Genomic DNA, 269,615 nt, shown 5'->3' on the forward strand with positions numbered 1-269,615 from the left:
TCTGATTTTATATCCTAAATGCTCAGAAATAACCAAAGCACTGCAGTAGACCAGTGACTGTATGTCACAGATGTCAGATTCAATCGTGAAGTGTTTACCGAGAATTTCTTTGTTAAAAACTGCAACTAAGTCGTATAAAGTTTTATTCTCTTTTAATCGAGGTAGTTTGGGACGAGATGTAGGGTCTGTACCTGAATATTGAATTAGTGTTGTTTCAAGCTGCGTGTTAAGTTTTTGTGCTAGTTCGTTAGTGATAGCTGTTTCGAGAGATTTATCTTGTTCTGCAGATTGTAAAAGTGTAGTCCACTCTGGGAGCGTATTTGTTTGTGTCGAAACTTCACATGATTGATGTCTTATTGTAGTTGAAAGTTGTTGATTTGTGACCATATCGATTGATGTTGAATAATAGTCGGAGTTTGCGGGATCTTTTTCAAAGATGACTGGCATAGTTGGTTGTTGTGTGGTGGATACATTATGTCTAGATGTATTGAAATGGTCCTGTTCTTCTTGTTTAAGTTGCTCTGCGACTGATTTTTTAATGTTGTCAATAGTTTGTTCTGATAGAAGTCTATTTCTTAGTATAACTCTTCTTTGGTCTGCTATTCTTTGTGACGATACGTCTAAACTAGGGTACCGATGTCGGAATCGTTCATGAAGTCTTTTCCGTTGTGTCTTGTCCGTTTCTAGTTTGGTAATGTAGAAATATGTGCGCATGATAAATAGGTTAATATCTTCACTCCATTTCATGCGCACTCTTGGTTTACCAGCTTTGGTGGTCGCAGGTTGGGTGACGTATGTCTCCTGCGAAACATCCTCAGCTGGCGTTGCTGATTTACTCCCACTTATCGCCTCGGCTGTAGCTCTTGAGGACTTTCCCCTCCCCCCCGCGTCCCCGACTCCCGTACAGCCGGTGGTCCGGGAGCCACTGGTTAGCATGCTGTCACGCCCGTGGCCAGCTACAGACGTGCCCCGACGATCGCCCTCGGGCAGCGGTCCTATACGTAATTTATTATGTCGAGTCTCCATATTGATGGGTTACCTTTGCCTTGTTAGCCGTGTAGGTTTCATTATTACACGTTGCCCGCCCCCCGCGAAAGTCAGATGGTCGACTAGGGCGTAAGGTAGGATTTTAGGGGGCTTATTATTATTATTATTTTCATATGTTTCCCCTTTCTCAGTTCAGTCTGTCGACAGAGCCGGTGGAACTGTATATACGGGCTTTTGGCCAAGTAATATACTTTAGTTATGAGTTAATAATTATGCTAGTTTTTATTGCGTGTAGTAACTTTGGTTTTCTTCAAGCTGCATGAACTTTCTCACTATTCTGCATGTATTTAGGATAGCTGCCTTTATTATTATTATATTTTTCAGAAAGGTAATCTTTTCTTAGCACTTTGGCTAGTCTGAACCACATCCACGGGCCTAAACCAAGTGAATGCAGCGTGTAGTAAGGAAAATTTATGTTGACGGTATGTTATTATGAGGGGCAATTTCGTTTTCGTCTATCTGCAAGAATTTCCTGACTATTCTACATGTATTCAAGATTGCGGCTTTTTGAAGAGTTATGTAGAGAGTTTCTTTGAGGTCTAATAGTTTTAGGCTATGGAGAAGATGGTTTATTATTATTATTATCTATGCCGAGTTCACCCATATTTACTACTATTTGGAAACGCTCATGCTATACCCAGCAAAACTACCTGGACAAATTGAAAGCAAAATCGAATAACAAGAGAAACGGCGCCGTCTGCGTGTTGGAAGTATATTGGCGATGTTTAGTTCGTAGATAGCACTGTTACCCTTAAACCTTAAAAGAATAATAAATATTTTATCTTCACGTTATAAATTTGATGTATTTCTGCCGTATTAACTAAATATGTCCTTTAACTGGGTGGGACACCGCAGGATCCAACCGCGAAGCGCGTAACGATATTTTCTGTTTCTTCCGTACTTTTGTGAAAGAGAGGGACAATATTAATATTCGTATTACAATCGTTTCTTGTCCTTTAAAATTTCCAACGGGGTATTGTATAAAAGACCCATGTTGCAAAGCGTCAAACTTTCCTTCTCCTTGCGTCGTATTCCTCATTGCTGAGGGTCGTGACCACCCTTTTGTACGTCAAACTTTACTAATCTCCAAATATAGCAGGAAATTTACAAAAACACAAACTCACTATACTCGTAGTCCTCGAGAGGGCTTGAACTCGTGACATTCGATACAGTAGGCGCATTCAGAGGCCATTAGACTATTGATCTTAAATCTAACCCGCAAAATTATAATTTGCATAATTACTGGTGGTAGGACCTCTTGTGAGTCCGCGCGGGTAGGTACCACCACTCTGCCTATTTCTGTCGTGAAGCAGTAATGCGTTTCGGTTTGAAGGGTAGGGCAGTCGTTGTAACTATACTAATACCTTAGAACAGTTAGAACTTATATATCTCAAGGTGTGTGAGATCGTCCACCCAGCTAAGCAATAAAAAAAAAATATTGATCTCTCATTTGGACAAATGCAAATTGTGTCTATGTAAGATCATCTTGAAGTTAATCGGTAAGTGATACTTTACGAAACTTAAAGAGGGTAGACTGCAAAACTTCAAACTGTCAGGCTAAGTTTTTATTACAAAGACTTTGCTACTTCTTCACCTGGTTGCTACTTCTCGTTCGATCGATCGACAATAATTAATAAATTATTCCTTAAAATGAATTCTCAGCGAACATTTTTAATGGTTAAAAATGTGTGAAATCTTTAATTTACATCTATACTCTATAGTATATACTAATATATAAATCTACAGTGGCTTTTACGGATGTTCCGTTATAACTACTGAACCATGCATCAGATTGACTTGAAACTTGGTATCCATGTAAAAACTACATGTACTTAAGGAATAGGCTAATATTTATATGAGTGTCGAACTCCCTACACCAGTTGTGTGGGCGTTAATGATGAGAATCTTTGTGGGGATGAGAAATAATAATCTTAATTTTAAATGTGAAGCGGGCGGGTACAGCTAGTTGCTAGTTATATACAAAGAAGGAAAAAATATGTCGCAAATTTATAGAAAAACTGGAGTTCATGTGAGTTTTTCTTTTTTACGTTCATCATAACATAATTTTCATGAAAATATTCTACGTTACATTGTTTTATGATTATTTATATTTTTACAGAGAAAACCAGTAGGTTGGTACGAGGATATCAAGACGAATGATCTTTACTGCATCTTCAAAGATCCGATAGACCACGACTCATATGTAACTTGAGTATGTACTTGAGACCATAGAACTTATATCTCAAGGTAGACTGGTGGTAGGACCTCTTGTGAGTCCGCGCGGGTAGGTACCACCGCCCTGCTTATTTTTGCCGTGAAGCAGTAATGCGTTTCGGTTTGAAGGGCGGGGCAGCCGTTGTCACTATACTGACACCTTAGAACTGATATCTCAAGGTACCCACCTTTATCGCGATCGCATTTACGTCGTAGATGTCTATGGGCTCCAGTAACCACTTAATACCAGGTTGGCTGTGAGCTCGTCCACCCATCTAACCAATAAAAAAAAATTAAAAAGGTGGGTGGCGCATTTACGTCGTAGATGATTATGGGCTCCAGTAACCACTTAACACCAGGTGGGCTGTGAGCTCGTCCACCCATATCAGAAATATAAATGCACTTATGCAGTCACCTTGCGTCACGTTACTCTGTCATTAAAAGACTGCACACAATTTCAATTGCTTTTCCGTATTAATTACAAAATTTCGATTCCGGATACATGAGCCGTGGATCGCACCAGGATACTTGAGGTATGCTCCTGGCGTGTTCAGAGAAAAACAACAATTTAATTATTATTTTTTATTATTAGGTAATATTGCGTTGCTTCACTTAATTGTTTTGATGGCGGCTTAGTTCCAAGCTCCTTCGCAGTTGTAATGTCTGTTGATGCGAAGCCAGTCATCGTCGGTTACATACAAACGCTGACCCATCACACCCTCGTGCTCCTGAAAGTGATAGAACAATACGTAAATATTTGGCAATATGTCTTACTGTTACTTATTGAATTGTAATGTTTCTTTGAGCATTTTTTTCAGGCTCACAACAAATGTATGGAGTGTTTATTAAAGATCTTTTGTTGTAGAAAATCCAAAACAAGGTCGTTTTGTTGGTAATTAGATTCCATAATTTACAAATACGCCTGACTAATAAGGAAGGATACTGAGACCTTAGAACTGATATCTCAAGGTGGGTGTCGCATTTACGTCGTAGATTTCTATGGGCTCCGGTAACCAATAAAATCAAGTGGGCCTTGAGCTCCTCCACTCATCTAAGCAATAAAAAAAAAGTGGTGGAAAAATGAGTTCTTACCTGCAGAGCAACGATAGTTTTCTCCCCGTTTTGTGAGAATGCGTAAGGTCCGTAATGCAGACAACTGACATAGTCGTATTCAACGCCTAAGTTACCAACGAGATCTTGTGTGTAGATGTCGAAGTTGTGCTGAAGACCTGAAGTTTAATAGCAGTAAGGTACAAATAAAGCTGTTATGACAGTGCGTAGGTTTTACAGTACAAATAACATTAGCACGTTAGGAATATTGGTAGTGGCACAGTCAAAATATGTGGATTAAATTTGTAGTTATTTGATTTTATGTATATGCACAAAATACAATTCCGGATTAGCCATGAAAGGCCCCAATGATACGGGCTCGGTGGGCCTCGCCCTTATTCCTTACTAAATTAAGCCTTATAGCCCTTACAAAAAATAGCCCCACACCTCATATTTAAGTGTTCATAATTAGCGCTGGCCATACCGTGATCGTTTAGGTATGATACTAGTGGTATTATATTATGAACATTGTTATTCAGCATATGCCAGCACCGTGATCACGGGTGGATTTTAGGAAGCAGTGCTAGCAATGCAATTTAGGACCCCCAGTTCACATTTTCTACAAGGTCCCCGCTAACTTTATGCGGCACTGGCAGAACAAAACGTTGATGACTTTTGATACTTCGATTTTGTAAAAATGTAAAAAAATTTTAGTCCTAAATTTATCGTTTAACTTTACTAAACAAATTTTACACGGTAATAAATAATAGCTAATTCGTGGCGACGAGTATCGTTACAAAGAAATGCTGTCATAATTAGCGTGCTACATAACTTATTAGATATTTAATTGAAGCGTATAGTAATGTTCGGAGCTCCCCACATAATTGCAAATAGCATTGACTTTCAATGCTATTTTCTTTGAATACTTTTATTGAGAACTAGCTGATCCGGCAGACTTCGTAGTAGTGCCTCAATTGACAAACAAAAGACCTAAACTTTTGTATAAAATAAACTTTAAAAAAAAAGGAATCCGACCGAAGGAGGACTCATCAAAGGTAAAACAAGATTGTTATTTTTATTTAATTCAGAACATTTTCACATTTAATCTACCTTTTAAACCTCTGGACTTCCACAAATGATTTAAGATCAAAATTAGCCAAATCGGTCCAGCCGTTCTCGAGTTTTAGCGAGACTAACGAGCAGCAATTCATCTTTAAATATATAAATGTTATCTTCATTCAGGATATGAACGCGACGTGTATTGTTTACTTACCAGGCGTAATGTTTTCTTTGACGATCTTAACATAGTCGTCTCTGTTGTGGGTGGACTGCATGTGGAGGAAGCCGAGGATGTGCATCCACTCGTGCACGATGGTGGCGTGGCGGAAACAGCCCACTCCTGGCTCGTTGCGGGCAAGGTTCAACACGTGCACGCCTCGTGATTCCCAGTAACCGACGTGGGCATAACATCCACCAGCTCCGCCCTGATCGAATAATACAAATTAAAAAAAAAAATTAAAAAAAGTTAATAAATTAATACACACGCTGTATATAGGACTGCCATTCTTACTTCACTCAACTCAGCTTTATTACAGCTATCATTTTTGTCACTCATATTAAAATTCTAAACTTTTCAAAGTTTTTGTAATATTATTTTTAATTCTATTTAAGGGCAGATGAGTTTACAGCACACCAGTATGCTTAGTGCGAATTTTTAAACGTTCTCGCTAGCGTAAAAGTTAATTCAAATTTGTATGAAGTTCAAACGTTTGCCTACGTTTAGCGCTGGGGCGCTGTTCCAGTCTGATGGAACTACTAATTGATTTTCAGTTATTCAATTAACACCTTGTACAACATCAAAACTGCGTCAATATTTATTGAATTCAATTATTGTTTTAAGCATACAATAAATTTTATATTTTAAACTTCACAACGTGTATTTCTGTTGCAACGTTATCCTTTTTCTAAATTTTTTTAAGCTATTTCATAGCTTTTATCACGGGTTTTGAGCACGGCGACCGAATCAAGAAATTCCGTACCGAAAATAAAACCTAACACTCCCACTCCGCCTACCATGTAGCTCGCGTTCAACACATTCACACGTTGCACTTCTGTAATGTTTGTGAATAAGCGCGCGGCGTGACGTCGCACTGCATGCGCATCATGAAAAGTTTGCCCATCTGTCTCTCGCGCGGTCTAGCTTATGAGTGTGAAGGGGACAGTTAATGTTTTGCTTTTGTTAATGTTTATAAATACAGCGTGGTGTTATTTTATTATTGTTTTAATATTAAATTATTATTGTCTAATTATAATTGCATAAGTTGATTTTTTTTTATTTCTAATTCAATTATCTACAAAATTAAAAAATAAACTTATTAATAGAAAAATAATAGAGCAAAGCCGCCGTCGCCCAAATCATGTCTTGTCGGATTCCCCGGATCCAATCTCGGTGCTTTTAGGTTCCTCAAGCACCGATCACCGTCCTCGTTGAACTCGCCGACTCCGATGATTAGTTCGTAGTGCAAACTAGCCCATAGACACAACCCACTGAGTTTCTCGCCGGATATTCTCAGTGGGTCGCGATTCCAATCCAGTAGTAGATTCAGCGAAGCACTGCTCTTGTTAGGGCTAGTATTAACAATTCTCTCAGGTTGAGCCCGTGAGCTCACCTACCGGTCCGCGCGAAGTTGTAATAGCCTCTTAGGCTACCAACGATTATGTAGGAAATATGTGGGTAGTGTTATGTTTATTGCGTATTTTCAGTTTTTTTTTTTTAAATTTATTTATCTGCCTATTGCAGTGGCAACATTCTATTAGTAAGAGATAGCAGTTTAAGGTTAAAGTGGGTAGGAAGATAAGAAAGAGCTTTAGAAAGACGTGTACGAAGTGATTGTGAAGTAAAATGAAGAATTTCGCTATATTCATCCCGCTTTTACTCATGAACGTTCCCACATATATATATTAATCTTGTGAAAAAGATACGAATACATAATCATTTACGTGTTCATCTAAGCAGCCGACCAACTTAGCTATCGACATATATACTGTCATGAAGATAAAATATCGATCATATCATAATCCAATATAGGCCTTAAGCATCGTAATTGTAGATTCAATGTTGTTATAGTAATTGATTTTATTGATGATTGATTAAAAAGTACTACGCAACTCCAAGTGTATGATGGCTAATACTGTAGAAATATTATTTTGGTAAACATTTTATAAATCTATTATATTAATACGTGAAGGAAAAACTTTGTATCCCTTTTTACGAAAATTGCGCGGACAGAGGAGTATGAAATTTTCCACACTTATAGAGAATATAGAGAAGGAGTGCGAAATGTTAATTTTTTTTTAAATTATGCCTAAGAAATGCATTAAATCAATAAGAAAAACACTACACACACTACCATGTATTTGAAGCAACACACATCCATACTATTTATTTATTGTCAAACTTTTATTCTTGACTTCTGTGGTCAAAATGAGAATAGATTAAATATTGTTTGTCTTTATTAATATTTTTCTATAGCGTAGTCCTGGCGAAATTTGTGATTATAGAAGTATATTAGTCTTTGAAAATAGAATCATAATAGTTTACAAACTTTTAATTTCAATTAATTATAGTCGAATTTCGACTACTAGCTAGCTTTCGACCACTAGTTTACCTAAATCGTTGAAAATCCATAACAGCAACTATCTAAATAGTTATTTTTTTGCGAATACCTTACAATACCGTCACCGTCGTGTTCAGGCGAATATAGACCTTAAGGTATATATGCGCGCAGTCGCCTGCACATGTGTGTTAAAATAATTAAAGATTCTTATAAACTCGACACTGGCAACAATGGCATTGCAACAAACTACTTGCAATACTATAAAAAGAAGGGGAAGAAGAGCATCGCATGGCTTATATGAAAGTCGTTTTCATTAGATTACGAGTAAAAGCCGAGGCTTTTTATTTTGTACCTTATGACAATGATACTCACGGTGAGTCTGACAAAGGCTGTGTCTCCAGCCTCGCGGTAACGGAACTTGAGGCATGTGTGTTTTTCGATGTCTCTGATCCCCTCCTCGATGGCGGCTTGCTGACGAGGACCTGTGAAACATTTCAATTTATTATACTAAAAGAAATTCTATTAGACATGTGCGAGCGATTAATAATTATAATATTTACTAAACTAAATATATAAAATATATAAAAATTATTTATTTAATACTTTTTAGTTTATTACTTTTACTTTATTAGTTATTACTTTTTATTTATTTATTTAAATACTTTTTAGTTTCCATTTTTTATGCAGGGTGTTAACTAACTATAAAGGGTTAAATGGAGCATTAAAACGAGTCCATTCACAATATTTAAGAAAGGTAGTAACACATCCAAAAAAAAAAATTTTTTTCACTGATGTGTAAACCCTATTTCAATAAAATCAAAGAGTAAACTACGCAGAATGTACCTACATTTCTACCTAATTCGCGGAACGACAAAATTTTAACCTAACCTAACGAAACAAGGGAAAACCTACTTTTTCATAATAAACGTCCAATTTACAGAGAAGTATTGTAATATTCCGAGTTAGAAAGCATCGTTATTTTGCAAAAAATGTTGGAAAAAAACTCGAAACAGCTGTAGGATATCGATCGAGTATAAGCCAGTATAAGGACATTCTTGTATTGAGGTAGAAGGCATTTATCATCGATATATTACCACTTATGAATGAACAATAGAAAAACTAATAAAGTAAGCCATTATTAGGTAAAATTGGTATGTAAGTCTGTCTGTTATATAATCTGGTTCCCTGACATAACAGCTTACTAGGGTTGACAAATTTTTTGGCTTTGATAATTAATAAATTTTTTACGGGATATTTTGTAACACGTTATATTTACAATTTTAAACTTTTATTATAATACTGTATAGTGACAGGCGACGGAACAAGTAAACTATATAGTTAGTTTTAATAATGAATGCCATTTTATTTATTGACAGAGACGTCTAGAGACAGAGGCGTCTAGAGGGTCTCGAAAAAAACATCTTACTAATTTGAATTTAATACAAAAACTGTAGCAGAAGGTAAATCTTTAAAAAAGAAAAGAAATGTTATTAATTTATTTATAATAAATAACTGAAAACAAATCATGTACGATTATCAGGCCCGAAATTAGGCATCCCTGTGTTATAGGTACCAGAGTTTGACATACATACTTATATACGTTTATATAAATACATCTTATGATAATAAACATCCAGACAAAGAGAAAACAAACGTGTCCATCAAACGAATATATTGGCCCGATGCGAGAATCGAACCCGGGACCCTCTGCGTAACAATCAGGGCCCCTAACTGCTGCACCACCGAGACAGTCAAATTATAATTATCAACGGTTAATACGCTTAAATAAAAGTACGCTTTTCTTTCATCTCAGAGTTTATACGGATTTACGGTGTAAACACACACAACTAATGCTAGTTTTCAGCAAGACCGCGGGCCACAGCACAGTGTAGGACAAATACATACCAATTTTATAATTGAAAATTGAATTGAATATCAATGTCGTCGTGGCCTAAAGGATAAGACATCCGGTGCATTAGTATCTAACGATGCAGTGGTATTCAGATCCCGCAGGCAGCCAGCCCGCAATAGCTAGGTCAGCTAATTACTACACCACCAAGGCAGTTAAATTAATAGCGTTTTCTTTTTATTGCCCTTGTAGGCAGACGAGCATACGGTCCACCTGATGATGGGTGCTTACCGTCGCCCATGGACTTCAGCAATGCCAGGGGCAGAGCCAAGCCGCTGCCTGCCTAACGGAAAATAGAAGTACGCTTGAGTTTCATCGCAAAGATCATACGGACTTAGCATGGTGCCAGTTTTAGGTAAACAACTAGCGCTGGTTTTCGGCAAGACCACGGGCCACAGCACAGTGTAGCACAGCACAAATACACATCTTATCTTATATATTTAAACGAGCAATTCCCTGTGTATAAATATATATATATTCGTATTCGTACTGGTGGTAGGACTTCTTGTGAGTCCTCGCGGGTAGGTACCACCGCCCCGCCTATTTCTGCCGTGAAGCAGTAATGCGTTTCAGTTTGAAGGGTGGGACAGCCGTTGTAACAATACTGAGACCTTAGAACTTATATCTCGAGGTGTGTGGCGCATTTACGTTGTAGATGTCTATGGGTTCCAGTAACCACTTAACACCAGGTGGGCTGTGAGCTCGTCCACACACCTAGGCAACAAATATATATATATAAATAATCTGAATTTCGGAAACGATTTTCATAAAATTTAGTAGGTATACAGGGGATTTCGGGGGCGATAAATCGATCTACCTACGATTTATTTTCAGTAAATGTTGTTTTATCAATAATCTTTATCGATAATCTACTTAAACATAAACTTTTTTTTATATCAAAATCTTTTTAAAAATAACAATATAATATAAATGTGTAATTCATATTTAAATATAATTTCTAAAAAACACAATTTATCAAAAAAAAACCGGTCATCCTCTAGTTAATTTTGAAATCTAATATTTTTTTTTATAAAAGTTTATAATAATAAAATTCATAGCATAGAACCAGAAGACGGATGAAGTAAAATTAAAACACAAAAAAAAACCTTCCCTAAGGCATGTTGCAATCCCCCCGGTGAAGGTCAAGGGGCGACCTGAGGGGGTGAGGCCGCGAGGCGCGCTACCAGCACTCTAGCGCGCTGCCGTGGAGTAAATAGAGCGACTGGTCGACGGTGTATCTCGTCCCGACCCGGCAGGCTGGTTCTGGTCCAGCGGGGTATTCCGGGACACCAGCGGCACCGTCTGGGCGGCCCGACGGGCTGCCGTACTGAGACGGCCGACGTTTCAGAGCCTTCGATTCGCCTCGAAGGCTCCGTCGGCTGGGCGTCCTTGGGGTGAGCCGCGCCGTCTAGTTGTAGTGTTGACCGCGGTAGCCCCCCTACCTCATCCGGGTTCTGACCTCGGAGGAGATCGGACGTCGGGTGTAAGAGTGCAGGGGAGTCGTTTAGTGGGTGGGCCCTAAAATCCTTGGGCCCGCGGTCTGCTCACAACACCATGCAGACCGTTGAGTCTCACATACCCCGCGGGCCCCTTTTGCGCGGGGACCTCGTAGGAGGTTCGGCCCTCTACCCGAAAAAAAAAAGGCATGTTGCAATGGATATAGTACTGGAGAGGTTTAACCCTTAATAATAATCTTTAATGACATGATAAAAGAATATGCCAGCCTACTCTACACAATGTGTTCTACCACCTGTGGAAGAGTCTATTTGTGAATACAATAAATGAAGTCGTCATGGCCTAAAGGATAAGACGTCCGGTGCATTCGTATCTGCAACGGTGTTCGAATCCCGCAGACGGGTACCAATTTTTCTAATGAAATACGTACTTAACAAATGTTCACAATTGACTTCCACGGTGAAGTAATAACATCGTGTAATAAAAATCAAACCCGCAAAATTATAATTTGCGTCATTACTGGTGGTAGGACCTCTTGTGATTCCGCACGGATACGCACCACCGCCCTGCCTATTTCAGCCGTGAAGCAGTAATGAGTTTCGGTTTGAAGGGTGGGGCAGGCGTTGTAACTACACTGAGACCTTAGAACTTATGTCTCAAGGTGGGTGGCGCATTTACGTTGTGGATGTCTGGGTTTCAGTAATCACTTAACACTCGGCGGGCTGTGAGCTCGTCCACCCATCTAAGCAATAAAAAAAATACAATTAGATACGTAATTATTTAGAAAAAATCAACCATAACATAGCTTAATGGAATAACTGTATGTTTGTACCGTGCAAATTTACAATGGGCATCTTACCAATCACGAAATAAATAATTAGCTAAAATAATGATACTATTATTAATTAGTCAATGCAAATCGCCATATCGTAATTTGCAAATTAGGTGTTTTGATTGTTATTCTCGTGGATAAGACGTATTATGTAGATTACCTTTTTGGTCGTCTTGGGTTGTAATAGAAAGTCTTTGCAAACACAAAAGTACACAAAGAAAGTTTTTATTTAAGACGAACAAAATATACAAAGAAGGAGAAAAATAGATAGTCCAAGCAACACAAGCGGTACACGAAACAAACAGCAAATATTATAAAAGGCGTAGAACAGAAAAGATAATACGGGATGCGCGCTCGCAAGTCAGATTTCGACTGGTGGCGGTGGATCGGTAAAAATGCGACCGATGTACTAGCGAAATATATCGCCGCCGCTATACTTCAGTTATCGCCTGACTTTGCTTGTGAATTTTATTTTGTTTAGTGTAAATAATGTTTTGTATGATTGTGTGATAAATGAATGTGTTGATATAAAATAAAATATGTATGTGTTGTTGTGTAGTGTAATTATAATAAAATATTATAAAATAAATAAATACATGTGAGTCACCCACAACCTTTATCATTATTACTGTTATTTAATTACTCACTTTATCAATCGATCGAAATCATTCGATTAACAGCGATTTCGATTCAAGCGAAAAGCAATTAACTAGCTCAGCGACACAGTTATATGTATGATAGGTATTTGATTTTAACCTTGTGATAACAGCAATCATGTACTTTAGGTTAGTAGTAAAATAAATTACAAAGTTTGCTCATTTTTACTGGTGGTAGGACCTCTTGTGAGTCCGCACGGGTAGGTACCACCACCCTGCCCATTTCTGCCGTGAAGCAGTAATGCGTTTCGGTTTGAAGGGTGGGGCAGTATATCTCAAGGTGGGTGGCGCATTTACATTGTAGATGTCTATGGGCTCCAATAACCACTTAACACCAGGTGGGCTGTGAGCTCGTCCACCCATCTAAGCAACAAAAAAAAAACTGTGTATCTGATTTTGAAACAGTTATACGAAAACATTTTGCATATAATGAAACTGTATGAGAGCAGTATATACAGGGTGTCCCAGAAGAATGGATAATCCTGAAACACCTCTTAGTAGAGCTATTGGGGACTCAAACTAAAAAATAAAAAAAATATTTCCTAGGTAGTACCCAAATTAAAAATAAAGAATAAATACCAAATTTCATTATTAAATTTTAAGTTCAGATTAACTTTTATTAAAGAACTATGAGATGTTTCAGGATTATTCATTATTTCTGGGACACCCTGTATATACATAATTATTAAAAATACAAAGTCATAATAATATTTATGTACCGAGGAAGATTGACCAGAATGTTTATAAAATACGGTACGGTAAAGAGAAGGGTCTCGATAGTTCGAATATGGAATTTGTAAACGAATACGTAGGTATACAAATTCATCCTGAAAATGTCGTTAGCGCGATTCAAACTATTCACCTACATTTTAAGGTTTATGTGACGAACATTCACTATCTAGTGCCCGCGGTTTTTTATTCCATAGTTAAATGCATTAAAAGTCCAATTATTTTAATATAACATTTGCAAATCGGCATATTTATTTAAACCTTCCTTTCGGTATTTACACAAGTATTTTACCAGTTTGACGCGAATTTATATTTCCGTCTATAATTAGAAATTTCAATAGAAGGATTGCGAAGATAAATTTGAGCAATAAGACTGCGTATTGTGTGTATTATTTTGTATTTCGGTTGTTTCTGTTTTCATGTGTAATAAAGTCTACGCTGTTCTACTAAGAAAACTCCCAGTGAGCTTGCTCTGATTTTTTTTTTTGCCTATTTATGGAATCCTCGTGAAAATCACGAGTCACAAGTTCTTATTAATGTATTTTTAAGTTTTGGACATCTTCTAATTTCTTTTAAATCTAGGAACACAGCTTATTTTTGAACCAGCAAAATCTAAAATACCATTTAATTTTTCTATTAAAAGATGGAATCGCTGGCGTTTTTAATGATGAGAGAATTATTCTACATTATGTATTTGTGTGTATTACCATGGTTTTTCCTGGCGTCTCAAACTGGAAACTATAATTTTAGACCCATTATTTAAAAAAATATCTCTAACCTACAAATCTACATTCCTTCAGTCGTGCTTCTCATGTATTAGGGTCCTGAACACTTTCATTCATGACAACGAATGACTATGTTGTGGAATCTCATCCTGTCTTTGGCTACTCGGAAAAATGGAAGGAAAAAAACCGCAGAAGCCTGCGCTTCTGCGCATTGGACTGCTCCAATGCGTGTGTCTGACTAGATTCCCACCATCCTTATTTCCACCGTGCACGATTATCTCCGAGTAGCGAGGATGAGATATACCACCAAAATTGGAAACAATGAAAATTTTAACGGTTAAATTTAGTCAAGAAAATCCAATAATACTAATTACTAATAGTCTTACCAAATTCCCCCTCTCCAAATTCCCAAACAACGGTGTTGTTCGGCCACTTAGTATTGGGCCACGTGTACGCGTTACGCCCCATTGCGTACTGCCTGAGTAGGATTTCAATCATGAAGTCGTCTAGGACAATATCTCCTTGGAATTTGCCGCTGTTCTCCTCAGGGTTGGCCAGAGGATTGGTCATGGTTCTCGCGGCGAACTGACTCCCATCGCCTATGGAAAGAACAGATTGCTTGAACAACTTTAAAATAACAAAACTTCCATAATACTCGTAATGGAATAAAAATAAATAATTAAGCAAAATTTCTTATTTTGAAACCGTTCACACCTTAAGACGGAAATAGTTTTTACCTATAAAACTCAGTATTGTAACCAAGAAAATTTCGATTATATGAAACGTCAGAAATTGAAAAGAATTACGTGAGAAAAACCGGAATTACGCGTAAATTTGACTATATAGCTGCGATTCGTGAATCTTAGCTTAGCTTACTTAGCTAGTAAACGAAGAAGCATTTTTAATACAATTTTTAACGTCCTAACTTCGAAATAAACAAATTGTGTAAAAAATTTAGTGTAAAGGGAAAGAAGTAGCGGTAAGTATAGGTACATTGCATTACGTATAATTTAATGCAATGTTAGCATTCCCGTTTATAAAAAATCGATTTTCTAAAGTGCTTTATTGATTCCATGTACACCATAAGCTGTATAAAATCTCACCGGATTTGATGCTTTCCAGGAAGCTTCTGAAAGCCTGTATTTCCTCTCTAGTCCTCACGACAGCGGGCGTGGCCAACGCGGAGCAGACGATAGTAACTAATACTGCAATACGCAACATCGTCCCTCAATATTGCAAATAAAACTTCGAGCACTACTTTTATATCATAGTCTATCGTGATATCTGTGATCGATAGAAATTGACAAGTCACTGATTGGATTCGGTTTATTACTTGTATTTAATTAACAATATTTAACGTACGTGAATTGCTAAAATTTTTTTGTTGTTCATGTGACGTAGCCGGTCAAAAGAGCTCACGAGCCTCGCGGTAGAAACAAGTGAGATGGTGATATGTAACCAAGTGACGGTATCTATTTTTTATTTTTCAGCCCACAGACGTCCACTGAAGAACATAGGCATCCCCCGAACCTCGCCACAACGATCGGTCTACGTTGCCTTATCCATATTTTTCCATACATTTATTCTTATCCATTTTTTTATGACTGAAAGATAATTGGTAGCCCGGAGGCCTTTCCAGTTTCACCAGGACAGGTGGGCGAGCAAAGGCTCAGCCAGGAGGAATGGGATTTGCTAACAACTGACCGAACGCCTCCGAAGGAAACCTAACAACAACTCAAGAGCAATTGCTTTGCGAATGAATCTACCGGATCGTAATCGCGACCCACTGAGAAGATCCGGCGAGAAACTTAGCGGACTGATGCATGGGTTAGGTTGCACGTCGACCTCTTTGTCGAGTTCGACGAGTACGGTTACCGGGGTTTCTAAGCCTACTCCCAGTGTTAGAGCTGAAGGCGTCTAATGCAAGGTTATTGGATCTGATGGATCCGCAAGGACGTGTAGCGGATTTCTGCGACCTACTCCAAGTCGTTGTTATGAAATTGGCTAATTTAATTTCACCACGTCACGAATACCAAAAAGATTCCCAAAAACAAAAGAATACTAAATGAACGTAATTTAAGATTGTCTTATCCTTTGGGCTACGACGACTTCATTTGTTCAGGAATAACTTTTATAATGACGGAGTAGCGTCGTGAACGGTACCAACAAATCATAATTACTGACAATGGGCCATTATGTAAGCGTGCATGGGTAGGTACTTGTGCCGCAAAGTAGGCATGGTAGTGACTGCCATTTCGAATGTATATGACGGAGTGACTGGGACCAAGTTGTTGTTACATATGATGACGTCAGCGACTGATGACGGAGGAACTGGTTTAAAATGATGACGTCAGCATTTCTTATTGTCATTGTCTTTCATAATGGTAGTAATTAAGACTCACTTTTCCAATGAATTCCATTTAGACTTTTTGGAGGGAACGCGAAGAGTGAGGTTGTGTGATTTGTTTTATTTTGTCTATTTAGTGTTTCTTCAGGTTCAAATGTGTAATAACGGAGGTTTATTAACTATTTAATATCTGTGAAAGTGCACAAATGTAGGGGAATGAAACAAAGCCGCTGAACGTAACTTCTCGGGATCCTCCAAAAAATTCACTCGAAAAGTCTCAGTAAATTACCACCATTTTACTGAGATTATCTTTCTTCCCATCCCATATCATCTCATCTCATTTCGATAGATTCCGCTGGTTCCGTAGTTTTTTTTAAAGATGATAACGTCAGCGTCGCTTACGTTATTCTTTACATCATTATCATTGCCTTTCATAGTGACAATAATTAAGACTCACTTTTTCAATGAATTCCATTTATAACATTTCAAGTGTACAGCGATAACAGATGACTCCGCTCGTTTGGTTGCCCAAGTCTGAATGTGTTGTGCGTTTATCTTTTTTTTCTTTTTTTTCCTACCTATGCTAATAGCCTTAAGAGGCTATTTCAGCTTCTATTTGACATGTAGGTGAGCTCACGGGGCTCACACCGGGAGTGTTGCTAACACTGGCTGTAGCAAGAGCAGTGCTTCGCGGAATCTACCACCGGATCGGAAACGCGACCCATTGAGAAGATCCGGCGAAAAACTCAGTGGGCTGTGTCTATGGGTGGACAATAGTCACTCGTATTTATAGTCGAAAGTAGGGGGTAGCTTAGTCATGAATTATCTTAAATACCGTCTTAAACAGTTGTTGAAATACGTAACGTCAAGGAAACAGTTAACTTTATCTGTTTTTAGTTTAAATAGTGATGTTGCGCCGACATACATATTCGCCATTGCGGTATGTCACTGAGTATGACAAGATTATTAAATAAAAGTGTTTGTTTATAAATCAAAATCAATTTATTTTCTTGCTCTATATATATATATATATATATATATTTAAATATATATAAAATCTTTTCGTAACTCTACAAAATAGAAAATAAGAAAGAAATATCACTATAATACTTATTTTTAAAATAACAATCTATTGCTGAATACGATACTATGGACGTCATACCAAACTTTCGCTCCTTATAATTTTTAATATAAAAATTACTCGGGACCAATCAATCCTCCGTTTGCTTCAAGCACACCAATACACTTTACTGAATATAAAAAAAATGAACTATATTACTTATGCTATCTTAAATTATCAGTTCAGTAAAGTTTATGTCTATATTGCGATTGTGGAAAAAGAATACAATATTAACAAAAGAAAATTTAAAGAAGCCCTTTGCTTCAGAAAATAATCTATATAGTTATGTCTAATGTTGAAATTTTTTTATTCCAAACGTCATTTTGACATTTTTTAAAAGTCTCTGAAAAATATAAGAAAAGACTATTTTGAAGATTTATATAAAACATATATTTAAACTTTCTATTCTATTTCTATCGCACCATCCGCGCACATGTAGATGCCACAACATTTTCACAAAATGATTACTATATTAATAAATTGCATGTACAAAATAAGAAAAAAAAATCACATAAAAATCTCATTGTATTAGAATTTATTATAATAATTGTATAAAATGGATATCAAATATCGTGGCACATGGTTTCTGATACATATGTATATAATAACAACTAAACAAAACATTAGCTTACAGGTTTTACTGATACATAAAACTCTTTAAGCAATTTACTCATTTTTCTTTTTATTAAATTAAGTTGTATGTCTTGGCATAGACAAAAATGGCTGTTCTTTCTTATTAAGATTTTTAAAAAAGGCCATCAGTCAAAAAAAAATACCACTACCGTGCAAATATAATACGGAATTTAATAACAGTTAAAAAAATTGCTGAGATTTGCTATGAAAAACATAAATTGCAGCTGACAAAATTTCACTACATTATGAATGATTAATAAGTATGATAAATAAAATTTAAAAATACATCGAACGGTTAGCATGATAGGAAAACATTATTGGTTAATTCACGTTCCATAGTTTTATATAAAGTTTGGTAGGGTAAATCAGGGTAAAAGTAAACAACACTCGATATATTTTTACCATATTTATCCTGCAAAATTAAGTAACTACCTAAGCTTTCTGTAGGTAATTTAAAAAAGGCTTTTGGATATATTTATGTAATATCTATGAAGTGTCCTGTGTGTGATAAGCTTAGTTGAAATCCGAAAATGAAACCTTCATTGGCAAGAATATCAAACACTATATTTTATTCTGGAAAATTTCCGGAAAGTGCTGTTTACTTTTGAACCAATTAAAATTGAATAATGTGTTGTTTACAGTTCCCTTGCTACAAAAGCCGATTTGGTTTTTTTCTCAATGAGGATTGGCTATTTAATTTTATGTGCAGTTTTAGGGCTGAAAATAATCTTGTAACAGCCTGTGTATCTATGCTATTGAAGTACTTGTGCCCTTTTATAAAAATACCTACTTATTACATACATAAATTGCATTACAAAAATAATATATGACGAATGTCGTCTATCGAATGCTAATATTGCCTATAAAGTTCTTTATCAAAATTTCATATTGCATTGAACAGATAAAATTATTTTCTTCCTTTGCAAATATCATTTATAAGGAATATTATAAATTTTTCACGTTATACAAACTTTTTGATTGAATATATGTCAGCCCAATTCACCTATAAGCATCCAATCCGCACATTTATCAATCAAAACAAATAAAAAATTATTATATAATTCTAAACTTAAAAGGCTTAAATACAAAATATTATTGAACATAAAAATCAAGCTGAACTTTATTCATTCCTTATTAATTCCGTTTCTCCAGAATTTATCGTACTCAAAATGTTTTAAAATAACAATTATTGCAACAAAAATATTGTATTTTTGCTCATAGCAACATCCTTATAATACTTACGGCAGTGAACTACTGGTTTTGGAAATTGACTTCCAGTTTTTTTTTAAATGCTTTTTATAACACGCGACTATATAGCATGAAGCGCAAATTTCCTTAGTGTCAAAAAACATTATAAAAACAAATAGCACAATTTTTAAGCATCCATAAAATAATAAATCTTTATGCTATTGCACAGACGATATGAAAAAAACGAGTGATCGGACGTCTGAACTAAATCAAGTCCACGCCAATAGTAGTTTTTTATAAAAACTGTTCCACAACTAAAACCTTAATTTTAGGGTTTAACCCCAACACTAAGTCCTACTAAGCTGCACAATTATAAACAATTTCTACTAAATTATTAAGTATCTAAATAAAATGGCAATGATTAAAAGTTTTAATGTTTAATAATTACAATAAATACATATGAATTATTCGCGAACGTCATTCAGTAAAACTGTTATTCATAATATACAAAAATACTTCTATTTTAATTACAATTTAAATGCAGAAGGCAAGAGTATAATTAATAATTTTTTTCTTACCATACACACCGCTGGGGTCGTATTAAGCTAGTTCCGATATTTATCACGACACAACGAATCAACATAATTCATTCGTTCAAACGTGTCTCACTTGAAATTCGTAAATATCATGCAAATGTGAAATTTAATCTATCCTGTTCTATGTTCAAGTTTGGCAATATGGCGCCAATTATTTTCAATAGAATCGTAAAAAAAATATATTTTATTAATATTCTTTCTCGAGACTGTGTCTGTTGTATCGGTAATTACCTGTATCATTTTATTCTTTGTGTTTATCTAATTGTTCCCTAGGCTATATTCATTACAAAAAATATACACGTATATTATAATAATATATTTCCATAAACGCTTCAAGGCAGTGTTATTTAAGTTATTATTCCTATAATGGCTATTCGAAAGTTTAATTTCATAATTCGTTTCTCAAAAAGATACCACGAGTTTCATATCTACGTGTGGTTTTTGTATGAAGAATCTTTTATTGAATTTCAATAAACATATTTGCTAATTCGTTTAGTTTTTCGCTTTTTAATATTCCTGTTAAAGTATTTTTTCGTTGTAAAAAACAGGAATTCGTTTGGAAATTATTTACTGAGCATCGTTGAGTCACGGCGCTTTTTCATTGATCAAAATCAGACACAAAATTTTGACTATAACTCTTAAATACATTTACTCAACTTGCAAGATGAATTTAGAGATTTCGATACAGATAGCGCAATAAGTGCAATTAAACGGAAAAAAAATTGGCACAAAATTATTTAATGTATATAGAAAAGTACGATGAGAAGTAAAATGGATTAGTTTTAACGCTAAACAAATATATTCGGAATGAAACACATCTGGTATTGGGATAATAGTTTTTGTTAAACGGAGCGTTGAGACCAGGGACTTAAGCAATTTGCGGTTTAAGCCGTTTAAGCTTATTGTTTATCTTGAAATGGAAAAAGCATTATGATAAGACGCAGATAGCACACAGTGAAATGAAACAGCAGAGAATAGAAATCTAGAATTTGTGTATGTAATTTTTTAGTTAAATTACATATTATTAAAGTCTATCGATTATTGTCTGATTTCGAAATTGATGAATTAGCACCATTACTAACATAAAACGCGCGCGGCGATATGATTTGCAGTCTTTTTGTTTAAGGCAATTATTACATTAATGTATTTTAAACTGAGTAAGTAAGTACTTGTCATGTCTTGAAGGTAAAAGACGAAAGTTATTTAGTATAATTTCTTAGGTATAATATGTCATTGTTATCGTTTATTTAATAAAACGTTGAGCAATCTCGTAGCGTAATTATCTTAAGGAGTATATTTTAGATTATTTCAGATACGAACAATATTGTTACTCTGAAATTAAAAATACACATTTTTAGCTTCAATAATGAGCTTCACCCCATAATATATATGTATATTTACAATATCGTTTTTTTTTTAATGCTAAAGCCAAACTCGAGTCTAAAGAATTACTTAATCTTATTTTACTTTCCCGCTTAAACAGCGTCACAGATAATGCACCACTTTTTTTTTTCAATAAAGGCGTAATCGAACACTTTCTCTGCAAGTAGGTTATCGTTTGCCTTTTAATTCTGTTTTTTTTTAATGGTCACCTCTCAGTAATTCCATAAGGAGGTTGAAGCTCTGTCCGTCGCCATCTTTATTCTTGTTGGCGGGATTTAACATTTCTTTACCGACTTGCATGAAGAACTGTAACAATTAAACGGATATTTAAAAAAAGGCTTTATAGGTACGGCCGAAAAAGTTTGTGCAGAGATTCGGGTACCACTTAAAAAATAAAATACTGTTATGACTGTATGTCCAATGGTACTAATTGGGTCATCAGACCGGCCGTCCCAAGTTCACTCCCATCCGGAAACTCCAAGCTACCTAGTGGGAGGAAACAGTGCAAGACCACAGGGAATGGCGTCTATCGAATCCAGTTTGGGTCACTGCACTAAGGCAGTAAGTAGTATTAGTACTGACTTTATGATCAAGGAATACTTCCACTTCCAAAAAAATCAAAGAACCAGGTTAATTGTTTTTATTATATTGTTACGCCGGTAAGAGTAACGCCATCTATCGCCGAATAGTCGAACGAATATCGAAGGACCTAGTCGCACCTAGAACGCTCGAGAAGTACAACACCATCTATTGTCAGATAGCGGGAACTACTACTAAAAATGTGTGGAATATTCTCGATAATTCCAGGGGTGAGGTATCTGCTATAAAAGCGTTGTAGAGATGGCACGCAGGCAGTCAGTAATCGGAACTACTCGAGGCGAAACAGCGAACGGATTACTTGAAGCGACGCGGAAGAAGCAAATTGAGAGTTTTAAACTGTTTGTTGTGTGTTTTAAGTGTTCTAAGTGTTGAATACAGTTTTAACTTGTAATTCGATAGAATTTTCGATAGAACTGTGAATATGGACATATTATATTATAACATACTGTAATACGAAAAGATCGTCACCTGACATGTTCTCTGCAGTTCCGGAATCCGGAGCAAGAGTTCACCAAACTTAGCGGGTGTTCCGGGCGAATGAGTCGCTATGTAAGCTTGCAGGGCTGCCAAAGCTTTCTCTTGCGAGGCTCGAACTTTTTCGGACTCGCGTAGCTCAGGCGCGTCTGTAAGATGTCGTTTGAACAATATTATAAAATTTAGTAGATAATTCGGGAGCAGTCCTCTATTTTGGCAAAATCCAATAAACACTAATTGTAAATTCAAACATAATGAATAGACTTTTGCTTGTTCGAAGTATAGCAGTAGATAAAGTACATAAAGCATTTCTTTTAAAAAAAAAACAATAATCCACAGCCCTATCGTTGGTTATATCAAGGTTGTCACGTTAAATGCGGTGATTCCGCAACTCACGCGACGCGATAATTCAAATCGACAAACTGGACAAAAATGGGCCTTAATGAATTTTCGGAACTAATTTCATCCTAGCAATATGAAAGTTTTTAATATAAACATTCTTACCTGAAGTCAATAGAACGATGACTTTAAGAGCAACGTATTCGTATCTGTCGACGCGTAGCCTCCTCAAGTGATCAGTAAAGCTCAGCATCCGTTCTATACACGGCGTCAAACCGAGTCTGGGAGAAGACATAGAATTTCTTAGGTATATTCTGGCAACTTTTGTTTCATTGCTAAGGTGAATGGACGAGCTCACGGCCTACCTGATGCTAAGTGGTTACCGGAGCCCGTAGACATCTACAGCGTAATTGCCGCCACCAACCTTGACATATGAGTTCTAAGGTCTCAGTATAGTTACAACGGCTGTCCCACCGTTCAAACCGAAGCGCAGTACTGCTTCACGGCAGAAACAGGCAGGATGGTGGTACCTACCCGTGCGGACTCACAAGTCGTCCCACCACCAGTAAAAAACTTATCTAATATTGGACTGAGTGGACGGGGCCTCCGATATTTCCACTCACAAAGACCTTAAATCAAGCCCTTGAACCCCTGAACCTTACTCAAAGACCTTTCGCGTGAATTTTGCGATTTCGTTGGGAGACACGACAGACTGTGTATACATCTACGAGTTATATAAGGTCTAAAAATTTCGAAGTCGAACAGAAGATATGCTTCTTCGCATACATCATCATCATCATCATCAGCCTTTATCTGCCCACTGCTGGACATAGGCCTTCCCCAATGCCTTCCACATAATGCGGTCCTCCGCCTTCCGCATCCAACGACTTCCCGCCGTGCGTACTAAGTCGTCAGTCCACCTGGTTGGAGGACGCCCCACGCTCCTTGTACCCATCCGTGGCATACGCGAAAACAGAATTCATTTGCTGATCTTAAATCCTGGTTCTATAACTTACAATGTGATATAAAGTGTGTAAAAAGCCATCTCCATATCATGGCTTGCGGTTTCCTTAGGCCCAATATTAAGATGTTCTAAGATAAGGTGGTAATTGGTTTATTTTACGCACTTGGCACTTTGATGTAGAGTGATGCCTCTACCGCCTCCGACTCTCACTTCACCCGGGGTGCTGACACCGCGGTAGCAGCAAGAAAGCACAAGCAGCTCGCACCAACTGTTGATCAGCAGGCAGATTTGGTCGTCGATCTAAAAAATTAACGTACTCATCTTCAGTCACTTATATACTACTAACGAATCAAATAAAACTAAATGTAGAAATTAATATGTTTACATACAATTATATAATATTTTGATTACAATAAATCTATAGCCGAAATCACGACTTAAATTGTAATACATGGGCATGCCGTATGTGGTATATATTCAATATAAGTGTGGATATAGACAAATTCCAAAACTTCACCCTCTCGGTGGAAGAACTTCCCTGTGTCGTATTCCCCCAAACATATGTCTAATGTATAAACAAAATATTTGTGTTATAATTTTATACTTCATTTGCTTTTAATAAGATTCCTCATTATTTTTTTAGGATGGAGGGATTACTGGTGTCTTTAGGGCCTTTTCAGTTTCACCAGGTACAGAGCAAGCGCGGGCTCAGCCCGGAGGAACGAGGATTTAATAACAACTGCTCGAGCGCTTCCAAAGAAAAGTTAATAGCTCGGAGGCAGCAGCTTCGCGAATGCATCTGCTACCGGATCGAAATCGCGACCCGCTGAGAATATCAGGCGAGAAACTCAGCGGGCTGATTATGGTTACTGCTCCTAGTGCTAAAGCTGCAGCCGTCTAATAAGTATTATTGTATCAGTGGATCGGTTGGACTTAGTAAATTGATCCAACAGAAAACCTTGCGGTGCAAGGACACCGAATCGACTCGATTTCTACTATAACGAATTGTGATTAATAAAAGTGGATGGGTACTGTGTTTACACAAATGTTTGACGCCACGTACCATCGGGCGTCTTTACGAGATACTCATTTTATTTCAACTTTCGTCCAAAGATGACGATATCGTCGAAAAAGAAATTAAAATATGTAGCTATATTTGCTATTATAGCGGGTGCAATAGCAGGACCGGTAATTTATTATGTGGTAACATTCGAGAGCTTTCCCCAAGTAAAAACAAAATTAGGAACAATTGTCGGCTTATACGCGAGCGACGGTAACTACAATATGTACATGGGTGTCCCTTACGCTGTGGTTAATAAATCTAATCCGTTTGGGGTGAGTACATTTTTAGTGACTTTTTTCAACTACATTGTGGTCTTTGACAGGCGAAGAAGCCGTCTTTAATATCGTTAAATTACTAATCTTTGTTTGTTTTTAGAGCTTGCGTGTTCCTTTTATCTTTACTTGTTGCAGTCATGTGATTAGCACTGTTTTGTTTTGTTGCCTATAACATTCCATTTTTTTATTATTTCACAGGACTCTCAACCCTACCCGAAATTTATAGATTCGCTGAAAGCAGATAATGACTCTAGAATGTGCCCGCAAGTAGATCAATATAATAATACGCTAATTGGTACTTTAGATTGTTTGAATTTGAACATTTATGTCCCAATTTCGGACAAGATCAGTAAAGAAATCAAACTGCCAGTATTAGTGTTTATACATGACAGTTGGTACGATTTCGGATCTAGCGGAAGATATGTTTATGGTCCGAAATATTTGATGAAGCATGAAATTATTTTGGTGACGATTAATTTCCGCCTAGGGCCTTATGGGTTCTTGTGTGTAGACACACCAGAAGTATCCGGTAACCAAGGGCTTAAAGATCAAATTCTAGCTTTACGTTGGGTTAAAGAAAATATCGATGCTTTTGGTGGAGACCCTGGAAAAGTTACGCTGGCTGGCATCGGCACAGGAGGCGAAAATGTCCTCATGCATGTACTTTATGGCAACAAAGATTTATTCAGTAAGGTCATAATAGACAGTGGATTGACACTTCCAACATTGGTGATGGCTGAAACAGATTCGACAATACCATTCCGATTGGCCCAAGATCTTGGTTTTATTGCGTACCACGTAAAAGAAGCAATTAATTTTTTAGCTACTCAAGATAGTCGTAGAGTTATACGATCATCATATAAATATGACTTTAGATATAAGCCCTGCATTGAAAACAATGCCACTGGAGTGAACACATTCGCTACAAAACATATGTCGCAAATAAACAGAATTCGAGATATAAACAAAATAAAGTTTATGATTGGCCAAACTAATAATGAAAGACTATACAAATACTCAGATACTGTCTTCGATAGTTCTGAATATCGTAATATATTCGAGGATGAGTTATACGATTTGTTTAATTTTGAGGCTGACAAGTTGATGAGAATGGAAAAGTACGTGCGACATTTTTACATCGGTAACGAAGATATTACGGATGAAGTCAAACCAAATCTAATTCATTTCTTTAATGACTTGTATCACAATCATCCAACGAAAAGGACGATTAATAAATTTATTGAAAGCGGAGCGAACATTATTTATTACAGCATATTTTCTTACGTAGGAGGAAGAAATTACATGAGGAACTTTTACAGCATCAACGACACATACCCAAACGCAACGAGAGCTGACCAAATCGGGTATTTATTTGACGTGTCTTACATGAATAGCAACGTGACCGAAAATGATCGACTTGTAATTGATCGTATGACCACTCTGTGGGCAAATTTTGTGAAATATGGGTATGTTGATAGTCATTTTAGTATTTTCTTTGTTATTCATAGACATAGCTACAACTATTTTCAGGGTTTAATCTCGCGTTTTTTTACTGTCATTACATTCTCTGCGACGCTTCGATGACTTTACAGCTTACGTGGTCTCGGATGACTAAGGTGTCATTCAAGGACTACACTATATTTAAGTGCAGAAATTGAATATTCTTCGTGTGCAGAAAAAGTGTAATTATTAATACAATAAAAAACCCGAAGTTAAACCGTTAAAGAAAGTTTTTATAAAGTCTATTTTATATCGCAATTATACTTGTAATAAATACATCGAGTATTCTGTTAGTTTTCCTCATATTGTAAATGAAAAAAAAACTATATTCGCCCATTGGTTAGGTAATAAAAAAAAATATGTTACAAAATTAGACAAATGTGTATTAAAGCGAGATTTAAAAGTTCTAATATTATTATTTTTCAGCAATCCAACTCCTGATATATCAGATATTCTACCAGTGAAATGGGAAACAGTTACTAACAAGTCCCTAGCGTATTACGACATCAACAAAAATGTTACGAGCGAAGTAAGACCGTACCACGACAGAATGGCGTTTTGGGATCTCTTCTACAAATCCAATGGAATATTACAGAGATCTATTAGGGCGAAATAAAAAAAAAAATTATTTCATTCGTATGTTTTAAAAATAGAATTGGGTGTAAATAAGCAAACCTTACATATAAAGTATATGTTAAAACAAAACTGCATAGTCCTCGAAGTACTTTTTCGAAAAGCGTGTTTAAATGTCTCTTTTATTTATATTAAGTTGTTTTACTGTTTGATTAGGATTTAAATATCTTCAAACACTGTACGAAATTTATATGAATTTGTTTTGTTTGCATATTATTGTTGTTGAGTACAGAGAAATGTCATTTTATTATTTTACTACCTGCTACCATTTTTACGGAGTTTAATTAGTAGCTGTTTCGCTCAAAAGAGCCAATTTAGACACGAACAATCATATGGCTTTGGAAAGATATTCGTTACTAGTAAGATTGAGGGGGAAAAGCCACGAGGATAAAATCAGATTCTTATCAATCGTGACACTCTTGACAGAGTGGTCGTGATCGTCAGGTAGTGTTGGAGGGAGCAGACTTGACGCAACTGACAATATTCTCGCCATCACGCCTAAGGCCCCCTACTGCACTCATTCAGGGAATCTCCTATTGTAGTTTGAAGTTGGTCGATTCACCGCATTGGCGACCTCCAACACTACTCGCATGGTCTTGCACCGTCCACTTTTTCCTTTACGACGAGGCTCTCCACAGACCGGCCATCTCATGTCCGAAAAAGTGTACATCCGAGACTGTACTTATTACATACAGCCCCAAAATCATGGAGTCGCGCATGTAGCCGAAAATATACCTGCAAAGCTTAACATTGTCCGTGAGAAAGAGTTCCTTGGAGAGGATAACGTCCTATAATTAAGCTAAATAATTCCTTACATAGCATTGAATACATTGCTCATCCAAAGCTAAGATTGGAACGCAGTAATGTTTTCACAAAGACATATCAATAAAAGGTACCATTTAGTTTGGAAACATAAAACGAGAACATTTCTGGGTATTTTTTTTATGTATGTAAGTATTTTTAGAAGGTTTAGTTACTAAAATACATTGATTGTACTAAACTTTAGTAATTAAACTAACATACAAAAGCACAGCGGGGAAATTCTAGTGCAACAAAAAAGGAGAAGAATTAATTCTAAAGTTTGATAGGGACAATAAATTATTTCTGGAAATAAATTAGTGAACTGAATAATGAATGTTAGTTTTGTCGTCTTAAGTAGTTTTGATGATAGAAAAATGTATAGTACTGATAGGCTAACCAATAGGTTACATCTGCATGTATGTCTAGTAGACTCTCTATATCTTCCTCGTATCTGCCTTGTATCTTATCTCGTATATAAATATAAATAAATGTTGGCACGTATATGTGTATGCTCGTCTTCTACGCGTTCCTAAACCATTAAGTAGTCATTCAACTTCTCTCCTCGGTGTTTCCTGAGCGCCATAATAAGTATTTCTTCAAACAAGTTAGGCATTGGTTTAGCTGTACTTCTGACTTTGCTGACGTCCATGAGCGACGATAACAAATAACCATCAGTTGGGCCGTATGCTTGTCTACCTACAAGGGCAATAATAAGGTGATGCGCGAGTGATTTCAAGAAATCTGTGACTTCATACAACTATCAATATTCGCAACAGAGCTGACCGAATTTCACTAGTTAGTGGGGAAAACAAAACAATGATTCCTTTAATGATGGACCACTATAGATTTAGGTATGCTTTGTTGTAACAGGTGTTTTTTTTTTAATTTCAGCTAAATTATAATTCGCTGTAAAATATGTATCATGTTTCATTTGTTACAATATCAGTAAAGGGAAATGGTGTACGAAAGATTTACAGAATATTTTATTGTTTTATTAATTTTTGCATTATCTTTCACTAGTACTAGTGAAAGCATAATTGTTAAGAGTAAAGTTGGTCTTATAAGAGGACTGAGAGCGCTTGATGGAAACTATTCGATGTATCTTGGGATACCGTACGCCAGAGTCAACGAATCTAATCCGTTCGGGGTAAGCATGTCACTTACTATTATAAGTATTTAAAAATGGCTGGTGGGAGCAAATTAATAAAATTTTACTTTTACACTTCATCAGGAGTCTCTAGCTTACCCTCATTTTGAAACGGAATTTGAAGCATTTAATGATACAGCAATTTGTCCACAACAAGAAGAGTTCAATTTAACTATAGTCGGGAATTTAGATTGTCTGCATTTGAATATTTATGTGCCGGACGCTGTGGCAAAGGCAACGAAACTACCAGTACTCGTGAACATCTTTGGGGGACAGGCTAGAATTGGTTTCGCGGGAAGATATATTTACGGGCCAAAATATTTGGTGGAGCATGACATAATTTTCATAACATTTAACTATAGAGTCGGACCCTATGGTTTTTTTTGTCTTTCCACACCGGAGGTTTCAGGCAATCAAGGCTATAAGGATCAGGTGAAAGCTTTAAGATGGATAAGAGACAATATTGAAGCATTTGGAGGAGATTCAAATAAAATAACTGTAAGTGGTCACAGCTCCGGAGCTACAAGTTTAGATTATATTGTGCATACTTTAAATGACGAAAACCTATTTGACAAAATAATTCTGCAAAGCGGCAATGCATATAGTGCTGCAATAGAAATCCGTGAACCTGATGATGGTTTGCCGATTAAACTAGCAAATAAACTTGGCTATAACGCAAGCAGTCTAGACGATGCTCTACATTACCTCACAATCACCGATCCAAAATTAGTGATCAATGCATCTGTGAGTCTCGATCCACTTTACAGCACTTGTCTGGAAAATACATCAGACGACATTCAAAAGATTCCACCGGATTATCCCATCAATTTAAAATTGCCAATGATTACGAATTTGTCAATTTTGATTGGGAACACAAATGCAGAAACGATCTATTTTTTCGATCCTTTGTCATCTGATGATATAAAGAAACTTGATCTTTTCAAACACCACCTGAATCTCGATCTTAAAGACGAGGTGTACATGAAAGAAATGGAAGATATCGTCTATCAATTTTATTTTGGAGAAACTGAACAATCTCTGTTAAGTAAAAATGAGGCAATGAAATTTTCAGCAGATTTTTACTATATTTATCCGTCCAAAATAACATTGAAAAAGTATTTAGAAGCCGGTGCTAAAAACGTGTATTATTCTATATTTTCGTACGACGGTGGTAGAAATTTTGTTAAATACAGAGCTCACATATCTAGACCGGGCGCTAGTCATGCCGACGAACAAGGATATCTTTATGACATGTCTATATTTAACACTACTCTTTCCGAAAATGATGCACTAATGATTAAACGCATGACGACACTTTGGACAAATTTCGTCAAATACGGGTAAGGAATTACATAAATAAAATAGAAATAATATTAGTAGTATTTTAAATGAAAATTTAATTAGTGTTTGCCCTTTTTTTATTGCGCTTGCAGGCAGAGACGGGCATACGGCCCATCTAAAGGTGAGTGGTTACCTTCGCCCATGGACTTCAGGAATCCAGAGGCAGAGCCAAGCCGCTGTCTACAGAGCCAAGCCACTACCTACCGCTGCCTTTGGGTAAGGCTGCAAACGTGTGCGGTTTCGTACCACCAACCAAAAGATTTCTGTTGTGATTGACGGAAAGGACGTTTTTGTTCGCCTTTCTTCGAGCGAAAGGATTTCGATAAAGATCAACAATGATGATAAACTAAATTCAATTACGATAAAAATGTTATTGTATACATACAATTTGGAGATATCAACATTATAGTAATTTTTAATATGTGGCCCCATAAACACAATCCAGATCTCCTGTGGGTCGGGATATGATGGTAGATTCTGCGAAGTAATGCTGTCGCTGGAGCTAGGATTCCATGTTCCCTCAGGTTAAGTCCGTGAGCTCAACTAACCCCCTGCGCGCTGTTAGAATTGCCCCTTAAAGCTACCAGCGATCGCGATTTTGTCGTAATATTTATCCCATTAATGAGCATACTCTAATCTGCTGCCAACACTTTACCTGAGTCGATAAGCATGACAATGCGAAAGCCGTCTTGATACATAATGTCCTAAGTATCAATTGTATTGTATGACCTCTACCGCGGCAGAAATAAGGATGGTCCATCCTACACGTGAAGACTATATATAATGAAAATTATATATAATTCCTGGGGCTCAAAAAGGGCTTAAATATGAGGAGGGGCCTCAGTGTTTCCCTACTATATACATTTGTACATAACCACAGTTCACTTGATCGATGTTTAAATAGATATTAAACAATAAGCAGTGGGCCGGTTGGACCATCAGTATTTCAAATTTTCAGGAGCGACACAATGAACCGTTAATAGCTTCGAAAGTTCAGTATTAAAAACTAAAACATTGAAGACTGTAACAAAAATCTACGTAGCATAAGTACAATGATTTTTGAACCCACAGGAATCCAACACCCGCAACTACAGAGCTCTTACCCTTGCAATGGTTACCGTATCATCAGAGCACCGAGTTGTATATGAACATTGATCTGGAGATGAGCTTGAGAACGGGACCGTACTTTAGGAGAATGGCGTTTTGGGATTTATTCTTCGATATAAACGAAAAATTCATTAAGGGAGTGAAATGAGTGACTTCCAAAAATGTGATGAACTTAGTATACAACTTGACAGAGAGAGAAGAGAATTTGACAAGACTATATTCTCAACATTCGCGTTTTATTTTAGTATAACAACTATTACGTGTGACTCTTCCACAATGTTATCGGAGATTTCATAACAACATAATCGATTTGTGGATTTCCAAAGTTAAATCCATCCGAATAAATGACTCACAAAATATATTATCTTAAACTGTTTACCCAGGTGATGTGACATTAAAATGTTTAATTAAACATGCGATTACAATTTATTACATAAATAATGGCCGGAATTTTTTGTTAGTTACAGTGAAATACGACCAGTATTATGTGTAAGTTAGAGTATTTTAAATATTTCTTAGTTTTCATCATTTAGATAAAAACGATATTCATTCGACATTTTCAAATAGATTTTTTTCGGTTTTCACGAGTCCCAAACATTATTAAATGTAATTCTATAGTTAAGCTCGAGTTTTTATTGCCATTACTACGAAAACTGTAAAATATTCGACACTACGGAAATAATATGATATTAAGAAAGGCAATAATATAGTTTTAATCTTTAATATTTCTTCTGTGCGTGTGTTTGTCACTGAACTCCTCTTAAACGGCTGGACCGATATGGATGATTTTTTTTTTATATGCATTTGGGTGGCACCCTGGATGGTTTAGATTCACAAATCAGCTTGGCAAATGGCGCTGCAGTCGGTATATAGATTATTTATCTTTCCTAGAAATAATTTATATGGCAAAACAACGTTTGCCGGGTCAGATAGTTACATTATAAATAAATAAATTTGAAAGCGTTTTGTGGAAATAATTCAGCAAATTTGACCCACCGAGCGTCCCGTATTACCAGAATCCACAGACCTCACCCACGAGACATGAGGCCGATCTCTCAATGACTCACAGTATATAGGTACCTACTATCCCATGTAATCAAACTGATAAGCAGGAGTACTTCTCAGCTGAAAGAGTACAGAGTACATTATCGGGTATCACGGACTCAAAACTCACCGAAATGTTCTTGAAAAGCGGTAAACTCTTGCACCATTTCACGATTTTGTATAATCTGTGGTCGGCTATGTTGCATAGATCGGCTAAAAAGTCCGGGTTCGAATTCTGCGCGGTGATGCCGCTCGCCGCGAGTAGGGGGTTCGCGGAGGGGCTCCCCGGCGAACTACCGAGCCGGTTCAGTTCGGATTCGTTGTATTGCCACAAGTGTTCCACATCCATTATTTCCTGTGAACAAACAAGTCTATAATTGAAGACTTTTTGGCGAGAACGCGAGGATTGAAAGTGTGTGATCTGTTTTATTTTGTCTATTTAGCATTTTTGCAGTTTTAAATATGTAATAACGGTGGTTTATTATAACTGTTAATTATCTGTGAAAGTGCACAAATGTGGTAAAATGAAACAAAGCCACTGGACGTGGATTCTCGGGATCCTCTAAAAAATCCACTGAAAAAATTTCAGTAAATGACCACCATTTTACTAAGATTATATTACATTCCATATCATCTCATTTCATTTAATTCCATCCCAGTTTATTAATGTCTCAAATTAATCATCTTCATTTCACTCCATATTATCATTTTTCATAACAATAAGAATATAAATTAAAATAAGACATGACTTAAAGGTCTTAGTTACCAGGTCATACAATCCCTTAAAATATATATATATTTTATATATAAGACTTTTTGGCGGGAACGCGAGGAGTGAAGTTGTGTGATTTGTTTTATTTTGTCTATTTAGTGTTTCTACGGGTTTAAATGTGTAATAATGGTGGTTTATTAACTGTTTAATATCTGTGAAAGTGCACGAATGTGGGAAAATGAAACAAAGCCGTTCGACGTAACTTCTCGGGATCCTCCAAAAAGTCCATTGAAAAAATCTCAATAAACGACCACCATTTTACTGATCCCATATCATCTCATTCCATTTAATTTAATTTCATCCCAGTTGATTAATGTCTCAAATTCTTCATTTCACTCCATTTCATAATTTTTCATAAAAATACCCATATCATAATTATCATCTCATCTCATTTCAATTCATTTCATGCCATGCCATGTTTCATATTAAATTAATCAGCTTCATTTCATTTCATAATATCATATTTCATAAAAAAATCTATAAAAGGCTAGGCTGTATCGTGTGATACCTTTGCCTTTCCATTTGGAAAAATAAAACTACTACTACTTTATATATAATTGAAGACATGAGTGGATGAAGGGGTTAAGTACCATTTTTAAAATTTTTGAGTTTTTACATTGAATGAAGGTGTTATGTGCCTATAGACCATATTATACCTTAAAACTCCGGGTTTAAAGGCTATTTTTAGCAATTGCATGTGATGAAGGAGTTATGTACGAAGAAAAAATACAAGTAAGAAAAGTTTGTTGCCCGTTTTCTCAAAATTAACAGATTGTATCATATCCCCTTCATCCACTCATGTCTTCAATTGTCATTGAGGTTCTGTATGATTATGGAGGGTAGAAGTAAGGAGCATCATCTCAAGGTTTAAAAAGTTTTCGCGGAAAGGGAGCCAATTAAGATGGCGCCATAGTAGCAAATGGAAAGATTTAAAAGTAGCGCAATAAACTACCACTTCACTGCAATCCAGTACACTTCAGGCTGTTAAAAACTGCTATACTCATGTGAATTATATGTGTGAGTTAGGTCCGATGTGTATTTAAATATATATACTATATACACATGAAATAGAGATGGATGTATATATGTGCGTTTTTGTTTTACCTACGTTTAATATATTATATGTTTTTGTATTGTTGGTTTCCCAAATAAATCAATATCGTTTCCACTTCCTACACCAGCGATATTTCAATGAGTCTTCCACCAATAACTTACTGTTTACAATGGACACCTTTTCATTTTGTCCCCTATACAAGATAGTGCCCCTTACCTCTACCCTCCACATAAATGATAAATCTACCGGATTATCGCAGCCCCTTGACAAGAAATCGAGATTGCCGACATCGCATAATGTGCTTTATGACGACACGCGATAGAGTTCATTATAATAAACCAAAGAAAAACATTAAAAATCAGTACATTACACTACGTATAATACTAGTAGTACTACGTTGATAGCTGATAGTTATCTATATATTAATACGTGAAGCAAAAACTTTGTATCCCTTTTTACGAAAATTGCGGGGACGGAGGAGTATGAAATTTTCCACACTTATAGATAATATAGAGAAGAAGTGCACAATGCTAATATTTTTTTAAATAATACATAAAAGATACATGAAATCAATAAAGAAAACATCACACACTACAGACCATGTATTTGACGCACACACGCATGCATACTATTTATTGTCAAACTTTTGTTCTTGACGTCTGTTGTCAAATTGAGAATAGATTAAATATTGTTTGTCTTTGTTAATATTTTTCATAGTGTAGTCTCGACGAAATTTGTGATTATAGAAGTATAAAATACAATCATAATAGTGTACAAACTTACAATTCCAATTAATTATAGTCGAATTTCGACTACTGCTGAACCACTAGTTTTTTATAAATGTATCTCCAATTGATTACATGGTTTATGCAGACATGTTTATAAGGACGATGTTTAAATACAAATATTGACTTCAATCGATTCATCACGCAATTGAATATTGATAATTTCATAAACTTACCTGTAGTAAAGGTGGAATGTCGGGCGTCACTCGGCTGTTGCTGGACTCTCCTCGACTGTATGATCCAGGACCGTTGACCTGGGTGACGGAAATGAAAATTGAAAACCTTGATTTTACTCGGATTAGTACAACCCATCTTTTTTTTTGTTGCCTATGTAAGCAGACGAGCATACGGCCCACCTGATGGTGAGTAGTTAACGTCGCCCATGGACGTCAGCAATGCCAGGGGCAGAGCCAAGCCGCTGCCTACCGTTAGGTACTCTACACAAGTCTCGATTGAAAAAGGACATGTCATAGCGCTCGGGAAACGCCGCTGAGGGAACTGATTCCAAAGCCGGACAGTACGTGGTAGAAAAGATCTCTGGAAACGCACTGTGGATGAATACAGTAGCTTTTTTTTTTTTAATTGCTTAGGTGGGTGGAGAGCTCACGGCCCGCCTGGTGTTAAGTGGTTACCGGAGCCAATAAACATCTACAACGTAAATGCGCCACCCACCTTGAAATATAAGTTCTAAGGTCTCAGTATATTTACAACGGCTGCTCCACCCTTCAAACCGAAACACATTACTGCTTCACGGTAGAAATAGGCAGGGTGGTGGTACCTACCGGTGCGGACTTACAAGAGGTCCTGCCACCAGTAATTACGCAATATTTTTTTTCAGATTTGATTTTTATTACACGATGATTATTCCTTCACGGTGGAAGTCAATCGTGAACATTTATTAAGTACGCATTTCATTAGAAAAATTGGTACCCGCCTGCGGGATTCGAACACCGTTGCATCGCTAGACACAAATGCACCGGACGTCTTATCCTTTAGGCCACGACGACTTCTGAAAATGACTAATTGTTACGGTCCGGTACTGAGCTGCTGATACAACACTTACGCAGTTGAGGCTGGTGGCGTGCCTCAGCGTGGGGGACACGTGCGCGGACAGCAGCGAGCCCGTTGAGGCCGCGCCCGACAGCGGATACGAACACTGATACGTCGATCTTCCACCCCTCGTCCGATCCTCTCGTATTGCTAACAGAAAGAACAGTTTTATAACAACTGACAGACTTCAAAATAGTACTAGACTAAAGAGCTGTATCTATACTAATATATAAATCTACAGTGGTTTTTACGGATGTTCCGTTATAACTACTGAACCGTGCATCCGATTGACTTGAAACTTGGTATCCATGTAGAAAATACATGTACTTAATGGATACGCTAATATTATATGAATGTCGGACTTCCTACACCAGTTGCGGGGGCGTTAATGATGAGAATCTTTGTGGGTGTGAGAAATACTAATGTTAATTTTAAATGCCCAGCGAAGCGGACGGGTACAGCTAGTATAATTATAACTTTAATTAATATAAAATAAAGAAATGGAAATACTATAAATTTATAATTATTTAATTTTTGATTTTTTAAATTATTAAAATGAATGTAAATAAAACAATTGTTTATAACACTATTCATTCCCAAGATCGGGCGGCGTTGGAATCTCACCTTCCAACTTCATTCCGCAGCCGAGGCACTTGTCGAACCGGCACGCGGGACACTTCTTCCTGGTCGCGACGGTGACCGGACAGTTGCCGCCGCGCAGACACATGTAGTTCTTCCGATTCTGTACGGTCCGCTTGAAGAAGCCCTTGCAGGATTCACACGAGAAGATTCCGTAGTGGAAGCCGCTTATTTTGTCGCCGCAGATTGGGCACGGGCTGTATAGGATTAAACAATTGAATACATGAGCGGATGAAGGGGATATTTTGAGAAAATCAGGATAGAGACTATTCGTGACAGGAAATATCGAGGGAAAGAGACCGCGCGGGCTCAGTCCGACAAGGTGGTTCGACCAAATCCGCACCACACTAGGGATCCCATTCCACGAAGCCCTTCATGCGGCCAATGATCGGAGGCGCTGGAGTGACATTGCAAAAAGTAAAATCCTGTCAAAATATGATAGACACGACCCTCAGCAGTGAGGAAACGACACGAGGAGGATTATTGCGATGCACTGCTCTTGCTAGGGTCAGTGTTAGCAATACTCCGGTTTGAGCCACGTGAGCTCACCTATTAGTTAAGGTTACGCTGATATAGCCTCTCAAGGCTATCAGCTTAGGCAGGAAAAAAAGGAGGATTGTTGCACTATCGTTTGTACTAATAATAGAGGTGACATTTGTCACGTACATCCTCGTCAATTAGTTGATGTTTCTGAATTGGTAATCGCTTTAATGGTACAACTAATTTAATACATAATTAAATAAAAGCGGGTAGGTGAAAATTAAAAAAAAATATAAAATACGACGTTTGCCTGCAACTTTATGTGCAGCGCGCATACAACCGTTAGGTATGCCTTTACAGACAATACTTTTCAATTACTGATCTAAGACTGACCTGTTAATCAGCTGTTGTCTGCTGATACCCTGGTGATGATGGAGTCTGTCGTCAGTCGGCTCGGTGTCGTCGTCGTGTGCGGGCGACAGAACACCGGCCGGTTCGCGATACATCACATGCGGATGTCGACCCTGCGCCAATAACATAAGATTCTATTTTAAATGTACAATGTGAAGAACAAGATTCAATTGACTGAAGATCTATTTAGCATCAGTAAGAGCTGTATTTTTTATTAAAAGAATCGTTCGACGAAACTATAGGTTTTTGGTTTTATGCTAGAAAGAGACACGGATATAACAAGATATGACGTCAAGGTTTAAAGTACGCCATGCTAATTCTAAATAAACAGTCGCTTTGCTACAGCGGGCGTATTTGAGTGAAAAGAACAATGCTTTTAATCCCATCTGAGAAGTTCGCTTGTTGCTGGGATATTTAAAAGCAGAATTCATAATTTACTTCGTTGGTAAGGAAGAACTATTTATTATTTATTTGTTTATTATTTATTTACTTATTAATTATTTATTTCATCATTTATTTAGAAATTCCACCCAAGTTATGATCAGGCGAGTGGCCATGTTTTTTAAGCTTCTCGCGATACTATTGTTGCCAGTGTCGAATTTATGAGCGGCCCCGTCATTTATATACTAGCGATGCCATTGTTGTCATTGTCGAATTTATGAGTGGCAACGCCATTTATATACCAGCGATGCCATTGTTGCCAGTGTCGAATTTATGAGTGGCCACGTCATTTATATACCAGTGTGAGGCAATAGTGATGTCATCGAAAGCGTGTTGCTATAATGTTTTTGGGTGATTTAAACCGGTACCTGCACTGGAGACTGTGTGGGCGAGAACTCGGAGCTATAGGAGTAACAAGAAGAGTGCGATGCGTCGCTGTTGTTGCGGGAAAGAGACGGCGTGTAATGTCGAGACGCTCTCGGACTCGCTGAAGGACTGCTGTATACGCTGTTGATAAACATTATATATAAGAGATCAGTCAATTGAATATAATAAAGGTCAATAATATTATTTTCAAATTTTTCGAGATAAATTTATATGAGTGTTTAGCTCCACTAATTTAAATACGGTTTAGTGGCGTACTCCGAATGTGTAGTACCATTTTCGTACCAATAGGTTATATTGTCGTCAACTGTCAAATGAATATTTTGAAAGTTTTCGCGGGAAATACGTAAGTCGAATTACTTTTTTATTATTTCGAACAAGAAAATTTAAACTAAATTACAATCCATCAACTCTCACTCTCTTTCTCTCTCTTTAACAACTATGTAATCAGTTAGTGCCGAACAATTATTAAATATACGAGGGCGGCACTGAAAATTTCGGGAACTAACGAAGTGACACAACATTACTATTTAAAAATGTATTTATTGCGTTTTGAAGTATTCTCCGCGAAATTTGACACATTTTTCCATACGATGGAACCAATCATTGAGGCAACCATTCCATTCGGAAGTTGGGATCTCCAAAATGGCCGTTTTGTAGGCGTCCACAGCTTCTTCAGATGATGAAAATCTCTGTCCACGCAATTTATTCTTTATTTTAGGGAAAGTATAGAAATCATTAGGGCTTAGGTCGGGGCTGTACGGCGGATGATCTAATAATTCTATGTTTTCTTGCTCTAAAAACTCTTTTGTCCTGTGCGCGGTGTGAGAACTCGCATTGTCGTGATGGAGGATGATGCGGCGGTTGCAGTTCTCTTTACGGAGTTCAGAAACGACCTGTGGCAAACAAATGCTAGCATACCATTCTGCATTAACCGTTCTTTGTCCCTCAAGAGGAATAGTCGTAACATGGCCGGTTTTGGAGACAAACGTGGCCACCATTTTTTTCGCAACACTCCGTGAACGAACAATTTTTGTTGGCTTTAACTCATTTTCGAACACCCAAACTCGTGACTGGTTTTTTGTTTCGGGTTCGTACGCGTATATCCAGGATTCGTCACCTGATACAATGTTGTATACAGCATTTGAGGATCCTGCTTGGAATCTTTCGAGAGTTCTGACGCACCAAGTAACGCGAGCCGCTTTTTGCTCTTCACAGAGCGAATGCGGTATCCATCGGGAAAACAACTTTTTTACACCTAATTGTTCATGCAAGATTCTTTGTATTTGACTCATGCCAATGTCTAAAGTTGCCTGAATTTCGCGGTATGTCACATGTCGATCTTCCTCAATCAGCTTACGCACAGCATCAACGTTTTCTTGAGTGACTGCAGTTTTTGGACGACCTTGACGGGGATCATCACTGAGCTTGACACGTCCACGTTGAAACTCAGCAAACCAGCGATAAATTGTGGTTTTGGATGGGGCTTCATCACCAAATGCAGAAATCATCCGGTCAACACACTGTTTTTGTGTTAAACCACTTCGAAAGTCATAATAAATCATCGCTCTTGAATTTTCTCGAGTCAATTCCATTTTCTCAACGACTAAACAAGTTTGACAAAACCTCGTGACAAGCCCGAGAATCTTTTTTTAAATAAATAAATGGTATTCGATTTTTAAAACCAAGGAGTTTTCAATTAAAAAGATTTTAATATGACAGGAACAGTGGAAATATTCCATTCCCGATACTTTTAGTGCAGCCTAGTACTACATTTACAAAATAAGCGTTCTATAAAAATAAAAAATTAAATCGCTTTAATCTGAATGTGTATGACAACCTCTGTACTATTTTTTAAAGCAATCACTTAATAAATCATACAACATAAATGCTAACATATTTATAATTATACTCAAATCAATAAAAAATCATTGATGTTCAACTACGATTTTAATGTTCTATATCGGTATCAATTAAGTTTTTTTTTATTGCTTAGATGGGTGGACGAGCTCACGGCCCAACTGGTGTTGAGTGGTTACCGGAGCCCATAGACATCTACAACGTAAATGCCGCCACCCACCTTGAGACACGAGTTCTAAGGTGTCACTTTTAACAGTACAACGGCTGCCCCACCATTCAAACTAAGGATGGTGGTACCTTCCCGCGCGGACTCACAAGAGGTCCTACCAGCAATAGATAGATGCTCCTTACTTCTACCCTCCATAATCATACAGAACCTCAATGACAATTGAAGACATGAGTGGATGAAGGGGATATGATACAATCTGTTAATTTTAAGAAAACGGGAAACAAACTTTTCTTACTTGTACTTTTTCTTCGTACATAACTCCTTCGTCACATGCAAATAGCCTATAAATCCGGAGTCTTAAGGTCTAATATGGTTTGGCCCGACAAAAACTATTTTGAATTACGTCACTTCGCCCCCAATCTGCTTTGGATGGGGGACAAAATGTTCCAGTTGTTTGCAATTCAGACAACAAAATGACGTCACTATTTATCTTACCTATGCGTATACATGGAATGCACAGCGGAGTCTGTACTTGCGCTCGACTGGACGCGAGGCAGCCGACCCAATAATGGAGACCCGTGAAGCGAGCCCATCAGCTTATCTATACCCACTGAGGGCTCGCATTTCAAATCTGAAAATTAATAACGATTTTATCTTAACATTAAAAAATTGAAGATTGCAGTACACGACCTATGGTATTAAATACAGATAATCCTACTATAACACGATATTTTACAGCACGGTTCCACTCTAACACGAAAAGAAGTTTTTTGTTTAAAATTATTTAGAAAATTACATTAAGCACTACGAGCACACAATATATGGGAATGACCATAGTTGAGACCTGGTGTTAAGTGGTTACTGGAGCCCATAGACATTTAAAACGTAAATGCGTCACCCAACTTGAGATTAGGTTCTAAGGACTCAGGTATAGTTACAACGGCTGCCCCACCCTTCAAACCGAAACGCATTACTGCTTCACGGCAGAAATAGGCAGAGCGGTGGTACCTACCCGCGGGGACTCACTTTTTTTTTTTTTTATTGCTTAGATGGATGGACGAGCTCACAGCCCACCTGGTGTTAAGTGGTTACTAGAGCCCATAGACATCTACAACGTAAATGCGCCACCCACTTCGAGATATAAGTTCTAAGATCTCAGTATAGTTACAACGGCTACCCCACTCTTCGAACCGAAACGCATTACTGCTTCACGGCGGAAATAGGCGGGGTGGTGGAACCTACCCGTGCGGACTCCCAAGAGGTCCTACCACCAGTGATTACGCAAATTAAAATATTGCGGGTTTGATTTTTATTACACGATGTTATTCCTTCTCCTGTCTGTTGTATTTGAGGAACAGAAGTCGTACCTGTTAGAATTTCCTTCTTGATGGTCAAATTCTGGACTTCCCCTATGGAAGTCTGCGCCATTACGGGCATTGTGCCCTGGTCGGACAGCGCTAGAGACTTGGCGCTGTTGGTCGGTGAAGACGGACGTCGTGCAAGCGAAAGAGACGCGTTGTCTGTCAGTACTGATATCTGTGGGGCGTAAAGGACTTTTGTTAATACAGGGTGTTTTTTTTTTGTTTATACGGTGTGTTTTTTATTATACAGGGTGGTTGTTTTTGTTATTTGCCTTTGTAAGTAGTGGTTACCGTCGCTCATGAACATCAGCAGTGGACAGGAGCACAAGCAAGCCGTTGCCTGCCTTTTGAGTTCATATCTTTTTTATTTATTTAATAAAATTAAAAATCAAGTCGCGCAAAAAATGTATAATCTTGAAGGGATCTAGGGGGTTACTGACAGCTCCCTCGCGGATCGCATAGCATCTATGTGTAGATAGGTAAAGACAAAAAAGTTTTTTTTTTGCTGCCGAATTTATTAAACGATTTCAGTGCTATCAATAAATAAACAATGGAAACAGTGATTTCCGACCTTGACATGAAAATTATGGAAATAAAATGAATCCGAATATTCCGCTGCAGTAGATACGGTCGAACTGATAGTCCTTAAACGACAAGTATATTTATGATGCGCGATTCAGTGAGCAAATAATGTTTACTACCGTGTTTAAATGAGGGTAGTTTATTCTCGTTTCGAGTTTGATTCTATTACTTTCATATAACTTAATAATAATTGAATTTTATTTTTTTTAAGCATTAGCCGGATACAGGGATCGGTACGTATGGCGCAGAACCGGACCGAGTGGAGAAGATTGACATACAGTCACGATCCTCAGCATTGAGGGAACGACCAGAAAGAAGACATGAACTTCTTCATCCGTTCATACGTTTATCTTTCATGTGCACGAATCAAACGAAATTTAAATATGTTGATATTGATCGATGGGTATTTGTTCTACATATGTACCGTATATGTACCGGCCAAATAACCAAGTTAAGCGCCTTATAAAACAACAAACACACATTACGTGCACGTGTACAAAACGTTTTCTACACGGAATATTACAGAAGGAGAACTTCTGTGCGAAGCACTTGTGAAAATTTGAAAACAAACTTTCGAACAACTAACTCCCTGTTTGGATTAGCTGTATTATTGAAAAACCTTGACCTAGTTGTAAACGGTGAAATTCGAATGTATTTTAGAAATCCGAGTAGAATTTAACGCTAATTAGTTAGAAGGGTTCCGTAAAGCTTCAAAAGTGGGCGTGGAAAACTTCAACCGCTGGAAACAATAGCAGCATTTATTTATTCTCGAAATTTGATGTTTTTGCATGATTTAAGTACAATTCACACTACCGTTTTGTGTTGGTGTGAATTTTTATACGTACGTAAACATCATCACATGGTTATCACAGAAAATAAAGTATTTTTTCATAATAACAATGCAGTGTGCTTAATGCGAATGCGAGTCTGTAGTGACAAACGCAGGGGCGCTGTTCCAACCCCATACAAACTTGAGTTAACTTTTACGAGTACGCGATAGAGAAGTTTATAGCACTCGCACTAAGCACAGAGAACCCCAAAAGATAATGCATAAAATGTATAAAAAAAAGATATTTAAGGCGGTAGCCATCATAGATATTTTGACAGACGTCTGAATGTCAGATGTTTTCAAGATAAAATTGCATATATACAAGTTCCGGACAACAACATTTGGGCCGTTGGTTTACCGGAGCGATTCCACCCGCTCGATGGAATATCTTTCCCGTGCCTTATGATAATCCTTTCCCTCCTGTATCAATATCTATTACGCATTTTTATACCTGTTTCACCGAATATTTACTGAAATTATTATATGAGTAACTGTTGAATCACATGAATCTATTTTTACGATAAATTTAGTAATTTCGAGCCCATTGAATGTTTTTTTTTGGACTAATAACGTGTTAGAAGTACGAAAAACGTAACCACTCAAGGAAAATCAGTATTGGACTAACACGAACAAACGGGAGACAGACCAAGGTTGAGCTCATACTAAAAACTCCTTTCCTATATTGATTCGATTGATTGTGCTCTCAATTTAATTTAAAATCATTATATTGATTATTTCAACCCCGAAGCAATAGTGATGTATTCTCTCTATCTCTGTCGCACGTCTTTAGTGACGGATTCCGGTGACGTCTTCACGGTATCAAAAAGTCAAACAGAAAAACTTACATAGAGCGATTCTGTTGCTGGATAGAACGACAGTCCAAATGATATTGATACATACATCTAGTTAAACGTAACTTAAAAATAAATAATAGTTTACAAAAAACTAACAAAATACGCTTTCATAGAAAATCCAACTAAAAAATGGAAACTAAATTTTAATTAATTTGAATTAAAAATAGTGTAAAAAAACTGCAACGTGGGGTGCATGGTATCAGTAGTTATAAATATTTATGAACAGATATGAGTAGAAGGGTTATTTTGATAATAAATACCCTGAAACCCCCCACGAAGCACCTGAAGCACCCCACGCTTTTTTACAATAAAATCATTTTTTCTTACATTATTTTTAATTAAATTTTTAAATTTTTTTTTTCTATTCTTAGTTGGATTTTCTATGAAAACATATTTTGTTAGTTTTTTAAACTATTGTTTCTTTTCATTTTTTAGTTGAATTTCAATTTTTTCAATTTTTTTTCCTTTTTTTTTTAAATATTGAATTGTCATCGGTCCTTAATAAGTATACCAAATTTCGAGTTAATCCGACGTTTTGAAGGGGGTCAAAATAATGTTCAAATATTCCGTTACAAACATACGTCTGAAGCTAATAAAAGCGTATTAATATCGTTAGCGCGATTGAAGTTTTTTTTTCTTTTTCAAATAACTTGTTCTTGGTATAAGTAGTGCTTCGGTTTCTAAACACTTACCCTATTCATACTGAGACTCCTCTGGTGGGGCTGCAGAGGTGCCGTATACTTGAGGTCCAACACGCGCTGATCGTCACGACTCTGGAAGCACTCGTTCTTCAGTGGTTCAGCCTTAATGGTCACGTTGCGGAGCGTATCAATGGAATCCCTTGACGATTGAAGGTCCAACGAATTGCTATTCTCGTCTGTAATTTAATACACAAAATAGTAGTAAAAAGTATTGATACTAAATTCGATTGCAGATTTAAAATTTTGACAATACACTAAAAGCTCCTTATTTGCGCTTTCTTAATTCGCGTTTTAAAAAATGCGACCCCCCACTATCTACATTTACGGATTATTTCAGCTTATTTTCTTATTCGCGGATCTAATCGGTACATACACATTGATAAAAATGATTCCAATATGTGATATCCAACCGAATATCCTTTGTAAACGCGTCGTCAAATGAATTAATAAAAAAGTTAAATAGGTCTTATTACGAGTTACTAAAGTACGTTTTTATTTGTCACCTAGGAACATAATATCCACTATAATCTCGTAAATGTATCTAAATTACCATTGCATATAGGCGGTTTCTGTATTCGCGGCATATTCACGGAACGTAATATTATAACCAGCGAATAAACAGTTCTTACTGTATAGATGAATCTATGGTAACTGTTATATGATTTAATTATATCCCTTGCGTTACATTTTCTGTGTGAGATAATTGAACTGGCAAATATTTTTACGATCTAATATGTTATCCGATTTTCGCGAGCCGTAGAAACATTAAAAACAACTTTTACTGTTTAATCTCGTTTTTTTACATTGTATTGTTTCCGAGCTTTAGAATACTTTAAAATTTTCTTGGTGACAGACGAATAGGGTGGTTGATATTCGTGGATATTTTAATATTCTTTTTTTTTTTATTGCTTAGATGTGTGGACGATCTCACAGCCCACCTGGTGTTAAGTGGTTACTGGAGCCCATATACATCTACAACGTAAATGCGCCACACACCTTGAGATATAAGTTCTAAGGTCTCAGTATAGTTACAGTATATTCTGCTAACTACCGTCTTAAAGTATTGTCTATAAAAACATTAAAGGTATTTCGCATTCTATGAAAGAATGAATGTACTTGTTGGCTCACATGGCTTTGTGATTTGTGATTTGGCTTGAATTGGTTTGAACGAACGAAATTTAAAAACGCGTCCGTTGATACCTACCCGTGCTCATAAGACACCCTACCGCCATTTCATTTTATCTTTATACCTACCTAACCACTGGTAGACACGAGAAGCTATTCCAGTTCTCTGACGCGAATCTTGAAAATTTGCAGGTAGATTTTTCTTATACGAGGTTATTCCTTCATTGTGGAAATAATCCATGAAAGCTTGTGTTGAGTACGTACATATTTTCTTAGAAAAAATACTAGGTACCGGCAAGATTTCAACACCAATATAGTTGAATCGCTTGATACGGGTAGACTAAGCGGCTTAATCACGGCCACGGCGGCGGTCACTACGATTTACTAAAGTATTACTATCCAACTGTTATAATTTAAGAAGGTTTGATGTTTTTGATGTTTTTGCCCGAAGTTGACGATAATTCTTCTTCTACAAAAGCCATCCTCGAACGATGGTCGCTGTTATGATGTTTTTTTCCACAGAAGAAAATAGCCGGATCTCCACCCGCACGGCAAGCAGTGTATGTGGGAGTTGAACTTCACTAAAACTCCTGCCGCTCACAACCGGCGCGCCCTACCTTGGACCGGGCCGGAGCCCAGTCGGGGCTATTGAGACGGCGGGACAGGTTTGACGCAGAGCACATTACATCCATCCCGCCGTCCCGCTGTTTGATGTTAGGACTTGTTAAACGTTACATTAAAAGCGTTAAAAAACGTTACATTACATTAAGAACGAGCGCTTTTGTTTTTCGCTCAGCTTTTTAGGGAGCCATGAAAATCCCTGCTCTTATTTCTTTGTATATTGTATTGGACAACTGAACTGACCGTTATTGACGCTTGTATCGATGACCATCTCGGAGTCGGACAGCTCTCCCTCCCAGGACATGGGTCGCTCCCGATCGTGGAGACTGTCACGTTGGGTCCCGCTCGACGAGCGCTGTTTCTTGCTTCGCATGTTCACCTAAAACATGAGTTTGCATGGCTCATTCTTTATCTGATATCAGAGGTTCGCATCATTTTTTTTTATTGCATAGATGGTTAGACGTGGTCACAGCCCACTTGGTGGTTACCGGAGCCTATAGATATCTACAAGGAAATGCGCCACCCACCTTGAGATATAAGTTCTAAGGTCTCAGTATAGTTACAACGGCTGCCCCACCCTTCAAACCGAAACGTATTACGGCTTCACGGCAGAAATAGGCAGAGTGGTGGTACCTACCCGTGCGGACTCACAAGAGGTCCTACCACCAGTAAGACTGGATCATTATCCATCCGTTAAGATCGTTTAGACTGGACTTATTGTGTGTTAGATTACTAGCGTAGATACCGTCATAACGCTTTTTTCTGCTGTTAAGAATTTATCCGTTGCAGTTTTAAGGGTGGACCAGCCCTCATGCCTCAAACTAGGTGCTGCTTTCATATTGAAACGTTTATGGGTACTATCCTTCAGCCATCGTTGATACGACGTGCATCGCGATACGTGACGGCGAAACACCTCTTTAATATTAATAGCTTTTACTGCAAGACCATCTCAGTGAGGATAATCAGAAATGTCAATATTAATAGAGATGCAACGATACTTAGTTTATCGAGAATAGAAAATTTGTGTTTGTTAAAACATACCTCGTATTGATGTTGAGTGAAATCGATTTTGGAGATTTCCGCATCAGTCGAGTCTTCGTCGTGTGGTTCCGAAGAGACGCTGATTCGTACTCCGCTCGAACTGTACGAGAATGGGCCTGAAACAATATACATGTGACGTCATTCATTTTTCAGCGGATATTCATGGTCAAAATTTTATGTGTATCAAGTTTTTAGTATGGGATGTATGAGTTATGTTTCCTTAGCCTATCTAATTTACAAAACAAGTAATACAAATTGTCTGTGACCCACTACTACCGAAGCTATTACTTAACTAAAACGCCTGCAATTATCGTTTTTGTCAAAAAAAATACTGATACAAATTTATAGAATTTTGTGTAAATGAGCAATTTTAAAAGCGAACGCGGAATTTTAACGTCATCTAACAGCTTCGGCCTTTAAAACTACCAAAATTCTCCAATTATTACCAAGAACAAGACTTGGCTGTATGGACTAAAGTCCTTTGCCTTTCCATTAGGGATAAATTAATATCACACCATCACATCGTCATCTAACTTATCGAGGGTGGCAACATTACAGGAGACCCATATAATGTTAAAATTTCGAAAGAATACCATAACAAACAACTTGTGCAGCACGTTCAAATTTGAATGGAGTAAGCTTAATTGAAAATCAATTAAAAATATCGAACTGTTGATACCAATACCAAATAAAACGGACCTTTAATTACAAAGATTAATGCCACGTATTAAGTGAAATGTCGCTTAACACAAATAGCCTTTCACCCCTCGATATATATTTTAGCAATAAAACCGTAGATTCCGTACCAGTTAGTAGGCACCTAAGTTGTGTAGTAATAGTCTCAACCAGTCTATTTAAATCTGGTTTAATAGTGCCGGTATAAGTAACGCCATCTATCGCCGATTAGTCGAACGAATATCGAAGGATATAGTAGCACCTAGAACGCTCGGGAAGTACAACGCCATCTATTGTCAGATTGCGGAAAACAATACTAGAGATGTGTGGAATATTCTCGATAAATCTAGGGATGAGGTATCGGCTATGTAGAGATGATGTTGTACTCGAAGCGAAACAGCGAACGGATCACCTGAAGCGAAGCGGAAGAAGCGAATTGAGCGTTTTAAAGTGTTTAAGTGTTCTAAGTGTTGAATACAGTGTTAACTTGTAATTCGGTAGAATTTTATTTATCCCGAACCCCAGCGCGTAACAATAGTCTAAGATTGAAGGCGCGAACACATCGTAATGGTGGCACATTATACATTTACCATAACATGCACTCTTCACTACATAGTATAAAACAAAGTCACTTTCTCTGTCCCTATATAATATGCTTAAATCTTAAAACTACGCAACGGATTTTGATGCGGTTTTTTTTAATAGATAGAGTGATTGATGAAGAAGGTTTATATGTATAATAACATCCATTAAATAGTGGAGAAATCAATAATAAATTACAGTTTCCGAAGCGAAGCGAGGGCGGGTCGCTAGTTTATGTTTATTAAAGTAACTGTAAATACCTAAATATTTAAGTATATGTGACCCGTGCTCCCGCAGTAATGGAAGTTCGTCGCCCCTTACGCTATCACCGCTTTTTTTTATTATAATTTTATTACGTGATGTGAATCATTATCTCCACAACGCGTTCGTACTTACCGACGGAAATTTCGAAGTTTGTTGACTGCTTTAAAAGCGCACTTTTAACTTTGGTACGAATAATGAGCATGTTTTTTCGCTTTTACTAAATACAGAAGTGACTGCTTTATAGTATGTTAAGTAATATAAGAAAGCTAAGGAAAGGTAGATGGCAAACGTCCCAGAGGACGCAGTCCCACGACATGGTCGGACCAAACACGATCTTCTTTAAGCATTAACTTCCACAATGCCCTTCATGAAGCTAAGGATCGCAGCAGATGGAGGAAATAGTACGGGAGAAACTGATGCAGCGGGGGAGTCACGACCCTCAGTAATGGGGAAAACGACGCGAGGAGGAGGAAGTAATATAAACGCTTCCGTAGGTAAGTTGTGTGTTTGGTTATTGAACATTAGGCGGACTATAAATTACATCTGCTAATATCCAACATAGAAAATGACAATATTTAAAAAAAAAAATCGCGCGATTACCTTGGTTCAACATGTACCTGAGAGATAGTTTTTCAGAACAACAAACAAAGATTTTCTGTGAACTGGTTGATTGTTTGTATTCTAGTATTCAATCATGTCAATGATTGTACAGAATATATTCATTATTAAAAAAAGTTTTTGTTTACAACATCCTAATTGTCAAAATGAGAAAACATTATATAAACTACTAACGACCCGCCCTCGCTTCGCTTCGGAAACTGTAATTTATTATTGATTTCTCCACTATTTAATGGATGTTATCTATCTATCTATATATATAAAAATGAATTGCTGTTCGTTAGTCTCGCTAAAACTCGAGAACGGCTGGACCGATTTGGTTAATTTTGGTCTTGAATTATTTGTGGAAGTCCAGAGAAGGTTTAAAAGGTAGATAAATATGAAAAAGCTCGGAATTAAATAAAAATTACAATTTTTATTTTTCCTTTTTGTGTCTGTCCCCCGTCGGACGGATTCCTTTTGTTTGTTTTATGTTCATTTTATACAATAGTTTACGTCTTTTATTTTTCGATTGAGGCACTACGAAGTCTGCCGGGTCAACTAGTTATACATATAAACCTTCCTCTTCAATCACTCTATCTATTAAAAAAACCGCATCAAAATCCGTTGCGTAGTTTTAAAGATTTAAGCATACATAGGGACAGATATAGGGACAAAGAAAGCGACTTTGTTTTATACTATACAGTGATGACGAGTGGGAACATCGCGTTGTCTCTCTCGCACGTAAATATTAATTTAGTGGTCATGCCTCAGGACAGATTTTCGTATGTATTTACTCTATCGTTTTATGACTTTTTATTTTATTGTTGTAATATTAATTATGTACCTAATTAACCTATTAAACACATTATAAAATAATGACATTTTATCCGAGATTAATATTGTTATAGATTAAGAACTTGGGAAGGAGCTTAAATATTGAAATCAATGCTCTTAAATCGATCGATTTGCGGTGTTCAAGGGAAAAAAACAACGGAATATTTTCATACATTATTTATTACATTTTCACTGAAATCGCAACTTCATAACAATCGTATTGTATAATATGAATTCAGATTTTATTTGGACACGATTTTTTTAATTGGTTTTCTTCAAGCCGCACAAATATAAGAGAGAGGAAAACCGTGGTTTGACCAGCCCTGACTTAGATGAAGGATTGCCTGCCTAATTGCCTGCACGTTTTTTTATTTATCATGCCTATTTTATTTATTTAAAAAGCTTTATGCATTTATGCAAATGTTCACGATTGATTCCACGGTGAAGGTGAATAATACCGTGTAATAAAAATCGAACCCGCAAAATTATAAATTACGTTATTACTGGTGGTAGGACCTCTTGAAAGTCCGCACGGGTAGGTACCACCAACCCGCCTATTTCTGCCGTAAAGCAGTAATGCATTTCGGTTTGAAGGGTGGGGTAGCCGCTGTAACTATACCGAGACCTTAGAACTTATATCTCAAGGTGGGTGGCGCATTTACGTTGTAGATGTCTATGGGCTCCAGTAACCACTTAACACCAGGTAAGCTGTGAGCTCATCCACACATCTAGGCAATAAAAATAAAAATTGATACATTGAATAGACTTGTTGCCTAAGGCATTCTAAATCATCAAACAAAATTTGATGCAGAGTCATGCTAGACGTATGTATTTGGTAAATAAATTGAACATATGTATGTACGTAGCTACACATTATGCAATATATAAATATAAAATTAGAACACATAATTTACACTTAGTAAAAAAAATATAATTTTTTTATTGCTTAGACGACACACGAGCTCACAGCCCACCTGATGTTAAGTGTGTTACCGGAGCCCATAGACATCTACAACGTAAATGCCGCCACCCACCTCGAGACATGAGTTGTAAGGTCTCATTTTTAACAGTACAAGGGCTGCCTCACCATTCAAACTGTAACGCATTGCTTCACGGCAGAAATAGGCAGGGTGGTGGTACCTACCCGTGCGGACTCACAAGACGTCCTACCACCATCGAAATACAAAATGACTCCACTAATTTATGCATGAGCATTCGCCGATCTCCTAATTTGAACACGCACCGGCCAGTAATGCCCTGATCTGGGGAGGGGACATATTCTATAGAACAAAGTGTACGATAAAATAATTATTTCTAATTCAAGTAAATGTGGCCTTGTCTTTGCAAGGCAGAATCATAAATAGCTCCAATGTATTGAGATTTGTCCATACATCTAAGCAATAAAAAAAAAATAAAAAAAAATTCGAAATTCCACTTTTTTTTATTGCCCATTTAAGCAGACAAGCATAGGGCTCGTCTGATGGTTAGTGGTTACCGTAGTTCATGAACATAATGTAATGGCAGGGGTAGAGCCTTTGCTCTACCCCTGCCTGCTATTACATTATGCCGCTGTCTACCGTTAAGTAAATCTCCAAAAGCCTCGTTTGAGAAGGCGTGTATGTTCCAATATGCGGTCTATCAAGCGAGCCTCCTAAGGTCATCTAACCCAATAAAATAAATATTTTGCTTTTGATTTGACGTAGGCATAATTAACATTAATAACCGCGGTATCAAGGTCGTTTGTTTATGGTGGTATTTCAATTAGATACGGCGATAAGCAATACGAAGTTCTAAAAATTCCGCTCGCTTGGAACCGTTTTTCAAACAACACTTGTTGAGAGCATCTTACTTTATTTTTAATTATGATAATCATAAATAGAGACGTAAGGGAGTGTTATAACCAGTACTCAAATGAGGTACCTTTTTTTATTGTTTAGGTGGGTGGACGAGCTCACAACCCACCTGGAGTTAAGTGGTTACTGGAGCCCATAGACGTCTACAACGTAAATGCGCCACCCACCTTGAGATATAAGTTCTAAGGTCGTAGTATAGTTACAATGGTTGCCCTAACCTTCAAACCGAAACGCATTACTGCTTCACGGCAGAAATAGCTAAATTATCCTTAATGTAGACGACAAATGTGATGATTAGTTATAAGATCATTTGCTCTTACAAACGTACGTAACGTTCGCACTTACCATTGCTGGTCTCCGGGCCGGACATGCTGATAGTGGTGACAGAAACGTGCCCACCTTCCACCTTCACGGCGTTACCCTCACTGGACATCTCGGCATTAGCACATCACCACAAATCTATCGATATTTTAGTATCGATGTTCGCACTTCACTACTCTATAAGCACCATGCACGTGTTTTTTTTTTAATCAAAAAAAATGCGTACAAAAATATTGTTCGAGTATGTTTTATTTATTTATTTATTGTCTTTTAGCATTGTATATTGTTATTATCTATATATTTCTTTTTTCATCTTGTGTTTTTAATTTTTAAGGCAGCTAGTTTTTTCAGTCTTTCGTGATCAAAGTCGTTTTCACATATTCCCAATTTTTTGGAGTAAAATTCCTCATAGCAACTCGTGATTAATAGCTTCTGGTTAGAAAATTCTTCATAGCCCAATGACGTCACCATCATCTTGGGGAGACCTGTCGACAATAAATACAGTTTGATTAAAACAAAACAGAAATTAATCTTCACCATTTCATTAGTGTATTACAACAAATACGAATTTTAAATTAAAAAAGTATCTGAAATGCAATTGCACGAGTTGATAATATAATCGTTGTCCGTGAATCAAGAAAACATACATACGACAATGACAAAAGCTAAACAATTTCGATGCAAGGCTGAATTCGAATAAATTCCAAATCGGTCCGAACTCCGTAGCAATGTGTCGGCCTGTCTCATGTGTTTGTGTACACGCACGGTCGTCAGTCGCGTCGCGCGGCCTTGCGGCGTGACCAGTGCTGGGCGCACCGCTGCGATATTGTTATCGATACGCCGGCACGACCTCGGTGTCATTGGCATTCTGTTTACGAGGGCGAAGCTCGGTCACGATGACGACGTAATGCGCCATGAATGAATTGTCGTTTTCGTTAAATTTTAATCAATTCAATTATTTCGATTTTTAATTTTTGGAATTATCGTAATATCGTTATCGATACGTTACAATCACTAAGACGTTCGATTGAAGTGAGCGGGGGGAGACGCGTAGCGCGGCCTTCACTGAGCCGGTTGTGGCTAGCGACCGGTCGGTTGGTCGGCCGCGATCATTTCGCCTTTCGCGCGCCGTACTGGTCCGCCGTTCCCAATACGACCGGGCCACACGGCAACGCACTTTAATGAACATGTGAGCTGATGCACGCCGTTACACTATTGAGCAATCGACTTCTGAATCAGACTTTTGTTTAGTTGTAAATTCATTGAAAAATATTGAAACACGCCAAGCGTTTAATTATTGTATTTTTATACGTTACGTTTACATGGAAAATTATGTTATTTTTATTTTTCTAACCTATACGTCAAAATTAATAAAAAGTAAACTACATACTTAAAATACTGTATTTTGATATTTTTTGCCTCGTAAAACTAAATTATCTATTACTGTCTGTCTGCCAGATCAATTAGCGTTCAATAAGTCTCTCTCTTCCCTTTGGACACGTCTCTGCTGATTTAACTAAATGACAATTGACATTCAAACCTTGAAAAACTAGTTGTATGTTTACTTTTTAAAAAATGAGCAAGTTATGTCGGATAATTACACTATTAGTTAAGGTGTTGCCAGATTAGATTGATTGTTTTTAATTGGATTTTATTATTGGGCTAGCTGGTATGGTCGAACTCAGAGTTCAGCAATTGTTGAGTGGTTACTCAAAGTTAACACACTCAAAACCAGCCACCTACTTTGACACATAAGATTGAAGTCTAAGCTATGTTTAATCGCTACCACCTTTCAAACTGGTACGCGTGGCTGCTTCAAGGAAATAGGCAAGATGGCGGTAGCTGCCCGTGTGGCCCATCACCAATGTTGATAGACTTTAGGCTAAATTAACGCGATTCTGACGTCTGTGTTTCCGTCTACGTTGTCTGGTTCTATAATTAAATTCGGTTGCTACAACTAAATATCTCCTTTTTCTTTTTTCAAATGGCAAGGTCAACGTGCGGAAGCGAGACGGCAATAAATTTCGCGGCCTAATAAAGGAGTTCATCCGCACGCAAGATGGCGTCATCGTGGCCTAGACAAGGCCGAGCGGTCATTTGTACGATACGCCAGACGAAGCGCTTTGTCTAACATCTTATTTATTTAATAACTTCACACAAATTCAAATTCAAATTCAATTCAAACTTTTCTTATTTAACTTGTATTTAGCGAATTACATTTTCGATCCATTGCTAATGCACAGGCACTAACTAGTCACTAAAAATACAGCCGCCCTGCTTTTCTGCCGTGAAGCAGTAATGCGTTGCGGTTTGAAGGGTGGGGCAGCCGTGGTAACTATACTTGAGACCTTAGAACTTATATCTCAAGGTGGGTGGCGCATTTACGCCGTAGATGTCTATGGGCTCCAGTAACTATTTAACACCAGGTGGGCTGTAAGCTCGTCCACCCATATAAGCAATAAAAAAAATACATTGTTCGATATTTTTGTGTTTATAGACTAAAAGAATTAATGATAGGCCTCCGACAATATAACTTGTCTGAATGTATGCACTGAACGAGCTAGACTAACAAGGAAAATAAATTCATGATGCAACGCAAGTCTTAAAAGGAATTCACACTCAACTCCGCAGGCCTGTCGAAGCGATGTCCTTGCCTTGCATTCTTCTAAGTGAGTTATCGATAAGCTTGTGTGAGACGAGGCGTCGACCGATAATTATCTTAAGGTCACAGCACTATCTGCGTGACGTGAACAGTGCTATGCATTGTAACACTGATAAGTACCCATACACGGATACAGGTGCACGTTTATTTCAATAACAACAACGGTATTAATTTATCGTACGTAATTTAATGATAAAAAAATATATATTCGCTCATTATAAACAATCATGAATGTTTTAATACTATTTATCATACGGATTCCGGCATTCGGCCAAGGCGAATGTTAACTATTAAATTATTACACGCAGAAAAAAAAACGAAGCAGATTTTAAATTAGATATAACGTATGTTTTGTATTCGCGTTTTATTCCGGACTGGCGACCCGCCCTCGCTCGTTATTGTCGTACCTCGGGTGAAGACGCGGGGCGAAGCTAGTCTAAAAAAAGTAGCCTTAGTTACTCCTTATATCATCAGCTACATATTAGTGAAAGTTTTATCAAAATCGGCCCAGCCGTTCCAGAGATTAGCCGGAACAAACAGACAGACAGACACAAAAATTGTAAAAAAGTTATTTTGGTGTATGTACCGTATATATGCATATCATATCATCATATGCATGTAGTAAAAACAGGCTATTTCAATATTACAAACAGACACTCCAATTTTATTTATATGTATAGATTGTCAGTTATTATATACGTTACATTTGATAAAACAGCGATGTGTTAATTTCATCCTTGACCCCGACGGCTGACTATGAGGTCGTCCGTCTTTGCAGAGGACGTCGCACCCTCTCACCCACACCGTAACCAAAATAGATGAGGTTAATACACCCTAGTAATCACTACGATTCCATAGAGTTTGAACAAAGAGCTCTGTTTCTGTTTGCGGAACGAATCACACAAATACTGAAAACCGTGTTTTGGTTAATAAAAAAAAAAAAAAACAAAAAAAAAAACAATACAGCTGACAGTAACGACAAAAGTTCAACGAAATCGGACGTGAACCTCGATCGATGCAATTGTTTATAATTTTAAATTAATTTACGTAAATTATATTTTATTTTGTTTTCGTATGATGCATTTGTATTTGACAACATTCATTTGAATTGAGTGTGCTTGTAAATTGGTACGCCCTTTAAAATAGACACATGTGTCTTATACATGCATACATGTCTATACGTACCACAATCTTCCTTCATTTTCACAATGGTTTTTTTTTCCTACCTAAGCTGATAGCGTAACCTTAGCTAGTAGGTGAGCTCACGGGGCTCAAACCGGAGTGATGCTAACACTGGCCCTAGCAAGAGCAGTGCTCCGCAAAATCTACCACCAGATCGGAAACGCGACCTACTGAGAAGATCCGGCGAGAAACTAATGCTCGCAATAGTCAAAACCTCCGATCAACTTAAAAATTTGCACACGTAACTAGCACCGATAAACAAACATTCTTATTATCACTTCATTCTAATATTGACAGGGTAACCATTGATTACTAGTGGTAGGACGTTTTGTGAGTCCGCACGGGTGGGTACCACCGCCCTGCCTATTTCTGCCGTGAAGCAGTAATGCGTTTCAGTTTGAAGGGTGGAGCAGTCATTGCACTGTAATAACTGAGACCTTAGAACTTATATTTCTAAGTGGATTGTAGATGTATATGGGCTCTGGTGACCACTTAACACCAGGTGGGCGAGCTCGTCCACCAATCTAAGCAATCTATATATTAATACGTGAAGCAAAAACTTTGTATCCCTTTTTACGAAAATTGCGCGGACGGAGGAGTATGAAATTTTCCACACTTATAGAGAATATAGAGAAGAAGTGCACAATGCTAATATTTTTTTAAAATAATGCAGAAAAGATACATTAAATCAATAAAGAAAACATTACACACACTACATACCATGTATTTAACGCACACACGCATGCATACTATTTATTGTCAAACTTTTGTTCTTGACGTCTGTTGTCAAATTGAGATTAAATATTGTTTGTCTTTGTTAATATTTTTTATAGTGTAGTCTTGGCGAAATTTGTGATTATAGAAGTATAAAATACAATCATAATAGTGTACAAACTTACAATTCCAATTAATTATAGTCGAATTTCGACTACTGCGGGACCTCTAGTAAAAATTAAAGGTTGACAGATAGGTATATTTAAATTTTCATTTCATATCTCGGTCAACGCGTGCGCTTTTGATTTTCAAACTATGTTTGTTATGTCTATGTTGGTTCAAGTTTATGTAACTATAATACATAATGAGTAAATAAAAATTACATTCGAATTGATTCTAACATTGTCGAGATTAGCGTGCACAATTGCACAAACATAGAACAATAGGTCTGTGTATTTCAAAGGATATAAAGCCTTCTATAGTTTTAGCTTATTCAATCAAATTGGTTTCGGAAAGAAACATAATATAATAGTTGTGTAAACCGAATATTTTTTTATTGAAACAACAATTTAATTAAACCTTATTATTACTTTTAAATTTATTTATTAAATATTAGCTGACCCGGCAGACTTCGTAGTGCCTCAATCGAAAAATAAAAGACCTAAACTTTTGTATAAAATAAACTTAAAACAAACAAAAGGAATCCGTCCGACGGGGGACACATCAAAGGAAAAACAAAATTGTTGTTTTTCTTTAATTCCGAGCATTTTCGTATTCATCTACCTTTTAAACCTTCTCTGGACTTGCACAAGTAATTCAAGACCAAATTTAGCCAAATCGGTCCAGCCGTTCTCGAATTTTAGCGAGACTAACGAACAGCAATTCATTTTTATATATAGAGAGATCATAACGTATTACATATTATTTTTGATGGTATTTATAAAAAGAAACAAACAAATTTTAGACCGAGTACATTATTCATGTTTGTTCTTATAACGAATTCTTTGGTTGTGTATATTTAAAGCACACATGCACACACATTAATAGCACACAGCCGAAGAGAAAAACAAACGATATATACAAACGTATCATTTAGAAAATTTCTCATCTGTGAAATAAGATTATTTTTACGTGACGGACGCGCGGCCCGCACCTGTCCAAATTAAAGCAGCAAATTAAAATCCTCGTAAAACAACGGCAGTGTTCCAGATCATTATTTTGAAGTAGATTTTAAATGTCGAATTGCCAAGTCAGTTTTACTGGTAGTAGGACTTTTTGTGAGTCCGCGCGGGTAGGTACCACCACCCTTTTTTTTTTTTTTTTTTTCACGCAAAAGGGGCGCGCGGGGTATGAGGTAACACCACCCTGCCTGTTTCTGCCGTGAAGCAGTAATGCGTTTCGGTTTGAAGGGTGGGGCAGCCGTTGTAACCATACTTGAGGCCTTAGAACTTATATAAAAATAATTGTACTTTAAGTTTTATATATCAAAAAGCAGTGTACGGCACTAATCATCTAAATCAAATGACGTTGACGTGTTTATTGGTCAATAAAAAACAATTTTAGTTCAAAATTCATTATTTATTTATTTCATGTTTGCTCACTGCGTTAAGGTTTTTTTTTTATTGCTTAGATGGTTGGACGAGCTCACAGCCCACCTGGTGTTAAGTGGTTACTGGAGCCCATAGACATCCACAACGTAAATGCGCCATCCACCTTGAGATATAAGTTCTAAGGTCTCAGTATAGTTACAACGGCTGCCCCACCCTTCAAACCGAAACGCATTACTGCTTCACGGCAGAAATAGGCAGGGCGGTGGTACCCACCCGCGCGGACTCACAAGAGGTCCTACCACCAGTAATTACGCAAATTATAATTTTGCGGGTTTCCTTTTTATTACACGATGTTATTCCTTCACCGTGGAAGTCAATCGTGAACATTTGTTGAGTACGTATTTCATTAGAAAAATGTGGGCAAATTCCAGTCTCCCGAATGACTTGTCTTTAAAATACGTAATTTTAAAATAAGTCTTTCTACATAGTTTCCTATAACAATATTAAATACATTCAAATTTACTATATACATAGAAGTTTATATGAACACCAAATAGGTACAGAACTGAATAATTATACTCAATGCGCACGATAAGTCTGAGTCGAGTCACTAGTGAAATAATAAACAGAAGTGAAAATTAGCCAACATTATGACACAAACAAGTTACCGTATAACGAACCTAGATCTTTGAACAGGGAACATAAATTACGAACAAACTGACAGCGTATCTTTTGTCTATGGTTAACGAGAGACTGTTCACCATCGTTTTAAAATACTATATCACTTGGTTACATGAAATGTTTCAGTAAAATTTTGTTACTTAATTTTTTTGCTACAATTGCTGGCGTTTACGGGACATTTGTTTTTTATTGGCTGAAGACATCGCTTAGTTTTGTGCGGATATCGCCCAAACCGTGAATAAAGTAGCGAAAAGAGGTAGAGAGAGGTAGTGTTTCAATTGCATCAACTCTACTAGAAATAAACTCTATTTTCGAAATTTACCTAACATTATGTAGGTAGAGTCATGGGCTCTCAATTAATCTCCTTGAATTCAACATCGACGCTTAAGAAAGCACGGGTCAGACTTGTAATACGAGTATATTCAGCAATATCAATTCCTAGAGCTTAATTCTTCTTGCATTGATCGTATTCCAGAGAATTCTAATTTGTGATATTTTTATGACAGATGTGACGAAGGAAGAGACGGATATGATGCGTGATGATGCCCAGTAAAACGCTATGAATATTTCAGTGAAAGAATCATTGAAATAATTTTGTAGCAATATCGAGAAACCTGGGTGCTTAAGCTTGTACACCTTGAAACGATGTTGTTCGGTATTCGAGAGGCTATACACACCTTTATTTTCGTATGATTTACGATCTTACAACGCTGTGGAAACAGGACGGAAATTCCAGGTCTAACGTTAATAATTGAGAAATCACTGTGAATATACTGTGGGTAAAACTGGCGTTGAGAAGTTTGACGCCACTTAATGGGTGTAGCAAACAATGATGCAAAGTTACGATCTAGCATCCACGTAATATATTTAAAAGCTTATCTTTCGTCTTTAATTCAATAATTTATTGGATGTTTTAGGATTATACGTTAGAAAAGGAAATTTCTGACTGGAATTTTCAATAGGTAACTTTTGATATCCTACCGGTGGTGAAAGAGAGGTTAAGACAATCACTATTTTATGTTTCAAACTAGTCAATGACTTTGTTAAGAATTTGAACTCCTTGTCACACACATAGAGCTAATAACGTTTTATTTGATATAGAATTTCTCATTAAAAACAATCAAATGTCAATTGTTCAACAAAAGTAAAAGTCGGAAAAATTAAATATGATTCTGCCTGTCGACCCCAAATCATTTTTCGGTGACTACAGGGTGATTGACGAGAATGTTAGAATAATAACTAATTTAACCCTTTGACTTCCACGTAGGTCACCGGTGCCCAACGCGGCGCATCGAAGTAAATATGTCAATTTCTGTTACTAAGCGCCTGGATTGTTTAACTTTGCCTTCTTTAGTTTGCTAATGTATGTTTTAGTTTTTTAGATCTCTTAGAAATACATTCATTCTCAGTATCTTCGGATTCGTCTTTCCCAGAGTCTACTAAATATTTCGGCACTTAATCTTACTGGTGGTAGGACCTCTTGTGAGTCCGCGCGGGTAGGTACCACCACCCTGCCTATTTCTGCCGTGAAGCAGTAATGCGTTTCGGTTTGAAGGGTGGGGCAGCCGTTGTAAATATACTTGAGACGTTAGAACTTATATCTCAAGGTGGGTGGCGCATTTACGTTGTAGATGTCTATGGGCTCCAGTAACCGCTTAACACCAGGTGGGCTATGACCTCGTCCACCCACTAAGCAAAAAAAAAAGATCGAGGAGAAAAAATCGACATAATAGCTTCAGTGCGCCAAGCAGCGCACCGAGAACCTACCTACATGGCAATCAAAGTGTTAAAGTTTCCATTCCCATTACGATAAAATCCTATTTCAATTAAGTCTGTACGCACGAAAATATTTATTAAAAATTCAACATGAGTCGACCCGCAAGGCAACCTAGTAAAAAACATATTTTATGGTATATGTATATGGTATTGTCACGAAGTCGATTCTATATAATATGCTTAATAAAAAATAATGTTTTGTTAATACTTAACATCGCATCATTGAATTGCTAATCATCGCGATTCACTGCATCGCAATTCAAGCCATGTGTTTGTTTTCAACGTATATTTTACACTGAGACCAAAATATATTTTTTATTAATTATTGTTAATATTTGATATACTTTTGTGCAAAAAATATTGGAAGAAGGTGCAGTGTGTAGAGTTTCTTATAAAACCAACACAAAAGCAAATCGAAGTCAATAGAGGATCTAATTGGGGTTATTTAAATTCTCGAATGTTGTCTGCTTTATCCTTTCACAGAGTCTATAATATTATGTACGTGATTCCTAATGATAAGTAGGTATTATGGGTTCACCTAGTTTTGCCATAAATACTGAGACAAAGGAAAAAAAAACTACTGCAAGTAACATTTATTACTTTTGGCATTTGGCTCCATACCTACTTTGTGTAATGCAATCATAGCGATTCGGTTCTCTCTATCACCCCACTCCATTTTAATATCGCAAAATATTATACAATGTATTGGCGCCAAAATGAGAAAACTCAATGAGCAATCATATAAAAATTACAGATTCCAAATTCAAATGTAATATTTTCTTTATTTTTAATCGTAACAGTATTTATGGCCAGACTAAGTATACACAACCATATCGGTAAATTTGCCGCGAAGGATTCATGCGTAGGTATACTGGGTGTTATAAATATTATAATTCAAGAAGACGACCTATTTAGACGAGTATTTCCGTGACCCAAATAACTCACAGCGAGAAAGTCGCCTCTCACTTTGAGACATGAGGTCGATAGCGGTTGAACAACATTTTAAATCGGCAGTTCGTACCATTGCTTCATAACGTAAATTTACAGAAAATACATTTGATACAATCAATAATTATAAACCAATTTTAGGCATTACAAATTGCGGTTATCAAAAGCCTTCTTAAGGCAGCATAAAATTAATTTCCTTGCGAACCACAATAATGTCTTTTGGAATGCAACTAGTAACCGCTAAATAGCTTCGAAAGCTTAATAGCGACCAGTACTAGGTCGTAATATGGTATTAATTAATCAGCTGTATGAATCACGGGGCGTTCACAGACAATCAAAGCGTTTCAATTGAAAACGTGTAGGTAATTCCTTTACTTCTTCGATTATTTCACAGATCGTGCGACAGATTAGTCATGCGATGTTTAAAAAAAAAAAAACTTAATTTGTAGTTTATTTTTATTTCGGGGTCAAAAATTTTGATATTTCATAAAATTTGAATACGTTGTTATTAATTTGGTCTATTATATGTAGATATCTACGTCTGTTTGTATGTAACTATATCTTTGAACGTCATTTTAACAGACTTCAACATCTTATTAACTTGAAAATTTACACGTTCGTCGATGAACGATAACAATGCAAATAATTTTATAATTTCCCTTTTAATATTTTAACTAGTATCAAGAAGATAAAAAATCATTTGATTATTAGTTCAGTTTGTTATTTAAGCGTGTTTTTTTTTTAAGTTTTCAAATTATATGCCTTATATGTTACTGTTTAATTAAGACAATTATAAGAACAAACTATTACATTTGACCACTGATAAGATTACGATAATCGTGTGACGAAAGCGGTTGGTCCTATTTACTTTCTCGTTATTTCGACTAGTCGAAACCAGTAGTGCGTCATTACGTTTAACCAAGCCCAATTAGGAGTATAACTTGCGTACAAATAACGAGATAGTCCAACCTATCGTGATTTTACGAAACCCAATCAGTCCCTTCGTCGAGTTCGGTTCGCGCGTTTTCGCAACGCGGAATCACCGCATCGGGGGCACGCAGGACCGGTACCTGCCCGCTGTGGCAGGGATGGCGAACTTTTTTTTTTCCTACCTAAGCTGATAGCCTTGAGAGGCTTTTTTTTATTGCTTAGATGGGTGGACGAGCTCACAGCCCACCTGGTGTTAAGTGGTTACTGGAGCCCATAGACATCTACAACGTAGACGCGCCACCCACCTTGAGATACAAGTTCTAAAGTCTCAGTATAGTTACAACGGCTACCTCACCCTTCAAACCGAAACGCATTACTGCTTCACGGCAGAAATAGGCAGGGCGGTGGTACCTATCCGCGCAGACTCACAAGTGGTCCTACCACCAGTAATTACGCAAATTATAATTTTGCGGGTTTGATTGTTATTACACGACGTTATTCTATTTCAGCGAAACCTTGACTAGTACGTGAGCTCACGGGGCTCAAACCGGAGTGATGCTAACACTGACCCTAGCAAGAGCAGTGCTTCGCAGAATCTACCACCGGATCGGAAACGCGACCCACTGAGGAGATCCGGCGAGAAACTCAGTGGGCTGTGTCTATGGGTTAATTCGCTCGTCGAGCCCTTCGTCGCAAGCGACGGATAAGACGAGGACGGTGACCGGTGCTTGTGGTACCTAAAACCACCGTTAATGGTTCGGGAGGATCGGTAATGACGTGGGCTGACCAACGTCATCTGGTGTTCTGACAGGTTACTGCGCGTCTCCTAGTACCAACCGTTGGCATCGATGCCGGAATCGTAACAATAAATTTCAAGTTTACACGCTTAGCGAATTGTGCGCTACGTGAGTATAAGTGTATTATTAAGAAGATTATAAAGACGTTTTCTTTTGGAGGTAATTAATGGGTTAGCCAAAATTTCAAATTAATGAACATTATACAAGCGATGAGAAGATATCTCTCAGCTCAGAGCGCGTTTTAGAGGTAGAGATTAAAATGATGGGAATGGACTGAATTTTAATTTAATTGGAAAATTAAAGACAAAAATATGTTCATTGCAAAAATATCGTATATACAGATCGCGATAGCTCAAAGAATATTGCTTCAATCAGCCAACAACACTGAAATTTCTGGGAATCAGCTGAGATCGCCACAAAAAGCTTGCAGAGCGCTATCTAACATGAACAATTCCTGGTCCTAAGTAGACGTTACAGGCATTGTGGTACGCAGTATTAAATGTAATGCTGACATTTCTAATAGTTGATAATTCGCATCGACTTGTGTACTTGTAACAGGATGCTAAATATTATTGTTGATTGGCAGCCCTATATCGGGCCCACCATCACTATGACGGTGGAGGGGGCAGAGGAAATAGGTCGCCGCAGCCGCATTCCGTGCCGGTTGACATTCTGAGGGTAACCGATACTGTGAGCTTTGTCATGGTTTTATGAAGCTTTTGAATTTGAACGTGTTGACGTGACCTTACAAAGCTTATTTTCTTAGCTCTGTTCTACCGAGACATTCTAAAAAATAAATATGTTTAACGTTTGCATTAAGGTAATAATATTTTTTTTAACAAACTACTTATGACATTGGACAGAAATATTATTTTCAGTTTGATTGTTAAAAATGTTTTGTGCTCTAAAAATACATATTATGGTATAATTTGATATCGTAAGTATTAAATTCCGTGAATTAAAATTGGTAATTAAGTCAGCTAAGTCGACGATGATAAAACATTGAAACAAATTTTAATTTTAATTTATTATCATATTGTTGTTTTGCATTTCGTATCTACTGCTACAGTATTATATATATAGTAAGTTCATACCGATAGCTACTACGATCCTGCTGTGAGTTTTTGGTAGTTCCTAACATATCGAGGGGCGAAGCGACATTTTTGCAACTTAACAGTGACGCAATTTAAAAAACTAGTGGTCGCCTGGTAGTCGAAATTCGACTATAATTAATTGGAATTGTAAGTTTGTACACTATTATGATTGTATTTTATACTTCTATAATCACAAATTTCGCCAAGGCTACACTATAAAAAAATATTAATAAAGACAAACAATATTTAAACTATTCTCAATTTGTCCACAGACGTCAAGAACAAAAGTTTGACAATAAACAGTATGTATGCGTGTGTGCGTCAAATACATGGTATGTAGTGTGTGTAATGTTTTCTTTTGATTTAATGTATCTTTTATGCATTATTTAAAAAATATATTAGCTATGTGCACTTGTTCTCTACATTATCTATAAGTGTGCAAAATTTCATACTCCTACGTCCGTGCAATTTTCGCAAAAAGGGATACAAAGTTTTTGCTTCACGTATTAATATATAGATAAAATAAAAAAAATATATAACAAAAAAATTCTTCAGCTATTTGAATGGGATAAACATAATTGAAGTTCAATTAAAAACTACGGATCGCTGATGCTAATAACAAACAAAACGGAGCTTTAATTACAAAGATAAATGTCGCGTATTAAGAGAAATATCGCTTAAACCAATAATTAACCTTTCACCCCTCGATATGGAATCAATCATCACCACAACACCTCTTACATATGGGCCTCAATCGATATTTAATCACCAAAATAAACTCATGTATTTACGCTACATTTTAGTCAATCAATACAACGTGTAAACACCACAGTGTAAACACACTGAACAGAAATACAACACCCGCGTTACTGGTGACTGTTACCACCGTTCTCCAAGAAGGCCGCATAATATATCTGGGCGTAAAAAAAAAAAACAATCGTACGGAATTAGTGCCATTTAATATTAAAACTATGATCAAGCGCGATAAAAATTATGTACATCCCATACGTCCTTGAAAACAGATTGGGAACAATGTCTCAGCGTCGGTTTTGATAGTTCTGCTATTTATATTTACAGTCTATAACAAAAATAAACATTGCTAGATGCAATCTGTTAAGTGTTTTGTTTTGTTAGATGATAAGACATATCTTTAAAAATAGCTGCTCCTATAAATATTTGATGCTCAAAAAGCAAGAAAAAAGCTCAAGGTTGCTTGATAATTCCGATAAAATTTGTTATTTTTGCAGATATACACATGAAATCATTTGAATTTTACTTATTACTAGCTGAGTCCCGCGTTGTTACCCGCGGTTATTGTCGAGCCGCGGGTGAAGCAGCGGGGCAAAAGTAGTCTAAAAAAATTACCCTAAATTACTCCTTATATCATCAGCTACCTATCAGTGAAAGTCTCGTAAAAATCCAGCCGTTCCAGAGATTAGCCGGAACAAACAGACAGACAAAAATTGTATTTTTTTTTATTTTGGAGTATGTACCGTATTATATTCATATGCATGTAGTAAAAAGCGTTTTTTCAATATTACAAACAGACACTCCAATTTTATTTATATGTATAGATTAAATATCACCGTTTGCTATGACTGAATATTCTGATGTCTAAATTAAGACTCTAATTGGCAAGAAAACGACAAAAAAGACCGGAAATTGCTATATGGTTGGATCACGTTATTAAACCTGATTTCTTCGTGGCTTTTGCGAGAAAACGCTTTAAGAATCGTGTACAGATTTAAGAGTAGACTAATAATGCTAGATGCTTTTTCATTAGCATAGATCGACAAATCAAATAATTTTTTTTTTATTCAACACTAGCTGACCCGGCAGACTTCGTACTGCCTCAATCTATGAATAAAAGACCTTAACTTTTGTATAAAATTAATTTAAAACAAACAAAAGGAATCCGTCCGACGGGGGGGGGGACATCAAAAGAAAAACAAAATTGTTATTTTTATTTAATTCAGAGCATTTTCATATTTATCAACCTTTTAACCCTTCTCTGGACTTCCACAAATAATTCATGACCAAAATTAGCCAAATCGGTCCAGCCGTTCTCGAGTTTTAGCGAGACTAACGAACAGCAATTCATTTTTATATATATATATAGATAGATAGATAGATAGATAGATAGATAGATAGATAAATGAAAGTACACACTTGTTGAACGTCAAAAAGAACTAACATCAATTCACAAAAACTAGCCTCCGTCCTGAGAAGAACTGGCTAGAAACACAGCGAACATGTTTTTTTTTTTAAATATTAGTTTTGTTTTTTAAACATCAGATTTTTTTAACAACGATCAAGCAACCAACAAATAAGCTTACAGCTAATTTACGCTGCAGCAATTACTGAATGCTGGGGCTCATTGCTGCTCACAGGTGGAACGCGGTTTGAGCCGATATCTTATACGATAGAATTGAACTACCAACAAACTTAGTTATTACGATTTGCTGTTGTCTTTTTTTTTTATTGCTTAGATGTGTGGACGAGCTCACAGCCCACCTGGTGTTAAGTGGTTACTGGAGCCCATAGACATCTACAACGTAAATGCGCCACATACCTTGAGATATAGTTCTAAGGTCTCAGTATAGTCACAACGGCTGCCCCACCCTTCAAACCGAAACGCATTACTGCTTCACGGCAGAAATAGGCGGGGCGGTGGTACCTACCCGTGCGGACTCACAAGAGGACCTACCACCAGTAATTACGCAAATTATAATTTTGCGGGTTTGATTTTTATTGCACGATGTTATTCCTTCACCGTGGAAGTCAATCGTGAACATTTGTTGAGTACGTATTTCATTAGAAAAATTGGTACCCGCCAGCGAGATTCGAACACCAGTGCATCGCTATATACGAATGCACCGGACGTCTTATCCTTTAGGCCACGACGACATAACAATTCAATAAATATTGAATTGTCTTATTCGCAATGAATTCTCAGAGTGACTTATCGCATACTCTATAAGCCAGTTATAAATGAATGACAGTCAAAAAGTGTTATTTAAATGACCTTGTTCATTTTTATTGTAACATACACTTTGAAAGTCTTCTATATAACGGACTCATAAAGCTCCGATAGCTCTGAAGGAATAGGACCTTGTGATTTGTAATAATGTATTTTCTATCATTATCTGTGTAGTAGGTAACAACTTACAATCGGGTCCGGTACAAATTTATTGCTACAACCCTCTGAGATATACTGAGCTATATTACTGAGCTGCTTTAAATGACTTTATATATGTACTAGCGACCCGCCCTCACTTCGCTTCGAAAAAATTACATTTTATTATTGATAGGCGAGTCCCGCCATGTTGCGCGCGGTACGACAATAACTGCGGGTGACGCCGCGTGGCGAAGCTAGTCTAAAAAAAGTAGCCTAAGTTACTCCTTATATCATCAGCTACCTATTAGTGAAAGTCTCATCAAAATCGGTCCAGCCGTTCTAGAGATTGGCCGGAACAAACAGACAGACAGACAGACAAAAATTGTAAAAAATTATATTTTGGTGTATGTACCGTATATATTCATATGCATGTAGTAAAAAGAGCTTATTTCAATATTACAAACAGACACTCCAATTTTATTTATATGTATAGATGTATAGATATATCAAGGGGTGGAAAGCTTAAGGTTTAAGCGACATTTTTGCAACTCTACAGGAGAGCCATTCAAAGTTTAAAATATGAAAAAAATATCAGAATAAAATAATCTTCAGCTATTTAAATGGAGTAAACTTAATTGAAGTTCAATTAAAAACATCGAACTGTTGATGCTAATACCAAATAATACGGAGATTTAGTTACAAAGATAAATGTCGCCCATTAAGCGAAATATTATTTAAACCCTTCGATATATTTTTTCGTCTTTCTTTATTCTTGGGGTTAAATCAAAGTTTGGTCAAATACAAAATCAATTCGCATTGCTTTTTTTATCCTACCTAAGCTGAGAGCCTTGAGAGGCTATATCAGCGTAGCCTTAACTAGTAGGTGAGCTCACGGGGCTCAAACCTGATGACGTTGCTAACACGAACCCTAGCAAGAGCCGTGCTTCGCAGAATCTACCACCGGATCGGAAACGCGACCCACTGAGAAGATCCGGCGAGAAACTCAGTGGGCTTCGCATTGCAATAATGAACATCAAACAGGACATTTCAGCTTAAATTTGATTATTGCTTTTTCTTCGTGAAAGTCGTACGTGAACGCATAATCGGTACCTACCTATATAATTTTTTTGAGTAAACTTAATATGATCTCATACAAAAAAAAAACATTCACACAGGAAATGGCATGCTATCTTAAAACATTTTTAAACTCAATGATGTATTAACTACGTTAAATATCCTTAATGTTTTAAATAAAAGAGTAACTGGACAAAGCAAGTCTAAAAGCCTCAATTTTGAATTACGTCTTACATTCGCGAAAACCTTAATACAAATATGTATATGGGATAGTACAAAGAACTACTCTTGTTTAAAATTGTATATTTAATTAATTTTATTGGCACTATGAGCACTACTATTTAACCAGTTTTCATCATGTGTTTTGGTTTTAATGTGTTGTTAATTTTGCATTGCATGTTGTCGAACACAAATGATTTATCAGTCAGCGCGCACATTTGCTTTAGAACGCAGATTCATGAAACACGAATTAAAAATACTAATTATAATGCTTAGCTTAGTAAATGACTACTAATTTATCGACAAATTCAACATTATTCCCCTTTTAACACTTAGGAGCGTATTCCTTGAACGCGGTGTGCCTACTTACACTAGACTACACTAATTATAATCTATTGACATTATTAATGAAACGATTGACAGACGCCTTTAGAACAGCTGCTAGTTTTCGCCTTAAGATAATATATTAAAGCTCATAGCAATTCTTACATCGAGTAGAATTTAATAATATAATATATATGTAACCTCTATACGATTTATCTTAAAAGTGGTTATAAAGATGACATAAGTAAATGGAATTTTGACAATTGAAATAATAGAAGAAGGAACATTACAAATATTAAAACATTTATGATGATTGAAATATAAAAAACATAAAAAGTGGTGAAGCAATAGCTTTAAATGTTGTTTCTCTTTATAGAGCAACCCAATTTGCTAAAGTTTTATTGGGTTATTCAAGAAAAGAGCATATTCTTATCTGAAGGGTAGGCAACGCACTGGCGTAAACGCTGGTGACCGTGGGCGGCGGTGAATCACTTACCATCAGGTGACCCGTCTTGCTCGTTTGCCTCTCAGTTGTTATAAAAAAAAAAAAAAAACTAAACTGTATTTTGATGTAAATAAAATAATACATTATATGTATTGAGAATAATAGGTATATATTATAAATTAATATTGCATTAGTAGTAATACATACGCTTTTAAGATAATCCGTTTTGAACACAATTTCTCGCTCTACAAATTTGAAATTGTCGGTTTCAATAATTCACTAATAATAAGTTAAAATACATTTAAAAATCCAATCTCCGGCATTGCAGCTTTTAATATTAAATACGTGTATCAATCAATCAGATATCGCAAAAACAATTCGGTCGCTTGGTGACTCAAAACAAAAGTGCCTCGAATGGCAAGCTCCAGTTCACAAAACTTACAGTTGAGTCATTTGGAACCAGATTTATAGTTGACATGTTTTCTGATTTCATTCTTTAATTTTTAATTATTTTGTTGACAGGTACGGATAATAATAACTGGAAACAAATGAAGCAGACGCATCAGACCCTAATTTAGGATTCCCTGTATTATGGGAACCAGAGATTAATAAACATACTTATATACGTTGAAATATACACATATATAACCAATAAACACCCAGACAAAAAGCAAACAAACGTATTCATCACACAATATTTGCCCAATGTGGGAATCGAACCCGCGACCCTCGGCGCAACAGACAGAACCGCTAACTACTGTACCACCGAGTCAATCAGATTTGACAATGAACGCCTTACTAGGCTACATTAAAATCTATTTAATACCTAGCTACGATTTTTTTAAATGATATATTTAATACACACTTTAAATATTAAAACGTGGGAAAGCATTAATTCCACGCCGATATAAGAAGCGACATTAAAACACAAAATAAAAATGTTGTTACCTTTTCAAAAACGATTTGCACTACAACACTGGAGCCAAGACCTGTTCCAGCCGCAGCCCGTGACTCACCCGTCAATGGCTTCGTAGAAATACCAACTTACGAAATTAAAGAGGGATGTATCATGATTGCGGACCGGCAATATCATCAAGATTCGTTCTGAATAAAGCGATTGCAGCAAATTTAAAAAAAAAAACCATTGATATTATTAGCTTATATTAAATATACTGGTTTTGCTTATTTGTTTTTTTGATACATTTTTTTAATGACAAATATTTGGTTACATAAAAAGATAGGGCTTGTAAAAACATTAAATACAAATTATTTAGTTAATAGCTGTTTAGGGTAATCCTTTTATATCATTGTTTTTAAATAGTGGAACACACTAATAAGTATGGAAACAGTTAGTTGCAGTTACAGTGTTGTACATTAAAAAATTAAAAGCCTTTGTTCTGAATCTAGTTTTTATTGAAACTAGCACCAAAATACAATCCACGCTCTACACATTGGTCCTTCGAGCCGGATATGAACTTATTGTGTGTTCCCAAGCTTAAAAACAATCATGTAAAATTTTATGTTTAGGATTGCTCTAAGCAATAGCAACTAAAATATTAATTACTAAACGTGACATCCCTGATTCCGCGTGTCTGTCGTCGTATAATCGGTGAAAGTGTGCACCGAGTGAAAAAAACTGCGGATCGCATAAAGGTTAAAAGTTTAAGAAACGGCTGAAGCCTACGCAATGAGGCGCCAATAATAAAAACGTGATCATATGTGGCGAATTATTGTATTTTATGGTTCAGTTGTATTATACTCAGCAACTACCGATCAGCAAAAACAAGCCGGCAGTGGCGAAATCGACAGAATCATCAGCGTTCTACAGTTAGCTCGTTGCTTATTTTGGCCTCAAATGACGTCACGCCTATATGAAGCCTCGTTTAGTCGCTGTTTATAAAGCTTGCGAGGCAATTTTGAAGAGTAACAACTCCTGCTATTGCGTACATTGCACATTCGTGTTTTTTTCGTTACGGAAATCGCTTATTTTGTATTGGTGTTAACAAAAGCGGTGGCGGTTAGCGGAATACATATTTAAGCAGTTGGATTTTATTAAAAAGAGTATTTAGCAATCGATATACCTACTCGAAAAAAGGCGTTCAGGTCGCGCAAACGAATTTCGGTCATGAGCAGTTGTTCACATAATGTGAGAATTGAACGCGAAACTGGAACGGTAAAATCGCAATGTAAAAATAAATATTCAGCAACGGTATTAACTAAAATGCACTTTATCGTTTAAAGCATAAGGTGATTTCTTCCGTGAGATATAAATTTAATTATTTTTTTTCTTACATTTCTAGAATAGTGATTCACTATGTTCTAGCCGTGTGTGCTTTGTCCTTGGCATGACGAATGTTGCTAAGATTGCAACGTACCTAGTTTATATAAAAATGTTTTGAAATTTGATATATGTTCTACGAGTATATAGTTGACGAAAATTATTACATTTAAATAGATGTTATCTTTAAGTTGCTTTATTTTGTTGCAATTTCCCAAAAATACTGTTTTTTTTTGTTTTGCTTGATAAAAAACCTTAAAATATAGAAATATAAACTAATATATGTAATGCTATGAATGAAAGAATTGAACAAATTCTGATAAGACTTTGATTAGCCACTAAATATTTTATCTGAGATATTTTTGTTGTTCCGAAAACATTTAGGGTTGCCGTGTAAATATGAATAAATCTTGCTTTTGGTAGAACGTTACGTGAGCCAGCACGGGTAGGTACCACCATTCTGCCTATTTCCGCTGTGTTGTAGCATACGCGTATAATTTAAAACTGGGACTTAGAATTCATGTCTTAAGGTCATCCACCCATCTAAACAGTTATGAAAAAAGTGTATAATATTTTAAGTCAAAACACAAGTGGAAACGCGGCTTAACCTAGTATATTAAAAAAAAGTTACACGTCTTAGACTCTTATAGTTTCAGTATTTGCAACTTACATTATCTACAGCAGTCTTTCTCAAAGTGGGCGATAACGCCCCCTGGGGGGCGTTTGAAACCTAGAGGGGGGCGTTAAGGAGCCCAGGAAAAAATGGGGGGCGTTGATGTGGGTTAGGGGGGCGCTGTAAAATTTGTAATTTCATTTACTTAATTTACCCATTACCGTCCAATGTCAAATAGTATAGTAAGCCTAAACAGTTCACTTATTGTAAACATTGTTTACTATTTTATTTCTATATAATAATAGGTTGGGGAAAAAGTTTCTTCGCATTTTTTAAGAACATTCACAACATTTTTTAATATAGTTTATTCGCATTTAAGTAAAGTATGTCGGTACCATTTTGTTCGATAACTTTTTGCCATCTTGTAGGTAGGGACATGATCCTATTGCTATAGAAAATTTGGGGCTTCTGATCAAAATACCGCGACAATTGGTTTTAGCAGTCCTCTCGTGATGTTAACCTGACACTGCCTAAAGAATTCTGAAGAGACCGAAACAGGTAGAAATCTAAAGGTGCAAGGTAACACCTTCCAGCCAAGCTCTCTTAATTTTTGCTGAGTGGCTAAAGATGTGTGAGGTCTAGCGTTATCGTGATGAAAAATCACACCCCTTCTGTTGATTAATTCCGGCCGCTTTCTCTCAACTTCTTGCTTCAATCTCATCAGTTGTTCGCAGTAGAGTTCAGAATCGATGGTCCTGCTTGGTGGTAACAGCTCATAATGTATAATGCCCTTCCAATCCCACCACACACACAGCATCACCTTGTTGCGAGTTAACCCGGGTTTTGCCAGAGTCTGTGAAGCCTAACCGGCCTTTGACCACAACCTTTCTCGTACGTTCTTGTCGTACGTGATCCACTTTTCATCACTAGTTATCAGCTTCTTCAAAAATGGTTCGGTTTCATTACGTCGTAATAAAGAATCACAAATGAGTACATGGTTCATTAGGTTTCTTTCAGTGAGCTTTTTTGTGTACCCAGTTTTTTTCAAATGCGCCATAACTATTTTGTGGTCAATTCCCAGTTCTTCAGTTACGTCGCAACTACTGATATGCCGATCTTGCCCCACTTTTTCAAAAATGGCATCGATTTTATCCGTAATAGGGCGACCAGAGCGACGTGCACCTTTGACATCAAAATTTTCGGATTGAAAACGCTTAAACCAAATTTGTGCTACTCTCACAGACACTGCACTAGGTCCATAAACATCGCAATATTTTTTCACGGCTGGCGTTGCTTTTTTACCTTTTTTGTAGTAAAATTTTAAAATGTATCGAATATCTTCATTAGGTTGACAGTACGAAAAATAAGTAAAATCACACATCTTCCTAATTTTAATTTGGAATTATCTTCTTTCGAAATTAAACTTTTAATTATACCAAAACCAGCCAGATACAAATAGTATAGCCAAGGAGATTTTATTACAAGTTCATACATTTTTAAGCTATTGCATAGCTTTTATCGCGGGCCTTGAGCGCGGCGACCGAATCATGAAATTCCGTAACGAAAAAAACCTAACATCCCTCACTCCGCCTACCATGTAGCTCGCGTTCAACACATTCACACGTTGCGCTTGTGTAGTATTTGTGAATAAGCGCGTGGCGTGACGTCACACTGCCTGCGCATCATGAAAAGTCTGCCCATCTCTCTCTCGCTCTTTAGCTTATGAGTATGAAGGGGACAGTTAAGGTTTTGCCTTTATTAAGGTTTAATATAGCATTATATATCATTGTCTAATTATAATGTCATAAGTTGATAAAAAATGCTGTGCAATAGCTATACCGCCGCAGTTCCCGAGTGCCACACGTTTTTTTTTTTTTTTTTGTCAAGAGGAAATCGCCGGACTTCGGCCCTTCACTGGGGTGGAGGGCGGGGCATGTCGGAGTCGAACCGACTAAAACCTCTTGTCGCTCAACAACCAGCATCTAAACCTCACATGAGACAGAGCTCATGAAAAGGCAAAGGAGGGAAAGTGAAGCGTTTAGTGCGGAGCACATCTCTCCCATCACCCTCCCCCTCGGGACGCCGGACTGGTGGTCGTCGGCGCCACGACCACCAGCCCTCTCGGTCGGCATGCTGTCCGAAGCCCGCCTAGATGGCGCCGGTTAGAATGGTCTATCCTACGGAATACCCCGCTAGGTCAGAACCAGCGTGGGTTAAGGATAGCCGGCCTTCCATCACCCGGATGCTCATGCGTAAAACGTGTGCAGATCAGCTTGCACATCGTCTTCTTAGGCCCCCTTCGCCGGTCCCCAGGCCGACATGTGAGGGAGATCCGAAACACTTAGAGGTCCAGATTGGCTTGGGCAAGATTCGCCTCCCTGGACCCCGCTCGATGGCGGCGGGCTTGTGCATCTCTCACGCGCCCCGCCGCCTCCTTTAGCGAGATGGTGCACTCGCAGAAGTCGAGCATCGCCTTTCACGACTCGTCGTCACCGAGCATCGATGCCAGAACAGTCGTTTCCCATTTTTGCGACGAGGACACGCCGCCGCCCCTCCCATGCGGGGCAGGCGACGAGCGTATGCTCTGCCGTGTCCAAGTCGCAACCACAATGGTGGCACTCTGCTGTCGGCTCGGCTCTGATCCGGTGCAGGAACTCACCGCAGCAACCATGCCCACTGAGTACCTGCGTAAGCCGGAAAGTGAGGCGTCCTCTGTCACGATTTACCCAATTCACAAGAACCGGGCGAATCGCCTCGACGGTCCTACGACCAGCCGAAGGATCGACCAGCCGCCTGGACCATGACTCCAGCACGGACCGCCGAGATTGGGCCCTCCGCGCTCTGACCACACCGGCTGAGACGCGCCACGCCCCGGGCATAAAGGTTAGCCCGCAACTGATAGTCAGCGGCGGGCGCCTCCGCCTCCAGGACCCAAGGCGGCGTCCCAGCCAGTACACACGCCGCCTCGAAAGAGATGGTGCGATAACCACGGATGATCCTGACCGCGATGGTGCGTTGCGGCCGTTGCAGCAACTTCGTTACCCCCAAGGCCAGTGACTGGCCCCACGCGGGCGCCTCGTATAAGGCGCGTCACCTGGTCAGGCCTCCCGATGTTGGGAAGAAGCCGGCTTAACACGCTGGCCACCCCCAACAAACGAGGGACCAGGTTCTGAAAGTGAACACGGAAGGTCCAACGACTGTCCAGAATGAGGTCGAGGTACTTCAACTGCACCCCGACCCGATACGGACGCCTCCAACCACGATATGGGCATCGACAGGTGGCACTCTCCGCGGCCTGTGGAACCACATGGCCTCGGTTTTACTGAGTGTCACGTCGAGGCCTAATTTCCTGATTTTGCCGATGACATGCGCCACCCCAGCGGTGGCAAGACGAGCAAACTCAGCAAAACTCCCCCCGGGACATGACCAGCATGTCGTCTACGTAACAGATTAGGCTTAGGCCCGGGAGGAGGGCACCTCTCAGTACCCAGGCATACCCGATATTCCACAAAAGGGGGCCGAGCACCGACCCCTGTGGAACACCGCGCACGACCGGGAACCTGTGCACGATCCCACTGTGCTCAGTACACGTGACCGATCTGTCCTCCAAGTAGGAAGCCACCAGTCGGCGAAGGTAGGGGGCACTCCGTGTCTTACCAGGGGAATTTTTTTAAATAAAAGAACACTTATTGCGGCATAAATATTATTATGCTGTCGCGACACTTTTTGTAAATAATAATGTTTTTTACAAAGTCGTAGTACATTATTTTATTCTATCATCAATAGTTTTCGTAGGGCACGCGACGTAAATAATATTTTAGGTAAATTTTTTTTACACCTTGGGTTATTGGAGTTTTAGTAAGGATACCTAATTTTTTTCAAAAAAGAATATAGCCTATGTCACTCGGGAATAGTGAAGCTTCCAAATAGTGAAACAATTTTTCAAATCGGCTTAGTAGTTTCGGAGCCTATTGAATACAAACAAACAAATCTTTCCTCTTTATAATATTAGTATAGATATTAATTATTACAAACGCTGACTTAGGCGGCGGTTTTTATTTGAACCAGTTCTAAATTATAAACTAAAATTCTATGAAAAATTACCCTTATTTATCTATAATACGAAATGATATTAATTTATTTTTCGTAGTTTCCTTCCTTCTTGCGTCAATAATCCTCAGTGCTGAGGGTCGTGGCCTCCTTTAATAACTTTCTCCTGCATCATCTTGCGCCATTCCTGCCTGTCCTCGGCTGTGTTGATAGCAACGTGGACTAAGGTATTGAGAGTGGAGCGTATTTGGTCCGACCAGCGCATTGGATTTCTGCCTCTGTGCCTTCTCCCGTATACCTTGCCTGCTACCAGCAGCTTTTTCATATTGTCACCTCTCTTTCTGGCGATATGTCCAAAGATCTCGAAACTCCTCCGCGCGCATGTAGTGCGGAGGTGCATTGGAATCTTGAGCTCGGTAAGAATGGATTCGTTGGTTCTGTGTTCTGTCCAACGAATACCGAGCATTTTCCTCCAGCACCACATCTCAAACGCGTCGATACGTTGGCAGTCGGCTTTCTTGAGGATCCAAGTCTCTGCGCCGTAGAGAAAAATGGCACCCAAACTAGGTCCATTTGGGACATAGCTCTCTTTGCCATACTGATTCGCCTTCTGAGGTCCTTTTCGGAGGATCCATTACTAGCTATGACGGAGCCCAGATAAATGAAATCCTCTACAACTTCCAGGTTTAGCTTATTCGTAGTTTAATAAGTTATTATTGTTAGTAGTATTATTTACTAGTCGAAATATAAATTTTTAATTATCTTATGATGAGAATCTTATATTAATGAGAAAGATATTCAACAAAAATAGTTTCGTTCTAATAACTTAGCATAGTAATAGTACAGTGAACTAGCAATTTATTTTGGTAATTCTGAATTTAAACAAACATATTGATGAGAAGAATTCATTTTTACTTTGCAAATTTGTAAATACAGGCTCTGTAGCAATGTACGGACATATAATATATTGAAGAAACAATAATAGCATCTACAAATATATATGTACTACGTGGTACTACATTTACTAAAATTAATACAACATTTATTAATTAAATTAATGAAATTGTGGTTTTAAAGTTTTAGGGGTGTATAAAAAATGGGGGGCGCTGAAAAATTATTGATTTTCAAAGGGGGCGGTAAAAGAAATAAGTTTGATAATCACTGATCTACAGCATGAGTCACAGATACGATAAAGCAAATATCGATTAATTTTGTTAATTCACATTTACGAATACTACATGAACTTATTTCCATAACAATAAAAATATCATAAAAGTATCCAAAACGTATTCTTCTTAAAAATAAGTTGATAAGCTGTTTTCTCAAAAACTAATTTCAAAAACAACTAAAGGTGAAAATTTAAGTAGGTAAGTACTTCTTTTACATCGGTTTAACCAAAAATACAGTTGGAAATTTTGTTGCCATATTTCTTCTACTTTTTTTTTTCAATTATAATGCCATTGTTGCCAACGTCGAGCTCAAAATATTTATGTAATACTCTGTGGACAATGTTGCCATATTTAAACGTCAAATTTGGCCATGCGAACATGAAAATTAGCGAATCGATCTTGAAATGATTTCTGAATAGGTATTTTAACATTTTGGAATAGATTTAACGGTTTAATCTGGCGCTTATTAATAAACTTTCCCCATATCATGAAAATGTAAAAATATCGATTTCTCTTCATCATTCTCTACGATTACAATGTATTCAATTCGCAAAACAATAAAAAATTGAATAACACTCGGAAATCACTATCTTCCTTTTAATATTATCTATAGTAGATTAAATAAGAGTTGATAAATACAAACGTCAAATTTAAATATGACAACATTGTCCACTGAGTATATACGTTTTCTTGGATGTACTTAAGTATAATTCTAATTAACAAATTGTAGAGCTATTCATAATCGCGTAATGTTAACGGGCTATGGCAATGGTGATCATAAATCTCGAACTCAATCATCACCAGTCAAGGTTAAACGAGTTTTCAAACGACATGAGTCACAAAACACCCGTCCTTTGTATTTATCAACTCTTATTTAATCTACTATAGATAATATTAAAAGGAAGATAGTGATTTCCGAGTGTTATTCAATTTTTTATTGTTTTGCGAATTGAATACATTGTAATCGTAGAGAATGATGAAGAGAAATCGATATTTTTACATTTTCATGATATGAGGAAAGTTTATTAATAAGCGCCAGATTAAACCGTTAAATCTATTCCAAAATGTTAAAATACCTATTCAGAAATCATTTCAAGATCGATTCGCTAATTTTCATGTTCGCATGGCCAATAGAATCGAATTGGAAAGTTTGGAAGATAGCGGTAATTTTAATTATTTAAAATTAAGCAAGTCCCAGAGGTCGATTACGTTTGCCGGCCGTGCATACGAGCCTTTTTGCCTTTTACTTTGATGTCGCAACGAGATTGCACGTCGGGGTCACACTGCACTGCGAACGTACGAATGAAATTCGTGAATCGATATTTACGCGATTTTTTTTTATCTCAACAAACGCATACTTTGTGAAATTAGAGAAATTTATAAATAACTAGCGACCCGCCCTCCCTTCGCTTAGGAAACATTAAATTTTATTATTAATAGCTGAGTCCCGCGATGTTACGCCGCGGGGCGAAGTTAGTCTAAAAAAAGTAGCCTAAGTTACTCCTTATATCATCAGCTACCCATCAGTGAAAGTCCCGTCGGAATCCTTTCAGCCGTTCCAGAGACTAGCCGGAACAAAGAGACAGACAGACTACAGACAAAAATTGTGAAAATGTTATTTTGGTGTATATTCAAATGCATGTAGTAAAAAGCGGTTATTTCAATATTACAAACAGACACTCCAATTTTATTTTGATTTATATGTATAAATTAATTAAGTGTAAAGTATAAACGCTAAAGTATTCGAAAAGTCATAAAATATTACAATGACAACAAAATATGCGAGATTAAGGCCGTAACAGTAGTTTAATTATATCCACCACGACCCGCGAAAACCGAAGAAAATTTAATATGACTCTAAATTCTAGGAACAGACTTTACTCGAGACCTCAGATAGAATAACTAAGTAGAACATCGATAGGACTTCCTGAAACCGTTTTGTTTTATCGCGGATAATCCTATTAAAACACAAGACATTAACTGCATAGAGTTTTGTATTATTTGGCGCGCCACCACATTACCAAAACAAGTAGGCAGGCTAAGCAAGGCAATAAAATTTTAATCATAAATCTTCAACTGTTATAAATAAAATAAGTGATGAAAACGTGGCATAAATCGTGTTCCGTGAATTTATAAAAATTATATTGCTTAACGTTTTGCAATCAAAAGACCGGTTGCGATTTCAAGAGCCGTCACGTCGCATCTCCGGCGTGCATTTGTTTTAGAAGTTTCGAGAATGGCATTTTTCTTATTTGTAATAATATCATCGAATCAAATTAAATGCGCGCCAAAGCTAGATTAAGCGAATGCTCTTTTGAATAACCTGAATATTAGAATCCAAATGTCAGTGTGATTTCAGACGTAAGGCACTTTTTTTTACACACTTACGCAGTTTATTCTCTATCGAATCTAAGCGCTGGGGTTTATTTACGAGTTCGTTTTCCCCGGACTTAATCTCAGAGAGGGCTGAATCGATTTCGATGACTTTCAACAGCGAAGGCATTCTTTAATCCAATGAATACTTTTTATCCCGGAAACATTTAAAGTCTACTACTACGCAACACAAAAACTGGAAAAGCAATAAATGAGTAAAATTTCAAATCGTATATAAATATTTGTAGGTATTCATTCGTATTTAAATACGCAAACACCAAACAGTAAGTAGTTTTCCTTCACCTTTTCAACCGATTTTATTTTCTTGTTTACGAACTATTGACGTGTTTTTATGTTATCTAGAAAAAAATGGAAACAATTTGATTTTTTTCTTCGATCTTGACTAGAAAAAGAATTAGTACATAAAATAAATTTTAATCTTGATGTATCCATGAACGTTAGTTTAATAATAGGGGTTAAAATATGAAATTCCCATTTTATTGTGATAGGTACTTCGAATTGACATAGAACCTTCATGGTTTGAGATTTTTGACTGAAACTTTTTTCAAATGATAACTATGAGGTTCTTCTTTTAAAAAATGTGATGTAGTGATACTTCGAATATTCGAGTGATTTTTAAATTTTTGAATTTCAATTTTTCAGTACAAACCGGCAATTTCATACTTTAATCCCTAATATAAATCATATACTAATATTATAAAGAGGAAAGATTTGTTTGTTTGTTTGTTTCGAATAGGCTCCGAAACTACTGGACCGATTTGAAAAAATATTTTTCCATTAGAAGCCGACATTGTCCCTGATGAACATAGGCTACTTTTTTTTTAAATTTTTTTATTTATTTTTTTGATTTCATGTGTGTTTTAATGTTTCCGAAGCGAAGCGAGGGCGGGTCGCTAGTAAATCATAAATAGAATATCTAAATCTATGCATTCAATTTTAAGCAAGTTGTGACGCAACTACCAATTAAACTTCAAACGTCAGAACTCGCTTGAACCGCGAATTAAACACTATATCGTGTGACCTAGCTGTGAGAAAGATGATATTTGTTCGTTCTCGGTTCTATGTTACATAGACTGATGCGCTCTGTTACGCATCAAGATGCCGGTTTAATAGATCCTATCGATTTACTATCGTATATAGATAGTACTGCCTACCACTCCAATTATTCCTTACCGTTAATCCAGATAAAATTAATTATGTGTACATGCACTGCCGCGCCCTTCGAAGAGGTAAGGAAAAAACACTTTTTCTTTTATATAGGCAGTAGCTTTTTTTCCTACCTATGTTGATAGCTTTGAGAGGCTATTTCAGCTTCTCCTTGACGTGTAGGTGAGCTCACGGGGCTCTAACCGGGAGTGTTGCTAACACTGGCTCTAGCAAGAGCAGTGCTTCCCAGAGTCTACCATTGGATCGGAAACGCGACCCACTGAGAAGATCCGGCGAGAAACTCAGTGGGCTAAGCAGTAGCAGTATCACAGCCCACCTAGTGTAATGTACCTTAAAACATGAAATAAAAGTCTCATTTATGTATACATAATGACTCTCCAACCCCAACCACGGCCATTGCTTTGAAGCCAAAATGGGCAGGATGGATGTAGTCCGTAGAGCCCTCCGAATACCCGCTGCCACTAGTACTGCTACCAGTAAATGAGTTTTTCTTCGTTTAATTTGTACTATTAGAATACTTATACTATTAGAATAAATCGAATTATTGGAATAGAGATGCAGTCGTGGTTTCGTGGTATCGCGATAAGTGCGTTTATGTTACTTTTTTTTTTTTAAATTGCATTTAAACAAAAAAAATGTTCATTATTTTGATTGGTGACCAATAAATTAATGATTAAAATTAGATAACTCAATTTACGAACGGTTAAAAATTATTTTTTAAAACAAAAACACTTTATTTTATACACTCTCCTTATATCCTTAGACCTTAAAAACGATTGTTTACATTCCGTAAAAATAGTTCATACATAAAGTCAAAGTCGCGTTCGATTATTTAAATTTGGAATATAAAACGAAGTTCCGTCGTAATGGAGTACATTCGAGGTTACATCTTTATTTCCATACACCGAGTCGCATAAGCCTGTATTCAAGGTCATAAGCTGCACACGAAAACTAATATCACATCACAAGTTGAGTATAACTTTTTTTCTGTTTTCATTCGACATTGTGGACTACGATCCTTTCCTTTATATGTATTTCGTAGGTTGACAACGAAAAGAAAGAAAAAAAAACAACTACCTATTTCACAGACATTTTAAAAAATACAGAAAGTCTCGACCTTTTTGAATTTGTTCGAATTAGATTCACAGAGAAAATTTAACAGTTCCAAATAATTATTGACCGCAAACAAAAAAGAACAAAGAATTCTAAATTCGAACAAAAGAATTTTTAATTTCGAAACTGGATTTTGTGTTAAGTATTTGAATGTCGAATATGAAATTTGTATCAGCGGCTGCCGCGCAAATGTATCTGTGTTCTAATGACATGTCTGTATGTGACTTCCATAGATTTTTATGGGGTATGATGGGTAAGCGATACAGACAGTGCTAAGCTACGCAAAAGGTCCATGCTCCCTCGGCAGACGCGCTGACTCACGCGGCCGCGCGCTTCCGCTTGATAGCAAGGTCACCGGCCGCAACGCACACTGCTACGACGCCACACACACACTCGCAAACGTGAAAGTAGTGAGAGTACAGACCGCGGTACAGTCGCACTCAATAATCTTTTCAGTTGCATGTCTGGTTTTTACTTTACACTTAGTAAAACGACCTATGACCCGGTGAGTACGTATTTTATATTTTGTTGCACAATGCCTAGTGTTCAATTTAAGCAGTATGTGTAATACCTACTAGAATTATATAACAGTAATTCCGTTTTTATGTAAAAATTAAATTTAACCTACCTATTGAATATTTAGTAATTATGTAAAATATATGGAAATGATTCTAAGCAATTAGGACGCTGGTTTGTGTTGTTGCTCATGATATTCTGAGGACAACTTTTCGATTCGTTTTGTATTCATTGTATTCACAGCTTTATTGACTGCCACATGAAAAACAGGAAAAGTACCGTTATCAACAAATTACGTAAAACAAAAACATGTCATTATTGTGGATTTTGTAGGACATAGGTCGAACCCGCGCGGAACAGTCAATAGTAAAATAGGCAACCTGCCTATTTCTGCCGATTAGAACTGACTCGTTCCGGTGCCAATGAAGGATCGAAGAACCGTTATATCTATAATACAATCAACCTTGTTTTATGTCTATGGAGGTCTGGAAATTACTACATATTTTGAATTTGGATTTAAAAACAAACGCCGTTTCACTTTTTAGAAATGTATTTTTTTTATATTCCTGGCAACACACAAAACGAAGAGAAAGCGTAAGAAGGTTCAACGTGTTAAGTATTTAGTAAAATATGCTATTCCAAAGTTAAATTTTATACCACAATTAATTCTACAGCGCAATTAAAATTTAGCAAGCGGTTTACTATCTTGCCTCTATCTGATTAACAGTAATAGCACTGGTTCGTATGCAATAATATATTTCCAAATAGGATACCGCCGGCCGGCGGTGTTTGTTCTAAACCGGATGGAATTGATTAATCTTTGAAATACTCCAACAATTAGCTATTAACATTACAGTTAGACCGCGGTGCTGTTGACTTTTCGCCAAACCAATCATTTATGGCGCGCTTCCGAGAAATGGTATCGATTTTCGAATAGACATTTAAAATTGGTGCTAAAAATTTCAATCATCTATATACGTGAAGCAAAAACTTTGTATCCCTTTTTACGAAAATTACGCGGACGGAGGAGTATGAAATTTTCTACACTTATAGAGAATATAGAAAAGTGCACAATGCTAATTGTTTTTTAAAATAATGCGTAAAAGATACATTAAATCAATAAAGAAAACATTACACACACTACATACCATATATTTGACGCACACACGCATGCATACTATTTATTGTCAAACTTTTGTTCTTGACGTCTGTGGTCAAATTGAGAACAGATTAAATATTGTTTGTCTTTATTAAGATTTTTTTATAGTGTAACCTTGGCGAAATTTGTGATTATATAAGTATAAAATACAATCATAATAGTGTACAAACTTACAATTCCAATTAATTAGTTTTTAAAATTTCGACTACTGCGGGACCTCTAGTTAAGATTAACAGTTTCATTATTTTAAAAAACAAAATCATTATCCACGGAAGTGTAATTTAAATTAAATTTACAAGTTTATTTTAGTTTTATTCAAATTCTGATTCAATTAATTCATTGTTTATACGACATTATAAATAAAGGTTTTTTTTTTTAATAATGCAATTCAACAAAGACTGCTTCATTATTTTCTTTAGTTTAAGTTAGTTTATGCAATTGATTAATGCAAATATTGTGCCATCGACAGCGCATTACGAATTCCCATGCTAGATTTTACTAAGAACGGATACACACGTACGATCCAGATTTTGTTCCCTACCTATTCACTGGTAGCCTAAGGGGCTATTCCGGAGGGAATTTGCTAACAGAACAACCCTAGCAAGAGCTGCGCAGAATCTACCACCGGATCTAAATCGCTATAGGTTCGCTTTGCTCGTCGAACTCTTCATCTACGATCCATTAAACGTTAATCGTTGTAAAAATTTACTTTTTAAAGCTTGTGGGCTGGATATACTCAAAGATCGTACAACGCTCTCCGTGTTCAATATAATAACGCGTTTAGGGTGCTGGTGGTGCTGCCCCGCTTTTGTAGCGCATCAGGGATGTTTGCAGACGCGCACATAGATTGTTTTTACGCTACCATGCGTAAGAGGTGTGCATTACTGGTAAGCAGAGTGAGGGCCAGCTCCAACAGTATCCTGAGCATGATCGCAAGCAGGCTGGGCTATGTATACATGGGTCGCTGTGGTGCCATCTTCCATGGGATGTTACGACAGTAATTCATTGTGATGTAAATATAACTACTAACATAGGTCTAAGTCTTATTAACAATTTATATGAGTCATGGTTACTTGCAATAAAAACATTATTAGTATTATTATTATTGGAAAATACATATGTTTATAAAATACATGTATTTATTTGTGTCATAATGGTTCTGTATTTTTTTTTTTAAACCTTAGTTTAACAGTCAGGCTTTAATATCTTTTATATTGTACACTATTCCCCTCTTATACATCGTATTTCTCTCTGCTAATGATTTGCTGGAAGAAAACTCATTAATGAGTTAAGATCGCCTTTGTACATAGTATTTAGACATTCCTTTAAATATGTTTTTCTTGTATTTTCTTCTTTGCGTACAATAAGTATAAATAAAATAAAAGTTTTAGTTTAAGATATTCAAGTTCATCTCGGTATCTGATAAATGTCAAAGCAATGTTGAATTGAGTCGTGGGCTCAGAATCCTAACCTCCGAACGACGTGGTTGCTTCGAACAGAAAGAACCCCACTACTAGTCGGGTGAGCCGCGAACTGATCAAATTCCTTAGGGACTTTAGAGATCAAACGACGCTAGATTCTCTAGTCTTTTTTTTATTGCTTAGATGGGTGGACGAGCTCACAGCCCACCTGGTGTTAAGTGGTTACTGGAGCCCATAGACATCTACAGCGTAAATACGCCACACACCTTGAGATATAAGTTCTAAGGTCTCAAGTATAGTTAAAACGGCCCCACCCTTCAAACCGAAACGCATTACTGCTTCACGGCAGAAATAGGCAGAGTGGTGATACCCACTCGCGCGGACTCACAAGAGGTCCTACCACTAGTATATTATATTTACTTTAAAACATAAAAATTCCAAACCGTTTCGGATGCTAAAGAAAAATCTAGTTTTTTTTGCTTTGTTTTTCGTTGGACTATTAAATAACATAATTTTAGCAACACAGAAAACCGACTTCTGTTTAATAAAATTCGAATATCTTAAATGCCGTCAAAGTCCAAAATAATAAATATGTATTATATTAAAAATAACTCAAAAACTTGTAGTCAGATCTTGTTAACATTTACAATGAAACGACATGGATTTTAAATAAATAAAAAATCGGTTCAACTAAATAAAAAAAAGGCAAATTAAGATAACTGCCTCCTTTTTGGAGATCGGTTAATATGCATTTACACATACGCACTTAAAATGTAACACATACACACAATTTATGTTTAAAATCAGAGACAGACTAAAAACAATAATTTGTTTGGGTGTGTAATGGATGAAATATGCAAGTTTTTGTTGGATCGCGAGAACAGAGTCGACGAATACAAAAAAACTACACGATAATTCTGAGGGTTCTGTACATGCTTCAGAGTTATCAAATCAAATCAAAACAAATCAAAAAAAATTTATTCAACATAAATGAAAGTACATCCTTGTTGAACGTCAAAAGAACTACCGCCAATTCACAAGAACTAGCCTCCGTCCTGAGAAGAATTGGCAAGAAACTCAGCGGGCATGTATTTTTTTTTTTAATATTAGATTATTTTTTTAATATTAGATTTTTTTTAAATATTCATTTTTACCAGAGTATAATAACATAACAATTATTACAATATTGAACTGCCCGGAGCGAGCAACTCATTCCCACTTTGTGCAATCTTCTATTGTGCATGTATTTAGATCTAAAGAACTGTATTTTAAATACTTATTTATTACTAAAGCTTTCCACTCACAGCTTTGGCCGCGTGGTCTACACTTTCTCATATGATTCGCTCAGTGTTAGCCTAGTGTGCCATCGGATACGCGGCCGATGGAAGACCTGTGGGACGGGGTTAAGCCTGACTCCTCCTTAAGTCTGACTTCATCAAGTCTAAGCAATCATAGCCTCTTTCTACTCGTATAAAAATCATTTGAAACTAAAAAATAGAGGCACACAAATACTTCATTATATACTGAAAACTATTAAGCTTTATTCTAACGTGTGAGAAAAACTCCTAACAAGGAAGGTTCCATTCTTGTGTACTTTCTATCGTGTATGTGTGTGTTACAAAAATTCTAATCCGATTTCCTATATAATGACTTTGATAGTCGATTATTTTTGTACTTTTATTTATTAGATATAACATAATATATGTTGTATGTACAATTATTAATTTTCAGTTACGACTGTGTTACCTTACAATTATTAATCATAAGTTCTTGCTATCTTCAAAACGTTGATATAATTACTTAATCTGTGTCCCGTGTCATTAATTGAAATGTCCATTTATTGATAAAAGTTTCATTTATGATTGCATTAGCAAGGCTTTGTCAACCGATAACGGTTTGATGTTAAGTCATCATTATAATTTCTAAATGTATAAATAATGGTATTTTTTATTTTATTTTTATTTACTAACAATCACGCCACGTTAACTGGTCCCGTGATAAGTTCGTAAAGAACTTGTGTTACAGGTACCAGATAACGGATATAAATGTAAGATTTTTATTATACACATACATATATTTAATAGACATCCATAACCCTGGAAAAGACATTTATATTTATCATACAAATATCTTTCCTTGGCGGGATTCGAACCCGCGACCGCCCTGTGTAGTGACCATGTCACTTACCACTACACCAGACGGCCGTTAATGAATTTCAAGGCCACCTGTGGTCGCTATTAAAAACCAAGCGGCTTGCTCTTTCGCTCTTAAACTCTCACACGAAATGTAAAAAATGAAATACACATTGAGTGGTGACACAAAGCTAATATTTCACTTAATACGCGACATTTATTTTTGTAATTAAAGATGCGTTCTTTTTTATTATTATTGCATAGATGGGTGGACGAGCTCACAGCCCATCTGATGTTAAGTGGTTACTGGAGCCCATAGACATCTACAACGGCTGCCCCACCCTTCGAACCGAAACGCATTACTGCTTCACGGCAGAAATAGGCAGGGTGGTGGTACCACCTACCCGCACGGACTCACAAGAGATCCTACCACCAGTAGTGTTGATACCTACTGGTCAGAACAATTCAGGTTAGGAGCGAAGTCAATAAATTATAGTTCTTGATGAATGTACAAATTTTCAAGTATATCGGACGGACGTCTTGGAGTTAGTTAATGACGTTCAAAAATTCCTTTACATACAAACATACTTATCAAACTAATAAAGCGTGTTAAAAAGTATCATGTTATATTTATTCGCTTACCTACATCGATTTTTTTTTAAATTACCAATAACGGCCTGCAGATGGCTTCCAAGTTATTTTTATTTCTTTTTCTTTTTAATTGCCTTTGTAGGCAGACGAGCATACGGCCCACCTGATGTTGAGTGGTTACCGTCGCCCATGGACGTCAGCAATACCAGGGGCAGAGCCAAGCCGCTACCTAACGCAAATCCTTTCTAGTGTCATCCATTACACTTGTACAGACACAGACTGCATTATTACAATACCATTTAAATGTGAAAATAATTGTTTTTTTATGATTGAAGGTTTACTGATGGCCCGGAGGCCTTTCCAGTTTCACCAGGACATGTGGGCGAGCAACGGCTCAGCCAGGAGGGGTGGGATTTCCTAACAGCTACCATAACGCCTTCGAAGGAGACCTAACAACTCAAGAGCAGCTGCTACGCGAATGAATCTACTACCGGATCGGAATGGCGAGAACCTCAGCGGGCTGATGCATGGTCAGGTTGCACGTCGAACTCTTTGTAGAGTTCTACGAGTATGGTTGCCGGGTCCCCAAGCCTGCTCCTAGTGTTAGAGCTGAAGGCGTCTAATGCAAGGGTTATATGGACCTGATGGATCCGTAAGGACGTGTCTAGGGCGTCGACGGTGACTGGCTCCTCCGTGATCAGGATTCGGGGTGTAGTCAGCGGCGGTAACGATAAGGCGATTATCATGACGGTGATTGTTTACTGCTAGTGCTGCGTAGTAAGTCCATACCGGTAGGTATCACTACCCTGGCCGTTTCTACCGTTTCCAAGGATAAGATAGTTATTAAATGCAATTTAGATTTCGCCCTAATTCCTCAAGCAAGACGGCATTCACATTGTGATGTCTTTGTTGTCTGTTAATCACTTAAGATCAGGTTGGCCGTGAGCTCGTTCAGTCGTCAAAGCAATAAAAACATAAATAGATTAAGTCGTTGAGTAACCGCTTCCTGAATATTCGTGTGACATTTTTCTCTGTCTGGCGCTATTGGAGCAGTTTGAATTATTTTAAGGCGTTATTCTTCGTGAGATTCGAGCGTGCATTTCTACGCGTGCTCGTACGTTTTATCGCTGTTTCGTCTACACGGGCTTTTTATGATTCCGTAGTGTCCTTGACTACGTAATGTTCGAGGTAAAGGATAATTTCATACACTGCCCACTTGTTACAATATCGTCGTATTGTTTTGTTATTTATATTCGATTCCGTTGGACGATCTTGAAATTATTGGAACACACCTGTTTGTTATTATGACTGTAGCCCATAAACACATCCCATTGAGTTTCTCGCCGGATCTTCTCAGTGGATCGCGTTTTTGGTCCGGTGGTAGATTCTACGAAGCACTGCTCTTGCTCGGACCAGGTTTAGCAACACTACTGGTTTGAGCCTCGAAAGCTCACCTACAAGCCAGGGTGAAGCTGAAATAGCCTTGAGAGGCTCCTCAAGACTATCAGCATAGGTAGAAAAAATAATAAGAGTTTGTGCACTCAGAAACACAATAATACGTATACTTATGACAACTTACACAGAGTCCGTTATTTCGCGACACAAGTGCAAGACAAAGAGCTTCCTAGATACTTAAGTGCATACTTAATGAGCAACTCGCAAATATACGTCGTAATCTATCATCCAAACTATTGAAAAATATTGTTTGAACATTTAAATTATAGCATTTTTAACACGTTTTTATCAACTTGACATTTGATAGTGACATTGAAAAATTGCACACGGATCAAATACATACCGGTCAAAATAAAATAAATGCATTATATTAGTCTGATATTATACACATAACGCTAAATTTTTAATTAGGCTTGTTATAAAAGTGTGTTTTTTAAGCTTTTCAACTATATTTTGTTAGACAGTCTATTTGGAAATCATTGTTTGCCACATTAATGCCATTCTCACCCTGCCACCTAGGACTGAAATCTCAATAACATTCGCACAGGTACAACAGTTGTTACCTGTGACCTTTAAACCAGAGCGGATGATTGCTTCGTGGCAGAAATCAACTGCAAGGCAATTCCACTCATACAAGCACGCAAGATTCTTATAATAATGAACTATTTTATTTCTCTTATGACTGAACGTAACATAAACTATTCAATAATATTAAATAAATGAACGTTATAAACAAGCGATTGTAAATAAGTCATATCCCATTGAACCTTGATTTTAATTCAGACCTTGTTCTCAATAACCGAAATCCTTTTACCGGTGAATGTAATTTTTTTTTAAACATAATTCCGAGGTTTTAACTGAATCAAAAGATATTTCACTGCTACTCGAACTAAACGTGTCAAGTTTTCATATTTCCAAAAAATTAATTACTAATAAAAGAAGATTTTAAAGAGACAACTTTTGTGTACGACTGTCTTAAATGAAAACAAGCGTCGCGACGGCGGCAACGATAGTCCCGACTCGCGAGGGTCGGGGTGTGCACCCTTCGTGTCACGTGACAAACGACCTTCAGGCGGCGCACCGACCTTGAGTGTCGCTCGCCCCGCGCGCGGGTCAGAGGTGAATGCACGCTCGCCAGAGTCCCGCACACCATAGCGCGGCCCCGAAAAGTACTCTAACCGACGCACCTCACCTTGACTACGACACCATGGCCTGAACGCTCCTGGCGCTGCTGTATCAGACTCGAACACCCGGCCGTCGCAAACAGGTAACAGCACGACGCGGCACACCTTTCCCATAAAATACAACCGACAAGTTTATTGACATCGAGTCTCACTAACGATTGCGCAAATGTACGAATGTAACAATCTTTCTAAAGTTCAAAAAGCACGCATTGTCTTGGTTCGCTTAAAAAAACACTGTCCGTTTAAGTTTTAATTGTGTGTTCACTCAAAAAATACTTTTTAACATAAAAACATTGGACACAATACACAAACGCAGGCGCTATGACACTACGTCCTCTAAGCTCCGCAAAACAAAGCGGAATAAGCTGAATAAAGTTGAACTGTTGAACGTTGCGATTGAATGAACATGACATCTAGCTGGTCGTAAAACCTCGAAACAAAGGACATCTAGTGACTATCATACTGACTGCTTCGCATTAAATATTGAAATCGATCCACTGATCAACTAGAGATGGCGCTGTATTGGTTTATAATCCTCCAGATGTTTTTTTTTTGGTGATTTTATGACCTGGTAACTAAGACTTTTAAGTCATGTCTTATTTTAATTTATATTCTTATTTTTACGAAAAATGATAATATGGAGTGAAATGAAATGAAAATGATTAATTTGAGACATTAATCAACTGGGATGAAATTAAATGAAATGAGATGATATGGGATGAAATATAATCTTAGCAAAATGGTGGTCATTTACTAAGATTTTTCAGTGGACTTTTTGGAGGATCCCGAGAAGTTGCGTCCAGCGGCTTTGTTTCATTTTCCCACATTTGTGCACTTTCACAGATATTAAACAGTTAATAAACCACCGTTATTACACATTTAAACCTGAAGAAACACTAAATATACAAAATAAAACAAATCACACAACTTCACTCCTCGCGTTCCCGCCAAAAAGTCCTCCTCCAGATATGACAGACATAGACACAACACTAATTTACGACAACGTAGGTAAAGTCGTGTTCTCTACATACCGCTTTAGACTTTCTTCTTTCTTCTTTTCTATGGAGGGTAGAGGTATTCTTTTCAAATTGAGCTTTTTTTTTTTTTAATCTTTCTAGTAACCTATGTTGCGTCCTTAAGCCTAATGCTACTAATTGTTCCAGATATTTGTTCTATGGAAAACTGAAAACGCTATGGAAACAAGAGATTTAAATGAAGTAGATTTATTTAATATTAATAACAAAAGGAGATTGAATAACATGGAATAGAATAAAATGAATTGAAATTAGATACGATGAAAATAAAATACTAAAAGATACGAATTTCCTGAGACTTCCGAACTCGAGAACTCACGTCCTCTGTCGTAGTTACTCATTTTTTTACTGCTACTTTAAGTGGATAAATGCGATCCACGCTCATTTCTTGCTTTTCGCTGAGCTTAAGCTTAACTAATGTTTGTTGTTTTATTAGATTTTCTTCTTGTTAATGTAAATACAATAATGAATCCGAAAGTAAATTCGTTAAAAACCAATATGTCTGTACTGTTGAAAAAAAGGTAACAATTTTTTTCAACGTTAAGAAATAGCTAATGATATGCAATATGGATTTCAGCATAAAATATCAGAGAGGAAATATAATTTTTACAAAGACTTAGAATATTGAATAATAATATAGCTCACTGAACTAAATCTTTACTATTCTATTTTTATTTAACAAAAAGAGGCAGCACTCGTATTTTTTAATTAATCAGTGATTAAAAAAACAATTACTTAGGTTATAAGAGGTGCTAATTAAGGGAAAGGTCGAATAAAAACTTAAACTACTTTTACGGTTTAATCTTGTTTTTATTGTTATTTATTACACTATCCGCTATCTACGACATTTCGAATATTTTGCAGTTCTCGTTCTCAGTACACTAGTGAAGACTCCACTGAAGTAGGTAGGTCTATGAAAGACTCCGAATAGTCTGTGACAGGACTTTTTGGCGGGAACGCGAGGAGTGAAGTTGTGTGATTTGTTTTATTTTGTCTATTTAGTGTGTCTTCGGGTTTAAATGTGTAATAATGGTGGCTTACTAACTGTTTAATATCTGTGAAAGTGCACAAATGTGGGAAAATAAAACAAAGCTGCTGGACGTAACTTCTCGGGATCCTCCAAAAAATCCACTGAAAAAATCTTAGTAAATGACCACCATTTTACTGAGATTATATTTCATTCCATTTTATTTCATCCCAGTTGATTAATGTCTCAAATTAATCATCTTCATTTCATTTCACTCCATAATATCATTTTTCATAAAAATATGAATAAAAACTAAAATAAGACATGACTTAAAAGTCTCAGTTACCAGGTCATAAAATCCCTTAAAAAAAGTCTGTGACAGTGACATATTGAATCAATGACAGTGACATTGCAGTGTGCAGTCAATTTTTAGGCTGATGTTTTGTGTTTTACTTTGGTTGTGGTTCATTGTTGACTAGTTCACCTTCAAAAACGACTGGTCGTTTTTAAATTAAAAAAATCAATTGAAAATACAATAATTAAACGAACGCTTTAAGTTTGAAAATATAACTACATCAAACTATTCAGACTAAACTAATCGCTTTGATTAACCGCTTTGAAACTAATTAAAAAGTGAGTCATTAATTAAACAACCGCGTTTTGTAGTCAGATTCAAGGCTGTTGCAATAAAAAATTCGTTTCAGTGTTAGATAATGTCTGACTTAGTTTAAATAATGGAGGAAAATGATCGAAGAAATCAGAACAAGAACACTTTATTGAAAATTGTGATACTCGGCGACGGTGGAGTCGGTAAATCATGTTTGATGAGCAGATTCATTTCGAACCATTTCGATGATCATAGTTTCCACACTATAGGTGTTGAATTCATGAATAAAACCATAGAAGTAAACGGAAAACAGTATACACTCCAGGTAAATATATTTAAATTAGATTTAATCAATTGGCATATTAGATTAAATTAACATTCATTGCTTATTCTCATCAAGTTTTCTTTGTTATTTTACTGACTTTTAATATTGTGCCCTCGGATATCTGATAATTACAGACAATTGTAGTCCTGAAATACTGTTAACTCGGTGGGGAACCCATCTCTAGCAAAAAATAATTAAAAGTATTTATATGAGGATCAGTAAGAAATTATAATTAATTGATAAATAATATTAAAATGAAAGACAAAAAGCTTTCAAGTCAATGAAAGTTCTCTAAATATAAATAAATCAAACTTCACAAAAGAGAGTACAAATTTAAATCAAAAATTGCATAAATGGCACACTTACCCTCTTGAATCTCAACTGGCATTAGCAATAGCCACTGCTTCAATTGGTTATTCTTAGTTTACAAAAAGTTATAACAGACCACAAATAGCCAACCCTCATCTTAAAACCAATATTTTCCTAAACTTTGGAAAATTTAATAAAACTAAATAGTTCACAAAATTTTAAAACAGCCTGCCAATTTAGACTAGTTCTTAAAGGACTGTTGTCACACTGAATTATATATGATACTTAAAAAAAATCATCACTAATCACGAGTTTGGTTTTGGCACCATTGAGCCATTTGATAGAAATGGTTAAAATAACATAGTCATTAGAAGAGCAAGGGTACTCTGCTCTTTAGCCTTTCTTCATGCTTAATGTATATACTTCACACTATATCTACAACTAAAAGATACAAGCTCTACTGTCCTGGGAACTGGGTGGAAACAACAAGACTTGGTTGAAAACAGCTTCTCAATTTCAAGAGTACCTTGAAACATGTCTAGATCTTTTGGTATATAATTCTAGGGAAACATTTAAGCCTTCAATATTTAAATAGTACAATGCAAATGCAGCAAATGTAAAATTATGCCACGAAATTTAGGTAATGTCCCATGTTTTCCAATATAGATATTCACCATTAGCCAAATATTACAAGTATAAATCGGGAAATCCATAAAACTGAATGTCTCAAGGTAATCTGAAAAAATACTAAATGATAATGGCATGGTAACTACTAAATTAAAACAGAGCAGTAATAAATGACTAAAGCAAAAGGACATTATATTATAAGACTAGACTACTGATTAGCAGATGCCCTCAATAGAGGACACACAAACAGCATATCTGTTTATTACTAACCAAACTGTTTACAGGACACATATAATTATTTAAATAAAAAAACTCAAGACTTTTAATAATCTAAGTCATTGTGGCCTAAGGGATAAGACGTCTGGTGCATTCATATGATCCACAAATGCACCAGTGTTCGAATCCTGCAAGCAAGTACCAATATTTGTACTGAAATACGTTCTTAACAAATGTTCACGATGGATTTCCACGGTGAAGAAATAACATTGTGTAATAAAAATCAAACCCGCAAAATTATAATTTGCGTAATTACTGGTGGTAGGACCTCTTGTGAGTCCGAACGGGTAGCTACCACCACCCTGCCTATTTCTACCGTGAAGCAGTAAAGCGTTTCGGTTTGAAAGCCATTGTAACTATACTTGAAACCTTAGAACTTATATCTCAAGGTGGGTGGCGTCATTTACGTTGTAGATGTCAATGGGCTCCGGTAACCACTTAACATCAGGTGGGCCGTGAGCTCATCTACAAACCTAAGCAAAAAATAAATAAATGTTCTTTATATTAATCAAAGTAAATGATGTCATATGTGGTAAACGATTGTGTATGAGTGTATGAGCTAATGTTAGCTCATTGTTTGTTTTGACCACAAATTACATCACATAGAACATAATAAAGTAGAATACCTCAAAGCTTTATAATATGTACTTGATCACAATTTTGAAATTCAGTTCCTTGTTCATTTTTTAAATATTACTGCATCACATAAAATGATCTACCTACTATGTGTCGAAAATTGGGTTAATTCATGATTCTTCTACTAGACATAACAGTTTCAACTGCATTAAAGTCTTATTATTAAAATTCAGAACGCATTCTGACTATAATGAGTTGCTTGCTAATTGGTTAAATGGTTGTTCTGTATTAGATATAGTCTGGCTGGTAGTACCCACAAATACCTGGGGGGGGGGGAGGATGCTAAAAAACTTGTATGGATTATGTGAGATAGGATATGAGAGAACAGTGTGTGAGGATGCAATGGATTGCTGTACTGACAAACGTAGGATAGTAGGAGGAAGAAAAAGACATGGTATTGTGTTTAAATGTGCAAAAGTCATGCTCCCAATGAGAGTAGCATCAAGACCCAATATTAGAATGTATCATAGAATGAGTGAACGACTCTCAAAGATCATCTCGTGTTAAGTAACTACTGGAACTTGTATACATCACCATATGAATGCCACCAACCTTTCAATTGGAAGACATGACTTCACTTCCCCACAAGAGCACACGCGATTCTTAACCACTTAAAAATGTAAAATTGTATTAAAACTTATTATAATTTTTTTATTTGTTGCCTTTATGGGTGGACGAGCTCACAGACCACCAGGTGTTAAGTGGTTACTGGAGCCCATAGACATCTACAACGTTAATGCGCCACCCACCTTAAGGTATAAGTTAGAGGTAAGGTAAGAAGAGGTAAGGTATCAAGTATAGTTACTAGTTTTTCTATACACATGTCGTTATTAATAGTAATAGAAATCTTGACTGAATACTTTATAAAGTGAGAAGCAGACAGAGAGAGAGAGAAACAGAGAGAGGAAGATCTAGATATTCATACTTATACCAAACCTTGCCAAGTAAACTGCCATGTCAGTGTAGAGTCTACACTGTAGACGTAATTTTTTGTTTTTTATAGAAAATTTTCATGTTCATTAGGAATTTGTTGTTGCAAATATTTTAACATCCATAATGTGCTTTTATATTATGTGAAAATCTATAATACCCAAATTAATAATGTTTTTTTTGCACAAACTATAAAGAATAAATTAGTTTACCTCTAGTTTGTTCCATTTAAACATTTTTGATGTCAAATTAACATATAAATGATATAAAAAAAAATTCAACGCATAGAAACAGTTTGTGTTTTTTTTTTTTGTAAACACTTTGGATAGAATGAAGAATGACATTTCAATTTTAAAGTTTAATACGCAATAAATGGAATTCGTTGAAATTTTATTGAAAAATAAACTAATTCTTCATTAAAATCTATATTATAATGCATGTTTTTGAGTGGCAATAAGGCGCTTACAATATTTCGAAATAATTCAAAGATTAATGATCAGCTTTATGAGCATTTAGGAGTCTTCCCGGTGCCGTGGCTGACGAGACGCGATATTATGAGTCATAATTTAAGACATGTCCTTAAAACTAAATTTGAGTAGAGGTGTCAGCGATACATAGCAGCTTTTGACATAGCGTCAATGAACGCTGGTGAACATTAGGTGGGTTGTATTCTCGTATGCCTTCGAAGCCAAACAAATGCCGCGTCTAGAAACGTTTGCCTTGCTAGTGATATGACTCACGTCAGATGCTTGTGTTACGAGGACCAAAGGACTGCTAGTCCGACCTGAGATAACAATCTATCTATACCCATCCACCCTGGAGATCAGTGAGCGTTGGTTTACAATCGGTGGTGGACAAAGAGTCAGCGGTAAATTAGCCTGAACCATGCCTAACATTGAAGAGGTGTCGGTCGATCTCAATTAACCCACGCTTGTGTCGCTACGGCGCTAAGACAGCCGGCCAATTCATTTACTGTCGAGTTCACTTGCCGGGGTCACATATTTAGACGCTGATGATTAAATGCTCTTCATATTTAATATAGGAACTTTTGCAATTCATGCATGTAACACAATAAGCTCACAATTTTTAAATTAACACCAATAATCTGACAATTAAACAAACAGTATATTATTCGTATACATATAGGTAGGCAGCGGCTTGGCTCTGCCCCTGGCATTGCTGAAGTCCATGGGCGACGGTAACCACTCACCATCAGGTGGGCCGTATGCTCGTCTGCCTACAAGGGCAATAAAAAAAATTCACGCCCGTTCGCAGGGTTTTCTAAAATCAAAAAGAGCTTATCACATGTGTGCTTAGTTCGAGTTTTTTTTAACTTGTCTATCGCGTAAAAGTTAACACGTATCGAGTTGCAACAGCGCCTCTACGTTTAACGAAGTTAAAAAACTCACACTAAGCACACTGACTAAGTCCAGTAAACAAGTAACCCTGGTAAACATGCTGCATCACCGTAACCAAACGTCATTTCGTAAAAAAACATTGCGAACAAGCCAATGAATTATGATGATCCACCCGTCAATGTTAACCTACAAGAAACCTGCAAACATCTTGCATCGTGGTCCCAACTTTGAGCCTACCTACTACCTACTTACTTACTACTAGTACCTACTACCTATTAACGAAAATCTTAAGAGTGTGGGGAGTGAATAACTCTCTCCACAATGGTCTATCATTTGATTTCGGTACATATCATATCTATATAGCTACACTATATATTTTCTTGGGTTTTCTATAATTATTTTCGTAACTAATATGTTGATGACAATAAACGCTAGAATTAAACTGTAAAAGTAGTCACCTATGGTATTCATTTATGGTTGAATTAAGTAATCTATTTCATTCGTGCATAATATGATCATTAAACAAACGGCAATCTTGAAAATTACGTATAGCTTTGTTGCTAAGCAAACGAAATTTAACGAAGTTTATTGGTTCTTCAAATTATCTTTTTAGATTAAGCGGTGTAACAATACTACATATTGGCAAGAAATCGCCAAATTACAATTTGAATTTTAAAGGAGCATTCTTGTCAAATATAAAATTCATTAGTTTCCAATTTTACATTAACATTCTAATACTTTAGTATTTTACCTTCTGGTCGAAGTTTTCTTAGCGGTTTAATCAGAAGATCCTCTGCCTTATAATATTCAACAAAAATATCCACTTTCCGATTTATTATTTGTCAATATGACTCCTCCTTGCGTCGTATTCCTCATTGCTGAGGGTCGTGACCACCCTTTTGTATCACCTTCGCACGCACGATTTTTCTCCATCCATTCTTGTCTCTGGCGGTGTGGAGGGCGTTGTGAAATGTGGAATCAAGAGCGGTGCGGATCTGGTCGGACCAACGTATTGGGCTGCGCCCCCGAGGTCTTTTCCCATCTACCTTACCAGTCACGATGAGCCTCTCGAGATTGCTACCATCCTTCCGTGCGATGTGACCAAAGTATTCAAGGACTCTACGAAGACACTCGGATGACAGCCGCGAGGAGATTTTGAGTTCTTGCAAGATTGATATGTTGGTCCGAAATGCTGTCCACGGAATACGCAGCATCTTTCTCCAGCACCACATCTCAAAGGCGTCAATGCGTCTGCGGTCTGCAGATTTCAGTGACCAGGTCTCAGCGCCATACGAAAAAATCGAGAAAACTAGAGTCCGTACCAGTTTGGTTTTGGTCTTTACGGATATGTTGCGATCTCTCCAGATTTTTCCGAGCTGAGTCATGGCACTCTTAGTCATACCAATTCTTCGGCGCACTTCCTTCTCGCACGAGCCATTGTTACTAATGTTGGAACCCAGGTAGTTAAAATTGTCCACTATTTCTAGGTCTAATGCGCCAGTGAGTTCCAATTTTCCAGACCTATCCACCACCATGACTTTGGTTTTGGACCTGTTTATGGAAAGTCCCATCTCCTTGCTTATCCGCTCCATTCGGTCCAGAAGCGCAACCATTTCCGACTCATTCGCTGCAAGAAGAGTAGTATCATCGGCGTATCGAAGGTTGGTGATTTTCACGCCACCAACTGTAATGCCACCGTCCCAATTCTCGCAGGTCCGTCTCATTATGTGCTCCCCATAGGCGTTGAAAAGAATGGGCGATAAAATACAACCTTGGCGTACTCCTTTGTGAAATTTAAAAGGTTTCGAGGTTGTTCTATCGACTCTTACGACTGCCTGACTTGAGCCATACAAGTTGCGAAGTAAGGCGATGAGATGATTTGGTACCCCAAGTTCTTGTAGAACCTTCCATAAACAACTCCAGTTGACACAGTCGAACGCCTTGCTATAGTCGACGAAACACATTATCACTGGCGTGTCAAACTCATATGCTTTCTCAACAATCTGCCTGATGTTGAGAATCTGTGCACGAGTACCCTTGCCCTTCACGAAACCCGCTTGCTCTGGCGGAATTTGCCAATCAAGGTAGTAACGGATGCGGTTGTTGAGGATGTGAAGCAAGATTTTACTTGCATGTGAGATGAGAGACAAGGTTCGATAATTGTCGCAATTCTTGGTTGATCCTTTCTTGTGTAGCGGAAGAATAATGGATTCCAACCAATCCCGCGGCCAATCACCGTGTTGCCATATATGTGAGCAGATCTTATATAGAGTCATAACACCCAAGTCACCCATAGCATAAAGCACCTCCGCTGTAATCCGATCGCTTCCAGGAGCCTTATTCTTCTTAAGAGATTCCAGTGCGGTGGATATTTCGGAAGGTAAAATCATGGGTTCCAGTTCTAGATCCTTCCATTCAGGATTAATCCCGGATGTCGAGTGGGAATCTGTATACAATTGCTCACAGTACGCCCGCCATCTCTCGGCAATGCGGTCGAACTCGTGTAGTACAGTTCCGTCGGCATCTCTTATGACCCACGATTTAGCCTTGAACTGCCTGGAAAGGACTCTAACTTTCTTAAAAAGGTCTGCAGTCTGCAACTTGTTCGAGAAGCGCTCAATGTCACGGCAAATACCCTCAACAAAGTGGTTCTTGTCAAGGCGACAACTGACCCGAATAGCTCTGCTAAGTTCGGAGTATTTAACTTTTGCACCATCTTGCAAACCGCTAGTTTTTAAGTCTTTTCTGCGTTGAATAAGCTCCCACGAATGATCGGAGATCCAGCATTTTTTCTTCGGTTCTGGCTTTTTCTTTTTAGCGATCTGGTCCAGCGCATCGTTGATATGACCTTTCAAGTGTTTCCACTGTGTATCAGCGTTAGCGTGAATGTGCGCTGGAGAATCCTTCAAGATCGCCTCTAATGCCTCTCGGAAGATTGGTTGTTCGGAAGGATCCAAACTATTGGGTTTTGGTGGTTGACGTCTGGGCGCCTTTAAACGCAGCGAGAAGTTAGCTACGAGCAGGTTATGGTCGGAGCCGCACTCTGCGCCGGGAAAGGTCTTCACGTTAGATACTGAGGATCTCCAGCGGCCATCTAGAATGATGTAGTCGATTTGATTTCTGTACCTGTCGCCTGGAGATCTCCACGTGTACAAGCGTCTTGGATGATGTTGGAAGTACGTGTTCATAATACTGAGATTTCTTTCAATGCAGAACTCGATCAGTTTTTCACCCCGTTCATTCCTAATGCCAAGTCCAAATTTTCCAACTGTGCTCCTGATATGATTATCATCCAGTGTACTGCCAACTTTGGCATTCCAATCACCAAGAATTATCTTAATTTCCCGACTAGGTATAGAATTCAGTATTTCCTCCAGTTTTCCATAGAAGTCCACAATTAACTCATCCTGTGCTTGTGCCGTCGGTGCGTATATCTGTATTACATTCAGCACACATGGATTGGTATTCAGTTTCATTGTCAAGATTCCATCAGACACCGGATTATAACCGAGGACATATTTGTTTAAGTGTGGCGGCAATATGATTCCGACTCCACTCAAACTTGAATCTTCACAGCCTGAGAAGTACATGGTGTTCCCTGTCACAGTGGTGAAGTGGCCATTACCACGCATGTGAGTTTCACTGATGCCTAGTATGGAGATGTCATGAGATTCCATTTCCTTTTCCACGATTGTCAGCTTACCCGCCTCCAGCAGACCTCGGACGTTCCAAGCGCCAATACGATGACTCAATCGTATAGAGGTTTTCTCGCTTTTAGAAGCTGCAGTACCGACAGTCAATATGACATTTGACAAATAATAAATCATGACATGACATTTGACATTTGAAAAAAATCGCTATACGTTGTATTTCGATTATATTAGTTTTTTTTTTAATTGTTTTATTGCATAGGTAGGTGGACGAGCTCAGATCCCACATGGTGTTAAGTGGTTACCGGAGCCCATAGACATCTATAACCTAAATGCCGATAGTTACAACGGCTGCCCAAACCTTCAAACCGAAACGCATTACTGCTTCACGACTAAAATTGGCAGGGTGGTGGTATCTACCCGTGCGGACTCACAAGAGTTCCTACCACCAGTATCGATGTGTACAAAATACACATACATATTCGTAATATAAATGTTACCTTCGGAACTCTTGCAAAATTTACCGCTATTTATCGGCTTGATTAATATGTATTAAGGTCTTATCTGTCAGGTGCTGCGTGCATTAAATTTAGAATTTTTATTTTAAATTTTGCTTACATGGGTGCTTGTTCACAGCCCATCTAGTGTTAAGTGGTTACTGGAGCCCATAGACATCTACAACGTAAGTGCGACACCCACCTTGAGATAGAAGTTGTAAGGTCTCGGTATAGTTACAACGGCTGCCCCACCCTTCAAAACGAAACGCATCACTGCTTCACGGCAGATATAGGCGGCTTGGTGGTACCTACCTACCCATGCGGACTCACAAGGTCTTCTACCACCAGTATGAATCTTGTGAAATGTATAAATCTTACATTTCATTTCGGAAGTATCAACATTCACGTTTCACGTGTCTCTGTTATTATAGATGTTGTTTTTTTAAAGTATTGGCATTAAAAGGAAAAGACTATTTGATATACGCCTAACCTAAATCTGAGAGCAGAAGTAAATATTCATTTCCCAAATAAAATAATCTGTTTCGCTGCCGTTCCATTATTTTTTAATGATTAAAGGCCAGTCTTCGCTTTTTCATATAATAATACTAGCTGACCCGGCAGACTTCGTAGTGCCTCAATAGATAAATAAAAGACCTAAACTTTTGTATACAATTAAAACTAACAAAAGGAATCCGTCCGACGGGGGACGCATCAAAGGAAAAACCAAAATTGTTATTTTTATTTAATTCAGAGCATTTTCATATTTATTAACCTTTTAAACCTTCTCTGGACTTCCACAAATAATTCAAGACCAAAATTAGCCAAATCGGTCCAGCCGTTCTCGAGTTTTAGCGAGACTAACGAACAGCAATTCATTTTTATATACATATTTTATATGCAAATCTAAAAACTTACTTACTTCATACTTATTGTAAATATTCTTATGAAATTAATCATTAACTTTCATTAACGTTAAGTCGTCGTGGCCTAAAGGATAAAACGTCCGGTGCATTCGTATGTAGCGATGCACCGGGGTTCGAATCCCGCAGGCAGGTACCAATTTTTCTAATGAAATACGTACTCAACAAATGTTCACGATTGACTTCCACGGTGAAGGAATAACATCGTGTATAATAATAAAAATCAAACCCGCAAAATTATAAATTGCGTAATTATTAGTTTTAGGACCTCTTGGGAGTCCGCACGGGTAGGTACCACCACTCCGCCTATTTCCGCCGTGAAGCAGTAATATTTCGGTTCGAAGGGTGGGGTAGCCGTTGTAACTATACTGAGACCTCAGAACTTATATCTCAAGGTGGGTGGCGCGTTTACGTTGTAGATGTCTATGGGCTCCAGTAACCACTTAACATCAGGTGGGCTGTGAGCTCGTCCATCCATCTAAGCAATAAAAATTAAAAAAACTTTGATGCAGTTTATACAAAAGGCAACCATTACGAAGTCTATATCATATCATCATATCATCATATCATCATCATCATCATCATCATCATCATCAAATATTATAAAGAGGAAAGATTTGTTTGTTTGTTTGTTTCTAATAGGCTCCGAAACTACTGGACCGATTTGAAAGTCTTTTTCCATTAGAAGCCGACATTGTCCCTGATGAACATAGGCTACTTTTTTTAATTTTTAATTTATTATTATTTTTTGGTTTCATGTGTGTTTTAATGTTTCCGAAGCGAAGCGAGGGCGGGTCGCTAGTATCATAATATGACTGTGATATGACGAAATTTCTTAGAAGTTTACGAATGCACCTCAAATTGCATGTGACCTTATAAATCTACAAAAAGAAAGGAAAGGTTCTATTGTTTCGATTACGGTTTTTCCAACTTAAATTCTGCACAGAAATAAAAATACATAAAATAGTTTATGTATGTAACAAGAATAGTTGAAAAGGTTAACGTGTTCGTAATAACGTGATGAGCGTCCTCTTGCATATGAGTCGACTATTATCAAAGGCGGCAATGTGACTTTTGGACAGTTATTGGTAAATCAGAAAAACGAATTATTGACTTTGTATTCCATTGGCAGTCACAAAACTCTTCTGAACGACATCTTAGATAAATAACAGGTTAAGTATTAACCTTTATTTAATGCAGGTTTTGAACCGTATTCTTTGAAGGAGACGATTATATTCAAATCAATCTGTATTGACATATCAATAACATTTTTTTGTCCAAATGCACAGATTACCACTTTTGATAATAGACGACTCATATTTACTGAGAACATTTCTAGGTTTATTTGTGTTTATCAGTGTTCTATGCATTCGCGAGTCATTTGTTCGATTGAGTTTAGATTTTAAACAAATTGTAAGAATAACTTAGAAAGTGTGGTAATATATTCTAACATTTATTTACGCTTTGTTCACAGCTAAGGTTTTTTTAGAGTAAATGAACATAATAATAGAAATTTAAAAAACATTTCAAAACTTTTTAAGTTGTGAACTACAAATTTTTATTGCGATATCAGTTCATTAGTTTTCATTATCGCAAGCAGGCTGGACTGTGTATACATGGGTCGCTGTGGTGCCATCTCCCATGGGATGTTACGACAGTAATTCATTGTGATGTAAATATAACTACTAACATAGGTGTAAGTCTTACTAACAATCTGTATGAGTCATGGTTACTTGCAATAAAAACATTATTATTATTATTATTAATTCGCTCTGTTAATTTTTTCGTTCGTTGTCTTACTTGACAACTATTGACAGTTTGTTTGTTTGTTTCGTCTTAAGTATTAAACTCATATCCGAGAGAAAGATCTTCAGTACACTAACACGAGTGAAACCACCCGTGAAAACGAGTAAGTATCAAAATCAAAGAAAAACAAATGCTAAGAATTTCATGACGCCAGTGGCGTGACTTCCCCTCCGTTACGTGTCATTATTTTTTAATGTCAAATCCTGAAAATGTTGATCGTAAAGAATGTAACTATTTTCACGGAAACCTTTTTTTTTCAATTGTTATTCGTTCAACAAAAAATACGCGAGCCCGCGGTATAGTGGAGCATCTGGTGAAATTGGAAAGGCCTCCGGACCATTAGTAAACCTTCAATCATAAAAAAGAAAAAAAATTATGATTTCAATTATGATCTTGTCACAGGTATGGGACACGGCCGGCCAAGAAAGGTTCAAATCGCTCCGGACTCCATTCTACAGAGGATCAGATGTATGCATACTGGCCTACGCTATAGATGACAGAAGTTCATTCAATAACATCAAGATGTGGTTAAACGAATTCCTGCATTACGCCGGCGTCAAGAACGGCATTGAAAGATATCCTTTCATGGTCGTTGGTAATAAGGTACTTGGATGTATTATGTTTTGATTTAAGCTTTATAATATTATAGTAATTTTACTTTTTATTATTTTTCGTAACTAATTGTTGATACGGCTTTGTAAGTGAGCTCACGGGGATTAATATGAGAGAGAGCTAACTAATAGTAGCCCTAGCAAGCGCAGTGCTTCGCTGAAAATTTATCATCATCGCGCCGCGAAACTTGTAACAACCTTTTTAACTAATGTTGATACCTATGATTTTTGTGATAGTTCACTTTCTTGAATGTACCTATACGTGGAAATTTCATAAATTATTTCAATACATTCCCCACATACCCCACGGTTAAATTTGTATTACAGAAAGATAGAAACACGTTTGCTTTATCCCAAAATAAAAAGTTGCTATTTAATTTTTTTATGATTTTATGGCCTGGTAACGAGGACCTTTAAGCCAAGTCCTATATTTTCTTATTATGTTCTGTTAGAATAAGAAAAATTATATGAAGCGAAATGAGATGAATCTGATTAATTTTAATTAATCAATAGGGATGAAATTAAATGAAACGAGATGAGATGGGATGGAGTAAAGTTTCAGTAAAATGATGCTCCCGCTACTTAGTCTACTAATTTTGTAACTACATATTACAATTGGCCTTGATGCGTGCGCACATTTTTAAGTTAATCTCACGTCTTGAAAGCGGCGAAAATGACATGCAAAGATTCCGTTGCATACAAACAAACATGCATAGATAGATATAGTGCCGAGTGTAATAAAATAAAGGCTGCAAAATGTATAGATTTTGATAATTGCCGGTGGTGAGTCCGCACAGATTTGAACAACAACCATTATCTTAAATAATTTGAGACATTGATCTGTTGGCTCTAGTAGTGTGACGCGATTGACGACGATTCAATATCTTAAATAGTTAATCCAATAGTGCAGAAACAACCAGTGGTTTGAAAGTCATCTAAAAAATTTTATAAAATAGACAATATTTAAGGCGATTTCCCTACTTCGCGAACTCCGCTTAATTCTGCATATATCTTATCGCTACCAGTAGGTATGGAGAATATGAACAAGAAAAACGAATACAGGTTAATGTCGAGTTAAAAAAAACTGGTCGTAAAATTTTAGAATAATGTAACAGGTAGATAAAATTGTTTTGAATAACTTGTCTGAGACTATCTATGATATTAACGGTTAATGTGATTTGTTTATCTATTTATTTATTTATTTTTGCAGTTTATTTCCGCGGTCATTTAAATATATTTTCTTGAATAATTTATATAAAAATATTTCTTATGTCTCAGTTGTAATATTTGAAAGTTGATATTTTGTTGTTTCGAAATTGTTTTGATGCAGGTTGATGATACTTAATCAACAAGACGGAACCAGCAGAACCAGTGCGCTTATCGCAATATATCGAATTAAAAACATCCATTTGTTACCCCGGTCACTCACATTCGCACGAATACGCAAACCCACAAGTTTAGGACGACTTTGCAAATGATTATGCAAACTTTTCGCTGCATTCGTGGTTTTCCAAGCTGTGTCGGTTTTTTAACGGACATCAAAGCGCGCGAACCGCGACCCTTCGCGTAGTCTACCACACACTCGTGTGACCAGTTGCGCCCAGGATTGCGAAGGCAACGGACGTTTCGCTATTTTCATAGATCGTGACGTCTAGTGTGTACGCTACACATCTTCATCAAAAGAAATCCCATAAAAACAGCATGACTGTTAATGATGTCTGGGAAAGAATTCAAAACTCTTTTTCTCTTCAATGTTCTATTGACGAATTAAAAAGGAGGAGAAATTCGTGAGACATTCGTAAACAAGTGTAGGAGGAAGCGCAAACGGGTTCGCAAATTGAGTACCGAACCCATTTGCACAGCTGCTAAGTTTGCGAATGAATGTTTGAGGGTCCTTCACATACGCGCAAACATTCGTACAATGTACGAATATTTGCGCGCATGTGAGTGGCCGGCATTAGAACAACCACCATATCTTCTGTTGTAAGTCGATATCACTAATATTAGGAACGACCAAGGAAGTTTGATCGGTCTCTAACTGAGATATCCTTGTGTAATGACCATCAGAAACAAACAGAAACACAAATACAGCCAAACTCCGAATGCTAAAGTTAAATATAGTAAAGATTAAAGTGATACTGGATCCGAGTGGAAAATGAATCTTCAAAATATCCTTTTATACATAGAACATTTTTAGCAACATTTTCACGTTTCTTTATTTTACTTTTGTGAAATTAACGAATTGCGCATGAAACCATTTCACAAGAAAGTAGATCGAAAATATATAAGGAGCCACAACAAAAAGCCTCTCGTTATTTCAAACATCTTAATTGAAAGTTCAATAGTAGTTAAGTATTTTGGACCAAAAATTCGAATATAGTTTTTTTTTATAGAGCATTCTCGAACTATTCCGAGTTAACTTGACAAGGAAATATTTGACTACACAGGTGTATATGTAAATGAATCATTAAAAACTAACTTGCTTAACCTTTTGAAACTTGTGAGCGATTAAATATTTGTAGTTATCTAATGTATCTAATCGACTCACGGTTTTTGTGGTTTACATGTATTAACGGCTAGGTAAACGGTTCGGCTTTGCCCCTGGCATTACTGATGTCGACGGGCAACATTGATCACTCATAATCAGACGAGCTGTATGATCGTTTACATTCGCAGACCAACATTTTATCGTGGCTGTAATGTCATCAGAATTTGAAATTATATCATATTTTATTCTATTGTAACTAACTATACTTGAAATCTTGGAACTTATATCTCAAACTGGGTGGGTCATTTACGTTGCAGAATGTTCACGATTGACTTCCACGGTGAAGGAATAACATCGTGTAATAAAAATCAAACCGGCAAAATTATAATTTGTGTAATTACTGGTGATAGGACCTTTTGGGAGTCCGCACGGGTAGGTACCACCACCCCGCCTGTTTCCGCCGTGAAGCAGTATTGCGTTTCGGTTCGAAGGGTGGGGTAGCCGTTGTAACTATACTGAGACCTTAGAACTTATATCTCGAGGTGGGTGGCGCGTTTACGTTGTAGATATCTATGGGCTCCAGTAACCACTTAACACCAGGTGGGCTGTGAGCTCATCCACCCATATAAGCAAACAAAATATATATTGGTGATTGTTTATTTTGGTCCCAAATGACGTCGTCACACATATGAAATCGCTCATCGATAATTTCGAAAAATGACTGCCAGTTCCCTATTGTCGATACGATCGGCCAAAATTAACACGTTGACTGCCGCGTATGTAATTATATCGATTTCTGTTACTACGCGCCTGGATTGCCCAACTTTGCTTTCTTTTGTTTGTTAATGTATGTCTTAGGTATATTAAAAATAGATTCATTCTCAGACTACTAGATATACCGGCGCCTTAGTACGAAGATCGAAAAGAGAAATCGATATAAATACATCAGTGCGCCGCCTAGGTCACCGGTGACCTACATGGCAACGTGATAAATGTTTTTAGTATTTATATTTTTATTGCTTGGATTGTTGGACGAACTCACAGCCCACCTGGTGTTAAGTGGTTACTGGAACCCATAGACATCTACAACGTAAATGCGCCACCCGCCTTGAGATATAAGTTCTAAGGTCTCAGTATAGTTACAGCGGCTGCCCCACCCTTCAAACCGAAACGCATTACTGCTTCACGGCAGAAATAGGCGGGGTGTTGGTACATACCCGCGCGGACTCACATGAGGTCCTACCACCAGTAATTACGCAATTTTTAATAAACGACTTCCCGCCGGTTTCTTCCATAAAAGCATCGTGCTCAAAGTGTGAATCGCAGAATAGTCGTAAGCACAGTAAACTGTAGACTTACTCGAATTGAAACAGGTCGTTAGTGACGACACTTCGCAATGCTAATCGCTAACCGCCCAACACTATTTGTGTATCTAACCGATCTATGAAACTGAAATTAAATTTACATCTTCAACAATAAATCGAACCGATGCTTAACTTTAAAAACTATAATATGTATGATAGTATCATTAGCTAAGTTCTTTTCATGTTTGGTGGAGTGTGCACGTCCAAACAATGCGGTCATGGGAGCTATACAAAAACACCATACCCTTCGAAGCGATTCACTATGTTGTCTATAAATATAAATAAAATTGGAGTGTCTGTTTGTAATATTGAAATAACCGCTTTTTACTACTTGCATATGAATATATATGCGATACATACACCAAAATAACATTTTTTACAATTTTTGTCTGTCTGTCTGTCTGTCTGTTCCGGCTGATCTCGGGAACGGCTGCACCGATTTTGACGAGACTTTCACTGATAGGTTGCTGATGATATAAGGAGTAACTTTTTTAGACTAACTTCGCCCCACGGCGTCACCCGCGGTACAACAATCGCAAGTAACATCGCGGGACTCAGCTATTAATAATAAAATTTAATGTTTCCGAAGCGAAGCGAGGGCGGGTCGCTAGTCTATGAATACGTTTGGTAAAATTGCTAAATCCGCATTATAAGCTAGTGTGCGATAATCTGCACAATGGCTGAACCCTTATAGAATTAAACCATTGTAATGTTTCAGTGATGTTTTGTGAAAAGTATAGTGTATTCTAAGGAAGGACGTGTATCAGCAATGTATTTCTAAAATTTGAAGGCAAGCTAGATTCGTTCTAGTGAAAAATTTTAAAGTCATCGTGGCCTAAAATATAATACCCCCGGTGTACTCGTATCGAGCGATGCGGCTGTGCCGATGTTCGAATCCCGCAGGCAGGTATCATTTTTTGTATTGGGAAACGTACTAAATTCACGTTCACGAATGACATCCACGATGAAACAATAAAAATGTATAATGAAAATCAAAACCAACAAACCCTCGCCATAAAAATAAATACATATCGACGCTTGAAGGGCAAACGTGACTAAGCGACAATAACTGCTTTGTACATAAATGATAGGCAATAACCATATTCGATGCGCAAAAAATACATATTTCTAAGTCTATTAAAATCATTTCAATCCTACAGCTAGATTCGTTAAAATAGAATTTTTTTCAGGTATATCAACATTAAATTAGTCTACTTACTGTAAAGTTCACGCATTGTCGCTTAGTCACGTTTGCCTTTCAAGCGTCGATATGTAATCTAGTTTCGTTTTTAATTTGTAAGATGTGTAATTCGTCATTTCCAGTCGGACGTGCCGAGCAAGGACAGAGAGGTGACTCACGATCAGCTGAAACAGTGGTGTGACGATAACAAAATATCGACGTATATAGAGACTTCAGCTAAAAACGATAATAATGTCGTCGAAGCATTCTCAATGGCGGTCCAGAGGTATGCGACATTTTATTAGAAAAAAAAGGATAGTACGATACATAAAAAAAACAGCTCTCAATAGCCGCCAACGCTAGTGGATTATTGTCTTTCTTAAGTCCGATTACTCCCCAGCATTGTAACTATGTTTTTGTTTCATTAATATTGCATTATAAATCAGAATTCTATTTTTATATCTATTACTAAATGAATATTGCTGGACTTAATCGGCGTGTCAGACCGTAGGTGGCGTAAGATTACCATTTCCGAAAACGGTAGTCGGGTAGTGCTAAGTCCTGAGACAACAACTAATCGCGACTGACATTGTATTTTAAAATTTATCTTAAAAATTCACGCAATGTAACATATCGGTAGGTAGCAACTTTGCTGTGTCCTTACCAATAGTGATATTGAAGATTGTCACAAACCAAGATAAACTAAGCTGTAGCCTTCCCTATCCTGCCTTAGGAGAACCGAGAAATTCATCCCAAACGACGCGCGAGGTCAACGACCTAGACAAACCGTCTCTATACATTGCTGGTTCATGAAATGTAAATCTTTTAAAACTAAAAGCAATTATGCTTAGAAAATAGTTTCCTTTGATTTTCAAGTACTTTGTTGACGTTTCCGTTGCGGGAAGGGTTTTCTTACATCTCGTCCGAAAATATCTTATCATTTTAATCTGATAACGGCGGAACTTTAAGGATTAGTCTATTAATAGATTAATCATTTGCAGGTGGGTAGATCTGGACCAAAGAGCCGAGAAAGAGCTGGGAATGTTCCAGCATCCTGATGCGGTGACGCTGCACGGCAACGGAACCGCGTCCGGTTTCCGGGCGACGTGTTGTTCCCGGATCACTGACGTATGATCGTGTTGACAGCTGTCACCTGTCAGAAGTGACGTTCGGGCACATAGGCTTAGATGACGTCAGTAAGCGATTTGACATTGACATTGAAACTTACAACAGAGTAGAGTATTTTTAGAATGCCTTTAGTTAGTAAAACACAGTTTTCTTGTATAACGTTATTGCGCTTACTGTGGAAAAAGAAAAAAAAGCACAAAAGCTCCGGTGTTTTACCGTAAAGCTTGAAATGTCGTGACATCTCATACTTCATTCACCGATTTGTATTAGTCGAAAGAAATGCGATCTATCATTCCTAAATTTACCATAGAAACCAATGATTTCCAACTTTAATGGCTAAAGTAGTAAATTAATTTAAAAAATACATTAATAATTGTTGTTATAATACAATATGTAAAAATGATTCAGACATTATCGTTTTGGAGTTTTATAAAACCGGAATTCCCCTCCGGTATTTCCCCGGCCCAGTGAGACAGAATACAGAGTGATTCTGTTATGTCCTGCCTTCGTGGCCGATAAAGAACCTCAAAATGAACGAATCGATGGCAAACTAATTTTTAAACATTCCATGAAACGTAAACTTGTCAGACTGCATAATAATAACAAAAAACAAAAATATATGCACTAGTATTGTTTTGTTTTGCAAATAAACAAAATCGAATGAACAAATTATTATCGAGTATTTCAGCATTTTAAAGACGCCGCGTTCTAAATAAATTTTAATTTCGTAATAACATTGTTAAATAGATAAAAAAAACAAAAACGAATCTCACACGTTCAACAATGATACTTCGTATTTATATTATGCATTTATTTGCTCGGAGTTTTAAAATTGTACTGTGTTTATTTTTGTTGAATAAAAATTGTTCCAATTAATAATATTACGAACAAATTTAAGATTGGAAATTAAAAAAAAAAACGAAATCAAAGAATGATTGGTTGTGAAAGTGTTTTTTGTTAGTGATTTGTTTTTAAATAGTATATTCTTCGATTTACGTGTCTCTTATATAATATGATTTTCTTTTTATATACATATATTTTTTTAAAAGCTATATTATTTAATATATTGTAATGGACGAGTGATTTTTTTTCTTCAAACAATTTGACAGCTATGTTTTTTCTGTCTCCCAACGTGTTACCATTTCAATCGCGATATTAAAAATATCGTGTTGAGTTATTTTCGAAGATAAGATTATAATTAAGTGACGTATGAATGTGGAGTTCTTAATTTTTCAATATTAAAATCGATTGTATGGTTTAATCCGTAAACGGTATCTAGTACCATAAATCCTTTTTTTTAAAGTCCATTTTAATGTCGTCGTGGCCTAAGCGATAAGACGTCCGGTACATTCGTGTTGAGCGATGCACCGGTGTTCGAATCTCAGGCGGGTACCAATTTTTCTAATGAAATACGTACTCAACAAATGTTCACGATTGACTTCCACGGTGAAGGAAGAATAACATCGTGTAATAAAAATCAAAGCCGCAAAATTATAATTTGCGTAATTACTGATGGTAGGACCTCTTGTGAGTCCGCGCGGATAGGTACCACCACCCCGCCTATTTCTGCCGTGAAGCAGTAATGCGTTTCGGTTTGAAGGGTGGCCGAAGAAAGCCGTTGTAACTGTACTTGAGACCTTAAACTTATATCTCAATGTGGGGGGCGCATTTACGTCGTAGATGTCTATGGACTCCAGTAACCACTTAACACCAAGTGGGCTGTGAGCTTGTTTACCCATCTAAGCAATAAAAAAAAACTCATATAAAGGAATTAAACAGATTCCTGTGAAAATGTCACTAACCCAGTAAATTCCTGATTGATAGTGCTTAATCAGTAACACATCAGTATGATTGCTTTTTTTATTTATTTGCTTTACTGGATGAACGATCTCACCGCCCACTTGGTATTAAATGGTTACTAGAGCCAATAGACAACAATAAAGTAAATGCGAAAAAATGAGAAATGATTTCTAAGTCTCAGTATTACAGTACAACGGCTGTCCCGCCCTTCGAACCGAAACGCATTACGACTCCACAGAAATAGGCAGCGTGATGGTACCTACTCGTGCGAGCTCACAAGACACCCTATTCGTCGATTACGACGAAGAGTTTGACCAGCGAACTAACCCATAGACACAGCCCACTGAGTTTCTCGCCGGATCTTCTCAGTGGGTCGCGATTCCGATCCGGTGGTAGACTCTGCAAAGCACTGCTCTTGCTAGGGCTAGTGTTAGAAAATTATCTCAGGTTGAGTCCATGAGTTCACCTACCGATCCGCGTGAAGTTGAATTCAAATCAGCCTGTTTTTTTTCGGGCTGGGTGCCGAACCTCCTACGAGGTTCCCGCGCCTAGGGGGCGGGCGGGGTATGTGGGACTTGACGATCTGCAAGTGTTGGGAGCAGACCGCGGGCCCGAGGAATTTTAGGATCCTACCGCACTTAGAGATTTCCCTGCACTCTTACACCCGACGGCCGCCCGGGCGATGCTGGCGATGCTGGTGTTACGGGATACCCCGCCGGGTAAGAACCAGCCTTCACCCGCGACTTCACGTGAACAAATGTAAATCGTCATAGCGCGATTCAGGAAACTAATCACGCCATCTATCGTGTAATACTGTAAACGCGCATAGTTTCTTAACAATCTAATATCGGTATACCAAGTGGATATAATATATATCGTGTTATTTATATGTAAATACAAAGTGTCTTAAAAAGGTAAACTAAAAAAAGAAAAAAATATCAAGTCGTTTTTGTGTGACGCGCGCACTATGTCGGACCTATATGGCCCCTGAACATAAGTTAAACTAAATTGTAAATCTTGCAAAAAATATTTCTCGCAATGGAAAAACAATAAAAAAATTTAGAGAAAAAACCAAAGAGATTATATTTTATTTATTGCGTTTTTGTTTTGGAAACAGTACAGAGGTTGCGTGATATATAGTCGTGTAATGCGACCATAATTTGTATTATTACATTAGGTAATATATAAATATTATATTAGCATAACTCTTAAATTAATAGTATTGAACCGTCCTTTGATTGTGTATAATAGTTAGCGGTATTATTCGTTGAGTCCACTAAAAGTTGATCAGTGTACTTAGTGTGAGTTTTTTAACGTTCTCCATAGCGTAAAAGTTATTATATGGAATGGGATCGTTTACCTACGTTTGCCGCTAGGGGCGCTGTTCCAACTGCATACAAATTTGAATTAACTTTAACGCTATCGTGAACGTTAAAAAACTGTCACTAAGCACACTGTACAGAAACTTACTTTATGACACACAAAATGTAGATTGATTTCAGATAAGGCATCGTTACACAAAATCTATGTCAAAAAAAAAGTTTATTTTCATAAATTGGCACGCATTTTAAGGGACTCTATTGCTTTTTTTTTTAATAAGTTTTTAATGTAGATATAATCATGTTTTTTTTTTAAAAGAAGGTATAAATATGGTATTTCAGTGATTTAAGCTTATCACTTTAATTAATTCAGCTTAAAAGCTTAGCTTAATTATGATTATGCAATTTTTTTAGTTAATAATCAAGCTGTTGTATGTATATTCGAGTCTGTTACGAGATTGCTAATATTTTTATTGTTGCTCTAGCGTTTATGAATGTTAAAGTAATTGCTGAAATGCAAGTGTGAACAAAGGTCGACCGTGTCTGTGTTATTTGTAAACATGTTCTTTCTTTTAAGCCTTCGTCAAACAGAACGCGTACTTAGCGCCGCGTACTTAACGTCGCGCTCTTCAAATTGACTAGATGAGTCCAACGCTCCTTGACGCAACGCATTCGCCAAATCATATAGTGCCTTTCGATAGCAGTGTGAAAATTTAAAAGTATTAAGAAACTTTAAGTAACTATACTGAGACCTTAGAACTTATATCTCGAGGTGGGTGGCGCATTTACCTTGTAGATGTCTATGGGCTCCAGTAACCACTTAACATCAGGTGGGCTGTGAGCTCGTCCATCCATCTAAGCAATAACAAAAAAATCGAGTGATTCAGATGTGGCATTGTATAAGCATGGGTATTTTCTAACTATTTATATAATTTTTTCGGGCATTATCTAGTATTGTAATACACATTCACTCGGACGCTAAAATAAAATTTGTAAAAAATTACAACGCCTGACGTCAAAGCCTCCTAACGCCGCGACAGAGCGTTACGTACTTATAGCGCGAGGGCTCTGTTTGACGTTATTTTACCATAGTAGTACAACACATCTCGGCGTCATAGCGCGCCGTCAGCTTAGCGCCATGACGCGCGCTAATTACGCGTTCTGTTTGACGAAGGCTTTATTCCCGAAATACGGGTGCATTTTTTGTGGCTTTGACTATGTTTAATGTGACCATGTAGTATTTTCACGACTTCTCGTAATTGACATTTCTAATGCATTGGTATTATTACAGTACTGTAAACAATATTTATAATTTTTTATTATTTACCTACTCGATAGTATTAAGATATATTTTTACGTACCTACATCAAGCTTAAAGCCGACTGTAGATCAAGAGATAAGCTAATCGAGATAAGCTATAAACAAACTAGATTTGTTGCGTTCAGCTTAATACTAAAATGTTGCAAAGGGGTGTGTGACGGATCTTGAGGGAAAATATTGCTAATGATTAATACGACATTTTCTTCCGTATCACCGTGTATTTAGCACATTTACAATATTAAGTAAAAATAGAAAGCTACAGCCTTTGACATATTTTTGACAAGTCCGACATTTCTAAGACCGTGTTGCCAGACTAAGATCATAAAAGCTACGTTCCGTGACAGGATGCGTGCCGGGTGAGATGAGCGAGCAGCTTTTTAATTGCTTAGATGGGTTCACCTGTGTGCTTAGTGCGAGTTCTTTAACGTTCTCGATAACGTAAAAGTTAACTCAAATTTGTATTCAGTTGGAACAGCGCCCCTAGCGGCAAACGTAGGCAAACGTTCCAACTCCAACTTTTACGCTGTCGAGAACGTTAGAAAACTCACACTAAGCACACTTGTGTTAAGTGCTTAAACGGAGCCTATAGACAACAACATAAATGCCGGCGTTCACCTTGAGACATGAGTTCTAAGATCATTTTGTAAAGAACAACATTTGCTTCAACCTTAAAATCGAAACACACTACTTGTATTTACCCGTGCAGGCTCATAAGATGTCAGTGAAAATTGTCGTATTGCTCACGTAGCAACAGACATACATTTTTTTTTTAACTTAGTGATTCACACAGATTACTCTGCACGATTCTACAAGTAGGAAAAATTAAACTAAACTAAGTTAGCTCTTGGTCTATAAATTGCTTTATCATTTTATACCTGTAATGGTAATTGTTGTTGGTAATTGAAAAATGAAATCCTTTTTATCGACTATCTCAATTATTTTGCTTTGACCAGTGAGTTTAATGGGATTTTAACTTAAATGCGCTCCGTAAAAAATAACCTAATGATGACAGACATTGTAACGTCTACACTACTTGTGACTGAAAAGTCTATGAAGCAGGATAATGTAGTCGATCCTTGAGGATCACAGAAGCGTTCTCTTTGAAGAATATGTTCGATAACAAAGTTCAGAAACAAGTTATCTTTAATGACTTTGTCGAGCGCACGATTATTATTAACATAAAAAAAAACTGCTTAAAACGTACGGTCATAAATAAAAATGCTTTTAATTTAATTAAATTTGCTCCATCGTGTTCATTTTATGTGACGCATTTAAGTTTGTGACGTAAGTATATTGAATAAACAAGTAGAAAAAAGGATTAAAAAAAAAAAACATTAGTATTAACATATAGAGGTAAGTATGCAATAAGGAGTGCACATGAAGCAATAAAATGGGAACATTCTACCTCTCTTACTAATTAATAATTAGGCCTTATTAAAATTAGAAAATTTATTGAATTACCGGCTGTTAGTCTATTCTAAAAAATACCTTTTGATGTATTTTTGTTCACGGCGTAGATGCAGTAATGCTATTAAAATGTAATGTTATTATTTTTATGACTTACACTAATTAAAATATTAAATATCGATAATTTTAAAAGAATTATCCCAATATGACATTAAAAAGAAAAAAATATTAAAAAAAAATATTTAGAAAACTTACTTACTTATATATATTTGACGTTGTTACAATATTACGTCATTGGCTAACTGTTGTGTAGCGATAATGTCGAATTCGTGCATATCAGAATGATCAAAAAAATATATTATGTATATGTTTATATGATGATACTTACAATATTATAATGTTATGTAAATTTTGTATTTGGTTTTATAATATGTGTGTAATAAATTATCGGAAAACTATGTAATAAAACTTAAGCAGTATTGAATTACCCACACAAAAATTAAGAAACATACGTAAATGATAATGATTTCTAAATATAATATAATATCTTACATCTATGTAATATAATTTAATATAATGTATCTAGAGTTGTTTTTTTTTTAGTTCACATGCCTAGACAAATTAACCTGACTAATGTCAAAGGGTATTTATTATATTAGACCATAGAAAACTTTTAGGGGTGTGTTTTTGCCGATAACTTTATGTTTATCGATAGTATTATATCGAGTGCATTAACTAGTTAACAAATTTGAGATATTATCATTGTATATGATTGGGCTGTATGAAACTACATCTAGCATTCCATTTTTAAATCACATACATTTCTTTTTTTTTTTTCTAACAATCAATTGTGTACATTAAATGTTTAAGTTTAATTTTTAAAGCGGCTTTTGCATTTGCGATTCTGATCGCGCGTTGCATTTACGTCCAGTATCATAAATATTAAGTATGTATATATTGTATAATCTATGGTCCAGTACACATTCAACAGTACCCGCGAGTGGACGTGTTCAGAAATATATAGAAAAAGCGTAACTAAATTAATTCGGCACTGAAATGCTCATTGACAAAATGAGAAAGAGAGTGATTGACTTGGTGGAATGGATATAAAACATTTATTATAATTTTAAAATGTGAGAAGGATTTATTGAATTTGTCGCACCACATGCCTGCTAGAAAACTCACGTGCAAATACGCCATACGTGAAATGGTAAGCGCTCGACACACAGACGCGCGAAATCGTGCCTAAATCAGCGTAATAAGCGACTGAATAACGTCTTAAGCAAATCAGTGTTCGATATATTGAAATTACGCCATTTCACATTCTCGTAGAAATGCAAAGATTTTTTTTAGTATTATACGTTTTCAATGCTTAATATTGGACTTTATTGTTATTGACGTAATGACATTAGAATACTTGTAAATGTACTTAAAACATAAAGTCCCTTTTAGGTTTCGTTCTCTCGATATGGTGTAGCAATGAGTTCGAATACTTAGATGTGAATTTCATCAAAACAATTGTATGTTAATTAAGTAATATACATTGGATTTTTTTTGAAAATTACACCCTTATTTATAATACTGGAATGTACCTATGTATATGAATCGTATCGGATTGTTGAAGGATAGTGTGAAGTAAATCAACATTGACTATATCGTTATATTTATTGATTGCGATCTAAGGAATTCTTGTTGTTATATTTTATGCTTGTTAGTAAAATAAATACTCTCAATTCGATTTTTGTCATTTATTTTAAATCCTTATGAATATTATTCGTGTTCATTCGTTATTCTTCAAATAGTTAGCCCACTGAGGTTCTGACCGGATCATCTCAGTGGGTCGCGATTCCGATTCGCTAATATATTCAACTAAGCACTGCCCTCGCTAGGGGTAGTGTTGGCAAATTCGCTAGCTAGTGTTAGCAAATTCGCTAAGCTCGCCTACACGTTCGGTGAATCTAGTATAATAATCCCTCGAGGTAACTAGCATAGGTAGATAAACAAAAAAAATCAAACACGTATTCTTTAGATTGTTTTTTTATTAATAAAACATCGAAAACACCTTTCATTTTGTTATTTACATAGAAATAATATATTTATTTTAACATTATACAACTAAAAGCCATACATCGACCTATATTCGCCTAAAACTACAAAATAAAAATCGCGTATTCAGGAGGGGACACCATTGATAAAACTGGAATTGTAAGAAATGTCATATTAAAACCATTAAACGACCAGTTGTAAAAAATTCAAATGTTGCCATATTAAAGAACAGAGCTGCCAGAAATGAGCCGAATAATAGTGAATTAATTATCTGAGAACAAAATAAAACCTCTCAAATATAACGTACATAATAGAACGCGAATTTTATAAATTGATAATAAATGTATCTTTCAACATTTTAGAACTTATGTAATGCATTATTTTTGTATATTATCGCTCTGTTTTTGTAGTTTGCTAAAACTCTTTAAAGATAGATGATAGATAACCTTGATACTTAGAACGCATAAAAATGTAAAAAATAATAATACATAATTATACTGTATGTTTTATGTACAGTAAATCTAATTTAATATTATATATAGCACTTTTAGAATTGAAGTGACATAACTAAAAATTTGAAGAAAATGAGTTTTATACTTAGAACGGCTTATGTACAATAAAGTTAAAAATTAAATTTAAATTTTTATCTAGAAAAGGACAAAGTACATTTTCCATCTCTTTTAAATCAAGCGCGTACTTTAAACTTTAAGGTATGCATTTTAAGGCTTAAATTATTAAAATCGCACTGAGAAATTGTCTTCAATTCTTTAATTACATTTTTGGCATTTACCCAAAAACAAGAATTTTGAATTAAGCCAACTTCAATTCGAAAGGTGCAATATGTGATAGTATGTATGTTTGTTTGTCCTTCTTTCACACGCCGAACCGAAGCAACGGAAAGTAATAGATAAGTGACATAGGCTACCATTTATCCCGAAAAAAACATCCAATTCCCACATGAAACTGTTTTATTAATATAGAAAAATTAATTGACACTGTTCCTTGACCACGCGAGCGAAGCCGCGATTAACAAGTAGTATAGTAATAAATATAGATTTGATAACGTTATTTATCCAAATTCAATACCTGAGAAAACATTGTCATGATGCTGTCTTTAAATATTGGCACTTTCATAGCAACGTCATCTTAATATGAATATAATATATCTTTATTGGACACCATTACCTTACCATCCATATTTAAAATGAATTCCATAAGTTAGCAATAGAATTTGCTTAGAATTCATTATAAGTGTAATCGTGCCACAAACGTGGTTTCCCTAAAACAAATCACTACACCACGATTTGGCCACTACACCGTGTATATAAACTATATTTTCGTACGCCAAACAAAACACCTTTACAATCGCTAATAATGTTATTTATTTTAAAGTGTCATACAAGTTTAGTTGCTATTCTTATAATATTAAGGTCTATCTAAATCTTACGAAAATGCCCGAAATTTTGAAGCGCTTTTTCGGTTTCTTTTTGTGAATTAATTGATTTAATCACTACATAGTATAAAACAAAGTCGCTTTCTTTGTCCCTATATCCCTATGTATGGTTAAATCTTTAAAACTACCCAACGGATTTTGATGCGGCTTTTTTTTAATAGATAGAGTGATTGAAGAGGAAGGTTTATATGTATAATAACATCCACTAAATAGTGGAGAAATACTGTTATTTTTGAGGTTGCTAATGTGATGTCGTAAATAATCAATAATAAAATTTCATGTTTCCGAACCGAAGCGAGGGCGGGTCGCTAGTTAATTTATAATTTTGGTATAAAAATGCGAAACAGATCGACCGATTCGAGATGACGTGTCATTGGATGTATTTTCGGATTCACAGCGGCTTCCTGGCTTTGATGAGGTCCTCGCTGACCTCCCACAGTTTGTTCTCGACGGCCCTGTCAAATGGATACTTGGTGTCGTATTCGACACAGTCGCGGTAAAACCGACCCGATTTCCCTTCAAGACTGTGATCTGTGGCACAGAACAATACTGTTTCGGAACCCTGAAAGAATACTTTTTATATAGTACCTTTAAAATACCTATTATTATAATACCTATATATATATTTTTAACTGGTGGTAGGACCTCTTGTGAGTCCTCACGGGTAGGTACCACCACCCCGCCTATTTCTGCCGTGAAGCAGTAATGCGTTTCGGTTTGACGGGTGGGGCAGCCGTTGTAACTATACTGAGACCTTAGAACTTATATCTCAAGATGGGTGGCGCATTTACGTTGTAGATGTCTTTGGGCTCCAGTACCAGTAACTTAACACCAGGTGGTCTGTGAGCTCGTCCACCCATCTGAGCAATAAAAAAAAAAAAAAAAATAATGTGGATCTCTCGAACAATTCCTGCCATCATGAGATACTCCTCTGTACCTATTTCGAAAATATTCAATTCAAAGTCAAATAATCTTCATACCAACCTGTTTAGCCGATCTCATGAAAAGAAGAAAGATTGGCGCCATCATAATGTAGTGGTACCATTTTACCGAATATCTGGAACATTATTTAATTAATTTGTAATTTAATGTTAATAATAATATCCGTAGATATTGTTCATGTATAAAAAAAAGGACCCGTGATAAATGCAACCAAGAACTGATGTGTTAGTTTGTCTAAGATTGTTTAAGCTACAAAACTAAGGGTGGATTCGACCAAACTTAAATTTATACACGAGTAACTATACGAGAAAATAACCTATTCTATGATTTTAATCTCGAGTAAATCCATAGGCGTTTTTCGTAACAGCGTCATTTTATGTTTTTTTGGTATACATATATTTATTGCTATAGAAATCGTCTGTTTTTTAGAATAAGCGCCGCATGTGTATTTCTTGCACCGCCAACACGTGAAAACTCTAGTTTAGGCTCGTTATAAACGTTAATTTAATTAGGGAACGTTAATTTAGTCAAGTTCGCGCATTGCTGGAATAGTTCCATAGGCTACCAACGAATGGGTAGAGAAAAAAAGAAGCTAATTTAGTCTGGGTAATTGTCCACAAACTAAGTACGTTCGTGGGCTTATTTTGCGTTATTGGATCCCATACAGTCCTACGCTCTACAAACTAAACATAAACGAAACAGCACGTGCGATTATTAAACAAAAAAAAGTTCGTATAACAAACGCGAACTATTGAGATAGCTACATAAAAATGCGTTCCGAACATGCATGGGACGAGAATAGTATATATTTTTTTCAAGCGGATTGTTAGGGGAACTTCAGAAATCGATACCAAAATAGCGTTGGATACGAAAATAGATTTAAAAAATGGGTCATCTCTATTTTGTATATAATTTTTTTTTGACGTTGACAGGAATACACATTCATGGTCCGCCAATTGTTTATTGGATAGATTTTGAAACATAAAAATGGAATTCTCAATTTCATTGTAATCATTATTTTATCCGCGGCAAAACAGATAGCGGTGCATACACAATATATGCATATATCCTACAACTAGTAATTACGTAAATGTATGTAAATTTTATGGCCGAAAACTTCTTGTGTAGACCAGGGGTGGCCAACTTGATTAGAACCAAGATCTACTGTTTACTGACGTAACACTCTAATAATCTACTAATGACATTTCTTGATATTTAGTGAAACAATGTAGTTCAGTATACAAATAAGTAGTATATTCTCTTTTATTGAAAAGATTAACATAAAGCTGAAATTATATATTAAAAAAGAACTATTGTCATTAACAAATGATACAGGATGAAGATGATCCGTGCAGCAATTGGTGATTACGTTGCGCAGTCTGTTCTATGTATTTATATTTTTTTGTTTAGCCACGATCGACTGAACTATTAGCCATGATTGACGGGTCGATCGCGATCTACCGGTTGGCCACCCCTGCTATAGACATTGGTCAGTGCAGAACTCGCCGCAGCATATGATAATGCAACGTTCAGTAACAAATATTATTAATATTCTACACACATGTCCACCGACACGTAACCTTCGAACAATCTAGTACGAGCATAATAAAATTGATTATGTAATATATTTACATACGTATAACAATACAATAAAATAGTAACGTTAATGGCAACCAAAAGTAGGTTTGATTTTCATCCAAATGTCTGATAATTTTGACGAAAAATTTGCAAAATATATTTGCTATTCCAAATGATTTAAATGAGTTTCTCGTCGGATCTTCTCAGTGGGTCGTGATTTCGATTCGGTGGTAGATTCTGCAAAGCACTGCTCTTGCTAGGGTTTGTGTTAGCAAATTCTCTCAGGTTGAGCCCGTGAGCTCACCTACCCGTTCGGCCGTAGCTGGGATAACCTCTTAAGCTATCAAAAAAAAGTACTCTTATTCGTTTTTTGAATGTTGGTCATTAACTTACACTTACCTGAATAAGTTCGTGTAACAGAATCCTGGGCAGCATGCGTTGACATCGACCCCAGAATTTCTCAATTTTGCAGCTAATGATCTCATAAAGTATGCATTCATTAGTTTGGAGTTGCAATAACCGGGGTTGTGACGACCGCTTTTGCCCTTTTTCGCTAATTCTATTTCCGACCTTAAGTTTAGGTCGTCAAAATCGATTTTTCCTTTTTCGTGTAACGTTGAAGACACGATTACAATTCTGAAATGGAAATTTAACAATGCAGTTTTGTAAAAAATCAAGAAAATAAAACCAATTACCTTATAGAGACCTAAAAATCTACCCTAGGGAAAATCTGGGTCATTTCATCCAGATCAATACAAGTTCTATATAGGTCATAATCTAATCTACGTAGGTCCCATAAAAAGATTAGTGGATAAAGGTCCTGACATATTATGATAATGCTCCCTAAAACACCGCCTGAGTTGAATTTCCATGGATGGCTCTAAATTAATCTATGAATGAAATGATTGAACGTGAATCTGTGGAGGATCAAATACTCTTCCAATTAAATGTTTTAATAAATTAGCGTGTATTTCTTTATGTTTTCATTTACAATTATTTGCATTCAAAATGTTTTTATTGATTTTGAATTGATCTTCACTTTTTGTGTAGTATTTCACAAAACAATATACAACAATATTACAGGTAGAGAAGCACAAAGAAGTTCATTAGCACATTTAGTCTGGTACTTTTGTATGTTTCATATGTGTTAACTGCCCTAATTTCAATCCCTGTGTGAATCTGTTAAGTTATTGCGACATAGTACCACTTGTCTATAACTACCATAAGGAATAATGCTGTCTAAAACATATATTATATGTATTACAAAAAGTGGATTTTTTACATTCTTTAAAATAATAAAAAAACTGGACCAAGGTGGTCACAACCCTCAGTAATGAGAAAACGACAAAGAAGAAGAAAATAAAAATAGGCAATGGTTTATTCTTTACAAAATGTGTGTAAAATCAAACATAATTAAACTTATAAAACTGTAATATTTTTTACCCATAGTGAATTTTTTGTTTGGTAATTGTTAAATTTTTTTTTTTCTATTGCTTAGATGGGTGGACAAGCTCACAGCCCACCTGGTGTTAAGTGGTTACTGAATCCCATAGACATCTACAACGTAAATACCGCCACTCGCCTTGAGACATGAGGTCTAAGGTCTCAGTATAGTTACAACGGCTGCCACATCATTCAAACTGAAACACATTACTGCTTCACAGCAGAAATAGGCAGGGTAGTGGTACCTACCCGCCTGGACTCACAAGAGGTCCTACCACCAGTAATTACGCAAATTATAATTTTGCGGGTTTGAATTTTATTACACAATGTTATTCCTTCGCTGTGGAAATCAATCGTGAACAATTGTTAAGTACATATTTCAATGGAAAAATTGGTACCCGCCTGCGGGATTAGAACACCGGAGCATCGCTACATACGAATACACCGGACATCTTATCCTTTAGGCCATGATGACTTGACTTTCTATTAATGAGCATTATACTGCTAAAAGAAGCAAGGAACATAGTTAATATGTTAGTTAATATATAAAAACCTCAGTAAATAAGATATTAAATACCTACCTACTTGGAGTAGCCCTCTTCAAATGGTCTAACAAAAGATTAGTAAGATAAAAGTGGCCTAGGTGGTTCACACCAAAATGTATTTCAAATCCTTCTTTTGTCTTCTCATCTTGATTCAAAGGAACAACAACACCAGCATTGTTTATAAGGACATCTATTTTATGGAAACCAGCCTTTATAATATCCACAAAATTTTCTATAGATTCAAATGATGAAAGGTCAAGCTGCATCGGAATCTAAAAGTAAGAGAGTAACAATAACTTCATTAAAATGGCTTTAATTAATTAATGGATTATGCAGAATATGTAGGAAATAATACTGCATTTTATTCTTAATTAATTTTACCAAATTTACGTTTGTTTAAAAGTTATCAATACAAAAATGTTGTCTTACCATTTCACCACCATTTGGCTGTTCCTCTCGTATTGCGGCAATAACTTCTTTCGCCTTTGCAATGTCTCTGCATGCAAAGATAACGCGGGCTTTTCTTTTAACCAAGGCTTTAGCTGTTTCAAGTCCGATACCACTGTTTGCACCGGTTATCAGAAAGGTTTTGCCTCTCAGACATGTATTACTAGTACATTTGCCCCAATTTCTGGATCTCAGTTTACGTATTAATCCAATCGCCACTACTACTGAGATGGGCACTGCTGCATAAATCACCGGAGCCGACACCATGTTTTTAATATAAAATGAATCAGTATTGGTAGTTGTAAAATGTAAACTAAACAATATTCAGTCTTATCACCTCTACTGTGTTTTCGACGAATACGAGTTTTGTAATTTGTCAGCTGATGTAATACAAATGTCATTCGGGCAAAGGTCAAAGATTTCGTTCTGAAATAGAATAAAAAACTCACATGAATCACATGAAAAAGAGTACATACATAAGTTAATATTTTTTTAAGAATGATAATTAAAATAATTATATAATTTTGAACTGAGCAATAACTCAGTTCAAAATCATTTTCAATAGAATTTTCATTGAAAACTATTTATGGAAACTTGCTAAAGTGGCGGGAACAGTGTAGTTAGCTAGTGAAGGAATTTTAAATATATCAAATGAAATAATTGAAAAGAATTCTATTACGAGGTATGCACGTGATTTGGTGTAGAATTGAAAACAAACATACGTCAGTCCTCGTTAGTTCGCCATATTACATTACATTACTTTAAACAACTACATATATAGTTTAGCTTATGCAGCTCAGCTTACCTGCTCGCGTCTTATCTCTTACAAGCCGACGATTGCACTGTCTATACTGGTTAGTTTAATGACTTACAACCATTGTGACCTAGCAATTAAGACGCTTATTATAGGTGATGTGTGTGGTCTCGGCTCTTTGCTCTTGATGGACATGTAAGTCATCTGTCCTTCTAAGCAAACATAAAAAATAACATCATGTGCCGGAACAGTAATATTACCAGTATCACGTCGGAGCATTGAGAGCCCGTATAGGTTTAACATGGCAAAAAGGCAATGCTTCTGGTTAAAGGTTACAATGTAATTGAGACTTTGATTTTACGTTTCAAAGACAGCGACGTCGTTCATGTTATAATATAGGTAATTATGGCTAACTATGAAGTCGTCGTGGCCTAAAGGATAAGACGTCCGGTGCATTCGTGTTGAAGCGATGCACCGGTGTTCGAATCCCGCAGGCGGGTACCAATTTTTCTAATGAAATATGTACTCAACAAATGTTCACGATTGACTTCCACGGTGAAGGAATAACATCGTGTAATAAAAATCAAACCCGCAAAATTATAATTTGCGTAATTACTGGTGGTAGGACCACTTGTGAGTCCGCGCGGATAGGTACCACCGCCCTGCTTATTTCTGCCGTGAAGCAGTAATGCGTTTCGGTTTGAAGGGTGGGGTAGCCGTTGTAACTATACTGAGACTTTAGAACTTGTATCTCAAGGTGGGTGGCGCGTCTACATTGTAGATGTCTATGGGCTCCAGTGACCACTTAACATCAGGTGGGCTGTGAGCTCGTCCACCAATCTAAGCAATAAAAAAAAAAAAAAAATAAAATAACGTATAGGGTCGGGGGCCGAACTTCCTACGAGGTCCCCGCGCCTAGGGGGCGTGCGTGGTATGTGGGACTTGACGATCTGCAAGGTGTTAGGAGCAGGTGCGGGCCCAAGGAATTTTAGGGCCCTACCGCACTAAACGACTCTCCTGCACTCTTACACCCGATGTCCGATCTCTGTCCGGGGTCAAAACCCGGTCAGAGAAGGGGGGTTCCCGCGGTCAACACTTCAACCAGACACGCGGCGCCACCCCGAGGACGCCCGACCGACGGGTCGTCAAGGCGATAGTCGACGACCAGCGACGCCGGTCTCCGCGGTACGGCGGCCCTGCTAGGCCGCCCAGCCTCAACCCCCTTAGGTCGCCCCGTGACCATCACCGGGAGGAGACTGCCTCCTCATAGGGGCCGGAGCTACATACAACGGATACTCTAACCTCATACCGCAAGATGGCTCGCGGCATTAAACTAAGTGTAATAAGGCACATTTGCGATTTCCGTGCTCGTTCACTCATTTACGGAATAAATATTGCGTAATTACTGGTGGTAGGACGTCTTGTGAGTTCGCGCGGGTAGGTACCACCACCCTGCCTATTTTTGCCATGAAGTAGTATTTGGTTTGGAGGGTGAGGACGCCGTTGTACTGTTAAAATTGAGACCTTACAACATTTACGTTGTATATGTCTATGGTAACCACTTAACACCAGGTGGCCCGTGAACAATTAAATGTCTCCAGTGACCACTTAACAGTTTTTTATGCTTTTGTGAAATATGTTTTAACCCTATACTAAGAAAGTAATGAAAACAAATAATAGCCGGGTCGTTTATTTGATATTCAGGAACAACTAGATAAAACATAGGTTTCAGACTATGAAAAACAATGATATGGTTACATTAAAATACAAATTACAAAATGTGAACTATATAACTATATTACAAATGTTTATGCAATTGTTTTTGTCGAATTTTTATATGTAATACAATTTTTGTTTACACAGTGGCGAAGCTCCATATTTGGTCTTTTGAGTTTAGCAGTTACATTTAGGTACACATAATATTTATCAAAGTATTTTTTATTAGTAAAAATTTTAAGATGAAAATAGCGCGCAACTTGCGTTAATGTACATTTAGTTACATTATTTAAGTAAGATAGCAAATGTTTTTTTTTTTAAATAGAAGATAGGATTTTTTTAATTTATATGACTAGTATGTAATATTATTGGCACAGATAGTGGGGAAATGTGACATTTTTATTTTTTTATTATCATTAATTAGCATGAGAATTAGGTATTTAGTATGATTTCAAACAATTTAAAGTTGATGCAGATACATTTAAATCTTGAAAAATTGATAGTGTAATAATATTCTGAAAAAGAATATAATTTTGATCATAAGATTCTAAACAATGTTAGTATTGTTAAATAAAAGTATATAAATTTATTAAAAAAGCGAATTTAAATATGTGAATAAAAAAATTTATTACAGTACAAGCCATTGATCAAAAATGGAACTACACTTGTTGATCAAAGACAAACTCCCTTTAATTTGGTTTTTCAGAAGTTTATATTATTTATTTAATATCTATCTAAAGGGACAATATAAATACGTTATAATTTATACATAATATATAATACCTAGAAATACTTTATAATTTTTTCTAATTTTTTTACTTGTTTACAATTTTCATAGGCAGTTAGAAAAAAATTTCAAGCATTTTATGACTATAATCTATGAAATTTTTAATTCAGTAATCTCCATCGCGGCCTTATGATCTCTTGAAACAATATTGTCTTATTTAATATTTATTACGAAAAACCTTTAGTTAATATTCTATGTTAAAAAGATAAAACATTTCATAAAATATATAACAATTCATAAACATAAAAAATGCTTTCGGAATGTCATGTTAACCCAACAATCAACAATTATAGGTACAATAATAAATATCTAAAAAAATTTGCATAACTTATTATATAATTATTTTTTTTGCCCTTGTAGGCAGACGAGCATACGGCTCACCGGATGGTGAGTGGTTACCGTCGCCCATGGACCTCAGCAATGCCAGGGGCAGAGCCAGGCCGCTGCCTAGCGCAAAAAAAATAAACTATAAGCTTAGTAATAATTGAACTAGATTGGATCCATCATACACAAATTGTCTAGTAAGTACATTTAATCAGTGGCTAGTCGCACATGACTACAGTGCAAACGAAAATATCTGATTTACTACACATAATTTTCTAGAACCAACACAGAGATTCTCCTTTAGAGATTTAGAAGACAACCGTGAATACTTATTTGATGACAAATACATCCAATTGTTATTGTAAAAATTTTTTATTACCGATCGATACCTCAAATTTCGTAAGTAGAAAATGTTTATGCCATTAATTCACATGGGAGTGGACAGCTGATGCCGCGAGCGGTCGATGCCGACGTCCACCGTGGTCACTTTACCATCCGTCGGGGTCCCACTCTCTATGTCGTTGTCGGGTATAATGATGCACATGAACGACTTTCCGCTAGATACGTCCTTAGGATAGATAGTCATGGGGATAAATCTATCGCTTGTGCCGTCCACGTAAGCCGTTAATCGTGAATAAACTTCGGGGAAGTGTTTTTTGAGCACGACCCCCCTGTTCTCAAGCTCTTTCAGTATGTTGTAGAAACATATTTCTCTGAATTTGTGAGCTGTAGCCGCATTTTTCTCGCCTGCCACGTCCATTTTGGATGTCAAAATTAACGTCTCCCATTCGTCTGGTGTGTTTTTACTGTTTCTCCTTTGCCGTCGACGATATTGCTCTTGTATGATGACCGTTACGGTTTTGCTCAAACGTAACTTGGCACACCGCGACACCATCTGCCTCTCCCACTTTACGGCCCCCTTTGTGGGTACTTCGCTAATAATACATACGGCCACGTACAAAATAACCCTCGTCTCGGGATTGTAGGTCTTACATAGCTTGACCACTTCCGTGTATAGTTCCACGCCCATTTCGTTGGGTTGTAGCGATGTCCACTTCATGTATTCAGGTTCAGTTAGATACTGAAATCCGTGGTTAGTGAATTTCTCCGCTGATTCGGGACTAGTAAAAAATACTTTGACGACCCCCCTTCCTTGACTTAAGTAGCCTTTGTGAGCTATAGTGCTAATTTGATGTAAAGAATCCGCATCCTCTTTAGCCGCCGATATGATTTGTCTGCACAGAGCGCTCGCCCGCGAGTGTAGACATACCTTTCTGTGTTTCTCCCAGTGAGCTCGTCTACATTCCCTAGAGCAATACATTGTGGTGCAATTGTGACACGCTTTGTAATGTCTTTTAGCTTCAGACAAAAGGGCTCGAGAAGAGCACTTTGGGTATTTACATCTGACGTAGGCGTCGTCAGTGCTATTTTCAGTTTGGAGAGAAGCTAGGGACGTCTTGGAATCGTGATGGGTAAGTTGTTGCTCATTAGGGCGGAGTGCCGCAGCATCGAGACTGGTGCGACGGTCTACGGATGCACTATGTTGAGCGAAAGGTTCACTCTTCCGACGCGAGTGTTCGCCATGAGCCGAACGGGATCGTCGCGGCTCTGGCATCGCTGCTGGAGTATCAACTGTATCCTTGCCTGGAAGAACGGGTCTTTTAAAGAACGGGTCTTTCAACCACTAATGTATTATTCACAGCACAGAGCCATACTCGCATTCAAAGAAAGACTCAGAACCATTTAAAAGACAAAACATAAATACGAAATACTCTACTACTAATCCACAGATCACAACATGCCTATCGAATTTCTGGGGTGATGTAGTTGTTGTATTTGTGCGCTCAAATTATGAGTGTGTGTCGGGTAGGAGAATATTAAAATTGGAACGGTTCAAACTTACATATCGTTCCTACCTGGTCGATCATGGTCGGGACTGGGGTCCGTGAAGGAGCTTGGGTCCTCACTCGGTGTGCCCATGAACCTTGACGCCGGGGACGTACTACTGTGCCCACTGCTCACCAATTGTTCGTATCGAGGGCTCTGGGAAAGGACAAGGGCGTCCAGGAAATAAGTAACACTTCATTCAAATTAAGATCAATTTTAGACCCAAGCCAATTGTTATTTGTGCGGATGAACTCACTTTAGCTTATTAGGGGTTGTTCACAGTCAACGCATTAATGCCTTTACAATAAGTTTTTTTTTCTAATATGTTGGGTGAATGTAGTGACATGAAACTGGATTTCGTCATCCACCTGAAAACATGAGGTTGAAGACTCAATTCTAATCTTTGATGACTGTTCCAATCTTCGAACAGGACTACTTCGTGACAGGAATATTCATGATGGTCTTTATTTATCGTGCGATGTTACCTAATTTTGCCGGTTTTTTTTTTTTTAATTATATTGCATGATTTTATTCCTTCACCGTGGAAATAGTTCGTAAACATCTGTTAAGTACGCATTCCTTTAGAACAAATCGCTATACCCGTCTGCGGGATTAGAACTCCGGCGAAATCGCAAGGCTTCATACGAATACACCGGGCGTCTTATCTTTTAGGCCACGACTTCTTAAGAGCTCGACTTCAACATATAATCAACATCAATACCAAGAGTTTTTCTTCGAAGAAAATGATGACTACTTCTACTAAGTCAGCGGATGAGCAGGGCTGATACCCTTTTATTTCCTGTTATGTAACAACATACCATGAAGAAATTTACAAATTAAACGGGTCGTTGCAAGATCTTCAGTCTTCTTGTAGAAGTCATTCAAGAATACGTCTTAGGTACATATCTAATGCCATTGCTATCCCGCAATCTAGCACTGGTACAATCACATGACGACAAATAACATCGGGTGTGTAGATTATAAGTTCGTGGAGACTTAAGTAATTTCCAACTCCAAGTACCTTAAAATTTGTCTATCATTACGTTATGTGATCAAGCCCCATTCAAATCGATACCAAATTTACTATTAACGTAAAGAATAAATTATGCATTTTTGTGTTTATTAAGATAAACCTCATAGACTTTTATGTGTACCTTGCCACCGGTAAGATAATACGGGCTTGAAGTCTTTCTAGGACTCGGCTGAGGAGTGGGTATCCTAGTTGGCTGCGACGGCAGACCGAGTAGCGAATCCAGGACATCTTCTAACGTGGTAGACCCTGGAGATGGGCGGGCGATACCGAGATTCAGGGAGCGTTGGGAATCCTGCCAGTCTGTAAAACCGCGTTTTTTATGTGGTCAGATTGGCGGATATCGAAAATTCTTATACTGTTGAATTAATTCAATGTTGGTATAACTTTTTATTTTTTTATTGCTTAGATGGGTGGACGAGCTCACAGCCCACCTGGTTGTTAAGTGGTTACTGGAGCTCATAGACATCTACAACGAAAATGCGCCACCCACCTTGAGATATAAGTTCTAAGGTCTCAAGTAGTTTAACTGTTCCCTTTTTTATTCAACGCTGATTTTAGAAATTTCTTAAACTTCGATTTACGATTGTTGATTCTTGCAGCTAATCCTTCGCATGCAATACCCCCTCATTAATTAATATAGTAAATACTAGTACTGACAAGTCTCGATCTATTCATATCGATCCACGAGACCAATGCGCCAAGTATGCACGGCGGAACATTTAATTCGCAATAGTATTAGAAATTTATTTTAAGAGTTCCAGAAGCGATTTTTTTGTTTATATATATATTTTTTTTATTGCTTATGCGCTGTAAGCTTAAAGCGTGTTTATGACAGCGTGGGTTTCGTATGGTCTGCGTACATATACTTACTGGTTAGTCAACAGTAACACTGGAATAGGCTGTGGTGTGTGAATGAACTATATATGTGATATAAAATATCAAATTACCACAGTAATTCGATTGTAATGCGTTTTCGTAAACAATGATTCAGATTTTCGTGCGCCAGTGCAAAACCTTACAAAACTTATTAAAGCATAATTATGGACGTCACAAAAACAAAAAATAAAACAAATTACGTAAAATAAAAATGAATATATTCAAATATCGTTATAATTAAAAACGTAACTAAAAGTATAACTTATCATCGAATATAATAGAGAAGACAACATTTAATATTTTTAAGTCTTCGAAAACACTTAAACTAATGAAAGGTACCGAGATTCTATGACTTATAAATAAGCATATAGATTCCTATGCTAAAAGAAATGTTTTTTTTTTAAAACAACAAGAAGAGAGCTGAACAAATGTTTTTTTTATGTCCAATTAATATTTTAGCGCTTATATAATAAGTAATACTCTCGTTTTATGGTAAATTTTATCTAATATACGTAAATGGTTAAAACAAGAGGTCAATTAATATCCACAGACAAAAATAACTGTATTTTGTACACGTCATGGTTCATTAGTCGAAGGGTTCGTGGCTGAATCGGAGGTACCTATTCGAGGCGGTGCGAAATTCAAACGCAAATAAAATTATTTCTAACCTAATCAGAACCTGTATAATTTACTTAGGGAGTGTTTCGCAGTCCCAACATAAATTACGAGGTGATTTAAGTAGAAGGAACTTGAAATTTATAGACTTGAACGTCACTTCTCACCACCGTTTGTTTATGGTTCTGATAACTGTTGCCATGTGAAAAAAAAAAACAGATTTTTAAATAGAAAATTGTATGCGGTAGGTATTGTTTTATGAATTCATATTTAATTTGTGACCCGATTTAAAGCTATATTTGTATGTTTTATATAATGATTAGCACCTAAAATAAAATATAGCAACACTTTCTATTTACATGAAACTATTACTAGCAATAAAACTAACTTCAAAGATATTGCGTCAAAACAAACATTAAAAACAAAATAATTTAATTCTGTACATTGAATGACATCCTTAATACAAAATAACTGGTTTAAATATCAATTCATTCCTGAAATTATAATGTATATGGCAATAATATAATTAAAAAGAAACTTAGTTGTGTCCCTGATGTTTGAAATATATACCATATGCACAGCAAGTTACCTTTAAATAATAGATAAGATAAATAGACAACAAAAAATTCATCGCAATTACAACAATTCGATTACAAATATGAATAAAACTTAACATATAATTCTTCAGGGTTTTCACTGAAAATCCGTCCAAATTATAAAGCAGTGAAGTGACATAGACAATAAAAACGAATGATGCAAGCAACTACAAGCCAGTGCTTTGATTTCACAATAGATAATAAAAGTTTTTATTTCATAATAATTTTTTTGGGCGTCTTTAAGGTGCATCGGTGATAATTTATACAAATAATAAACCAATATAAGAAAAAAAAACACATTATGGTCCTGAGTCTTATACATAGTATATATTATAAAGCTCTATTATATACGTACACATACATTTTTCATAAAATTAAATCATTCAGTGTACTAACTGAGATTTAAAAGAAAAACATCTAAATACATTAAAAAAAAAAACAGCACAAACAAAACGCACAGAGTATTGAAACATATTTAGAATTAAATTCAAAAAACACTGCAGGTTCCGAATTTAAATGCAAGTTCCATAAGTGACGTTTAATAAAAACAACTAACTGGCCGCCTGTGTTGATTCGCCAGGTTTGAATATTAAAAGAAAAATGCCCCCGGGCGGAAAATGTTAGCAGGAATGTGATAGTTTTATCAGAATCTGCAGTGTGTGGCGTGGCGTGGTCACGCTCGCTCACCGGGCGTGGCGCGGTGGTCGAGCCGGAGCGACGAGGGGGGGCGCGGGTGGGGGGGCGGTAAGGCTTCCGAAACAACCAGCGGTGTCTGCGGGGAGTCCAATGGCTTTGTACCTGAAGATTTAATAACAATCTTAAACCTACGATAAATTAGTTTCTCATCGTTTTTTAGAGTAGCATGTGTTCGTAAGCCAATTAGGGTTGGCACCGTCATTGTTTTTTATTTTGGTTCTAACTTGTAACTATAGTTGAGACCTTAGAACATATATCTCAAGGCGGGTGGCGCATTTACGTTGTAGATGTCTATGGGCTCCAGTAACCGCTTAACACCAGGTGGGCTGTGAGCTCGTCCACCCATCTAAGCTATAAAAAAAATTGGTTCAAGGTTAAAATACGTACTGGTTTTGAGGATAAGGGGCGGTTATTGCAATGTAATGCTTTGGACCTTGTATTTCAAGTTTGTTAGTGGCATCCGTGTCATAGTACGGCAGGGTTCCAACTGGTTTATGAGGCCGTCAGCGCAAAAGTGGTCTAAGCTTACAATAGTTATTATGGAGCAATGGGATTTAAGTTTTCATGAATTTGAATTTGAGTAGGCAAAAAAACAATACGCGCAAAAATAATGCTAACAAAGCCATCTGTTATCTATGGGTGAAACTATGGATAGGCCGGTTTTGCATCAAAATTTATTACATTTTAAATAAATTGCAATAAAAATATAAGCATGATTATGAAAAATTGTGGGTTAGACCACTTTTGCGCTGACGCCCTCATATAATACAATTCTTCGGCTTCATATTTCATTCTGATGTCTTGATGCCTATGAACTCTGTAACTACTTAGCAACAGGTAAGCAGTGAGTTCGTTCACCCTTCAATGGATTTTAAAATTTGCATCCTTGTCGTTGTTGATATCCAGCACTTATCGGCAGTTCCATGACTTAATGCAAATTAAGCAACATACCAACAAAAGAGCTTTCAAGCCAGCAGAGCTTCTGGCTGGATCGAGGCGACGGTTCCCGGTCTATGTCCCCGTTGGCCGGTTCCAACCCGGACACGTAGTGGACGATCGCCGACGTCACTTCCTTTATCGACGATTGGATCTCCTCTGATGCTCTCGACGAAGCAGCGCTCTGCTGGAGAAGGGACGAGGCCAGCCTGAAAACATGAAACGTTCGTTTTTTAATTTTCTTTCGACCTAAAGAGCATAAGGTTTTTTTAAGGTAGAGTATGCGTTATTGTACACCAATAATAAAACAAAACAAATGCAAAAAAACATTAAGTACAAAAAGTACAACGAGCAGTCTTATCGCCAAAATCGATATCTTCCCGACAACCATCACACGGGCGTGAATCATCAAAAGAAAGGGCAGCAGAGTATTTACTGATTGAATAAAAGAATATTCTTTTTTTAGCCTAAGAGGTTATTCCAGCTACACCCTGACGACAAAAGAATATTCATGCAAATATAAACGATATAAACTATTAATAGGTGTTTTATACATAAAAATAAATAAACGTTATATCACATTTTATCTAAATTTATTAAAATACTTATGACAAATGCAATATTTTTTATCCTTATTATATTTATGGTACCAGAAGGTCTAGTACCATAAATATTCCAGTCATAGCTACCTAAATAGCGTGTTCACAAGTTTGATTTTTTTTTTAATATAGGGGTCAGACGAAGTCAACTGACATTGGTAAAATTTGCATTTCTTTCACAACTTTATATTCCGTTGAATTTAAATCACTTGTAAAATGTTCAACCTATTCGTTTCGATATTTCCAACATATCGTGATTATGAGCAATATTATTATGGGGATTTTTCGGTAGATTACGGCTTGGCTCTTAACATGGCATCGTATCGCATGATCGACGGTAACCGCTCATATTTTTTTTCTTTTTTTTAATTGCTCAGATGGATGGACGTGCTCACAGCCCACCTGGTGTTAAGTGGTTACTGGAGCTTCTAGATATCTACAACGTAAATGCGCCACCCACCTTGACACAGAAGTTCTAAGGTCTCAGTATAGTTACAACGGCTGCCCCGCCCTTCAAACGAAACGCATTACAGCTTCACGGCAGAAATAGGCAGGGCGGTGGTACCTACCCGTGCGGACTCACAAGAGGTCCTACCACCAGTAAAATCAGATGACAGATGTCATCTTCAGATGACAGATAAATAAAACGTGCTACGTACCGACTCTAATTTGCAAATTAACTGGCCAAATTAAACAGAGAAGCCGTACACTGTCTGACATTTAAATGCCTGGCGTGTCGTGTCGAGCGATAGAACTATATCCCAAGTACATGCTTCATGCGAATCACTTTTAAAACAAAGGAACACCGGAGTGATAAAATAAAACCCGGAAATTTCATCAATAACTTGCACGACGTCTTGCAGGTCGTAAGGCTTTGGGTAAAAAAACCAGAGACACTGTTCTGTTTAGTCTTTTTCTGACAATATTCTTGACAATTTTTGATACATTTTGTGAGTCCGTATGCGTAGGTAGGTACGACTATACTGCCATGCACACTGATCTCTAAGGACAATAGTTTTTTTAATGCCGTTGATTTGCTCTTGTTAGAGCTAGTGTTAACAAATTCTCACATGTTGAGCTCGTGAGCTCACGAGGAGCTGGAAATAGCCTCTTAGGCTACTAAACTAAAAAAAACAGTCGATTTTATCTCTCGAGATTGTTGGCGGTATTAACGTGGTATATTATGAGCTCTGGCGCCCAGTTAATGGTAGGTAAGTTATGAGTTGATCTACCAATCTACAGCAATAGAGAAACATGGTTTGATTGTGAGTGATGACATTTTCTTTTAAGAAAGTGGCCTCTATTCTTTCCTTTTACTTTTTTTAAAATATACTAGCGACCCGCCCTCGCTTCGCTTCGGAAACTGTAATTTATTATTGATTTCTCCACTATTTAATGGATATTATTATACATCTGAACCTTCCTCTTCAATCACTCTATCTATTAAAAAAAACCGCATCAAAATCCGTTGCGTAGTTTTAAAGATTTAAGCATACATAGGGACAGGCAGATTTAGGGACAGAGAAAGCGACTTTGTTTTATACTATGTAGTGATTGTACACACAGATGTTAGAAGAAACACGACAGTAAGGATACAGAGTACAAGGCCACTACTTATTTCATATATCATCATATTATTTAATGCCTACCTCTCATGCGGTGTTCTCGGAGTGCTATTCAGTCGTTCTTGGCTCCTCCAGCCGAGATAGGGCTGCCGCGCGCTGAACGAGGATCGGGTCGATGGTGAGCAAAGCGGACTGGTACCACGGATGCTGCTCCGTGTCGATGAGCACGGAGACGTCTGAAATGATTGAGAATGAAAGAAAGCCTTTAGGAATGTTTAGAAGTTTTTTTTTATTGCTTAATTGGGTGGACGAGCTCACAGCCCACCTGGTGTTTACAGCCCACCGGATTACCGGAGCCCATACACATCTACAACGTAAATGCGCCACCCACCTTGAGATATAAGTTCTAAGGTCTCAAGTATACTTAAAACGGCTGCCCGGCCCTTCAAACCGAAACGCATTACTGCTTCACGGCAGAAATAGGTAGGGTGGTGGTACCTACCCACGAGGACTCACAAGAGATACAAGATACAAGTTGTGTCGGGATATTTTCTAGCCACATACAGACCGAGATATAAGTTTTTTATGTGAATATAGAATACGCCTTAAGGTATCGTCTAATTAATATACCGCGGACTTATTATTTTTGCGAAGATGACTTAACGTGCTCACGGCCTGTCTGGCATTAAGTGGTTACAGAAGGCCATAGATGTCACAACGTGAATTTAACGACTCACACAGAGACATGTGGACTAATCTGAATCTTCGATTACAGTGACTTTAATTCAACCCTTTTCGGTTCTTCTATAACTGTCAACCCTTTTTTTTTTTTTTTCCGGGCCGGGGGCCGAACCTCCTACGAGGTCCCCGCGCCTAGGGGGCGCGCGGGGTATGTGAGACTCAACGATCTGCAGGTGTTGAGAGCAGATCGCGGGCCCAAGGATTTTAGGGCCCACCCACTAAACGACTCCCCTGCACTCTTACACCCGACGTCCGATCTCCGTCCGGGGTCAGAACCCGTTCAGAGTAGGGGGGTTCCCGCGGTCAACACTACAACCAGACACGCGGCGCCACCCCGAGGACGCCCGACCGACGGGTCGTCGAGGCGATAGTCGACGACCAACGACGTCGGTCTCCGCGGTACGGCGGCCCTACCAAGCCGCCCGGGCGGTGCCGCTGGTGTTCCGGGATACCCCGCTGGGCCAGAACCAGCCTGCCGGATGACTGTCAACCCTAACCAGACTTGATGTTTCCAGGTTTTAATTCGATTAAAACAAATGTATCACGAAACAAAATTCACTTTTAGCTCCTTCAGCCATTTAGATAATAAAAAAACTAACCTGTATCTAGATTTCGTTAGAAATACTTTTACAGTTTGATATCACGTTTTTTTATTGTCAATAAATTATTTCAAACGTATAGAAGAATACTTTAACAGTTTTCGTGGTCATGATTATTCGTCTGATTAAACGGCAAAAACGAATTCTAATTATGTCTAGGCCACGCGAAAACCGTAGAAAACACTAGAACGTGTGGATTATTTGCTCGGTACACTTACTTGATTGGAATTCAGTCGGCTTGTCGACCATCTCCCGAAGCTGGTCGTGTGTGGTGACAGTTGCGGCGGAGGGGGCTGAGCGTTGGCGGCGCCGAGGCTGCCCAGCGACGTGGTCTTCGAGTTGAGACCGGACCAGCGCGCGGCCGAAGCTGATGCGTCAGATAGTCGCTTTCGAAGTAGGAAGCCCTCGCGTGGGGCTGGTGCGTTCTTATACCTAAAAACGGGTTTTTGATCATATATATATTTTTCTTTTTTTTCTACCTATGTTGATAGCCTTGAGAGGCTATTTCAACTTCACCCTAACGTGTAGGTTAGCTCACGGGGCTCTAACCGCAGTGATGCTAACACACTCTAGCAAGAGCAGTGCTTCGCAGAATCTACCATCGGATCGGAAACGCGACCCACTGAGAATATCCGGCGAGATTCTCAGTGGGATGTGTCTATGGGTGATCATATAAAGGTTAAACAAAATAGCATTTCTCCCTTCGATTTAATACTATGTAATAGTCAAAATTAATTAGACTGTATATACCATACAATTATTTTAAGGGATTCAGCCAGGATCATTTGATACGGCCCATAAGTAGGTAATATTACTGTTTATTGCATATGCTCTCCTTATATAAAAAAGAGAGAAACTATATAGTCCCACATATATAGTATATTAAAAGTAAACTAATACTACGCGTGTACCGTCGTCAAAGTCAAACTTTATTACCCACTGAATACATACACTATGTATTATTTGAAAAGTGTGTATCTAACTTCTACAGCCGGTTGATATATGAAACACAATGCGAGTCTACAATTTGCAACTTCGACTAACAGTGCAGTTAAGCAGTGCTTCCCAATCTTTTTTCATACCCCTGAATAAAGCTTTTCATTGATGACTACCCCTCCCTGATAACTCTATACCCTCCTAAAAATGTGTCTTGTTTATTTTAAGAACTATTTGTCGGTCGGTTTCTATTAAGCTTTTTATTTATTGTATTGTAGACATAATACATTATAATAATGTTTATATAAGTATTTGCGCAATATATTTTTTCCCTACCCCCAACGAGACCCCGGTAGTACCACAGGTTGGAAATCGCTGAACTAAAGCAACGTAGACCGAGTCATTGTTCAAGTTATTTTCAGTTCCTGGACGTTACTATTAAACCATTATTATCATTTAATATTTTCTTCGGTATTCGCGAGTGGTAGATGTAATTAAAATTATTTTCACGGTAATTTTAATTGTATCTACAATTCGCGAACTCGCGACTTTTCACGGTTCAATCTCGTTTTTATTATTAACAATATATTATTTCGTCACGGACTACTAAAGTGTTATTCGTCATAATAATATGTCAGTGTTGTATAATTGAATATGCGATTTCGAAAAAGGCATCTCTGAAAATGTAAAATGCTTAGGAAATTAAAAAAACTGATTATTTTCTAAAGCAGTGTAAAATTTAAAATATTAACTTTTGAGATATACATATTTTAGTGTTAATTAGCAATTGAAAATAACTGGAATTATTATAAAATGGGTGTAGGTAAGCCTCAAAACTACATGTATATGAAAAAACGTATTTGACAAAATATGCGACATGTGCCCTTTTCGAAATTGCATATTCAATTCAATATTGCATTACTACATCTATATTCCAAAAAAAAAACTTGGTAAAGAATTTTTTTTTTTTTCAAGAATTGAATGTTAAGGAATAACGTCTTTAATAATTTCATTATCAATTGACCTAATGTTGTTGGTACAGTCGATAAAGGGGTTATGCCCTATAAAAAATCAACTGATAGGCAATTCTTTTGGCCCACTATCTTTGGTTCTGATCAGTTTAATATATTCATACCTAGAGCACTGTTGTCTGTACACACAATATCTTCTAAGCAGGACTAATTAGTCGTCTGTTAATTGCAATAGAGGTCGGTCATGCGTTCATTATGGTGAGCGTATGAGACCGTTGAGAAGCTATAGTACCAAGTTAATTTTAGCATAAGCTTCATATTTTTTATTCATTAATGGATTGATGAGTCGCCAAAGACGGCGAATTATACTAAACTAGTGGTCCCCCAGTAATCGAAATTAATGTAATTTATTGAAATTATAAGTTTGAACATTATTGGTTTTATTGTCAAAAATACTTCTTTAATCACATAGACAAATAATATTAAAGATAAACAATATTAATCTATTCTCAATTTGACCACAGACTTTAAACAATAACAAAAGTTTGACATTAAACCAAAAGTATATATAATATACATGTATATTGTGTCAAATACATGGTAGTGTGTGTAATGGTTTTTTTAATCATTTAATGTATTTTTTTATGCATAATTAAAAACAAAATTAACATTCTGCACTCCTCTATGTTCTCTAATAAATGTGGGAAATTTCATACTCCTCCGTTCGGGCAATTTTCGTAAAAAGGGGTACAAAGTTTGTGCTTCACGTATTAATATACAGATGAGTAAATTTTAAAACCAGGTTTCTTTTAAATTTTCATTCGTATTTCACGTAATATTTGCATTAACTTTAAATAACTTTAATTGATAAATGTAATTCCACGCTAATCATTTACATTGTCCCATTAACTTTTATAAAAAAAAACCTTGGAGAGATATAAAGTGAGCGAACCATACCAACAATAATTCGTGGTTGAATTATTACTTACCATTCAGGTACATTTAGTTTCTGCAGTGATCGCTGTACCCTCAATTCGTGCTCCGAAAGCACGCGATCCGAATTCTTCTGCAATTCGTTTTCAGGAGGCTGAAAGAAAAAAAATCCATTTTAAAAAAAATTCATTTCAGAAATTTCGTTTCATTTAGATTTTTAATGTTTATTTAAAACTAGCTGACCCGGCAGACTTCGTAGTGCCTCAATCGATAAATAAAAAGCCTAAACTTTTGTATAAAATAAACTTAAAACAAACAAAAGGAATCCGTCCGACGGGGGACACATCAAAGGAAAAACCAAAATTGTTATTTTTATTTAATTCGGAGCAATTTCATATTTATCTACCTTTTAAATCTTCTCTGGACTTCCACAAATAATTCAAGACCAAAATTAGCCAAATCGGTCTAACCGTTCTCGAGTTTTAGCTAGACTAACGAACAGCAATTCATTTTTATATATATAGATAAAAGATAAATAAAACACGTTAAATAAAACAAAGTACATTTATTTTTCATTTAAAATATAACATTTATGTTGTTTAATCAGTATTTAAAGATTCTTTGCTTGCATCATTTAGTTTTGGTAACAAGCGGTACACTCTGTTATAAATTTCTCGATTGGCATTTTTAATGGTCATATTTTCAATGCTATCACATTTTAAATCATACAACGAAGATGACTCTTTCATTTTCAAATTACATTTAACATTTTTGTAAATTTTATAAATTGCAAAACGAGTGTAACAATCATCTTCATTGGAGACATCATTGAGTGATTCAACACTTTTTAGGTTATTGCCGTGAGATTGTGCTATAATACAATCTTCAAGTGACTTCAAAGATTCTTTACTTTTAAAAATACTATCGCTAGTCCCACACTCGTTTACTATTTCTGACCAAGACGGAAATACTTCTATATCTTTCAGGACGTCTTCGTCGGTGCGTGAAATTTCTCCGAGCTTTGAAGTGTCCATACTTTCATCATATTCCATAGATAATAAATCCGACACACCGTAAATAGACTCGTACCAAGACTCGTTACAGTCCAATGGACATTTAGAATTGCCGAGATTGAAATTAACGTTGCGATTTGATCTTTTTAATGTCGATGTTGTCGGAATGTAATTACTACTTTCTAAATCTTGCATTTTGTTCTTGACGAAATGTTCGTAATCGGGAAGATCGATATCTTCGAAATCGTTATTACGTTTCGGTGCTTCACAGATTGAGGTTATGTTTGCATTTGTGGTGGTGGATAGCAAGTCTTCAACGGGTGGAGGTGGGACGCTTTCCAACAAACGTTCGAAGAAGGCTCTCACTTTGTCATCACCAGGATTAGTTCCTTTGACCTCCGCCAACGAAGAAACTCTTTTCAATTCATTACACGTAGAATCACCGTCGGTAAATTTAGCAGTAACTTGAGTGATATTCATTTTCGAAAAACTATAGCGTTTAACGTCCACTTTTGACTTCCATTGGCGATGCTTCACCCTGAACCCCTTCAGACTGAGGGAGTTCTCATCTTCGGATTCGCTTCTGGGTATATCAGGAAATTTAGCGTAGTAAATGTCTCTAGACCACGGCTTGACGAAAACGTGATCCGGTTTCACATCTTCGAATGGTTCCATTTCCTCCGTGACCCAGGTTGTGTCCAACCGATACCAGAATCCATTTCTCCGGAGCACCTCTTCTGTCGTTAAAAGCACCAGAGAAACCATTGTTAAAACCCTCTCAGTTTAGCGTTGTTTACGAGACTGTTAGAATTTGCCATTACGATATCCTTATAATGACAAGTCATTAATATCGTCAATATTTGTAATACGAACTATTTGCGAAGCGTTTTAATAATATCTTAAATAAACAAATTAGTTAATTAGATAACCAATGGTACTATTTTGTAATGCCAACCCTAAAAATGTATAATATTTAACCAGAAGCTGTTCTCGATAGGAACCGGTACAAAGACTTTTACAAACGGCACTTAAGTGTGACCAATGGCTTGGAAAATTACTCAAATAAAGGAAAGGTCAAATGGTTTCTTTGATCTGATTTTGAAGGGTAAATATGTGGGATGTTTAGCTATGGATGGTCATAACTGGTTTAGGTGGTTCAAAACTCACCCTGTTATCGGAAGAGGCAAGAAGCGCGCAAGGACCCAGAAGTCCTATGGTTTCCCAGCAAGTCATTTCCACTGTTTTCAAAATCACATTCAGTATTCTTTGATCTATCCGATATATTTTTTTAACGTAATAAATTGTTCTTTAAATTAAATTATTGAAACGTTACATAAGCCTGACAAATATAAAAAAAATATAATTTAGAAAAAAAAAGGCGCTAATACATATAAAGCGACAGAAACTCCCGATATCTAGAGGAGGAAGCAGGCTGCAGCAGCACTGAAGCGAAAAGCGATCACCAATCAAATCAGAACAACGTTGCTTATTGAACGAACAAAATCCAATTACGAGACTGAATCGGAGGGAGCGCGGGGCTTCCGAGCCTAGGGTCGCTCTGCTCTGGGCTGGGTCTGAAGCTCGGGTCGGAGTCACGCGGCTGCCACTGCGGCAATGCGGATCGTGGTGCATGGAGACGGTGGCCGCGTCGCTGCCTCCCGCCAGACTGAGGCAAGGCGCGTGTCCTTGGACTCAGCGCGCATGCGACATTCACACACCCTCACGATCAGACCACAACCTTTCACTGTATTGTATTGGACTGACACGTTTCTTCTTCAACGCCTTTTATCAATTGTTGTTAACAGCCAATATACTGAGAAGACGGCGGGATCTGTTCAATTGTACGAGTAGCTTGAGTGTTTTTTTCTTTTTTTTTTTTTTTTCGGGACGGCAACCGAATCATGTTTGTTTTTTTTCTCCTTAGCTAACTTTTTTTTTTTTGGAGATTAGTTTACATGTTATTCGTACTTTTCTCGAGTGTTTTGTTTTATTGAGATCGATCTGAATCTAAAACATAATTGTCAAGATAATTTTATTATACTAGACCAACATAGCAGGGGGTGTGGCGTTGCGTGACATTCTGACCTCTGCAAACCCCAAGATCGTGAATTTAAATTTTAATAATACAAAACTTTATATCTCGAGCGTTGCTACGTACTTCCAAAACTAAATATTGTTTAAAATTACTGTGAATGTTATTTTTTTGTACTTCAATATTTCACATTTAGGTCACCATTTCGCGTCACGATATACCCCTTCAGGGAAATACAATTTAGTAACCATTCGTGTCCTAGTTTTCCTTCGTGCGTTATACTAATGGGAAATCAAATGGAACCAGTAAACACGACATTATTACTCAAGAGAAAAATAGGGTTGGGAAAAGTAGGCCAGAGATACGGTAATGCATAGATTGGTTATCTCGAGCCGCTGCTTCCCCTATTATTCGTGAATAGTAAACATAAGCCTCATTTTCCTAATTAGCTTTCCTCTTAATCATGAGTACTTATAATAGAACGGTTTTTCACTACTTGTACGAACTGCCTATTTCAGCCCGTAAAGTTTCACGTATTTAACTTAAAAGTCCTAATTCCAATGCTAAAGTAACACACTTTGACCGCACGTGTTAAGATCAGATCAGCATCCATTCTCACTAGCTAAAACATAAAGGGTAACATGTGAACTCACCTGCCCGTCAATACTAAAACGCATCAAAATTAATCATCAAATGTATATAATATAGATACAGTTTTCATTTTTGCACCTGTTGTCTTTACCGGAGTTTATAGACATCGTAAAATGAGCACCTTCGCCAATCTTGAGACGTGAGGTCGAAATTTCAGTTGGTAAATGACGGTTCTACCCTTCAAGTCGGAACACATTATTGTTTCGATATACAAATGCATAGCATCACGATTCCGACGTGTGCGTGCTCACAAAATACATTACGTCCCTTATTTATGTAAAAAAACTTGATTTTTGATTGATTCGAAACGATTCGAAGCAGCTGATTGATAGTTGAATATAAATTTATTGATAAGAATTAATGGTAGATGATGAATGCGATCGTGCGTTTGAATGATTTGACACGAGCTAAGCGTGTTGGTCAAATCCTGAATGTATGTTATGGCCGCGGGGGGCCCCGTCAATTGCGTACTCGTGACATAATAATTTGGGGCTGAAATTGACGACAAATAGTATTCTCTTCGGTTTTCGCCAGTTGTAGATATAAATAAATCTCCCTTTACGATTTAGTCTTGGGTTTTTTATTTACCTTATTTCCGAATTTTTGAATACTGTGCAGTATCCTTTGTTACTTTAAAATTACGAAAATTGTAAAAGTAATTGTAAAAATAATTGTAAAAGTAGTTTTAATGGAACAAGAGGTTGTACCAAAGTGTAGGAAATAACAGACTCTGCCAATATTTTAACAACGAGCAGTTACAAATTTTTTAGAAGCTGTTAGATTAAGGCTCACAGTGTCAAGCCTTTTTGGTATTTTAATATGAAATAAATTGAATTGGCTCACTAGTCTCTCTCGTTGGCTGGTCCTAGCCTTCAATGGCTCGGATTATAAGGAATCCGGTCGAGTTGTGGGACGTAATCAGAATTTCAATAGGGTTGAGTGTATCACAACATTAATTGTGCAAAGTCCTACTTTTTAAATTCTTGGAATGACTTTTTCTCATTTTTTATAGATCAGATTTAGTAATTTTGGTTGGTGTTCGCGAGTTTTTTTTTTTTTTTTTATTGATTGGATGTGTGGACGAGCTCACAGCCCACCTGATGTTAAGTGGTTACTGGAACCCATAGACATCTATAACGTAAATGCGCCACACACCTTGAGATATAGTTCTAAGGTCTCAGTATAGTTAAAACGGCTGCCCACACCCTTCAAACCGAAACGCATTATTGCTTCACGGCAGAAATAGGCGGGGCGGTGGTACCTACCCGTGCGGACTCACAAGAGGTCCTACCACCAGTAAAAAACAGTGGTAACACAATTAAAAGTCACCCATTGAATATGTTCATTTTATTATTTTCAACATTTTACAAGTATATTTAGAATATTTTAGAGATAGAACACGTATTCACGGACGACTTTTGAAACATTTTAACCGTCTTATTTGCTATTTCCAAGCCTTAACTTATAATTTAGTTATTTCCTTCGCTGTTCACGAGTCGTACAGATAATTTAAACTACTTTTGCGACGAAAACCGTATTACAGTATTCTAAGCGTCATAAGTAATAAAATAAAAACCAAAAACGCGAGTTTAACCGTAAAATCAATATTATCAATATGAAGCAATAAAAAAAAAACATGGCGTTATTATTTTAATTTTTAACTAGTCTAAATGATCAGTCATATTTTTCGCCATTTACCAGAGTACATATTAGTACGTAAACATCAGAACTGAATGCGGAATTGTGAATGAAATACCTCGGTTAGGCCAATGAAATTTCTATTCCTATGAAGTTACAAATATCGTGCAGTGTTCCAACTGGAACGCACCACTTAATCTCTGTACAAATATGCAGATTGGTGGTGCCCAAGCGTTGCGGGTTCATACCAAATATAACCAAGTAGAAAAAAAGGCGAAAAAATATTGTTCATTGTATCAGAGAACGAAGTGTAGTTCGGCTCTGTTTAAGCTGTTATATAAAAATTGCTGTGGGATTCAGGTTGGATCCCTTAACAATGTCGCACTAATCACAGATGAAGTTGAGTTGTTGGATAGAACAATTTTTACCCATATTAGAGTGTAGTTTTAATTTGTTCATTCCGTAGAATTCCTTTTATTTGAACTCAATATAGGAGGAGTTTCTCAATTAGACTGTATTTTTTGTTAAAATGAAAGCAACAAAAGATTAACCTCATCTGAAACGCTTCGATATACCTACTATTGAAAAATTAAAAATAAAAACAAGTCAAACAGTAAATAAACGAAATAAATTTATTTTTATCTCTGTATGTACGATTCCGTTTTCCTCTGCCGAATGCATTGGCTACCGTCCAAACCGTTCGTTTGGGTGCACTTTAGTCAAATTTATTTGTGTTTTCTGAACATTCCGAGGTGGAAAATGTGTAATTTTCTCTATATTCTAAGCTTTCGAGTAGTACGAAGTGGCTGTAAGGCCAACAACTCCTTTGACTGTTTAGTTTTTTTTTATTCACGAATTTCATTATCGAATGTGGTCATTTTGTCCGATTTATCTGTGTAATATGGAACTCAATGTAATAAACCTGCCGAAATAAAAACGATTTGACCTGTGAACGTTTTAAGACTTACTAATGGTATGCTCTATAGCTGGGCGCTTTCGTTTAGCTTTAGTTCATCAAGATATGAACACGTAAACGTGTATCTGACACTATTATCTATGCCTTCCACGCAAATTGGCCACAACCAGTTTTATCAGACTTACACGAACAGCCAAGTTAATTAAGCCGTATCTTTTTGCGATCAGTTTTCGTTCTTTACAATGCCCTGCCTAAAATGTAGAAACTTTTAAATTATCTGAATGTAAATGCGAGTGTACTGCGTTTTCTATGAGACCATAATATGACAAACAGATTTCTCCACATTGTTTTAATATTCGGTATTGAATAATTTTAAGTTGCAAGTAATAGGTATGTAAGAGTTGAAATGATTCTGTGAATTTCGTGAAAATCTTCTTCTAATAATTAAATTTTCCGTGAAATGACATATTGATTTGCAAAAAATTCAAAACACCTTTGTCGTAAATGTCAATTATTTATTTTAAAACTAAGCGAAAGTTTTCATAGTGATTAATAGTTTAGTAGTTAATTTCCCACTAAAAAAAAACAATTTAGATTTATTTAATATATTATAAGCGTCCCTATTTTTAAGCGTTGGTTAAGTTAATCTTTCTTTAAATGGGTAATATGTCTTGTTGTGTTTATTTGATCATGTTATTTTTTTTATTGCCCTTGTTGGCAGACGAGCATACGGCCCACCTGATGGTGAGTGGTTACCGTCGCCCATGGACTTCAGCAATGCCAGGGGCAGAACCAAGCCGCTGCCTACCGCTTAATACTCTCCACAAGCCTCGTTTGAAGAAGGACATGTCGTAGCGCTCGGGAAACACCGTGGAGGGGAGCTCATTCCATAGCCGGATGGTACGTAGCAAAAAAGACCTCTGGAAACGCACTGCGGATGACCGCAGTGGCTCCAGGTAGTATGAATGAATAGTCTCCAGATAGTCTTTCTTTTAGTGCGACTGTTTTTTATTAAAGAAGGATTACTGGTGGCCCGAAGGCCTTTCCAGTTTCACTAGGACAGATGGGCGAGCAAAGGCTCAATCAGGAAGGGATTGCGGCTGAGCGCGGGTGTGTGGCGACCGGCAAGCGACGGGTTTGGCGAGGACGCTGACCGGTGCTTGAGGTACCTAAAAGCACTGTTAATGGATCGGGAGGATTCGTAATGACGTGCTTAGAGCGACGTTGACTGTTTACCATAACGCTAATCAATCCAAGCGCTGAGTAAGAGAAATCGATATAATTACATCAGTGCGCCGCGTAGGGCACCGGTGACCTACGTGGCAGTCAACGTGTTCATCTCGCGTCTCGTTCTCTAAAAACGAGATTAATCCTTAAAAGTAGCTTTAATAAATGTTTTTTTTTCGGTTTATTTAAGATGGTACTAATATAGCTACGGATTCCGGAGTCCACTTATCACTATAGGTATTCCTCGTTCAGATACACCAAATATATTTAAAATAATTTATTTAATATCTGAATAAAACGGAACAACAAAGTATAGAAAAAAAAACATTCTAAATTACAATAACAAGTAAATTTCCTATAATTCCGTATTTCCGATGAAAGGTTTGACCCAATTACATTTTACGACATCAAAAACTTTCTTATCACACGCCACTCAACCAGAAAATGTAGGGCTGCAATCAACTTAATTCTATGGCATTACGACGATCAGAACTCAGAGCTACAAATTAAATTGATAACGGTTCTCAACTTTTATTGCTTCCAATCAGCTTCTTCATATCTCGATTGCTTAGTTTTAAAAGGGGTTCAATGGACTTTGTCGATTTCGGGGTAATCTTGATAGGTTAGAAGTCGTCGTGGTCTGAGAGGATAAGACCAGCGGAGTGTTCGCGGCAATGCGACTGTACCAATGTTATCATAAGTAAGAAAGGAAAATGTATCTAAGAATATGCCGGTCTAAGAAATTTTACTAGTGGTAGGACCTCTTGTGAATCCGCACGGGTAGGTATGCCTATTTCTGCCGTTAAGCAGTAACGCGTTTCGGTTTGAAGGGTGGGGCAGCCGTTGTAACTATACTTGAGATCTTAGAACTTCTGTCTCAAGGTGGGTGGCGCATTTACGTTGTAGATATCTATGGGCTCCAGTAACCACTTAACACTAGATGGGCCGTGAGCTTGTCCACCCATCTAAGCAATAAAATTAATAATGTCTTTGTAGGCCTTCCATAAATTAAATAAGTAATCTAAGCATTAAATAATTATATTGTTTGTTACTAGTAATGAAAAGTGTTTTAAGCTCCCAAGGATAGGTACAACAATCCCGCCTATTTCTGCCCCGAAGTAATGAAACGTTTCAAATTGAAGAGTGATTTAGCTATAATAAAACACAATTGAGACTTCTATGTCATATCGAAGGGTGACAGCATTCACTCTACGATATTTAAGAGCTTTGATGATACTTAGTCTATTCAACTAGTAATACAGTGATTGCACACTAAATTTCCTGTCATCAGATTATCTCAACGGTACAAACAAGCGATTTACGCTTCTCTCCACGTCATTTCGGATCCTCCCGATCCACTAACAGTACTTTTAGGTACCTCAAGCACCGGTCATGTCGAACCCGTCGCTTGCGACGAAGGGCTCGACGAGTAAATTAACCCACAGACGCAGCCCACTGAGTTTCTCGCCGGATCTTCTCAGTGGGTCGCGTTTCCGATCCGGTGGTAGATTCTGCGAAGCGCGGCTCTTGCTAGGGTTCGTGTTAGCAACGTCGTCAGGTTTGAGCCCCGTGAGCTCACCTGCTAGTTAACGTTACGCTGAAATAGCCTCTCAAGGCTATAAGATAAGGTAGGAAAAAAAATGTGATATCTAATAACATAGTCCGGTAACCCTATACCTACGCTGCGAAGTCAAAATAAGTAAAGATTTAAGTCTATTCATTATTGAGCGGCGGATCAAATCAGTTAATTGACTGCCCCGGGGTGCCGTCGACACCTATTCCAGCTGACATCCTGCCGTCGGACTGTCCGTTCCAATCTAAATAAGTGGTGCGGGTACCAGTAAATTGGATTAAATTGCCCGCTAACTAAACGGTCTATTTGTGTTGTAAATCCCCTATTGACTAACGATGAATAATAGTTATTGCTGAGGGAATGGATCATTTTTATTAGTCGTAAGAGAAAAAATCGAGGGTTGGCGCTAATGAAACCGTGTTTGCGAATACAGTAAGCCAGTACGACAGTACTGTACTAATACCTAACAGCCTATGAACTAATGTACATAAATATTTAAATCAAATCAAAAATTGAAGATTAACAAATCATCCATTTCTTATGAGGCCTCTGATAATTTGTGAAGGTTCCGGTGTATCTCTTAGAAGGAAGCTCAGAGCTGGCCTCAAACCTCACTCATGAAATGCTGTTCAAGTAACTACTGTAAAAGTATTTTTAATTATGTATATGTCTCTTAAAAACCAAAGAAAATATTATAATGTTAATGCGTTGCTGCTGATTTTCCACGAAATCAATTACAGATTATGCCATCATAATATTCATACCTTAGTGATACATTGTAGACTCTGACATTGGTTCTAGTCTATAGACTGTTTACTAGTTTATGGTAATATTTAAATGTAACGTTAATCGTCAGCAAGCCAATGAATATTTGATTTGAATCTCGAATCTCAAAATAAGACAGACGTCCAATTAACACGAAACGAAAATACTAAAAAACATTCCAAATTGTTAATGGCTGACAGTAAAATCACCAAAATTTATAAACTTATAAATACGAAAATTATTCACAGACATTCTATATCTTATTGATCGTTTCTGATGCGTGTGAAGTTGACGAAAGCGTTCTATTTGTCTAAGTCGATCGATATTAAGTCACCTGTCTTCGTTAAGACACATGCTGAGAGTCTGGAGTTAATGACGACTAAATTAAACTTAATTAAACTTTCGTGGACCGTGATGGGTGAAGATGGAAATAATTTTGACCACTGGGTTTCTTTGTCTAATATAAGTAAGGCATTGGTAATATATACCTCAACCAAGACAGCTAGTTACGACTAAGGGAATTCATGTCCCTTTAGTATTATCAAGTTAATCTGACGTATTGGGGTTTGTAAAAATTACATTGCGAGATTACGTTACATAGATAGATGGAGGTGAACCATATAAAAGCTTTTTTTCAAAGTATTCTAATTGCGTCTTCATTACCCTATATTATAGGTATTGGCTTGACTCAATTAGTAAGTATATACAGTCGGCATCAATGCGCCATTTTCAGAAGACGGCACGTCACGAAAACCCTCTTATCGTGGCCTCCGGAAATAAATACCCGATCCTGTGGACCAAATGGTAATCAATCGACGTTGCCCTAAACACGTGATTACGGATTCTCCCGATCCATTTCGGTGCTTTTAGGTACCTCAAGCACCGGTCACCGTCCTCGCCGAACCCGTCGCTTGCGACGAAGGACTCGGCGAGTAAATGAACCCATAGACACAGCTCACTGAGTTTCTCACCGGATCTCCTCAGTGGGTCGCGTTTCCGATCCGGTGGTAGATTCTGTGAAGCACTGCTCTTACTAGGGCCAGTGCTAGCTACACCTCCAGTTTGAGCCCTGAGAGCTCATCTACACGCTATGGTAACGCTGATATAGCTTCTCAAGGCTATCATTATAGGTAGGAAAAAGAAGGTTATAGTTGTTATGTACGAATAAAATATGAAATGATTTATATACATATCGACGCTTGAAAAGCAAACGTGACTAAACGACAATAACTGCTTTGTACATAAATGCTAGGCAATAACCATATTCGATGCGCAAAAAATATATATTTCTAGGTCTATTAAAATCATTTCAATCCTACAGCTACTAGCTAGATTCGTTAAAATAAATTTTGTTTTCAGGTATTGCAACTTTGAATTAGTCTATTGTAAAGTTCACGCATTGTCGCTTAGTCACGTTTGCCTTTCAAGCGTCGTTATGTATATACACTGATATCGATGAGGAAGTACAAAAAGGGGATAACTCTATAAAATACGTGAAGAAACATTTGACAAACATATTTACGGAGCTATTTCCTTGAGTCGTTCATTGTACAAGCTATAAAGAGCGTTCGGCTTATGTTTTTGGGTGGTTAGAGTTAACAGGCATCTGGTTGTAGTGATTCTAATGTTTTAACACGGAAATGATCCAGTTTCGGGATCTATAACGTTTTGAGGTTATGTTTGATAGACATTACGAAACGGTTATTGCAATTCCGCGTTAAAACTAAATTTCACGTTTTTTTATGTTTTTTTTTTTTATTGCTTAGATGGTTGGACGAGCTCACAGCCCACCAGGTGTTAAGTGGTTACTGGAGCCCATAGACATCCACAACGTAAATGCGCCACCCACCTTGAGATACAAGTTCTAAGGTCTCAAGTATAGTTACAACGGCTGCCCCACCCTTCAAACCGAAACGCATTACTGCTTCACGGCATTTGGATACGAGATCGCTAATGTTCGATTTTGAACATTTTTTTTGTTTTAATATAGACGTTTATTTATTTTGGCTAGAGCTGTTTATAGCAGGCAGTTATTAATACTGTTTTCACAAAATGTTTCCTATCTGGCACATTTCCTTTTGATTTACAAAACAAATGTGTGTTGCAATAGTAAATAATTGTGTTAATTTGAGAAGCTTCGTGTTTGAATAATACGCGGAAATGGAAAGTAGGACGTCGGGATTAGCTATTTATTGGAACTGTTAGTTAGCGTGTGTTTTTGAGAAATGCGTGATCCGAGATTTTGTGTTTGCGGTGAGCGGTTATGTGTGCGGTCGTAGCGCCATCTATAGTCTAGAATATTTTTACGACAGACAACGCGTAGCATTTGTCAGGAATACCTCAAGTCGTCGTGGCCTAAAGGATAAGACGTTCGGTGCATTCGTATAAAGCGATGCACCGGTGTTCGAATCCCGCAGGCGGGTACCAATTTTTCTAATGAAATACGTACTCAACAAATGTTTACGATTTACTTCCACGGTGAAGGAATAACATCGTGTAATAAAAATCAAACCCGCAAAATTATAATTTGCGTAATCACTGGCGGTAGGACCTCTTGGGGGTCCGCACGGGTAGGTACCACCACCCCGCCTATTTCCGCCGTGAAGCAGTAATGCGTTTCGGTTCGAAGGGTGGGGTAGCCGTTGTAACTATACTGAGACCTTAGAACTTATATCTCGAGGTGGGGGGCGCATTTACGTTGTAGATGTCTATGGGCTCCAGTAACCACTTAACATCAGGTGGGCTGTGAGCTCGTCCATACATCCAAGCAATAAAAAAAAAAGCAATTCCAAAGACTAGGTATGAAAGTTTTCGTGAGTCGTAAACTAAATTAAAAATTCTTTCCAACTAAATATTTCAGATGTTTCGATTACTTTACAGTTCTCGTGGTCACGGAGGACAGAGGTGTTTTTCGTTGGCAGTTTAATGTTTTGTTAATTGGAATTTTGGAAAATTGCTCATTGGTGGAAACGTCAGAAATAATAAAATTATAATATTAACCGCGAAATTAAACCGTAAAAGAAGTTTTAATAAAAACACTCTAAATCACTGAATTTCTTGTTAAATATGAAATTATTACTCGCAATTTGTTAAGGAAAAGTCGGTAATGGTATAACTTTATTACAATTATAAATATATACATACTTTTAAAATTACGGCGAGTTATTTATATTCCTAATAGTATCATTGGAAAAGCATTGTGACTTGTTACTCTTTGGAAATGACTTTCTCCCGAAAATATTATATCTTTTTTTTAGAAGCTTTTGTTCACGTCATTCCCCGTATGCAGGCTGCAAGCAAAGATCTTACTGAAAAGCTCCTTTGAAATTGCGTCTGCGGTGAACGAACTCTGAATAGTGAACGTCAATGGGACGGACCAGGACGCTGGAAATTGGTTCCGTGAAAAGGATCTGGTGACCCGTTTTTAAGGACTTGGATGTAAAGGAATTTGAATGCTACGCTTTCGCTTCTTCAATTGAATTTCTTTAATGCAATTATAGTACCAATGCATCAATGTTTTAGAATTTGAACATAGTTGTGATTCCATCAAAGAAATTGACAAAGACTATACATATGTATGTAGTAATTCAGGGAAGTGCGAATCAATCTAATATGAAGTGTTTTTCTTTTTTTTTTCTTTTTTTACAAGTCTTCGTCCGTTGTCCGTCGTCAAGCTCAACGTTATTTCATTCTTTTTTTAAATTAAATACGCTGCCATACCACTCATTGTTTAAGTCATTCTGGTACATCCGTTTGCCAATCACAAATCACTTCAATCACTCATTAATTGCGTTTGGATACATCTTGCATATCTCATCTACGATTCGGATACACTTTCGGGATTTTTTAATTATTACACTTCACAAAAATTGTATGTACATGGACGGCCTATACAAATATACATATATGAACTAATGTAATAACACAAAAAAGAAACTTGTGTTAATTAACGTTAAACGGACAGGTAATTAAATTAAAAAGCACTCAACATCGCTCTAATGCAATTAGGGAGCTCGCTGCGAACTTAATGAAATAGTAATGTTCCGTTTGTAACTCACGAGCTTACTGTAGACTTGAAAAAAAAAAATTCGGCTTGGCTTTTACCTGTAACAAATGAAAAATATTATTATTAAAAATTATCAATATTTTCGAACCAATTCGGAGTCATATATTATTGAATAGCGACCTTTACCGTCCTTTAAATCAGAACATGTGATAGATTCGCAGCAGAAATAGATAAGTACCTATTCCGACAGGCCTACGATTCGCCCTAACACCGACCAGTCAAGTTGCCGCCTATTTTCCAGTTAATAATAACCTCAATCACTTTTGACAACATCCGACACTACAGCCTCTAGCGATGAGTAAGTGGTATTTCACTTTAATCAATAAATAGAATATAAATTGAAAGTAGAATTACAACAATATTATATTTTGCTTAATTAACATATAATGTAATATTCTTAGTAAAATATTGTATTATTTTATGTTTTTATACACAGACTAATTTATTTATTTATTTATTACTAGCTGACCCGGCAAACTTCGTAGGACCTCAATCGATAAATAAAAAACCTAAACTTCTGTATAAAATAAACTTAAAACAAACAAAAGAAATCGGTCCGACGGGGGACACATCAAAGGGAAAACAAAATTGTTATTTTTATTTAATTTCGAGCATTTTCATATTTATTAGCTTTTAAGCCTTCTCTGGACTTAAACAAATAATTCAAGACCAAAATTAGCCAAATCGGTCCAGCCGTTCTCGAGTTTTAGCGAGACTAACGAACAGCAATTATGTACATAATATATAGATGTGTCATACTACGTTTTTTTAATTCAAATCTTCTGTAAGCACTGCAACTGTAATCTTTCTGTCAGATTTTAAGATAAAAACAAAACGAATCGTAAAATTAAATCGGATGCTATGAAAATGCACTTCAATGGTATCTAGATTCATTATGTACTATGTACAAAATACTTTATCTTACGCGGAACATTCAAATTGGCTTGATGAATCCACATGAAAGCAAATTGAACACATCCTTTCATCTCGGCATCGTTTGAATGAAGCTCTTTCTTCCGTAATAGCAAAGAGTACGTACCTCAGTAATTTACAACACAAATGCTATAATCGAATTACAATCTCGAAGAATAGACGAGGAAAATATATCGCAGAACATTGAGAAGTTTTTGGAAAAGAGATCGTTAACAAAGAAAAATTTACAAAATGTTGTTAAAATGAATAATATTACCACGGAATAGATAAATAAGGTTGGAATGGTAATGTAGGCGGGGCAAGCGTGCCACAGTTATGATTGTACAAACATAACTCGACGGATTCTTTCATTCACCGCGTTTAGTGCGCTTCGGACTACTTTGGCGAACAGATCTCCGCTTTATAGTGCCGTGTTGTGCAATTATAACTTGTAAAACAAAAAATCAGACCTCAAGTATAGAGCGAGGAGGTATATCTTTCGATCGGTAAGTCGAAATTACCATTTAATTACAATATTATTTGTCTAAAACATAAAAATATACTGAGCATTATTAAATTCCAAACATTAACAATATTATTGCAGCAAGTTATAAATAGCATACATTGCGCGATGTGTACTCGCGCAATGACCAAGTCAGCTTCCAATGTACTACATGCATTGCGTTCTCTACACTTCAATCTTTGAAATTTCGGCCTTTGCCCTGATTGGCCGTGGTGCAGTTTGTCGATAGTGAGGTGACCATGTGGTGAAATAAAGTCATCGACAGAATTCTCGACTATATTTACATTTGACATGGATAATTTTTGCATTATTTTATATTTAATTAATGATACCTAGTATATTCTCAGTGAGACGTATTTTGAGTAAAATAAATATGTATTATTATTATTGAATTATTATCATTGAATTAATGTGAAGGTATAATATAAAGGGACATGTAGACCTCTCATTTACGGGTATTTACTATATTGTCTAAGACGTATTAAAATCTAAGTAAAATGCTATTTGACTTATGCAGTAAATTAAAAAATTTAGGCTTCCTAAAGAACCTAACGCCAGGGAACAATGAATTGACGTGACAGGTAGAGGAAACTGGAGACAAAGACGAGTACTATTTGCTCTAAACATTTTAATGAAAATGATTTTACCATAAAAAATCAGAATACACTTAGTTTTGAAAAATTCATTCGCAATTAATAGCAAGCGCCAACTGCTTAACAAATACGTTTTATTCCAGGGACAGTGACTATTTGTAATTAATAAAAGTAAAATAGTTTTCTTTTTCAATATTTATTTCATGTTTCATTTTTTCCATTCACTCATCAGATAATATATCGATAAAGAATATCGATTTTATCAAGCACTAGCGTGTATGAACATTTTTATTGCCTTTTTGCGTGTGTGAGTGTGTATGCCTACAGGTGTTTTGTGCTAGTTGCGAACGAATATCTGTCCTGAGATTTATGTGTGGGTGTTTTTTTTGTGTGCGAAATACTTGTAATCACAGTATGTGTATGTGTAGATATTAAAATAGTGGGGATGAAGCGGCGACACTGGTTCTAATACAAAATTAGAGCAAAGGCCTTTCCAACCTTATTTATCTATTCCGTGAATATTACCATCAACTCCCATTTCATGTTATTACTCTTTAATGACCTACTAGACTAGTGATTGATTAATTAACGATTAAATAACGATTAATTCGTTAACAATAGGTTGTTTGTTTGTTTACTTTTGTGTTAATTAATTTTAACTATATTATTATTGTGTACTTCGATAACAATTGTCTTCGTAAACCTTGTGTTTGTTCTCACCGAGTATATTTAATTAGTCAGCGAACGAAGCTCCCATTGGATTTCTAAATTGAATCGTTAATTAAATTCGAAGAACATCAAAGCTTTAATAAAGGTAAAGTGAAGGTCTATGGTAGTATTGTTATATTTTAACTTCGATCAACTCAATGTAAGGGTATCGAATATTTTTACAGTCCTAAACAATTATTCACTGTTAAGTAAGTCTTGTAAAATTTATTATATTATTTAGTGTATAATCTATGGTTGATATAAATGACTTCTCGTTGGGACTTTTTGGCGGGAACGCGAGGAGTGAAGTCGTGTGATTTGTTTTATTTTGTCTATTTAGTGTTTCTTCGGGTTTAAATGTGTAATAATGGTGGTTTATTAACTGTTTAATATCTGTGAAAGTGCACAAATGTGGAAAAATGAAACAAAGCCACTGGACGTAACTTCTCAAGATCCTCTAAAAAGTCCACTGAAAAAACCTCAGTAAATGACCACCATTTTACTGAGATTATATTTCATCCCATATCATCTCATTTCATTTCATTTCATCCCAGTTGATTAATGTCTCAAATTAATCATCTTCATTTCATTTCATATTATCATTTTTCATAAAAATAAGAATATAAATTAAAATAAGACATGACTTAAAGGTCTTAGTTACCAGGTCATAAAATCCCATAAAAAAAACTACTCGTTGGTAATATCCACAATTCTGACGATAGCAGTTTTATCGTTTTACATTACGCGTAGGTACTGCAAACGCGCATCATTAATAATAATATATACTATTTGTCGTAAAGGAATATTACGTTCTGGTTTGAGATGTAGCATGTTATACTAGTTTAATTGAACTTCTCTCTGAGATCCTCGCTGTAGTATATGTAAGCTTCGGAAGCTGATGAACCGAGCCAAACCTTAAGCTTTGAGCCCACTTTAGACAAAAAAACGATTTGAGATGTTTTGAATAATAATATAATAATCTCCTATTAGAACATTGAAAATAATTATAAGTTAGCGCAATTACAATTTATACAATAAATATAATCCATTTTTTTTCCTTCTGTAATATTGTTTGTGATAATTTGACAATTCGTCATTTATTAGTTTCGTGTTTATCACAGCGATAGTTATTTCTTCGAAGATTTGTTCTAAATATGTAAAGATAACGTCCATAGCCCTCTCGGACTACACTCAATCATATGCCGAGATGGTTGGCTTTAAAAATCGCGTTCTTACAATAAATAGCCAAAAATCTAGTGCATTCTCGAATCCTAAAACTTACGGCAAATACCCATCCGCGGTTAACTGTGACGCGCCATTTACTTAAATATTTCGAAGCACAACACAAGCTCGTGATATTTTTTCCAATCTAAAAACTTATTAACTTTATATTAAACGCTGCTATTGTATAACTGGAGTGTTGTGGTCCCACACGTGCATTTATTTATAGTTCGACAGTCAGTTAGTTGATCTGTGGTTTCCGTTTCCATCCGTCGAACGTTTAGCGTTGTGACGTGCGACGAAAAATCGTCATTTACAATCGGTATTAGTCTATTGCCGCTTATGAAAAAAAATCGATTTTATTTCAATACCATCGAGAAAACAAAACAACGAAATTTGTTTTTAAGTTTTTTTTAATTTATTTTTGTCAATCATATTACTTTTAAGAGATGGCTCATAGCAATAAATCCGCCCAACTGTAGTATTAACTTTTTTACTTAATTCTCCTCTATGGTTATAGAAATCTAGCGCTTTCTTTAAGCGATTTTTTTTTTCAATTCTCATCGCTAACTTCTGTTAAAAGATACATATTAATAAAATACTGGAAATTTTAAAATTTAGAACGCACTGTTCCGTAGGTATTTCGTGTAGGGCAAAATATCGGCAGCCATATTCTTGCGACAGAGTAGTAGGTAGATAAGTACATCTAATCCGTCGGAATGTGCCGATAAATGCGCGGGAAGCGCACGCATCCGCTCTGCAGATGGGGTCTTGTTATTGAAGTTTCAGATGAGAGTAAAAGACTACGCAGTGAATTTTTTATTTTTATTTCTTTGATGGGTGGACGAGCTCACAGCCCACATGGTGTTAAGTGATTACTGGAGCCCGCTGACATCTACGACGTAAATGCGCCACCCACCTTAAGATAGATATCTTGTCTTTAGATTTCAGAGGTTACCAAACATAAATATTATTTAAGTAATGTAATATGAAACGTGGTAATATTTTTTTAGCAATTCACCAATAATCTTAAATGGACATTTGACTTTAGTAGTCTTATAATAGTGTCAGTAATTTTACGATTTGTCTTGATATGTTTAATAATACTTTATAGAACGCCTGTTTACTTGAAGATAATATTCTTAAACTTTGGTAAATTTCGGAAAATTTGTTTTTTTTAGTATAATCGATACTAGTGCAATAAAAAAATCAACTAAATCAACTATAGCTATATTCTAGTTTAGCTAATTCAAAGCACCTCACGGGAATCGGCGTTGCATTTCCTGTGATTCTGCATTGAGATTTGGATTTGAATCTCCAAGTATCGATTGAAATGTGCCATATAGAGGGACTCTTACTGTTCCTTCTTTTGGCGTTTCTTTTACTTCAAACATTTTTTGTTGTTATATTAGCATCTAATTTTTTTTAAAACATACCAAAATTTCGATTTTGTATTACCCAATTTTAATAAAATGACTTTATTATGAAAATACAGAACTCATTTTATTAACTGAACTATACACTAACTATAATAGTCGATTGAATATTTATAATAGTCAATAGTCAAAGCTCTATTCAGATATGAACAACAAAAATACCGTTATTATTCGTGAAGCATTCCAAAAATATTCGCAGGCCACTCGTTTATAAATGGGCAGTACGGAATTCATTCAAGGCTGAAACGAAATCGATCTCACCGCAATCGATCTTTAACCGAACGATAGTGTTCGTCCGGATATAGAGCAGCGATCTAGGTAGGCGGTAGTTATTCTCGAAACTTCGATTCATCGACACTCGTATTTAATGAATCGAGAACTGAAAAGCTGGTGGTTTTTACTGGTGGTAGGACCTCTTGTGAGTCCGCGCGGGTAGGTACCACCACCCTGCCTAGTTCTGCCGTGAAGCAGAAATGCGTTTCGGTTAACTTTACTGAGACCTTAGAGCTCATATCTCAATGTAGGTGGCGGCATTTACTTTCTAGATGTCTATGGGCTCCGGTAACCAATTAACACCAGATGCCTGTCCATCCATCTATGCAATAAAAACAAGAAAGTGTAGTAGCCGTCTGTTTATACATATATGCTAATTAAAAAAACCTCAGAATTCCAAATATTTTTCGTGGGTATTAATTCTAAAGCATGTTTAACATTTTGTTTCAATGTAGCGTTGTATGGTTTAATACGCATCTGTGTGGGTGTGTACTTACACTAGCAAAATTCCGCTAATCTAATCTCCGCGCACATTGATGCTCAAATTATTTTAGAAGCTTCATAGTTTAATTAATCTAAACCGGAATTTATCTTTAAAAGACAATCGACGTAAAATTACCATTCAACGCGAAAAGAGAGTGAGCTTAAAGAGAGCTAAATTTTAATTCTATATTTTCGTTGACAAATTTTGCTATGTAGTAAACAAAAATTGGATCGTATGTGATTCACGAAACCGAAGGTATAATAAGTTTTTGTCGTAACATCAATGCGACAGAGCCGAAAATCAGCCATTTCTCAATTTGCGCAGAAGAATTACTCTGCTGCGATACTAATCGGTGGGTACATAAAGTAGTTTCCATTCAAGTCTAGTTCTTGGAGCCGAAACCGAATGCGAATTTCGCTTTTCGAGAACCGAAAGATCCTGCTACGTCTCTAGTTTTTTGTTTATCTTACGTAGCAAAGTGTGAAAAGCTATGCTCTAGAAATACGAAGGTAACGCGAATATACGTATACTGTAATATTAATTCAATTTTCATGTCTTTCTTGCAGCCTATTTCTGCGGTGAAGCAGCCATGCGTGTTTTGAAGGAAGCGATAGCCGTTATACAATTAGATTATGAATTCGATCTCTTGTCTGAAAGTGTCAATCACCATGTGACGTCTCTATGGCAGTTAGCATCAGGTTCGTTTATATAGTGCAGTCCAATAAAAATATGAAAGTAAAGCATGAAAGAGGGGTGCATGCGGTAGAGATGCGAATGTTGAGATGGATGTGTGGAGTGACAAGAATGGACAAGATAAAGAATGAGTATATCAAAGGAAGTGTGAAAGTAGCAATCAACAAATTAAAGAGCGGACGGTTAGCGTGGTATGAACATGTGATGCGTAGAAGGAAGATGCATGTGACTAGGAGATGTATGGAAATGGAAGTGCAAGGGGAAGAGGTCGACCAAAGAAGACATGGATGGAGTGTGTGAATGACGATATGAAAGAGAGAGAAATGAGTGTTGAGATAACGGCTGATAGAAGAGAATGAAGAGAAAAATTAGCTGTGCCGACCCCACCTAGTGGGATAAGATGGCGAAAAAGAAGAGTCCAATAAAAATGTACTCTCCATAGCCGAAGTCGAAACGAATCCAAATCTTCCCGATGAAACGAAAGTTCAGTCTGAGACCACTAATTGGTAGGATTACAACGAACGCGTTCTTAGCACTGAAACAATTGATTTCCAGCAGCAACTAACGACAGGAGCCGCGCTGACTGCAATAAAACCGGGCGAGGTCGGCTTTCACTACAAATATAAAATGTAAACATCGAACACAGACGTACATGATATGGAAGCGATATCGTGGGCGCAGCAGCTGGAGAAAAGTGATTGCTATAAATAAATTCATCCTATATGAGTCATGAGTGTTTGGTGTTTGAACTGTATTCTGGGATAGAAGGTTGTTTTCGATCGCACACGCACATTAGATATGTTTGTTTACACGTATTTTTGTACTAGAGTATGCTAATCAAGAGGCAATCGCTAGGCAGCAGCTTGGCTCTGCCTCTGGCATTGCTCAAGTCCATGGGCTACGGTAACCAGTCACCATTAGGTGGGCCATACGCTCGTCTACCTACTAGGGCAATCAAAAAATATATGTTTTCTCTCTTCGATTTTATTAATAAGACGCCGAAATATCTAGTAGACTCTGTCAAAGACGAATCCGAAGATACTGAGAATGAAACTATTTCTAAGACACCTAATAGACCAAAGCATACATTTACAAACAAAATAAGGCAAACTCAGGCAATCCAGGCGCCTTAGTATCAGAAATCGACATAATTACTTCAGTGCGCCGCGTAGGGCACCGGTGACCTACGTGGCAGTCAACGTGTTAAAGCTGTTCATTTTAATCATCATCATCATCAGTCTGCGGCAGTCCACTGCTGGACATAGGCCCCCCCAAAGCTCGCCACTGAACCGGATCTTCGGTTCTACGCATCCAGTCATTTCCAGCTGCCTTGCGCAGGTCTTCGCTCCATCTAGCAGGAGGGCGTCCTAAGCTACGTTTGCCGGTTCGCGGTCTCCATTCCAGAACACGTCTACCCCAACGATTATCGGTTCTGCGACATATGTGACCAGCCCACTGCCACTTCAGCTCACTAACTCTGCGAGCTATATCGATCACCTTGGTTTTTGCCCGAATTACTTCATTACGTATTCGGTCTCGCAATGACAAACCAAGCATAGCTCGCTGAGTAGCTTTTAGTCGGTGGACTAGTCGCACGGTCAGCGTCCACGTTTCGGCTCCGTAGGTAGGTTCATTTTAATGATGCAAACAATCTCAGCATAACTGAAGATGGAAAATGCATCGATTAATCTAATCTAATAATTTCAACTCGAGGTCCCTTCGAATTGTTCAACTAAGTCGAGTCACGTTGGTCGTCTTTAGGTCCACGATCCTTGGCGATCGCATCAAAGGGATTTTATTTACGCACACGCGGTCAATTTCACCTTTCTGTGAAGCTTACTCGCGTGACTAATTCAGGGAAACGATTATTTATCCTTAGCAGAAGAATACGCTTAGCTGGATAAAACTTGAATGTTATCGCGTAAAATTACCAAGAAAAATATTTTGGATCGTAAAAAAAAAACATACAACTGAAACAGGAATTTTGTTTTTTCATACTTTTCTTTTAATTGTCCTGTGGTAGGGCATCTTGTGAGGAAGTTAGCGCCATCTTATCTATTTCTGCCGTGAAGCAGTATCGCATTCGGTTGTAAAGGATGGGGCAGCCAAAACTGAGATTTAGAACTTATGTATCAAGGACGATGGAGGCATTTACGTTGTCCGAGTCTTAAGGCTCCGATAACTAATTAACAGCAGGTGGTCAGTTAGCTCGTTGTGTCCAATTGCCTATTTTAGAGTTTTACGTATTCAATTCTTATCATACAATACTGTTATTTGCACCTAGTGAACACAAGATTAATAAATGTAATTGTTTATTACCAAAAAATCTGCAATACGTTCGTGTTACATATCCGGTGTGCTTAGTACAAGTTTTTTTAACTTCTCGATCGCGTATAAGTTAACTGAAACTTGTATGGAGTTGGAACAGCGCCCCTAGCGGCAAACGAAGGGAAACTGTTCCAACTCCATACAAATGTGAGTTAACTTTTACGCGATCGTGAAGTTAAAAACTCGCACTAAGCACATGATTATATGAGGCCGTCAGCACAAAAGTGGTCTAAGCTTACTATAGTTATTATGGAGCAATGAGGTTTAAGTTTTCTGAATTTGAATTTGAGTAGGCAAAAAAACAATACGCGCAAAAATAATATTACAAAGCCATCTGTTATCTATCGGTGAAACTGTGGATAGGCCGGTTTCGCATCAAAATTTATTATATTTTAAATAAATTGCAATATACATAATTATAAGCATGATTATGAAAAATTGTGGGTTAGGCCACTTTTGCGCTGAAGGCCTTATATGTACATACGTTCCAATAGTGTATTTTATTAAGAGACCTTGTCAAATTACTTAGATAAATTACTTAAGAGAAAAGTATTTTGTAAACGTTTAACAGTCATACAAGCAAGTTGTTGATCCGGTTCTACACTGGGTCAGATAAACATGCATTCTTTCTAAGTAGACGAACACGTGTTGTGTGTAATTATATTGACAGCCACGAAGCGCTTCGGTGTTAACTTTAATATTAATGACAAATTTAAATATAAAAAAGTCGACGTTTTTTTTTTAATTATTATTGCTAGTGGACGAGCTCACAGCCCACCTGGCGTTAAGTGGTTACTGGAGCCCATAGACATCTACAACGTAAATGCTCCACCTACCTTGAGATATAAGTTCAAAGGTCTCAAGTATAGTTACAACGGCTGCCCCACCCCTCAAACCGAAACACATTACTGCTTCACGGCAGAAATAGGCAGGGTGGTGATACCTACCCGCGCGGACTCACAAGACGTCCTACCACCAGTAATTACGCAAATTATAATTTTGCGGGTTTTGATATTTATTACACGATGTTATTCCTTCACCGTGGAAGTCAATCGTGAACATTTGTTGAGTACGTATTTCATTAGAAAAATTGGTACCCGCTTAAGATTCGAACACCGGTGCATCGCTCAACACGAATGTACCGGACGTCGTATCCTTTAGGCCACGACGACTTCACGATGAGTGTTTATATGATTTTTTGCTAAGAATGGTGTTAGTAGTTATCAAAGCCTATAGATATCATTGACGTAAATTATGCAATAAATAGGGAGGGTGATGGTACCTACCCCCGTGGTCTTGCAACAAAGCCCTAACACAAGTAATTACAGACATTTATATTTTATCCTGGTTTGATGTTACGCCTTCATCGTGTAAGTAATTCATGAAACGAACATTTTCATTTTAATCAACAACAAAAAAACGTTGGATTTGAACACCGATATATCCGCATCGCTCAATACGAATACATCAGGCGTCTTATCTTTTAAGCCAAGACGACATATGCTTATGATTCACGATTCCACTTTTTAAAATATACACAGAATACCTATATATTTTGTTAGCAAATAATTTTTGAATTCGTGGCTAGAACTTCACAGAATATCGCAAAAAGAAATTCTCACATAGGAAATACCATACCGCCATCAATATGTTATTATTCTCTTTAAGAATCTTCTAACTGCAATCTTAACGTCCACATCTCCCTCTCTAGTATTAGCGGTTATAAATAACAGGTTCTTAACAGATATTACGGACGGCTATTAGCCACATCTAAACATAGGAATGCAAGTGATTCCGTTGCTATTCTTGTAGAGACGCGGAAACGAATAGAGGAATCTGGTATGCGTGTTGTTCCACGATGTCCCAACGTTATGTTAGTTCAAATTATTTTATTGCAATCCCAGATTAATAGTTTGTCTTGCGTGCGTTGAAAATAACGGAAGAGGACAGTCATGCTTCATCTTTAAGTTTGATTTTTTTGGCTTCGCTGATCTTTTGTTTTGCGTTTTATTTACATTTTATTTTCGAAAAACTAAATGAGTACTTTTATTACCTACGTTAATAAAAACGGGTAGCTTTGATTGTAGTCCGTTTGCTTATAAAAACCCGAAAATTCCAGACGATTGGTCTACGTCATTACGAATCGTCCCGATCCATTAACGGAGCTTTTAGGTACCACAAGCCCAAGTCACCGTCCTAGTCGAACCCGTTGACGAAGGGATCGACGAGTGAATTAACCCAAAGACATAGCCCACTGAGTTTCTCGCCGGATCTTCTCAGTGGGTCGCGTTTCCGATCCGGTAGTAGATTCTGCGAAGCACTGCTCTTGCTAAGGCCAGTGTTAGCAACACTCCCGGTTAGAGCTCACCTACACGTCAAGGAGAAGATGAAATAGCCTCTCAAGGCTATCAGCTTAGGTAGGAAAAAAAAAAAGATTGGTGCCAAAAATAGGCAATAATTATTTTTGTATCAACGTAACGCATTTTTTTATATATTATTTTAAAGCACATTTTTCAAAGAAATCGATGTTTTAGATTGTGAATTGTAGAATCACACACGTTTTCATTGAGTTATGTTTATTCAGAATCGGTAGCCGGTAATCTGAGATCAATTCACATTAGACTATCACATTAAGCTGATTTGACAATTATTTTGTTTTGACTGGGATTGTAACGTAGCTGACCGAAGTTATTCCAATAACTTTTTATTAACATATACGTGATGTGAATTTTCTGTGAAAGCTTTCTCATGAACCAAGCTTCTGATTTGCATATTAATTATACTAAATGACTTCGAGATCAACATGAAAGAAGATAATGATCCATCGCCCTTTTATCGCGCGCAATTGAATATTAAAAAATGTTCATCTCCGCAGCGTTCATTTCGAAATTAGTAATAATTTCCGTATAAACAAATTGAGTTACTGTCAATCTATTGTATTATATTTTTAATAGAACTCACCTGATTGGTGTCTTACAATGAAATTTAAATTGTGCTGGAGAAAGTAAAAAATAATTGAATTATGTGTAGGTACTATGTACTACATTTTGAGAAATTTGATTCGAAATAATTGCATTATTTGTAATCACAAACTTTATTATTACTTAGTAATTTAAGTAGCTTACTTTATAATTAACTAGATGATGACCGAGCTTGGCTCGTTTTTTTTTTTATAACGTCATTTTGTTGTGTCTTTAAAGCAGAAAATAGTATTATTATTCGCCAATAGATGTCAGGAAGAGTCATAAAGTTGATTATCGATAAACTTGATTGTTTAAAATACGAATAAAACAACATTTTCTGAAAATAAATCGTAGCTAGATCGATTTATCGCTCCCGAAATCCCCCGTTCACTAAATTTTATAAAAATCGTTGGAGCCGTTTCCGAGATTCAGATTATATATACACAAGAATTGCTCGTTTAAAGGTATAGATCAGTAATAGAAATTTATGAAAATCACCTTTAAAGAAACATTAGTATTTATAAAAGGGAGGTACGTTCACTACTTGGTATTGGCTACTGGAGTCCATGGACATGTTTGCTTTGAGACATAAGTTCGGGTCAGGATTGTATTATATAATAATACCGTTTAAGTGGTAATATATACTCAAAACATGTGGACAGTAAGATAATAATAAAAGTTTTTAACTTTTTAGATCCGGCGAAAAATTCAGTGGGGTTTTATCTCTACCACCTTCTAAGAGATACCTTTCAAACCATTGTGCATAATCATTGCAATTCGGCAGAAACTAAAGACCAACACAACGTACAGTTCATTCTAAGCCATATGTATATCGTATTTCATATAACACAAATATGACATAATCCTTCATTGGAATTCAATGGAAGTTATGTGGACATTATGCGCATAAAACGTTACCTACATACACGTGCCTCAGCTATTTATATAGCTTTTAAAGTCGTATCATTAATATGTATATGTCCATGTGATTGAAATATATTACAGGTAGTAGGACATCTTGTGATTCCGCATGGGTAGGTGGCACCAGCCTGCCTATTTCTGCCGTGAAGCAGTAATGCGTTTCGGTTCGAAGGGTGGGACAGCCGTTGTACTATACTAGACCTTTGAACTCATATCTCAAGGTGGGTGGCGGCATTTACGTTGTAGATGTATATGGGCTCCGGTAACCACTTAACACCAGGTGTGCCGTGGGCTCGTCCACCGATCTTAGCAATTAAAAAAAAGGCCTTTTTGCCACCTGTTTTTTAATGATGTAATCTGAAGAAACGCCCCCAAAGTGCTAGTTACGATACATTTAATTTACTAAATCAAATAAAGAGCATACATACGGACGCCATACGTACTAATTTTAAGGAAAAAAAACGGGACATAATATGACCATATAAGTATTAAAGTTATAGTATACATACACGTTTTGTATTAGCGGCCGAATATGACACCACGAGAATTTTCCGCTAACCAACAATAAAATTGTATAATAATCCAGTCATTCACGTCAACACATGCATACTAATTACCTGACGTTTAATTGAAAATACAGCAGTTTTTTTTTTATTTTTTTTATTATGAAATTTTTTATTTATTTTAGTATGAAATAGGATTTTTATTTATTTATTGCCCTTGTAGGCAGACGAGCATACGGCCCATCAGATGGTGAGTGGTTACCGTCGCCCATGGACTTCAGCAATGTCAGGGGCAGAGCCAAGCCGCTGCCTACAGCAAATTAAAAGGACTATGTAACAAATACAGAATGTCCCAGTTTCAAACATCAGTACCTGGCCGATTGCCAAAGTCACTGAAAGCCACACTATGCTGTAAACGTGGAAGATTTCCGAGTATCATGTGTGTGTAAGGCGAAATTGTTCATGTAGTGTCTTACAGTGTTTAGATATTGCCTTTACCTTGATATTACTTTTATGATGTACCGCACAGGTAGGAAACAGTAATGCGTTTCAGTTTGAAGGGTGGGGTAGTCGTTGTAACGATACTTGAGACCTTAGAACTTATATCTCAAGGTGGGTGGCGTATTTACGTTGTAGATGTCTATGGGCTCCAGTAACCACTTAACACCAGGTGGGCTGTGAGCTCGTCCACCCAGCTATGCAATAAAAAAAGAAAAGTACCGTCTTAAGCAATTTTTGACACGCTTTGGACTTTTAACAAAAAATTAACTCTAACCAATGCTAGTTAACTAAATAGTAGGGTTTCGCCGATATACCTATACATATATTTAAACGAGTGTCTGGTGCCCGTTAACACAGGAGATCCTAATTTGGGGCCCAAATTGGGTTTGCAATTATTTATTATTATTTATTTTCAAAAAAATTTGTTAAGATTCATTTTATATGAAAATCGAATAGAAAAATACTAATTATACAAACATCGATTATCCAAAAACTTTTATTGGTAACATAGAGTAATACTCATTTGACACGGGCACGTTCTGTCCTCAAATCAAAGTAATGGCGAAAGCTCTACTGAGAAACTTAACGTTGTTAAGAATGTTTGAAGCAAGCCGGCTTTCATTTTACAGACGACGAACCATTAAAAACTCATCTTTAATCGGACTTCTTCAAGACAGCCACATCGTAAATCTCAAGTGTAAATTCAACACAGGAAAGGAAAAAAAATCCAACAATCAAATGTAGATTATAACACTCAGTTTTATAGGTACGGGGCGCTGGATGGAAAAAATTAAGTTTCACGATTATCTTGAAATTTTAAAGTGCATTTTTTTCTGGAAAATTTATTATTAATGCGACCGGGTTTCATATAAAGACGTATTTTATTTCACGTTTACACGAATCTCGTACTACTTTCCACTTTCCGTGACAGTTCGCGATTCCGGAAACCAGCTTTTTGCTTTAGTTTTTCATATTATCCAAATGTTATTTTCACCCGGAAGGTATAGTAGCACAGATAACACACAATCTGAATTTTTATTTTAAAGATAGAATAGTATTCCAATTTAGCGATATTTTAGAATTATGTCAGTTTATAATCGATAAAGGCGTAGCATTTTCTTCTACATAGTTTGGCGAGTTTCAATCGTAATTAAAACTAATCTAACGATTTAATCCCGCGTTTTCTCTATTATGATTTTATTGTATAAGTCGCCACATTAATTTCTTATTTGCTTAGCGTAGAATGTTTTCGCTCTGAGAGATATATTTTTTCGCGAAGATTTTAACGCACTTTTGGGACAACGTCACTGTCTCTGCATCTTTAAAAAAGTTAATGACGATAAAAGTAGTACTCATTTTTGTTTTATAACAATTGTCTAAAATCTATTCATATAATGTATCTTTTATGTATTATTTAAAAAAAATATTAGCATTGTGCACTTCTTCTCTATATTCTCGATAAGTGTGGAGAATTTCATACTCCTCCGTCCGCGCGATTTTCGTAAAAAGGGATACAAAGTTTTCGCTTCACGTATTAATATATAGATATTTACGTAAACGTTTATAAAATTAGTTTGGATTAAATCATGTTTTTCCTTTTGTACTTAGTTGTACTTAATTGTGTAATGTGAAAGTGAATTAATTTGTTTATTTATTTGCTTTCTGTTCGTTCCGCTTTCACGCCTAAACGTCACAATAGATTACAATCAAATTTGTCATCAACCTTAACCGAAAACAGTTTATTAACATTAGTAAAATATCTATCTATCTCAAGTATGTTTTTTTATTTTTTTTTATTGCTTAGATGGTTGGACGAGCTCACAGCCCACCTGGTGTTAAGTGGCTACTGGAGTCCATAGACATCCACAACGTAAATGCGCCACCCCCCTTGAGATATAAGTTCTAAGGCCTCAAGTATAGTTACAACGGCTGCCCCACCCTTCAAACCGAAACGCATTACTGCTTCACGGCAGAAATAGGTAGGGTGGTGGTACCCTCCCGCGCGGACTCACAAGAGGTCCTACCACCAGTAATTACGCAAATTATAATTTTGCGGGTTTCATTTTTATTACACGATGTTATACCTTCACCGTGGAATTCAATTGTGAACATTTGTTGAGTACGTATTTCATTAGAAAAATTGGTACCCGCCAGAGATTCGAACACCGGTGCATCGCTCAACACGAATGTACCGGACGCCTTATTCGTTAATCCACGCCGACTTCAAACTATGACTATGTATGTATATCTATCTATATCTGTCTATTTCAAGACTTTAGTTATACTTGTATGTTTATAGAAAACCTTTTTTTGATTTTAGAGACTGAATAAATGAAATACATCCAATGTTGAGAAGTTGAGTCATGCGACCATGTCGTGACTCAGCTTGAGATGGATAGCACAATAATATTCCCTGAAATTTTTGAAAAAAAAAAAGAAATTCCATGAAATACTAAAACGATACATATTCATATCAGCTTTTAGACCATGAGACCCTTTAATTTTTATCTAACACAACTTACTACAACAAAATATCATTCTCACTGAACAAACTGATAACTTTGGGTCCCAAGATTTTTCAAATGAAACACTAATTTGTCTGCTATAATATTACTTGTTAGTTAACTTTAACGATAACATGTCCTAGCCCGGTGACGTTGATATGGTCTCTATAGACTATCAGTTTAGGTAGGAAAAAAAATGTTTAACAGGTGCAGACACTTTTTTTTTCTATCTATTACTAGTGACCTCCAGAGATTATGCTAGCCTCCCAGACGTATAGGCGAGCTCACGGGGCTCAACCAGGGACTTAGCTAGTATCTGCCTTAGCAAACACATTTAATAACCCTTTACGGGGGCGCGGATCGGACCTGAGGGCAACCCCTTCCAAACAATAACGCGATTTGTAAAGCCTAACAACGCCATCTACTAGTGTAAATCTTGTCCAAAATTTTCCAATATATCAAATTCAACCACTAAACATTTAACACTAATTATTAAAGACATTTCTTAAGTCGATGACCTATTTTCGTGTCACGAGTCGTTCCGTAGAAATACATAATTCTCGATCATAATAAAAGCCGAGATCAAGGAGTCGCTGAGAGATCGTTATATTTTTATAGCTAGACTTCGCTGCAGCAGACTGGCGCTTGACTACGAGTTTATGGGCACTTCCGTTTATCATTCCACCAGCAACCCGCTCCTACTTCGACTTTATAACACGGTTTATATAATAACTAGCCGTACTCGCCCGCTTCGCTGGGCATTTAAAATTAACATTATTGTTTATTGTCATTATTATTAGGGAGTCCAACACTCATATAAATATTAGCCTATCCATTAAGTACATGTATTTTCTACATGGATACCAAGTTTCAAATCAATCAGATGCATGGTTCAGTAGTTATAACGGAAAATACGTAAAAACCACTGTAGATTTATATATTAGTATAGATACAGATTTTAGTTTTTCTTTATTCGATTATTGTGCTCAATGTAGATGTGATGTACAAACAAACCTTACTATTAAAATTCCCTAATTGATCCCAATACAATAAGCTCGGAGTTAAGAAGTGACAAAGTAACACATACTTGGTTATTTATTATCGACATTGTGATTGCCAACATTAACTTAGAAATTTCAAAACTATGAAATTAAGATTATTATTAATTATATTTTTATTTTATTTAATATATTTTGTACACACAGCTGTTAGGAGAAACACGACAATAAGGATACAGAGTACAAGGGAACTACTTATTTCAAGTTGAAATCTCTTCCAGTAGGTCCGCAGAAGGAAAGAAGGATTAGGAACACAAACCTAGTGCCTAGCCTACGCAAACCTACAGTAAACATTACATATAATAATATAAACATATTACGAGATACAAAAAAATACATATATATACATATACACATATTATATTTATGAATATCTACTCATTCTTATTGACTAACAATAAAATATTATCCCAGTGACTTAATTTACTCGCACTAAGCCTTGTCTCGAAAAAATACCGGACAAACAAATTATGTAAGTTGTTTTAAATTTTTTTTTTTTTTTTAATTCCAATGTATCTATTTAATTCACGTTCTGTGGATTCGGTGTTGCCAAATGTGAAATATAGCGGACGCTTTGAACGAGTTTTGTAAAATAAATTACAAAGCGGATTTAGTACGAAAGTTATGCATTATCTCATGGATATAACTAAGCTGCCCTATTAAGATATTTTTGTACGGGCCAAGAAGCTATTTCTATAGCAGTCGGTTGCTTTTAGTGCTCTATTCTGATCTCCTTCTTGTTCAGGGTATTTTGCATAAGCACATCAAAATTTCGTGAAGTACCTATGCGAATTTTAAAAGCACTTGTGTCCCATCTATTTAATGCGAGTCTTTCACGGCTCAATATATAACAGGTCTGAGGGCTAATATTTATAGCCTAATATGTATACAATAGGTATATATGAGAATATATTTGTAGTACCAGTAGCCAACAAACAGTAAATGATTTAGTCACAAGACTTATCTTAAATATCATAACAAGACTAACGTTCTGCTTCGATCGTCTTAAATACAAACGAAAAAATATTCGGCACTTAAATGTGCAATGAAATGGGTATTTTAATTGACAGCCGGACACGCGGGAAACGTGCAATCCTTTTATAGAATTAGTGTCGTACGCTAACGCTCGTTAAGGCAAACGTAATTTTATACGATGCCCGGCGCTCGCTTGTCACGCCTCTAATGTCATTTAAACTAGCCACTGGCTGTATGCTAAACGACAATGAAATTATATTCGAAATATAAAATGAAATTAAACTATATAGATACTAGGTGGCAGCACTTTAGTAAACTATTGTAAATGAGTTGTAATGAGTTCTTGCTGTGTTTTTTTTTATTGCCCTTGTAGGCAGACGAGCATGCGGCCCACCTGATTGTGAGTGGTTACCGCCCAGGGACTTCAGCAATGCCAGGGGCATAGCCAAGCCGCTGCCCCTAACGTGCCAGGGGCAGAGCCAAACCGCTGCCTACCTACTGTGTAGGTAATTGAAGGGAATAAATAAGTTTGTACTGCTTTCAAATTAAATTATTTTTCAACCAGAAACCGATAACCTAACAAATTATCATATTATTTTATACACGTTAGATTGAAGAACAAAATTAAATGTAAAATTGTAAAAAGGTTTTCTATTTTTTTTTATTAAGATTTTAATTTTTTTTAAACCTATTTTGGGGTGTAATTTCTTGTTTTATTTTATTTATTATACATATTATTTTGGACGTTTTACGTTTTACTGTTTCCGTAGCTTTGATTAAGTGTATCATACGCGAAAACCAAAATAAATATTTTATTAAAATTACAAAAAAAAAAGCATTTATATTCATTTTATGTGAACACAAAATAGATTTTTAATTATGAGTCTTTAATGTGATGTACCTAAGCAAAATTTACGATTATCTGGCAATTGCGATCAGAGAGAGTTAGACACAAAAAAATATTGACTGAGCTAAAAATATTTAAGCGCGCGATTCATTTTAAAAATATATCATATATCTTCTACATATATCAAAGGGGATTGCCCACTCTCCATAGTGTGCTAGGCCCAAGATGGACATCAAATATTACTACAAAAATGTACTGATTCAAATTCTTAAATGTATTGGATATCTAAAAAATATATTGAAATTGACGCCACTATTATAAAAAATATAATAAAAATAAAAACTCGTTTTGAGGTTAATTTTCTATATAAATAAGTGTCGGATTGTGAGATACTTCAAGAACTTTTCTTTTCTTAATGTTTAAGATGTTCCTAATGTATTTTTATCCAATAGGGTATAAAAACACACTTAATTCTTTAAATATCTATATTTTCTTCATCTTCATACACAATTAGTATCATCTAAAAATAGCAAAGGAGAGCATATACACGGTTTTAAATCTCGGTCAGGGTAAAACCACAATTCACACAATGTTTTTTAGTCGTAGTATGAAACGTTATTGATAAAAGTAAAATAAATCGAAGAAAAATCAAAACACATCCATTTTGTACGCAAGCACAACACCACAAGCAGCAAGCGAAGTGTCAGTCAGTCAGATTAAATTCAGTGTTGTCAGTATAAAGAAAAATAATTACATGAAATTCATATATCGATTATTTTTTTAAATAACCGATAATTGATTTATATCTTAATCTTTTTTTTACGAGTACACATTATTTTTTATGTTTTTGTTTTAGTTGTACATATTTAAATAACAATACTAGTAAAGTTTTTTTTATTGCTTAGATGGGTGGGCGAGCTCACAGCCACCCTGGTGTTGCTAAGTGGTTACTCGAGCCCACATACATCTACAACGTAAATGCGCCACCCACCTTGAGATATAAGTTCTAAGGTCTCAAGTATAGTTACAAATTAAAGTCCAATAGGTTTGTCTTCGATGTTATTTTATGTGCATAAAATCCATTAAAATCGTTTGATTAATGATAATACTTAAAATGATTTATTTATATGTTTTATTTATATACTCAAAATATTTACTTCATACGTAAAAGGATTTGAAGCTGACAATATTCTTCCCGCAAAAATAAAAATCCTTGTTTTTTCAATAGAGTTACTTTTTTTAAACTACTTATTGTAAACTATAGTGGCGCTTATTTGCAAGAAAGTAAATGCATATTTATTTATGACAAAATTAATGCACTAAGTATTTTTTCTATAATCTATTGTCCGCTTTGGGCCGAAAATGGGCCATCCCCTTTATATTGCGGACAGGTTGTTGTTCTTTGTTAGCTGTTACGCTTACTGAAGATAATGAGATTAATTTAAAGAATAAGTGGCCTTCCGTCGGAATCATCTATTAAATAATGATAGATGGATAAATCATTTATCATTTCCGAATTTCAAAGTACTTTACAGATCGCATTTCTTTTGATATCTTTTAAGAATCGTCGTGTAAGCCTGTTTTATAAACGTAATAGTTTTTTTTTAATATTCTCTTTTAACGGTGTTATGAATATTTTTATGCATACAATTTTTTTAATAAGTAAAATAACAATGGTATTTAATAAATAGCAGATATACTCATTGATAAGATTGTGTAATGTAAAGTATAACTTTTTTTCAATCAATAATTAAACCACTATTCCACTTTTTCTACTAATTCTACTGTTAATTTTAAGCAATGGGATTTTATAATACGTATTTTTCGAATTTAGAACCAGCCTTATGTTCCGAAACTTTTCCTTCAGAAGGTACAGATTACATAATTATGGTCGATAAAAACCTTTCTTTTTAAATCTTTTTTGACGTAGCCCATCTGCGTCGAGTCGTGAATTCAAAATCAAAGGCATTGATTCAATCAGCATTCGAAGCTTGTGCGCCTGGAATACGATGTTATTCCAAATTTAAACCGAGCTTCCGTTATTCGAAAGTTACCCAATAGACAACGCCCCATTTTGCGATACTCATTATGTAATACAGATAACACTATACTAAACTAATATTGTCTTTAGTTCTTATGTGCCGTTTTTTTTTTTTAATTCTAACATGGAACGAAATAGTTCGCTATTTATTTTTCGTTTTGTCGTCTTACAAACAATAATACGAATTAAGTATATTTATTTAAACGTGTTGGTATTTATTGGTAAATATAATTTGGTTTATTGTTTTTTTAATGAAACGGAAAAAAGTTTCTATTTGTATATTGCGAGAGTTCCGCGACGAAAAGCGAGTGTACATGAAAAAAATTATAGGGTGTTCGCAATTTTTTTTCATCTTTTTCTTTAAAAGCACTTTCAAAGAAAATTGGATCCACACATTTAGTTTACGCATTTTTTTAATTTAACTAAATTTTGGTTACTCACGTGCGAATTATTACAATAAGAAAAAAGGAGATTCCTTTGAAAAAAAGCAAAAATTTCAAACGTCTCTGATGGCTATGATAGAAATTACACATAGCTAACGTTGCCGAAGTAAATATAGTATAACTTTTTTGTAGAAATCTATTGTTCGGATTCCTTAAAAAAATGCATTATACTAGATATTTTTTGTCCAACAAAAGAACCAGAACAGATTGTAAATAATTAAGTATTCACAAGTTAATTATCGATATCACGGTATAATTAAAAACTGACTAAAACGTTTGAGTTTCATAAAATTATGCATTCACCAAAATAAAATAATCATTTTAATCATCGCATGCGAAAAAGAGCCAAGGAAAGTTTGAATATATTCTACGGTTGGTACTACGTTGTAGGAAATTACAGAGATGACAGGTGACATTCCGTTTCCCGCCAATAACCAACTCAATGACGCGACTGAATCGTGATTGACATCTAATTTCAAAAACATCTGCTACGCACCTGCCTGCGATATTCTTCTTTTGAGTATCATCTGTGATTTACGTTTTAAGTCCTCCATAATTTGGAACAGTACTTAACCATTACTGCCTATAGCTATCTTGCTCTTCTCTAATACAAAGCAACTGTTTTTGTTGTAAAAATACCTTTGACATAAATAGACAAAGCAAAATAGTTCCAACTATTCGTCTGCTTGTCAACTGATTGTCTAATACTTTATCTACAGCAAACCTTTTCCCACTAATCCCACATGTCAATAACAGCACAAAAACAAAACTGTAATGCTTTAAGATAAATCCAAATTTTGAGTTGCCAATATTTATTTTAAATATATTAATATCTATGGCGTCCGTTATAATGGACGTAATTTAACTACTAAGTGACACTAGTCATCATTAGAAGTTTTAATAAGTTAAATATATTTATATTTATAAACATTAATGTGTCAGTACAGAAACCATTATCGAAATATAAATATTTGAACGTATTTTTTTAAATGGTATCTTAGTACTACTATTTTCTAGGTAGTTTGTTAACAGTGACAAAAAACACGAGATTAAACCGTAAAAATAGTTTTAATTATGTCTAAGATTCACGAAAGCCGAAGAAAATATTAAATTTTAGTCTCGTGGACATTGGATGTCAAAGTTTGAAGATAAATCGTAATATATGGTCGAAGTTTAAACATAAATTGGTCTATGTCTGTAATGGCGACACATTCCAGCGAAACACCAGACGCTTTGTGGCTAAGTGTTCGTCTACCCACGCCTTGTTACGAGACACATTAACACAACTATTAACTGAATTCTGCATACGGAGAGATATGACCTAAGAAGAATTATCTTCTTGATTGTTGTATATAAGGGAATCGAGCCCGTCAGAGCAATAAAAAGAAATAAATATAAAACTAGCTGCTACCCGCTGAAAAAGGTCAGTGTAGTTTCCTATCAATAAATAGACTTATAATTTATTCGTAGGTAGTTTCCCGTGAAAAAATTAGATGGTTTTTTTCGGGAAAATAGGTAGTTTATGTCACTCTGACATTTTACTGACCTAAAGCAATCACTTTAAAAATTCACGTCAATAACGACGACGCGAAAGAAGGGCAAACAAATCAACTATATGTTTTCAGTTTTATAATATTAAGTATGCATGTGGCTCATTGTTACTCAGAAGATGATGATGAAAATCGCAGACACGGCTTAACACACAAAATTCAACATCTGGTCTCGTAAATAAAAATGTTTAATGGATAAATGTTGTGATATATATCGAGGGGCAAAAAGATATTTGGTTTAAGCGAACTTTTTGCAACTTTACAGGAGAGTTATTAAAAGGTCAAAATTTGGAAAAAAATCATAACAAAAAAAAATCTTCAGCTATTTGAATGCAGTAAACTTAATAAAGTTCAATTAAAAACATCGAACTGTTGATGCTAATTATTAATACGTACGTAATTGGTAACGTAATTACTGGTGGTATGACCTCTTGTGAGTCCGCGCGGGTAGGTACCACCACCCTGCCTATTTCTGCCGTGAAGCAGTAATGCGTGTCGGTTTGAAGGGAAGGGCCGTTGTAACTATACGCATTTACGTTGTAGATGTCCATGGGCTCCAGTAACCAGACAATTAACTCATTCACTTATCCAAACAGTAAAAAAAACAAATCGCAAAAGGCATTAATTTTTTAAATGTTTTTTTCAAAAAAAAAATTTTTTTTCTGCATCAACTTCGCACTCTGTGAACAACTTTTTTGTTGTGAAGTACACCTTTAAATGTTAGTATTTCAACTTTACTACTTTACTATTGTATTCTACTATTTAATTTTAATATTCTTAACTATATTCTGCCTATAAACGAAAAAAAAACTTCCATCAGGGGCATTTAGTACTGAGGACATAAAAATCTCTGATACCTCACGATTGAATGCTTGTTATCATCTCCGACTATGTGAGCGGATAACCGGCTTAACCGGCCTGATAACCGTTCTATATCTGGAAATGGGTCGTCCGGTACAAGCACGGTTCCACGTTTATCGTACATACAATTAAATATTGTACATTGATGGGTTTAATTGAATTTCAAAATGTCTCGACGGATTTGCTTTTTTTGGTGGTAGGACCTCTTGTGAGTCCGCGCGGGTAGGTACCACCACCCTGTCTATTTCTGCCGTGAAGCAGTAATGCGTTTCGGTTTGAAGGGTGGGGTAGCCGTTGTAACTATATTTGAGACCTTCGAACTTATATCTTAAGGTGGGTGGCGCACTCAACACCAGGTGGGCTGTGATCACGTCCACCAATCAAAAGAAGCAATAAAAAAAAGAATTTAGAGTAATTTCAATATCAAAATCTAAGTTTTTTTTTTGCAACGTCGAGACATTGTCTACATAAAATTCGTTTTAAAGTTCATCTTACGTAATTTCCATAATCATTTGTAAAATTCGAGATTAAATAGAAACATATATTTGAGTGTTGAACTCACTCAGTATGTTGAATTGTTTCTTGCATAGTACGTAGCTAAAGTACTAAATAACTCAACGATTGCTCTTATAGTTCGGCAGAAAACATTGCCACGGCCTGATTTATGAATCAAATGTAACTCTCCAACATATGGCGGTGGTCGGTGAGTCATTGTGGAATTCTGGAAGAGCGTGTTCAATTATAGAAATTCTTTCGGAAACTTTTCACAAACTTTATTTGAAAGTTTATTACAGTGTTTCGCAAAGTTTAATTTTTGAAATTTAATGTTCATAGCAAAGGGCGAAGCTAGTCTAAAAAAATCAAAAGCCAAGTTACTCCTAATATCAGCAGCTACCTATCAGTGAAAGTCCCGTCAAAATCGGTCCAGCCGTTCCACAGATTAGCCGGAACAAAAAGACAGACAGACAGAAAAAAATAAAAAATAAAAATTTTGGTATCTGTACTGTGGTATACTTACGTATTTAGTAAATAGTGGTTATTTTATTATTACAAACAGACACTCCAATTTTTTGTATAGATAAATTAATATGTTGTTTTAATACCAATAACGTTTAAATTAAAAGAAAAACTTCGCGTCTTCCATCGAAAGATCGAAAATTGTATGCATTTGCGTATTTTAACACCACACAATGATCGGCTATTTTAAAATAACACTCAAATAATAAAATGGTGGATAAAATAGTTTCGACATACCGAAATATAATAATGTTTTTATAATATCATATTACCCGATATGTTTATTTCGTTCTTATATTTTAATATCAATTAACGTAACGGAACGATAAAATAGTATAGTATATCACAGTAGTAGAACGAGTCGCACTGTAGGATGAATAATAGGGCTGCCTCTCTTTCGGGTCGTCGCGTCCCCTTACGGGGGTGCGGGAAGGGCCTCGGGGATCCCCCTCTGCCCAGGCTTGTGACTCCCTGCCTGAAGGTTGAGTGCATTAGGTGGGACGTTGGTAATGGTGTAAGGTGGAAGTCAAAGTGAAGATCTTCCCTCTTCTTCTTCATCTTCTCTCTTCTTTCTTCCTACTAAGGGGCTTTTTTTAGGGCTGCCAGATTATTGGATCCAATAAATCTCATGCGTCCAGTTTATATACAAGATCGATAATTAAATAGCAAAGTAACATTTATAATATAAAGTTTTAGTACGTAATAAGGTAAACTGTGAGAGTAATCGAAGTCAATTCAATCGGTATTATTGAATAACTCGAAAACCACTGATCAGATCTTGATTAAAAATTTAAATAGGAACACACGAACCGCACCAGTTTTCAATTAAAAAAAGGATACATCTAAAACAGTTTTGTGGCAGCACATAAATTTTTTTATTTAAAAGCTCTTTTTTTAATCTAAAGACGTGTGCTATATGTTTTATACAAAATTAATTACATTTGCATATTAACATTTGACACAGAGAATCTCTACAGTTTTTTTTTATTGAGTCTCGCATAATTTCAGGGAACGGGCAGTTTAAAATAAAGTAGCTGTAATGACAACCCTGCTGAATCCTATTTAACAGGTTACGTCCAAACAGGTTACCGCCGGATATCCGTACTAGATACTAGTATTTCATATATTATTTATACGCACACTCGGATCTTGTGAAATTTAAAAAAGAAAGAAAGAAATCATTTATTCGCTAAGCATAGTGAAAATGAGTTATTACATAAAGTTAAAAGCAGCGTGTATGCTTTGTCATTATTTGGCATGCGAATTTTAATGCAGTGCAAGATATTATGATATTATATAATTTACCTTTCATTCATCCATATAATTCAAAAAATAATTAAAAAATCAATGATTATGTGTTTACCGTTCTGTTAATCTTATTTTTTGCACTGGAGCAAACCTCTGAAATGCAACTGTCGCGTGATCAACATAAATATTATTGATTTGTTACCAATAATGCTTTTGACTATCATTTACGTTAATTTTAAGATTGTATTTTTGCCAAGAAAAATGACAACTTCATGTTAAGTGCCCTGTCTCGAATCTCACGAGACACGCTTGATGCGAGAGCGTGCTTTGTTGTTTATTATCAATTTACACTAAAGAATTGGTTCATTTTTTTTTATTGCTTAGATGTGTGGACGAGCTCACAGCCCACCTGGTGTTAAGTGGTTACTGGAACCCATAGACATCTACAACGTAAATGCGCCACACACCTTGAGATATAGTTCGAAGGTCTCAGTATAGTCACAACGGCTGCCCCACCCTTCAAACCAAAACGCATTACTGCTTCACGGCAGAAATAGGCGGGGCGGTGGTACCTACCCGTGCGGACTCACAAGAGGTCCTACCACTATCAGTTAAGTACGTATTTCATTAGAAAAATTGGGACATGCCTGGGATTCGAACACCGGTGCATCGTTCAACACGAATGCACCGGACGTCTTATGCTTTAGGCCACGACGACTTCAATATAAATTTATATTATTTTAAGAATTGATTTAAGCTTTCGCGACTATCTATGATTGTGCCATTTTTTAAATGCCGTTAACGTAGATACGTTCCTACGTAGTCCCGTGTTGTGCGAATCTGTGCTATATGACACTAGAAGCCAGTACAAAAACAATAGTATTTTTTTTTCTGAATGAAACATCTCAACTATGCATATATGTATGTATTTTTTTGCTATTATACAAAAAATTAGGCGGTAAAGTTTTGGTTATTCTCATATATTATGTGTTCATAGTGCATAATGTAATTTTCTAAATAACTTTAAACAAAAAATCTCGTTATCGTGTTGTAGAAATACCGCGTTATAGAAGGGTCACCTGTATTCTATTACTTTTACCTTTAATCTATGGTTTGCACACCACAAGGTCGACGAACACTAAACCGGTCGTAACACATCCAGCCCACTTGCACTGTTTACATAACCAGCTTTTGCATTGTATAAACAATACCGGTCTGTGTTTGGAAACCCCGTACAATTCAATCTACCGTTAGAATTAATGGTAACCGTTTGAAAGGTACTTAGCCATAAGAAGTGCGCACCACCATATTTTCGTTTCCAAAAAAAATTTTTTTTGTATTGCTTAAGTATATGTGTGGACCAGCTCACAGCCCACCTAGAGTTATTACTGGAGACCATAGACATCTACAACGTAACTGCGCCACCCACCTTGAGTTCTAAGGTCTCAGTATAGTTACAACGGCTGCTCTGCCCTTCAAACCGAAACGCATTACCTCTTCACGGCAGAAATACGCGGGGTGGTGGTACCTACCCGTGCGGACTCACAAGAGGTCCTACCACCAGTAAGTAATGAAATATACTTCTAACTGTCGAAACGAGAATCGAAGAGTTATTCCACATTTTCAAATCAACTGTGTTTGATTCGCCGGTTCTTGTCTGAGCTGTGGCTGTTGTTCTGAATTGACATTAGAGTCTACTAGTATTTTTTGACATTCAACTACTGTATTTTAATGTTATCGATCTAAATTGAAACAATTTCTTTGAATTGTTTATCGATCGATTAAATATTCATATGTTTTGAAATAATAATGCCAGAACCATTGGACATATTTCGAGGGAACGCTTGTAGTTTAATTTTTAATGGCACTCATTTAAAAAACATCACGACATTATGTGTCTCGAAAATCTCGATGTCCAGAGTATACGCACGGAAGGCACAGAAGTTACTGACAGCAGCTGTTAGAAAAGCCCATCCCTCCTAGCTGACTTTGCTCGCTCATCTGTCCCGGTTAAACTGGAAAGGCCTTCGGGCAGTCCGGGCCAACAGTAATCCATGTGTCATTTTGAGCGAATTAACCCATAGACACAGCCCACTGAGTTTCTCGCCGGATCTTCTCAGTGGGTCGCGTTTCCGATCCGGTGGTAGATTCTGCGAAGCACTACTCCTACTAGGGTCAGTGTTAGCATCACTCCGGTTTGAGCCCCGTGAGCTCACCACTAGTTAAGGTTACGCTGAAATAGCTTCTCAAGGCCATCAGCTTAGATAAGAAAAAAAAAGTCATTTAAAAAAAGTTGCTGACACAGATTGACACATATTTCAGCCGCTTGACGAAATAGCCCATTTCGCATCAAATACGCATTAATTTTGCCGAAACTGTTTGTAGCCTCTGTGAGTTTTTTTTTTTTCAATTCCAGGAACTATTTCCATTTAGGCACTTGCGTAGTGTGTTTACTACAGAATCTGTAGCATCTGGGCTCTCCGTGCGTCATTGTTTTACAAAGTCTAAAATTACCGGTTTCTTTTTCTTCCACTGTAAGTACAGAAGTAAATTGGGAAGCCAAATATAAATTTGCTGCTACCATTCGCGGCATTTCGTTGGATATTGATTTGTTTAAATGTTTTATGAGTATTTATGGACACTAATATATAAATTAGTAGCTTGTAGTATGGAGGTACAATTGAGCTCTTCAAACTTAATCGGTTCACATATAAGTAACCGCTACGTATCGGTTTTAGGAGTAAAAACCGGTTTTTTAGGTTTTCGTAATTTATTGTTATTATTAGTAAATTATTATTTATGGCGGCACTCTTAAAAAATTACTGAGTGAAATGAAAAATATGATCGAGTGCGTGCATTTGTGTTGCCTCATATGGGCGGACGTTTTGCAATTTAATAAAAAGGTCATTCAAGTCCTGAGATGTTTTTAAATCTAAGTATTGATCGGCACACGGAGGTCGCCCAGACGAGGCCAAGTACGACGCAGACAAGGTCAAAAGAGAGATTCGTTTGCTGTTCTCAATTCCATTAGACGTCCAAGAGATTGTGTACGCATTGAAAATCAATAAGCGTAACTCGATCCCTCCAAAGAACACTACGCTAACTCCCAATTCGTAGATTTACAGGAGGAGCGTTTAAACGAAAAAAGTTGATAATATTTTTATTATTGCAGATTTATTTATGTTTTTTTTTTTGTGTAAATAGCTAATTTACTCTTGCTTCGAACCCCATCAATAATGATTAATTGTAATACTTTTAAAATAGTGAAGCGATTTGCGTGATAAACGAAAATTTCAAATTTTTGAGTTAGTGTAGTGTTCATTGGAGGCATCGAACTATAATGCAGTAATGCGTTTCGGTTTGAAGGGTGGGGTGGCCGTTGTAACTATAATGAGACCTTAGAACTTATATCTCAAGGTGGGTGGCGCATTAACGTTGTACATGTCTATGGGCGCTCCAGTAACCACTTAGCACCAGGTTTTTTTTTATTGCTTAGATGTGTCGACGAGCTCACAGCCCACCTGGTGTTAAGTGGTTACTGGAGCCCATAGACATCTACAACGTAAATGCGCCACACACCTTGAGATATAAGTTCTAAGGTCTCAGTATAGTTACAACGGCTGTCCTGCCCTTCAAACCGAAACGCATTTCTGTTTCACGGTAGAAATAGGCGGGGCGATGGACCCGTCCGGACTCACAAGAGGTCCTACCACCAGTCTAAAACTGTGGGCTGTGAGCTCGTCCACCCATATAAGCAATAAAAAATAATAATAACGCAATACAATGTAGTTATTTAATCTGGTCTCAGCCATGACTAGTAAAAAGAACGATTGTTTCTAGAAACACGTGCAAATCGCTAATTAAAAATAAACTACTTTGTACTGAATTTGTTTTATCTTCATCGAGGAAGGCACGTTTGCTGCATACCATGTGCTTATTCTTTAAGTACACAAAAACTATTCTATTGCTTTGAAAGAAAAAAAATGTCATTAATTTATTGAAGATGTATGAAATAAAGCTGCTGGACGTAAGTTATCGGGTTCGTCCAAAAAGTCTACGGAATTTATCATTTTACTAAGACTTTATTCAATTTCATCTCGTTTCATTTAATTTCATCGCAACTGAGACTGTATTTCAAATAAATCAACTTCAGTTCATTTTATTCCTTAATAATATAATTTTTCATTTAAAAGAATATACAAAAATTTGGTTGTATGGCCTTTGCGTTTGCTGTTGATAAAATCGAACTACTATTAATCAAACTATCATCTGATTATGTACCTATTGTGAAATTATTGTTTTATGGATTTGATTCTGTTCGGCATTATATTAATTGAGATAAAACATTAGGCTGTATGGTATGATACCTTCGCCTTTCCAGATGGAAAAATGGAACTACTACTACTATTACTAAACACGGATATCATATGCATAACTCTCAAAATTTTATAGGTAGCTATGTATAACTATAAATATAGAACAACCAAAAAAGGGTTCTTAAGGTATTTCAATCGCCCGGACGCAATAAGACCCACATGTAATTAATAAAGCCTTACTTTAAATTTTGTGTTCTGTATTTTATCTCAAAATTATTTTCAATAACATTTACCTATTTGCCTATATACTTTACGTAACTGAACAGAGTATCTCAAATGATGTAACTGAAGGTAAAATAACGCACGAGGAAACAGTTTGAAGCCATAATAAGTGACATCACACGTTTTAATGTGACATAGTAATTGCGCTGTGGGAATCGAGTGAAGACGCAATATGTAATTATGAGTTCTCGAATGAAACAGTTGTTTAAGGCGGCGACGCAGCCTTCTCTATACATTTGACATACTTCAAGTTACAAACGCTGCAATTTTGACCTATATCCAGCTTATTCTCTCTCGTTCGCATAACATTATTTAAAACATATAGTAGTAGCTTTTTCGGTTTTTTAGTCGTAAACATAATTAAAACTATTTTTACGATTTAATTTCGCAATTCTTATTGCCGTTGTAATATTTCCGACTTTTTTTTCTCTCCCTAATGTTTGGTAAGAAACGATATACGGAGGACGCGCTATAACCACGAATTGTATGATATTTACAAGGATCCTAATATCATAAAAAAACTATATAAAATTGGAAGCCTACGATGGGCAGGACATGTAGTTCGAATGAAGGAGACCAGAATTACAAGACAAATGCTCTATGGCAAACCGGAGAGAGGGCCGCAGAAATCGTGGCAGACCCAAACTCCGATGGTTGAATGGCGTTGAGCACGACCTCAAAGTTATCGGTGTCAGGAACTGGAAGGAGAAAGCCCTGAACAGAGCAGTCTGGAGAGACATACTGGACCAAGCTAAGGCCCACCCTGGGCTGTAAGGCCTAAGATGATGATGATGAATGTTTGGTAAGGGCTATTTCAACTACGCGCGGACGAGTAGGTGAGCTCACGAGCTCAACCTGAGAGAGTTTGCTAACACCAACCCTAGCAAGAGCAGTGCTTCGCAGAATCTACCACCGGATCGGAAACGCGACCCACTGAGAAGATCCGACAGAATTTCAGTTGGGGTAATTCGAATACTTTACTTAGTTTGCTTTGTTTTCGTGATCGCGGACTAAAGGACTAAGAGCTATTTAAAGTTAAATAAATACATTTGAAATTATTTAACTTTGCAAAGGCTTTAAATAATGTAATGTAATGTCCCAGAATAATTCGATTTGTGCCATGCCAAAATAGTCCCAAACCGCTTCGTCCCGTAGCAGTGCTGACTAGAAGAATAATAAAACAACCGCTATCCCAGATAACAGATGAATTTATCACTTCGTAGACATGATAACTGTTACTTCTAATTAAAAATATGTTTATAGGTTTTAATTGATTACTTACAAAAAGACGAAGTTTTCGTATCGGGGTATGTATTTTTTACATTGATAAAATTCCGTATTCCAAAAGCGATATTAGACTTATTTACTACTAGCTGAGTCCCGCGATGTTACCCGCGGTTATTGCGGCGAAGCTAGTCTAAAAAAGTAGCCTAAGTTATTCCTTATATCATCAGCTACCTATCAGTGAAAGTCCCGTCAAAATCGGTCCAGCCGTTCTAGAGATTAGCCGGAACAAACAAACAGACAGAAAGACAGACAAAAATTGTAAAAAAATATATTTTGGTGTATGTACCGTATAGGTATATATTCACATGCATGTAGTAAAAAGCGGTTATTTCAATATTACAAACAGACACACCAATTTTATTTATATGTATAGATTTGACGTCGAGTTATTATAATCTGCTAAGAACAGCGCGCGAGACCCACTTGCATATTCTTTCTGTTCCCACTAAACTATTTAAATAGTTTATTGTCGCTCTCCGAAGCTTAATGGAATGTTTAGTAAAAAAAAAGGTCCGTAAAAACTTTAAGTACCTTCAAGCGTTTTGTATTGCAACGGTTGCATTGTAAAGAAAATCGTTGTTTGGCGTCAGTTTACCGAATTGTTTTGTGTGGTTTTTGCAGGTTCATATATTAGAGCATTTCTGACGTAATCGATAGGTTTTTTTTAAGCGTCTACGTATTTCTAACGCCATGTGTAAATAAACAAGTTAACAGTATATGCGAATAGATGTCTCTGCGTATGCGTCATAATGATAATGTAGCAGTAACGCCTACCATTCATGTCTGGATATGGCGTTGTCTATGCGATGTGACACTTTCACCTCTGTCCTGTTTAATAGGCTACATGTTAATATCGTGCTTATATAATTAGTCTCGGGGGACCGGAGTCCCTCTCCCCAAAAACGTTGCGTGTTAACATTTTGACTATACAATATCCGACGTTATAGAAGTGTTTGATTAGGACGACAGATTTCCAATTCGGTTTCGGGTCAGCACGTTACCGAGGGCACGCGTACCGTTAGTGCGCGTGATGCTATGCGATGCAATATTCGTACAACAATACATTGTGCGTCTTTTTAGATACCTTTATAGGTACTATGTTGAGCTGTGGCCCGGTATCGATCGCTCTGTTTGTAAACATTGCAATGCCGGTGATTGACTCGAGTTATTGTGAAATTAGTATATGTAACAAACCAACCTGCACTGCTTGAGCACTCTCCTTGTCCAGCAGGAACTCCATCGACTTGTGAGGGCGAGGGGCGCGCTGGTCAGGAGGCGCCAGTGCCAGCAGCGAGCGCGCGTGCAGCACCGTGCGCTGCGTGTCTACGTCCGTCTCCAGCACGCCGGCCGCCGGAGCAGGCGGCGGGCGCGGCCGCGGCGGCTTGTGCGCCACGCCGCCCGCAGCCGGGGGTGCCGCCGTGCGCGACACACCCTCTTCTTTCAGTGGAATACGCACATACTGCGGCCCGGCGCCCGCCGCGCGCCCTGCCTGCCCCGCGTCTGCCGCTAGTGCCGGACCGCCGGCGGGTGGTCGACCGTTCGCGCCTGCGCCCCTCGTTTTTTTCTCTTTGCGCCCGGAAAATCGGAAATTCGCGAATCGCGATAAGAAGCCCGCGATTCGGCCGCGCGGCGCGCGCGCGCTCGCTTCCGTCATGGCAGTGGAACGATCTGAGGCCGGCGCGCGCGGCTCTTCGCTTCCCCCCTCCACGACCACTTCGACTTCTGCGTCATCGGCGTCATCGCTCGCCGTCGATTCGCTCTCGGTTGTGCTTGTACTAGTCTCACGCCAACTTACTTCTGCAACTACCGGAGAGAACGTGACTCCTTTCGACCCTGCCGATACGGATCGCGCGGGAGGCCCCGTGCCAGGCGGTGGTGTGGCTACTAACTGCAGAGAGGCTCGTAGCTCTTCCGGTGTCTCACGATGAGGAGTAGCGCGAGCGCGTAGCTCCGGTGTCGATCGTACCCGCGCGTCACTGGGTGATCTTAGCGGAGTAGATGTGAAAGCTGGTTGTCGCACGGGATCCGGTGATGGTGATCGTGGAGGTGACGGTGTTGGAGAAGACGGTTCTATACGTCTTCGCAGCTCGTCGAGAACGTCGTCCCAGGCACCCCACGAGTCGCGCATCCTTTTCGCTGTCAGCACAGACAATTCTCTGTCATAGTCGCCGGTTTCGGAGAGAACTCTTCTCGCACTTTCGTCGAGACGTCGAGCTGTTAGTTCCATTTCTCTCGCGAAGGCACGTTCAGACTCTGTGGTGGAATCGCTTCCAGCGCTTGGTTCTCGAATGGGCGATACTGATTCATGGCTGATATCCTTTTCAACAGGAGGTGGAGGCGGAGGAGGAGGGTGTCGCGGTGCGCGGGGCGGAGGTGGCGGAGGCGGCAAGCGCGGACGCCGCGTTCCGCCCCTGTAGTCGAGGGCGGTGAGGTCGGCCACACTGACGGTGAGGCTGTCGCTCACTTCGAAACTTTGTCGGAAACGCGAACGATGCCCGGCGTGTCTTCGCGGCTCAGCGCACACGTCGAGCTCCGCGGGGAGCGACAGAGCGCGCGCGGTGCGGGGAGGCCGGCGCTCAGGACTGGGTGAGATAGCGAGGCAGGGTTCGCTGCCGGCACCGACGGACGCCTGCTGCGCTATTTCGGGAGGACGCCGATGTGCGGGTGGGGGCGGCCGTCGAGATCTCTCGCTGTATCCACTGTCCTCGCTCAGGTTTTCGGCAGACAAATGGGTTCGGGTTGCAGGCACTCGCGTCGGTGGAGGAGACGGTGGAGGAGACTCGAGGGAGTCTGGCGACAGGCTCGGCGAGGCGGGAGCCGCGCATGACCTTTCGAGTGACTCGAATTGAGCGAGGCTCGAGGAGCGCGAGAGTGAGTCGGAGCTTGCGGGCGAGGAGTCCCGCTCGCGGCGTCGTCGCTTCGCCGGACAAGCCCACTCGCGCTCTGACTCGCTGTCGCACTCTGACCCTGGTGAAGAGACACCACGTTAAGCACGTATAAACTGTGACTTGCAACAACGTAGAAACGTCGCTACGTTCAGACAGCGACAGTGACAATGACAACGAATTAGAATGTGTGATCATTATCTTGGATGTTGTCCAAAAGATTCGTCTCTCACGTCATTGACACAAATTTAACAAAACCAGATCTCATTGTTTTCAAATACTAATAAGTAATTAGTAAATATAACAAAAATAATACATATTTCGTATTTATAGTTTTCGTATTTGTAACAAAAGCTTATTTTTTATTTAGTCTATTTTAAATGAAAATTCTTAAGGTGCCGAAAAACAGCGCCATCTATCAGCTGACGTGGGAAAATGTTTAAAAAAAATTGCTACTCCCCACTAGATGGCCATAGTTTATTTAAAAATTATTATTTTTAATACAGACCTGCATTTGCTGGTACATGAATGACGGAATCTGCGTCCGAGTCGGACAGCCATGTTCCACCCGAAGATTTTTCGGAGCGCAAATCATCGCTTGTCTCCTCGACTATAGTTTCGAGGTACAAAGCGTGAGTACTGCCATTATCACCTGTGGAAAAAACAACATAATTTATAGATTTAGACCCAGCATGACATTTATATTTTGGTAACAATTAACAAAATTATGAAATTACTTATTTCTAAACAGAAAAGTAAACAGAAAAATAAAGCTACCGATTGTATACAACAACCTATCAACAGATGGCGCTGTCAGTAGCAAACTAGTAAAACGACAACAGTCAATTTCGTATTGTTTTATTCTTGTCCTTAACGTACATGCTCTCTATTAGATAGACAGTAATTGCCAAGTCTTTTGGTAATTATAACTTTAACTTAGTGACGATAAGCTTAAAGGTTTCTAGGTTAATGATGAACAGCTGGTAGCAACTTTTTTGCTTGGCGTCTGTTTTAATTTCTAACCGGAAATATAAATATACCGGATTGATCGCTGCTTAGTTCAACGCTGTAAAGTAGCGAAACGGAGTAATAATTCTCTGCTATTTAATATTTTATTTAAATGCATACAAAATCACGAATGAATAATCGACTTTTTAGATTTATGAGTAACAAAATGCAAAATTGCATTAATTGTTAAAAATCAGACAAGACGTTAATTTATATTACTGATAAAATACATATTTACTTGTATAAAATTGCATAATTCAATGTGTTTTTAATTATTAATTTTTTTGTTTTATTTTAGACGTGAATCACGATTTCAGGCGCGCGTCACTGGTCCGCAAACAACAACGGTTACCATGGCAACCCTTTTATACATTTGAGTGGAACTTTTTGGCGGGAATGCGAGGAGTGAAGTTGTGTGATTTGTTTAATTTTTTCTATTTAGTGTTTCTTCAGGTTTAAATGTGTAATAACGGTGGTTTATTAACCGTTTAATATCTGTGAAAGTGCACAAATGTGGGAAAATGAAACAAAACCGCTGTACGTAACTTCTCGGGATTCTCCAAAAAGTCCACTGAAAAAATCTCAGTAAATGACCACCATTTTACTGAGATTAAATTTCATCCCATATCATCTCATCTCATTTCATTTAATTTCATCCCAGTTGATTGATGTCTCAAATTAATCATCTTCGTTTCATTTCACTCCATATTACATATCATTTTTCATAAAAATAAGAATATAAATTAAAATAAGACATGACCTAAAGGTTTTAGATACCAGGTCATAAAATCCCTTTAAAAAAAAAACATAAAATTGAGTGACGGCAGAGTAATAATCCATTCTGGACAGAATCTAAGCGAATTCCGAAATACAATGAACGCCTACATCGCAAACGGTTTTTTAAACACTCAAAAATACGAGATCTCGTGATGAGCGAGTCGATATGTCGATTTACGGTTTCCGATGAATAGAAATTATAAAATTTACTAAATAACAACCCATGGAATCGTATGGAGACGGGTAGATTGTCACAATAATGTCGCCATTCACCTTCAGATCTACGGTCGAATATTAGTGTATTGTATACTTTTGTTCGATCCTTCAATCAGGAAAGCACAACCATGATTAACTGTATGATAAATCCGTTTTAGTATCGGCGGGTTTAGCGTGGACTATAAAAAGTTCAATCATGACATTTCTAAGCTGAATAAATGTCTCATCGGGTCATGTCGTGAATTAATTCTGTAAACAAACACAGGATTACAATAATTAGAATACGGTGGGCAGGTGTGGCAGTGTCAGAGGCGGATCTCAAAGCGATTTGGAGCCGCTTCATCATTTGTTATTCAGCACACAATAAGGATTGTCCACCTGTCCGACATGTGTTGTAACGGTTTGATTCTCGGGTCGAGCGCTGTGGGAATATTATTTACGATTTCGAATTAGGATTCGTTGTTGTAAATCGATTTGCGTATGCACAATGATTTTCTTGTAGTTTTGCCAAGTGAATCGGCAATGTTATTTCGACGTAAGCTCGCGCTACATTTTATCATATCTGTTTTCGTTACGTATAATAACGGTATAACAAATATTTAATAACATTATGATGTGATTTACATTACCGCTGATACGTTCCAGTTGTGCTTTTCGATAAATAGATTTAAGTAGTCTTGACCGAAGATCGAAATTCGAACATGTATAGTGTGACCTCAAAATTTCATTCATTTTCTGTTATGTAACTATCTCTTTTGCTTTATTTTTTGTGGATATAAATTGGGTATTTAAAATATAATATATCATACGAGTTATATACGAATAGGTATATGAGCTCTAAATTTTGTAAATATGTAACACTAAAATACAAAGCTCATCAAGTGGTACTAGCTACTTGATGCTACTGAACTGTTTCTCCTATCTGCCTATTTTTAATGTTTGTTGGTCAATCACGCAAAAATAGTAGAACAGAGTTTGAGGAAATTTCGGACGAAAATAATTTGTAAACAGGACTATGTGATGATGTTAAATGATATACCCGGGTAATTCTGAGTTTGTCATGGGCTATAATAAATATGTACATGTGTACATACATACATTCGTGAGCATATGTTAAGTACGTATTTCATTACAAAAATTTGTACCTGCCCGCGGGATTCGAACACAGGTACTATCGTATCGCTCCATACGAATGCACCACCGGGTGTCTTATCCTTATAGGCCACGACGACTTCCTATTTGAAATGTGTTAATACTACGATTTTCTCGCAATTATATTCAGTCCTCTAGTCATGATCGAAGTGATGTATTTTGTACTTTTGTGTTCGCGTGTGGGAGAAGTATGAAGCTGTAGAGCAAAATAGAATTTTAAAAATCTATCTTTAGTTACGCGGCGTCCGAGAAAACACGAGTGAAGGAAACGCCAATTTTTTTTTCCTGGCTAAGTTGATAGACTTGAGAGTTATGTCAGCGTAACCGGGCGAGTCGGTGAGCTCACGGGGCTTAAACCGGGAGTGTTGCTAGCACTGGCTCTAGCAAGAGCAGTGCTTCACAGAATCTACCACTGGATCGGAAACGCGAACCACTGAGAAGATCCGGCGAGAAACTCAGTAGGCTGTGTCTATGGGTTAATTTACTCAACGTGCCCTTCGTCAAGCGATGGGGTCAACAATGACGGTGACCGGTGTTTGAGGTACCTAAAAGCACCGTTAATGGATCGGGAGGATTCGTAATGACGTGTTTAGGAGCGCCAATATCGAGCTTTCACTGTAAATACTTCTTAGTTTATACAATCACGAAAGTTTAAAATAATTGTCTGTTTTGCTATCGATAACAAAAAAAAACCACGATACATATCGAGGGTTGAAAGGTTATTTATTTGGTTTAAGCCACATTTTATTAATTTTACAACGAGCTATTTAAAGTTTAAAATTTAGAAAGATATCATAACAAAGAAACTTCTTCAGCTATTTGAATGAGGTAAACTTAATTAAAGTTCAATTAAAACATCAATTTCTTGATGGTAATCTATACTAATATTATAAAGAGGAAAGACTTGTTTGTTTGTTTGTTTCGAATAGGCTCCGAAACTACTGGACCGATTTGAAAAATTCTTTTTCCATTAGAAGCCGACATTGTCCCTGATGAACATAGGCTACTTTTTTTATTATTTTTTTTATTTATTTTTTTTGGTTTCATGTGTGTTTTAATGTTTCCGAAGCGAAGCGAGGGCGGGTCGCTAGTACCAAATAAAACGCATCTTTAATTACAAAGATAAATGTCGCGTGTTAAGCGAAATAGCCTTTCATTCAACCCTCGATATATTATTATTTATTTATTTTTTATTGCTTAGATGGGTGGACGAGCTCACAGCCCACCTGGTATTAAGTGGTTACTGGAGCCCATAGACATCTACAACGTAAATGCGCCACCTACCTTGAGATATAAGTTCTAAGGTCTCAGTATAGTTACACCGGCTGCCCCACCCTTCAGACCGAAACGCATTACTGCTTCACGGCAGAAATAGGCGGACACCTAACCTACCCGTACGGACTCACTGGAGGTCGTACCACCAGTAAAGTGGCGTGTGTGTGTCTCGATATGTGTGTCTATATAGCTATTATTAAAAACTTAAGTGTCACAAAATGTCCCGCTTTGCATTATTCCGTTACACTTATTACAGATCTTAATTGTGGGTTCACTTTGTAATTGTACAACATCCTGTTGGCAATATAATGAATGTTCGGTTCGTTCTTAGAACTTAATTAACGAATGAGGTTAATTTTATTCATTAAATGATTTAGATCGATTGAGATGAAAAAGGTCTTTATGCAACAAGTGTTAGGTCGTTTTTTGCTTTTTATGGCTGTAGATAGACAGGTGAGCTAAAGGCGTATTTGATCGTAAGCCTTCACCACCGCTCATGAGCATCAGCAATGTCCGCAATGTCAAGCCGTTGCGTATTCCGACTCATTACGTTACGTCACGAGTTAGTTTCAATTTCCTTAATGTGACTAACTCTGCGAGTGTATTATGTTCATATTTTGACGAACGACTTCCGCTATGAAGAAATAACATCGTGTAATAAAAAACAAACCAGCAAAGTTTATGTATTTTTATAATAACTAGTGATAGGTCATCTTCTAGGTCTACACGGGTCGGTGCCAGCGGTCTGCAGGTCATTAGCTTATTGATTACATTACTCATTGCAATTGAGATCGCGTAATTATGTCTCAAAGGGGACGGTGAAATGCACGCTACCTACCCTTGAATATTAGGTTGCTCAACTAATTTTTTTATTTTTTTATTGCTTAGGGTGGGTTGACGAGCTCACGGCCCATCTGGTGTTAAGCGGTTATCGAAGCCCACAGACATTTACAACGTAAATGCCGCCATCCACCTTGAGATATAAGTTCTGAGGTCTCAGTATAGTTACTACGGCTGCCCCACCCCACCCTTCCACCCGAAATTCCGGCAGAAATAGGTGGGATGGTGGTACCTACCCGTCACAAGACGTCCTATCAAAATCCCTGCAAAGGGAAACCTGTTTCAACTCCTATTCGGTTAGTCTATCTTACGGGAAATGTTTCAAGCACCCTGACACCCTCCACCCAGTCTTATACCACCAGAAATCGGAAGATCCCCAACTCGTGGAGTAAATCTAGAAGATTGCACAAAGTGGGAATGAGTTGCTCGCTCCGGGCATTTCAATATTGTAATAATTGTTATGTTATAATTACTTATTGTAAAAATATATATTTAAAAAAAACTAATATTTAAAATAAAATAAAAAATCTAATATTTAAAAAAGAAAAAAAAAGACATGCCCGCTGAGTTTCTTGCCAATTCTTCTCAGGACGGAGGCTAATTCTTGTGAATTGGCGGTAGTTCTTTTGACGTTCAACAAGTATGTACTTTCATTTATGTTGAATAAAACTTTTTTGATTTGATTTGATTTAAACGACCTAGTAATACAAAAAAAGAGCGAAAAAAATCGGTGTCCATATTTATGTCACACGAACTGTCACGTAACTAGCACATTAACAGAATTAAATGCTAATCACGAAGAACAATACTTATGTAAGCCCTACAGTCCAAATAAAACTATGTTATTTTAGCTATTTTTACTTATGGACCGGTGCCACGTTCAAAATTATAAATTGTTTCTAGTTTAATACACTTCAAGGCGAGCCTAACTATGTAACATACTATATAATGCTAGCAGGCTATTAGTAAACGTGATTTTAAACAAACAGTTTATTTTCGTCGTCAGTAAATTAAAAGCAGCCCACTATAAACCGCACGTAACGTTATAATTATAAGTTATAACGCAACGTAACGTTCTGTGTGCTGTTAAAATAAATCTAATATATAAAATTCTCGTGTCACAATGTTCGTTCCCATACTCCTCCGAAACCGCTTGACCGATTCTCATGAAATTTTTTATGCATATTCAGTAAGCCTGAGGATCGGCTACTATCTATTTTTCATACCCCTAAGTGATTAGGGTTGTCCACCCCTAAAATTTTTTTTTTATTGGGGCATTTTTATTTGTTATAATGAGGTTGAATGAGGTTTTGTTATTTTTATCATATATTCCCTCTTCGTTCACAGCACTACATACCTCTTTCACTCATTTCGCACATCCTTACACACTTACAATAAGTTAGTTTTTTTTCTACACTAGAAATTCCCTAGAAATCTTATATATGGCAAAACAATGTTTGCCGGGTCAGCTAGTACGTTGTATATTTTTCGGTCGAAACTGTATTAAAAAGCGCCGTTCTATAGCGCATAAGTTTATATTTATAGGCTATGTAAAGCAACATAGTTTATTACGTGTATGTGGTATCGGAATGCTGTAAATAAGTGATCAATCTAAATATGTATAATAAAACAGTGTAACCCCGTGTGCGTCTCTATTAATAAAGCCAGAAAGATGTAAAATTCAAAAAAATCTAAATAAGACATAATAGAACACGAGTCAACTAATTTTCTAATTTTAATATAGGTTTTTTCTTTTATTAAAATCGAATTTTGTAAAAAGAGCTATATAGTCATTTGTCTTTGTTATAGAGGTCGTCGTGGCCTAATAGATAAGACGCCCGGTGCATTCGTTTCGAGCGATTCAGCTGTGCCAATGTTCGTAGCTTGCAGAGTGATATCAATTTTCTTAATGAAATTATTGGTACCACTACTCGACTTATTTCTGCTGTGAAGCCGTAATGCCTTTCGGTTTCAATGGGGGGCAGCCGTTGTACTGTAAAATTGGTACTTTTCTGCTCACGTCTCGACAATTACGTTGTTGATCTCCATGGGCACGAATTATTGTTTTACAACAAAAACAGTTAAGCAATATAAATAAAAAAATAAAAAAATTGAATTAATTTTCTAACGTGCAGATGTTAGTGGTTAACTTAGTAATTAATGTTATTAATGCGAAAGTTAATCTGTCTTTAAGTTACTCTGTTTTCATGACCTAACTAACAAACAGCACCACAGATTTTGACGAAATTCAATATGAAATTAGATACAGTTATATAAAAGTGTAGTTTAGTAAACTGTTTTATCGATTGTATCTATCTAGCTGCGTTTCTACTGCCGCTGATAATTATAATTAGATTCCGTGGCTTTCTGCCAGTTACGAGAGAACATCGTAGTAAAAAAAAAAAACTAAGTAGTAGGTAAGTGTTGTTGATAAACATCGACATAATATTGATCGTCTTATACATTTTTAAATTAAATTATCTCTTCCAAGAACCTGTGATTTAACTAGGTAAAATTCGCAATGTGTTGGCACTTCATAATAATTTAACTTTACTAGCGTACCCACCCGTCCGCTTCGCTGGTCAATTAAAATTAATATTATTATTTCTCACCCCCACAAAGATTCTCATCATTAAGGCCCCCGCAACTGGTGTAAGGAGTACAACACTCATATAAATATTAGCCTATCCGTTAAGTACATGTATTTTCTACATGGATACCAAGTTTCAAGTCAATCGGATGCACGGTTCAGTAGTTATAGCGGAACATCCGTAAAAACCACTGTAGATTTATATATTAGTATAGATTGGCAGTTTATGTATATTTAGTTACATTAATATAATGCGTTTCTTTTTGATTAGTTCAACCATTCAGAATGACATTAATTTATGATTTAGTAACTTTTAACAACGCTCGTAGTTATGTTTCTAAGCGATAACAACAAACAAGGTAGAATTAAAATAGTTGGCAGTTAAAACTGAACGAAAGAGTTTTAGGGTGCCTTTCAAATGTTAGCAGCTTGCCGAAAATATAGCCCGCGATTTACTATTTGTGCATTTATTGTAACTAATGTTAGCTTAATGATCAAAATTCAACCATAATCACTGATATTTCAAGGTTAAGATTCATTTTGTGTTATACATTTTCTTATATGTAATTGACAGATTTTTTATTGTAGGGAAAACCTGTTTCCTATGTTTTTTATTTACTCTAAAGCTTGTCACTAATTAATAAAAAAAAATAAAGAAAAGCGGCTAACAAATAGAACAGAAAAATGGACGTAAAGACGTATTGTTTTTGCCTATTTATAGATAGATTCGGTGTGATAGATGCGAGTTCACGGTTCAACGTTGGCAATCAGCCCAACCGTGAAGACGAAAGCTGTAATCAATAGAGGAGCTTTACAACGTGATTTATGTTGAGAACGATTTTAAATTTTATTATAAATATTAAAAAAACACTATTAGTGTTTTTCAATATCAGTATTATTATATTAAGCACTAGCGACCCGCCCTCGCTTCGCTTCGGAAACATTAAAACACACATGAAAACAAAAAAAACAATAAAAAAAAAATTAAAAAAGTAGCCTATGTTCATCAGGGACAATGTCGGCTTCTAATGGAAAAATAATTTTTCAAATCGGTCCAGTAGTTTCGGAGCCTATTCGAAACAAACAAACAAACAAATCTTTCCTCTTTATAATATTAGTATAGACTAAGCCTGCGTAAACTACACTTGATATCATACGGGCAGATACAGTTGGTCTTCGATCAACAATGTTACAATTGTTGATCGAAGCAGTTGGTAGATTTTTTAGGTTCAAATATTTTTTTCTTTTTTTTTTCTTTTTATTGATGCTCAAAACAAATTACAACCAAAGAAATTATAAGTTTAAATGTTTAACATAACAATCTGGATTGCAATTCAAAACAGGTGCATACAGAATTTTTTTTTACAACTGAACAGATGCCTAAATACCATGTATACATACTCACATACGCATACATTATTTCCTTATAGAATCTCTTAAGAATCGATCCAGTTGTTTAGGGGTGAAAACTTAACAGGCAGAGTTACTTGTTTCTTATAATTTTGAAATCTAACATCGAACCAAAATCTATACTATCGTAAATTTCACAGTTAATGGCTAATTTCGACAAGTTGACTTTAAAAAATGTACTTAATGTTCTCTTAACAGGAACGTATTCTCGTTTCCGATCAGTGTGTCGCGTTTCCGATCCGGTGGTAGATTCTGCGAAGCACTGCTCTTGCTAGGGTCAGTGTTAGCAGCACTCCGGCTTGAGCCCCGTGAGCTCACCTACACACGTTAGGGTGAAGCTGAAATAGCCTCTGAAGGCTAACAGCATAGATAGGAGAAAAAAAACGTATTCTAAATATTATATGGACGTTCCTAAAGCAGTTTCCCTCGCTTGGCTAATCGCTTTTAGTTCAACGCCCACCTAAAAAACTACTATCGCAGTTACGACATCCTTTTAACCGTAAACAGCAGGAGATGAAGGGTTTATACGACTTCCTATCCTGAGACATCAGTGTTTTTCATGAAACTAGTTCAACTGCATTCTTCGCTTTTATATTTATGCGCTTTGAAGTGCTTCCAATATGTCGCGCTTAAAAAATTCTAGAAAGTTTTATTTTCGTTTTGTTTCTTATTCTTGGTGACGCAGTTCTGTTGTAGTTTTTTTATCATATTTCTCTCCTTTAACCCAAATGTAGTAACTTTTACTCTGCTAGGTTTGAAGTCATATCCCATACTTTAAAATCTAGCACTTGGGTCGTAAGTAAGGATAGCACGTTTGCATCATGTAGGCAGCGGCTTGGCTCTGCCCAGGCATTCCTGAAGACTATGGGCGAACGTAACCACTCACCATCAGGTGGGCAGTATGCTAGTCGACCTACAAGGGCAAAAAAAATTATGTCGGTATATTATTCAATCAACGTCTCTTCATGCTTTCACAGCCGAAGCTTTCACACGAATGGGCTTCAACTCGAAGCTACATATATTTGGACTGATAAAGCTTCAATTAAACCTAGAATGACCCAAAACTTCGGACGGTACAGTTGCAAGAGCACAGTTGCAAGAGCACAGTTGCAAGTCAATCTTAGAACGGCGGAGGCGTATTAGACATTGGTGCATTTTCAGATCTCAGAACGGAATAATATTGCGATCTAGTCTATTCAAAGATACATGAATAGTACATAGCGTTGTCAAGAAAATTAATACAAAGATCTTAGAGATTGTCGGCTTAAAGACCGTAACACGAACAATGACGTTTCCTACACAACCTACAAGTTACTTTTATGAGTTTTGTTAAAAATCCTGCCTCGATTATACAACCATAAAAATCCATTAGAGAAAGTTACTGTTTTGAAGTACAAAGTGTGCGAGGGAAATCGAAAGTGAGACATGATGATCGCACATCAATCAAACACATGATTGGCTTGACACTTTTCTTTAACAATCAATGACTTCGCGCGGGAAAGTCATTCAAAATGTCCCTAACTATTGTCGGATCGCTCCCGCTATGGACGCGCCGCCGGACTACGACGGCGAAGTCCCTGCTGAGGTGCCCCATATAACGGGGGCGGAGCTCCGTGTGGCCGTTCGCAAAATGTGCGCGAAGGACACTGCACCCGGCCCGGATGGCGTCCATGGCCGGGTTTGGGCCTTGGCTCTTGGTGCCCTAGGGGACCGACTCTTGAGACTTTACAACTCCTGCCTCGAGTCGGGACGGTTTCCTTCATCGTGGAGGACGGTTAGACTCGTGCTGTTGAGAAAGGAGGGGCGCCCGGCGGATACTGCCGCCGGGTACCGTCCCATCGTGTTGCTGGATGAGGTGGGCAAGCTGCTGGAACGCATTCTGGCAGCCCGCATCATCCAGCATCTGGTCGGGGTGGGACCCGATCTGTCGGCGGAGCAGTATGGCTTCCGAGAGGGCCGCTCAACGGTAGACGCGATCTTTCGCGTGCGGGCCCTCTCGGAGGAGGCCGTCTCCAGGGGTGGGGTGGCTTTGGCGGTGTCGCTCGATATCGCCAATGCGTTTAACACCCTCCCCTGGTCCGTGATAGGGGGGGCGCTGGAACGACATAGAGTGCCCCCCTACCTTCGCCGGCTGGTGGGTTCCTACTTAGAGGACAGATCGGTCACGTGTACCGGACATGGTGGGATCCTGCACCGGTTCCCGGTCGTGCGCGGTGTTCCACAGGGGTCGGTGCTCGGCCCCCTTTTGTGGAATATCGGGTATGACTGGGTGCTGAGAGGTGCCCTCCTCCCGGGCCTGAGCGTAATATGTTACGCGGACGACACGTTGGTCGTGGCCCGGGGGGGGAGTTTTGCTGAGTCTGCCCGTCTTGCTACGGCTGGGGTGGCGCATGTCGTCGGCAAAATTAGGAGATTGGGCCTCGACGTGGCGCTCAGTAAATCCGAGGCCATGTGGTTCCACAGGCCCCGGAGAGTGCCACCTGTCGATGCCCATATCGTGGTTGGAGGCGTCCGTATCGGGGTCGGGGTGCAGTTGAAGTACCTCGGCCTCATTCTGGACAGTCGTTGGACCTTCCGTGCTCACTTTCAGAACCTGGTCCCTCGTTTGTTGGGGGTGGCCGGCGCGCTAAGCCGGCTTCTGCCCAACGTCGGGGGGCCTGACCAGGTGACGCGCCGTCTCTATACGGGGGTGGTGCGATCAATGGCCCTATACGGGGCGCCCGTGTGGGGCCAGTCCCTGGCCGTGGGGGTGGCGAAGCTGCTGCAACGGCCGCAACGCACCATCGCGGTCAGGGTCATCCGTGGTTATCGCACCATCTCCTTTGAGGCGGCGTGTGTACTGGCTGGGACGCCGCCTTGGGTTCTGGAAGCGGAGGCGCTCGCCGCTGACTATAGGTGGCGGGCTGAACTTCGTGCCCGGGGCGTGGCGCGTCCCAGCCCCAGTGTGGTCAGAGCACGGAGGGCCCAATCTCGGCGGTCCGTGCTGGAGTCATGGTCCAGACGGCTGGCTGATCCTTCGGCTGGTCGTAGGACCGTCGAGGCGATTCGCCCGGTCCTTGTGGATTGGGTGAATCGTGACAGAGGACGCCTCACTTTCCGGCTTACGCAGGTGCTCACTGGGCATGGTTGTTTCGGTGAGTTCCTGCACCGGATCACAGCCGAGCCGACGGCAGAGTGCCACCATTGTGGTTGCGACTTGGACACGGCAGAGCATACGCTCGTCGCCTGCCCCGCATGGGAGGGGTGGCGCCGTGTCCTCGTCGCAAAAATAGGAACCGACTTGTCGTTGCCGAGTGTTGTGGCATCGATGCTCGGCGACGACGAGTCGTGGAAGGCGATGCTCGACTTCTGCGAGTGCACCATCTCGCAGAAGGAGGCGGCGGGGCGCGTGAGAGACGCACAATCCCGCCGCCGTCGAGCGGGGGCCAGGGAGGCGGATCTCGCCCAAGCCCTGGCCCTCTAAGTGTTTCGGGTCCCCCTCACATGTCGGTCTGGGGACCGGCGAGGGGGGCCTAAGAAGACGACGTGCAAGCTGCTCTGCACGCGTTTTACGCAAGAGCATCCGGGTGATGGAAGGCCGGCTATCCTCGACCCACGCTGGTTCTGGCCCAGCGGGGTATTCCGTAGGGTAACCCACTCTAACCGGCGCCATCTAGGCGGGCTTCGGACAGTCTGCCGACCGAGAGGGCTGGTGGTCGTGGCGCCGACGACCGCCAGTCCGGCGTCCCGAGGGGGAGGGTGATGGGAGAGATGTGCTCCGCACTAAACGCTTCACTTTCCCCCCTTTGCCTTGTCATGAGTTCTGTCTCATGCGAGGTTTGGACGTTGGTTGTTGAGCGACAGGAGGTTTTAGTCAGTTCGACTCTGACATACCCCGCCCAGTATCCCCAGAAAAGGGCGGAAGTCCGGCGATTTCCTCCTGACCAAAAAACCAAAAAAAAAAAAAAAAAAAAAAAAAAAAAAAAAAAAAAAAAAAAAAAAAAAAAAACTATTGTCGGATCTGTGGATTTATGCATTTAATTTTTTTGAAAAGATCAATGTGAATTTTATTGGCTAATTAATGTTTCTCTCCTCGTTCTTAAGTTACCTCGGATTCTTGATACTTATTCATGGAAAATATTCACGCTTAAGTTTGATAGTCATTTTTTTTCTAGGCTCAAAAGACTAATTTGTCATGTCCATTAATTACTTTTTTATCAACGATTTATATATAACCAGAAAAATCTACATAATCGTTTTGTGCGAAAATAAATTTTTTCAAAAAAAAATCCCAACAACATTGTAATTTAAACGGCCGTCTGGTGTAGTGGTAAGTGACATGGTCACTACACAAGGGGGTCGCGGGTTCGAATCCCGCCAAAGAAAGATATTTGTATGATAAATATAAATGTCTTTTCCAGGGTTATGGATGTATATTAAATATATGTATGTGTATAATAAAAATCTTACATTTACATCCGTTATCTGGTACCTGTAACACAAGTTCTTTACGAACTTATCACGGGACCAGTTAACGTGGCGTGATTGTTAGTAAATATTTATTTATTTATTTATTTAATTCCAGTAACAAATTCAGTTGAAGGTAGCTTTTCATCAGAGTACTTGACTATCCGCTGTCCGCTATACGGTCACGGTCTGGTCGTTCTTACGGTCTGCGGTAACCAGTCATAGCCCAGATGCTTTGTTTTGTATTCCACAATGAATTCAACGTTCACAAAAAACTTTACGTCTACGATTCTAAATGGCATCGTGAAAAAGAGCCTCGACTTTTGAATAGTATTTTTTTAAAAACCTGAAATTTGAATTTCCTTGTTTTTGTTTTATAACGGACAATAAGAGTAAGGTATTCGTTGTGATTTCAGTGGAAATATCACGATTAACAACTAAATTAATTGTCGCGGAAAACTAGCTAATAAATGAAAAACATCAAATCACATCGCATTGGTAAAAGGTATAAACAAAATGTGCATACATATAAGGCATAAAAGTACAATGAGTTAAAAGCAATAGTGAATGCATTAATGCTACGATCATGCACGATTCGGTATTCCCCAATTTTGCGGCGAAGCAGTAATGCGTGCCGGTTGAAACGGTGGGGCAGCCGTTGATAAGCCGTTTTTTATGTCTATGGATTGAACCACATAAATAAGTAAAAGCTACATCCAACTCAGCTCGACTAACGTAAAATAACTTGAGTGGAATCTCTTTACCTCGAGTCTTGTTAAGTCGAAGTCCTCAGTAAGTCGAAAAAAAATGCCATTCATTTCCACTATAAACCTCCAAATACTCTATATCTCGAATTATTTAGACTTTGTAACTCGAATAAAATATTATTTCCCTGCGTAGGCATTTTAGTAAATATTTATAGTTGATAACTCGAATTTCAAAAAACCGACTCTATAAGTCAAAGTTTGTCAAGCATAATGACTTGAAATTGCCCGAACTCGAAGAATCAATTGATTCCAATAAATATGTACCTACCGCAAAGCTTAAATAAAAAATATTTTTTTTTTTTAATACCCGCAAATTATACTCGAAAAATCGCACCTTCTATCTTGAACTCCTTATTAAGTCGAGGACTCAATAATGTCAAAGTGTTTTGACATTAAAAAAAAGTGTGTGTGTCCGCTCCGACGCACGACTGGAGTTTACTGGATATAAAAAATTAAACGAAACAATACGAGAAATAGTTCTATATTACGACAACACGATACACTACAGATTATTAACAAATTAACGAGACACAAAACAAACGACTAACAAATATATGAAAATACAATAATGAGAGAAACGCGCGATCAGTACGAGGCTTTGTGGCGGACTGCCGGCGCAGCAGCCCGGCGTCACCTGCGATAACGCATTTCGTGTGACATGCGCAATCAGGCGCATAACGCATTTCGTGTGACATGCTAGTACGATTTTGGTCCCCATAATTTTCATACCCCGGGCCTATATATGTAAATCGATTCTAAAGGAGTAAACTCCAAAAATCGAGATGTTACTCTACATTTATCTGAATTACCTGGCAAAAACTGGGAACATGATAACAGATTTTATAATATATTCGATTACAAGCCATCGATAAATTTATTAATGAGGATTATCAATATTTTTATCATTAAAATTTATGGTTACGATAATATTGCACGGAAAGAACATTTGAAATTTCTTTGTAATTATTACCTTTATAGGAAAAGATCCGTCGAGGCATTTCAATTTTATGCAAAAGAATTACTTCTTTGACCAAATATCCTCGCCGGAGTAATTATTTAAATAAATTATTTTAAATTTTAGATCGACTATATGTATGTGTGTGTTTTAAAGCCATCTACATTAATAGAATGAAAAGAGCGTTATCCATTCACATTAGTAAAGTAGTTCTCATTTCGACCTCGGGAGCACCTTACGCCGTGTATACTTGTGTCGTACAACGAAAGGCAAGTACTTAAGAACATTATTGATTGAATTCAATAGGTAGTCATTTTTCATAAACCACATACTTATAACAATGCCAGTTCACATCCGCGTACATATTGACGTGCGTTCAAACAATACTGGGAAGTTGGATGTAACAAGGATGTAACAAAGTATTTCTCTTACGAGCTAAGTTCAATGGTGGTATTGTGTATATGTCATATATCAGTGGTGGACTTTTCTGGGGAACATATGGAGTGGTATTAGCTTAGATTCCGGACAAACGATATACATATTCTATAATAGTAATAATAATTGAAATAATATAAATCATTGAAAATAATAGAGCTTCTAATTAATTTATTATAAGTTTGTAGTAATACTGGTGGTAGGACGTCTTGTGAGTCCGCACGGGTAGGTACCATCACCCTGCCTATTTCTGCCGTGAAGCAGTAACACGTTTGAATTTGAAGGGTGGGGCATCCGTTGTACTGTAAAAACGGAGACCTTAGAATTCATATCTCAAGGTAGGTCGCGGCAATTACATTGCAAATGTCTACGGGCTTCAGTAACCACTTAACACCAGGTGGGTCGTGAGCTCGTCCACCCGTTTAAGCAATAAAAAAATAATAATCCTACGTGTTTTTTTCTGAAATCGAACGAGTCAATCTAAGAAATGCACTACAGAAATTTATCGGCCAAGAAATTGGCGTTGCGTACTGATCGCTATTCGTAATAATTCAATTTGAGCACCAATTGACGGAAACCAAATTGAAAGTGTCGTGAAAAAAAAAAACACAAAAAGAAAAAAAAAAACTAAAAGTTATTTCATCGGTTTTGTTAGTTATTTTATCGACAAAGAATATCGATGGACATTCGTTATAAATATATAATCTACGCTAAGTACTTATTGTTACATTGCATCGTATCGCGATCGGTCTGCTGTATGTGGTCCCTCAATTTTAGCGTTCGTCACATTATATTTGTGTATTAGTATTAAAATTTGTTTCTGTGTAAGCGTCGTTAAACTCTATAAAAAAACTTTTTTTAGACCATTTTTATTGACGCAATTGCCAAACAACATAGTTTGATTTACACCACCGCACTATATTATCTGAGTATTGCTTGCAACAAATCGATAATCGCTCTCGATGATAAAAAAAATCGATTTCGATTTAAAATCCAATCGACGGTGACGGTTGCGGCCGCGTTCAGGAATTCGTTAAGAAATCGTCGCGGCTTGAATAATAATTTATCATTTAGACGTCAACGTCTCTCGGCTCGAGTTCATTGAGCATTATCATACGAGAATATTAAATTGTATACGTGTGGGACAATTGTGGCCGTCACTTTGAATCTGTGGAGTAAAACTGCTCAATTTATTTGACCTTTTTTGTTAATTGTAATTTAATGTTCAATAACAAGTTAGCAATTTGTTTTCAAATGTTATTTCAACAGGAGAAAAGACGAATGAATAAATACACGTTTAATTTTAGTTAAAAGTACTATTATGACACCTTAGTCATCCGTGGCCCAGAAAACTTTAAAGTATCCGAAATGTCCGAGAGGAAACAATGGCGACAAGAGACGAGATATTAAAACGTCAGTTTTATTATGTCTAAATATTAAGTGTATTTATTATCTATGATTATGTTTACGACTCGTAAAGTACCAGTACCGAAATGCTATGCTCAATTTTCTTTTTTTTTAATTCCTATTTTATACCTATTTTAGCAATTTGTAACTAATGTATTTATTGTTATATCCTAATGACGCTGAAAGTACTTCAAATCGTTAGTGAAAGCTGTAATCTGACAATGCTGAAAACATTAAATAAACTATTCGAATTTTAAATTTGTTTTTAATTGCAACATCGAACATAACACCGTTTTGATTTACTAGTTGAAACTAGTTCGGATTCTTTTCGCCAAAAACTCGACTGTAACTCCCACTTTAGTTTGAAAGTTTGTATGGTGAAGGCCGCGCCGAGCCCTTTGCCAACATCGATACGTTTATACGAAATAAATAAATTGTAGGATACGGCCTTAAAGGATGTAGAACCGGTTCGGTGGAGTGTAATGGCAAGCTGTGGAGGCACGCGCGGAATGCCGCACCGAAGCTATGCAACTGCGATTAGAGCAGATAAAACTTCGTGCCTCAATAACGACCCGCTACACTCTCATAATATCATTATTCTCTCGGATATTATTAAGCGTTTTTTTTTTGTAAATGTTTTTAGCCTCTTTAGACTTCACGGTGAATGTTTGAATTGAAATCGTGAATATTTGCTTATAAACTTTATAGAGCGAAACAAAATATTGTTTGTTACAGAAACGTTATGATAATGGCCTTTCACGACAATTCCTATGGATCACGCAATACGTACGTTACAATGGTATTTTGACACAATTATTATTATTCCAATTTACGAGAGAAAAATACTTAATTATTATTATTATAATACATTCTCGTATACACTTTAAGCTAGCTACAGTTTATAAGACAAATCAAACTACATACAATGCTTGGCTATAAAACGCCCACTCGTAACCACATGGCTTCTTAAAATATTATAAATGAAGTAAACAATTATTTATAATCACATATTAAGTAATATTATTAATAATGTTTACGAATCGATATTTAAATACGTTACGGTGAATATTTCGAATAGTTAATATAAAACAAAAAAACTCGCCCAATCGATGTCGCCGGCTCGGCATTTAGATAGAACACGCACACATCACCGCTGGTCATCACATCACATCACTGGACGCGGAACGCGCTCGATTTTTGAAAATTTCCTTTTCGAATTTCGATTTAAGCATAGTGTTGTAAAGTAGACGGTCGCTCCGAGTCATATCTCGCGCTCGACTCGTAACTATGAACTAATCAACTAGTGACGTGATTCACTTGAGCTATTATTATGCGTGGCGAGTGACCGCATGTCAAGAGCGAGGCTCGCTGTTTGTGTACTGGCGTATCGGCTATTCGACCACTAATGATATGTTATATAAATCGTCTAATGATCGGTTTGTACAAACTTACATTTTTTCTTAACCTAAAAGTATTAATCACTGCCCACCTATTGTCGGCCCACATAATTTTATTGAATAGTACACGTTTTTCGGTTAACATATTTACATTTAGTTCGAAGGAGTCTTGTATTTAAAGATTAAAATCAATAATTACACCGAATTCAGGTCTTGTTTACATGTTGCGAAAAGTTGCAATTTGAATAGCAACAAACCTTTTTTTGCAAGAAAAAAAGATCGGTTTACAGTTAACTAAGCAACGTCTACCAGAATAACTGTATCGTGATGTTCATATAAAATTAGAGTAGCCTCGTCGGGTGCACGTCATAACTAGTAACATTTTATTATTGTAAACTCATTAGATGTTGTAATGTTTCCATATACATATTATGTACAAATCACAGATTATTTACTGGTGGTAGGACCTCTTGCGAGTCCAAGCGGGTAGGTACCACCACCATGCCTATTTCTGCCGTGAAGCAGTAATGCGTTTCGGTTTGAAGGGTGGGGCAGCCGTTGTAACTATACTGAGACCTTAGAACTTATATTCAAGGTGGGTGGCGCACTAACGTTGAAGATGTCTATGGGCTCCAGTAACCACTTAACGCCAGGTGGGCTGTGGCTAGTCCACCCATCTAAGCAAAAAAAAAAGATATAATATTATTCACGCGAATCGCTACAAAATCTCATCCTATTATACTCTGTGGGCGCGAGCGGCAATTGTGAACATAACATGAAGAATAACAGAATTTAAAAAAAAAAAATCTCATTACCTTCAGAAAAAAGTTAATTACTCGATAACTTTTTGAGTCCTTGTTATTTCGACATCAAACAATTATAAGTATTTGCATACTATATTTAACAACCACAAATACTTTAGTGAACTGGTATTTAAATTACCTAAGTCTTTTATTGGCTCTCGAAATAGTAATTAGCGAAATAATGTTGACTGGTTTAAACTACGTAGGTACTACTACTAAAATGAATGACTACGGTCATCCTATTTGATATTTGACTTTTTGGCATAAGATGACATTTGGATCGAAACTTTTTAAATTCATTCTTCATTTAAATATTAAATATTATCTATGTTCTTGATTTCGAGGATGTAGAAATAAGACACCTTCGCTTTATGTCTCAAATTAAAAAGAAAATCAACGATACATTTGAAATATGAATTGTCATTATTTCATGTCATTTTCTAATGCACAGAATTCTCTTGCCTGCAGCCTTGCGTTAAATAACGTCAACGTTTTCTGAACGCACTTTCACCGTGAGCAAGAGCCGATTGCAGTTTGAATTTAATAAAGACTATCGTAACGCAAGCTGTATACGGCTCATTTGATGTGTTCATACAATTAAATTAGCGTTTGATTAAATGACGTTGTAGGTATTGCACATAACTATTATACAAGCATCCACAGTTCATTCGCTAAAGCCTTGCTTTGGACGTGTCTGCAAGTAATATGTAAATTAAAGTAATGCTACTTTATGCTTCAAAATTATTTATACTTAATGTAGAATTAATGTAACCATTCGCACTAAACATTCTTCTTTTGCTCAAAGTATTTGGCAGTATTACTTCACTTTTAACTTTTTTAAACGGAAAACAATTCCGAATACCGGATTTATATACTCTTTAGTAGTTAATAAAATTAAATAACACTTGGCTTAAAGGACTCGTTACCGAGCTTAATTTTTTTTTTGAATGCAAATAAAAAATGAATACCATTCTACATTTTTATGGCGATACGTCACCTCGCCCCCGCGCACGTTCTACAAAGAAAAAAACCTTATACGTGTGCATAGGTCTTCTTCTTCAGAGTCTTCACTCTAGATAGTGGTCGTGGACGTCATTTAGGATTTGAGAGGGCTAGTTTGATGCGGCTCACCGTGTCCCGCCATCTGTGTGCTTAGTGCGAGTTTTTTAACGTGCTCTATAGCGTAAAAGTTAACTCAAATTTGTATGCAATCGGAACAGCGCCACTAGCGGCAAACGTAGGAAAACGTTCCAATTCCATACAAAGCAAAACGTTCCAACTCCATATTTAATTTGATTATAATCATCTGATACCTGTTATGAATTTAATATGGTTACATCGCAAAAGTCATTAATTCATAACATAATCGTAAGAAACGAAAAAAGGTTCGCCAAAAACACATATTATATTTTGTAAATCTTTAAATATTTTATGTACCTAATATTTGTTCTATAGCATTTACGATTTTTATAATGGCTAAACGAACATTTAACTCAAAACACAGGTGGCTATTAATGGAAGAAGCTTCATCATAAATTTTTAAAATTACATTGAGAAATTAATTCACTGCGATAGTAACTAGCATTTATTTGTCGTAAAATTCAAAAGAATATATAATACATATGTATGTACACCTCAAAAGCATCCAATAAATATAGTTGTCTCAGAAATTTCAAACTACAATTTACCTTTTATTATTATTATAAATAGTACCATTAAATTAAAGTATTTGGAAGTCCTCTTACTGAAAACCCCAAGGTGCGTTCCTGTGCTCCGGACAATTTGCAATCAATACAAGTATGTATTACTTTGAGTGACGTGGCAAGGACGAATTAATCTAAGGCCCGATTCAGACGGAGCGTTTAAAAAGCGTCAGAAAGCGTTAAAAACGTTGCGTTTTTTAAGACAGAACAAGCAGTCACAATCAAACAATACAGAAAGATAATAAATGAATCAGTAACGTTTCCGCAGACAGAACGTACATAATAATAACAATGAGACGAAGAGTTCAAATTGTAACCATTTTAATGTTAATTCCGTGATACATTTATGATCACTTTTAACGGAAAGGTACATAATATGTGATTTTACTTTTCTTGACCGAAATAGTGACAACCCAATAATTATTATAGTCTAAGATGACCAAGCTGAATTTGCGTAATTACTGGTGGTAGGACCTCTTGTGAGTTCGCACGGGTAGGTACCACCACCCCGCCTATTCTGCCGTGATGTGCAACAGTGATGCGATTCGGTTTGAAGTGTGGGATAGCCGTTATACCGAGACCTTAGAACTTATATCTCTAGGTCGGTGGCGGCATTACGTTGTAGATGTCTATGGGCTCCAGTAACCACTTAACACCAGGTGGGCTGTGAGCTCGTCCACAGATTTAAGCAATAAAAAAAAAACTACTCGCACACTGGTCAGTTTAAACTGTTTTTTAAATCAATTTTTTACTTTGGATCAACACTTGTTTTTAATTATTGTACTACGATAAGAGATACTATTAAAAAACCTATGTTGTGAATTCAGGCTTATGTTTAAATAGATTAATCTTAAAAATAGTATTGAATGAAAAATCACACTTGTGTTACAATTATGAAAAACCAATAATTAGAAATAACCTTTTTCTCCAGTAATCATCAAATAAAATTTATGATAAACTGTAACTTAGATTTTACCATAAATTATTTTATTAACTCTCAATATTAAGCGTCTGCAAAACGCGATAAAGATTAGGCGTTTGTACGGCTCGTAAACGCCTAGTCTATATGCAGCCTTATTTATCAATATGAACGCAAATGAGTAATTTTTTACAAATGTACGGCATTTATCACAGGTTATTGTTCTCCTGTAGTTCACTTTTCCGTTGCATCAAGGTTTTCAAGCGAAATACTGCCTGGCATCGGGAAAAAATGTTTTGCGGCAGAAATAGGGAAATTGATGGTACTATATCGTGAAGGCTGGCAATGTTCTATACTTCAAGCAATGACTAGATTTAAATTAATAATAGTCGGATTTTTGTAGTTATTGAACACAATTTTATTACCTCGTATCGGAGATCATTCGTGAAAATATGTACCTACTTAAAAGATTGGTACTTGCCATACAATTTTAGCTTCGATACTGTCGCAACACTTGATACTTTATACCCGGCGTATTTATTACCTTTTAGATCAAGAAAGCTAAGGAATTTCGGTTTCGTGTAGAACGTCATGAATGTTAATGCAATTAAACATTGAACGTTTCAGTAATTCTAATCCACAATAAGTCGATTACCTGAAATTATGTCGCCCCAAGAGTGTACAATTTAAAGCGATTGTTTCAATCCCTTTAACTCGGATGTCTAATGAATGATATAATTAGACACGAATAGGAATAAAAAACTTTCTGTAATAACCTATATAGTAAAAATTTTTGTAAATATTTTTTTTTAACCTATTCTAGTAACCTCGAGGGGTTATTTTAGATTCGCTGAATTAGCAGGTGAGCTCACGGGGCTCAAGCCTGATGACGTTGCTAATACGAACCCTAGCAAGAGCCGTGCTTCGCAGAATCTACCACCGGATCGGAAACGCGACCCACTGAGAAGATCCGGCCAGAAACTCAGTGGGCTGTGTCTGTGGGTTAATTTACTCGCCGGGCCCTTCGTCGCAATCGACGGGTTCGATCAGAACGATGACCGGTGGTAAAATGATGTAGCACATAACTTTTTAAATATGAATGTAAGTGTGATAGAAAATCTCTCCTGCTCTGTCGCTCTCCCACACTTCGAGCGCGGTAATGTCATTTAACATACCCAGGATTGTTTTGTTTATTATTGACAGTTACCAATCGCAAAATAAAAAAAAGGTTGTAATAAATTATTTTTTGAACCTAATAGACAATGACTTATTAACTGCTTAAAAATGAGAATTAATAAAATTTAGTTCATATCAAATAATATTATCGCGCGTCTGTGTAGGTAAGTGTCAAATAAATTTCGAATGAAACCTAAAAACTTGAAGTGCGTGAACTGAACAATGAAAATTATTTGTGCTCGGTACCCACTCAGATAATGTTATTTACATAAAATATACAATTAGCCTCCTTTATTTGGCTAGCGGCTCAACTAAATTATTTAAAAAAAAAACATTCTTTAGTGGGGCAAATCATCAGTTACCCTTCGGTGAGTTTCCGGCGCGTGCCGGAAAGTGGTCACCACCTTTTTTGAGTCCGGTGGAAATCGCCGGAATACCGCATGTGCGTTGGGAGCCGTAGGCGGTCATATTGGAGTTGAACCTATTAAAACCGCCTGTAGCTCAACAATCCGCGTCCGAACCTTGGATGAGGCAGAACTTATTCAAGACAGATTGGGAGCAGGGAACGAGTTTCTCTATGAGAGCATATCTCACCTTTTTTTTTCCTACCTAAGCTGAGATCCTTGAGAGGCTATTTCAGCGTGACCTTAACTAGTAGTTGAGCTCACGGGGCTCAACCTGACGACGTTGCTAACACGAACCACAGCAAGAGCCGTGCTTCGCAGAATCTATCACCATATCGGAAACGTGACCCACTGAGAAGATCCGGCGAGAAACTCAGTGGGCTGTGTCTGAGGGTTAATTTACTCGTCGAGCCCTTCGTCGCAAGCGGCGTGTTCGACGAGAACTATGACCGGTGCTTAAGGTACCTAAAAGCACCGGTAGTGGATCGGGAGGATCCGAAATGACGTGTTTGGGGCGACGTCGACTACTTTCCATTCTGTTTATCTTGCAATCAGTCAGCTAGACTATGAGCAGATGTGTTGAGAACTGTTAGGAAAGCCGAGCCTTGGATGAGGCAGAAATCGTTCAAGACAGATTAGGGGCAAGGGAATTAATTTGCCTATGAGGGCATATCTCACCGCAACTTTGTTTCCACTGGGTACCGCACGACGCTAATTGTACACGTTCGTCGAGACGCCACAGACACCGTCTCGTCTCGTGGTGCTCGTTCGCTCTCAGAAGCGTGTCGGTTTTTGCGCTCGAGTCAAAGAGTCTCGAGGAGTCTCGCGATAAAGACGAGAGCGCGTCTGTACACACTCGTTCGCTTAGTTGTCCGACAACTGCGTCAGTTTCTTCTAGGTCCATCCCAACGGGCATCCGAAGTTCATTTGATACAACGAGTGTGTCGAGGGCGTGGTCTCTTGTCGAAACTACGTGACGAGAGCGGACGAGACGCATTACGCTTTTAAAGAGATCAGAAAACTACCTGGACAAGCATAGGGGATAAATAAATATGCGACCGATTTTCTCTAATTCATATTGCGAATAAGAAGAAGCCTAGATAAAAGTGATTAAAAAAGTATTTAGTTGAGGTGGTGCTTTTGTCTAGGCCACAACACAGCCGAAATTATATAGTGTTTTTTTTTTAATATTCCTTGTCCATTTTAATTTAAGAGCTATTTTGCTTGTAGATAATTTCGTGAGCGCCTGCGTGTGAGACCTTCAGGCACGACAGACCGATCACGGCTAACTACCGGTTCTCACGTTTACAATCACTATACGACTCATGAGTTGTATTTTTTTTATGCCTTCGAAAATGAGTATAAATATTTAGTCTACGTTTTTTTTTTATTGCTTAGATGGATGGACGAGCTCACAGCCCACCTGGTGTTAAGTGGTTACTGGAGCACATAGACATCTACAACGGAAATGCGCCACCCACCTTGAGACATAAGTTCTAAGATCTCAGTATAGTTACAACGGCTGCCCTACCCTTCAGACCGAAACGCATTACTGCTTCACGGCAGAAATAGGCAGGGCGGTGGTACCTACCCCCGCGGACTCACAAGAGGTCCAGTCATGTGATACTCTATGTGTGACGTGAACTTGGACTGCAAAACAAATTCCTATTTTAATTACTCGTGATAGTGGAAACGAACATCCGGCCTATTTTTTGCCCAAACCGATTAATTCTGGTTCATATAAATATATATAACTTCGAAACTTACACTGAGCACAACCAAATTGCCGACTTGTGATAGGACGTATTGTACCTAGTAAGCCTACACGGATATCTACTTTTTTCCTTACCTATTCGCAGATAGGTAGGTGAGCTCATGCGTTCAACCTGAGAGAATTTGCAAACACTAGCCGTAGGTAGAGCGGTGCTTCGCAGAATCTACCACCGGATCGGAACCGCGACCCACTGAGAAGATCCGACGAGAAACTCAGTGGGTTAAGGTACCGTTATCCTTCGTATATCTACTGCAAAGCAGTCATGCGTTCTCGTTGGAATGGTGGGCGGTACAATATAATAGAAGTCTTTGATTTAATCTTGACTTAATAAATGAAAAAATAATTCAATGAACGAAGGAATACTTGAAGTTTGTTCGGTTATATTTCTTAATTTAATAAAAAAACACGACGCAAAAAATGTAATTTACTTTTTGCATTGCGTTTTAGACAATAAGCTTTCTCAGTGCAAGAGTTCTGTGTCAAGGTATATGTACTAATAATTTCGATAAAATTTAAAAAGGTAGTAGGTAGTGACAGGTCATTAATGATCAATGTGTTTATTGTTTGTATTCTCCCGATGCACCTGCTTTGATTGAGCGGTGCCACTGTGCCAGAGTTCGCATCACGGAGCTGGTACTTTTTTTAAACCAAAAAAGGAATTAATTCAAAATCTATACATGTATACGTGTTTAAGTAAGATAAAAATAACATGGTGGAGACTGGTCTTGTGAGCCCGCGCAGGTGAATTCACTTCTCTGCCATTTCTACCATGCATCAGTAATACGTTTTGATTTGAATGACGGGGCAGCCATTTTTACTATTCTACATTATAACATAGCAAGACGAATTATAAACGCACAGACTAGTTCAACTGCTAAGTTATAAAGTATGATCGAATTCAATTCTATAAAAAAAAATGTATATATTCAGTATATAATTTTATGCCTCATCTGAACTTTCGTAACGTTGTTCATTGTTTGATTCATAATAATAGTTATCTCCCTGTTTAATGATGTGTACAAATAATGATGCAATTCGGCGGGAAGTAGGCCAGAGGCCCGTGGAAAGGTCAACGTGTTCGAAGCCATACTGTGCCCACTCAGCTCGACTGCAATGCGATTAAAGTGGTAAAATATTAATTGGCTGGAGGACTTTTACGACTGTTCCCAACATAGACACGACAGAACGAGCCATCACCATTCAATTGACGACATTAAACTCTTAAATAATTATAAATAAATAACAGCAACATCAGTTAGCGTGGTATGTGATGCTTAGATAGAAGATGCATTGGACCAGGAGATGTATGGAAATGGTAGTGCAAGGTAGAGGGGGAAGAAGTCAACCAAAGAAAACATGGATGGAGTGTGTGAATGAAGATATAAGAGAGAGAGAGCGTTGTTATGACGGCTGATAGAAGAGAACAGAACAGAAAATATTGCTATGCCGACCCCACCTAGTTGGATAAGGTGGAGACAAAAAAGAAGAAATATGCAAACCATGTTGCTCATTGCATCAGCTGTGTAAACCACTATGACTTGCCCCATCACTACATTCTAATAGAGATACCATTGTAGTTAATCTCGATTTTAGAAATAGTACATAAGATTTCGAAGCATGTATTTGAATTCAATTTCATTGTGTATAAGGCCTCGGTGAAAACAATTGGATACTGATTACGGCGACCGATAAATGCAATGCTGTATTGGAATCATCGCGGAAAATAGAAAATGCAATCTTGTTTGTGATAAGATAAAGACGATTATACAGAATCGTGTTTCGAATTGCATTAGGTAAGTACTTATTGTAAAAAATATATATCAAAATATGAGAAATTTATTTTAATATTTTCTATTTTAGCAACCTTGAAACAGCTCATCGATATCTGATTGCGAATTACTGAATGTAATATGTAGAGGTTCGGGCGGATATTAATACATGAGATTAGGCCCGATCACATTCCCGATCCTGCGGACAGAATGGAAGGCAGTCGACGTCGCCCAAAACACGTCATTTCCGATCCTCCGGATCCATTAACGGTGCTTTTAGGTACCTCAAGCACCGCTCATCGTTCTCGTCGAACCCGTCGAACTTGCGACGAAGGGCTCGACGAATAAATTAACCCACAGACACAGCCCACTGAGTTTCTCGTCGGATCTTCTCAGTGTGTAGCGTTTCCGATCCGGTGGTAGATTCTGCGAAGCACGGCTCTTGTTAGGGTTCGTGTTAGCAACGTCGTTAGGTTTGAGCACCGTGAACTAACCTACTAGTTAAGGTTACGCTGAAATAGCCTCTTAAGGCTATCTATCACCTTAAGTACAAAAAATAAGAAAATCCCGATCAGAGTCCTTATCTTGTTCTGAATCGTGTTATAGATGAAGAAGCATGAATGATCCATGAAGTTTCTAGTAATTTTTAGAGTTTATTATGCGCACATATTAAAGTTCATTCTTGAAGGTACGTGTGGAAGATATCTTCGTTCGAAACCTAAACTCATAAAACTCAGTAAGAAAAAGCAGAGCAGAAAAAAAATCTTACAAGATTTTTTATTATCGTATTCAAAAGTTGTTTGTTTTATAACGCAAATTTAACTAAAGCGTGAATTATCTTTCGTCAGACGAAAGCTGGTTGATAAGATGCTTACATTCTGACCATTAGTTTATTAACATTATGTTTTTTTGTATTCTGTGAACGCGATAATTGCAATCGGAAAATTCATAAATTCAAAAAGGCCACGATATCAAGTCTATGACGATATGATATTGTTGTGTATTTATGTAATTCATCAAGATTACTGAGTGCGTTACATCATAATCGTTTTGTTTTTCTTACTTTTTGTTAACACAAATCATGACATACCATAAGGCAATATAGGTTTTTGAAAACAAATCACAGAAAACTAGTCTTAAATTCGAGGTTAAGCGAAAATGCTGACATCCCAATAGTCCAACCAAATGAATAGTTTAAGGATTAGTTTAAGGAAAGATTAATAGTTGAAGTCGTCGTGACCTAAAGGACAAGACGTCCGGTGCATTCGTATGTAGCGATGCATCAGTGTTTGAAATCTGCCGACAGGTATAAATTTTTCCAATGACATGCGTACTTAACAAATGTTCACGATTGACTTCCACGGTGAAGGAATGACATCGTGTAATAAAAATCAAACCCGCAAAATTATAGTTTGCGTAATTACTGGTGGTAGGACCTCTTGTGAGTCCGCGCGGGTAGGTACCACCGCCCTGACTATTTCTGTCGCGAAGCAGTAATGCGGTTTGAAGGGCAGAGCAGCCGTTGTATTGTTAAAAATGAGACCTAACAACATGTCTCAAGGTGGTGGCGTTTTTTACTTTGTAGATTTCTATGGGCTCCGGTAACTACTAAACACCAGGTGGGCTGTGAGGTCGTCCAACCATCTAAGCAATAAAAAAATTAAAAAAAGATATCGCCGGTTTTCGCCTCTATCTCGATAGTTTTAGAAATGTAGCGGTAATATTGTACACAAAGTATTGCAGAGAAACCAGAAGATTATTTTATTTTAATTACGCAATGCTTGAAAAATCTGCGAACAAATTTCTTATACTGTTTTTCTCTCTTTATCCCTCTCTTTCCTAATATTTAAAGCCCGTTATCTTTTCAAGCTAGACCGTATGAATATTTTATAGACCATACGACAATATCCAATACCCTTGTTTAAGATCTTAAACGAAATAACTGTTTAATTCAATAAAACACTGCCTCGTTTTGTGGAAACAAAATTGTTTAGCAGAATTCCCGCGCCGCAACTAATTTTATTTTATGCTGAAATGGCAAAGTACTGTACATGAACGGCACTGACATAAAAATCTACATTGCATTTTCTTCATTTGCATTTTATGAAGTCGCGTTTATTTGCTAATCGATGTATGACGTACACGCATTACATATTTGAACGAAATCGACAGAGTAGTATTGGTACGAAACGAATGTGTTTATATTGAAATAATATTATTTAAAAAATATATTTCCGTGATTTCTGTATTTCCATAATAATTTTTAATAACTTACCTTGGCTAAAAAACATTGGAGCTATGTAATAAAAAATAATAGCCCAGCGGTTCTCAAATGAACTTCATCTAATTTTACTACATAGACAGTTCTGTAGTAAAAGGCAAGTTAGAATAAAATAATAAATTGATTTGCTTTTACATTTGGTCGGTTTGAAAATTACTTGCAGGTACTTTGAAGCTTAAAAATCGAATCAACCTTTAAAAATTATAATTTTTTGAGACTAAGTATGAATATAGGTGCTTTTCCGAAGTGCCATTTCTCAAAATGTCAAAAGTGCCATACCTATTTCACCACATCTCAAAATATAATTGAGCTTTCAATTGGCACATTTAATTAAAAACTATAATTTGAAAAAAACGTGATATTGTTGAAACTAAACCAGTGGGTAAGTGTGGCAATTACTTATTTTACACGACTAGTAAATTGGCTGTCACACTCACGATAGTTTCATATGTTAGTACGACACGCGATATTTCGTATAGTCGTTACAGACAACTATTAGCGAAACTAAATCATATCACGTAGATATTAAAAGCAAAAGTTTTAAAATCGTAGGCGGCAAAAAATATTGTACTGTTTCGCTAGAACAGGAAGTTTGTTTCCCGAGCGCTATGACTTGTCCTTCTTTAAAAGAGGCTTGTGGAGAGTACTAAGCGGTAGGCAGCGGCTTGGCTCTGCCCCTGGCATTGCTGAAGTCTCGTCTGCCTACAAGGGCAATAAAAAAAAGGAAGCAGGTGCTCAGACAGCAGGGGTATGTTTGTTAACTGCTGCTAGAGCGCCTCTGGAAGGAGACCTGACCTCCTCTCAAGGACAGCTGCTTGGCTAATACGCCGAATACCCAATCGCAATTGAGACAAACTCAGTGGGTCAATGCTTTTTCCTACCTAATGTGGTAACCTTGAGAGGCTATGCCAGAGTAACCTTAACGGGCAGGTGAGTTCTCGGGGCTCAAACCTGGAGGCGTTGCTAACACTAGCCATAGCAAGAGCAGTGCTTCGCAGAATCTACCACCGGATCGGAAGTGCGACCCACTGAGAAGATCTGACGAGAAACTGAGTGGGCGTCAATGCTATGGGGATGCGAATCTTATTGTTCGTAACTTGTAAATTTACAAGTTTTTTTTAAGCAGCCATTAAGGTGAGTCACGTTTTTGCAGTTTTTCTTTCTAATCCATGTTAGCTACCGCTAGATTAGTTTTAAAGAACATAACAATAAATTGTCGATGGGAAAACAAGCTCACAAACCTGTTAAGCCACTGTCGTAACTAGCAGAGTTTTCTATTTCACATGGCGATACACGCTGGTGATATGTTTTTGTTTACAACCAATTAGAATTGAATATAACTTCTGTAATCTGTGAACTCGGGGCTAATACTCGTACACAGATAAAAATGTGAATTAAAATTATCGTGCTATATTTGGTTTACGTATGAGCACGTTATAGATAAGTGTTAAGTATGGCCACAAATAAAATTATTTAAGATCAAATTCCTTTTGGTTTTCAATATGCTTTGCATGAATTATAAATAAAGTTTTATACGATTTCTCAACCAACGAAGTGTCCACCCGTGTATATTACAATGGCATTTTTATTGTTAGCTTATTTTGTATCTGAAAATCGCTGATTCGTCATCTCACTTATTGGAATCGTCAATCGAACACGTATGTAATTCAGTACGGTGACAACGTGAATATCTGTCTTGTTTTGCAACCTCGTCCCTCGCTCGGTCCATTCTTCCTGTGAGACTACACTCTCGCAGAAATCAACCATGAATGACCCTTACAGCCGCAAGTCAGGCTCTATTTGAGAGCGGAGGTTGCATACTAGAGTTATCTAGTATCTGGTTCATCCCTGCCCAGCGTGGCAGGGAGATCACACCCGGGCAGTAAGGCTCACCTCAAAGCCTGTTCCGTTCAACTGTAAGAGGGTTCGACGATTTGTCCTAGTTTCTAGGTCAAGACGCCACCGGAATTCCATCAGCTTCCTGGTCTACACCTAACAGAATTACGAAATATTTAAAAGTGTTGCCCGATACTATAGCCGACTAATACAACTACTTTCGGTAAAAATACCATGTTTTTAATTTTTTAAGAATAAACGAAAGTTGATGAGTTCATCAGAAACTCCGGTCATTGATGACATACTGACAATGACCTAATAATGTACGCCATAAAAATAAATTGCATGAATCCATAGTATCACTAGAACTAAATATAATTAAATTACTTTAGACCGTTTATCGCTAAAGTCACAAAGACCTTATTAATCTTAACTTGACTCGAGCTGCAAAGGTCAAAAAGAAAATAATATGATAAAAGTTTAAATACACATGTACGTTTTTATTCGGTTTGGAAGAAAGAATCCGATTGTGTTTAACTGTAAATTTTAATCGTGTTTGTATTATACTTTTGTTTATCCCATGCCTAGCTCTATATTGGTTAGGTACACAAGTTTTGATGATAACGTGCACTGATAAAAAATACCTAACGATAAAATATTTGTTTGGACTGTCAATATTGGCGAATTTCATTAACGTTTGTGAGATAACGTGGGTGACCTTAACTTTCAAACATCTGAAATACTTAAGCTAACAAGGAAAAGTTCATGGTGAATGTTCCAACTTTTTTTTGTAAAGTCTAGACGATGTTTTATATTCATCCAGTTCGTGTTTTATTCAGGCCAGGAAAATGTTAAATGTCTACATAGTAGTATTATAAGTCTTTGCCCCAGCTCTACGCGTTAGGGTTGGCACAACGATGACATAACTATGTAGTTTTTTAAAATCTTTCAAGGACAACTATACCATATTATAAATATCTTTAAAATATAATACATTATGACGACAAAATTTATCATCAGTGGGTTTTTATGACATCACACAAAAATCCTAACCAATCATCGTTGTTTTAACAAAACAACCGCAATTTATTTTTATAATTATTTAAACTGAGTAACTAAAAGTATAACACATTCCTACATAGTACATATATTAAAAATAGTTATGCAAAACCCAAATAAATTTTCACCATTAACACAACACATGAGCAGACAGCGAACAAAAATAAACAACTGCCATTAATGAATTAATATTTACAAAACGATAATAAAATAAAATCAATAAAAATGCTAATATTATAAATCGGAACTAAATCACTTTCAAAATTGCATTTCTATATTTTTTCAAGTGATAAATACATTAATATCATAAGATTGTTTTAGAATTGGATTCCAAATTTACAACGAGACGGCTAACTGACTTTCTTCGCCTGGACGGGAGTGGTAGGATCCAAAAAACAGGATAAGAATTAGGGGAAGGCAAATATATACTCCCCTACAATTACAAAGATGAACGTATAAAAGGAGGGTATTATAAGCACTACGTATCAGTCTGGACAAGAGTATCGCAAATCTTAAAATCACGGTAAAATATTCTACCAGCGCTATCAGCCGTAACAGTTGGAATAGATGGCAAAAAATTGCAATAACCAGGTGATAAGATCAAAAGAAATCAGCATAATAATACTACAATCACGTGGCTTTGAAACTGCCGAGAAAGCATTGGACGGAAAAGGTTTTACTTAAAAAAATAATAATCACAATTTTTCAATTATATTTTTGAAGAGCGTTGGCCTAAAACCATTTGCCGCTGCCATAAATGTGACAAGATTGTTGATTGTCTCACCGAAGTGAAAGGAAAGATTTGTAAAAAACTTTCATTAGCGTTTTGTTTCTTGATTACGTGGACCGCACAATATTTCACAACACTCTAAATTTTAAACCACTAACATGTCCATTCTGTAATTATGAGCAATAGTCTAACCACAATTTAATATATAAAACAATTAATTGAAATCGTAATATGCTTTGGGGGCGACGTTGCTCGCGTCCGTAGGATTTACCACCTTCTCCTAAGGTCCACCCTACACGTGCCCCCCGGGTGGTGCTAAAGAGCAACAACGCCGAACCACAGGCGGCGGTTAAGTAACCTGTCAACGGCTACCACAAGCCGAGAAGTGTGCAGTAAGTGACTTTCTGAAAAAGTGGTTATGGTGCCTTGGGAAAGTACTATAAAAAAAATATCCCAACCCCCTTTTTAAATGAAATGTCGAAAAATATGGAATGTGTTATGTCGTGCCATCCGGCTGACCCCCGGCGCTCCCCGGTACCCGGGCCGGAGAGTGAGAAATTTGCTACCGAAGACCTCACTGAAGTAGGTGACCAGGCTTCAGTGTTCGTTAATGCTACTGGAAACAAGAAGAAACTAGTGCAGCAGGCCCTTCACCCAGGTTTATTTACCAGGGCCAAGAGTATGTCTATGAGCAACATACCAAACACCCAAACCAAAGAAAGCTCCTCTCAGCTGGATGCTGAAATGCAGCAATCAGATTTAGAAACAGTCACCCAGTGCTCCCAAATATCAAAACCACCAGACTGGCAAAGAGTTCCCATTCTACGCCATCCAAAAAAAAGAAAATTATCCTCCAAACCTTCTCCCGAATTAATAAAAACAACAAACAGCTTTAGCGGACTTCCGATAGATCAGCCGGAATATAGGGCGAGAGATGCAAAAGACAAGAAAACTAATAAACCTCCACCTATAATCTTGTACGGAATTGAGGATGTTCATAAGCTCACTGAACTCCTAGAAACCGCAACAGATAGATCTAATTTCTCTTTTAAGATTATTAGCAGAAACCAACTTAAAGTTTTATCAGTGGACCTGGAGATATACAAGAAGGTAATAACTGTTATACGAGAACATGGACTAATAGGACACACCTTTAACAGAAAAGACCAAAAATCCTACAGGATCGTTATAAGAAATCTCCACCACACTACTCCTACTACTGCTATCAAAGAGGCTATTGAAGAGAGTGGCAACACAGTAGTAGGTGAGATTATTAATGCCAAATTTGGTCCCGACAAAAAACCCACTTCTACCTTTTTTGTAAATTTGCTTCAGGGTCCTAATAATAGAGCTTCTAGGGATATTAGATTTATATATCATCAAGCTGTTACTATTGAAGAACCCAGAAAAAGATCCAGTGTAGTGCAATGTCAAAGATGTCAGCAATATGGTCATACCAAAAACTATTGTATGAAACCATATCGCTGTGTCAAGTGTGCTGGACCGCACAAAACTTCGGAATGCACAAAAGTGGATCGCAATACACCTGCTTTATGTGCATTGTGTTTAGGACCCCACCCAGCAAATTATAAAGGCTGTGAGGTATACAAGGAAATCCTATCAAGGAAAACCTCGCAACACTTACCACGTAAACATAAGCAATTTGAGTATAAACCTCAAAAAAATAAGGAAGAAACTGATTATAAAACATCTGCAAATCAGAATAAAGAGGAAATTCAACCGCTGCAGGAGCAGAGGAAAGCACATGAGCACAAATCGTATGCCGATACGGTCAGATCTCAGGTACATCAAAACAATACAATCCATCAACCAGACTCTTATAAAGTCATAGAACAAATGTTTATAAAACAATCCCAAAAGATTGATACTGTATTACAGCAAATGAGTACATTACTTGAACTCATTACAGTACTAGTCTCTAAGTTAACAAAATGACTGCACTAAAAATAGCTACATGGAACATCAATGGCTTGGCACCCAACATCGATGAAGTGGAAATTCTGATCTGTCTACAGAGTCTAGACATTCTCCTAATTTCAGAGACACATATGACGACCAGCAGCTCGATAAGAATTAAAGGATATAAGATCTATTCCACAAATCACCCAGACGGTACAGCCCACGGCGGGACAGCAGTGATAATCAAAGCCACTGTTAGACACCATGTGCTACCAAACTACTGTACCGAACATATCCAGGCTACCACAGTAGCAGTCAGTGACAGAAATGGAGACTTTAATATATCATCAATTTATTGTCCCCCGAAACATAAAATAAGTGAAGCACAGTTTTCTGACTACTTTTTAAGCTTAGGATACAGATTTATTGCTGGGGGTGACTGGAATGCGAAGCATTCGCACTGGGGCTCTAGATTAATAACTACACGTGGAAGGGAGCTGAAGAAAAGTGTAGATAAACAGTTTTTGACTACTGTGTCAACTCCAGAACCAACACACTGGCCCACAGACCAGAACAGACTGCCAGACGTTCTAGACTTTTTCATCACAACAGGACTGTCTCGACTGTTCTTCAATGTTGAGTCATGCCTCGATAGCTCATCTAACCATATTCCTGTAATATTGACAGTGAGCACCACTATTCTTAAGAAAGAAGTTCGGCAAACATTGTACAACAAATACACAGACTGGGATAGCTTCCGGGAAATAGTTGATACGGAGCTAAGCCTAAAAATAGCACTTAAAACAGAAGAGGATATCGAAGAAGCCACAAAGCATTTCACCACAACAGTTCAAGCTGCCTGCTGGAAAACCTCTCCGGAGCACTTGAATCCCAGGCCACGGCAAAATAAGATATCGTTTGAAATAAAAGAACTGATTCTGAACAAAAGAAAACTGCGAAGAGTATGGCATACTAGCAGGCTCTCAGTAGATAAAAGAGCTCTTAACAAAGCAGTCAAGGATCTTAAACTTGCCATAAAAAATGTAAGGGACAAAACTATGGAATGTTATCTAGATTCCTTAACTGCAACAAGTGCTACTAACTACTCTCTATGGCGAGCTTGTAGGAACTATAATAGGCCTATGGATCCCAAACCGCCGTTACGGTTGCAGAATAACACTTGGGCAAGAACAAGACAAGAAAAAGCTGACGCCTTTGCTGTTCACTTAGCAAAAGTATTCACGCCTAATGATGCTGACCCAAACACTGATGATTCCTTCATAGATTCGGCCCTAAGTCAAGACTTCCAGCTCGATTTGCCGATTAGGCCTACAACTCCGAAAGAAGTCGTGGCAACAATCTCAAAATTGGAGGACAAAAAAGCCCCCGGGTTTGATTTAATAGACAAAAAAGTCTTGAAGGAACTTCCCAAAAAAGCCATAGTTTTTCTAACCATCTTATTTAATGGCATACTAAGAACTGGACACTTTCCATCACTGTGGAGAGTTTCACAAGTAATTATGATACCTAAAGTAGGGAAGCCAGTGAACGAACTTAGCTCATACAGGCCGATTAGTCTACTAACCGTAACGTCAAAACTTTTTGAGTCAGTCCTGCTGCACAGATTATTGGAGGAGATTCATCAAAGAGCCATAATCCCGGACCACCAGTTTGGCTTTCGCCAGCAGCATGGCACTGTGGAACAAGTCCATAGAATCTGCTCTGTGATAAGGAAGGCACTAGAGAGAAAGGAGTACTGCTCCTCTGCCTTCCTAGACGTGCAGCAAGCGTTTGATAGAGTATGGCACAAAGGTCTCTTGTATAAAGTAAAAACTCTTCTACCCTGTACATTCTTCCCCATCATAAAATCTTATCTAACAGAAAGAATATTTCAAATAAGAGAAGAAGAGTGTACATCGCCATTTCACTCAATCAAAGCTGGTGTACCGCAGGGGTCTGTCCTGGGTCCAGTCTTGTATACCATTTACACATGTGATTTACCACAAAGCGAACATGTTACATTAGCAACATTCGCAGACGATACCGCTGTACTGGCATGTAGCAATTGCCCAAACGAAGCTTCAGACTTCCTACAGACTGGATTGCAAGAAATTGAAACCTGGCTTTCAAAGTGGAGAATAAAAACTAGTGTGACAAAATCCGTTCATGTAACCTTCACCCTCCGTAGAGGAGACTGTCCGCCAGTAACTCTGTGCAATCAACAACTCCCGCAAGAACACTGCGTAAAATACTTGGGAATACACCTTGATAGGAGACTCGTATGGAAACAACACATACAGAAGAAGAGAGAAGAAATCAACCTGAAATACAGAGGACTCTACTGGCTGCTTGGCAGAAATTCCAAGCTGTCAGTAGATAATAAGCTACTCATCTACGAAATGCTCTTGAAACCAATTTGGACATACGGGATTCAACTATGGGGTTCGGCGTGTGACTCTAACATAAATATCATACAGAGGGTTCAAAATTACATCCTGAAACAAATATCGAACTGTCCGTGGTTTATAAAAACATCGGAGATTCATGAACACCTCAAAATCAGGACTGTTAAACAGGAAATCAAGACCTGGAGTATGAAATACAGAAAAAGGCTAGAAATGCATCCTAATAAGCTTGCCACGCAACTAACCACACCGGACCTAATAAATAGGCTTAAAAGGCGACAAATCCTAAGTCTTGATAGACACAGTTGACAGAGTGGAGCAGTCTCGATGGAGATTTTGCTCTGACCGTCTAACAGCTCTCAACACATCTGCTCATAGTCTAGCTGACTGATTGCAAGATAAAGAAAAAAAAAAAAAAAAAAAAAAAAAATCGTAATATGCTTACGTCACATACCATTAATCAAACTATTAATTATTCGGTCAGAGATATTCCAAAAATTAACCGTTATACAATAAACAAAACAAGATATTAAAAAATATCGAAAATTGTTCAAATTGTAATTGTTACACATAAAAAAACGGGAGAATAACACGTGGCGCTAAAGATTAGATCCCTTTGTCGTAATGATACAAGTTTTTTCCCTTCGCCACGTACTGTCAAGGTGTTTGGAGTCTCGGATACACGGTACGTGAATACACCGTGACCTTTCGGACTAAGGGACTGACTGGTCCAACCGCATGCTTCACCGCTCCAAGTATGAAGGAATTTACAACGCTAATACCAAGCGCCTGTCACGAAAAACGACTCGACAAGGTTGCGTTTGTATATAAAGTTCAATTGGTTGGTCACAATTTAAGCATTAAGCGATGTGTAAATTGATATAAATAGAATATTTATAATAAAAAATTTTAAACTCAGAATCTAAGTTTAATGTAATCTGTGACTTTATTATCTATGAGTTTTGATGGACTTTTTGGCGGGAGACTTTTTGGAGGGAACGCGAGGAGTGAAGTTGTGTGATTTGTTTTATTTTGTCTATTTAGTGTTTTTTTCAGGTTTAAATGTGTAATAACGGTGGTTTATTAACTGTTTAATATCTGTGAAAGTGCACAAATGTGAGAAAATGAAACAAAGCCGCTGGACGTAGATTCTCGGGATCCTCCAAAAAGCCCACTGAAAAAGTCTCAGTAAATAACCACGATTTTACTGAGAGTATATTTCATTCCATATCATCTCATTTCATTTCATTTCATTTCACTCCATAATAACATTTCTCATAAAAATAAGAATATAAATTAAAATAAGACTTGACTTAAAGGTCTTATTGTATATAAAGTTCAATTGGTTGGTCACAATTTAAGCATTAAGCGATGTGTAAATTGATATAAATAGAATATTTATAATAAATTTTTTTAAACTCAGAATCTAAGTTTAATGTAATCTGTGACTTTATTATCTATGAGTTTTGATGGACTTTTTGGCGGGAGACTTTTTGGAGGGAACGCGAGGAGTGAAGTTGTGTGATTTGTTTTATTTTGTCTATTTAGTGTTTTTTCAGGTTTAAATGTGTAATAACGGTGGTTTATTAACTGTTTAATATCTGTGAAAGTGCACAAATGTGAGAAAATGAAACAAAGCCGCTGGACGTAACTTCTCAGGATTCTCCAAAAAGCCCACTGAAAAAGTCTTAGTATATAACCACCATTTTACTGAGATTATAATATTTCATCCCATATCATCTCATTTCATTTCATTTAATTTCGTCTCTGTTGATTAATGTCTCAAATTAATCATCTTCATTTCATTTAATTTTACTCCAAATTATCATTTTTTTTTTTTAATAAGAATATAAATTAAAAGAAGGTTTGACCTAAAGGTCATAATTAACAGGTCTAAAAATTCCTTAAAAAATTAGTTTAAGATTGTCAAAACAAATCTCGCTATTCGATCTTGTGTACTAGAAACAATATTACTTGGACGGGACTTTTTGGCGGGAACGCGAGGACCGAATTTGTGTGAATTGTTTTATTTTGTTTTTTTATTTTTTATTTGTAGCCAGTTTTATTATTCTAAGTCTCTTCGTGGATAGCTGCTATACCAAAAAAATTATGATAATATAAAATATTTCCGACAAATAGTATTGAGTTTTGTTTTTCGGTTTAGTATTTGTACAGGTTTCGTTGTCAGTTGTTCGGCTACATGATTTAAAATCACAAAAAGTGTGCTTAAGTATATGTATAAAATGTATTTTGATGTATTTGTAAGATTCAGTTAATTTATTATTACGTTTTAATTAGTACTAGAGGTCCCACGGTAGTCGAAATTCGACTATAATCAATTGGAATTGTAAGTTTGTACACTATTATGATTGTATTTTATACTTCTATAATCACAAATTTCGCCAAGGCTACTCTATAAAAAATATTAATAAAGACAAACAATATTTAATATATTCTCAATTTGACAACAGACGCCAAGAACAAAAGTTTGACAATAAATAGTATGCATGCGTGTGTGCGTCAAATACATGGTATGTAGTGTGTGTAATGTTTTCTTTATTGATTTAATGTACTTATCTTTTATGCATTATTTTAAAAAAATATTAGCATTATGCACTTGTTCTCTTTATTCTCTATAAGTGTGGAAAATTTCATACTCCTCCGTCCGCGCAATTTTCGTAAAAAGGGATACAAAGTTTTTGATTCACGTATTAATATATAGATTAGTATAAAAGCTTGGTTGGATTTGAACTATTATGTTATTGCCGTCAACGACCGCCCCGCATGTGGTAATCGTCTTATCGATTTAGTGCTTTATTCAGATAGGAACAGAATTAATTATACTTTAAATTTTAATTCCAGAATGAAGGAAAAAATCGGGAAAATATAAAAACATGGTTGTCCGTGAAAACGCGATAAACAGTTTTTAAATTTTAAATAATAATTTAAACATTTTAAATAACAATCCATTTAGGTATGTTCTTATAACAATTTTGCATGCCACTGTAACCGAAGCTTAAAGAAATTGCGTCTTTATTGAATAATAAGGGGATACGCTCAATCAATCGAATTGGTGGCAATTTTTTATACACATACTAGGTATTTCATATATTTACGATGCCGATCATATTGTAAATTTCAAATGAGCTTCCAAAAACCGAATCTAGTTTTGAGATATATTAACGAAAATGAATTTGCAACACTGGAAGAAAGCGAATAAAAAACGTATAAAATTTGCATTAAAACCGTCACGAGTCCGCATAAATAATACTAATGACGTAAATAATCCACTTGGAAAACATACAAATTAATAGTGATGTCAGTTTAATCTTAAAGTTATGTGTAAGCTTGCACTATGTAAACACGCGTCGTGGGGTCATTGCGCCAAGCCTGCATGAGGTTCGAACCTTACCCGAAAACAAAAAAAGAGTAATTGCGCCTTATTTATGTAAATTAAAATTGATTTAGTTTTACTTCTGAGCGGGAATCACTTGAGTATCATTTGACAAACTTACTGTTCTAAAAATAAACATTATATTTCTCAAGTTTTGATTTTTTTTATTGACATTCATAAGTTAGTAGACGCCATATTTTAAAATCCCACAGTTATGTAATCAAAATGTTTAATGCAGCGGAAATGACCTTTTTTTTCGTTGCTATACTTTTTACGTAAAATGCTAATTGTTAGTTTTTTAGTACCTAAGAAATTAGTACCTAAGACAATTTACTATTATTAAAATTTTTGCAACGTAAGGTAATCAATTTAATTTGACAGTGAGAATCGATTATTCATTTTCTTGCAACAATAGCGCACCGACAACGCTAATGTGTTAAAAAACTGCATAAATCGTGTTTCACTTCATACGTGTTCCATTATTAATTTCATACTTTCACTAGTTTTCGCTTAAGCAAAGTTACTATTAAGTTGGCTACAAAAGTAAATATACCTAATATGTATTATTAATACGAATGATGCGTGTAGTTTCGAAATTATGAATGAGAAACGATCGCTCTCACTTCGGTGACGTTTTAGAGATCGAATGACAGAACAGAATTTTTTTTAATTTTTCAACTAAGTTTTCGAGCGAGGAGTTTTTATTGTAACATCCAGATGATATTACCATAGAACATCTGTCAGTACATCTGCTTATTTGTAATTTTGTTGGCTTCCATTCTGTTATGGGAACTAAGTTATTTACAGATTCAATTAAACGAAGTTTTTTTGTTTGGCAATTTTGGTTATATATTCTTCCATTGTTTCAGCCTAAGATTTGCTAAAGTAATCATCAATCATTAGTTTCGCTAACAAAGATTATCTGAATCTTGGCAACAATTAATTACTTAACACAGTGTGGGTCATTAAAAGCATTGTTTTGGATCAGCAAGAAACAGATGCTATTCATTGAACATGAACAGACCTTCTTTGTGGGTTATTAAACGTTCCAAATGAAAGTAATTGAGTTTCAAATGAGTGCTACCTGAATTTGTCAGCACAGTGATTCACGAGGCTTACGTAAAGTAATATAATGACTTCATTTAGAAGTCTATGTGATAGTTAAACTGGTATAAAAAAATCAAGAGAAATCTTTTGTGAATATAAAACAATAGAAGACTAAGGAGCAGCATTCAATCATAATGAAATATACTCAGTTACAGTAACGGAACAAAATGTAGGATGAAACCAGTTTAAAACTTTACGCACGAGAGCTTTGGCAACTGTCCCCGTAACAAAATGATCTTATCTAAATGCGCTACATCAAACCTACAAACAAAGCAAAACCACTCACATTCCACACAAGCCAGACAATGACATCGCAATTTGGACCAATTCGAAATTAAATTACGATTCAAGTCCTTTGATATGGGTTTAAATAGTCATTTAGCTTAACAGAGGGGAATAGAGCACATCCAGAAGCGGCACTCACCGTTGGTGCCAAAATAGTCATCCTTGTCCATTATATCATGCTGGAAACCATAAGCAGGGAGCCATGCATGGGAACCCGGGGGCTCGGGCCAGTCTGAAATTCGGACCTCTTCCATTTCAACATCAACACAACACTGCACTCCACTAGTGTTCACTCTGAGTAATCACGAGCATGCATGGACTACCTCTTCGTTCGTCCATTAGTTGGTCATTTAGGGCGATAACGGTTGTCGATTCGGAGCTGCCTGCGATGCCGGGCAGGTGCACTGTAATCTTTCACTAAAATACGTACACGCACTGCGGGGAGCGGCGGCTGACTGTCGGTCGAGCGGCTGGGATGGCGCGCGCGCTGCGATCCCTCCGCGATTCAAGATATCTATTGCTGCAAAAAAATCCAGACGCCAATAGCGCGTCTCAGCTGTGCTTTTGCCTGTTGTTTCTTGCACCTTGAACGGAAATCGAATCGGAAAACTAGAATAACGAGCTGCGAACCAGTTGCTTGTTTACAATATACACGAGTAAAACTGATTTGGATACAATTAACTAGTTGCTTATACCGGCACAGTGGCAATAGAAATGAGCATTGCCCACAAATAGATACATTACAGGCGGCTGTGTTAATTGGTTTGCTTGTCAGGATTGTTTATTTATAAATGTAAGTCGTATTTGATATTTTATCAGACTTTCTATTAGGGCCCGTATTTAACATTTTCATTCGCGATATGGAAATTTAATTATCGCTATTAAATTAATCGCATTTTTAAAACACCAAAATGATGGTCTAACGCGCTACCGTGCGTTATACATATTCCCGTCGAATTTTTATATTTAAGTATATATTTTTTATGGTAATCATCATACAAATCACGGTTACCTTACTTACATGTTGTTACAACACTTTCCAAGTACAAATTAGGAGAAAGTCTCGAGTCCGTGGCGTATAAAAAGCGGATAGAACGCGTATTATGTTCGAATTAAATAATGTTGTGAAAGAAAAGTAGAGTGTATGTTATGACTTACGGTAAATGGCATTGGGAAGGTTAATGAACTGATGCTATAGTATTTTTTTCTTTTTAGATATTGAATGTCATTTGATTCATTTGAAATATTCTTTTTACGATCGAAATTCTGGTTTTCCATACTAACTTGCTAAGTAACAACGAAATTGCGACATTGCAGATCTGCTAAAAAATTGGATGCATGCTGTAAATGTAACCCAAATGCTTCCTTGAATAAATCACAGAATAGAGAATTTGTACACTTTATTGTTCACCAAGTAAGCACCAAACTGCGGTGAAAATATCTTATTATTATTTCTTAGTATATAACAAATAAAAATATAGTAAAATAAATATGTTATAACTATATATCTTCGATTTTCGCTGGTCATAGATATAATTAGACCTACTTTTACGGTTTAATCTCGCGTTATTATTGTCGTTATCATTATTGTGTTAATATTTATTTATGTTATTAGGTATACATAGGAAATTGGCGTTAAGTGTGTGTACTGAAATGTATTTATTTTTGTATAAATATTTTTTATTTCTACATACATAGGTACATTTCTACCAGTGCAGTCGTAAGTTTTCAATGTCATTCTCGTGGAAGTCAGGTTTGCGGGTGTGACAAAATTTTCAAAGGAATTTTGTACTGCCTCTCGGGTATAAAGTTTATCCCTGCTAAAATTTGTCGCTTGTCTAAAATTTGGAAAAAGTAAAAGTTTGTAGAAGACTTTATGGATGGATGGATGTAATCTATGATGCAAAACTTCCAACCCTAATTCTTCTAGCTTATAGACCGTCATAGCTATACAGACAGCTATATATTATATATTATAGACCGTTCTAGCTTAACATTTTCCCATGGATACCTAAAAAACGGACTCCAAAATACATTTAAAACGAAACCTCCGAACTTCAACTACGTACTGTTAATATAACCAGACCTTAAATGTTATAAAATTTTAACGGAATTTTTATTTCAGCTTTCAATTGAAATGCTTGTGAAGAAATAATTACCCATATTGCTTATTCGCGTGACCACGATACTCGTTGTTTTCAAACGCCCAAGTCTAACGTTTTATTATAATATCAAAACTCTGACCTCTCGAAATTGTTTGTACTTTTTTATAAATTAGCGTAATAGCTTAAGCCGGTTACACATTTATTTCATTTACGAAATGTTTTATATTTAAATTCGAAAACGTTTCAATGTAACTTTCGTTTTGTTTTTTCATTTTATTATAATAAACTAGAGGTCCCGCAGTAGTCGAAATTCGACTATAATTAATTGGAATTGTAAGTTTGTACACTATTATGATTGTATTTTATACTTCTAGAATCACAAATTTCGCCAACGCTACTCTATAAAAAAATATTCATAAAGACAATATTTAATCTATTCTCAATTTGACAACAGACGTCAAGAACAAAAGTTTGACAATAAATAGTATGCATGCGTGTGTGCGTCAAATACATGGTATGTAGTGTGTGTAATGTTTTCTTTATTGATTTAATGTATCTTTTATGCATTATTTAAAAAAATATTAGCTTTGTGCACTTCTTCTCTATATTCTCTATAAGTGTGGAAAATTTCATACTCCTCCGTCCGCGCAATTTTCGTAAAAAGGGATACAAAGTTTTTACTTCACGTATTAATATATAGATATGTACATATATATAAAAGAAAACGAAGCCTCGCTTTCGCATTTTCGACTTCTTTATCTTAATCTACAGTGAATTTTATTTTTGTAAATAGATTACTTTGACAAAACATTGTCTGGCCAATCATTGAAACTGACACTGACACTTCAAGATTTCGGTTTATTATACTATGATTTTCCCTTTTATTTTGTTATTGACATTGTGAAGGAAAAAAATTTACTGAATTTTTTATGAATAACCCTAAAGCTCGTTAATGGATAATAAACAAAAAAGAAATAAAAAGTCGTTTGACAAACTTAGAAGAAAATAGTCCTTAATTGTTTTATCTTTATCTATTTATTTAGTAAAAGACAAAATCCCCAGACAATGTTCGCATAAATATTAATGGTACAGTAGAACAATTTGTTCCCTGGGAGGGTAAGTCTCCAAGAAAATCTACCGGTTCAATATCGGTTTCCTCGGGCCGGGAGGAAGTAGCCGGGACGTAGGGATATAGTGCGAAGCGCATCTTTCTCCGTGAACTTAGACCCACGAATTGCCGCACAAGCTTAGTGTAGCTCTTGGTGCTTTTTTTGGCCTAAGGACACATGTGCTGTCTGTGGCTTCATGGGGCACACCCCTTCCTCACGTGGTACTTTTCTTAATGGAAAAAAGCTAAAACAACTGGATGCGCGGGTTCAATGACCTCGAGGGACGCACAAGGGCGTTGTTTTACATTGCAAAAATTACAAAGCACGAATTTCTCAAAATTCTAAGCATGTTTGCTTACATTTGCAAATGAAATATTGTTTTCAATTCGTGTTCAGATAGTTTGTTATTGCTGTATTGGCAGTTCCCCTCGATACACGATATCGCTACATACCTATTATTACTCTGCCTCTTGCTTTCCACTTTGTAGAAGTAGAAGCAAAATTTGGCGCTGCGCCACCATATGTATTTGTATCATACATTATCAACAACGTCAAACAGTTTACGTTTAGTTTTGTTTGTACAACTTCTTCATAACCATCATCGTTCGATATTTTGTATTTGTTATCCAAGTGATTACTTATCCTCAAACATAGTGCTTTAGGGTACTAGCACACCATTTGCTTCCATCACTGATACTAGGAGCCAAGATATGTGTAGCTACAACCACACGACTGAACGAAGATGATAACTAACAAACCTGAATTTGGACGGAAAAAAATTAACAATTGAAGTCTACGTGGTCTAAAGGACAAGACGCCCGGTGCACTCGTATCAAATGATGCGATTGCACCAATTTTCAAATCTCGCAGGCAGGTACCAAATTTTTAATGAAACTACACACACAGCTTCATGATGAAGGAATAGCATCGTGGACTAAACACCCAAACCCCCCAATTTCTCGTATATTTTATTAGTAAGTAAATGATGTTTTTTTTTATTGCTTAGATGTGTGGATAAGCTCACAGCCCACCTGGTGTTAAGTGGTTACTGGAGCCCATAGACATTTACGATGTAAATGCGCCACCCACCTTGAGATATAAGTTCTAAGGTCTCAAGTATAGTTACAGCGGCTGCCCCACGGCAGAAATAGGCAGGGTGGTGGTACCTACCCGCGCGGACTTACAAGAGGTACTACCACCAGTAAATGATGTGACAGGTCTATGGTCCCAATAACTAAAACATTTACTCAACTAATTGAACCTAAGAACAGCTTGTCTTGAATTTTACAACGAACTCAATCAGAAGGCAGTAAGAGACTTAAGAATTTAGAATAGAAAGCTGAAACTTAGTAAAATCGCTCCCGGATTTCTAAATTTAGTAAATTTTATAGCACATGCAGTGATACCACGTACTCATAAGCATAAAGTTCCAGTTAAAATACTCAGATACTAGGTACGTATTCGAATGAGAATATTAAACTTCCAACTAACCTCAATAGGCGGTGAGTAAGGTAAAGACATGCGGTTTGATATCACGCGGGAAAGCACGACTACTTATTCCGTAACTAGCGCTCGCCTCTACGTTTTTAGATTCGTCTTTTGTTTCTTCAAGCAATTTAAATAAATAAAAAAAAAACACTCAATATAGCCAGAGCCATTTAAAGACATCACGCAAATTATCTGATCAGTCAATGTCCAGATTAGTTTGCTACAAGAACAACTAACACAGATGTTACATGGGTTTCATTAATGGGTTCAACTCGAAATCAAAAATTCAAAATTACATTTGATATAAGTGCTTGTTTTATGAAAAGTGTACTTCGAACATAATAAAACTCAAAAGCTAATATAACTACGAGTATTTGTTATTCAAATGTTGTTCAGAGTCAGTAGTTCCAATATATCCTACAACTTATAATATAAAAAAAAACGATTTTGTCATCTTCATAATTTCATCAAATTCCTTTAGAATTTAAGAATAACCAACAATCATCCAACTATATTAAGTATACTAATTTCCGTGTTCAGAATAAGTATGCTCAAAAGAATTTGCCTGAGGTTGTACGGTTTCCAGCCGACGTAAGGAAAAAAAAAAGCGAAACCAGTTTAATGAAAATGAGGAAAATGTTCTACTTTCATAACGAAACGTGGCTGACACTAGTAGCGAGTGCTTTACGGGTGAAGTAACTGACACATAATCTTAAACAGAAAAGCTATAATGAAAGAAGAAAATGGCAATGTATACCGTGTTTTATATCGGATCATTCTGAAATGTTGTGATAATATGTGTTGAGATCTTCTATCAACAAGAGTGAATTTAACATCTAATGGTTTTGAGGTCATATGCTAGTTTCGAATCTTAATCGAGCGTCGATATAGTTTACAAAAAAAACTATCCTCATGCAGCTAATGGCTATAATGATGGCAATATCGAAATCTTAAGTGAAATCTGACATTTCCACTATTTACACCACACACAAATATTATGAACCTTTACAGCTGCAAATGATAATTAGATACATATGAAAGCCTCGTTTGAAGAAAGACATCGTGAAGGGGAGCTCATTCCAAAGCCGGATGGTAAGTGGCAAAAGAAACGCACTGTTGATAAACGCAGTGGCTCCAGGTAGTATGGATGAATCTACTCCAGTGGCGGGCGGTGCGATGTTAAAAACGAGATGATGGAATCATCTCAAATAATTTCTCAGAGCACTCCCCATGGAACATACGGTACAAAATACAGAGAGAAGCGAAGTCCTTCCGCAGACCCAGAGGTTCCAAAGCTGTATTTATATATTAATACGTGAAGCAAAAACTTTATCCGTAAAAAGACGAAAATGGCGCGTACGGGGGAGTATGAAATTTTCCACACTTATAGAGAATATAGAGAAGAAGTGCACAATGCTAATATTTTTTTTAAATAATTCATTATAGGTACATTAAATCAATAAAGAAAACATTACACACACTACATACCATGTATTTGACGCACACACGCATGCATACTATTTATTGTCAAACTTTTGTTCTTGACGTCTGTTGTCAAATTGAGAATAGATTAAATATTGTTTGTCTTTGTTAATATTTTTTATAGTGTAGTCTTATTGCAATTTGTGATTAAAGAAGTATAAAATACAATCATAATAGTGTACAAACTTACAATTCCAATTAATTATAGTCGAATTTCGACCGGGTAGTAGCGGGACCTCTAGTATTAATGAAATTCATTGTCATGCCAAGAAAAGGGATTTGTCAAAATAAGCGCAAAGAAATCCGTTATAGTTCTAATCTTATCGTGACAGAGCGCCTGACAGCTGTCATGAGATAATACCCGAAACAATGGAGTTGAATCATTTATCTGATAACGGGAATCGGATCAGATATTAAATTTGTTGCAATCGCTTCCAAAATAACAAGAGACACTTTCAAATTTATAACAAGCAAATAATCCAGGGATCGGGTTTTCAATCTAAGCCAATCTTTTTTTATTTCCAGCAATGTCTAGGTCCGCAGACATGTCGCTGCCTACTGTCATCAAGCTTTAACATGAGTTGCCTGTGATCGAGTTCTGGTAACTCGCATCGCTGTAATTATTGCGAAATAATAAATGAAATAGTTAACACGAAATAGCTTCCCTAAAGTGCAAGTGTATTATTGTTCAAACTGAGACCTTACAACTTATGTCTCGAGGTGGGTGGCGGCATTTACGTTGTAGATGCCTATCTGCTCCGGTTACCATTTAACACCAGGTGGGCTGTGAGCTCGTCTACCCATCTAAGCAATAAAAACTAAAAAAAACAAGTGGGGCGTGAGCTCGTCCACCCACCTAAGCTATAAAAAAATATCTGGAGAAGTTTCACTGCACACGGATAATTCGTACACAAACGCATACAGGACAATAAAGAAATATACATTTTTTTTTCATATATATTGACAAAGTATATCTGAATTTATTATAAGCATATTCTGTTAGGGTTCCTCCCTCGACCTGCCGCCGAAAAGTATTCTAGAATAACGTTTTAATAGATAGCATTCCAAATACCATAGTAATCCACCTTGCATTCCAAGTTGGACGGTGCCAACTTCGGTAATCAGATTTTCATTTGTTCAATACTTCCCTGCAAACAAATATTTTTCTAAAAACATTTCAGAGGAGGGAATGAGGCGCTCGCTCCTGGCCTTTTCATTTTTCATTATTATTATTCTTTTTTTAATTGTATTTTTTGACTTGTTTTTTCCTTTATTGGAAATATTTTTATTTATTTAAAAAAAAGAAAATATTTGAGAAAAAACAAAAAAAAATAGCCCGCTGAGTTTATTTCGCCGGTTCTTCTCAGGACTGTGCTTTTTTTCGAACCGGTGGTAGAGTTAACATTGTTATTTGTATTTTGACATTCAACAAGTGTGTCATACTGACATCTAAGTTGAAATAAATGATTTTGAATTTGAATTTAGAATTATCAAATCGAAAATTTAATATTTCTGATAAACTAAATTTAGATTTTTTTTAGGTCTAATCTTTTTATTTTATAGACTTACTGACCTGAAATAACATCATTGACCAGAATACGAGTATTACTTGATATCTTATCGGCAATCTGGTATTGTCGATTTCTTTTTTATTTTCTTTGTATGCTAATATTAAATGCAAGAGAAATTACAATGTTACGAATGTAAATTACGGCATTTACGCACATGTACCAGAAGACACTGATCTGTTGATCGCAAACTGACTTTCGTTAAATAATTTAGCTACACACTTATATACTTATATATGTTTAAAGAAGATAATATATTTTTGTTTGACTCTAGAACTCTAGAACTACTGAACTATGAAGGTGTTATTTTTTTTATTGCTTAGATGGGTGGACGGGCTCACAGCCCACCTGATATTAAGCGGTTACTGGAGCCCATAGACATCTACAACGTAAATGCGCCACCCACCTTGAGATATAATTTCTAAGGTCTCAGTACAGTTACAACGGCTGCCCCACCCTTCAAACCGAAACGTATTACTGCTTCACGGCAGAAATAGGCGGGGCGGTGGTACCTACCCGTGCGGACTCACAAGAGGTCCTACCACCAGTAAAAAACTTTGTTACTGCCGTGAAGCAGTAATGCGTTTCGGTTTGAAGGGTATGGTAGCCGTTGTAACTATACTGAGACTTTAGAACTTGTATCTCAAGGTGGGTGGCGCGTCTACGTTGTAGATGTCTATGGGCTCTAGTAACCACTTAACACCAGGTGGGCTGTGAGCTCGTCCACTCATCTAAGCAATAAAAAAAAAAAAACTTGTTGTTACTTTGTTTATTTACATTTGAGTGTGTAAAGTATTCAAAACGTCGGAAATAATATAACAATAAAAAAATGGCACGCGAATACCGAAGAAAACACAAAATTTCTAATTATCAACACTTGCTTCAAAGTAAATATCACTAATTACAACTTCATTTGAAAATTTTCATCAAGTATAGAAGGATCATCAAGTAAACAGAATAACATAACTATTTACATTGTTCTTTCAATTATTGCGTGCTTATCATTGCAAAGATGTTGTTCCGCTGAGAATAGACAAAGAATAATAGTTCACAGTCTTGTACTAAATATTATATTTCACCTAATCCAAGTTAGGATTTTCTGACTTATTATTGCCATAAATACACATACGAGACCAGAACAACCTGACCCTTAGCAAAGTATTTAACACATAGTGACTTCGATCGGGAATGGAACCCGTCAGGGGTCAATTGACGGCGGCTGCTTCAATAAAAATCTCATCGCTAAAGCTAAATTATTAACATTTTTCTTTCGTCTAAAAATAGCGCTAAAATATTTTTTTAGCGTAAAGAAATAGTAATAAAGTTCATTGACATCCGTACCTTTGTTTCTGACAGATATAACCTCAATCAAATGGACGCGTTTATTAAAGATGAGACATTCATTATCCTACCTTGTCTTCATAAACAGTAGCCATCAAGGAACAAAGGTCAAGCGTTCATTATCATAGTATTTACATTTGAGTGTTTATATGTACTACTACGTTTGGAATTCGATCTATTGTGTTAAATGTAATAATCTATATCCTGTCCAACATTTAGACATTTTTCTGGCGAATGGAATGTCCCACCAATTTCTCTGTTACAAGCCAATGCTTAACAGAGAATTCCTTATGGTATTCATACTGTTTGCATCGTAAGAGTTGTAAATAAAATAAATGAAGTTTCTGACTTAAATGCCAAGAATGTACTAGGCGTACATAAAATACAGGAGTTATATTCAACCGACGATGCGTCGTACATGTCATTGTTTAAACTTAATTACCATATTATTTTTATTCCTATAACGTTCTGTGTTCCTAATTAGTTGCGTTTTGTTTTGTACAATATTTTTTTGCTTATAAGTGTGGACTAGCTCACAGCCCACCTGGTGTTAAGTGGTTACTGGAGCCAATAGCCATCTACAACGTAAATGAGCCACCCACCTTGAGATATAAGTTCTAAGGTCTCAGTATAGTTACAACGGCTGCCCCACCCTTCAAACCGAAACGCATTACGGGTTCACGGCAGAAATAGGCGGGATGGTGGTACCTAACCGTCCAGACTCACAAAAGGTCCTACCACCAGTTACGAGGAATTTGGTTACTGTTCGAAACGCCGAGGCTTTATTAATTAATTGGAGAGTTGAAAAAAACTCGGAAAAGATGTTTATTTAAGTTCTAAAGTAATTTAAGAGATCGATGGACGAAGAAGTCTTAAAAAAAACTTAAATTATTTAAAGTTTTGACGAGAATGTTATTTCAAAATTTTAATGTAACTTTATTTGGATCATTCTCGCCAGAGAAATCACGATACGGCACAAGCAAAACTATAATCTATTTTATTACACTTCACTAACAAAATTATTGGATTGGAGGCTATGAACCTAAGAGATGTGAGTGAGTACCTTCCAAACAGTCGCTTTCCTTCCCTCCATAGTAAAAATGGTGCTCTTCTAGACTAGAAATTCGTTGACAGAGTGTAATTTTGTCAGATTTAGAAGTTTAAAATTTATAAACCTTTGATGAAATATGACTTTCACTTGTTTTTAATTTACAACAAAAAAACTTTCAAAGCCGTTAACGGTACATCGATGCGTCAAAGTAAACCCACGGACAATCCATACTAATATTACAAATGCGAAAGTTATTTTGTTTGTTTACTGTTTTTATAACGCTTTCACGTCTTAACTACATAAACGATCAACATGAAATTTTGGTAAATATAGCATTTATCATCTAGGAGAATACTTCTCATCTCCAAGGGATAGTTTCTTCTACGAACACCGCGAGTGAAGTCGCGTGTTAAATATAGTTACAAATAGAAGTGTTGTCAGTTTTTATTTTTCCTGCCTAGGCTGATAGCCTTGAGAGGCTATTTCAGCTTCACCCTAACGTTTGTAGGTAAGCTCACGGGGCTCAAACCGGAGAGTTGCTAACACTGACCTTGGCAAGAGCAGTGCTTCGCAGAATCTACCACCGGATCGGAAACGCGACCCACTAAGAAGATCCGGTGAGAAACTCAGTGGGCTGTGTCTATGGGTTAATTCACTCGTGGAGCCCTTCGTCGCAAGCGACGGGTTCGACGAGGACGGTGACCGGTGCTTGTTGTCAGTAATTTCAATGATCTTCCAGATTTTATTTTTATTTGTTAAACGCATGAAGATGTTATGTTATGAATGAATGCACTCATGACGCATCGAATGTTAAGTTAACCGGAGTACATTTATGGACATTACAAGGTGAATTCCGTCATTTACGTTGTAGATGTCTATGGGCTCCAGTGACCACTTAACACCAGGTGGGCTGTGAGCCTGCACACCCATCTAAGCAAAAAAAACGTGATCGATTCGAAACATAATATATCAGTGTGCTTAGTGCGAGTTTTCTAACGTTCTCGATAGCGGAAAAGTTAACTTAATTTTGTATGCAGTTGGAACAGCGCCCCTAGCGGCAAACGTAGGCAAACGATCCCATTCCATACAAATATAAGCTAACTTTTACGTTATCGAGAACGTTAAAAAATTCGCACTAAGCACACCGATCTCTTTTATGAAAATGAGGTATCGAGGATGACAATTCTTCGCTGGCAGACTCATCTGTCCGTCTTCTGATGATGAGCGGTCAGACTGAACGCTGTCCACGCCATCACTGAAAAATCTTTTTAAACAACAATTCTTTTGAATACGATTTATTTATATTAATATATCTGCTGTTATAAATATGTGCATTCTTTTGCGTTTCTCGTAGATCAGGGAATAGGTTTTCCATAATCTAATATATAAAATTCTCGTGTCACAATGTTCGTTCCCATACTCCTCCAAAACCGCTTGACATATTCAGTAAGCCTGAGAATCGGCTACTATCTATTTTTTATACCCCTAAGTGATTAGGGTTGTCCACCCCTAACATATTTTTTTTTATTTGGACATTTTTTTTGTTTGTTATAATGAGGTATTATGTGGTTGAATGAGGTTTTGTTATTTCTATTATATATTCCCTCATCGTTCACAGCACTACATACCTCTTTCACTCATTTACCACATCCTTACACACTTACAATAAGTTAGTTTTTTTTTCTACACTAGAAATTCCCTAGAAATCTTATATATGGCAAAACAATGTTTGCCGGGTCAGCTAGTAACTATATACAATACTTGCACAGCTATCTTTATTGTTACGCGTTTTCGTATGCAATCTACGTTATTGAACTCAAATCATTCGGTTACTAACAAAAAAACCGAGTTGGCACCGATTTTTTTCAATTCAGTTACATAACATCCAATAAATTTATATGCCAACTAAAGAAATTCGACTTGAAACGAAAAACGAATAAACAAATAAACGCGATTATTATCAAAATCGGTTACAGAGCAATAATATTATTATTATCCGGAAGCGTCTGACAACATAGCAATTTGCTTGCTTCCAGGCAGACGCGGATTATGGCTTTTATCAAATTTGACTGTTCCGCTCGTAATAAAAGCAGTATTATTTCTCATAGTATACCTTGGAGATATACATAAGCTAGGAATCATATTTCGCTTTTTTCTATAAGTCCCTAAATCGTAAGCTTGAGCTAGTAATAAGCCCTCTTATTGCTATCTTATTTCTCTCAATTTATTTAAAAAAAAAATTACCATTGCCATGCCAGGCTTCAAATATTAGGCAGTTTTTCTAAAAAGCCCTAAAATGCTAACTTCAAATAACTGAGAATCTCAAACAGTTTGAGTAGGTATTCGTTTAATTAGCATTTGCATAGTGCGGCCCTGTGCTCCGCGGGGACTTGCGTCACCCTGCAACCAGGAAGCCACTGCAACTCGGTCAGTAATCGAACACTACCAGTAGACACGGGTCAGTTAGCATCGACAATGACAGGGGAGGAATAAAACTGCGAAAGGTCACACCAACAGTGGATTGCGTTCTTGTAATAGTACGAACTTTGAATCAATTAACAAATATAGGTACGAGACAAAAGTTTTTATACACAAACACTTAATGAATGAAGCAGTTGCTTGACGAGTCGTTTAAAAAATCTTTTTTTTTTTTTATGATTGAAAGAGGTGGCCCGAGGCCTTTCCAGCTTCACCAGGACAGGTGGGCGAGCAAAGGCTCAGCCAGGAGGGGTGGGATTTGCTAACAACTGCCCGAGCGCCTCCGAAGGAGACCTATCAACTCAAGAGCAATTGGTTCGCGAATGAATCTACTACCGGATCGGAATCGCGACTCACTGAGAAGATCCGGCGAGAAACTCAGCGGGTTGATGCATGGGTTAGGTTGCAAGTCGACCTCTTCGTCGAGTTCGACGAGCACGGTTACCGCTTCAAAAAATCACGATTAAGGCGGATCATTTAATAGCTATGTAAAATTATGAATAACATAGCAAATTAATGTGTCATAATATTATAATAGATTAGCTTGAATCCCGTCAGAATTCATTACATTGCACTACCATTCTAGAGCGAAATAGCAGCGCAGCCTGATTTTTTAAATTTGTCCACATTTATATTCAGTAAACCAGAAACTGTCTGTGACTAAAAGGAATTGCATTTTTCCGTGTGAAGATTAACATTGCATGTTTTGATTAACGGTTTTGATGTTTTGAACCAGTGACCTTCTAGCTTCAACTAGCTTTTTAGGTCGGCGGAATTACGTGTTTACGCCTTTCTAAATAAAAGAATCGAAATACTATTAAGAACAATTGTTTATTGTTTTTATTGCTTAGATTGGTGGACGAGCTCACAGCCCACCTGGTGTTAAGTGGTCATTAGAGCCCATGGACATGTACAACGTAAATTCGCCACCCACCTTGAGATATAAGTTCTAAGATCTCAGTATAGTTACAAAGGCTGGCCCACCCTTCAAACCGAAACGCATTACTGCTTCACGGCAGAAATAAGCAGGGCGGTGGTACCTACCGGCGCGGACTCACAAGAGGTCCTACCACCAGTGAATTATTTCAATTTGTTAGGCATATAGAAGAGCCCCGTGAGAACAATCTTTCTATCATGCAGCTTATTAATTCTGATTAATTGTTAAAGCTCTTGAGGTGAAATAATTATTGTTCTAAATCAATAAAGATGAGCCTTTTTGTTAAATTAGTCGTGAGCCCCTATGTAAAAATACTCAAATTTCAGGTGGATTCAAACGTTTGTTTGTTTTTTTTTATTGCCTTTGTAGGCAGACGAGCATATGGCCCACCTGATGGTAAGTGGTCACCGTCGCTCATGGACGTCAGCAATGCCAGGGGCAGAGCCAAGCCGCTGCCTACCGCAAATCCTTACTTGTGTCATCCATTACACGTGCACCCACAGACTGTGCATTATTACAATACCATTTAAATGTAAAAATAATGGGTTTTTTTTAATGATTGAAGGTTTAAATGCTGATGGCCCAGAGGCTTTTCCAGTTTCACCAGGACATGTGGGCGAGCAACGGCTCAGCCAGGAGGGGTGGGATTTGCTAACAGCTGTCTTAGCGCCTTCGAAGGAGACCTAACAACTCAAGAGCAGCTGCTACGCGAATGAAGCTACTACCGGATCGGAATGGCGAGAACCTCAGCGGGCTGATGCATGGTCAGGTTGCACGTCGAACTCTCTGTAGAGCTCTACGAGTACGGTTACCGGGGTCCCTAAACCTGCTCCTAGTGTTAGAGCTGAAGGCGTCTAATGCAAGGCAAATGATTTGTCGTCATTTATTCATTGTTCACAATAGTTATTTAACCGTGTTATTGTAACTACACAATTAGTGTTCGAAACGTTGATAACATATTAATTGTTAAAATCGTGCATGCAATATAAAATGTACCCTCGTATTTTTGAATAGCACTTTTATCGTTTTTTATGCTTCAACGAAACTTTTTGGCGGGAACGCGAGGAGTGAAGTTGTGTGATTTGTTTTATTTTGTCTGTTTAGTGTTTCTTCGGGTTTAAATGTGTAATAATGGTGGTTTATTAACCGTTTAATATCTGTGATAGTGCACAAATGTGGGAAAATTAAACAAAGCCTTCTCGAAAACTTCTCGGGATCCTCCAAAAAGTCCACTGAAAAAATCTTAGTAAATGACCACCATTTTACTGAGATTAGATTTCATCTCATATCATCTCATTTAATTTCATCCCAGTTGATTAATGTCTCAAATTAATCATTTTCATTTCATATCACTCCATAATATTATTTTTCATAAAATTAAGAATATACATTAAAATAAGACATGACTTAAAGGTCTCAGTTACCAGGTCATAAAATCTCTTAAAAAAAATAATGCTTCAACGATATTTTAAATTGTGACGACGATATCATGAATTCTACACGTCGAATTACAGATTGTGAATACATTAAAAGTTAGAAATAAGCAGAAATGAAAAAGCGTGTCATCTTAGGGAAAGTAATCAACTGAAGTGTTTTGAATGTCGCACAATGATCACATTATGAAGAACGAAAGTGACGCTCCACGTTACAAGCGAACTTGTCTAAATGTCTTTTGAAAGTTACGTTAAGTTCAACACAATCAGTTCCCACATATTAGCGTGTTTATAGAGTCGCTAGCTAACAAACAAAATTCACACATACCCTAGTTATAATAGAAGAGAGCTCGGTAACGTATGAATATGTGTAATTGGTGAAATGGTAACGTCCACAATGGGCATTGTTCCAGCTTGTTCACACAGGAAGGAATCGACTACTTCTTTCTATTGTATGCGCGCCTGGTACATCGATACGCTTGTGCATGCAACATTTATGTTTATGTCTTTATTTTTAACTAGAGGTCCCGCAGTAGTCGAAATTCGACTATAAATAATTGGAATTGTAAGTTTGTACACTATTATGATTGTATTTTATACTTCTATAATCACAAAGACTACACTATAAAAAATATTAGCAAAGACAAACCATATTCTATTCTCAATTTGACAACAGACGTCAAGAACAAAAGTTTGACAATAAATAGTATGCATGCGTGTGTGCGTCAAATACATGGTATGTAGTGTGTGTAATGTTTTCTTTATTGATTTAATGTATCTTTTATGCATTATTTTAAAAAAAAATTAGCATTGTGCACTTCTTCTCTATATTCTCTATTAGTGTGGAAAATTTCATACTCCTCCGTCAGCGCAATTTTCGTAAAAAGGGATACAAAGTTTTTGCTTCACGTATTAATATATAGATTTTCAGATAGCTTTACTGCGCTTTCTTTTTCAAAGCTGCGTTTTTTTTTATTACCATTGTAGGTAGACTAGTATACTATACATTTAATGCTAATTATTCATCATCTTTAATGCTCATCGGCAATGCCAGGGGCAAAGCCAAGTCACATCTGCTAAAAATGCTTGCTGTATTGAGATCGTCCACTGTATGTCAAATTTTAGTTATCGCCTCTAAGGGATTTCTACTTCAAACCTACACAATTATACCATAAGTCTTTAGTAAACTCGTCCTCAGTTAATCGTAAGATATGAGAGGTTGAAGTTACAATCACATTTGTAAAGTCGACCTTCAAACCAGAGTGTATGTTGGATTCGTGACAGGAATCGTTAGGATAATACTAACGAGCCCCGTAATATTTGCAAACTAGGGCGAGCAGAATTACAGTGTTGTCAGATAGGAAAATTGGTGAGAAGATTGTTAAAACCATGAATGAATAGAATAATCTACAACAATAAGTGGACGAATTTTCATTTTAATTTCGAAATGTGTAGTTTTTTAATTGGGTACTTTGATTACTTTTATTGTATCTATAGGTTATTTAAAATCAATTACTCAACAAAATAAGCCCGCTGAGTTTGTTTCGGCGGTTCTTCTCGAGATTGTGATTCTTTTTGGAATTGGTATTGGTTTGGTATTGGTAATTGGTAATATACGTGATATTCAACTTGCAAAAAATGATTCTGACAAATTCAGCATTGGAAGGCGGAGTCGAATATTCCTATTTTCTATATAATAACCGTAAAAATTATCATCGTTAAGTTATCCTACCTTAAATGATTGCTTATAGCAAGCAGAATAATGTCTCTCAGCCGTGCTAGTTCATAACTCATCCTACAATGAAGTTAAAAGCTGTATTTTTATACTAATCCGTGCATAAGACTCACACATTCATGACATATCACAAGCATCGTGCAGAATCTAAATTGTGTATGTCATGACTTTGATAAATACACGAACATCGTGGCCAAATATAAAGTTTATCTGATTAACTGAAAAATATACATTGAAATCGTGACGTGGAAGTTTTTTTATGCATGTATGTTTTCATTTGATACTTATTTTACGTTATTAAATTGATTTACTTTACCAAATTCGCAGAATATTCCTTTTATCACATGTACGTGTAAATACAAAAGTTTTAGATCTTTTTATTACCTACAAATTAGCTATTTGACTTTTTTTCATAGGACTTTTAGTTTTGTCGGAAATCGAGAAAAATCATTTTTTACCCTTAAAAACTCACCCCCCTGGGGAAGGGGTCCTAACCTCAGATCGCCCGTAAATTATTTTTCCTTTCATTTCTATGATATTCTCCTCCTTTTCTAACGGGTTTCATTCTACAAAAATTTTTTTGGTTTTAAAAATTATCGACCCTGGTGTATAAGTATCGATACACCTTTGCGACGCGTGGAATTTTGTATCAATATTTCAATATTTTTTCAACAAGTTTAGACGTGTCGTTGTACTTTTAATTATGTTACACCGCAACGCGCAATGTATTTCTTTTTATGTTATTGTGTATAGGAACTATTAATATCTTTCCAAATTTTTAACACAGCTTCCAATACATTCTGTACTCGTACAGAGACCTGCTTACCATAAAATTCTCCCAGAATCACCAGAACTAAAGATGTTACAAAAACGTGATCCCGAAACATTCGAAAAATGTAAAACTATTGAGATCAAATTAAATTCCCCGAAGGTTCGACTTAGGTGGTGCAACCACGTGCGCAGTCTACCGAGAATCGATTTATAAAGGCCTCGACCGACTGCTGTTTTTATGTACCGATTAAAAGTAACACAAAAAAACGAGTTTGTTTTCGTGAATATAGCGTTTGGAAAAAATACACAGTATATAAGACCTAAGAATACTGAACAAATTACCTCTAATTGATTCTGACAAGTTTTATACGTATACATTTTTGAAGTCGTCATGGCCTAATGGATAAGACGTCCGGTGCATTCGTATTGAGCGATGCACCGGTGATGGAATCCCAGGCGGGTACCAATTTTTCTAATGAAATACGTACTCAACAAAAGTTCACGATTGACTTCCACGGTGAAGGAATAACATCGTGTAATAAAAATAAAAACCGCAAAATTATAATTTGCGTAATTACTGGTGGTAGGACCTCTTGTGAGTCCGCACGGGTAGGTACCACCGCCCCGCCTATTTCTACCGTGAAGCAGTAATGCATTTCGGTTTTAAGGGTGGGGCAACCGTTGTAACTATACTGAGACCTTAGACCTTATATCTCAAGTTGTGTGGCGCATTAACGTTGTAGATGTCTATGAGCTCCAGTAACCACTTAACACCAGGTGGGTTGTGAGCTCGTCCACACATCAAAACAATAAAAAAAAAATACACTGTTCAATTGTTAATAATAGAAAATATTTTTTTTTATCTAAAACCTCATCCATTAATAGCATTTCAAAGCATTACAAGCATTTCAAAATAAGAACACGGATAGTTGATTTGAAACACCTTCACAATTTCACGCAGCGTTAGTTGAAATTTTATAAAAGTGCTTTATAAAACGTAATCGGAGTTGCCAATGCCACGATACACCGATGCAAAGAGATCATTGCACCCGACATCAACAACGGCCGCGCTATAAGACTACTACTGAGTGTCATCTTTATTTTACCGCGAAAATTCTTCGTAGTATTGTTTATACGCCTTCGATATAATACGTAACTAGGTATAAATTATACTATTTAATATTTATTGAAAACTATCTGCTCAACAGTCGAAAAGGTAAATAGAGACAAAAAAAATTTTGGTAATAAATAGGCAGACGTGTGATGACATTCATCTACAATAATCTACATAATCAAATGAAGTAGATAATTAAAATAAGGAAGATGTTATTAGAAAAAGAGATCGATACACATCAATCGCCTTTAGGGAATTCTGATTCTCTTACGCAGTAACCTAAATAGGGATAGCGCCTACCCTCTAATCTAGAATCTTCGAGCTGTGAACCAGGTCATTGAGATCCTTAAGAACATTAATTAGCTCACTGAGTTTCTCACCGGATCAGTCTCAGTGGATCGCGATTTCGATCCGGTGGTAAATTCTGCGAAGCACTGCTCTTGCTAGGGCTAGTGTTAGCAAATTCTCTCAGGCTGAGTCTGTGAGCTCCAGCCAGGCTACCAGCGAATATGTGCGGAAAAAAAAGAACTTTAATAACAACTTCATATAATTGCAATAATATCAATACGTCAAGACGCATACCTATTTTTTGGTGATTGAAGTGTTTTTTTGAAACTATTTTGAAGATTAATCAAATTGTGTTTCGACACCGCGCTATCAATGTTATCTGAACAGATGCCCATGATAAGTACATGTTGCCAAACATTGCATGAATCTGCCACCTGGCTTGCTCCCATAAGATTAATTTAATAAGGTTATATTACGAAATCGCTTGCTCAATGTTTGGTCATCTTATAAACTTTGATAAAAAATTGTTTTAAGGCTAGCAAATAATGTTTATCGAATTAAATAATCTATGGTCTACGTGGACTCATCTGGTGAAGGAGGAGCTCGTGCGAGCGGTCGTAACTAATCTGTAATTGGTACATCAAAGGCGGGCCGATGTAATGCTTACTTGATTAATCGATAGTTCACGACATTGTGATAAGAACCGGACCGGCACGTTTTGATGTGTAGTGGAGGTATACTATTCTTAAAGAAGTATCCAGTAAGTACCGCAACCTGCACAGACTTATTACTTTATAATAAAAACATATTTCGATTTATTTATTTATGTACACACAAAAAAGAAGACATAGTACAGAGTAATAGGAAAACTATGTACAAAGGCACTGCTTATTTCTTTAAAAAATCTCTTCCAGCAGACGATCTTTTTGGTTAAATTGTGATTTATTTATTCCATATAGGAGTGGCGGGGATCACAGACCACCTAGTATTAAATGTTCACTGAAGCCCATGGACATCAAAATTTGAACCCCAAAAACCGTGAAATATGATATCTAAGTCTCAATTTTATAATGTACTGTCTGTCCACCCTTCAAACTGGAACGGGCAGTTTTACGTATCGGTACGAAATTTAGATCGCCATGAAGGTCGACATTCCTCACGTACCACGATGCTCCAACGGCTATCCTGCAGAAATGGAATTGTATGACCTGGGGAAAGTTTATATACATGCGGGCCGCGTGAGCGAACACTACACTTGCATAGGTCATGAAAGGGATGTATGCAAGATTTGTAGAGCGTCACCTTGTTATGAAGGGTCAATTTACTTCGCTTGCAGATCATGAAGTAGAGTCGACTGTGTAGGATTACGGCTCGGTCTGGTACTGACATGATATAGGGACCGATCGTCATCCCTCTATTAAGGGTAACGCCTAGGTACTTGGGTTCGACGTGCAACCTAACCCATGCATCAGTCCGCTGAGTTTCTCGCCGGATCTTCTCAGTGGGTCGCGATTTCGATCCGGCAGTAAATTCATTCGCGAAGCAGTTGCTCTTGAGTTGTTAGGTCTCCTTCGGAGGCGCTCGGGCAGCTGTTAGCAAATCCCACCCCTTCTGGCTGAGCCTTTGCTCGCCCACCTGTCCTGGTGAAACTGGAAAGGCCTCCGGGCCACTAAATCATAAAAAAAAAAAAAAACTTGGGTTCGCAGTATAAATAGACAGAGCGTTGGTACTTAAGGAGGGTGGCCATCATAGAACGAAATATATTTGACAGATGCCTGAATCTGGCTTACGATATTTTCAAGATATTCGAGATGATACCATCATCTCGTTTTTACCATCGCATCGCCCGCCACCGGAGTATAATTCATCTATACCACCTGGAGCCACTGCGGTCATCCACAGTGCGTTTTCAGAGATCTTTTTTGCCACGTACCATCCGGCTTTGGAATGAGTTCTCCTCCACGGTGTTTCTTCAAACGAGGCTTATGGAGAGTATTAAGCGGTAGGCAGCGGTTTGGCTCTACCCCTGGCATTGCTGAAGTCCATGGGCGAGGGTAACCACTCACCATCAGGGGGGCCGTATGCTCGTCTGCCCACAAGAGCAATAGAAAAAAAAAAGATAAGCTTGCATTTAGACAAATTTCGAATAACACCATTGGGACCGTCGGTCTACCGAGCAATATCACCCGCTCGATAGAAGATGTTCTCTCCGTTGTTAAACCTGCCTCTGAGTACTTACCAACACGGGCTTACAAACATTTTCTCTTTTGTACGTTAGATTTTTATTACACGATGTTATTACTTCATCATTCGTGAACATGTATTTCATTTGAAAACCTTAGTACCTACATGCGGGACTTGAAACTCGGCACAGGTAGTTGCATCGCTCGATATGAATACACACGCGAGTGTTTTAGATTCACTTTTCATACAAGAAAATAAAGGTCAGCTACAGACGTCTCATATTAGAAAAAAATATTGAAAAAGGAAAATTTTCTAGTGGTTTCTGAAAGGCAAGGTACTACTTTTTTATATATGTATATAAATAAAATAGGTACGCGAAGATTGAAATCTAAATTGTTCGTATAGGCCCCCTCTTTCAATTCAATAGGGGGTCCCTTAATAGTTGAAGAACAAGATTTGTAATCTGTTGGTAATATCTTATTTATCGTACTTTTGCATATTAACTTAATATTGTACTTTATATAATAGCTTAATCATAACAAAAAAATCTATGGATATACATACATATCAATAGAAAGGTATTAATCTTTGGATACTTTTTAAATACACATCAAATGGCCTTTAAATTCAGAACGTGAACAAAAAACTTTTTATATATTTCAGTTCAGTAAATTCAGTTCGTTACAGATCTTTGATATTTAAATAAATTTGTTTAAAACCAAGATTAGTCTTTTATTGCATGAATTGCACACCCAAAGCTATTTTTTCAATAACAAAACAATCGAATGTAGCTATACTTTCTCAAGACAACACGAAATACGTAATCCCAAAATGACTGTTGAAAGGAAAGTCACAATAAGCTACAAAAAATCGATCATAAATTACTATTATTACTCCAACTTTCGATTCCACCAATATCTGTACTTTCTCGTAACCCTTGCAGTCACAAACAGATACTAAATAAAAAACAAAACAAAAGAGTTCCTACCGCACGCGCCTTTCTCAATGGCGATTGATACGCTTATTTCGCGATAATCAGTTTTCGCTCCATTCAATTCTGCACTACACGAAGTGGTCTAAATAATTTTATAATAAACTTTTGTATTGCTTGGCTTTCCTTAAAACATTCATCCGATTGTGGGTTTCTTTAAAGAAAGGACAAGCTTTTTTTTCGGAGACCTTTTCAATTTCATCAGGACAAGTGGGCGAGCAAATGCTCAACCAGGAGGGGATGTAATTTGCTAACAGCTGCCCGAGCGTCTCCAAAGGAGATCTAGCAACTCAAGCGCAACTGCTTCGCGAGTGAATCTACTACCAGATCGGAATCGCGACCCGCTGAGAAGATCCGGCGAGAAACTCAGCGGGCTAATGTATGGGTTAGGTTGCACGTAGAGCTCTTTGCCGAGTTCGACGAGTACGGCAATCGGACTGATTTAATAAAAATGCTTTATTACTTTACTACACGCACTTTAACAACGTCCATACGCGATCCAGTGGACCGAGTGGTAAACAGTCGACGTCGCCCTAAACACATCATTACGGATCCTCCCGATCCATTAACGGTCCTTTTAGGTACCTCAAGCACCGGTCACCGTCCTCGGGCTCGACCAGTAAATTAACTCATAGACACAGCCCACTGAGTGTTTCGCCGGATCTTCTCAGTGGGTCGCATTTCCGATCCGGTGGTAGATTCTGCGAAGCGCTGGTCTTGCTAGGGCCAGTGTAAGCAACACTCCCGGTTTGAGCCTCGTGAGCTCACCTACACGTTAAGGCGAAGCTAAAACAACCCCATAAGGCTATCAGCATAGGTAGGGAAAAAAAAGAACAACGGCTGATAAACGACACCGAGATAGTGTGCGAGAGAGATAACGCGCTGCTAATTATCTGACTATCTCTTTCCAAAGGTCGATGTGCAAAATTCATCGCCAGGTACTGTAGTTATAGTCCAGTCATTATAGTAAGTTCACCTCGGAATTCGAGATACCCAGCTGTAAGTCTGTAAATACTTGAAATTTAATAGTTGCTTACACTCTACCATATGTAGGTTTTGAGACAACTTTTAGGGTGTCAATATACAAGTATTTACAGACTTACAGCTGGGTATCTCGAATTCCGAGATTCTTACCTAATTTAAGCTTAAATGACTGGACTATTACGTCATTCGCGCAGACTCGATCAATTCTATCCGACTCGTAATATATGGAAAAATAATAAATTAACTCGAACCGCCCGCTATGAAAATAACCAATTCGTTTCAGACAGCAAGTCTGCAGCATTCCTTCCTTTTGTTACGAAAGCGAAACAAACGATTCTCTACGAATTATAATTCTTATAAAACTTATAATTATTTCCCGCGGGGCTTTCGCAATCGTTTCTCGAAATGCATTTTAAAGTTTCAGTAGGAAAATTTCTGGATCTCAAGCGTGGTGATTTTAAGCCAGGCTTATTAACAAACATCTATGTATTCTAATATGTATATATAATTCAACTATGTATATTATTTTTTTACTTTTGACATACGAACAAGTGTCCAGTGACACATTTTCTTAGTTAATTCCATTAATCAGTTCTTCGAGTCGGGAATACGATGCGTTCTCAGATAAATTTCATTCCTCTTGTCACTCAAATTTTATGCCTGACGCTATGCTAAAGTAAAAGAAGTTTCATAGTATTTTATTCGCTTTTCACGAGTCGTCGCCATAAAATGACTGCTAATTACTTTTACGGCTTTAATTTTCCGTTTCTTATTGCCATTATATTATTTTTGAAATTTCGAATACCTTAAAATTATCCTAGGTCGTTCATAATCACGACAACGGTAAAGTAATGTTAAATTATTGTAGCTAAAATTTTAGTACCGGTAGCCATCATATAATACAAGATATTTAACAGACACCGGGTAACAGACAGCGGGTCCTGCGTGGTAGACGCCGCGCAGCGCCTCGCGCGCCTTTCTCAAGGCGTAGTCCCCCGGTAAGAATTGGAAGAAGAGGAGGACTTTGGTCTTCCTCTTCTCCCTCTTCTTCTTTGGAGGCGCCGGAGTCCGACATAACCCGGTCTGCTACCCCTCTCGACCGGGTATCCGTAAGCAGATTCCCCAATGTTAAAAAAAGGGTAATTGAACGACTACACATATAAAACAGTTGTAGATCACAATTTTAAACGCAAAAATACCCTGTTGTTACTTATTTATCCTTTCAATATTAAAGATAAATATTTTCTTTTCGATATATTTACACATAATAGAAAGCGAACGGTCTATAGATTCTTCGTGTGAGAGCGTACATATTCCATATCAGATTCGGTGTGCATCACTCGCTGAAGCTCACATTAATTACATAAAGATGATGAAATTGAACACAATACCCGTTGCAAAGTAGCTTAACGATAATGCTGTTCTTGCAACACGACGTGTTTAACTGATGGTGCTTCGTCTATTGCGTGACTCAATGTTTGAAGATGAAATCAGGGCGAAATGAAGGTGTGAGTAATATCTGCTTAGCACCTGTGAATACATAATTTTATAATCTTCATAACTTTTACCGTGATTCGATTCTTAGACCATTCATTTTTCGATGCACTTTCTTGTTTCAAACAAAACCATTATGCTTCCATGTTTAACCCTTGACTGTCGTGTAGGTCACCGGTGCCCTACGCGGCGCACTGAACTAATTATGTCGATTTCTGTTACTAAGCGCCTGGATTGCCTAACTTTGCATTTTTTCTTTTGGAACGGAGTTCCTTATGGGACGTTGCGGAGGGGTACCCTAACCGGGAAAAACGTCGGTAACGTAAGATTTTTATTAGTAATGCACACAGTGTAAGACTTAACTTTGTAATAACGTACAAAAAATAACATATTTTTATTATATATATTTTTATATAATAAATCATTGTAAATAAAATAACGTTGATAACTTTGTAAAGTAGTTTTATTTTATTTTTATCAATAAAAAATCATAATAAAAAATATATCCCCGAATAATTATTTTCTTTATACCTCGAATAGAACTTAAAATTAATATTTTTATAATAAGGAACTTCGTTCCTATCCGGTGTCCCACGACACCACACAACTTTTTTTTAATGTATGTTTTGTCTTTGAGGTCGCTTAGAAATAGATTCAGTCTCAGTATCTTCGGATTCGTCTTTCTTAGAGTCAACTAGATATTCCGGCGCCTTAGTAACAGAAATCGACATAATTACTTCAGTGCGCCGCGTAGGGCACCGGTGACCTACGTGGCAAGGTTAAGAAGACACATACCTAAGTCATGCTATGAGCGTACGGAGATGTGCCAACTGCCAGTTAGTCTTGTATTCCGGTTTGAATGGTATAATCGTTGTGATCCAATATATTATTATAGGACAGAATTTTATGTTTCGAAGTGCATAGTCAAAATTGAATTTATCTATCTACTAGCGGCCCGTTCCGGCTCCGCTCGGGTCTTTAACAAAAATTTCAACGATATTTCACGTTGTTTTATTTTTTTAAATAAAAGAACACTTATTGCGGCATAACAATAATAGTTAGACATATGCTGTCGCGACAATTTTTGTAAATAATAATGTGTTCTACAAAGTCGTAGTAGGCACATTATTTTATTCTATCATCAATAGTTTTCGCAGGGCAGTCGATGTAAATAATATTTTACGTATTTTTTTAAGCCTTGGGTTACATTATTGGAGTTTTAGTAAGGATCCCTAATGTTTTTAAAGAGGATAGCCTATATCACTCGGGAATAGTGTAGCTTCCAAACAGTGAAAGAATTTTTCAAATCGGTTCAGTAGTTTCGGAGCCTATTCAATACAAACAGACACACAAATGAGTGCTGTAAAATGGCCTCGAGCAGGGAGAGACGGCGGGACATCGTGAGACGCATCAAGTCTGCCCCTTCCAACACTACATGACGATCACGACCACTCTGTCAGGAGTGACACGATTGAGAAGAAGAAGATCTGTATGTACTCCCGGATTGTGTTAGTCTTAGATATATCTTAAGGACGAGCTCACAGGTTCATTTTAATTGCAATTCAATTTCAATTTCTTTGTCAATTTCAAATTCAATTGAATTCAATTAATCTTATACCTTTAAACGAGCAATTCTTGTATATATATATATAAATAAATAAATAAATAATAAAAATAAATATATATATATAATCTGAATCTCGGAAACGGCTCCAACGATTTTCATAAAATTTAGTATACAGGGGATTTCGGGGGCGATAAATCGATCTAGCTACGATTTATTTTCAGAAAATGTTGTTTTATTCGTGTTTTTAATAATCAACTTTATCGATAATCAACTTTATGACTCTTCCCGACATCTATTGGCGAATAATAATACTATTTTTCTTAATTGAGGGCAACTAGCCGCTTTAAAGAAACAACAAGATGGCGTTATCAAAAAAAAACGGACATCATTAGTTAAACCTAAAAATTAAAGATATTTGCTCGCCATGTATTTATCCTTTTAGTATTCATAACCTTAAATGACAAAAATGTTGATCAATGACCCGAAATATCGAATACAAACTGCCTTGTTTTGTATTAACTTCTAGAATCAATTCGCATTTTGATTTTCGCTCATATTTGAGTGCAAAACATTAAATATTACTCATACAATAAGTCGCATTCGGTTTCAATAATACAAATAATACCTTAAGTAAGCCCGATATAAACAGATTAATAATTCACAGGCGGCGGAAGCTATTTAAAGTTACAAATTGACGTGTATGAATCATTCCGGTAGACCAAAAGAGAACTAAAACGTCTTGTGGCTTAATGATTTTCTTAACTGTCTTATACGCTTTTGTACCTATGTCGTTTATAAAATGGTATGTCGGTGAATCATTAAGAAAACTAGACCTTTAGTCAAATGTTTTCAAATTATTTACGATAAGTTAACATTCATCTATTGCTGTAACTATTTCTCTGAGGTTATATGTATGTACTTGACATGTGTATAAAAAGGGCTTTCACGATGAATGAATAACATCTGATAAATAATCGTTTAGTTCGCTGACATGAAAATTTACGTAATTACTGGACGGTAGGGCATATTTTAGGCATTAGGTAGGTGCTACTATCCTGCCTACTTCTGATACTTCCCTAATAGTTGATGGAACTAATTTATCCGCGAGTCTAAACAGCAAACAACCTCTGTGAGTCCGCACGGGTAGGTACCACCACCCTGCCTATTTCTGCCGTGAATGAATGCGTTTCGGTTTGAAGGATGGGGCAGCCGTTGTAACTATACTGAGACCTTAGAACTCATATAACAAGGTGGGTGGCGCATTTACGTTGTAGATGTCTATCGGCTCCAGTAACCACTTTCCACCCATCTATGAATTAAATAAATAAAAGGATTTTTTTTTTTATTTTGGCATTCCCTTAAAGTACCTTATTAGCGATCCTAAATCTACAAATAGCTGCAGACAGACTACCGGCTCGTTTGTTTGTGGCGGGCACGCGGAATCCAGACGGCGCCAGTTCTCGTTCTTGTTGCGACAGAAAAAAAAAACATTGATAAATTTTAAGGCACAGACAATATTGAAATAAATAAAAAATGCACAATATAAATAACTAGTGGTTCCCTAGTAGTCGATATTCGACTATAATTAATTGATATTATTAGCTTGTACAGTATTATGATTCTATACTTCTTTAATCACAGATTTCTTCAAGGTGGTGGGACTTCACTGGTGGTAGGACCTCTTGGGAGTCCGCACGGGTAGGTACCACCACCCCGCCTATTTCCGCCGTGAAGCAGTAATGCGTTTCGGTTCGAAGGGTGGGGCAGCCGTTGTAACTATACTGAGACCTTAGAACTTATATCTCGAGGTGGGTGGCGCATTTACGTTGTAGATGTCTATGGGCTCCAGTAACCACTTAACACCAGGGGGGATGTGAGCTCGTCCACCCATCTAAGCAACAAAAAAAAAAAAAAAAAAGACTACACTTTAGACAAATATTAATAAAGACAAAACAATATGCATAGTAGGTAATTAAAAAAAATATTAACAATCTGCACTCCTTCTCAATATCCTCGGTCCGCGCAATTTTCATAAAAAGGGGTACTAAGTTTTTGCTTCACGTATTAATATATAGATAACAACATTATCTAAAGATAAGATTTAAGGTGCACATGAATAAATTCATTATAAAAAATATATGTCAAAACTGAAAATTCAATTATCATGCATAAAATTTACCTATTGATTAAATCACAAAATACAAAGTTACATTCCACCTACAAGCTAAGAGGTTGTAATCCTCTCTAGACGAGAATAAGTACACCCAGACCCGAATGAGGAACATCTATAGCTCAAGTTTTGACGTTAGAAACAGTAGACGCATATGAGCTCCGAACTTGAAATGCTGGAATAGTCCCTTAGGTCCCACAAATAATTAGGGAAGAAGGGCATGTGAGCATGAGTATTTACTTTCGTGGTCTTTCTCTATGATTGGTGGCCGACTTACTGCCAAGTGGATACCGGAGTCAAGGGCATGGAGATGTCACATTGGGAATTGTTTGAAGGTATTTCACGTAACAATTCTTTTTGATAACACTGCACTAAGATTTATATGCGTCACATACCTAATCCGTTAAGGATAAAAGGATTAAGATAAAAATATGAAAGTTTCCAAAGAGCAACCTTTATTTTTCAGATAAATTTATGATGTTTATATAATAATTTAATTCGTGATGTTAACAACAAAACAAAAGAGCTTCACTTATTACGCTGTCACGAACATTCAACTAATAATTAAATCTAATAAAGTTAAAATAAAATTACAAAAAAAGAGCTACTAAGTTTAGTTCTGGTCGGTAGAGATGAGCGAGAGAGAGGAATAGTTATATTATAGACCACACGTTTTGCGGCAAAAATAGGTGCATATTTTTTCACAATCGAAATTTAAAAATGCTAGATTTTCGAATATTAAATATATATTAGAATTATGTAATATATTATATTCGAATGTTAAGCAAGTCACGTGTTTCCGTTTCCATTTTCGCCAGGATTTTGTCAACAGCATATGGGGTGGGTCTATGATTCAAATTATGTAAACTCGCTCCTTCTATGCAGCTAATTCAAATGTGTTTTGAGATCGCCATGAAAATGAACGTTTCTCTGCTGCCTTGCTATCTGACACTTAACATTCTAACAAAAGTTTAATGAGCCAATATTAATTTACTACAATTAACTTTCAAACTTATTTTAAACCTCGGAAATAAGTTCAATAACTACGTTATAAATCATAACGCCTTTCGCTTTTTTCTATTACATAATTTCAGTAGATGATATAAGAATTGCGATAATTAATAATGTTCTGTGCTGTAATATCTTTGATGATAGAAAATAAATGAAGCTCTTTGTTTTACATTTATATGAAGGTCGTTGCTATAGATAAGTCATTGTTTTAATTTTAGCTATAGATTAATTATTCAGTGATGGCTACTATGATATATTTTATTCTGATTTATTAAGTAATAGCGACCCGCCTTCACTTCGCTTCGGAAACATTAAATTTTTTTATTGATTGCTGAGTCCCGCGATGCTTATTGTCGTACCGCGGGTGATGCCGCGGGGCGAAGCTAGTCTTAAAAAATAGCCTAAGTAGCTTCTTATATCATCAGCTATCTGTCAGTGAAAGTCTCGTCAAAGCCGGTCCAGCCGTTCCAGAGATTAGCCGGAACACACAAACAGACAGGCAGAAAGACCAAAATTGTAAAAAAATTTATTTTGGTGTATGTGCCGTATATATATTCATATGCATGTAGTAAAAAGCAGTTATTTAATATTACAAACAGACACTCCAATTTTATCTATATGTATAAATAACTAAGAGAACGGTTAAGTAAGGGAAATACGGATAACGAAGATTCTCCGGTCACCGTCCTCGTCGAACCCGTCGCTTGCGACGAAGGGCTCGACGAGCGAATTAACCCATAGACACAGCCCACTGAGTTTCTCGCCGGATCTTATCAGTGGGTCGCCTTTCCGATCCGGCGGTACATTCTGCAAAGCACTGCTCTTGCTAGGGTCATTGTTAGCAACACTCCGGTTTGAGCCCCGTGAGCTCACCTACACACATTAGGGTCAAGCTGAAATAGCCTCTCAAGGCTATCAGCATAGGTAGGAAAAAAAAGAAGATTCTCAAAAGGCTATTACAGAAGGTCGGAAAAATGCAAAGATATAAAAATTACTTTGGTTTGTATTAAATAAATTATTGCTATCGAAATCATCCAATCCAATAATAACAGTCCTCGGAGCTGAAAGGCATAGATAGATACTTCATATTTAAGACGGAAAGGTGAACAATGCTTATTAACGCAAACGGTAAACATTCATCTGCTACACATAAATTCTTGTCATTCTTTATAGTACCCTACATTTTTCCTGAGCAGCTGTCAAACGCGCTCTGTGTCAGATGTTTTTTTGTTTTTTTTTCTCCCCTACAATGTAAACGATCATACAGCCGACCTAATATTGAGTGGGGCTCATGACAGCAATGCCAGGAGCATAGCTAAGCCCCTGCCTACCCTTTAGGGTTATTTTTTATCCTCGCTTGGATATGTCATAGCGATCGGGAGACATCGTGGAGGAGAGTTAATTCCGAAGCCGGACGGTACATGGCAAAATATATCTAAAAATAGACTGGATGAGCACTGTTTCAAGTAAGGATGAACTTTGCTTCGATGGCGGGTGGTGCGATTATTGAAATATGTGATGGGATCATTTTAAGCAATTCTGCAGAGTACTATCAACGCAAGAAGTGTATAGAGAAGTCCCTCCGTTGACTTCTAGGTTTCAAATGATTCCACCTACAGGTCTGTCTGAACGACTCTATGGACGACAAATTCGATAGATTTAGTAAAAATACTCAAGACAGTTTTTAGTACAAATGAAAAGAAAAATATTGTTCAAATGCAGTACGTAATATCTCGATGGTCAAATGCAATTTTTGCGTCACCATTACTTTAGTCTTATGGTGTTAGGAGAAAACTACATTATATAAGTATATTCGGAAAATAAGGTAAAAAGGAAGGTACCTGTTAGTTACAGCTCATGCTATTCGTTTTAGTACGCGCAAAACATAAATACGTTTCTGAAGTTAGCGCAGGTGAGAAATATAATTTGAGGATAGATCCGCGCCAACAAATGGCAAAGGTCTTCGAGATCAGAAAAAATAGTACTTTAGAGACCTTTTGCAGCTAACTTCATTCAGAATGCATTTATGTTTTAAACTTGAGGCCTTCAACACGTGTACGTTGACACGTTCACTTTAAAAGTTTAAATGACTACAGAATAGATCGAATTCAAACTAATTTGGTGTAATTTCGAAATAGAATAAACATTAGTACTTGCCCCACTTGGAGCTGCATTACGATTATTTAAGTAAAGACACGCACCTGACTGTCGCTGATGTGTCTACAAACAAAAATACACATGGGACAGTTACAGAGTTCGAAGTTAATTTGCTAGATTTCATTCATATATTCAACAACTATACCAGACTAAACGTACTAGACATTCTCCTTATGGGAACTCGGTAGAGTGTGAAGTTTACGTGTCTTAGCAACGCCCCTACGTAGGTTCAGTACCCTAAGGGTATATTACCGGAACGGCTTCCTTTCACACGGATTAGGGCGACTGCATCTGTTCAACTGTGACCACATATTTGAGTCTTTCCTTTGAAAAAGGCTTCGTTAGATATTTACAAATAAATATATACTTTTTAAAATATTTTCTGATCAACAAAACCCATGTATTTTTTTAAAGGTTTTTTCGAAACATCGGAAATTTTCAAATGAGCAGACTGCTTCAAATTACTTAGCCATCAATGTGTTCTGGTCGTTTATAAATAGGTTAAGAAGAGATTTTATGTAATTTACAATGAAATCTTGTATGTGGGATTATTGTAGGTATACTTACATATTTTGTGATCACTTAATTAGTAATTTTGTCGCACACTGCAATCTTTTTTTTCATAACAGTAAAATTTTCATGCTCTATCCAACAAGATATGGCTTTGATCTATGAGACTGCCTTTTGTTATTTTATTTTATTAATAATCGTGACTTCCGGAGTACTTTTGCTACTTTTTGTATGTAATAAACTTAATTAATATTAATAAGGTCCTGTCCTCACATATTTTTGTATGAAAGCTTTATTTTACGTCATTATTAAATTTAAAGAAATTACTTGAACCTCATATATTTTAATATAATTAAAGATGTACTTAGTCTAGACTTATTTCCCCTGGCTGAGCCTTTTCTCGCCCACCTGTCCTGGTGAAACCGAAAAGGCCTCTTGGCCACGATTTATTTGTAACGAAGTTTTCGATCTCGAAATAAGTTGTCTGTTTATGATCAATGGAGTACGTCACGACATGCTGGCTGCCGTGAGCGGTCGACGGCGCGTGGGCCCACGTTTGGCACGATTCCATAATTATAACGAGAGTGCTTGCAAATAAAATATAATGTATTCAAACAGCGACATTTTGAACTTAGTTATGTTCGAGCGACGTGAGTGACAAGAGATAATATGATTCGTCCGTATCGTCAAATAATCTGTTTGTACACTGCGGGACGTGAATTCGTTTATGAGTATATATAGATGTTCATATATAAAACTAATTACCAACCTAACCGCCTTCCGTATGGTATATCCCAAAACTAATATAATTCTGCTGTTGCTGTTGCATTTTTTTTGCCTATCTATTGCTAGTAACCTCGAAGGGTTATGCTAGCTTCACCGTACATCTATGAGGAGGCAGTCTCCTCCCGGTGATGGTCACGGGGCGACCTAAGGGGGTTAAGGCTACGCCGCACGCTACCGTCACTCTAGCGCGCTGGCACCAGGAGGACGGGACGACGCGTCGGCGGCTGAGGACTGCGATGCGGTCCGCATTTTCGTCGTCGCTGTCGTCGCCCAACATACTGTGGAAGAGCAACCCGGTCGGCGGTGTATCGCGTTCCAACCTGGCAGGCTGGTTCTGGCCCAGCGGGGTATCCCGAAACACCAACGGCATCGCCCGGGCGGCCTGGTAGCCCGCCGTACCGCGAAGACCGACGTCGTTGGTCGTCGACTATCGCCTCGACGACCCGTCGGTCGGGCGTCCTAGGGGTTGCGCCGCGTGTCTGGTTGTAGTGTTGACCACGGGAACCCCCTACTCTGACCGGGTTTTGACCCCGGACGGAGATCGGAAGTCGGGTGTAAGAGTGCAGGGGAGTCGTTTAGTGGGTGGGCCCTAAAATTCCTTGGGCCCGCGGTCTGCCCCCAACACTTTGCAGATCGTCAAGTCCCACATACCCCGCGCGCCCCCTAGGGCGGGAACTTCGTAGGAGGTTCGGCCCCCGGCCCAAAAAAAAAGCTTCACCATACGTGTAGGTAAGAACGCGGTTTCAACTTGAGAGGGTTGTTAACGCTGGCCTTAGCAAGCGCAGTGCTCCGCAGTATTTACCACCAAATTGGAATCGTGACCTACAGAGGAGATTATAGTGGAGATTATAGATATTATATCGCGTTATAGTAGGTCCCGCGTTGTAGTAGATCCGCGTGTAGTAAGTCCCGAGTTGTAGTAGGTACCACGTTGTAGTAGGTCCCGCGTTGTAGTAGATCAGCGTTGTAGTAGGTCTCGCGTTATAGTAGGTCCCACGTTGTAGTAAGTCCCACGTTGTAGTAGGCCCCGCGTCATAGAAGGTCCCGCGTTGTAGTAGGTCCCGCGTTGTAGTAGGTCCCGCGTTGTAGTAGGCCCGCGTTGTAGTAGGTCTGCGTTGTAGTAGGTCCCACGTTGTAGTGGGCCTCGCGTTGTAGTGGGCCTCGCGTTGTAGTAGGTACCGCGTTGTAGTGGGTCTCGCGTTGTACTAGGTCCGTGTTGTAGTAGGTCCCGCGTTGGCCTGGAGTTTTGCCGTTGCGATGGGGCAATGCGCCCACGCCGTCCGGGTTCCGGAGTATGTTGCCCGGAACTCTCCGACTTTGAGAGGAACAACAACGAAGCCACGCCGGTATACCGGTACCCCCTCTGGGCAGTCCCCTATAGCCGAAGCCGGGGACATGGCGATCAGCGGCCGGAAGATGCGTAAGCAACGCCGGCTCACTACTTCATCAAAAAGGCAGACTAAAAGTGGCGTACCATCTCCCGTGCACCACACCGAAAAAGCGTCATACGTGACCACAAAACATAAAACAGAACAAAAAATAAAACAGAAATAAAAACAATACAGAAAGAAAGAAAGACAGAATAAATAACAAAGAACCAAAATAACAAAGGGGAAGAAGAAAGGGGACGGAGAGGCCCAGGCGTCTCCAGAAGAAACACCCTTCAGCCAGGGAAGGGCGTGTAGAGCCCGGAATGTAAACTCGCATGTTTGAAAGCGAGCTACATAATCCTCGTTCGTATTGGTGTTCGCAATCATTTCCGTCGTCGTTATGTTAAGAAACTGAAGCCATTTGAATACGTAGAAAACCCATGACAAGTTAGTTCAGTCTCTTCTATGCATCATCTCACATTTTTTATAAATTATTACTGTATACAGTCCACTTAAACCCAAACGACGGGGCTTAAGGCTTGATCACACGTACCGAGCATACGGGCGAGACAGTCAAATGTTTCTCG

At 37.1% G+C, this 269,615-nt stretch overlaps 7 protein-coding genes and 2 long non-coding RNA genes across 14 annotated transcripts; 5 read left to right on the forward strand and 4 right to left on the reverse strand.

Moving 5' to 3' along the window:
- Positions 1-3,828: 3,828 nt before the first annotated feature.
- Hel (hatching enzyme-like protein) lies at positions 3,829-15,469 on the reverse strand. Its single transcript, NM_001135883.2, is given in 6 exon segments — positions 3,829-3,989; positions 4,354-4,490; positions 5,585-5,795; positions 8,301-8,410; positions 14,621-14,833; positions 15,338-15,469. Coding segments are annotated over 6 exon segments (885 nt in total). The 5' UTR covers positions 15,456-15,469; the 3' UTR covers positions 3,829-3,893.
- A 2,091-nt stretch (positions 15,470-17,560) lies between these two features.
- LOC692364 (nuclear hormone receptor FTZ-F1 beta) lies at positions 17,561-92,287 on the reverse strand. Of its 4 annotated transcripts, none has more exons than XM_021349643.3 (17): positions 91,842-92,287; positions 53,102-53,562; positions 47,949-48,064; positions 47,151-47,286; positions 45,153-45,337; positions 42,202-42,370; positions 41,330-41,465; positions 38,790-38,928; positions 37,963-38,093; positions 37,075-37,286; positions 36,464-36,600; positions 35,577-35,654; positions 32,920-33,144; positions 24,042-24,178; positions 23,080-23,195; positions 22,570-22,724; positions 17,561-21,807 (listed from the first exon to the last, which is right to left on the reverse strand). In XM_021349643.3, the coding sequence occupies exons 2-17, from the start codon at positions 53,187-53,189 to the stop codon at positions 21,700-21,702; spliced, it is 2,268 nt and encodes a 755-aa protein (XP_021205318.1). In that variant the 5' UTR covers positions 53,190-53,562; positions 91,842-92,287; the 3' UTR covers positions 17,561-21,699. The 4 variants fall into 4 exon arrangements, with proteins under 4 accessions (XP_021205318.1, XP_021205320.1, XP_012547940.1 ...); XM_021349645.3 differs by having other exon boundaries at positions 91,837-92,287; XM_012692486.4 differs by lacking the exon at positions 91,842-92,287 and adding an exon at positions 53,729-54,469.
- ae25 (carboxylesterase CarE-9) lies at positions 24,966-27,580 on the forward strand. The gene is given in 3 exon segments (NM_001128312.1): positions 24,966-25,213; positions 25,415-26,682; positions 27,143-27,580. Coding segments are annotated over 3 exon segments (1,680 nt in total). The 5' UTR covers positions 24,966-24,991; the 3' UTR covers positions 27,333-27,580.
- LOC134200163 (juvenile hormone esterase-like) lies at positions 29,065-32,360 on the forward strand. Its single transcript, XM_062672426.1, has 3 exons — positions 29,065-29,297; positions 29,382-30,637; positions 31,710-32,360. Exons 1-3 carry the CDS (start codon positions 29,106-29,108, stop codon positions 31,891-31,893), a joined length of 1,632 nt encoding a protein of 543 aa, XP_062528410.1. The 5' UTR covers positions 29,065-29,105; the 3' UTR covers positions 31,894-32,360.
- LOC134200164 (uncharacterized) lies at positions 33,210-37,492 on the forward strand. The gene is made up of 2 exons (XR_009974958.1): positions 33,210-34,293; positions 37,095-37,492. It is a non-coding gene; the product is annotated as an uncharacterized LOC134200164 (long non-coding RNA).
- Positions 64,323-71,776, forward strand: LOC119629546 (uncharacterized). The gene is made up of 3 exons (XR_005245521.2): positions 64,323-65,137; positions 65,684-65,743; positions 71,114-71,776. It is a non-coding gene; the product is annotated as an uncharacterized LOC119629546 (long non-coding RNA).
- A 1,932-nt stretch (positions 92,288-94,219) lies between the features above and the next one.
- LOC101741875 (ras-related protein Rab-9B) lies at positions 94,220-120,130 on the forward strand. Its single transcript, XM_004928578.5, has 4 exons — positions 94,220-94,766; positions 106,178-106,378; positions 111,562-111,704; positions 112,420-120,130. Exons 1-4 carry the CDS (start codon positions 94,569-94,571, stop codon positions 112,550-112,552), a joined length of 675 nt encoding a protein of 224 aa, XP_004928635.1. The 5' UTR covers positions 94,220-94,568; the 3' UTR covers positions 112,553-120,130.
- A 283-nt stretch (positions 120,131-120,413) lies between these two features.
- LOC101741725 (retinol dehydrogenase 11) lies at positions 120,414-127,685 on the reverse strand. Its single transcript, XM_004928577.5, has 6 exons — positions 127,569-127,685; positions 126,829-127,272; positions 126,436-126,671; positions 124,811-125,047; positions 122,876-122,948; positions 120,414-122,453 (listed from the first exon to the last, which is right to left on the reverse strand). Exons 2-6 carry the CDS (start codon positions 127,111-127,113, stop codon positions 122,283-122,285), a joined length of 1,002 nt encoding a protein of 333 aa, XP_004928634.1. The 5' UTR covers positions 127,114-127,272; positions 127,569-127,685; the 3' UTR covers positions 120,414-122,282.
- Positions 127,686-129,274: 1,589 nt separating this feature from the next.
- Positions 129,275-235,373, reverse strand: LOC101741581 (serine/arginine repetitive matrix protein 1). Of its 3 annotated transcripts, none has more exons than XM_012692467.4 (11): positions 235,044-235,373; positions 193,173-193,316; positions 190,978-192,746; positions 143,467-143,564; positions 140,789-141,002; positions 139,315-139,466; positions 137,082-137,275; positions 136,122-136,232; positions 133,469-133,647; positions 132,344-132,470; positions 129,275-132,071 (listed from the first exon to the last, which is right to left on the reverse strand). In XM_012692467.4, the coding sequence occupies exons 1-11, from the start codon at positions 235,156-235,158 to the stop codon at positions 130,855-130,857; spliced, it is 4,320 nt and encodes a 1,439-aa protein (XP_012547921.1). In that variant the 5' UTR covers positions 235,159-235,373; the 3' UTR covers positions 129,275-130,854. The 3 variants fall into 3 exon arrangements, with proteins under 3 accessions (XP_012547921.1, XP_012547922.1, XP_004928633.2); XM_012692468.4 differs by lacking the exon at positions 235,044-235,373 and adding an exon at positions 211,045-211,234; XM_004928576.5 differs by lacking the exons at positions 132,344-132,470; positions 133,469-133,647.
- Positions 235,374-269,615: the final 34,242 nt, after the last annotated feature.

This window comes from Bombyx mori, chromosome 15, assembly GCF_030269925.1.
Source record: "Bombyx mori chromosome 15, ASM3026992v2".
Lineage (NCBI taxonomy): Eukaryota > Metazoa > Arthropoda > Insecta > Lepidoptera > Bombycidae > Bombyx > Bombyx mori.

Bases quoted from the DNA above. Each gene is read 5' to 3' on its own strand.
- LOC134200163 (XM_062672426.1), top strand. From the start codon at position 29,106: ATGGTGTACGAAAGATTTACAGAATATTTTATTGTTTTATTAATTTTT. The intron at 29,298-29,381 runs GTAAGCATGTCA...ACACTTCATCAG, and splicing joins ACGAATCTAATCCGTTCGGG to GAGTCTCTAGCTTACCCTCA. The intron at 30,638-31,709 runs GTAAGGAATTAC...TTGAACCCACAG, and splicing joins ACAAATTTCGTCAAATACGG to GAATCCAACACCCGCAACTA.
- LOC692364 (XM_021349643.3), bottom strand. From the start codon at position 53,189: ATGTCCAGTGAGGGTAACGCCGTGAAGGTGGAAGGTGGGCACGTTTCT. The intron at 42,371-45,152 runs GTAAGTGTTTAG...TACGCCCCACAG, and splicing joins GGAGTCTCAGTATGAATAGG to ATATCAGTACTGACAGACAA. The intron at 41,466-42,201 runs GTACGACTTCTG...ATTAATTTTCAG, and splicing joins CAAGAAGGAAATTCTAACAG to ATTTGAAATGCGAGCCCTCA.
- LOC101741875 (XM_004928578.5), top strand. From the start codon at position 94,569: ATGGAGGAAAATGATCGAAGAAATCAGAACAAGAACACTTTATTGAAA. The intron at 94,767-106,177 runs GTAAATATATTT...ATCTTGTCACAG, and splicing joins GAAAACAGTATACACTCCAG to GTATGGGACACGGCCGGCCA. The intron at 111,705-112,419 runs GTATGCGACATT...AATCATTTGCAG, and splicing joins TTCTCAATGGCGGTCCAGAG to GTGGGTAGATCTGGACCAAA.
- LOC101741725 (XM_004928577.5), bottom strand. From the start codon at position 127,113: ATGGTGTCGGCTCCGGTGATTTATGCAGCAGTGCCCATCTCAGTAGTA. The intron at 122,949-124,810 runs GTAAGTGTAAGT...ATAATGTTCCAG, and splicing joins TGTTACACGAACTTATTCAG to ATATTCGGTAAAATGGTACC. The intron at 122,454-122,875 runs GTTGGTATGAAG...GTATTCTTTCAG, and splicing joins TCATGAGATCGGCTAAACAG to GGTTCCGAAACAGTATTGTT.
- LOC101741581 (XM_012692467.4), bottom strand. From the start codon at position 235,158: ATGGAAGAGGTCCGAATTTCAGACTGGCCCGAGCCCCCGGGTTCCCAT. The intron at 139,467-140,788 runs GTAAGTGTACCG...CAATCATTTCAG, and splicing joins GCCGACTGAATTCCAATCAA to ACGTCTCCGTGCTCATCGAC. The intron at 133,648-136,121 runs GTGAGCGAGCGT...GCGGTTTTACAG, and splicing joins CGACCACCGCGCCACGCCCG to ACTGGCAGGATTCCCAACGC.